The 288358-nt window shown below is 42.7% G+C and overlaps 4 protein-coding genes and 1 long non-coding RNA gene across 22 annotated transcripts; 4 read left to right on the top strand and 1 right to left on the bottom strand.

The window, feature by feature from the left end:
• Window positions 1-14195: 14195 nt before the first annotated feature.
• Window positions 14196-33058, bottom strand: TRA2A (transformer 2 alpha homolog). 9 transcript variants are annotated; one of them, XM_084784514.1, is made up of 9 exons: window positions 32832-33058; window positions 32451-32531; window positions 23560-23693; window positions 22448-22607; window positions 19802-19990; window positions 17749-17864; window positions 15978-16103; window positions 15056-15120; window positions 14196-14924 (listed from the first exon to the last, which is right to left on the bottom strand). In XM_084784514.1, the coding sequence occupies exons 1-9, from the start codon at window positions 32865-32867 to the stop codon at window positions 14914-14916; spliced, it is 918 nt and encodes a 305-aa protein (XP_084640640.1). In that variant the 5' UTR covers window positions 32868-33058; the 3' UTR covers window positions 14196-14913. The 9 variants fall into 9 exon arrangements, with proteins under 9 accessions (XP_084640640.1, XP_084640637.1, XP_084640638.1 ...); XM_084784511.1 differs by having other exon boundaries at window positions 15056-15123; window positions 15972-16103; window positions 32832-33057; XM_084784512.1 differs by having other exon boundaries at window positions 15972-16103; window positions 32832-33057.
• Window positions 33059-70176: 37118 nt separating this feature from the next.
• On the top strand, window positions 70177-92130 carry CCDC126 (coiled-coil domain containing 126). 3 transcript variants are annotated; one of them, XM_084785506.1, is made up of 5 exons: window positions 70177-70366; window positions 76972-77171; window positions 84780-84877; window positions 85285-85664; window positions 90272-92130. In XM_084785506.1, the coding sequence occupies exons 4-5, from the start codon at window positions 85427-85429 to the stop codon at window positions 90454-90456; spliced, it is 423 nt and encodes a 140-aa protein (XP_084641632.1). In that variant the 5' UTR covers window positions 70177-70366; window positions 76972-77171; window positions 84780-84877; window positions 85285-85426; the 3' UTR covers window positions 90457-92130. The 3 variants fall into 3 exon arrangements, with proteins under 3 accessions (XP_084641632.1, XP_084641633.1, XP_084641634.1); XM_084785507.1 differs by lacking the exon at window positions 76972-77171; XM_084785508.1 differs by lacking the exon at window positions 84780-84877.
• A 7397-nt stretch (window positions 92131-99527) lies between these two features.
• FAM221A (family with sequence similarity 221 member A) lies at window positions 99528-157735 on the top strand. 4 transcript variants are annotated; one of them, XM_084787356.1, is made up of 7 exons: window positions 99528-99638; window positions 138777-138950; window positions 142259-142449; window positions 145072-145278; window positions 149654-149761; window positions 151030-151112; window positions 157271-157735. In XM_084787356.1, the coding sequence occupies exons 2-7, from the start codon at window positions 138853-138855 to the stop codon at window positions 157334-157336; spliced, it is 753 nt and encodes a 250-aa protein (XP_084643482.1). In that variant the 5' UTR covers window positions 99528-99638; window positions 138777-138852; the 3' UTR covers window positions 157337-157735. The 4 variants fall into 4 exon arrangements, with proteins under 4 accessions (XP_084643482.1, XP_084643481.1, XP_084643480.1 ...); XM_084787355.1 differs by lacking the exon at window positions 99528-99638 and adding an exon at window positions 135038-135234 and having other exon boundaries at window positions 151033-151112; XM_084787354.1 differs by lacking the exon at window positions 99528-99638 and adding an exon at window positions 135038-135234.
• A 3333-nt stretch (window positions 157736-161068) lies between these two features.
• Window positions 161069-233077, top strand: STK31 (serine/threonine kinase 31). Of its 5 annotated transcripts, none has more exons than XM_084787326.1 (24): window positions 161071-161186; window positions 163585-163631; window positions 163718-163770; window positions 167325-167423; window positions 175135-175209; window positions 177347-177505; window positions 184781-185139; window positions 186773-186947; window positions 188572-188687; window positions 191155-191314; window positions 192070-192192; window positions 206497-206676; window positions 207127-207243; window positions 208403-208522; window positions 209513-209644; window positions 212241-212342; window positions 213568-213648; window positions 214712-214837; window positions 215705-215830; window positions 216222-216308; window positions 217407-217556; window positions 220643-220765; window positions 231880-231948; window positions 232714-233077. In XM_084787326.1, exons 1-24 carry the CDS (start codon window positions 161128-161130, stop codon window positions 232948-232950), a joined length of 3075 nt encoding a protein of 1024 aa, XP_084643452.1. In that variant the 5' UTR covers window positions 161071-161127; the 3' UTR covers window positions 232951-233077. The 5 variants fall into 5 exon arrangements, with proteins under 5 accessions (XP_084643455.1, XP_084643452.1, XP_084643453.1 ...); XM_084787327.1 differs by having other exon boundaries at window positions 161149-161301; XM_084787328.1 differs by having other exon boundaries at window positions 161180-161276.
• Window positions 233078-258119: 25042 nt separating this feature from the next.
• Window positions 258120-262632, top strand: LOC311599840. Its single transcript, XR_014780021.1, has 3 exons — window positions 258120-258175; window positions 262086-262204; window positions 262579-262632. It is a non-coding gene; the product is annotated as an uncharacterized lncRNA (long non-coding RNA).
• Window positions 262633-288358: the final 25726 nt, after the last annotated feature.

The following is a 288358-nucleotide window of genomic DNA, read 5'->3' as shown; positions in this document are numbered from 1 at the left end:
CTCACATTGTAGACCAGCTGGCCTCGAACTCACAGCGTTCCGCCTGCCTCTGCCTCCCGAGTGCTGGGATTAAAGGCGTGCGCCACCACGCCCGGCTGCAAGCTAAAACTTTTTAATTGCCATATATTTGTATATATATTTAGGTAAAGACAGTGGCTTGATTTGTATGTACCTTGCGCAGTCATTAATTCTGAGTAATTAGCATATAATTTTTATTTTCTTTTGAGACTGGGTCCCGCAATTCCTCAAACACCCCAGGTGCCTCAGCCCCTCACCCAGCTGAGACTGCTGGCATGTGCCACTGAGCCCGCCAGTCTCTCTTCCAACTCTTCTCTTTCAATTTCCTCTTAGGGGTGGGAGGAGAGTGGTGGGAGCTGGACTCGAGGCCTCCCAAATGCTAGGCAGATGCTCTAGCACTGAGCTGTGTCTTCCACCCAACTAACAAAGATTTAAAACAATTCTCTTTAGAGTTATTTATATGTAGGGATATTATGACTCCATGTATGCATGTATGCCATGTGTGTGCCTGGTGCTCTCAGGAGACTATGGTGGTTTGGTTGCGAATGGCCCCCACAAGCTCATATAATCGGATGCTTCATCCCTAGTTGATGAAGTATTTGGGAAAGGATTAGGGGTGTGGCCTTGTTGGAGGAGGTGTGTCACGAGGGGATGGGCTTTGAGGTTTCAAATTCTCAAGCCAGGCCCAGTCTCCTCTGTCTGTGTCTGTGTCTGTGTCTGTGTCTGTGTCTGTGTCTGTGTCTGTGTCTGTGTCTGTCTCTCTCTCTCTCTCTCTCTCTCTCTCTCTCTCTCTCTCTCTCTCTCTCTCTCTCTCTCTGTCTCTGTCTCTCTCCTGCAGATGAGGGTGTAAGCTCTTGGCTACTGCTGTAGCACCTTGCCTACGTCCCAGTCATTATGTTCTCTGCTATGACGACCACGGTCTGACCTACTGAAACTGAGTGAACCCTCAATTCACTTCTTTCTTATAAGTTGCCTTGGTTATGGTGTTTCTTTACAGCAATAGAACAGTAACCAAGACAGGGTCAGAAGAGGATATCTGATCCCTTAGCACCAGACTCGCAGATGGTTGGTTCTGGGAACCAGACCCAATTCCTCTGGAAGAACCACCAGTGATGTTTTTTTTTCTTTGTTTTGGGGGCTTCGTTTTGGTTTTGGTTTGTTCTTTATTTTCTGAGACAGGGTTTCTCTGTGCAGTCCTGGCTGTCCCAGAACTAGCTTTGTAGACCAGGCTGGCATTGAACTCTCAGAGATCCACCTGCCTCTTCCGTGATTAAAGGCATGTGCCACCATGCCTGGCTACAAACAGTGCTCATAACCACTGAGTCGTCTCTCCATCCCCACAACTAGCATTGCTTTTATTATTTTTCAAATTCGTGTTCTATGCCCATAGGTATTTTGCCTGTATTTATTTGTGCACCCTTGTATGCAGTGCCTGTGGAGGCCAGAAGAGGGCATCAGATCCTCCTGAAACTGCAGTTACAGAGCTTTGTGGGCTGCCCTGTGGCTACTTGATATTCAACCCTGATCCTCTGGAAGAGCAGCCAATACAGGCTAGCCTGGAACCCTACATGTAGCCCAGGCAAGCTCAGGACTTTCATTTCTCATACATCAGCCTCCCTAGTATTTCCAATTACAGGTCTGTGCTACTGGGCCAAGCTTTTTGGTTATTTTCAAACTAGGTCTTGCTATGTAGCCCACGTGAGCTCACTTCATGGTATTACAGTTGCCCCTCACCTTGCCGATCTGTCTGTGAGCCTCCATAGGCTTCCGTGAAACCAGCCTCAGTGGAAGGTGGCTGGAATCCTGGATGGGAAGTAAAGTTAACGTCATGTAGCTGGCAGATACCACCTTGTAGGATGAGATGGGAGCCTGGTGAGCAACAGCAGGCTCTCACAGTCAAGAGCTGGTGTTAGTCATGAGCTACAGAGCTCAGATTTAAAACTTAATACTGAAAGAAGAAATAGTTTCTTTTTGTTTGTTTGTTTTTGTTTTGTCTTGTTTTACTGAGGCATGATCTTTTGTTTTGTTTTGTTTTTTATTTGTTTGGGTTTTTTTTTTTTTGAGACAGAGTTTCCCTATGTAGCCTTGGCTGTCCTAGACTCACTCTGTAGACCAGGCTGGCCTTGAACTCACAGAGATCCACCTGCCTCTGCCTCTTAAGTGCTGGGATCACAGGCATGTGCAACCTCACATGGCCTGAGACACGGTCTTATGATATAGCCCTGAGCTAACCTCAGATTTGCCAAGTAACTAAAAATGACTTCAAAATTTTGACCCTCCAGCCCAGACCTCCAAGTGCTGGGATTATAAACACGTATTGATACACCAATCTTAAAAGTTAAGGAGACAATAGTGGAGAAAAGATGTTCCATGCTTGTAGATTGGCAGAAAAGTGTGAAAATTGCTATATTCTTTTTTGTTTGTTTATTTTTTGTTTTTTGTTTTCCAAGACAGGGTTTCTCTGTGTAGCCTTGGCTGTCCTGGACTTGCATTGTAGACCAGGCTGGCTTCGAACTCACGGAGATCCAGTGTGCCACCACCGCCTGGCCTGTATTCTTGAAAATAGTCTATAAATTCAGCACAATCCCTATAAAATTTCCAATGGTATTCTTCTTAATGCATGAACAAAAAGTCGTAAAATTCACAGGCGAGCATAAACATCCTATCCTAAGCAGACCAATGGGGGGCAGGTGTGCTTGGAAGGTCACAATATGTGATTCTCAGATTATATTGCAGGACTATAACAGTAAAACCAGTGTGGAGCTGGCACACAGGGTGGCACACACCTTTAATCCCAGCACTACGAGACAGAAGCAGGCAGATTATAGAAGCCAGCCTGGCCTGTATAGTTAGTTCTAGGTCTGCTGGCGCTACGTAGTGAGACCCTGTCTCACACAAACAAGACACACAGGTGGAATGGAGGAGACCAGATGCGTACATTGGAGACAAGACAGCCATCTCTAACAAACGATGCCAAGAAAAGCTGGGTTTCAACCTGTAGAATGAAATGGGATTCACATGTATCAGCCTGCCCAAAAGCCAGTTCATAATGGATCAAAGACTTTAATGTAAAACCCAAAACTACTAGGGGAAAATACTTAAGATAAAAGCAAGCTGGGCATGGTGGCACATGCCTTTAATTCCAGCACCCAGGAGACAGAAACAGGCAGATCTCTGAGTCTAAGGTCAGTCTGGTCTACAGAGAGTGCTAGGCTTGTCCAGGGATACATAGTAAGACCCTGATTCAAAGAAACAAAAAACAAAACTACAGGCATAGATAAAGGCTTTATTGAAAAGACTCCTGTAGCACAATAAATAATTCTAATAATTATCAAGTGGAATTGCATGAAATTAATCCATTTATATACATTGAGTGCGGTGTCCATGCCCTTAATCCTGGCACTCAGAAAGCAGCAGGGGATCTCTAGTTTGAGGCCAGCCTGGACTACAGCATAGCAAATTCCAAGACAGACAGGGCTACACAGCAAGACAGCCTGTCTAAGATAGATAGATAGATAGATAGATAGATAGATAGATAGATAGATGACAGATTAATAGAGATAGGTAGATAGATAGATGATAGATAGACTGGTAGGGAGGGAGGGAGATAGATAAAATAAAAATCAACAAAACAAAAAACATACAATCCGTGAAGGAGCTAATAGGGAGGCAGAGGCAGGCGGATCGCTGTGAGTTCGAGGCCAGCCTGGTCTACAAAGTGAGTTCAGGACAGCCAAGGCTACCCAGAGAGACCCTGTCTCAAAAAACAAAAACAATGAAGTTTTAAAAGAGGATAACAACAAACTGCATTAAGATTCCATCTTGTGGGCTGGAGAGATGGCTCAGAGGTTAAGAGCACTCTCTGCTCTTCCGGAGGCCCTGAGTTCAATTCCCAGTAACCACATGGTGGCCCACAACCATCTAGAATGTGATCTGATGCCCTCTTCTGGTGAGCAGGTGAACATGCAAATAGAGCATACATTAAATAAGTAGCTAAACAAACAAATAAACAAAAGATTCCATCTTGCCCCAGGTAATATGGCTATCATAAAGAGAAAAGGAAATCTAATGGAACGTAAAGAAAAAGAAAACATCATAGGTTGCTGTTGTGCACTTTCCGTAGGACACGCTGTGAGACTCACCATAGAGGTTCCACAAAAAACTGCAAATAGTCTTGACATATGACTTCTGGGTTTATACCCAGAGGACTCTGAGCCAGCATCCCACAGAAACACCTGCGCACCTGTGGTTATGACTGCTCTGCCAAGATAGACAACTTGCCTAGCTGTCCACCAACCAATGAATGAGCAAAGAAAACGAGGCAAATATCCACACTGAAAGGCACGTAAATCTCTCTCACTTGCTCTAATACACACACACACACACACACACACACACACATATACATACATACAAACACATGACATGAAAACAAGAGGTACTAGTTGGGGCAAAGAAAGAAATCGTTGGGGAGGGGGAGGGGAGAGGACAGTGGGGAAGGGGCAAACTTGAGCAAGCTACAATGATACATAGCAAGGTCATAATGAAATTATTTTTTATTATAATTTTATTTATTTATTTATTTATTTTGGCTTTGCGAGACAGGGTTTCTCTCTGTAGCTTTGGCTGTCCTGAACTCACTTTGTAGACCAGGCTGGCCTCGAACTCACAGCGATCTTCCTGCCTCTGCCTCCCGAGTGCTGGGATTAAAGGTGTGCGCCACCACGCCCAGCTTTATAATTTTAATTTTTAAAGTAAAACCTTATAAACATTTAAAAAATCTCCACACACTTTAAAAAAACAGCCTAGTTGTTGAACCTTTAGTAAACTTCTACAGACCAAGGGACATAGAAAAATAACTTTTCTAAATGATGTTCTGCCAATTTCCTTACTTGCCAATTCTTTTAACTTTTATCTTTTTATTTGTATACATGTGTATGAGTGCAGGCTCAGGAAGGCCATGGCACACATGTGGAAGTCAGGTGGGTCTCACTTCTACTATTGCTGTACAAATGCGCCCGTGTGTGTGTGTGTGTGTGTGTGTGTGTGTGTGTGTGTGTGTGTGTGTGTAAGTCTCCACCTCTCACCTTCCTACAGCAATGCTGGAATTGCAGCTGCTCACCAGGGAATCCAGCTTTTTTCTGGGTTGGGGGACGGGACTCTGGTTCTAAGGCTTGCAAGCCTAGTACTTTTACTTGACCCACCGACTTCCCATCCCTCTCCTGTCCCCTCTGGCCACCGTGGGGTCAAGCTGTCCTGCCAGCGCCCCCTCCTGCCCTTGCTGTGTGCCTCTGGAACACCTGCTGCTGCTGCTGCTGCTGCTCCGCCTTCCCTCAGTGGCTCTGATTCACACTCAGGATCCCCAAGCTGGGGCTCACGCTGTTCAACTTCAGCTGGACAGTCCACCCTCTTCCCTAAGGTGGTCCTCCCTCAGCTCTCGCTTGGCAAGCACAGGACTCAGACGCTTAAACACCAGCTCCTCCTTCGAGATATTTTCTGTTAACTGTAACTCAGGCTTCTGTCCTCTGACAAGGATTTATTTACTCAAGTCCAGCTATAGCTGTTGACTGTCCACGCCTCCCTGCAGTTCAGCCACATCCACGGGGAAAGCCTCCAGGGGGGGGTGTGCTGGGTCACAAGGTCTGGATGGCTTCTGAGCTACCCCTTAGGGCCCTCCTCCAATTTTCTGTTCTTTTCTTTCTTTCTTTCTTTCTTTTCTTCCTTCCTTCCCTCCTCATCCTCCTCCTTCCTCTTCCTCCTTCTTTGTGGTTTTTGAGACAGGGTTTCTTAGCCAGGCATTGTGGTGCACGCCTGTAATCCCAGCAGTCTGTGAGGCAGGGGCAGGTGGATCTCTGTGAGTTCAGGCCAGCCTGGTCTACAAAGTGAACCCAGGACAGCAGACAAAGCCTGTCTTTAAAACCAAAGAAGCAGCCGGGTGTGGTGGCGCACACCTTTAATCCCAGCACTCAGGAGGCACAGGCAGGTGGATCCCTGTGAGTTCAAGGCCAGCCTGGTCTACAAAGTGAGTCCAGGACAGCCAAGGCTACATGGAGAAACCCTGTCTCGAAAAACCAAAAATAAATTTAAAACAAAACAAAACAAAGAAGCTCGGACGTTGGGGGTGGGGTGGGGGCTTTCTCTGTGTAACCACCCTAGGTGTCCTGGAACTAACACTCACTGCCCCCCACTTTCTCTCCCTCTGGTTTTTAAGAATAGGTTTCTCTGTGTAGCCTTGGCTGTCCTGGGACTCACCCTGTAGACCAGGCTGGCCTCAGAGATCCGCCCGGTTTTCTTCTTTCTCCTTTTCTTTTCTTTTCTTTTCTTTTCTTTTGATAGGGTCCCACTAGGTAACCCTGGCTGCCCTAGAACTTTATGGCTTGTTTTAGCCTCTGGAATGCTGGGATTAAAAGCATGTGCCTTGGATTACTCTGAGTTCAAAGCTAGCTTGGTCTTAATAGCCAGTTCTTAGACAGCTGGTATATATAGAGACTGTCTCAAAAAACAAACAAAACAACAACAACTAAAGCATGTCCCTTGTCACACTCACCCTCTCCCCTTCTTTAAATATTTAAAAAAAATTTATTTACTTAATGTGTATGAGTGTTTTGCCTGTATGTATGTGCACCAGCTGCATGCCTGGTAACTTCTGCAGTTCAGAGGAGGACCTCAGATAGGGATGTGTCTGTGTGTGTGTGTGTGTGTGTGTGTGTGTGTGTGTGTGTGTGTGTGTGTTTTGTTTTGGTGGTCATGGTAGTTTGTTTTGTTTTTCAAGACATGGTTTCTCTGTGTAGTTTTAGCTGCCCTGAACTCACTATGTAGATCAGGCTGGCCTCTAACTCATAAGGATCAGCCTGCCTCTGCATTCTGAGTACTGAGATTAAAGGCCCATGACAACACCTCAGACAATTTTGAAACACCATGTGGAGCTGGAAATTGAACCCCCTGTCCTCTGTGTCCCTTTCCTTTGTTTTTAAGACAAGATCTCATTCTGCAGCTCACGGTGACCTCAAAAACCCAGCAGTCATTCAAATCCTGCCTCCCAAGTGCATGTGTGCTCTGCAATGCTCAGTGTAAGTGTGCTCTGTAACGCTAGTGCAGGTGTGCTCTGTAAGGCTGGTACAAGTGTGTTCTGCAATGCTCAGTGCAGGTGTGCGCTGCAATGCTTAGCTTTAACTCACTTTCTCATGGCACACATCTATCATCTGTCACCTAGAAGCATAGTAATTCTTGTTTTTCCAAAGGCTTAGTTAGCTTTTCCCTAGAATAGAATTTGACGTTCTTTTCCCACTAATCCAGTTGATCTTAAAATTCACAGAATTAATTCGAATGTACCAGATGTTCTAATGACAGAAGTTCTAATAATTGATGTGAAATGATTTCTGACAATGTAACCTTCATAGTAGATTGAAATAGATGTAAACCCTAGTTGTAAACATTTTATCAAAATTCACCAATTTTTTGTTTGCTTGTTTGTTTGTTTTTGTTTTTTGAGACAGGGTTTCTCTTGTAGTCCTGGCTGTCCTACACTTGCTTTGTAGACTAGGCTGGCCTTGAACTCTCCGACATACACATCCTGCCTCTGCCTCTGCCTCCCAAGTGCTGGGATTAAAGGCGTGCACCATCACGTCTGGCTCCACCAAAATATTTTTTAAAAGATCAGGGTGTGATTGCACACATCTGTATTCCCAGAGGTATTGCAAGGGAAGCAGGGATTTCCTGTGTTGCAAGAAGCCTGATAGTACCTTCTTCTCGTGTGTGTGTGTGTGTGTGTGTGTGTGTGTGTGTGTGTGTGTGTGTGTGAACACATGTGGGTCCCAGAGCTTGAACTCAGGCTTGGTGACAAGTGCTCTTACCTGCTGAGATATCTTGCTGGCTCTAAATGGTGACCTTTCTTTTTCTATTTGTGTTTGTTTTTCAAGACAAGTGTAAGGCAAAAAAAAATCCTTTCCTACAAGTTGTTTTTGGTCACAGTGTTTCATCACACTAGAACACCACCTCTCCGTCTCCAAGCAGTAATTTTAAAGTTTTTAGTTCACTTTACTTTTCATTTTATGTTTTATGAGTGTTTTGCCTGCATGTATGTTGGGCACTGTGTGCATGGCTTGCCTACGCAGGCCAGAAGGCGGCCCTGGATTCCCTGGGATTGAAGTCACAAAAGATTATGCAGCACAGTGTGGGTGGTGGGAACCAAACCCAGGCGCTCGGCAGCAGCCTCCGTCGTTCTTAACCACCCGACCTTCTCTCCAGGCCCACGCAAGGTGTCTTTAAAGAGGTGATAGGAGGACATTTAGTATTCATTACTACCCAGAATAAAAAACTCAAGCCTGAAATTCCAGCTTGTTGGAAGGCTGATGCAGAAGGATTACAATTTAGCAAGATTCTGTCTCAAAATAGAAAATAGAAAAGGTATGGGCTTGTAGAACACTTGCCCAGCACTTGCAAACCCTAGGCTCAATTCCTGAAACCATTTCACTTATTTATTTATTATTTATTTATTCATTTTGGTTTTTGGTTTTTGAAGGTAGGCCAGGCTGTTCTGGATCTCAGAGATCAACCTGCCTCTGCCTCCCAAATTCATGGATTAAAGGTGTGCACCACCACCACCAGCAGCTCCATTTTTTCTTTCTTCTTCTTCTTCTTCTTCTTCTTCTTCTTCTTCTTCTTCTTCTTCTTCTTCTTCTTCTTTTTTTTTGTTTTGTTTTTTTGAGATAAGGTTTCTCTCTGTAGCCTTGACTGTTCTGGACTGACTTTGTGGGCCAGGCTGGCCTCGAACTCACAGAAAGCTGCCTGTCTCTGCCTCCCAGAGTGCTGGGATTAAAGGCATGAGCCACTGTGCTTGGCTCCAGCTCCCTTTTTAAAAAATTATTTAAATTTTACATTATTTTATAATAATTTTAAAATTTTGTATTTATTTTTGAAATTATATCATTTCCCCTTTTTTCTCCCTCCAAAACCTCCCATGCACCTCATTACTCTCTCAAAATTGTGATTTTTCATTCATATACACATATACACACACATATACATACCTGATACATGTATGTGTATATATACCTAGCTCAGTCTGTGTAGTGTTACCTGCATGTATAGGATCTTAGGGCTGACTACTTGGCATTGAAGAACCAGTTGGGGGGCCCTTCCCTGGGGAAGACCATGTCTCCCAGTCCCACCACTGCCGAGTTGCCCATAGTTCATTGCGGAGGGCTGAGGCTCTATGGGCTTGGTCCTGTCCAGGCAATCGTGCCTATTGGCATTATCCATGTTCAGGTCTTGTTTAAGAGCCATATTGATGAGACTTTGTGGGTGTACCATCTCCGACGTTTCTAGATGATGCAATCTCTCAGCAAACTTTGTTCCTGTGGCTGATAGAATCCTTCCCACTCCTCGTTCCACAATGAGCCCTGAGCCTTGGGTTCAGGAACTATGCTGTAAATGTAGCAGGTGTGACTTGACACCACGTGATCTTGTTCTCTTCATTTTGATCTGTTGCGGTTCTACGTAATGGTCTCCATCTGCATCTTTTAGAACAATGCTTTATATATAAGTACTTAAAATATAGTTTAGAATTATGCTGCTTTAGTAAAGTCATGGTTGTAGGCTCTCCTCCATGATTTCACTAGTGGGTAAATGTAAAGAGAATGTCTTGTGTGTTGTATGGATGCATTGTCTGTCAATTTAAAGACCTATGACCTATAGGAAAGGGTAGACTAGAAGGTGGGACATCTGGCAGGCAGAAAGGATTCTGGGATGGAGCAAGGTGTGGGAGATTTACCCCAGATGTGAGGACAGATGCATGGTACCTGAGCAGAAGTAACCAGCCATGTAGCCAAATGTAGATTAGTATAAAAGGATTAGTTTAAGTTATGAACCAGTCAGAGAAGAGCCTAGCTATATGGCCTAGGGATTTGTAAATGTATTTTGAGTCTCATGAGTCATTATTCTGGGAGCTCAGGGACAGGAAGAAAAACACACACCCTATTACAAGTGATTGGTTAGGCCTCTAATACCAAGCATGGTTTCCCTATCGAGTGGGCCTTAAGACCAAGTATAGAGCTGTAGATTGTTGCCGAGGTATGTGTACCACTACTGCATTCTTAGAATTATCATGCCGTCCTGGTTGTTGTTGTGGTCCATGGGCATCACAACTCCCTTGGAAGCGTCCATGGTGCCTTCTGGTACTATGAAAAGTAAATTCTCATGGAGGAGGCTTTCAGGTCAGATCCAGCTTAGGTCCTCTATGTCTTGGGTCGAAAGTGCATGGTGTCTTCAGCAATAGGGATGATCTTTTCACCTCCAGGGGCAACACAGAGCAACAGCAATAGCCTACAATGTTTGGGGAGTTCATTGGGCAACCCTGACCAACAACTCCAAAGACAGTATTTCATGCCTGGTGTTGGGGTAATAAGTAGTCTATGGCTCTTGGGGAGTACTGATAGCCTAGGAGAGAAAATTCATTTAAACTACATATGTAGTGATGGCCTTGTGCACTGTGCATTTAGATGCTCATTTCTGTGCCCTGAGATCTGGCTGCAGTTCAGACATGGGCTTTGTCATTTCTATGAAGAATCTCCTGGCTCAATGTTGTGTAAAATTTGTTCTCCATTATCTCTGATTGGTTAATAAAGAAGCTGATCATCCAATAGCTGGGCAGAGGAGTCAAAGGGTGTCAGTAGAGACCAGAGAAGACAGGAAGGTTGAGGAGAAGGAGGCCATGAGGAGGAAGTCACCATCAGAGTGTTGCCACGAGGACAAAGACCAGGAGAGACCAGGGCCAGACTAGATGGCAAGCAACAGGGCGCATGGCTGTGAAATAGTTCAGACCAGCATAGACGGGATAGAATAGATGAGTATCTGCCCAGTTACGTGCTTTGAAGCATATTAGTAAGTTTAATAGGCCTCCATGTCATCATTTGGGAGAACAGGCACAGAAAAAAAAAATACTTTAACATAAGTGTATATGATGTATATGTATAGAAAGACATTATATGTAATTTTAGGTGATATATAATGATTCTTTGATTTTCAGGTATTTTTTTTTACCAATTCTCTCCTTCTGTATTTATCCCACATCCCTAACTAAAACATACTGAATGATTACTAATATTTAATAGTTATTATTTTAGTGAAATCAGCAGTTACTCCTTAACTAGCTTTATACCCAAATAATCAGAGACCAGGATCGATTTAATCAGCCTATAAAACAATACTGCACAACAATTACTCCATCCTAAACCTCCATGCTAGTAAAGTTTCCTCCCATTCAGATTTTTTACTTTATCCTAGGCCTGGTGCAATTCTCCTGATGGTTCCTGGTCTCTCCCTGTGGCTCCAGCCTCACCTTCCTCCTCTTTCTCCTCCCTTCACTGGTTTAGGATGCCCCACCCTGTTCTGTTAGTGCTCAGCATTGGCTAGTTTACTTTTATTGACAACACAGAGAACAAATGGTGACATGTTTACACAAACTTGAAACTGGAGATACTTAGAATAAACATCACAACATAATGTCCAGATTGATCCAGAGAATGGGGTAGAGAAATTAGCATTTGAATGAACAAGAGTAAACTGTACAGTCCACAAAAAATTACGCCAACAAAAACATTCTATTTCCCCCACTGTCCCCGACAGATCACGTGTACCCTGCTATTCACCTGATTGTTCCTCACTCTTGTGGTCCCTTTTAACTGATTTCTGCAGTTACTCCTGGTTATATACTCAAACCTTGGAGCTAGGTGCTGCTACAGATGAAGAGAACATGTGAAGTGTCTTTCTGGGTCTGGGTTATCTCACTCAGTGTCATCCTCCTGGTTCCATTCATCTATCTGGCTAGACCCTGGTGAAGACGCCTGAAATTTAAACAAAAAATCATGAAAGAAACACTGGGCATGGTGGAACATGCTAACTCTCTGGAAGGCAGAGGCAGGTGGATCTCTATGATCAATAAACACCGACCCTGCTTACTGAGCTCTACCATTTATATACCCTCAAGTTCCCACAATTCAAAACATCACACAATTGCAGCTAGCTCCCAAAACCATGCCTCTGCTAGAGCTGAAGGCAAACCATAGGTGCTGCAGAGCAGCACCATATCCTCACACCGGGGTTTAAAAAGAAAAAAATTCTTTTATGGGCCGGGCTTGGAGGTGCATGCCTTTATACCCAGCACTCAGGAGACAGAGGCAGATGGATCTCTGTTGAGTTCGAGGCCAGCCTGGTCTACAATGAGTCCAGGACAGTCAAGGCTACACAGAGAAACTCTGTCTTGAAAAATAAAGATTTATGAACACATTACTCTGCCTGCAGGCCAGAAGAATCACCAGATCTTATAGATGGCTGTATGCCACCATGTGACTGCTAGGAATTGAACTCAGCACCTTTGGAGAAGTAGTCAGTGCTCTTAACCTCTGAGCTCTCTCCAGCCCAATACTTGTTTTCTAAAGAAACCAAAATTTCAGAATTCTCACTACAGGCAAGTACACCAAACCCTGGTTTGTGTTGGAAAGTGTGAATTTGGCAAAGACTATAATGTTTGTAGCAGTAGGTCTTCTTAGCAACGGAAATGGAAGATTTAGGCATATGAAGCAAAGAATGTTTTAAGTTTTCTTCTTCATTTTGAGATTTGAAGTTTAAGTTATGGCATTTTGGAAACAGCATTTAAAGGTGGTGGGCGAAACTCAGTAGTAGGCGGCTTATTACCATGCGCAAAGCATTAGTTTCAATCTTCAGAAACAAAGACCCATAAACTTTTGAGAAACCAGAGTATTAACCATTTTGGATGTTTCTCATACTCTCGTAGTCCTGGAATCCCTTTGTAGACCAGATCAGCATACCCACTATTATTTTGAGTGTCCCCTCTCCCCCCAGACAGGGTTTCTCTCTGTGTCACTCTGGCTGTCCTGGAATGCAGAGATCTGCCTGCCTTTGCCTCCTGACCGCTGGGATTAAAGGTATGCACCACCTCACCCAGCTGAGATGTTTTCTTTGCTGACAGGGTTTGTGTAGCCCTGGCTGTCCTGGAACTTGCTCTGTAGACCAGACTGGTCTCAAACTCGAGACCTCCCTTCCTCTGCTGGGATTAAAGGTGGGCACCACTGCAGCCCAGATTTCCCCAACTGTTTTTGAATTGTTTTAAACTTTATTAGAGGCAGGATCTCACTATCCAGCCCTGGCTGGCTTGAGTCTATGTAGAGCAAGCTGGTCTTAAACTCAGCAATGTATGCCTCCCAAATGCTAGGGTTAATTGCATGGCAGCCTTAAGGAGCCCATGTTGGTCTCAAACTCCTGATCCTCCTGCCTTTAGCTCCCAAGAGCTGGGATTAGTCATACACGACCACAAATTTACAGAGACTTTGCTGACTTGTTCCCCATGGCTCACTCAGTTTGCTTTCTTTCTCAGGACAAGGATTTCTCTTTACAGCAATGACTCTACTTAATAAAAATATCTTCTACTGGAAGAGTATTTTAACTAATTTAAAAAAAATGTTTGTGTGCCTGAGTGCTTTGTCTGTGCACCACTTGCATGCCTAGTGCAATGGAGCTCCTTGGACTGGAGTTAGAGATGCTCTGAGTTGCAGAGTTGGTGCTGGGAGTCCCGCCTGGGGCGCTCATGAAAGTAATAAGCACTCCTATGGTGAGCTAGCTCTAGTCCTCAGCACAATTTAAAAGGTGGATTAACAAAAGCCCAGTGTGGTGGCTCACACTTGTAAGCACAGAACTCAGGGAGGCAGACAAGTGGATCTGAGTTCGAGGCCAGCCTGGTCTACAAAGCAAGCCCAGGGCACCCAAGGCTACATAGCCTTGTCAGGGGTGGGGGGAAGGATCAGACCCCATGATCCTTGTTTCGTGTACAAAAAAGAAAAACAAGGGTCCCAAACATCAAATGTCCAGCACTGGCTCACAACTGTTAACAGTTCCAAGGAGTAAGATACCATCTAGCCAGGCATGGTGGTGCACACCTGAATTCCAGCACTTTGAGAGGCAGAGGCAGTTGGACCTCTGTGAGTTCAAGGCCAGCCTAGGCCAGCCAGAGCTCTCAGCTCTCTCATCTTCTAGTCTCCAAGGCAGGCATCACACATACACATGGCACAGATACACATGTAGGCAAAACACTCATGCACAAAAAACAAAAACAGCTTTCAATTCAGTTGTATTTTCCACTGTTCTCAAATAAAGAGACAATCCCATTTTCAAATTAACTTTTATTTGAAATTACTCTTCCCCACATGTATTTTAGGATTCTATACTATACAATAACCCACGTAACCAACGACCCCATACCAAAATTCCTAACAGCAAGTTATACAATTGTTCTAGGTAATAAATAAATGTTGTCCTTCAGTGATTAAGGGAATACTTAACTTTCCGTAAATTTAACATAAAAATCACTTTAAGTTTATAAGGTTTAACATGTAACTTCAAATACAACATGTCTTAAATTATAAGCTTTTAATTTCTAAAAGGTGACTTAATTTTTAGGTTCAAAGTTACAGTCTTCAAAAGAAATATCCCATATTTTCTCCTACAGCTTCAAACTTTCTACATTCAACTCTTTGACTGTTCCATGCCACTGCAGACAAACCTGACATGACTGATCTACTTAAAGCCTTATCTTCCCTCAAAGATATGTCTACTACAATGTCCATCACAACAGCTTTCAAAAGACCGTAATCTTTAGTAAAGGCAACGAACACAAGGCATAACACCGTGCTCCTTTTCCCTCAGTCATTAACTACTCAAATGACAATGACACCTGAAGAGTATAACAAAGGGCAGGAAACATCAACACAACTGGCCACGCATAGATTAAATAAACCAGGAATTTTTTCCCCTCTAGGAAGCATTGGAAATCCAAAAGGAAAAAGGAAAAAAGTACAGTCCTTGGGCACAATCACTCCATTATCAATAGCGTCCTGAAAGAGAACAAAAATAATTTTAATTATCATCTGACTTGCTAATATTTTTCTAACTACTAACAGCCACCACATACCCAAGTTTCCCCAAAACCAATGGTGTCAATGCTACAAAAGCAAATTTTACGTACTTGGGCTATAGGAACGAGATCTTGACCGTGACCTGTAGCGGCTATAGTAAGGAGATGGCGACCTTCTTCTGTAAGAAATGGGAGCTAAATTAGTACAACATATGATCACTTTACAGAATCAGGGTTTTTAAAGGGGGTGGGGGGAGTATGTGTGGAGGGAAAGCTGGGCGTGGTGGCACACGTCTTTAATCCCAGCACTTCGGGAGGTAGAGGCAGGTGGATCTCTGAGTTTGAGACCAGCCTGGTCTACAAAGTGAGTCCAGGACAGCTAAGGCCACACAGAGAGACCCTATCTTGAAAAACCAAACCAAAAGACCCTAGCCATTATAGTACCACAGACCACCTTTAATCCCAGTTCTTGAAAGTCTCCAAAAAAGAAATAAATAAAAAATTAAAAATAAATTAATTAAAAATAAATAAACAAAACAAAACAACAAAAAAAAAAAACCCCACACACAAAAAAACAAAAAACAAAACTACCCACATATTGTCAAGCAGTGCTGAGGACTGCGCCTAGGGCCTCACATATAATGCAGAAGCATTGTGCCGCTGAGTGACACTCTCAGCCCTTAAAATTTACTCCAAATCAAAAGTTGGGCTCAAATGATCCTATTTTTGCCTCTCAAACTGGGACTGCTCAGTTACTATATATACCCAGCTCCAACATCCAGTTTTGTTTTGTTTTTTTGAGACAGGATTTCTCTTGTAGTCCTGGCTGTCTTAGACTCACTTTGTAGACCAGGCTGGCCTGGAACTCACAGCGATCCACCTGCCTCTGCCTCCCGAGTGCTGGGATTAAAGGCGTGCGCCACCACGCCTGGCCAACATCCAGTTTTTATTTATACATATTTAACATGAAAGTGCTAACTAATGCTACTTCCTGGCAAAGTAGAGGTGCCTCACATGAAAACGTTACCTGTACCGGTAATCATAGTCTTCGTATCTGTCATAGCCTCGGTCATAGCCTCTGTCATAGTAGGAGTCTCGCCGTCTACCACCTCCTCCTCCACCGCCACCGCCGCCTCCACCACCACCTCCACCACCGCTACTACAGAAAAAAAAGCAAAGGTTATTATGAAGGATCATTTAGTACAAACTGGCAGGAAAAGAGAGATAAGAAGGAACCTCCCATGCAAGGCAAATACCCTCATATTTCTGCTGATTCCATAGACACTGAGTTCAATTCCCAGCAACCACATGGTGACCTAATGTCCTCTTCTGGCCTGTAGGTGTACATGTAGGCAGAATACTGTATATGTAATAAATCTTTTTTTAAAAAATGCTTGGATACTATTCTAAGAATCAGTTCATTTCCCAGCATCCGCTTAGGGAGGCTCCCAACTGCCTGCCACTCCAGCTCCAGGGGAGCTGACACCACCTTTAGGCCTCCAAGGGCACTCAATGTACTCAGGTACTCCGCCCGCACACATTAAAAACAAACAAAACCCCAGCACTTCAAAGATAGAAGAGAATCTCTGTGACTCTGTGGCCAGCTTATCTAAAAAAGGCAAAGGATAGGCAAGGCTCTGTAGAGAGACACTTAAAAAAAAGAAAGAAAGAAAGAAAGGAGGAGGAGGAGACAATATGGAAGTAGAAATTATACCTAAGAATAGCTGAAAGGTAATTAACAGCAAATGTCAGGGCTGGAGAGATGGCTCATTGGCCGGGAACACCAGTTAGGAGCATTGAATTTTCCTTCAGAGGATCCAGGTTCAATCCCCAGCAACCACATGGCAGCTCACAACTGTCTAACTCCAAGATATCCTCACCCAGACAAACATGCAGGCAAAACACCAATGTATATAAAACAAAAAGCTTTAAAAAAAAAAAAAAAAAAAAGAGGAGCAGAGGCTGGAAAGATGGGTCAGTGGATAACGGTACTTGCTGCTAGGTCTGGAGAGAAACCATCTCCTGCAAGCAATATACATGCCCTGTCCTTAAATAAGGGTTTAAAGAAAAGAACAAGTGTGGGTATGTGTATGTTTAGTTAAGTCCTGACGCCACTAAATCCATGTCAGGATCTAATGCATGCATCTTTGGAGGGGAATCTAAATTTGAGCCCCTCTTCTTGGTGTGTTCTCAACAAGAAACACTGTTTCAAGTCCACTTTCCTGCAGGCCTTTTACTCCCTAAGCCACAGCTCCCTTGATGAAAGCCTACATCTACCCCTCTTCCCACCATTTTTCTGTGTAACAGTAATCCTGGCTGGCTCAACACTCCAGAGACCAGCCTGCCTCTGCATACTTGGCACTCTTCACTCAAAACAAAACAGAAATAATTACGTTTTTGTTCAATTGAAAACCATGGTATTTTAAAATGGTGCATCAATATATTATATAGAGGCACCCCTCCTCCAGAGAGTTTTATCAAGACAGAATATCACACTGTAGCCAGGCCAGCTTCAAAAGTAGTGGCAATTCTCCTTTGAGAGCCTACTGAAGGACAGCATCACAGAGGCACGCCATCATGGCCTCCGATACTTATGTGCTCGTAACTGATGAGCCATGTCTCAGTCCCCTCAAGGGAACATACACTGACAGAAGTGAGGAGGGTGTAGCTAGGTTTTCAGTTTTCCGGTCAAATCTGACACATTTCTACACTTCTGGAGTGTAACTTACTCTTAGGCAAGTTGGAAATTGCTAACGTTAAACATACTAAGCGAACAGTCTGCCCCTATAAAACCAAAATCTTACTGAGTCGGTCTGCCCATGTAGATGCCTGGGGTGGGGGTGTGGGCTCTCTTGGTGATAGAGTAATCCACACGAATTCTCCTGCCATCCAGCTCCATCCCATTTGCTCTTTCCATGGCCTATAGAAGAAAAAGAAAGTATTCCATAAGTCATTAATCTTGAAGTCATTTTTAGTTAACATTAAGTATGAAGCATTTACAATTCAGTAAAGTCCACCTTGAAAACAGAAAAGAGCAGAGTAATGCAGCTTCTATAAAGATCATCAGCATCCTCAGAGCTCAGTATTGCCCAGACATAAGTAACAAACATCTCAGATATTCAGAAGAGTGGGCTAAGCTATAAGATATGAAATTTTATTTTTAATTCCTACTATTCATCTTCCGACTAGGAATCAGTCTGCCACACTGAATGGTTTGGGAGTTACAGCAGTCCTCTCTTCCGCCTGCCTCAGAGCGCTGCGACCACAGGCACGCACTGCCCTATCTACCTCTATTCTTGTTGGTAGTTCAATGTTTGTTAATAAAACTAAGTAGCCAAGAAGGGGCGAGCTTAAAGGATGCAAACAATTCTAACTTGTACCCTTTGTTGAAAATGAACACCTCTAAGCCAACAGTGCCTCCTAGTGATCACCACGTGTAAAGGACCATAACCTGCCTACACTTCAGCTTCTCACTTTTTAAAAATGCAATGACAGTTTAACTATTTCAGTAAATGAACAAAATTGCGAAGTATTTTAGTTGTTTTATGCCATAAAGAAGATAGCTGAAAGAATAAAGCTAAAACAAATGAGTTTTACATGGGAAAAAGGTGTCTTGAGACAAGCTCAAGATGTTAATGCTGCTCACCCTTAACTAAGAGCCCCTAGGCAGGGGTGGACAGTAATGCCTGCAGTGAAAACAGGTTAACTTTCCTTTCTTCTATTTTGTCCCCATTCTGCCAATCTACCTGCCTACCCTTAATCTACTTCTGCTTGATTTCCCAAGCGGTGGGATTATAGTCACACACCATCAAACCTGGCTTACAGCCTAACTGAAACAGGAATAAGGCGTACACCAATAAGCTCAGCACTCAAGAGATGGATACAGATGTGATTTCAGGGACAGCCAGGGCTATATAGTGAGACCATGACAGAAAGAAAGAAGAAAAGAAAGAAGCAAGCCAAGGCCACAGAGACACTGTCTTAAAAAAGCAAACATAAAAAACCACCCCCCAAGAAAGCAACAGGAATAAGCAAGCCACAAATTATGTCCATTAGGTAAAGCAAACTACAAATTATGATCACATAATTCTTAACTTCTGCCCCATTAAAATTTGAGCTTATTGCTGGATATGGTGGTGCACACCTTTAATCCAAGCACTTGGGAGGCAGAGGCAGGAGATTGCTGTGAGTTCAAGGCTGGAGGCCAGCCTGGTCTACAAAGGACAGTTAGGGCTTTGAGTTACAGAGAAAACCTGCCTTGAAAAACCTAAACAGAAAAAAGAAAGAAAAAAGCGCCCCCAAATATGTGGGCTTATTGATTCTAAGCTCTGGGGTCATCCAGTACATTACAGGATGCATTCAAGTGTTCTTTCAACCTCAGCAGCTTTCAGCACCCATGCCATCGGCAACTATGCTTGGTATCAGTTTTTAATTATGAATGGTATCAAGTCATGTTTGAATTATAGGACAGAATGACAAATGTATTTTTAAAAATGAGCCAGTTCTTTATTTATACATGAGGAATTAGACATAAAATTAGATAGTTGATTTAAACATTAATATATGCTTATTCAAAAAAGAACACTTACACACCAGTTTAACTCCTATCACTCAGTTCATACGGTTTCAATCAGCATGTAATTATACCAGAAAGCAAAGCTAAAAGACAAAACTAACTTTTAACTGCAACACTGTGAGCTGAGTTCTAACTGGCCACAGAACCAGAAGGCATGCTTACAGAAATGTTGACTTCTATTAGTAATGTTATTACTAATAAAAATTACACAGTGGTAGAAATGTTACATTATCATGCATACAAAAAATTCTTTCAAATGAAGAACTTTAAACCAGACTTACCTCCTTAGAGTCATCTATCCTCTCAAAATAAACAAAGGCAAATCCACGTGACCTCCCAGTTCGCTGATCATAAACGACATTGACACCACTCAACGGTCCATATCGAGAAAATACTTCACGAAGATCTCTCTCTGTTGTGTACAAACTGAGGCCAAACACTCCCAGGCAAGTATTGGGATCTGGATTTGCCTGTTGAGTAAAAGTAGAATTAAAATTAAAACTCAATATAGACATAGAGACCTTTTTTGGAATATACTTTATAGCTACTGCTGTACAAAATCATTACCTCTCTCTAGTCCAGCACAGCAATTTCTTTTAAAGTAGCTACATTCCCAGCCCTCTATTTTCATTCTTTAAAAGCTAAAGAGACGGCTCAATTGTTGAGGGAGTACACTTTGTGTGCTTTCTACGGGCTACAGGAGAGGAAAGAAAGAAAGTAGTGACATCCAGCAGGCACAAAGAATTCTGCGAGCACAGAGCCAACCAGCCACAGGCAGAATGTAGATTAGTATAAACGGGTTATACGTTATGGGCTAGTCAAAAAGAGCCAGCTGGATAGCCTAAATATGTAAATATATTTTGAGTCTTGTGAGTTGTCATTCTGGGAGCTTGGGGCTGGAAGGAAAAACCACGCACTACAATATTCCATGGTTAAGGGTACTGGTTGCTCTTGCAGAGGACCCCATTTCAGTTCCCAGTACCCACATGGTGGCTTACGACTACTTTCAGGGGATCAAACACCTTCTGACCTACACGTGCACACGCACCCACCCACCAGAACTTAAAAACCACTCTCCTCCATATATCTGTCGGTGTCTCCATGTCCACAGAGGCCAGGTGGGAGTGAAAGGTCCCAATTGTATGGCAAAGCAGTTAAGTCGTCTTAACCACAGAGCCTTATCTCCAGCCACCATTTTCATTCTGTAGCAGATATTTTTTGAATGAATGTCTCCTGAATCCAGATTTAAGATTAAACACCGACACACAGTCTACCGTGGTTGTCAGTATTACTGGTATTATGTAGGAGAAGCAAAGTAGATAAGAACTCTAGAGGAAAGCTGAGCTTTTAATCCCAGCACTCAAGAGGCAGAGGCAGGTGGATTGCTATGAGTTCGAGACCAGCCTTGTCTACAAAGGGAGTCCAGGACAGCCAAGGCTAACAAAGACCCTGTCTTGACCCCCTCAAAAACAAAACAAACAAAAACCCAAAACCACCTATAGAGTAAAGCAACCTGGTTGAACCTAAGCCCTGCCATATATTTTTTTATAACACTTATTTCACACACATATACACACACTGAAACATATGGAGGTCAGGCCAATTTTTCTCCAATGTAGGTTGTTCTAGGTTTAAACTCAGATCAGTCTTAGCAGCCAAGCAACCCTAATGCACTTACTGAGCTATCAGGTGGCCCCTCTGCCAACTACTTAACCAAACCAAAACACTTTAGTGTCTCACATCCAAATAACCTGCCACCTAGAGAGACTAAGAGTATTACATGCATTTAGTGAAAGTTTAAGTTATTACATAGAAATTTTTGTTATTTTCTGATTTCTTCCTGTAATAAAACGAATGAGAAAGAAACAACCCAAGGTGAGTTTATCACAATCAGTTAATGATTTTCATTTTAATTGGTGAATATATTTCTCCCCAAATTTGGCCTTTTTAAACACATAGAAAAGAGGCTGGGTTCAACTGTGCACGCTTGAAATCCTGGCGCTTGTTACACAGCCAGCATAGCCAATAGGTAAGCTCCAGGCTCAATGAGGCTATTTCAAAATGTAAGGTGAATACAACCTCTGGTCTGCTCGTGCGCGCACGCAAACACTCATGTACAAAACTGCTTTAAAGCAAAGATTCAAGGGGCTGGAGAGATGGTTAAGCCGTCATGTCACTCTAGCAGAGGATCAGAGTTCATTTCCTAGTACCATGTTAGGAGGCTCACAAACGACTGTTCATTATAATCCAGGGGAACCAACGCCCCTTCTGGCTTCTTTGGGAAATGCACTCGTTCGGACTTGCTGCCCTAGTCACATAGCACTTGAGAGGAGGGAACAAAAGGATTGCTGAGTTTGAAGCCAGCCAGCCAGCCAGCCAGCCATACGGACAAGGCAAAAACCTGTTACACAAAGTCAAGAAAATGTACTTCATTTGTAGTAGTTTAGGCAATTATGAAATGGCAGTAGCACATCCTTTATTAGCAAATGCACAACATAAAATGCTTAACTTCTTCTTTTCTTTCCTTTTTTTTAGATAGGGCTTCCTCTGTGGCCCTGGCTGGCCTGGGACTGAAGAGATCCGCCTGCCTTTGCTTCCTGAGTACTGGGATTAAAAGCAAGTAAAACCATCACAGCTAAAACATTTTTCCTTTTCTTTTTGGTTTTTCGAAACAGGGTTTCTCTGTGTAGCCCTGGCTTTTCTGGACTCACTTTGTAGACCAGGCTGGCCTTGAATTCAGAGATCCACCTGCCTCTGCCTCCCAGAGTGCTGAGATTAACCGAGTGTGCCACCACGCTCAGCTAAAATACACAGACACCCACACCCACAGTTTCTGCAGTACCATTTTCCTTTCATAAAAGTGAGGTACTATGCCATGCAGAGAAAACCAATTCTCCATTACACTTACACAAGTCATCTACACATACCCTGCTGCCAGTATGTCTTCTGCGATTAGACATCGGAGAGTGACTCCGGCTTCTTCGCCGCCGATACTCTGGTGTATAGGACCTACTTCGAGATCGTCTCCTATGGGAATGGGACCTGGATCGCGTGTATCGTCTATGAGAATGCCTCCTCGACCTTGACCTTTGAGAGAATAAACTTGGGTAAGATGCTGGATCACAGGGCTGCATGGATAGCTCAGCAATTAAGAGCATTTGTTGCTCTCTGAGAGGACTCAGGTTTGGCTTAGGGTGGTTTCTAACCATCCATTAACTCTAGTTCCAGGGGGTGAGCCACTCTTCTAGTCTGAGGGCACCACATGCATGCGGTACACACACAGAGACATAAAACCGACAGTAATAATTAAAAACAAAACCAAAAACTAAATAATCCTTAAAACGTATTAGATCAAGCTGGGCGTGGCGGCTAGGGCTAGATAGTGAGCGCCTGCCTAAGATGAAAAGCAAGAGGGAAAGAGATGGAGACGCATTCAGAAAGAGCAGCACAGTAAATCTGCTATGCCTATAGAGGAACCAATGAAGAGCACAGGGTACTGAAGTAACCTTTTCTTTTTCCAGACAGGGTTTCTCTGTGTAGCCTTGACTGTTCTGGACTCGCTTTGTAGACCAGGCTGGTCTTGAACTCAGAGATCCGCCTGCCTCTGCCTCCCAAGTGCCCCAGCGTGCACCACTACCACCCACACCTTTTCTTAATACTAATTTTAGCCCAATCTATCTCCTTACAGCAATGAGGTTTTGGCTTGTGCAGAAGGCAAGCTCTGCTTTGCAGAGTCAGGGGGACTATAGATGTATTTATTTACTTATTTTCCAATGTGTGCTACACTGTATTTGTGTGGGTAGAGGTGAGAGGGCAACTGTAGCAGTCAGTTCACCATCTGGCTTCCAAAGATTAAAATCAGGCATGGTGGCAGGTGCCTTGCTCAATGGACAGCAGCTAACAGATACACCAAGAAAGGTGTCTAGATTCTGCGGTGCGAGCCTATCTATTGTGAGCCTTCTATGAGAAATACAGCTAAGAGGAGACCCAGCAAATCCCTTCTGCTGTGAAGAAAGCAGTTTACACATTTTAAACTTACCTGGATTTTGATCTTGATCGAGAATGGGACTCAGAGTGTTTGGAAACCCTTGATGGACTACGAGATCCTGACCTGCTCTCTGATTTTACTCGAGCAGGAGTTCCCGTTGGAGATTTTGATTGAGAGCGAGACTCCTAACAAAGAAGACAGTATTACAAATGGCACTGGTCACGTAGATGCCTAACACCTAACATTTAAAGTACCGTAATTATTTATATTGATTGCTCCTGAAAAACAAACGGTTAGGCAGCACCCTCCAGAAAAAAAATTTCAGCTCATTAATATCCCATTGTTAATATTGCTAACTGTCCTCAATAATTCCCTACTTGAACCAGATCACCAATTTTCTATTAACTAAGTAATCATGCAAATTCATCTACAACTTGATCATACAGACACTGGAACATAAACCATACATTTACTTAACCTAGGACCCATTCATTCTTCCAGATTCTTTTAATTCTACTTCACTCTTGCTTTCTACTTCTCTTCATTCTTCATTGAGCTTTTCATTTTTCATACTTCGTGCATTCTTCCCCAATTCAAACAATTCAAAATAGCCTTAAAAAAATATTCAAGTGCTTCTATCTGACCAATCTTCTGTTCAATTTTTTCCCCCATTCAATTTTAATTTTCTGATCTTTAATACTTTTCATTAGCCTTCTTTTATCTTGATTTATCTTCCACATTCTTGGAAAAAACTCTTCAATTTCTTCACGAACATTAACCTTAATGGAAAAAGAACATTTAGTATATTTAAGCACGTGGGGATTATAAAACTCTGCTGGAGTTCAGAATGTTATCTACCAAATGGAAAGGCCAGCAGGTAAAGTGCAAATAACTAGTTTATTTAAAAATAAATTTTTAAAAAAACCCAAAATTTTATAGTATTTAAAAATGCTCAAAAGTGTAGTCTAACAGAATCTACTAAATTCCTCTAAGTTTTTAACCATACTCTTTACCCTCCTCCCCTTTCATGTTCCATACTAGTGCCTAATTTTAATATAAATATGTAATTCAAACATAAACTACAATTCCCCCCATCTAAATATTCATTTTCCACTATTTTATAGGCTGAAGGCTCTTACTGATCTTAGAATTAACTTTCAATAAGCAGCATTAAGAAATTCAGGTACCACTGAAGCAAAGCATCTCGGGCCAAAATAGCTGTACACAAAACCTGAACTCGTGTGACAGCACACATGCTGAGATCTAAGACATAAACAAATTAGTGTGATTACACCCTCTCCCAATGTTGACCACTATCTTCAGTTGTTCTGATCAACCAGAAAGATGTGTTTTGAAGCCAAGCATATAAAAACTAAAGGGAAAGAGCACAAAGTTCCTAACAGTCCTGACTTTGGCTTGTAAATTCCTGAAATATATGCTTTAAAACTCAGGATGGACTGTAGTCAGAGAATTCCTCCTGCCTCTTGTACCACTTAAAATACCAGAATACAAATCAAAGAACGTGTATTGTGACAATTGTCCTTGTCACTGCTTTTGCATCTATCTGTGCACATTTGCACTCCTTATAGGGCTATCTCATCTCTTGAAGAGAAAGACTCTCCGTCATGGCAAACTGATCTCTGAAAAACTTCTCTCTAAAAACTTACAAAAACAAAAACAAACAAAAAACCCTAAAACTAAAACAAAAAAACTTATAGCTGACTAAAGAGCATGGTAACTTGATTGATAGGAGACCCACACAACCAAAACAGAAGAAATCAAAATTTGGTTTCTTCAGCCACTTAAGACTTGGTTATTAACACAAAAAACTGGCCCAATGTTATTAAAGTATATATCCCATTTCCATTTATGCAGCAAGGTCCCACATCTCCTACTTCTATCTTCCCAAGTATACACAGGCATGCATACTAAAACTAGGATTTATGCAGTGCTGGGATTGAACCCAGGGCTAGCTAGATACACACTGTAGCAACTGAGCTATATCCATGGCCCCTTTCCTTGAAGTTTAATATCAGAAGATTTACAAGAGCCCAAGCATTATTTACCTGGCCAGTGACAACCTTTCCATTTAGTTGCCCAGTGTTAAAGCTTTCCTCTTAGACTCTTACATTTCTAGACAGATGCCTGGAGTGACATATTCACTACTTGTAGAAAGAAAAAATTATTAATCTTGCTTATAACTGAAATTTCAAGGGCTGGTTCAAAATGTGAACCCAGAGGAATCTTTTCCTTCTGGCTGTCCTTTCTATACAACAGACCTAGCGTACCACTCATTTATGTACGTGCTGTGGACAGGTAGTTACAGCAGAGCTTATGCATGCACCACAGCCTTGGCTACACATAAATATCAGAAGGTTTTGCTGAGGTACTATAAACTTAGTTTTATCATGATTTAAAAAAAGAATAAAGCTGAAAATTTACTTTTAACTTAATGAACCCTCCAACATGACAAAAATTTAATGGCCTAGATATTTTTACTTTCCATACCTCTCTTCATAAACAGTTACTAAAAACAATATTTCAAAGATTACACTTGCTTTAGTTTTTGTTGTGCACATGTGGCCAAAGAACCACCTGCTGGAGTCCGTTCCTACTAAAAACTTGGGCTTGTGGAGTGGGGCAGCAAGTACCTTACCCACTAGTCCCCAAACTGGAGACTTAACACTGACACACACACCCAGTGCAAAAGCCTTATTAAACAACAACAATGACAACACACCCCCACCAGGCTGTCACAAATCTAAACTCTCATATCTTCAAGAACCTTAATAAACAACTAGTGATATGAAACAACTAGACTAGTGCTCTTAACTGTCTGCTTACATCTATAAATAACCTATGAACAAATCAGAATACGGCCCGTTGTTCCAATAGCTGGTGATACAGAAAGCAGGCCATACTAATATTTATCATTTAGAGGTATCTTATTTCTCAAATACTAAATAAATGCCACTTTCGCCAAACTACATTCGAGTGAGGCTATAGGAGTCATTTATGGAGGACAAATGCCATGATGTTTTAACCTTTGACCTATCGTTTTAAATGAAACATTTTCACCCTCTCCCACAGTTTCTCTGTGTAGCCCTGGCTGACCTCAAACTCAAGAGATCCACCTGCCACTGCCTCCAGAGTGCTGAGATTAAAAAGCGTGCATCACCAGGCCCAGCTCTATTTTCAACTTTTTAATGAACTATACTTTCTACTTTCTTTATAAAAGCACAGTTTATTGTGCCGGGCAGGCTGATTTCACACTTGTGGTAAATGAGCCTTTCCTCTTTAGTCTCCCAAGAAACAAGGATTACAAACATGTGCACTACAAGCATATGCAACTACAGCTGGCTAATTTTAAATTATAAAAAAGAAACTCATAAGCCTATTCAGATTTTGGAAACTCAAACTGCAAGGAAAAGATAAAATGCTGGAAAGAGGTAGCCATCTGTTTTGTTTCACTAGACTAACCAGCTGTTAAAAGCTGTCTTATTATTGTAGGGATGTTAAAATTCCTTAGTGTTCTGGCTACAACATTCAACAACTCATTACAACATGCTGATTGCAACAGGCAAGACTACTCATATTGACCCTTATCACAGACTATTAAAAAAAAAAAAAACTAAATAGGCTTCCATCTACCTTAGAGACTACAAACTAGAAGACCAGAGAGGCTCTTAAAGCACAACTCACTCAAACAGGTTTTGGTGTTTGTTGTAGAACATGAACAAGAACTAGGATGCTCAGCAGATGTAAACTATATAAGCTCAGTGCTTCACATTAAGGTGAAGCTAAGCAAATGCATATAAGCACCATACAATAAGCCTTTTAAATACTAAGTCAAGGCAATGCTGCCAGGTTGTAGGGACAAAATGATATGAATTCAAGTCTGTACATCACATCAACAAACCTGCTATTATTTCCCTAGTACTTTGTAAAGTGGAAATTTCTACAGGAATAAACTAGTGAATTTAAAGCATATACCAGGAAGAAAGTGCACTTGGCTGCCCAAATACCATACTTATTCTACTAACTGGTCTTTGTAGGGACACATGCTTTCTTTCTCTGGGAACAATGGATCGGTCTTTAGTAGAAGTTCCAATTTCTAACCACATTGCTATTAGGACCATCCCTGGAAACAAACTATACATTGCTCATAATTTCAAGCAATAACTTTATTTCTTTTAAGGTCATACTTGTCTGCTGCACCATGATGTCAATGTGGTCTCTACAAAAACTCATAGACAACATAAACATATGTCTATGTTCTCTCAAGTTTAGACTACATTTGAAAACTTATCATAAATGACTTAGTAACTGGTAATCTTAAACTCATAATTGTGAGGTTATCTATAAAAATTTAAATCTCATTAAAAATTTTAAATGTTGCCCATAACCCTGCCAGCCTACTGTGTTCTGATAAAACGTTAAAGCTGGTATAAAAATGTTTATAAAAGTACAAGTTTAGGGCTGGGGGCGTAACCCAGTTGTTTGAGAGTCTCTAACATGAACAAAGCTGCATCCCACACTTGGGAGTCATAGCACACGCCTATACTCTTAGCCCTTAAAATGCTTCTAGCTCAAGAACAAGTTCGGCTAAAGAACCAGTTTGAGGCCAGCCTGGCCTACACAGCTCCTCTTCCAAGGCTGTATAACTTGGATATATTGAAGGCAATAAATAAAAACTAAAGCCAACTACCAAATTCTCAACTCACACTCTTATCTTCTGGTGCCATAAAGTAGGTATAAACCACATGACAGGGCCTTGGTTTCAAGGGGGAAAGTCAATTTTCTTCTCTCAGACCTACTTACAAACACCTGACATTCACATTTCCTTTTACTGTTGGCTTTCCACCTTCCTAGTACTGAACAATCAATCTTTTCCTCAATGTGACTGTTACATTTTCCACTTCTGCCCTACTTCTGTCTTCACTTAGCACGGAGACGCGTGCCTTTAATAAAGGTCTTGGGGGTTGATGATATACCTACTGACAATAAAGTGTTTTTAATAAGCCAGGATTAAGGAAACCATTATGCTGATTATTCATGCCATTTTCCTCTGGTCAAATTAAGTTATTATAAGACAGTTCACCTAGAAAATTAAGTATATGGATAAAAGTTAGTCTAAAAAACCAAACAAACCCATCCACAGTATTTAAGTTCTGTTACAATCTCTGAGAGCTCAAGGCTCTGGGGGTTGTTGTGGGAGACAAGAAGCTAAAGCAAGTTTTCATCACTTCTCAAATAGCCATGTACTACCACTGCGCCAAGCACGTGTTGGATAAGTCTACAAAATTATAGCTATGCCTTGTGGGTAGTTATGGGCACTGATTCTTCTCAAAAATCTGCCTTTTACATTGAGCAAATTAGTATCCTTAAGAGCAGAAAATCTTAAATGTAAAAACTTGAGATTTAAGATAGCTTCCTAAGTTTGCAAATCCCTTGCTCAACTGAAGGCAGGGGGATAGGGTGAAGAAAGAGCAGGACACACAACTGGCTTGATTTCATTCTTTCTACACTCCTCTGGCTATTCTGAACGTCGCTATGTGGACCAGACCTGCTCTACCTCTTGAGTGCTAGAATGAATGGCATGGACTGCCACAACCCAGGCTTTAAAAAAGATGTTATGTCTGTGTTAGTGTGTGTGAGTGCCTGCACCGGCCAGAAAAGGATGTTGGATTCCTTGAAGCTGAAGTGAGCCGGCTGTCAACTACCAACTCAGGCTCTCTGGAGAAACAGCAGCTCAGGCCCTTCTCTCACTTCCACTCTACCCAACCCCCTTAAGCAAAGTAATCTAGGGAAGTGTTTTAAATTAAGTTCACAACACAACTTTAAAATAAAAAATGCTGTGTGTTACATGAATTTATGTGTACCACTTCCATCCCAGGACTACAGAGGGCATTGGATCCGTTGGAAACTGAAATTAAATTGCCTGTGGACTACTTGATTCAGGTGCTAGGAAGAACTGAACCTTTCTAAGTTCAGCTGTGCCACTTCTCCAATCCTCATAAAAATCTTAAGCCCCACATGAAATCTATTTGAAAAACAAGCCAGTAAATCAATTCCAGAGGGAAGGAAACCCCTCCCCCCACTTATTTAGTTTTTGTAGATAAACAGGGTTTCTCTGTAGCCTTGGCTGTCCTGGAACTCACCCTGTACACTGGTCTCCAACTCAGAGACCTGCCTGCTTCTTTCTTCCAGATTAAAGGCTTTTTTAAAAAAAATGTGTGGGTGTCTTTACCTGCATGTATTTCTGTGTACTATATGGATGCCATACCCAGGTGCCAGAAGATTGTATCTAAAGCCCCGGGAACACGTTACATATGACTGTGAGCTGCCATGTGAGTGCTGGGTACTGAACCTGGGTCCTCTGCAAGAGGAGTCAGTGCTCTGAACCTCTGAGCCATCTCTCCAGCACTGCCAGTCCTGCTGTGTATCCTCAGCTGACTTCAAACTAGTGGTTATCCTCTGGACATCACCTCCTGAGTTGTGGGATTATAAACATGGATATGTCTTGACATGTGTTAAGATATTAATACACACATACACCTTTGTGTATGTTTGTATCCCCAAATACCAGTGAAGAAAGGCCAGGTAACTTGCTCTATAACCCTCCATATTTCAATGTTTGAGATAGGGCAGGTTTCTCACTGAACCCAAAGGTCATGTATTGGTAACTTCCTAAGAACTTAAATTGGAGGCACGCTTTGCCAAGCCTGGCTTTTTACACAGGTGCCAGGGCTCAGAACTTGGGTTCATAGGCTTGTATAGCAAGCATTTTCCCCACTGAGCACATAGAAGCAACTCTTAATTCCAATTAGTACAGGTAGTTGGCTTCATTTTTTTTTTTAAACTTTCATCAACCAATCATTCTATAGCAAAAAGATGTCATACTAAGACTTTTAAAAATTCAGGCCGGGTGTAGTGGTGCACGCCTTTAATCCCAGCACTCAGGAGGCAGAGGCAAGTGGATCACTGAGTTGGAGGCCAGCCAAGGCTACACAGAAACCCTGTCTGGAAAAAAACAAAAACTCCTCCCCAAAACCTAAACCTCAAACAAAATACTAGACTAATAACCCTTTCCTAACTACCATGTAAATAACTTCAACAAACACATCATCTGAAAATTTAGGATGCTACCCTCAGACATCTTTTGAGGCAACAAAAAAGGGTGTAGCAGTAGTATTATAGAAATTTCTTAATTGCTCATTTATAGTCAACGGTCGGATCCCCTCCAATCCAAACCACTGTATTTAAATGTCGAGCTGCTTTTAGGAAAAGGAGCGGTAGAGCACTTGCCTAGCATGGAAAAGACCTGGACTTCACTCCAGAGAGCTCAGACACAAAACCAAGGCGAATCTTTGGGAAAGCCTCTAGCATTCCAATTCTTTATGTAATTACAAATATGTACAATTACAATTTAAGAACTCACACAAAACCCAAAAATCTGTTGCACCTTTCGAGCTGTAATTAACCCTGAAAAGTCTACGGGTACCATTGTAAAACAAAGAAAAAAATTTTGTTACTACAAATGGCAGAAGAGGGTGAACTAGGGAAAAAAATCTCTTGTTAACTGTTTTGATAATTAAATTCTAACTGAAAAGTAAAAGGGAATCTTAAATATTTTTGGTTGGTAAGGTGGTTACTTATCTAAGGTGACAACTTAGAAGAGCCAGAGCAACTAAAGTAACACTGGTGCAAACCCCACAAACCAATCCCTGCACTTAAAAAAAAGATAAAAACGTCTTTTCCTAATTTCCTAAATTTTTAATCTCATGATCCTCAAAAGTTGTTAGGACAACAAAACAATCCTAAACCAGTAAGTAGGTTCATCTATATTCAGCCTGCAAATTTTATTCAAATAATCCATCAAAGCTAAACGTAGTTTTGATTCTATCCTGGTGCATTAAAAAAACAAAACAAAACCCCCACCCTTCCTTTCCAAGACCAAAAACCTAACTGACCGGTCCTATGAATTGACTGATTAAATCTTGAGCTTCCAAAAGGGATACATTCTCTCCTTCCAGCAACCCCCTCCCCCACTAGAATAAATACCAACACAACGGCCAGAGCACGCGTGCCATGGGACTTTTGTTTCCCTTTTATTTTTCTCCATGGTTTCACCAGGACTCACTTCCATCAATTCCCACTACTAGGGTTAACTTCGGAAACAAAGCTCAAAAACCAGTAAGAAATGTCCTTAACACAATCAAGCTGAGGATAACGCATTCTTTGTGCTGTTTATAGTCTTAAGACCTCAAATAATGCAAACCTCGGGCCAATGCCTGGGATGGGGGATGAGGGGATGCGTGAGAGAAGAAACGGAGAGTGCCTGTAAATTTCGGGTACTCTTTTGAGCTAACACCGATCTTGAAAAAGTGAGCCATGAAACTCTTATTCAGTTACGTAAGGCTAAAGTAAGACGTCTTGACAGTTTAACCATAAAAACCCGTAAAGGCGTTTTCAAGTGAAAGGTCACAGGAAAGCATTATTAGTTGAGACTTCAAGAAGCCAACATCCAGCAGATACAACAGGCGTTACTGCCACTGCCACGTCCATTTAGAAGTGAAAGGAAAAGAGGGCATTAAGGGGAAAGGCTCTTGCGTAGTTTTCCCTTCACAGCTCTCGTCTTAAGAACTCCTAGGGGCTCGCTGCGGTCCTCGACTAACCACTGCACTGGGGCTCGTCCCACCTCCAACCTCAAGGCTTGTTTTTTTTTTTTTTTTCCGCCTTTATAGACGCAACGCCGCCGGTTCCGACGGGGACGCGGCCGCTCACTGCAACAACAGAGAGCCTAGGAGACACAGGCCCCAGCGGATCCCCCGCCCGGACAGCAGACCCGAGACCCCGCTGCGATGGCCGGAGGGGGTCCAGGGTCCGGGGTGGGGGTGGGGGGTGAGGTGGCCAGAGATGCCGCTGCGGGAAGCACCTACCACTATCCGGCCGGAGGGAGCGCCCCGCCGCCTCCTGCCCCACCGCGCCGGGGACCCGCACCTCGGAGCAGAGATGGGAAGCTGAGGGGAAAGGGAGCGACAGGAGAGGATAGGAGCAGGCCAGGGTACCAAGTCAGCCGCCAGAAAAACGAGCGCTGCGGGCTAGTGGGGGCATCTGGGCAGCCGGGGGTGTGCGTTGTGTGTTGGGGGGGGGGAGACCCCGAAGCCATCTTGGGACCTGAGGACGCGCTCGCGGTGGCCCTCAAGGCTGCTTCCCGCGGGCCCCGCAATCTCGCCCGACCGACCGACCGACCGCGCTGCTCCCCGAGCCCCGGAGCATCGGGCCGCCGCCGAAGACGGCTCCCGCGGCTTTGTACTCACTCTGCCCTCGAAGTTGTTCTCCTCTACATCACTCATGTCGGCCAGGCGCTCCCGAGAACTAAAGTAAAAGAGATAAGTCTCGGCTCGAGGGCCGACGGCCTAGTCGCCCCGCTGTCTGGACTGCGGGGAGGAGGAAGGCGACGGCTACAACGACCGGTGCGCTCCGCTCCCACTAGCTCGCACGCTCCGGCAAAATGGCGCCGGCGCCGCCAGAAACCTCCTGGTAGTCCCGGCGCCCGACGTCAGGGGGCGGGGCTGAGTGACGTCAGTCGCCCCGCCTCCCCGCCCCGGGAGGCTTTGTGTCCTCCGGGCGGAGCGCGGGAGATTGGCTGGTTTCAAGATTCAGGTTCCTTGGCTTCGGGACTGTTTATCCTCTGTTTGCTGGCTTTGAAGGCGTGTCTCACCGCCTGGCTTTGCCTGTGGTTTTTCTTGGTTTTGTTTTTGTTCTTTCTGGGTGTTAGAGCTCAGGTCTTGCTTGCATGGCAAAAAAAAACCAAAGCCAAAACAAACAGAAAAACACTTTACCAGCTGAGCTTTCCTTAGCCCCAATATTTGTCCTTTTAAACGTTTAAATAACAGTAAATGTACGGATAGGGTTATACTGAGAAGCTGCTCTTCCTTGCTTCCAGCCCCGTTCCTAGTCTACTTATTATCTTTTTTTTTTTTTTTAACAATGCCTAGTTCTCCACTGGTCTTTGTTTTTGCTTGTCCTATCTTATGTTTTCATACTTGTTATATGTGAGGAATTACATGCGACTCAACAGGTCTGGTACAAGGAGATTTATTTGGGAGAGGGAGGGGAAGAAGAAAGGCGTTAGCCTGAGAGACCCAAGAGAGCCGAAAGAGACCGAGAGAGCCGAGGTGGTGGGCGGTCCTTTTAATTCCGCACACCTGGCAGCGGCCACAGGTAATGACGTTAGACGTTGCAAGGACCCTGAAGGACCCTGAAGGCAGGCCAGCTGAGTCGCCTGTTACACCAACAATACCTATATTAGAATGGACTCCTTATCAAAAATAGTGTTTATTGGTCCTAGTGAAAGGGCTCAGTGGGTAAAGAATCTGTGCGTGTGCGAGGAGTGGAGTTTGGATTCGCAGAACGTACATAAACTTGTAATCCCAGCACTGGGGAGGCAGAGACAAGGATTCCTTCCCCCCTCCCCTCCCCTCCCCCTCCCCCTCTAAGACAGGGTCTCTCTGTGTAGCCTTGGCTGTCCTGGACTCGCTTTGTAGACCAGGCTGACCTTGAACTCACAGAGATCCGCCTGCCTCTGCCTTCCGAGTGCTGGGATTAAAGGCGTGCGCCACCACAAGACAGGGATTCCTATAGCAAGCTATCTAGCTAAACTGGTGAGCTTTAGGTTCCAGGGAGAGATCCTGTCGCAGTATGGAATGAGGAAAGTCCCCGAATCTAATTTCTTTCCTTTTGTTTCTTCTTTGACCATGGCTGCTAGCAAACCGCAACCAACCTCCCAGACAACCAGCAACCACTCACCACGCCTCTCAGGGCCCACAAGTTTATGTGCCCTCTGAAACATCACACAATCACAGAAACTATCTGCAGCTGGCAAAACCATGCCTCTGTTAGCGCACGAGGTAAATCCCAGTCAGCTGCTTCAGACAGTCCTAAGTAGTCCCACCCCACACCTGGGATTAAAACAAATGCATAGCCTATAATATTTCAGAGTTTTTTGTTGTTGTGGGTTTTGTTTTGTTTTGTTTGTTTGTTTTATTTTTATTTTTTTATTTTTTGGTTTTTCGAGACAGGGTTTCTCGTGTAGCCTTGGCTGTCCTGGACTCACTTTGTAGACCAGGTTAGCCTCAACTCACAGTGATCCTCCTGCCTCTGCCTCCCAAGTGCTGGGATTAAAGGCGTGTGCCACCACCGCCTGGCTCAGAGTTTTTAAAGAGACAAAAATTCCAGGATTCTCACTCTGTCTGTATCCAGGTAGTCACCTCTGGTGGATACCCTGTAACAGCACGAGGGAGAGAAGACAGAAGGAAAATGCTTCACAGTCTCATTCATATGTGTAATTGGAAAGAAGGAAGGAAGTTTTACAATCTTAGCTGCTTAATAGTATTAGAGGAAACAAAGTTCCCAGCATTTTAAAGGGCCTTGGTGGCCGGGTGTGGTGGTGCACACCTTTAATCCCAGCGCTTTGGGAGGCAGAGGCAGTCGGATTTCTGTGAGTGAGAGGCCAGCCTGGTTTACAAAGTGGATCCAGGACTGTTAAGGCTACACAGAGAAACTCTGTTTCAAAAAAAAAAAAAAAAAAAAAAAAAAAAAAAAAACAAAGAAGAGAAAAGAAAAAAATAAATAAAAGGAAAGGCCTTGGGAGGACAGACTTTCCTCAGTTCCTGCTAAGAAGGAACGCAGAGGTCTCACAGTTTAACCCTGGGTGTAACTTCCTCACTTTGTCTTCTGAGCTTCACGATCCGCCATCAGAAACTCTTGGGCCCTGAGTTGCCCCTCCTCCTCAGTTTTTTTTTTTAAAGGAAGTTGGCAGGTGTGTGCCACTATGCCCAGCTTCTAACTCCTTATTTATTTATTTATTTTTATTTTCAAGACAGGGTTTCTCTGTGTAGCCCCAGTTGTGCTGGGATTCACTGAGTAGATCAGGATTGGCCTCAAGCTCCAAGCTCCGCCCGCCTCTGCCTCCCTAGTGCTGGGATTAAAGGCGTGCTCCACCACCCGCCCGGCTAAATCTCTTCCTGAGTGATCCCTTCACTAGCTGGCTGCTCAAAACAGTGTGTGGGTGTCAGGGGACAGTTAGTGGGGAGTCAATTCCCTCCTTCTGCCATGTGGATCCTGAGTGATGAGCTTGCTGACTGGTGCCTTTACCCACAAGCCATCTTGGTGGCTCAAGGCTATTTTCATCTGGCGGATAGAGGCCAGGGACACTGCTAAAGGACCCAACAATCTAAATACTGCTGAGAACCCTCACAGCAAAGAAGCTTGTAAACCCGCACGTCAAGGACACTGAGAAAGCTGATGGCCCTGCGGTGCTGCCTGTCAAGCAAACCCTCTCTAAACAATCTGTTGGTTTGTAGCTGGACCGGGACAAAACATGTTGACGCAAAGCTGCCTTGCTTCTTCTTCTCTCTCTCTTTTTCTAGAGGGGGGCAGGAAGTTGAGGCAGGGTCTTTCTGTAGCCCTGGTTGTCCTGGAACTCACTATGCAGACCAGGCTGGCCTCTTTTTTTCTTTTTCTTTTTTCTTTTCTTTCTTTCTTTTTTTTTTTTTTTTTTTTTATTTTGAGACAGGGTTTCTCTTTGTAGCCTTGGCTGTCCTGGACTGTCGCTGTAGACCAGGCTGGCTTCGAACTCACAGCGATCCGATCCGCCTGCCTCTGCCTTCTAGAGTGCTGGGACTAAAGGCGTGTGCCACCAAGCCAGGTTCCTGCTTCTCTTTTCACAAGGAAAAAGCGGATGGTTTCCTTTTGCTCCCACCACCTCATCAACTCCCCTGCCGGGACGCTTTCACCTACAGCTGTGAATGAACCGGCCCAGGCGCCCAGGCAGCATTCACACTCAGCAGCACCGTGTGATGCAGCCCACTCACTCAGACTTTCCAGTGTTGATGGTTACATTTTCAGAAAAATTGAGAGCTAGTTTTAACTCTTAATGGTTTGGACTCAGCCACAACAGGAAGATTTATGTTGTGAATGTAAGCAAATGTTACAAATCAGTTTTCTTCCTCTTTCTTCCAGAGAGCTTGTTGGTAAATACTTGCCCCTTCTAGTCAAGTAACATCCGTTATCCGTTAAGATAAAGAGGGTTATTTAATATACTATGTTTTCTTTTTCTTTCTTTCTTTTTTTTAGTATATTTGAGACATGGTTTCTCTGTGTAGCCTTGGCTGTCCTGAACTCACTTTGTAGACCAGGCTGGCCTCGAACTCACAGGGACCCACCTGCCTCTGCCTCCCGAGTGATGGGATCAAAGGCGTGCGCCACCACGCCCTGTGGTATGTTTTCTTATATAACTCCCCCACAGCACTGTGGGTTTGAGATGGTGTCCCCCTGTGTAATGCAGGATGGAGTTGAGTGCATGACCGCCCTGCATCAGCTTCTCATGTGTTAGGATTACAGGCGTGTGACATCACATCCCTCTTACTCACAATATTTTGACACTAAGATGCGTGGAACTTGATATGTGCAACTCTTGTTTGTTCATTTACACTGCCTTGCTTCACCCTGCAAGGATATGAGATCCATAAAGATCTAAATTTCTTTAAGGAAAGATTTTAGGGCTGGGAATGTAGCGCAGGGGTAGAATGTGTGCCTAGCATGTGCAATGCCCTCTATCATTTTTTTTTTCAAATCTAGCATATTTGTGCGCACCTGGAATCTCTGTGCTTTCAAGGGAGATGCAAGAGAATTGCTACAAGTTTGCATCCAGCTTAGGCTTCCTGACAAATTCTAAGCTCCATAGTGAGATTCTGCCCCAGAACAACAACAAATTAAAATTTTTAGTTAACATAGGAAACAATCGGGTTCAGAACTAGAGAGATGGCTCAGTGATTAAGGGCACTCACTGGCTGCTCTTCCAAAGGACCTGGGTTCAATCCTCAGCATAACCATCTATAACTCTAGCTTTGGGGGACCTGATACCCTCTTCTAGTCTCTATAGTATGCTAAGCATGCATGTGGTGCTTGGCCATGCGCGCAGGCAAAACACTCATACACATAAAATAAAAATCATTATAAAGAGAAAATAGGGGCTGGGGAGATGGCTCAAAGGTTAAGAGCACTGTCTGCTCTTCCAGAGGTCCTGAGTTCAACTCCCAGCAACCACATGATGGCTCACAACCATCTATAATGAGATCTAGTGCCCTCTTCTGGCCTGCAGGGGAGCAAGCAGGTAAAAACACTATACATAATAAACACATCTTTACAAAAAAAAAGAAAAAAAAAAAGAAAAGAATAATTTGCTTTGACATTTTCATACATACAATAGTGTATCTTGCTTGTACCTGCACCTCTTCCTACCTTTCCCCACCGTCTCTCCCCTGCTGCTTCCTTTCTTTCTCACAAATAGTTCTGTTTCCACTGTCAAGTAGCGCGCGCACACACACACACACACACACACACACACACACACACACACACATGCCAGTTTACGCTCCACATATATGGGGGGTATCTGTAGCCACTGAGACCAGCAGAGTATTGATCCACATGGTTCAAGCCCAGTCAGTAGCCAAGGCTGGTTCCAAAAAATCCCTTGAGTCTGAGGACGTCGCACAATCTATTTTAGGCATATTTAAGCACAGCACAGTGGTGGGGAAAGAAATGCTTCCTGATGATGATTGACTCAGTCTGGTGTCTACCGCAAACCTTAAGAGATGTTTACAATGAAGCTCTTCGTAAAGTCCCCGTGACCTCTCCCATGAAGATGAGTTCTATAGGATTGGCTGCATGTGACGCTTTAAGTAAGGATCTGGGGGAGGTGTTGTCTCCGTCACTCAATACCACAGAGGTCACCAGGCTGTAAACCACCTCTGCTCCCGTTTGCGAAGTACACGCAGCATCTCCCATAAGAAGATAAGCATTGACTGAGGAGCAGTGTTCGAGCTAAACGTCTGGGGGCGGGGGGGGGGGGGGGATGATTGAGATAAGCATAGGAGTTTGCGGGACCCAGGTGTAGCTTGGTGCCACGGAGAGCGTGGAGGCCATCAGGCTATTTACCACATCTATTCCTAGCCTCCTGAGTGGGAAACAGGTTAAGCATCTCTTAACTTTGAAGAGACTGCCCCGGGGGTTTAACATTCCTGGTTTCCTCGGTGCTTATCTGTGAGCACAGGGACCCGTGTGTCTCCAACATACATACGAAGGGAAACGTGCTGTGCTCGCTGCAGTTCTCTCTTGCCCCTCCTTCCCCTCCACTCAGACCATTCCTTCAGCCATCATAGGCCCATGTGCGTTTTCATTTCTATGTACGGCATTTGGGAGAAGGCATGTGCTATTGGTTTTTTGTCCAGGCTATTTTTGCTAAGTGGTATGATCTGCACAACCACACATTTCCTTGCAAGTAATGTGATTTCCTTGTTCCTTACGGTGAGGATAAACCCATCGTACGTGCCTAGCATAGTTAACCACTCAAGTTGGCTGCTTCCATATTTTGGTCGATGTGAATAGTGCTGAAATAAACACGAATGTGAAGCCCGCACATTTCGACTAGTTTTTAGCCTCTGCTCTGTTGCCGGAGCTGGGACTGTATCCAGCACAAGGCAAATTCTAAGCACAATTATTGACCGAATGTGAGAGAGAGAGAGAGAGAGAGAGAGAGAGAGAGAGAGAGAGAGAGAGAGTGTGTGTGTGTAATGTGACGTCTGTCTCTTTTCTGAGTTAGGACCTCCCTTGGTTGCCGTGTGCTTTCTAGTTACTAACCTGTTGGATTGTTGAACTCTACTGAGAGTTTCTTTTTACTTCCTTTCCAAACAGAAGAAGTCAATCAAGCTTGGAGAGAAGAAATAGCCAGGCACTGGGGTTGTAGGATTCTGCCAGGTTTGGAGACCCAAGGCCACCAGGTGGCAGTAGAAACACGTTGGACATCGAGACCGCTAGGACTCTCAGTTTTCTTCAACACACTTTCCGCCCCCTTCCTTTTCCTACTAGAACGTTGCTATGACGGTCTTTTTATTCTGATCAATTAACTGGTTTTTTTTTTTTTTTGAGCCAGGGTTTCTCTGTGTAGCCTTAGCTGTCCTGGACTCACTTTGTAGACCAGGCTGGCCTCCCCGAGAGCTTATCTTTTATTAGTATTGTCCTACAGATTCACGAAAATGTGGGATATTTTTTTAAAGTTTTTTTTGTTTTGTTTTTTTCTCCTTTATTAATTTATTCTTGTTACATCTCAATGGTTATCCCATCCCTTGTATCCTCCCATTCTTCCCTCCCTCCCATTTTCCCCTTATTCCCCTCCCCTATGACTGTTCCTGAGGGGGATTACCTCCCCCTGTATATGTTCATAGGGTATCAAGTCTCTTCTTGGTAACCTGCTGTCCTTCCTCTGAGTGCCACCAGGTCTCCCCCTCCAGGGGACATGGTCAAAGGTGAGGCACCAGAGTATGTGAGAAAGTAATATCCCACTCTCCACTCTACTGTGGAGAGTGTTCTGTCCATTGTCTAGATCTGGGTAGGGGTTTAAGGTTTACCGCCTGTATTGTCCTTGGCTGGTGCCTTAGTTTGAGCGGGACCCCCTGTGCCCAAATCTGCCTATCATAATGTTCTACTTGTAGGCTTCTAGGACCCTCTGGATCCTTCTACTTTGCCATTCTCCCATGATTCTCTCATCTAGAATCCCACTAGAATGTCCTCCCCTCTGTCTCAGTTTCCTGGTAAGTGAAGGCTTTCGTGGGTCATGCCCATTAGAAATGATCATAATGAGTGGGATTTTTTTTTAATCTTTTTTTCTTTTTGTTATTTTGTGACGGGGTCTCACTATGTAGCTCTGGCTGTCCTGTAACTTACCCTGTAGACCATGAGGGATGTGAACTCACAGATATCTGCCTGCCTCTGTTTCCCCAATGCTAGGATCACTACACCCAGCTGCAAATGTATGTTTTTATGTCTTCTCTTATATTTGATAATACTAAATGTAAAATGCTAGAGCAGAACAGAGGACACTGTGATAAAAGTCACGTGACATAACCCTTTTACAGTGCATCATTTAAATGCCCTTCTGGTACCAGGCTTTAGTGTGTTGTCACTCACTGAGCTCATGAATGAATGGGTTCAAGGTTTTCATATTGTCCTACAAATACCACCACCACTGTCTAACCCAGATCATCGGCAGCACCTCAAAAGAAACTTTTTTTAAAAAAGATTTGTTTATTGATTATTATGTATACAGTGCTCTGTCTGCTTATACATCTGCAGGCCAGAAGAGGGCATCAGATCACACAATAGATGGCTGTGAGCCACCATGTGGTTGCTGGGACTTGAACTCAGGACCTTTGGAAGGGCAGACAGTGCTCTTAACCTCTGAGCCATCTCTCTAGCCAAAGAAACTACTCTTATGAAGTAGTTTTTCTATGCTCCCATTACAGCACCTTCTCACAACCGCTAATCCACTATATGTCTCTGTAGATACGCCCATCGTGGGCATTTCATGTGAATGGATTCAGTATGTGAGTTGGGCTTCTGCGATCGTAAGACTTCCCTATGGCATTAATGATGAAGCTTTTTTGTTTGTTTGTTTGTTTGTGAGTTTCGTCTAGAACACTAAATAGTACTGTGCAAAAAGAAAAAGGTTTGGATTCATCAGTAACCTTAATTTGGTTTAATACTTCATAATACAGTTTCTTGCATTATTTACTGGGCTTGTCTGCTCTCTTGGATAAGAACACTGTTTTTGTTGTTGTTGTTGTTTTTGCTTGTTTAGTTTTGTTTTTTGTTTGTTAATTGTGATTATATTATGGGCAGAGGGATGCAGGTGACTGAGAAAGGTTAGCAGGGTTTGGGGCTTCTAAATTCCCTAGAACACAAAAAGCCAAGCAATGGCCAGGTGTTACCTACAGTGCCCTTCGGCTCCTCCTGAAGGTGGGGTTTTTCTCACAGTCTTTTTGCTCTGGGCCACAAGTGTTTCTGGTGGGCTTTGCCACAGCCCACAGCACAGGAACTTTTGGGAATGGCTGGGCTGTTTAGGGAATGCTAGGGGAAGCTGGGGAAGGAGTTGTCTCCGTCTTACAGCTTTCCCAAAGACAGCAGTTATGACTGCATAGAAACTTTGTTTATTGGGGATGAACCGGAACTAGATTCCCTCAACGCAGTGACACAGATGACCATGTCTGGAACAAGAGTAAGCGGAAGTCCTAACACAAGAGGATACAAGCTCAGGGTTGGATCTCTTTCCAATCTTCTCCTCATACAGAAGAGCTACTTCATACCTTAGAAGACAAGCCTTCCTTCAAAATGCTTGTTCCTAGGCCAGGAGGTGGTGGTGCACGCCTTTAATCCCAGCACTTGGGGGCCAGAGGCAGGTGGATTTCTGTGAGTTCAAGGCCAGGCTGGTCTACAGAGCAAATTCCATGACAGCTAGAGCTCTTTCACAGAGAAACCCTGTTTCAAATAACCAAACCCAAGCCCAAACCCAACCCAACCCAAAACAAAACAAAAAACAAAAAATCCTAAACAACAAACAAACAAAAAACTGCAAACAAACAAAACCCCTCCACAACAAAATGTTTGTTCCTGGTTGCTAATTCTTCTGTTGCCCATGAAAAGGAGAGCACTCCTATGCAGAGACGTGAGAGGCGCCAGGCACCAAGGGCTTAGAGGAGTACGTGTAATTTTATTTCAGTGACGTGATGGTGGCAGGAACACAGGGGGAAAATGACTACGTAAAGTTATAATTCTTGTCATAATTCTTATGACAATAGGAGAAACTAGGTGTGTCTCAAAGGTTATTTTAAAAGAAATTGAGCTGGCACCGTGGCACATGCCGGTAATTCCAGCATTTGGGAGTAGGAAAGGTGTAGTCAGGAGTTCAAGGCTAGTCTTGAACTACATGAGACTGTCTCAGGAAAGAACCTCCTCTCCAAAATGAAAGGCTTTCTAAGAAGAGATAGGATAAGAATTCTATTCATATGTTATCACTCATTGCATATTTACCAAGTGACTATTATTTGCTTTGTGCTGTATTGTATGTTCCATGGTTAAGAGAACTGAACCGCCTGCAGAAATTCAGGTATGGTTGCATAATTTAAAATGACAGAATAGAAAAAAAAATGTGCTTGAAGAAGTCCCTGTGACAGAATAGGGTATTTTCTGATTACCTCTGGTCTTAATAGGCAATGTAGGCACAGTGGAAATAAGGAAACAGGTCCAGGACAGCCAGGGCTATTACACAGAGAAACGCTGTCTTGAATAATGGTGCACGCCTTAAATCCCAGCACTACTGGGGAGGCAGAAGCAGGTGGATCTCGGTGAATTTGAGGCCAGCCTGGTCTACAAAGCTAGTCCAGGATATCCAGGGCTACACAGAGAAACACTGTCTTGAAAAACCAAAATAAACAAACAAACAAAACAGAACCAAGGAAACAGAATTAAGGATGCATACAGAATGTCACCAGAAATATTAAAATCTGAGTGCATGTGGAGGCTGCAAAGATGCTAAAAGGAGGTCTGTAATCCCAGCACTCAGGAAGGCAGAGGCAGGCAGAGCTCTGTGAGTTCAAGGCCAGCCTGGTCTACAAAGCAAGACCAGAACAGCCAAGGCTACACAGAGAAACCCTATCTCAAAAAACCAGAAAAAAGAAAGAAAAGAAAAAGAAAAAAGAAAGAAAAAAAGATGCTAAAAGGAAGGAGTTTTGAGAGTAGGGCAGGAAGTCTGGTGCTTGGACCTGATTCGTCACATACATGGTTAAGTGACAGGTGACGGTATCACATGGTTAACTGAGTGACAGGTAAGTGGACTCTGTTTTTCTTCTGTGTAAAAAGAAACCTTGAGCTTCAAAATGGCCGAAGGTGTGCGGGAGGCTCTGGAGTCCCAGGTGAGTGGGAAGGGAGACTCTAAAGCTACGCAGGTATCTAAGTGATTTTCCAGGATGCGGTAACAGCCCAGACCTCGGCACACTGACTCCATGGCGGAAGTGCCACTCAGGCCGTAAATCCCATCATGCAGACAGCACCACCTGCCCAAATGAAAACAATGACCTAACCCATCAGAGTCCACAGCTCTAGGGAAGTCGGCCTCTAAATGTGCTAACCTTGCCTTTTGCCTTCCGTGTTCCGCTTCTGGCTACCTGCTCTTGTTAACTGAAGCATGTCGATCCGGAACGCGGATTGCGTGCTTAAAATCTCACCCCGAGAAGGGCCCAGGGTTACCCTGGGATCCTGAACACCCAGCTAAAGACTTCCTGTTGGTTTAACGCTGTGTCTGAGCAGTCTTCTCTGGTGAATACCCCACAGAACTGTAACCTACACAGGTCACAGCCTCAAACACTCAACCCAGTGTGAATAACTGAATGGAGAATCCGCATTTCTTTTCTTTTTCTTTTTCTTTTTTTTTTCGGTTTTTCAAGACTGGGTTTCTCTGTGTAGCCTTAGCTGGCCTAGACTCACTTTGTAGTCCAGGCTGGCCTTGAACTCACAGCAATCCACCAGCCTCGGCCTCCCAAGTGCTAGGATTAAAGGCGTGCGCCACCACCGCCCAGCCAGAATCCGCATTTCTAAAAAAAAAAAAGAAAGAAAGAAAGAAAAAAGAATCCAATCAGGATTGCATGTTGACAACTATAATGGAGGTCTTCTAGGAGTCGGGACACTTGAATGACATACTTGCAACATTGATTTTAACTCAAGGTTCAAGAAAAGAGTCTTCTTCTTATTTTATTTTATGTGCATTGGTGTTTTGCCTGCATGTATGTCTGTGTAAGGGTGTCAGATACAGACAGTTTTGAGCTGCCATGTGGATTGAACCTGGGACCTCTGGAACAACAGCTGGTGCTCTTAACCACTGACCCATCTCTCCATCCCAAAAGGATGATTAAAATATAATTTATGTGTCCCTACAAGGAAAGATGCTACTAAAAGTGAGTTTGCAGCTGGATGTGGGGGCGCATGCTTTTAATCCCAGCACTCGGAAGGCAGAGGCAGGAAGATCTCTGTGAGTTCGAGGCCAGCCTGGTCTACAAAGTGAGTCTCAGACAGCCAAGGCTGTTAGACAAGAAACCCTATCTTTAAAAAAAAAAAAAGTGAGATTTCTAGGGTCCAGCAAGGTGGCTCAGCAGGTAAAAGCACTCATTGCCAGGCAGGCCTGATGGTCTGAGCTCAGTCACCAGGACCCACGTGGTAGAAGGAGAGAAATGACTCTGACCTCCTCATGTGTGCTGTGGCACACATATACACACCACCACCCAAAATAAATAAATAAATAAATAAATAAATAATAGTAACTATAAAAAGTGAAGTTGCGCCAGATGGTGGTGGCAGCATACACCTTTAATTCTAGTGCTCGGGGCAGGGGGTGAGGTGGGGTTGGGGAAGGCAGACAGACCTCTTGAGTTCGAGGCCAGCCAGAGTAAGTTCCAGGACAAGCCAGGGCTACACAGAAGGACACTGTCTCAGAAAGGGGGTGGGAGATGAGTTTGCTAACACTATGCAATTTCTGGTCAACTTTCATTTGATTAATGAATTTGTGAAAGTGTAGAAGTGGCAGTGAGAGCCGGGCCGTGGTGGCGCATGCCTGTAATCCCAGCACTTGGGAGGCAGAGGCAGGCGGATCGCTGTGAGTTCGAGGCCAGCCTGGTCTACAAAGTGACTCCAGGACAGCCAAGGATACACAGAGAGACCTTGTCTCAAAAAACCAAAAAATAAAATTAAAAAATTAAAAAAAAGAAGTGGCAGTGAGTCTTACGTTCGTTTTTGTTTTTGTTTTTGGTTTGTTTTTTTTTTTTTTTTTTGAGACAGCGTTTCTCAGTATAATGGCCCTCGCTGTCCTGGACTCGCTTTGCAGATCAGGCTGGCCTCAAATTCACAGAGCTCTATCCGCCTCTGCCTCCTGAGTGCTGAGATTAAAGGCGTGCGCCACCACATTGGGCTGAGCCTTCAGTTCTGTAGGGCGCCCTGCAAGGTCCTTGAGTATGGAGCAGTTTCCCACCTGTCTTTGTGTCCTCCAGTGCCTGGAACAGTTCATACTGTGCTGAGGTCTGTGCTCTGGGCAAATAAATTCATAAACCAAACGAAGGATACGTAAATGCTGAGCAACATCAAACTAGACAAGTGTGGAGAATTCAAATTATGAAATAACCAACTGGACACTATCATTATGATTTTAAATAAGTGATCTATTTTCACATACAATTGAGGAACTATCTATGTATTCCTAGCAGGAACATGAAACACCATTGTTGTCATGGAGAGCGTTACTCCTGAAACTCAGGAATGTGTGCACGCTACAAACCGACAGCTTTACTCTGAGGGTACAGCTCAGAGAAAGCCCTCATAGGTCAAGGAAAACGGCATGGGTTTGCTTGTTGTGATTTTGTCAGTAGCGAAACCGAGAAGCAACATGGTTGTAGCACATAAGACAGAGCCAGCTGGGCTTTTGCCTAACTTGCCCCAATATCACAACAACACAAAATTATATGCATAATAGAATAATATAATATTTATACAATTTTTTAAAATAATAGACAACATAATATAAAAATATATGAAATATTGTTATTATATAATTTATCAATAATTGTTGAGGCACACAACAGTGAGCCATGTCCAGACATGTCTAGGCCTTACTGCTTAGCATAACCACAGGCATTTTTTTGTTTTTGTGTTTTGGGTTTTTGTTTTTGTTTTTTGAGACAGAGTTTCTCTGTGTAAGAGCCCTGACTGTCCTGGACTTGCTTTGTAGACCAGGCTGGCCTCGAACCTACAGAGATCCGCTTGCCTCTGCCTCCCAAGCGCTGGGATTAAAGGCGTGCGCCACCACCGCCTGGCTCTAAGTCTCCATTTTAATAAGCTTAGTTTAAGTTCAAGTTCTTAGGCTTTGCCTGCCTGAGGACTTGAATAGCCTTTTACTTACAAGTCAATACTTGTGGAATGTTCTGCTTGAAAGGATGTTCTATATTCTACTTAAACAAAACCACAGTATCCTGCCATGTTCGTTTCTCCCAGAATGATGGGGAAATGCAAAGTCCCACGGCAGGACCAATCAAATTAAAGGCCAGTTAGAAATGCTTTGCTTAGGTAGTCAAAATGATGTAACGCTGCCTACACATGGTTGTCTGGTTGCTACCTGGTTATGGTTTTTCTTCTAGAAAGCCTGCCTTAGAAACAGACTGGCGTCACAGTTTGGCTCCCAAGTCCACTCTGTGTCTCTGAGCGGTCAGTCTTTATTCAGCGTTCAATAAACTTCCATCATTCTGAGTCTGGTGTCCACGTGGTCAGTGCGGGCTATTCTCGAGCCCCAGCAAGTGTGTTTACGTATGATGTGTGATTGCAGACGTGTACATGGCATGGCACATGGGGCTCATGGTCCAGGCTTCCAGGGGAGCTGGCACTGAACTGCGGAGATGGCGCTTGTTCAAACCTCGGAAACCGCACCCCTTTAATCCCAGCACTTGGGAGGCAGAGGCAGGTGGATTGCTGTGACTTCGAGGCCAGCCTGGTCTACATAGTGAGTCCAGGACATCTAAGGCTACACGGTGAAATCCTGTCTCAAATAAATAAATAAATAAATAAATAAAATCTCATCCTGAGAACAGGTGTGGGACAAAGCTCTCTCCTTGTTTGCGTGCCTGCCTCAGGACCACGTGACTATAGGTGGCCAGTCACAGGAGCTTGCTACCTTCTATCTGTCCCCCAAGCAAACAGAGCATTGCCTGCTTCCTAGGGGGGGGGGCCTTCATACTCAAAGCCCCTCCCACTGCCTAAGGTTTTAAAATCCCTGGACGCCTGACTCTGGCTGCTTATTCTGACCTGTAGCGCTGGGGTAGAGATGGGCCCCCTTTCTCCCTGAAGACTTCATGAATGAATCCCTGGACTTGACTGCCGGCCAGGCTGTCACCGAGGGAATGTCACCTTACGGCGTAGGGTCTCTGCTGCCACCTGACTAGGTCTCCAAGTTCCAGCTATAACCTGGCCAGGCATGGGTGAACTATGCTCACCCGAACAGTCTGCTGTTAAAAGAGGCTATTTAACGAAAAGAGCTAAAGCACCATGTTGGGGTGAAATCCTTTTCTCTCACACCCCTCCGCAAATCTTATGGCAGAGACATCGTCTATGCTCCACTCTGGGGAAAAGTGTCCTGAGAAAAGCAAACTCTGCTGGAGCTTCCCACTCTTGTTTGCACCTTCCAGTGGGGAGGCCGGCATTTCCGGCTTAGGTGCCCGGGGACCTTTCCAAGAGACATGGAACCGCAATGACACATTTTGACGGTCAGAGGACAACTTTCAGAAGTTGATTCTTCCACCCCGGGTCCCAGGAATAGAACTCAAGTATTTAGGCTTGCACGGCAAAGGCTTAATCTTATTGCTTGCCCAGGAATTATTTTATTTCATGAGAAAGAGGTAAGTAAATAAAAGCAAGTTTGTCTGTCATGGTGGCGTGCAAATGGGAGGCAGAGGCAGGTAGATCGCTGTGAGTCTAAGGCCAGTCTGGCCTCCAGAATGAGTTCCAGGCCAGCCAGGGCTACATAGTGAGACTTTGTCTAAAAAGTGCCCAAGTAAATAAACAAATAACAAAACCTTCCTCTGCTATGAAATTAAAATGAATAAAGAGAACACAAAGTGTCTGTGATGGTTCACGCTTGTGACCTTAGCATTCAGCAAGTTGAGACAGGCAGATCATGACTGTCAGCCTGAGCTACATAGAAATCAGGCCACATTAGCTACAAAGGAACAAACAAAACCTCAAATAAAACAAAAGAGAACACAGGTATCACTGCGATGAATTGCCACAAAGATTTACTCTGTATTAGAACATTCATAAGCAAGATATTTTGGTGTTATTAGATTCAGTAATTCAATCTAAATCAATTAAATTAATTTCAATAGTTAATTCAATCAGATTTTCTAAGTTCAATAGCATTTAAAGCTTAAGACTTATGTATTTTTGAATACATAGGATTCTTTTTTTTGCATTGCTACAACTACTTTGTTATAAATAGGGGTGTAAAATCACTATGTTAGTAATTTTATTTTATTTTATTTTTTTGTTTTTTGAGACAGGGTTTTGTTACAGTGCCCTGGCTGTCCTGAAACTCTCTATGTAGTCCAGGCTGGCCTTGAATTCACAAATATCTACCTGCGTCTGCCTCCCAAGTGCTGGGATTAAGGGTGTATGCCATCACACCTGGCTAAAAAAAAAAAAGAAAAGAAAAGAAAAAAGAAAAAAGGAAAAAAAAAAAGAAAGAAAGAAAAAGAAAACTGTAGACAAGCTGGGTGCGGCATGGTATATCTATCTTATTTGGGAGACAGAGGCAAGAAGTTCAAGGCCAGCCTGGGCTACACACAATGAGATGCTGTTTCAAAGCAAACAAACAAGCAAACACATAAGAAACCAAAGGGTTGGCTGGATGGTCCAGGTGATCCAGAGCACTTGTTCTTACCATGGGCCTGGTTCTTCTCAGCCCCATGTCACAACCATCTTTTGCTCCAGTCCTGGGAGATCTAATACCTTTTTTTGACCTCTGTGGGTGTCAGGCATGCACACAATACACACAAACATATGCTGGCAAAACACTCACACACGTAAAATAAATAACTCTAATGATGATTTTTATTTACTTATTTTTGGTTTTTCGAGACAGGGTTTCTCTGTGTAGCCTTGGCTGTCCACTTTGTAGACCAGGCTGGCCTCGAACTCTCATCGACCCACTTGCCTCTGCCTCCCGAGTGCTGGGATTAAAGGCGTGTGCCACCACGCCCGGTTTCTAATGATAATTTTTATGAAAAAGATTATAGACAATTAGCAAACCATCCATAACTCCAGTTCCAGGGGATGGGAAGCCCTTCTTTCATTTCCTCAGGCACCAGGCAGGCACGTGATGCATATACATGCATACAGTCTAAACATTCATACATGTAAAATAAGTAAATCTTAAAAATTGCCACTTTCTTAGTGGGCAGCCTCTAGATCAATGGTTCTCAACCTGTGGGTCATGACCCCTTTGGAAGGTCAAATGGCCTTTTCACAGGGGTGGAATATCAGATATCATGCATATCAAATAATTTACATTATGATTCATAATAGTAGCAAAATGACGGTGATGAAATAATTTTATGGTTGGGAGTCACCACACATGAGGAGCTATATTAAAGGGTTGCAGCATTAGGAAGGCTGAGAGCCACTGCTCTAGATGGAAAGAGACTTTAGAGCCAAGTGAATCCCCAGCTTTGTTTCAAATTGGCTGTTACACGCACGGACCTGGGCCCTGGAGAGGTGGCTCAGCGGGAAAGAGCACTGACTGCTCTCGCAGAGGACCCGGGTTTGATTCCCGGGCCCCACGTGGCAGCTCACAACTGTAATTTCAGTTCGAGAGAATTGAACACCCTCTCCTGGACTCCAGGGTACCGGGCTCACAAACGGTGCAAAGACTTACAGGTAGGCGGAACACTCCTACACACAAATATGTAAATAAGGAACAAATAAAACCGGAGTTGGGGAGGTGAGTCTACAGATGGCGGAGCTTGCTGCCAAGTCCGATGACCTGAGCTAAATCCCCAGAACCCACAGGGCGAAGGAGAACCTGATGCCTGAAAATTGTGAGCGCTCATGTGAGGGAAGGATGGAGGAGGGCATCGTTCTCCCCGCCCCCTCTACACACACACACACACACACACACACACACACACACACACACACGTAAAAATAACAACTAAAAGCCAAACAAAAACAAAGCAAAAAAGTGCTGCAAATATACATGCCATGTTAGCCCCCCTCCCAAAAAAAAAATCCAGAAAGATTTTGTTTATTTCTTTATATTCTGAGGTAGTGTCTTGCTATTTGGCCCAGGAAAGCCTTGAACTGGGGGCCCCACCACCATACAACCTTGAGTACTGGATTACAGGTGGTGCCACTATTCCTGCCTTCCCAATGTAAACCAGGCTGGCTTCAAATTCACAGAGCTCTGCGGGCCTCTGCCTCCTCAGTGCTGGGGACACTGGCATGCACCGTCATGCTCAGCTAAGCACTGGCTCTGGGTAATCCTGTGACATACCTGCGGAATCAGCCAGTGCTTTCTCCAGCAGCCCTGCAACCTCACTTCCCCAGAGCTGTGCTATGTAGTTCCCACTTGCCTCAGACTCCTGTCTCAGCCTCACAAGGGCTAGGGTTACAGTCATGTGCCACAAGCCTGACTCCTCCATTCTTTTTTATTATTATTATTATTATTATTATTATTATTATTATTATTATCATTATCATTATTATTATTTGGCAGGGGAGGAAGATGGGGAAATGAAACACAGAAAGACTAATACTTTGCCCATGGTCACAGAGCTGGCAAATGCAAAGCTGGCATATGACTGAGGAAGCCTGACTTCTGGTCCTCTAATACAGAATTCTCTTAAATCTGTTAGTATCCACTTAAATAGACAGAGGAAAGTACACGGAGGACCCGGAGTTACACAGGTGGAGGGGGTTCTGTCAGGGGAAAGGACCTGGATAAGGGGTGGAGGAAGAGGGCTGGAGAGGTAGCTCAGAGGTTAAGAGCACCGACTGCTCTTCCAGAGGTCCTGAGTTCAATTCCCAGCAACCATATGGTGTCTCACAACCATCTATAATGTGATCCGATGCCCCTTGCTGGTGTGCAGATGTACATGCAGGCAGAGCACTATATACATAATAAATAAGTCCTCAAACAAACAAACAAACAAACAAAAAAGGGGAGGGGGAATGGAGGAAGAAAAAACCTGAGGAACACAGCAAAAGTACGACATGCTGAGCTGTGTCCCTAGGTGGAGATGGTTCAGACCTCACGGTTTTTAAAAGCAGTTGTGTGGTTGAATGGGACCATGGGCGACTCTCAGTTTCTGTGCACTAAAGACACGGTTTTTCTTTCTAGCCCTGTCAGGATCTGTCATCAGCACTGCTCAGTGTCTTCAGTTATTTTGAGGCCTGCTCGGGGAAGCAGTGTGGGCGGCAGAAGTCTAAGGCTGTTCACGTGCTTTTGTGAACAAGTATGTTTGAATTCTGCCGTCAGTGCCTTTCAGGCGAATAGTAAGGGGCATATCCTTAAACAGGGGTCTGGGCTCGAAATCCTGTGTCTACCACTGAGTGTCTGAGACAAGTTTTTTGGATTAATCTCTGTGTTTGAGCTTGTAAAATGGAGATAAAAGATATTTTAGGATGACTGTGATTTGCTAATCCGTTCACAATGCTCAACCATTACTTGGCACGTAGAGATTGCTCAGTTGTTTTTTTTTTTTTTTTTTTTGTCATTTTGCTTAATGATGCAGAAATCTAGAACTTAGGCCAATCCTTAATCCCTTTGGGCAAATCTAAAACTCCCCCCTTCTCTCTCTCTCTCTCTCTCTCTCTCTCTCTCTCTCTCTCTCTCTCTGTCTCTCTCTCCCCCATCTGTCTCTGTCTCTCTGTCTCTCTGTCTTTCTGTCTGTCTGTCTGTCTGTCTGTCTCTATCTGTCTGTCTGTCTGTCTCTCTGTCTGTCTGTCTCTCTGTCTCTGTCTCTCTGTCTCTCTCTGTCTCTCTCTCTCTCTCTCTCTCACACACACACACACACACACACACTCACACGCCTGTGGTGTATGTGAAGAATGTACAGTATCCACAGAGACAGACGAGCCCATCAGATGCGCTGGAGCTAGCATCACAGGCATCTGTGAACCACTCAGTGTGAGCACAGGGAACCAAAACCAAGCTCAGGTCCTTTTACGAGAGCTGTGCATGCTCTTAACCACCGAGCCATCTTTCCAGCCCTTAATAGGGGGCTGTTGAAAGGTTCAATATAGTCAGTGATCCCAGAACTAAGATGCCCATGCCTTCCAGATGTCAGTATTCCAGATCATCAGAAACCTGTCAGCGTTTGAACAACCGTCAGATGATACAAGGAAGGGTGATTGACCTATGTAACTGCCTCTGCCTCCAGAGTATTGCGATTAAAGGCCTGCATCACCACTCTTGGCCTCATAGGGTTTTACATCAATAAGCCTTATCCGGATGTTGACACACTGGGATGAGGCTAGAGCTGGAGCCAGCAAAGATGCAGTAACCAGCCATATGTCCCGAGATAAGGCATGTTTGGTCAGTTTTGTGGTATTAGAACATGTGCGTGTTTGCTCTATGCTCACACGTGACTAAGGAGTGGTAATATTTTGTCTTAATCCATCACAACCACTGAGTAACTTATCTGATGCAAGCAGCCCATGCCATTATTTATTTTAAGCAGACCACCGAGGCTTCATTGTGAGTTCCAGGCCAGGCAAAGATGCTTAGTGAGTGAAAGCTTGTCTCTGACAAAAACAACAACAAAGACCTCACAAATGAACAAGAGCCCACGGCTGGAATGGAGGCTCATAAGAAAATGAGAGTGTTCCCAGGGACTCCTGGCACAACGTGTATGGTGCGAGCTTCATGTTCAGGTCTGGGGAGAAGCACAGGGTCAGATCCCTGGAACCCACGCAAAGCTGAACATGGTTGGTACCGTGTGTCTGTAATCTCAGTGCTCCTTCCTATAAGCAGATGGGAAATGGACTCAGGAGAGGCCCCAGACAGCCTGCTGTGTGCACGTGAGGAATGATAAAAGAGGCCCTGTTTCAAACAGGGCAGAAGGCTAGGGCTGACACATGAAATTAAAAAAGAAAAAAAACTTTAATTTGCCTGTTTCAGTCGTTGTCTGGGAGGCTTACCGCCTCCTTCTGCTAACCTAGGCCTAGCCCTGGAAGCTTCTAGCCTCCATACATACACTCTAACCCAGGCCTAGAATGTTCTCAGCCTCTGAGACATAACTGCTTAATAAGCTCCTCCTTTCTTATCTGTACTGAGCTCTGGGCTGGCTGGTTCAGCTCAGCTGTTCTGGCTCAAACTCCTCTCTCAGCTGACTTATTCAATCTGGCTTCTCTCTCAGCTCCTGAATTGCTCCGCTTGGCCTCAGACCAACTCCGGCAACCTTCTCTAATCTCCTGGCCCCTGCTCACTCTGGCTCATCCAGTCTTCTCCTGAGTTCTTTCTCTCTGCAAACTGTTACTGTCCGGGTAACACTGCCCCGGCCCTCCTCATTGCTGCTTAAGTAGCCTCCCTTTCCTCTCTTCTTGTGAGGACTTTTGTCACCTAGGATCGCATCTGTGGGGTTGGTCCTGTGTTAATCACTGTGAAGAGGCAGCCTCTGCCATCCTAGTGGCCCGTCATCTTGGCCAGACTTCGCAGAAAGGCCACTGGGGATCAAGAGTGTTAAGCCAAGCAAGGTGACGGGCTCTGTGCCAGTGCGCTCCATCCCTGCTGCCATAGGCACTGGCATCTCTGCATCTGTGCCCGAGAAGCTGCTGCTGTCAGCTGACATTGATCAATGATCATTACGCATCACCAAGGGGTGGCAAGCCATCCCGGACGACTTTGCCAAGGCCACCTTTGACATCACCTCTACCTGATCTTATCCCCCGAGACCAACCCCATTTCCTCGCCTCTAGAAAGGATCTATGTTTACTAAAGCACAGATTTAGATTAAGGTGCCATCTTGTGAAAACCTACATCAGAGTCTCCACTCAAAGGACTCAGACTCCCGTGGTGGCCACTATGTTAATTTTTTTCATATCAGAAAAAAGCAAAGTGAGTCAAGTCCTTTTAAAAAATAATCTAAGGCTATCTGCTTTCATCCCTCACTTTGCCATCTCCGAAATCAGGATGTGTTTACAATTGTTGTCAGCCAGGCGGGCGGATATATATATACATACATATATATATATATATATATATATATATATATATATATATATATATTAAATGCAGTTGTCTGTCAAAATGGTCATTAGTTGTTCAAATTTTCATCACTGCAACCGAATTAAGTACATTATTGGTATCACATGTGGAGTAGGGCTGCTTTTCAGCTTGCCTTGCAGAACAGATGCCAGGAGTTTAGTAGCGAATGGTAGAAACAGCTGAGAACACTTTTTAATAAGTGCTGTGCCACTGGGACTAGGGGTGTGGCTCACTCTGTAGACTGACTGTCTAGTATGCATAAAGCCTCGGAGTCCATCCCAGCTCTGTGTGAGCAGGGTGTGTGTTAGCCGGGGGTATTGCTGTGACAGAACATCATGACTAAAGCAGGTTGGGGAGGAAAGGGTTTATTTGGCATATTCCTCTTGTTCATCACGGAAGGAAGTCAGGATGGAATTCAATGGGGGCAGGAACCTGGAGGCAGGAGCTGATGCAGAGGCCATGGAGGGGTGCTGTTCACTGGCTTGGTCCTCATGGCTTGCTCGCCCTGCTTTCTTACAGAACCCAGGACCACCAGCTCAGAGACGGCACCACCCACAGTGGACTGGGCCCTCCCCGCATGGATCACTAACTGAGAAAATGCCTTACAGCTGGATCTCATGGGGGCCGTTTTCTCAGCTGAGGTTCCCTTCTTTCAGAAAACCCTAGCTTGGGTCAAGCTGATGTAAGACTAGCCAGCACAGGATGTGATACAATACACCTGTAATTGTAGCATTCAGAAAGGGGGAGGCAGGAGGATCAGGCGTTCCAGGGTTTTCTCAGCTACACACACACACACACACACACACACACACACACACACACACACAAAAATTGAGGCCATCCTAGGATACAAGAGACTGTCCTTTAAAAAAAAAGTGTCATCATCAATATTCTTGGTGGCAAAAGAGCATGAGATTGTATAGAAAAAAAATCAGCTTGTAAAGAAAAAAAGGTTTATTTTTAATAATCCAGTGTATGATCAGAGGGACCCAAGGGTTTGAGGCCTCCAGTGGCAGTGCTAGGGGCCAACGGTGGGGGACACATGGTAGAGAAGAACACATTCCTCATAGTTTGGAAGCAGAAGAGCAAGAAAATGGGGCCCAAGACCTACGATCTCCTTAAGGGTAAATCCCCAATGACCTAAGGACTTCCTCCAAGCCCCATCCCGTCCGAGACTTTACAACCTCCCAGTAGTAGCACTCCGAGAACTCAAGCAGTGACACAGGAGCCGTTGGGCGACGGTCACACATCCAAACTGACTGAAGCCAATTGTTCTTGTGTTGAGCTGGGAGTGATTTTTCTCTCACTGTCATTCACGAAATAACAGTGTATTTTATCGTTGTTGACATAGGTTGATACTGATGAAACAGGATAACTTTTAGTTAGCTAATAACATACCAGCAATAGGTAACTATGTGTTGATCACTCATAGTATAGAAGGTTTATATGGATTACCCCAGCTTAATCGTCACTGGAACTCTACGCACTAAGTATTCATTTTTAATTTAAAATTTGTTTCATGTGTATAGTTTTTTTTTTTCAAGACAGGGTTTCTCTGTGTAGCCCTGGCTGTCCTGGAACTCTCTTTGCAGACCAGGCTGGCCTCGAACTAACAGCGATCTGCTTGCCTCTACCACTGCACCCGGCGTGTATAGGTGTTTGAGTGCACGGATGTCTGTGCACCTGTGCATGCCTGGTGGTCACCAAGGCTGGAAGAGGGCATCGAATCTCCTGGAACTGCAGTCACAGCAGGTCTTGATTGGCTCTGTAGGTGCTGAAAATTGAACCTGGGTCCTCTGGAAGAGCAGCCAGTGCTCTAAGCCACTGAGCTATGCCACAAGGCCTTTCAGAAAGTATTTTTATTACCCAATTAAGATTTTTTGTTTGTTTGTTTTCAAAACAGTGTTTCTCTGTGTAACAGCCCTGGTTGTTCTGGACATGCTTTGTAGACCCGGCTGGCCTCGAACACACAGAGAGCTTCCTGCCTATGCTTCCCAAGTTCTGGGATTAAAGGCCACCATGCCAGGCTCTCCAATTAATATTTTTAAAAAAAGATTTGTTGTATTTTATGTATATGAATGTTTTTGCTGAGCATGGTGGCCCATGCCTTTTTTTTGGTTTGTTTGTTTGTTTGTTTGTTTGTTTTTCAGGGTTTCTCTGTGTAGCCTTGGCTGTTCCGGACTCTCTTTGTAGACCAGGTTGGCAGTGTGCCACTGCACCTGGCTTGTGGCACACAGCTTTATCCTAGCACTCAGGAGACAGAGGCAGGTGGATCTCTGTGAGTTGGAGGCCAGCCTGGTCTACAAAGAGAGTCCAGGGCAGTCAAGGCTATTATACAGAGAAACGCTGTCTCTAGTGATGATGATGATGATGATGATGATGATGATGATGATGATGATGATTATAATGATGATGACAAAATTAAAAAATTGTTTTCTTGTCTGCATATATGTATGTATGCCACTCCATGTTGGGAACTTGGTCCTCTGCAGTATATGTACTTAACCACTTAGCCATCTCCTCAGTCCCCATTTACCTGATTTATTATTTGATTGTTATTCTTCCAAAGCTTATATTTAATTATGGAAGAAAGCAACACTTTGTTAGGTATACTTTTTATGTTTTAAAGAAATTAGAAACCCTTCTTCGGTGCTACATAGGAGGTGGCTGCCATCTCTTTCGCCCATCATGGCTGCCCTCTGGCCTTTGGTGAAGCTGAAGATCGTCAAAAAGAGGACTAAGAAGTTCATCAGGCCTAGGGACTGGAGAGATGGCTCAGAGGTTAAGAGCACTGGCTGCTCTTCTAAAGGTCCTGAGTTCAACTCCCAGCAACCACATGGTGGCTCACAACCATCTAAAATGAGAGCTGGTGCCCTCTTCTGGCAAGCAGGTGTACATGCAGGTGAAATACATCTTAAAAAAAAAAGTTCATCAGGTCCCAGTCGGACTGATATGTCAAAATTAAGTGAAACTGGCGGAAACCCAGAGGTATCAACAACAGGGTGTGAAGAAGATTCAAGGGCCGGATCCTGATGCCCAACAGTGGTTTTGGGAGCAACAAGGAGATCAAGTGCATGCTGTCTAGCGGCTTCTGGAAGTTTCTGGTCCATAGTGGAGCTGGAAGTGCTGTTGATGTGCAACAAATCTTACTGTGCTGCGATCGTTCAGTGTTCCCTCCAAGAAGTAAAATGCCATAGTAGAAAGAGCAGCACAGCTGGCCGTCCCAGTCACCAATCCCAACGCCGGGCTGCGCAGCCAAGAAAATGAGTAAATGGCTTGTGTGCACATTTTATTTGTGTTAAAATAAAACCACAAAACTGCAACAACAACAAAGACAGACAGACAGACAATCAGAAAGAAAGAAAGAAAGAAAGAAAGAAAGAAAGAAAGAAAGAAAGAAAACAGTTAAAGAGTGGTTAAATCTCTGCAGAGAGCAGCCTGGCTGGCAGTTTCCTAAGACTTGAGGACAGAATGTCCTTTTCAAAATGGACAAAGGTAGAGTTGGAAGGAGGGAAGGCAGCCAGGAGGGTGTCTGGGGAGCCTTCCTGTCAGCGCCCACAGTGCCCGCACTGATTCATAACAGTGCCAACAGTGTGCAAAGGGTTTCTTCCCTCTGCGTCCTTGACAATATGACTTTCTCAGCGGCAGCCATTCTGACTTGAGTAAGGGCATCTCAATATAGTTTGTTGTTATTTTTTTCCCCGAGACAGGGCTTCTCTGTGTAGCCTTGGCTGTCCTGGACTCCCTTTCTAGATCAGGCTGGCCTCGAACTCACAGAGATCCACCTGCTTCCGCCTCTGGGTGCTGAGATTAAAAGCATGTGCCACCATGCCTGGCCTCAATATAGTTTTTTCCCCTCACACTTAAAGTTTTTTTTTTTTTAATCAAATACAAAGGTCCCTAAATTTCTCATCTTCTAGAAACAATACATTAAAAAAAAAAAGATATACCTTCATTATGCAATCTGGATCTGTCTATACAGACCAGGCTTTGAACTCAAAGTGACCCCCCTGCCCTTGCTTCCAGAATGCTGAGATTAAAGGCATCTGCCACCAGGCCTGGCTGACAATGAGCTGTTTTCATAATTCATTTGCTGACTATGCCCTCTTCTGTTGATTCCTCAGCATTTTATTTCAGGGGAGCTGTTTTGGCTAAAATTTTTTCTTTGGAATTTTTTTCCTCCTCATATAATTCACTGCTGATGTGTATTGGGAAGCTGTTAACTTCTGTATGTCAATTCTGTATCCTATTAGTTTGCTGAAAGTGTTTATCAGAATTTTTAGAGTATTTTAAGCATAGAATGATATAATCTACAACAGGAATAACTTGATTTTTTTCTTCCTTTTCCATTTGTATACCTTTTATTTCTTCATCTTACCTTACTACTTAAGTTTACACTGGGTTTTTAAGCACTACGGTAAAATGGTCCCTTTAACAGAACATGTTTTTTAGCTTGTGGTATATGCTATTTTATTTTGAATTTTCCCTTTTTATTTTGTTGTTATTTTTGTTTGGCTTTTCAAGACAGGGTTTCTCCCTGTAACTCTGGCTGGCCTGGACTCCCTTTGTAGTCTAGCCAGGCCTCACCTCTCTCTCTCTCTCTCTCTGTCTCTCTCTCTCTCTCTCTCTCTCTCTCTCTCTTTAAGACAGGGTTTCTTAAGGGTTTTTAAAGACAGGGGTTCACTTCCTCTGCTCGCTGAGTGCTGTGATTGAAGGCGTGTGCTACCACCTCTCAGCTCAGGCCTCAGCTCCCCCCTTCCTTCTCTCTCTCTCTCTCTCTCTCTCTCTCTCTCTCTCTCTCTCTCTGAGACAGGGTTTCTCTGTGTAGCCTTGGCTGTCCTGGACTCGCTTTGTAGGCCAGGCTGGCCTCAAACTCACAGCAATTCATTTGCCTCTGCTTCCTGATTGCTGGCATTAAAGGTACCACCACGCCCTGCCAGGCCTCATCTCTTACTGCTTCTGTAGCTTACCAAACGTTATCATCAACCAGGAGCCATGTGTTCAGCCCCATGAGCCCGCAGGAACATTTCACATTGGCACCACAACACTCAGGAGTCAGTGTTTGTAAAATGGTGCTGGTCCTAACGAGTCGCCAGCTTTGGAAGTTTCTGGTTTAAGATATTGGAGAGAATTGGGTCCCTGGGGGTGGGGACTCAAGGGTTAATCCTCCCGGGTCTGCTCTCTGGGACACTGAGATCAGAGTCCCAGTGTCAACCCCTACGCCTGGGAATTTTGTGTAATGATGGAATGTGCCCTCCAAAAGCGGAGAAATCAATGTTATCTCCACCTCAAGTTGCTCGTGTCATGTATTCCATGTTTAACACTGAATTGCAGACAAGTCTCTGAGAACTTACAGGAGAACAAACATTTCCCTAAATATTAAAGAGGTTGACTTGGTCAACAAGGAGCTGTTGAGAGCAGCTCACATGAGCCAGTCTGGTGCAGGCATTGGGAGACAGAGGGGAAGAAAACTGAAGGCTCTGCATCCTGTGTAGCTGATAGCCCTTGGTTGGTCCCACAGCAAAATAACCTCTTAGGAAACAAATGAACCAGGCTGGAGAGATGGCTCAGTGGATAAGAGCACTGTCTGCTCTTCCAGAGGTCCTGAGTTCAATTCCCAGCAACCACGTGGTGGCTCACAGTCTGGAATCTAATGTTCTCTTCTGGCAGGCAGGTACACATGCAGATAGAGCACTCTTACTTAAAATAATTTTAAAACCTTAAAACAAAAAACAAACAAACAAACAAACAAAAAACATTCGGGGCAGTGGTGGCACACACCTTTAATCCCAGCACTCGGGAGGCAGAGGCAGGTGGATCGCTGTGAGTTCGAGGCCAGCCTGGTCTACAAAGTGAGTCCAGGACAGCCAAGGCTACACAGAGAAACCCTGTCTCGAAAAACCAACAAAATAAAACAAAAAACAAGCCTCATTCAGTTTCACAGCTGTTTGAAATACAGATTGGTGCTAGTATTGAGATGATATACTAATTGGTGTGTGTGTGTGTGTGTGTGTGTGTGTGTGTGTGTGTGTGTGTGTGTGTTCATATTGTATGTTCACGTATGTGAGTGGGATCACAGGCTTGCACCACCAGGGCCGACTCCAGGTCAGTTACTCATCACAGTCCTTTCTCTGCTTCTTCTTCCTTCTCCCTTTCTGGTCCTTATCTGATACCCAAAGGAACAGAAACCCCACCCACCTTTCTTCTGCCCAGCTATAGACAGTCCAGCTTTTTAATTAACCAATCAGAGATAATTTGGGGGGATGGTGAAAAGTTTCTACAACATTGATCACTGTATGTGACAATGCCCTTCTCCTGACTGTCACCAGATCTTGGGGCCCAGAATTCAGCATCTGAACATACCAGCCCAACCAGCCCAACCCCCAACACCTGTGTTTCTGTCTGTTCTCTCCTTCTGTCTCTCTGTCTCCCTCTGTCTGTCTGTCTGTCTGTGTGGTATGCCTGTTCCTACAGCACAGAGAGCACATCACATGGGATACTTGACAGAAATCTTTTTTTAAAAGATGTATTTATTTATTATTATGTATACAGAGTTCTGCCTGCAAGTACATCTGCAGGCCAGAAGAGGGCATCAGATCACATTATAGATGGTTGTGAGCCACTATGTGGTTGCTGGGTATTGAACTCAGGACCTCTGGAAGAACAATCAGTGCTTTTAACCTCTGAGACATCTCTCCAGCCCCCCTGCCATTTTTTTTTTTTTTTTGGTTTTTTGGTTTTTTGGTTTTTTGAGACAGGGTTTCTCTGTGTAACAGCTCTGGCTGTCCTGGAACTCGCTGTGTAGACCAGGCTGGCTTCCAACTCAGAGCAATCTGCCTGACTCTGCTTCCCAAGTGCTGGAATTAAAGGCGTGCACCACCATGCCCAGCTTTGACAGAAATCTTTATCAGAGTTTTACAAGGGCTTAAATCACTGGCTCCAAGTGACCCCAACTGACCTAGATAACAAACATTATTGTTTATCAACCAGTATCCATAAATAGATGCTTTCAACCTTTATGGTAGATTTTAGGAAATGGCTTTCAATTTCTGTAAGCCTTTTATTGCTTTCAGAAAATGTATTATTCTGTGTTGGGGTATGGAAGAGCACATGACTTAAAACTAGAGCTATGCATTAGTTTAAGTTATAAAAGTTGATAGCATGGGAAATCCAAAGCAAGTCATGTGGTTTGCTGGGTTGTTACATTGTTTTCTTATAGACAGGTTAAACAAATAGTTACAGCAGTCTTAAGTCTTTCTTTTTTAAAAGTCTTAAGTGACCTGAAGGTGTGTTATTAACTTCGACTGTGAAGTCCACAAACATTCTAGTGTCTTAGAAGGTAAAAGCTATTTTCAAAATATTGCACTGCCACAAAATAAGGCCATTAAAGAAGCACCATTGTACGCCAGGCGTCCATCTTGGAACCCATCCGCTGTTTGTCTTTGACTCCCAGTCCTGGCCGATAAGTTCTCAGTAACCCTGACTCAGTGCCCCCCACCCAAACTTGTTATGATATGACTAATGGTGTGTGTGTGTGTGTGTGTGTGTGTGTGTGTGTGTGTGTGTGTTTCTTCTCTAACTTGCTTACGCAGATACCCAAAGATTGTTTCGAGTTGCCCTCACCATTTAACTTGGCTATTGCGGGGCTTTCTCAGACCACCAACAGTTTAAATAATGGTGCAGAGCCGCCTTAGTTGGCCTCTTGCTGGGATGGTTTCCCAGCTACCGTCTTACTGACTATTCTAGTGCTGCAACATTCCACACGGGCCCTGTACCTCCTTGCTGCGCTCTGATCCGGGTACCTTCCCACCCATGTCCTCTTTGATTCTCCTGCTCCTGTGGGAGACTGTTCATCCTGCTCGTGGCTAGTCAATACACCTTTGGATTATAATTGGGTTGAGTCTATGGATTTTTCCCCCCACGGGCCAAAACCTCCATTGCAGCCACTATGTATTTCTATAGATCCTATAGGTTGCGTAAAGCATTTTGATTATGAGTTCTGTGACGGCTCTTTTGGCTCTTGATTTGACTGCAACTGGAACAAACTAAAATTGGCCTGGATTATTTGAAGGGCAGACACTGACCCTACGCCTGGATTTTGATTGTTTGGAGATAGCGTTTCTCTCTGTTGTAGCCTTGGCTGTCCTGAAACTCATCCTGTAGACCAGGCTGGCCTTGAACTCAGTGATCCACCTGCCTCTGCCATCTGAGTGTTGGGATTAAAGGCGTGTGCCACCGCTGCCTGGCTTAAGTCTGCATCTCTTGACCTGGGAAGATCCACCTTCAATCTGGGCCATGCCTTCTTCTGGTAGCCTGTAAAAGGACATGGAAGAAGGAAACACTTGATGTTTGCCTGCTTGCCCTTGGTCTTGCTGGCAAGGTAATTCTTTCACTGGTATTAGAGCCTTCTTCAGGACTCTGATGTACACCGAAGACCAGCAGAAACACACAGCCTTGTACTCCCATTGTGAGACAGCTATTGCTGAAATAGTCGAGCCAAAACCTGTAAGCCACTCTATTAAATCCTGGTTTTGTTTGTTTGTTTGTTTTGTTTTGTTTTTTGAGACAGGGTTTCTCTGTGTAATAGCCCTAGCTGTCCTGGAGCTCTCTTTGTAGACCAGGCTGGCCTCGAACTCACAGAGAATCCACTTGCCTCTGCCCTCTGAGTTGTAGAATTAAAGGCTAGCTCCACCGCCCCTACAGCCATGGCAGCCACCTGACTAAAAGAAAGCTTTAAAAGCCAGGCATGGTGGTGCACATCTTTAACCCCAGCACTCAGGAGGCAGAGGCTGGTGGATCTCTGTGAGTTTGAAGCCCACTTGGTCTACAGAGGAAGAGAGAGTTCCAGGACTGCCAAAGCTACACAGAGAAACCTTGTCTGAAAAAACAAACAAATTCCTGTTTTTATGTATATAGATTTGTTCTATTAGTTCTGGGTCTTTAAAGACCTTCGACTGATACAAGTTCTCAGTAACCATTAACTAACAGCAGGGCCCCAGCTTTAACAGTTTTCTTAATATAATTGAACCTTACCCTGGATATTGTAGTCTAAACATTGCAAACCTTGAATTTCTACAGCATTACCAATACCATATCACTGAATAATGTTTTGTATTATTGTCATTTGCTTTTCTTTTTTTAAAAAATATTTTTTAAAGTTTTTTTTTTGAGATGTATTTGTTTTATGTGAGGACTGTATCTGCACATACACCTACATGCCAGAAGAGGGCACCAGATCCCAGTATAGATAATTGTGAGCCGCCATGTGGTTGCTGGGATTTGAACTCAGGACCTCTGGAAGAGCAGCCAATGATCTTACCCTCTGAGCCATCTCTCCAGCCCCATTTGTTTTTCTTGTTGGGCTTGCTATCTTAGTGTCCTTGGAGAACTCAGGAAGTGTGGGCCTGCTCGTGCTTGCCACGTGTTCTCTTGAGGCACCAGCATAAAACTGGGCAGTGGGTACTGTGGAAACACTTAATCAATCCAGTGTTTGAGTAGAGGAAGTTGTTTGTATGAAAACTGAGAATCTAAATCCCGTGGATCCTCCGCCAAATGAAGACACGGCGTACTTAATGCCTGCCAGTTCCTTCCCTTCTTTTCAGTCTTCTTTCCCTTCCCTCTCACTTTTTATAGAATCCAAACGAACTGTTGACGTGGTGTGGGTGGGAGTAGATGGGGCTGACAGGGACTGGGGTTTCAAGGCTGCCTCTATCTGTTCTGCTCAGAGACTATCTCTTCTGCTTCAGGAGTGACTGAGTCAAGCGCAGTGGGGAGTGCATCGAAATGTGGGTATTTGAATAGTATTTTTAAACAAAAGATTAATTTTTGTTCTAAAATATGAGCATATGTGCATCCGTGCATCCGTGTGTGTGTGTGTGTGTGTGTGTGTGTGTGTGTGTGTGTGTGAGATGGGGTATGGGCACGTGAGTGCAGTGCTCTTGGAGGTTAGAGGCATCAGTCTCCCCTGGAGCTGGAGTTACAGACAGTTGTAAGCCACCTGCTGTGGGTGCTGGGAATTGAAGTCGGGTCATCCAGAAGAACAATATGTGCTCTCAACCACTGAGCTAGATCTCCAGCTCTTGTAAGTTTTATAGTAAATATAAAAAGTAGCCCTTGGGATTTATCAAACACAGTAAACACTGAATCTGTTTTAAGAGTTTTTTCATAACCAGCAGGTACTTCACATATCCCAAATTCCTCGCGTAGGGGAGGGCCAGGCCCCTCCCATCCTTGTTAATCACCTTCCTGTGATGATGCCACTATGGGTACAACCAGAACACAGCCACCCAGGGATCCAGGTTTCAGCCTTCCCAACAGACTTTCCAGGGAGTCTTACTTCACTCTGGTGTGTGTGCCTATGCGGGTGTGCTAGGTGTGTGTGTCTATGCAGGTGTGCTAGGTGTGTGTGCCTATGCGGGTGTGCTAGGTGTGTGTGTCTATGCGGGTGTGCTAGGTGTGTGTGTCTATGCGGGTGTGCTAGGTGTGTGTGTCTATGAGGGTGTGCTAGGTGTGTGTGTCTATGCGGGTGTGCTAGGTGTGTGTGTCTATGCGGGTGTGCTAGGTGTGTGTGTCTATGCAGGTGTGCTAGGTGTGTGTGTCTATGCGGGTGTGCTAGGTGTGTGTGTCTATGCGGGTGTGCTAGGTGTGTGTGTCTATGCAGGTGTGCCAGGTGTGTGTGTCTATGCGGGTGTGCTAGGTGTGTGTGTCTATGCAGGTGTGCCAGGTGTGTGTGTCTATGCAGGTGTGCCAGGTGTGTGTGCCTATGCAGGTGTGCTAGGTGTGTGTGTCTATGCAGGTGTGCTAGGTGTGTGTGTCTATGCGGGTGTGCTAGGTGTGTGTGTCTATGCGGGTGTGCTAGGTGTGTGTGTCTACGCGGGTGTGCTAGGTGTGTGTGTCTATGCGGGTGTGCTAGGGATTGGAGCTAGGGCCTTGCACTTGCTAGACTTGTACTCTACTACTGAGTGATAGCCCAGCCTGCTTTTAAATTTTCTTTGTGAGATGGGTCTCACCAAGTCCCTCAGGTTGCCCTTGAACCCATTCGGTAACCCTGGTAGTTCTCAAACCTGTGGTCCTCCTGTCTCAGCTTTCTCAGGGCTGTACATTCCTGACTTTGCCAGTAGCTTCTCTGTCTATCTCCAACCACACGGTTCCCCATTTCAGTAAAGAGCCACTGCTGCCTCGGGACGGAGCCACAGATTCCCTACATGCTTGGTCCTGAGTCCTTGCCTGGTGTCTGCAAACCTGAGAGAGCCGGCCGGAGCATCATGCTTTGCCTGTGGAGCGAGAGCTGTGGCTGCGGATGGGGCTCATTTGGTTGAGTGCTCGCCTAAAGTGTCGGAGGCCCTGAATTCAATTCCCAGGACCCAAACCAGAACAACCACAAACCAAAACCAAACCAAAATGAAACAAAAAAAACCATGCTGGTGAGTACCAACATCCCAGCTCTTGGGGTCACCCAAGTTGTTCCCACTCTTCTCCTCTCCCTTAATGGCATGAGAGCCTTGGATCAGACTGGGGGCTTGAGAAGGAAAGTGAGATAGGAACCGGGAGTTGATGAGACCTTGGGCGGCTGTGAGCATGACAAACACAGGCCTCTCGGGAGACAGCTTCATTGAGCAGCTCGTTTAATTGGGAGGAACAACAGCTATTTAAACCTTTGGGGAGGCCAGGCAGCAGTGGCTTACACCTGTAATCCCAGTACTTGAGAGGCAGAGGCAGGCAGATCCCTCCCTAGGAGTCTGATGCCAGCCCGGTCTACAGAGCCGGTTCCAGGACAGTCAGAGCTATACAGAGAAAAACCTGTTTTGAAAAACATATATAAATAAATACCTTTGGGGAGTGGGTAGAGGCTTTTGGTGTGAATATACATCATCAGCGGATTCTCATGAAGAGGAACCCCAGGTGTTTGCTGGACATGACCTTATAAGGAGAGAGGAAGTTTACCCTGGAACCTGGCTGCCAGGCCATGTGACCACCTCAAGGGTGCCAGAGGTGGGGTCATAAGACTACATGCTGGGACATGTAGGCCCAGAACAGGGAGGGAACAGTCGGTCTCACTCCTGCTGGTCTCAGGAAGAGATTTTTCAGGCTTTGGACAGGCCTAAAGCCCCACCTTTTGCCCAGGCTGGCTCTCTGGTCGCACGGCTCCTTGGCCCCACACAACTACATAGCAAATTTGAGGTCAACCAGGGCTACGCAAGAGCCTGTGGAAATTCCGAACCAATCATCAAATAAGACAAGACAGGAATGGAAGTAAAACTTCGAACTCCATCTTCATCTCTGTTTTCAGTTTTCTTCCTATCTTTTTTAAATTTTTTTTTTTTTCAGAGAACACATGGTTAAACTCACAAAGTGGCTTCCCGCCCCATCTCTAGTGTGGTATTGCTAGCCTTGTCCTCTCAGTGAGGAAGGTGGTACTTTTCTAACAGGGCTATGATTCTGGTTGGCTGTAATTTTCATCTTGGGTTCTAGAAAGGCCTGGCTTCCACTCTGATTAAATTCACTTGAGCAGCTAATTGAATTCCTTTGAGTTTAGTCTGTCTTCGACAGAGGAACAGGAGGAGTTTGGCAACACATCCTACGACTTCTGAGAAAAAGGTTTCTAAGCTGAAATGTGCCGTAAAGGATAACAATTATAAAAAAAAATAAGTAATTACCATCTCTTGAACCTTCCAGACTAAAGTTTGTTTGTTTTGTTTTTTGCTTTTGTTTTTGTCTACCAAGTTGTAGGATTGAGTTGAGGTGACAAGTGCTATTGAAAATAGGACATATGCCGGGCATGGTAGCGCACACTTTTAATCCCAGGGCTCAGAAGGCAGAGGCAGGCAGATTGCTGTGAGTTGGAGGCCAGCCTGGTCTACAAAGTTACTCCAGGACAGCCAAAGCTACACAGGGAGGGGGGGAGAAAAAAAAGAAAATAGCACATAATAGGTGTGGTGCTTTGAATAAAATGGCCCCTATAGGTCCATAGGGAGTGGCACTATTAGGCCTTGTTGGAGAAAATGTAGCTTTGTTGGAGGAAATGTGTCATCGGAGGGTAGGCTTTGAGGTCTCAGAAGCTCAAGCCAGGCCCAGTGTCATTCTCTTCCTGCTGCCTGCAGATCCAGATGTAGAACTCTCAGCTCCGTCTCCAGCACCACGTCTGTCTGCGTGCCACCATGCTTCCCACCATGATGATAATGAACTAGACCTCTGAAACTGTAAGCCAGCCTCAACGAAATGTTCTCCTTTATAAGAGTTGCTGTGGTCATGGTGTCTCTTCACAACGGTAGAAACCCTAAGACAGTAGGAGTGAGGAACTGTTTCGGCAGTTAAGAGCACATACTGCTCTTCCAGAAGATTCCCAGCCCTCAGGTGGGTGGGTTCACAGTCATGTGATACTCCAGATGCCGGGGGATCTGCCTCCTCTGGCCTCTGTGGGCCCTGGTACTCAAGCACACATACCTACATAGAGACACACATCGGTTCACATAGTGAAAAAAGAAAGAAAGAAAATAGTGTGCAACGAATCCTTACACAGAATCCACAGAGCCCTCGGAAGAAAACAACTTATCAAATATATGCAGTGACCAGAGAACAGTGAACTGGGGACAGGAAAAAAAGATTTATCCACTTCCCATGTAACCACTGAAAAGTCCCGCTATTGTCTGGAGACAGAATTATGTCTTAGTCAGGGTTTCTATTGCTGTGATGAAACACCAAATACTGTCTATTGCTGAGAAGAGACACCATGACCAAGGCTATTCACAGAAGAGTTTATTGGGGCTTACAGTTTCAGAGGGTTTGAGTAGGCAGGCAGGCAGCAAGCAGGCAGGCAAGGGGCAGGCAGGCAGCAGGCAGGCAGGCAGCAGGCAGACAGGCAGCAAGCAGGCAGGCAGGGAGGTATAATGCTGGAGCAGCAGCTGAGAGCTTGCATCTTGGGACAGTAGGCATGAGGTGGGGGGGTGCAGGGGAGAGGGAGAGAGGGAGAGAGGGAGAGAGGGAGGGAGGGAGGGAGTGAGAGAGAGGGAGAGAGAGGGAGAGAGAGAGAGAGAGAGAGAGAGAGAGAGAGAGAGAGAGAGAGAGAGAGAGAGAGAGAGAGAGAGAGAGCGCGAGAGCGAGAGAGCGAGCGAGAGCGAGAGAGCGAGCGCAAGCCGCCTGAAAATGGTGTGGGCTTTTTGAAACCTCAGAGCCCATCCCCAGTGACACACCTCCTCTAACAAGACCACACCTCCCAATCCTTCTCTAGCAGTTTTACCAGCTGGGGACAAGTATTCAAGCCTATGAGCTTATGGGGTCCACTCCCCTTCAAACCACTACAGTGGCCAAGGCAACTTATCAAGGGAAGCATTTAGCATGACTCACGGTTCCTGCCGCCTGTTTCCATTATGGGGCGGGAGGAGGGTGGCATGAAGGTGTAGAGGCCGAAAACCCATGTGCGGAACTGCAAGCAGAAGGCAAACAACACGGTGGGGATGATATGAGTCTTCTGAAACCTGAAACACCTCCCACAAGGCCACACCTTTTAACTCTTCCTAAACAGTTCTACCAACGGGGGACCAAGTGTTCAAACATGAGCCTGTAGGGGGCGTTCTCATTCAAACTGCCATAGTTTACAAATACAGGAAATTAACATACATAAGTATTGGGTACTACATAGTGGTGTCAGTAAATAAGAACCATCATTTTAACCACTCACCTCACTTTGTTTTTCTGAAACAGGGTTTCTCCGCATAGCCTTGGCTGTCCTAGAACTCATTCTGTAGACCAGGTTGGCCTTGAACTCACAGACATCGGCCAGCCTCTACCTCTGGAGTGCTGGGATTAAAGGCATGCTCCACCATCGACCGGTCATCTTTAACACTTTTTAATACTCTTCAAATTAAATAGAAATTCCTTAGGTTAACACATTTTTCTTTTCTTTCTTTCCTCCTCCTCCTCCTCCTCCTTCTTCTTTGTTTTTCAAGACAGGATTTCTTTCTGTAGCACTGGCTGTCTTGGACTTGCTTTGTAGACCAGGCTGGCCTGGCACTCAAAATTAAAGTCATGCACCACCATACCTGATCTGACACCTTTGCATAAGTAGTAAATAATAGCTATTTTTCTTCCTTAGTGATATGCCTGCTTGAATCTTTTTTCTTATTATTGTAGTAGTTCTCTTTCCTTTCTTCCTTTCCTTTTTTTCTGTCTTGTTTTGAGACAGGGTTTCTCTATGTAACAGAGCCCTGGCTGTCCTGGACTCATCTTGTAGACCAGGCTGGCCTCGAACTCACAGAGATCCACCTGCCTCTGCTTTCTGAGTGCTGGAATTACAGGTGTGTGCCACCATGGCCAGCTGAAGTCTTATTAATTGTAATAGTTTGTTTATGAATTATTTTGTATTTGCTGTGTGCATACATACTATCCGTGAAAAGAATATCTTAAAATTACTTTATTTGTATTTATGTAATTGTGTGTGTGTGTGTGTGAGTCTATAGAGACCAGAAGAGTGTGAGGGATTCCCCCAGAGCAGGAGTTCTAGGAGGTTAAGAACTCCTAGAACTTGACGTGGGAGCTGGGAATCAAACTCCAGAATCCTGGTCTCAGCAAACTGAATTGCCAAGTCTGCAGTTACCAGAAAAGGATACTTTGTTTCTATTAATCTTTAGTACTTGTATTTTTTTTTATCCTACTGCACTGGACCTTCAGGAGCAACTATGTGTACGCTTGGACTCTCCAACACTAAGGACGCCCTCCAGCGTCAGCCAACAGCATCTGGAGGGCTAGTTTTCTGGTGGAAGGTCAGTAGTAGGACGCGGAGGCTTCAATTCTCCGCTAATGATGATTAGGATGCTGAGTCTTTAGTGGTAATGCAGCTGCCGCTCCTCTTGGTTGCAGAGCAACGGCGTCGCCCTGAGCCCCGCGGCTAAGAGCACGTGCGTCCTTTCCGCAAAGCGGGACTACATCCCCCACAATGCCGCTCGCAGAGGGCCCTGGCCTGGGAGTCGGGGGGAAGGGCGGCCAGGAGGCGGAGCGGAAACGGAGAGCATAGTCTCCGGGCGCCCAGCGTTGGCTGTCCTACCTCAAACCTGGCCCGGAGGCTGTCGCGGTGCCGCTGACACCCGCGAAGGGTTGTGGCTGCAGCTCCACCTCGCGAGCCCCGCGGTGGCGGCTCGCGTGATTGACGGAAAGCCGGCGGGCTAGGTAAAGTGGAGCGGATAAGGGAGGCGGGAGGCAGTGTCCTCGCGGCCCGGGCTTGGCTGCTTTGACAGCCTGTACCCCCGGGCCGGGCTCGGCTGCGCTCCGCGGGGATGGGCAGTCGCCGCGGCAGCTCACTTGCGCTCCGATCTTGACAGCTCAGTTCTCCCTTTAGGAGAAGGGACGAGAAATGCCCATTAAACATGCCAAACTCTTCTCCTGGGAGGCTGGTGGGGAAGAACTTCATCTGCTGTCTGGGGCGGGTGGTGGTGGTTGAGTGGCCAGGCAGCCTGCAGCCGGGATTCGAACCTCTGGTGTCTCGCTGCTTGCTGCTTCCATCACGCTAATCAAAGGCTCCAAGCCCGATTTCCTTCATCTGGCAGAAGGAGATCACACATAGTTTTAAGTTGTTAGATTTATGAATAATAAACTATTACACCATGCGCTCTTGATTTCATGAAAAGGTGTTTTGAATGTGATACGACGTGTTGTGGACGTGTGTGTGTGTGTGTGTTCTTTGTTTAATCATTAGCACCCTAGGCTGTGTGTTCACTTTATATTTTACTCACCTTACATGCAAAGAATTCCTTAAGATAGGCTGGCTTCTTAATTTCCGCCCTTTTAAGATGGCTGAGAATGTTCTAAGGAAATTGATGACTCTGCTTTCCTGTGGATCAGCTCGGGAGGAGATACTGTACAAGGACTCACCTCCCCCACCTCCCCAGCCTCCTCCTGTGGGAAACCCTTAAAAGGAGATTAAAGGCTTTGTCGGTCCTGCATGCAGGTCCTTTGCAGCTTTCCCCACGTCAACTTTCTGTACTGTTTTTCTCTGGCTCAGTCCTGGCTCCACTTAGGATTTCCTTTTTCTTCTTCTTTGAGACAGGGTTTCTTTTTTTCCCCCCGCTTTGACTGTCCTGGAATTAGCTCTGTAGACCAGGCTGGGCTCGAACTCAGAAATCCACCTTGCCCCTGCCTGCTGAGTGCTGGGACCCCCGGCATCCACTTAGGATTTTCTGTTTTCAAGTTGTAGTTTTTGTTACGGAGACACGTTGAACGAATGCAGTAAATCGGATCTGGGACGACTTCAGCGTGTTCTTGTTAGTCCCACTAATGTCAGTCGTTTTGTACTGCTCTCTCAATTTTATTGACATTGGTGATAGGTTTTTTTAAAGGACATTTATAAAAATCTTTATACCTTTTTAGTTGAATTTCCTTTTTACTTAAGATGTCTGCTCTGTGTGTAGTATTTTGAATTGAGCCACTATTGTGCAATATGGTGAAATGATTGAGTAAACTGACTGTGTGCTTGTTGGTAGTGGTGCAGCAGAGCTGCTGGGCCTGATGAATTGACTGTGTAGTGTCTTCAGGAAAAAGGAAGCAGCCTTCTAGTGATTGTTAGAAGGGTGACACGGTTAGTAACAGAACTATGGAAGAAGGGACATGCGTGTAACCATGTCTGATTAACCTTAAGGCGTGTGGCAGACACACTCATTTTGAAGAACGCGTTTTTACCGGCGTTACAGAGTGTGGTAGAGGAGAAAGTGGTGACCACAGAGAACGGAGATCTTGGTTCTTGTCCTGCTCGGCCACCGTCCTGCGACCTTAGATTGGCTTTCTCTGCAGTTTTCCTTTCCTTGTGTGAACCGGTTGATTTCAAGGACTTTTCTATCTCAAGACTTTCAACGCTAAGGATTTTCAAACATTCCTTTTAACCTAGGGCAAAAAGATATTTGTGCCCTTGTCCCCTGTCCTCCAGGATACAGTTTTCTCTGTCCACCCTGAAAAAAAAAAGGGGGGATTCTTAGGAGAGAGCTAGGAAGCTGCAGAAATCCGTCTGCACCAACCAGCACCCCGGCTCTCTCGGGCTGCGTGTTTCTGCCCTGGTGACTGCTCGCCCTTCCTTTTGCTGCTGGCCCTGGGGACCTTCTCTCCTGCTTACTCATAACTCCTGTTCTCACTTCTCTGGGCCATTTTCATTTTTGCTGTTCACGGATTCATCCACTTGTGCAGTGGTTTTTCCTCTCTGGCCTCTTTTTTTTGTAGAAGGCCCCTGGCAAGGGTGGCCCATGCTAGTTAGCTGTGGAAAGGGGGCGCAGGGCCATGTGATGCAAGTTATGATTGGCAAAGGCTGTGAGCTAGCTGGTCAGACTGTGCTGCACGTTATTTTAGATTACACTCTCGCTATAGCAGAGTGATTTAGGCCTTTCCTTTTGCTGTAGTGCTTCCTGTTTTTATCCTTGCCTTACTTTACACACACCACTCTTTGGATTTATTTATTTACGAGACATTATCTCACCGTGTAGCTCTGGCTGGGCTGGAACTCACTATGTAGACCAAGCTGGTCTCCAGCTCACAGGGATGCACCTGCTTCTGCCTCCCTCGTGCTGGAATTAAAGTTGTGCACCACCTGGCAAGAGTACTTTAGGCCACTTTATTCCCTCTTCTTTAAAAAGATCTATTTTTATATAATTTTTTTCCTGCTTCTGTCTGCTCCCTACCCAAAGACGCCATCTAAAAATGATAAGATGTCTGTGTGTCACCCTAGCAGGGACTCTTGGGTAGTCTTCTTCAAGGCAGTATGTTTTATTTCTTTATCTTTAGTTCTTGCCTGTGCGGATTGAGCCCAGTAGCTGCACAGCCCTAGGCCTAAGGCATCTTCAAGTTTAGACCTATTATAGAGTTGATAGCTGTCACCTATGTTAAGTCTTCTCCACCAGATATTTGCTCCAGGCAGTATTATGTTGAGAAAGTATTTTAGGAATGGACCTTTTCCCCAGAAATTCCATTCCAGGGCCAAGTCTGGGGTGTGTGTGTGTGTGTGTGTGTGTGTGTGTTTCTGCATCTTATCTTGGAGAGAGCTCTATGCTCCTGTGAGTGCTGGTGAGCATACCGTGCGTTTTTTATACTGTTCACAAGACGCCGTGGCTGTAAAGTCCTTGGGAGACTCACAGGCAGGGAGCCATTCTTACCTCAGGCTGAGTGAGGGCGGCCAGCTTGCCACTGCTGCTCTTAGATACTGTTCCGACAGCACTGAATCTAGGCAAAGTGGGGCTTCAACGAGAGACGTGAAGTTAGGGTTATTAGCCACCAGTTAATGTTTATGTTGCCCTTACAGTGGCCACGTGAAAAGAATTGGGAATGGTCACCACGGGCAGTGGAAATGCGCTGGTTTTAAAAAACAGCTTTCAAAACTGCAACTCAGCAAGAAACTTTTATCTGTAGATTTCATAGATTTATAACTCCATGCATGTCTGAACGTAAAAACAAATATACCATGAAAAGTTTGCAAAGTCTGTACTGTGCACATTTTTCTCTGATGATTTCTTTTCTTGTTCTTTTTTTTCTTCTTATTCAAAACATTGCTAATTGCAAATAACCTGCTTTGTCCTCTGCTTTTGACAGCAGTGGGGTCCTGAGTTTGGACGTCTAAGTCTTTCCATTTATATGATGTCGCTCGACGGCCCTCACTCCCTGTCCTTTCTTTCTTTTTTATAATTCTAGTTTCAGTATTTCCTGGGTCTTTGCCTTCCTTTTTTTCTAGTATTAAAGCTGGTATAACGTGTTGGTCTGTAGGTTTTGGGTGTTAGGGAGAAACCAGTAAAATGTTGCCTAACTGCTTGGCTGCTTGCATGGCGTGCTGTTTGGTGAGGGGTGTAAGGGAGCTTTGAACAGTACTTGCCTTTAAAGCAGAGGTTCTCAATCTGTGGGTCACAAGCCCCCCAGACATCTCATCTCAGATATTTATATTAAGATTCATAACAGTAGCAAAATTACAGTTATGAAGTAACAACAGAATAATTTTATGGCTCAGATCGCCACAAAATAAAGAACTGTATTAAAGGGTTACAGCATTAGGAAGGTTAAAAAGCAAGGCTTTAAACATTTTTTTTTTTAAAGCCTTGTATGGTGGCCCAACGCCTGTAATCCCAGCACTAGGGGAGGCAGAGACAGGGACATCTCTGTGAGTTCGAGGCCAGTCTGGTCTACAAAGCGACTCCAGGACAGCCAAGGCTACACAGAGAAACCCTGTCTCAAAAAACAAACAAAAAAGACAAGGTCTCACTGTATATCCCTGGCCGCCCTGGAACTCAGATCTTGTTTCTGCCTCTTGAGTACTGGATTATAGAGGCACCACTACACCCTGCTTCCTGTAAAGATTTTATAAATTGGAGTGGTTATGAAAGCCTCTAACAAATGGAGAAATTTAGAAAAACCAAAACACACACACACAAAAACAAAAAACCCCAAACCCCTGCAAGTAGTTGCTGTTTGACTTCTGTGCTCCATAGGGACTGTTTTCAGTTTGACACATTGTGCTTAAAATACTTAGTAACAGTTTTCTGCTAATGTTCTTGGAATTGCTACCTAGATTTTATTCTCCACCGGGCCTTCCTGTTAGGAAATACAAATTAAGAGCATGTTTTTGTGTTTGTGAAGCCCATTGGGTCAGATCATTATTGACCCTGAATGTTACCAGATAGCCCGAGGAACTCCTACAAGAAGGGAACACCAGGGCTTTCTTGGCTTGGGGTTTCCTGGTTTTTTTGTGAGAGGGAAATGTCTTATTTTCTATTAAAGGTAGACAGCTGGGGGGATGGTGAGGGGGGCGCCAAAATTCTGTAAATTTCCCACACTTCTAATCTCCCCCACCTTGTAAAATTTTAATGCAAATCTTCCTTTCCTCACATTTGTTTATACAAAGCCAGCCCCTCCCCAACCCCTCCGGAATTTGCTGGCCCGGGAGTGGCCGACTCCCTCCCTCCCTTTTCCCTTCATTTTCTATCCATGATTCTTTTAAAACTAGCCAATTGGGAAAGCCTGTGAGCTCAGATCCCAACCTGGAAAAGATGCAGGCACCTGTGTTAGAATAAAAACCTGACCCTGCTAGCCTGGTTTGGGGTCATGGTGTATAATCTTTGCAAGGAAGAATTGCTTCGCCATCCTGGTTTCTCTTTGTTCCTGGGTTTACTGGTGGGATATGGGTATGTTCTTGTTTCTCACATGTTAACTTTGGTTTCTCCAGACCAGGCCTTTCACACAAGAGCTTGTGAGTCCTCCTGCTTATTTGAGTTATTTTCCCTAAAGATTTAGTGGGTGTGCACGAGTCAGCGTGTGTGCCTGTGTGTACCATCCGCATCTGTCTGCCCTTGATCATGGTGGCCAGAAGAGGGCTTCAGGTTTCCTGTAGCTGGAATTCCAGGCAGTGGTGGATGCTAGGAACTGAACACCTGTCCTCTGAAAAAACAGCAAGCGCTTGTAACTGAGCCATCTTTCCAGCCAGGCTATCTGCTTGTATTGAGAGTAAGAAGAACTTTTCCCCTGGGTTCTGGTCAGAAACGAATGTTAACGGCTTCAGCTGGCAGGGAATTGGGACCAGGCTTTGTGCCTGGCAGATCAGTCACCACCTCCTCTGAGGGATTACCTTATTTAGACTTCCTCAGGCAGCGCTTGTTTCCTTTAATTCAGAGTAGTGCCTTATAGTATGAAATCTGTTTCTGGGTTGCTAATTAATTGTCCCACTAAGAACAATTAATCTTGCTTAGGCATTGTTAGGATTCTGCTTCAGTCTGCCTGGCCTGTGATGTCATTGCCTATCAGCCCTGGGGTTGGGGGGCAGGGGGCAGGGGGCAGGGGGCAGGGGGCGTGGCCCCGCCAGGGCTATATAAAAGGACAGTCCTACCTCACCTTTCTTCCTCTTCCTCTCCCTCTCTTCCTTTCTTCCTCCCTTTTCCTCTGTCTCTGTCTCTCTGGGGTACCCTTCCCCCTTTCCTTCTCTCCCCATGCTCATTTAATAAACCTCATATAATCTAATATCTGGCACCTGCTACCTTCATATCATTTTCTTATATTAAACATGAAAGGCATAGTCTTCAGGAAAACAGGAAGCCTACTTTCACCTTTCACATTGCCAGTGGTTAACAGATAAAGTGAATGAATGAAGGGATGAGTGGACAATCCAAGCTCATTCACACATTAACTGAAACTGCGTGAGCTAATGTAAGGACTTCTTTTTTTTTCACATATGCTTTTTCAACCCTGTGTGTATCAGATGTCTATTTACATTGCTGTCTCTCTTTCTTTCTTTCTTTCTTTCTTTTTTCTTTTTTTGGTTTTCAAGACAAGGTTTCTTTGTATAGCCCTGGCTGTCCTCGATCTGTAGACCAGGCTGACCTTCAATTCAGAGACATGCCTGCCTTTGCCTCGCTAATGCTGGAATTAAAGGCGTGTGGCACTACTGGTTTGCCTTGTTCTCTTGAGACAGGATTTTTCAGTTAACTAGAAGCCTGCTTTCTTTTGCCCATGCTGGGTGGCTAGCAAGCTCTTAGGATTGGCTTGTTACTGACCCCCGTCCTGTGCTGGGGCTACTTGTAAAGACATGCCTGGCATTTTTACACAGTAGGGATTTGAACTTGGGTCTCATGCTAGTTTACTGTGCCATTTCTCCAGCCCCTGTTGTTCTTGTGTGTGTCTGTCCGTGTGTGCGTGCGTGCGTGCGTGTGTGTGTGTGTGTGTGTGTGTGTGTGTGTGAGTGTGAAAAACCCACTTTAGAAATTAAGATATAAAATGAACTCTTTCTTTGTGTGTGTGTCTGTGTATTTACGTGTGTGCAGGTGCACGTATCTGTGGAGGCCAGAGGACAACCTTGGCTGCCATGCTTCAGGAGCCATCCATCTTGGTTTTGAGACAGGTTCTCTCACTAGTCTGCAGCTACAAGTATGCTCGCCTTGCTGGCCAGCAAGCATCTGCTTGACTTTGCCTCCTCAGCCCTGGGATTACAAACACACCACTGTCACGTCTAGCATTCCCCCAGGTATGTTCAGAACATTTGTTTATTTAAAGTGTAATTGTGTGTGTGTGTGTGTGTGTGTGTCTGTGTATGTGTGTCTTTTGGTAATTTCTGGGGCTCAAACTCAGGGCCTCATGTTTGCAAGGCAAGTGCTTTATTGGTTCTAATCTTTATTTTTAGATTATCCTTCTTATAGCAACTTTGTAATGTTTTGATTTATGTGAGTAACGTGTATTTGAAACATAATGAACCAATAATAAATTAATGAATAGTCCAATAAAAACTTGGCCAACGTCTGGATCATTGCTCTAATATCATTATGTTCTATTATATTTTTAAAGAGGAAAGGGACAAAGATTCATTTAGTGTCACAGTTCATTCAGTATTTGCAAATGCAACCTTATAAAAAAAACCTTACCAGGCTTTAAAATGTATTAGCAAAATACACACATTCACACACACATGCACATACATACACACACATATTTAAGTAGCTATGCCAAGAAATGAAAAATAAAAATAGTAGTTTTATTGTACAATAAAAATGAATAGAAAAAAAAATTGAAGTGGCCAAGTGGTTTTGTTTCTCAGTTATTTTGAGGAATTCTAAAGATAGGCTGGATTTCATTCCCTGTTGTATTAACATGGGGTGACTTATAATTACATGAGAAGCGTGAGGAGAGGCTTCAGGGATAGATAGCTCAGTGGTTAAGAGCACTTCCACTCTTGCCGAGGACCCATGTTTGGTTTTTCAGCACCTACGTGGTGACTCACCACCGTCTGTAACTGGAGCTCTAGGAGTCTGGCACGCTGTTCTGGCTTCTGTGGCTTCTACTCACACACGTGCACATGAACTCATGCAAGCACTCACACAGACACACAAAGAACAAATGCATTTCTATAAAAGGATGTATCTGTCTCTCTTGGAAGGAAAAGGTTAACTCTTGCAGGACCTGTAAAGGCTGCCTTTTGCTTTTCTGTCAGTTTCATTGGCGCCTTCAGTCTGTAAGGTGTCTCTCCTGTCAGAGCTTCGCTCCTGCAGCCTTCTGGGCAAGCGGAGTCTTGGAAGTGGAAGTAAGGCAGTAGTGTGGCGTATAGGAGCCTGGGCAGGGAGTAGGACCCGTATCAGAGCCACAAGTTTCTGCCACTAACTGCTGCCTCATTGTGGGGAAAACACTGTGTCTCTGCCCTTTTGTTTTTTCACTGAAGCATAAAGGGGTGGGGTTTCTCCTTGCTTCTCCTAATCCAGTGATAGATAATTGAATATACTTTAATTTTATCTCCAAATTTCCATTTTCCTTTCTACCCTCAAAAAACAAAAACAAAAACAGAAGGCAGGCAGAAGGAGACTTGGGATATGTTTATTTTTATTTTATTTTTTAAGATTTATTTCATTATATATAGTGTTCTGCCTGCATGTGTGCCTACCCTTCCAGAAGAGGGCACCAGATCTCATTATAGATGGTTATGAGCCACCATGTAATTGAACTCAGGACCTTTGGAAGAGCAGCCAGTGCTCTTAACCACTGAGTCATCTCTCCAGCCCAGACTTGGGGTATGTTTAAAGTGATGAAGCTTTGGTCCGTGACTGCTGGACGTTCACCAGGCTCTGTAAACCATGTGACAGAGTCCAAGGCAAGATGAGGACTGGGTAGACTCAAGGAGAAAAGGCTCTTAGACACGATTGGACAATATGACGCATAGGACTACTTGGTACAAAGTGATGTGCTGTGGGAGTCAGAGAGTCAAGCTGGCCTAGAGTGGAGGAATGCGCTTTGGAAATCCTGTGTTAGATGCAAACGTGGGTAGCATTTGAACACATACTTTGCCGTGTAGAGTGGCTCCTGCCTGTAGTCATCATTCCGGAGGGCCAAGGAGAGTGGTTGTGAGTCTGAGGCTAGCCCAGGCCACACAGTGTATAGGCCAGTTAGGCTGAATAGCGAGATTCTGTCTCAAAACAAAAGAAATGGTACCAAAATACATAGCCAGGTGTGGTGGTACATGACTTTAGCATTCAGGAGGCAGAGGCTGGTGAATCTCTGTGAGCCAGCCTACAGTGAGACTACATAGTGTAGCCTTATCTTAAAAACAAAACAAGGGGGCTGGAGAGATGGCTCAGAGGTTAAGGAGCACTAACTGCTCTTCCAAAGGTCCTGAGTTCAATTCCCAGCAACCACGTGGTGACTCACAGCTGCCTATAATGAAATGTGGTGCCCTCTTCTGGCCTGCAGGTGTATATGCAGGCAGGACATTGTATACATAATAAATAAATAAATCTTAAAAAACAAAACAAAACAAAACCATGCAAAACCCCTTAAAACCCATCCCCCAAACAAACCCACATTTGTGGAGGACTGTCTTGAGAGGATGTAACAACTGTCAATAAAGTGCTATTTAGCCAATCAGCTGGGCAGAAGGACAGGAAGTAGAAGGCGGGACTTCCTGGAGAGAGGGCAGAGCTGTAGTGGCAAGTGCTTCGGGTATGTGTATGTTATAAGGTTTAGAGTAGTTTGTTTATGTTTGTTTACTAGTAGATTTGTATCAGTTTGGATTCTGCCCAGTGTAGTGCTGGCAGCTTTAAAGTACGCTTCAGACTCTGTGTCATTTGTTAGCCATCTTAGGCAGAACCAATACAATTTACTGTAACACACATTCAAACAAAAACCATCCCCAAATACTTTATCTAGACTCCTTTGGAAGGACAGTGGGTGGTCTGATTGACATGTCTGCCCATAGCCTTGGGCACTGAATACTTGGTCCCCCACTTTGTGGTACTGTTTGGGGAGGCTTAGGAGGTGTGGTCTTGTTGGAGGAAGCATGCCAGTGGAGGTGGACCCTGAGAGGTTAAAGGCTCACGCCATGGCTAGTTTGTCTTTTCTGCCGAGCACCTGCCTACCTAGGTTGAAGCTGTGAGTCCTTGGCATCCTGCTCCCGCACGATGCCTGCTGCTTGCTGCCACATGTTCCTGCCATAACGGACTCGCAAACCTATGGAATCATAAACTTCTTCTATAAGTTCCCTTGGCCAGGGTGTTTTGTCACAGCTATAGGGAAGTAGTGACTACAGTGCGCTTGCATTTCTCTCAGCTAAGCTAGAAGCCAGCAGCCCCATCCATCCTCCAGCCTAGCGCCCCTTGGAACCGACTGAGGCTGCAGGTGTGCACAGGGTGCCTGACTTGTTCCATGGATGCTGGGATCTGAACTCCAGCCTCATAATTATTCACTAAGTGCTCTTAACCTCTGGACCATCTCTCAGCCCTCCCAGGTTTTGTTTTAAAAAGGCATTTGACTTCTTTGAGGAGGGTGGATTGAAGTGGGGTTGGAGAAGGATCCAGGAAACCGCTTGAGGAGCAGCTGCAGGCAGCAGCAGGTGGAGGTGGTCTTTCGGCTGCGCTCTGCTGACCTTCCTCAAGCCCGTACAGTTCTCCTCAGGCACCTCATTTCCAGTGTGGCTCCTCTCTCTGCTCCTTTTCCCTTGCGCCGTCCATGTCTTAGCTGCTTTTCAGTTGCTGTGACAAGGCTCCATGACTAAGGCAACTTATACAAGAAGGTGTTTAGCTGGACGTGGATGGCGCACGCCTTTAATCCCAGCGCCCTGGAGGCAGAGGCAGGAGGATCTCTGTGAGTTTGAGGCCAGCCTGGTCTACAAAGTGAGTCAGGACAGCCAGGGCTACACAGAGAAACCCTGACTCGAGAAAAGAAAAAAAAAAAAAAAAGAAAAAGAAAGAAAGAAAGAAAAGAAAAAAGGTGTTTAATTGCGCTTACTGTTTCAGAGGGTTGGGTTGATGATGGTGGAACAGAGGCGTGGGTAGTGGCAGGCATGGCAGGGAGCTTACATCTTGAGCCACAGGCAGGAGGCAGAGCCAGCACACTGGGAATGATGTGCATCTTACTGAAACCTCAAAGCCTGTGGGCTCCAATAAAGCCACACCTCCTAATCCTTCCCAAACAGGGAAGTGCTAAAGGGAGACCCGGCACTCAGACATAGGAGTCTATGAGCCGTTCTCATTCAATCGACCACATGCCAAGAAGATGGTTTTCCTTTTTTGTTTTCTGCAGTTGGGAACTTTCCTCTAGGAATGTGTTTTTTAAAAAAGTTATTTTAGATTAAAATAATGTTGATCATGATAGAGATGGTGGCAGTAATCTTATTTTACCTTAAAAATTCTGGGCATTACTTGGGGGTGTGGTTGCCTTTGCTTTCTAAAGTCATTAGTAGGTAATATAGTGGTTCAGAAATTAAGATTAAACAGTATTTTAGGAGCTGGGGCTGTATCAGAATAGTAGGACCAGTCCCCAGCACTTGAGGAGAAATAGTAATTTTAGTTTGCCATCCATGACTGTCATATGGTGGTGGCCCAGAAATCTCTAGTGACAATGATAGCCTGTCAGGTTTCTAGGTAGTGACTCTTATCTCACCTACGATGGCTTTACAAAATGCCAGGCCAGTGCTTGAAGCATAAATGAAAATGTGACTTTTGAAGTGCAGTTTCTGCTGTCATTTGAATCTTTGACCATTATATAGAAAAACATACTGAATCCTCCCCACCCCCCCTTTTTTTCCCCTCATTGAGGCTAATAATTATTTCTTCTGTTATCACTGAAAGTATTATGAGCAAAATTACCTTCATGCTTGTCTAGTAAAAATGGCGACTTGGCCACTCTGGCAGTGTAACTTGTATTTTAGTAAAGGTCTTTGGTATCTACCTCTCTCCTTTACCCAGGTTCCAGCAGCAGGGTTTTCTGACGTCACATTGAATGAACTGATTGATAACTCGGACTTTACACACCTCCCCTGCAGCTCTCGTTGCTGCTTTGATGAAGAGATCTGAGGTTCTTGGCGGTGCGCTTCTCTCTCTGTTGATGCAGCTTTTATTCTTCCTGCATTAGCCAGCACAGGAAATTATTAAGTCGCCGGTTTTCTTTAACCAGCGACTTCCCGAAGGTCAGACACAGAGACTATGGTTTATTTTCAAGCTGCAAGCACTATGCTGAGCTACTCTAATCCTAAAAGCCGTAAAACCCACATATAAGCCAATACCTTGCCAGTCTGATGACTCCTGGGGTGGATTCTCTTCCCTCAGTTTCCCCCCCTTCTCCTTTTCCTCCCCCCTTCCCCCCTCCCCCCCCCACTCAGCCATCCTCCTCCCTTCTTCCCCAGAAACTCCTCCCTTCCACTTCCTGTCCTTCTGCCCAGCTGATTGGCCAAACGCTCTTTATTGGCAACCGCTGCACCCACTCAAGGCATGCCGCCACACATCTCTTCCTTTGCTGTTCATTGAGCGCTAACCTAGACTTCTTTAGAACATACAGACATGGCAGCACACATCTGCAGTCCCAGTGCTTGGGAAGATTGAGGCAAGATGAGGCAGGCCAGCCTGAGGGTCATATTATAACCCCTTCTCAAGGTTCTGACGACCGGAAGTGCTGATGCTGGCTGCGAGCACAGCTCAGCTGTAGGGAGAATATCTGTCCACCATGTGGGAATGTTCACCAACACGTCATTAAAAAGCAAAAACAACAGCAAAGACGAGGCTCGGTTCCCATCCCGTTCTGACCTAATTGCTATAGGGTGTGACTTGGCACTGGGGTTATAAGGAATCTTGCCAGGTTATTTTATGCAAAATATTTCCTGATGCCTACCTTTAAAAACCTTAGTTACTTCCTCCTGTGTTGCTTGGAATGGCTAGTGGGATTCTAAGGCTAGTTCTGAGGTCTTGGGGTGATTCAGGGAAACCTCTTGGACTTTCTAGCCCTTTGTCGGGCATAAGGGGTGGCCCCCCCCATTGTCCACTCCTACTTTTCTCCTTGATGTCCTCTTGGAGTCCTGTAGTGTCGTTGAGTGGGGTCAGGTGCTCCCAGCCTCTCACAGCTCTGCTGTTCCCAGGATAAACCTTTCCTTTTCTTTTCACTTTACCTTTCTGGCGTTAGTGTCCTAGCCGTACAGAGGCGTGGGATTGCTGACCTGGCCTTACGTGTGTCGTGGTCTCTTAGTGCGTTCGCTCCGTCTGTTACACTTCCTTTGCCCTCCTTTATTTCTTTTATATTTTGAATTGTTCCTCTTTTATTTCTTTATTTTAAAGTTAACTAGCACCTATGAGAGAGAACGTGACACTTTTTGACACTGGCCTGTAGTGCTGATTTCCAGTTCTGTTCATTTTCCTGTAAGTGACGTAAGTTTGCTTTCCTTTATGGCTGAATACAGCCGCTGTTGTGTGTGTCTGACTGACACATTGGCAAACCCTTTTCGTAATAAACATCTTCTTATTACTGTGAGAAATCGTGTAACAAATACCACCCAATTGCATGGTTTATCATGGTTGTCAGTGTCCAAGCCCATGACTCCCTAAAGGGGGCGTGGTATTCTGTTGAAGACTGAGCATTGTCAGAGTAGAAAAAACAAAAACCAAAAACACAACAACAACAACAAAAACCCTCCTGATCAAGAAAATACACTCTGGCCTGGGCGGAGACCTAGTCCAGGTGGGCGTGGTCAGGGAACTACCCTAGGAAGACATGCTAAAGAGATAGGTTTCTAGTGTGACACTGTGCCTTTCCTGCCCAGAGCTCACCCCTATGGCTTACCAGACCACTGCCAAAAATACCTAGCTAGCTGCGTTCTCAGTTCTCCAGGGATGTCACTTTTGTGGCTTTGCGTCATGCCAACTTTTGAACTAACTGACCAATTCGGGAGAGTCCAGGTGCTCGTCTCACAAGGTGGTGGGACACAGTACAATCTGCAACTCGTACGTGAAGTCACAGACCAGCGAGTTTACACCGATGGCAGTATGCCAGGCGGTGGATCTGTGTGAGTTTGAGGCCAGCCTGATGTACATAGTGAGTCCCAGGCCATCCAGGATACATAGCAAAAGCTATGTTTTTTATTTTCAGCTTTTGTTATTTTAGATTTTTTAAGACAGGGTTTCTCTGTGTAACAGCCCTGACGGTCCTAGACTTACTTTGTAGATCAAGCTGGTCTTGAACTCACAGAAATCAAACCTGCCTCTGCTTCTCCAGTGTTGGGATTAAAGGCATGCACCACCACACCCAGGTCACCAGAGCTTGCCTTAAATAAAACAGAAAATTGAAAGCATCTCTGCTAGAAAGCAAATTTCTAGGTTGAACAACTGTAGTCTCTCTTGCGCCTAACTCAGTATGTGCTGAATTAAAGCTATTTAGTGCTCCGTAGGCTTGGGGTTGGTCTGTCTGTCTGTCTGTCTGTCTTGCTGTGTAACTAAAACTGACTTGACACTCCAGCAATCTAGGCTGGCCTGGAGCTTGGCACGTTCTGTCTTTTCTTCCCATGTGCTGGCATTGCCTGTGTATGCCACTACACCTGGCTTGTCACCTTTACAGGACTGTACTATGTTCCTCTTTGGTCCCAGTCTCAAAGTAGGTTAATTCAGTTTTGTTACTCCCTAGCAGATGCAGTTATTGGCATGTCTCTTTGCTCATACCGCAGAAACTAAAGCATTCCTAGAGACTATTTTTAGCAAGCTATGAGGTAGTCATGGGAAATGCTCTATAGATTTTTACTTCGATCATTATTTTTCCCTCTGGGTAATGAAAACAGAGCAGAGTTATTTCCCGATTTCACGGTTTTAACTTTTTGCTTGATTACGTTCCATTTTAGGTCGGATGCTTCATAGGGTCAATGCACCCTCGTCAGTGACAGCTGCTAGTGGCACACTCCAGCGTCAGCACCCCTTTTATCATGGGGACTCTTGCTAGGTAGGCATTTTGATTTTCTGTATTTGCTCTTCATCATTTCTAACTTCTATTTTGACATTCCTGGTTCTGTTTACTTTGTGTTTGTGTTGTTGGCCATGTTTGAGCAGACAGAACTTAGAAGTCTTGTATTGTCTATGAAACACATCAGTTGTGACAGATGAGAATTCATTCAAAGTTCTATGACCGTAGCGGCACATTTTTTTTTCCCGGATATTCTTAACACATTTATATTTATTTCTAGTTTAGCTTTGAAAATGTATGAGATGGAACTGGTAGGTGATCACGAGGCCTGGGGAAGAGAAAGTTGCTAGGGAAGGTGACACAGGAGCAGATCAGAACCCTGGAGTAGTCTTGTCTGTCCTGGTGCTGATGCGGGTGACACCGACCCCTCTGTTCCTCTTTTACAGATGTGTGAGGGCGCAGGCCGCCCTGCCGAGGGTGGACGGACGCCTCTAGACAGCGCTTCCTCTTCGCTCGCCAAAGCCTTCACTCTTCGGTGTCTCGTTTCCAGTTACTGCTTCTCTATCAAGCCCGTTTGCTTCATCAGAAATGTTCTTTACAATCTCAAGGAAAAATATGTCCCAGAAACTGAGTTTCCTGTTGCTGGTTTTCGGACTGATCTGGGGCCTGATGCTACTGCACTACACTTTCCAGCAGCCGCGGCATCAGAGCAGCGTCAAGCTCCGTGAGCAGATCCTAGATTTAAGCAAAAGATACGTGAAAGCCCTGGCGGAGGAGGGCAAGAGCGCGGCGGACGCGGACGGCGGCGCGTCCATGGCAGGCTACGGTAAGAACCAGCCCATGCCTGTGCAGATACAGTTTCGGGAGCTGAGCTCAGCATCCGTGCGTGCTCTACATAAACTGATTTTAAACAATAATACAGGTGTATATTTTCAAATCGAAAATAGAAATACAGTGCTCATGTATTCCTCACCCAGATTTAAGTCATTAATCGTTCTACTACGACAATTATATTTAAATACATTATAGAAATTGTGGCATTTTACTACTACATTCATCTTTTAAAAATATGAATGAATAAAGTATATTATGTGCATTTGAAAATGAGCATGCAACACAGTGTCATTGTTGCATATATGTTTGTATATATTTAAATTTTCTTGACTTTTTTTTTTCTCAATATAAAACATTAAATGGACAAAGTCTAGTAAGGCCCAAGAAACAGGATTTACTTCTAGTTCCGGCATTGCTCATTGCAAGTCTTCCTGTCATATCTTAGGTTCTTGTTTCAGGTTTTTTGTTTTTGTTTTTCTGTTTTGTTTTTTGAGACAGGAACTCTCTATGTAGCCTTGGCTATCCTGGAACTTACCCTGTAGACCAGGCTGGCCTCGAACTCATAGAGAATCACCTGCTTCTACCTCCCAAGTGATGGGATTAAAGGCGTGCGCCACCACCACCTGGCTATGTGTGCCCGCTTTTCTCTTTCTTCCAGATGAGAAGAGGAGCTGGGAATGGTGGGGCACCCCTTTAATCCCAGAACTCAGAGGCTGAGACAGGAAGAATCGGGAGTCTGAATGTTCTGTCAGCGCTGGGACTCGAACCCAGGCCTTCACATCATGATAGGCTAGTGCTCCTTCTTAGTTCGGGTTCCATTGCTGTGCAGAGACACCATGACCAAGGCAGCTCTTATGAAGGAAAACATTTCATTGGCTTACAGTTCAGAGGTTTTTACCTTGGCGGGATGGGTAGTGCCACGCAGGCAGACTTGGCACTGGAGAAGGAACTAAGAGTTCTACATCTGGGTCTGCAGGCAGCCGCAGGAGACTGAAGCGCACTGGCCAAACTTGAACTGAGAAGACCTCAAAGCCTCACCCCCAGTGAAACACTTCCTCCAACAAGGCCACACCCACTCCAGCGAGGCCACACCCACTCCAGCAAGGCCACACCTTCCAATAGTGCCACTCCCTACGGGTCAAGCATTTATTCATAAGGGTCTACTCCTATTCAAACCACCCCACATGCTAAACCGAGCCACAGCTCTAGCCTGTTGTAGTTAACTGACTATTTATTTTGAGGCAGAGTCCCTGGCTGGCCTTGAACTTCCGATCTTCCTTCTCCTATCCCCCTGGTACTGGATTACAGGCTAGTGCCACAACTCAGGGTTTATGTGCTGTCAGACTTGGGGTTTGTGCATACTAGGTGAGCACCTTATGACCTGAGCTATGTGCCCAACTCGGCTTCTTTGTTCTTGAGACAGGTTCTTGCTTTATAAATTAGGCTGACCTTGAACTCAGCATTTTCCTGCCTCCTGGGCGTACGGAGATTGGGCATCTGTAGTAAGTTTGTTGGTTCACAGTGACTGTTTTTTGTTCAAGTCACCTTTCTTCTTTCAGCAGAGCTATTTCTAGAACCTCTTGAGGAAAGGCCTCATTCACAACAGGGATCCTAACTGCCAGGAGTTCAAGAGAACAGTAGCTAGCTGTCATTCCCAGGTTGCTGCCGTTTCTTTTGCAGTATTTTATGAGCCTTGGAGGAGGAGATGTAGACGTTTATGGTTCCCACATTAAAAAGAAGAGGCCAGGCATGGTGGAGCACCCCTATAATCCCAGCATCAGGGAGCTGGAGACAAGAGGACCCATGGGACCTGGCCAGTCAGTCTAACTGGATTGGCAAGTTCTAGCTGGGGTCAGTGCGAGACTCTGCCTCAGAAATAAGTGAAGGCTGAGATGAAGTGAAGGCTGTTGAATTGCTCAGCCCTGAATGGGGCATCTATCTCTGTCCCCTCAACACGTCCTCACCCCCATCCCCTGTTTGGGCTTTGAGACAGGGTTTTGTTTTATAGATCAGTGTCTTAGGGTTTCTATTGCTGAAAAAAAAAACCATTGTGATCAAAAGCAAGTTGGGGAGGAAAGGGTTTGTTGGGGTTGTAGGTTGCCGTGAGTCACCTGGCTGAGTGCTGGGAGCCGAACCCAGATCCTCTGGAAGAGAAACCAGCTTTCTTAACTGCGGAGCCATGTCTTCAGCCCCCCTTGGTTTATCTTTGGGTCAGCTTTTTTTTTTTTGATTGTCCATCGTTTCCTACCACTTCTTTCTGAAAATGTAACATTTTACATAAAATCATGAAATTGCCACTTAATTATTTTTAAGTACGTACAAGTCCCTGGTTGTAATTATACTCATGGCGTTGTATGTATGGGATACTGTTCCGTTGTATGTATCGGATACTGTTCCGTTGCTGTAACAGGATGCTCTGACAGACAGTGACATGGGAGCCTTTGAGGGACGTTGGTCATGGAAGCCACCACAATGCGTAGTCCTCACACTCTTCCAATACTTACATCATTCCAACCTAGAAACGGTTGAGCAGCAAAATCTTTGATATCCTTGAATGGACCTGAACACATGTGAATTTTTATTTTTTGCCCATCCCTTGGTAACCTCTAATTTATTTTCTGTCTGTGTGAATTTGCCTGTTTTAGATATTTTATGAAAACAGGGTTTATAGTATTTGACTTTTTGTATATGGCTTATCTTACTTGGCATAATATGTCTAAGGTTACAATATATTTATATTGAGTTATGAATCAAAACACTTCTTTTCATGGCTGAATAATATTCTACCATGTGCATGAAACACATTTTGTTTCTCTGTTATCTACTGATAGATATTTGACTTGTTCCCATGTTTTGTCTCTTGTGAGTAAAGCTGCAATGAACATTGGTACTTAGTATTTCTTTGAGTCCTTTAATTCTTGAGATACATATTTTTTTTGGAAATTGCCAAACTCTTTCCACAGCTGTTATACCATTGTATTCCTGCTGGGAACGTATGGGTCTTCAGTCCTTCCTCATCTTGACAAATACCCCTGCTTTGCTTGTGGTTGTCTTGCGTTTCCCCAGTGGGTAGTGGTGTTGGGCACTTTCTTCTGTGCTTGTTGGCCATTCTCTTATCTTCTTTGGAGAAATGTCTGTTCAAGTCCTTGGTCTTTTTTGGGGGGAGGGGAGTGAGACAGGATTTGTCTGTGTAGCTTTGGCTTTCCTGGACTCGCTTTGTAGACCAGGCTGGCCTCGAACTCACAGCGATCCACCTGCCTCTGCCTCCTGAGTGCCGGGATTAAAGGTGTGCACCACCATCGCCCAGCTGTCCTTGGTCATTTTTTTAAAAAGATGTATTTATTTCATGTGCATGAGTGTTTCAGCTGCATGGTTCTCACCAAAGAACAATCGTTTTTGTTTAGGTTTTGTTTTGTTTTGTATTTGCTTTTTTCTAGCTGGGAAAAGTTTACTTAAGCCCCTCAACCTTCCACAGAGGCTAAGAAATAAAGTCTCTGTCATTTTTCTGGAAGAAATTCAAAGTAGAACTAGGTGGCACGCTACCGCCCTGGCCAGGTCTCCTGAGTGTGCAGTGTCAGCAGCAGTGTGCTTTGCCACACGGTCAGAGTTCATTGTAACAGTAGTAAATTGACAACTTTTGTTGGTTTCATTGACTGCAGTTTTCCAGATGGTTCCCGTTGTCCTGACAGTGAGGCCATGTGATCTTTTATTTCAATCTTAATAACAAATACCTCTCAGATCACATATTTCAGGGGAAAAGTGGTTTATTATTGTGTGCATATGTATGTTGTGTGCTTGTTTGTATCACTGTATTTGGGCATGTGTACACATGTGTGCATGTGTACAAGTATGCAAGTCAGAGATAGTGTTTAGGAGTCAGTTCTTTCCTAATGTGGACTCTGGGGATTGAACTCATGTTATCAGGCTTTTTTCTTTTCTTTTCTTTTCTTTTTTTTTTTTCGGGTTTCTTGAGACAGGGTTTCTCTGTGTAGCCTTGGCTGTCCTGGAGTCGCTTTGTAGACCAGGCTGGCCTTGAATTCACAGCCATCTGCCTGCTTCTGCCTCCCAAGTGCTGGAATTAAAGGTGTGTGCCACCACCGCCCGGCTAAAGATTTATTTAATTATTACTATGTATACAGTGTTCTGCCTGCATGAACACCTGCAGGCCAGAAGAGGGCATCAGTTCACATTGTAGATGGTTGTGAGCCACCATGTGGTTGCTGGGAATTGAACTTCCAACTGTGGTTTTTAAAGTAAGAGATAGTCTAAATGTCTTCCTTACAGAGGGACTGATGCTCTGAAGAGGACTTTTAAATCTGATGCGCTGCTCTGGAAAGTGGGGAGTTCCTGTGTGTGTGTGTGTGTGTGTGTGTGTGTGTGTGTGTGTGTGTGTGTTTTTATAACTCTTGCTTTGAGTGTGGTGCTACTGAAGAATGGGATTAGGCTTCCCCTGTCAGGGGTCCAAGTGTCTTCTCTGTAGCACATTTGCTTTTAGATGCCCTGATAAGTTATTTGCCTCTTTCCCTTAAACTGTAAAGGCATAATTATTAAGCGCACTGTTGCTATTCGATATGATTTATTTCGATCTCCTCCCCCCAGCGGATCTGAAGAGGACGATTGCAGTGCTCCTGGACGACATTTTGCAGCGCTTGGTGAAGCTGGAAAACAAGGTCGACTACATTGTTGTGAATGGCTCAGCAGCCAACACCACCAACGGCACCAGCGGGAATCTGGTGCCCGTAACCACCAACAAAAGGACGAGTGTGTCGGGCAGCGTCAGATAGCAGTGACGGCCACCACCGTGCGCGGCTACACCACTGTGGATGACATCCATCGCGGGACACCTCTCAAACCGCTGCCTAGCACAGGGTTATACTTGACAATAAGAGCTCTCCACATTTCCAAGGAGCTTGCTGGATTCATAGGACGCTAATTCTGTATATAAAAATCGCAGGCATTATTAGTTTGCTTTCACACAAAGCTCTTCAAAGCTGTTCTGTAGACTTAGCAGGACTTTGATAACAGGTGACTTGGTAAGCAGGGCGGCCATCTTTGCACAGCGATCAAAAAGGAGCAAAGCACTAGAAAGACGTGGAGTCCTTTAAATACTTATTTGAGTGTATAACATGTTTTTCAGAGACATGGACGGTAATGTTCCTAAATCATTGTGTCGTCTGTCCTCAGCGATGCCCCTGTGAGTAGAAAACATGCTTACTTCTAGGACTGTATTTTGTTACTCAGATCATGAGCAGGAGACAGGAAGCGTCCCATTGAGAAGCATGTTTTGAAGTAGACCCAAAGAATGTTTCCATTTGCACTACCCTTCAAAATAACTGAAGGTTAACTGTATATTTTTCAAAATAGCATTTGTAAGAATATAATTTTGAAATGGGTAGCAGCCACTGTCCAGAGCCTAACCATTGGGGACAATTTAATAGAAATGAGAGAAACCTCTAATCTCATACTGTAAAATTTCTTATATATATTCTGCAGACTAATACTTCTGCAGACATATTTTTATGATGAAATGAAAAATAAAATATGCGTGATTTTTCACAATCATGATTGTTGATTTGAAAGTAAATCCCAGTGTCATATGTCTATAGCCATGGATACTCAGCAGGCTGAGACAGGAGAATTGCGAGTTCAGCGTCAGCCTGGGCAACAGAGCAGACCCTATCTAAAACATGGGAAAAAGAAAATGTTTAGCCCGTTGACTGTTTCCACTATTAGGGAAGTCCTTCATTTCCATATTTTGGTAAATGTTGCTTTGGTTATATTAGTGGTGAGGGAAAGGCCCCGAGGACTCTAGCAGATGTATATTAGATAGTAAATGTATTTGTGCTGCATAGATAGAACTGCTTGGAAAATGTGACTGTTAGATGATGCTATGTAAGAGTGTCTTATGTTAGGAGATGGCAGGCTAGCTATTCATCTTATATAATGACCACTTTATAAAAATTAAGAACATTAAAATATAAATTATGAAGATTGAGTATCTTTTTAGGGAAACAGCTACTGTATACAGCACAAGAAATTTTAACTTGGATAATTCTAGTGTAAAACAAAACATGTCTTTATTTAAATATCCTTTGTAGCAAATCCAGTTGTTATGTAGTATTCTACATTTCATAGTATTTATTCTATATAATAACTGCAAATGCAGCCAGCCTCTAGATTTAGACTAAATTGAATTTAGTTTTCAGTATTGTTCATTATTATAATGGTACCACAAGCAGTAGCAGTGATTATAATGTTTTGTTAAAATAAGTATAAGAATATATTGTTCCAAGAAAGATAGCTTTTCTGAAGTCTCTTCCTTGTACCTTTATGTGAAGAAATGATGTCGCATTGCCAGGTAGATGCTGCAGCACCTGTTCAGGCTCTGACGAGTCCTGAGCATCTCTGATTGTCAGTGTTTTCAGGGATGAAATAAAATATATTGTTTGTATTCATAACTGTTACATGTGTTTTAAATAGCCGGGCGGTGGTGGTGCATGCCTTTAATTCCAGCACATGGGAGGCAGAGGCAGGCAGATTACTGTGAGTTCGAGGCCAGCCTGGTCTACAAAGTGAGTCCAGGACAGCCAAGGCTACACAGAGAAACCCTGTCTTGAAAAACAAAACAAAACAAAACCAAAAAAAAATTGTCACCATGCATTTAATAAGTGGTGAATGACTTGGTTTTCTTCTTACAGTGGAATCCCAGCCTTTACACTCTCGATGTAGCGCTCCACCACCAAGTGGGATTCACGGCCTTTAATGTTAGTGACTACAAATAATCTTAACACAAGTTTGGGTTTTATGTCAACTCCAAATAGCTTTTACCAAAAAATATAAAACAATAAGCAAACCTGACAGGCTGGGGATGTGCCTGGTTGGTAGCGTGATTGCCTAGTGCACTTGAGGCTCTTGGTTTCACCCCAGCACTGCGTAAACAGTGTAACCAGTGTGGTGGTGCGTGCCTGCAATTCCAGCCATAAATGAGTGAGTCCTAAGAACCTGTCATCATAGGGGATGGCAAGGGTTGTGTGTGTGTGTGTGTGTGTGTGTGTGTGTGTGTGTGTGAGTGATATTATCTACAAACACACACACACACACACACACACACACACACACACACACACAAGCAAAATGAGAAGAAAACCTGAGCTATTTCTAACTGGAGAGAACTACTATTGCCGTTTTAGTATATAAAAGGAACGCAGCTCAGCAGTAGGATTTACCTTGTGTGTGTGGCCATGTGTTTCCTTTTAGCATTTAGTCCGTGGGCCAGTCAATCATCCTTGTCCGTATTCTCTGTTTGTGCTAGCTAGTCTTGGGTCAGCTTGACACACGGTAGAGTTATCTGAAAAGACAGAGCCTCAGTTGAGAACTTGCCTCCACGTGATCCAGCGGTAATGCATTTTCTTAATTAGTGATTGATGGGGGAGGGCCTAGCCCATTGTGGGTGATGCCATCCTTGGGCTGGTGCTCCTGGCTTCTATAAGAAAGCAGGCTGGGCAAGCCTTGGAGAACAAGCTAGTAAGCAGCACTCCTCCATGGCCTCTGTATCAGTTCCTGCCTCCAGGTTCCTGCCCTGCGTGAGTTCCTGTCCTGACTTCCGTAGATGATGAACAGCAACGTGGAACTACAAGGCAAATAAACTTTTTCCTCGCCAGCTTGCTTTTTGGCCGTGATGTTTTGCAGCAATAGAAACCCTGATTAAGTCACACTTAAGTCTAGGCTTTGTTTGTTTTTCCTAATGATAGATCCACAGCCTGTATGCATGGTAGGTGAACCCTTTATCACCAGAACTACACTTAAAATATAGCACTGTCATGTTACTTTTGGAAGCCTAACATGAGCTGGGAATATAGCTCAGTTGAGAGAGCACTTGCCTAGTAGCGTTCATGAAGTCCTGGGTTTCGCCCCAAGCAGCACATAAACCAGGCACGGTGGCTCATGCCTGGACTCTCAGTACTGGGTGTCCTAGCTAGGGCCAGTTGTGACTGCTGTGACAAAACACCATGGTCAAAGCAACATGGGCAGCAAAGGGTTTATTTCAGCTTACACTTCCAGGTGACAGTTCATCACTGAGAGAAGTCAACGGGGCAGGGAGGCAGGCGCTAATGTAGAGGCCATGGAGGGGTGCTGCTTACTGGCTTGCTCCTCATGGCTTGCTCAGCCAGTTTTTTTTTAATAGAACCCAGGACCACCAGACCACCTTACCCACAATGGGCTGGGCCTTCCTCCATTCCTAATTAAAAGAATATCCTACAGGTGGTTGCCTACAGCCCCCCCCCCCCACCGAGACAGGGTTACTCTGTGTAGCTTTCACTGTCCTGGACTTGCTTTGTAGAGCAGGCTGGCCTCGAACTCAGATCCACCTGCCTCTGCCTCCCGAATGCTGGGATTACAGGCATGGGCCACCACACCTGGCTGTCAGCCTAATCTTATGGAGACATTTTCTCAATTGCATGTCCTTCCTTTCAGATGACTCTAGCCTGTGACGAGTTGACATAAAATTAGCCAGCGCACTAGGGAAACGGAGAGACCAGGATCATAAATTTAAGGCCAACCTCAGCTATATAGTGAATTTGAGGCCAGCATGGAGGCACTTGAGACATTGAATTAAAATTTAGCATATCAAAACCCTAACTTGTCCAGGCTGCATGTCTCACCTGATTCTTGTTGACTTCCTCTCACCAGTTCTGCATTCTTCCTGTTCCATATTCAGCCTTCCCCTCCTAGACGAAGCATCCCAGACATGGCCATGCCTGTAGTATCAGATTTTATATTCCTCTGCAACTCTCAGCCTTAAAAAACTAGACACTTTTATAATTTCCTTGCAGACATCCTTCATGTGTCACATCAGAGGTGCTAAGGGATCTTTCCAGCCATCTTTCAGCACTCCCTTTTTCCTCCATGGATTTGATGTGCCTGACATGAAGTACCATATTAACTCTAATTTTTCTGATGCCTTTTAGGTGGGAGGGCTTTATTTTGTTGGGAGAATTTATTTTGTGTCTGCATGGAAGCATCACCTGTCATGAAGAGGCTAGTGGCCTATAGCTGAGGCAGGAAATAGGAGGTGGGACATCCCGCAGGCAGAAAGGATTCTGGGATAATGCCAGGCAAGAGAGATTCAGCTGGCAAGAGGTGAAGAGAATGGATGCATGGTACCTGGGCACAGGTAACCAGCCGTGTGGTAGAATGTAGATTAATATAAATGGGTTATTAAGTGATGAGCAAGTCAGAGAAGAGCCTAGTGATATGGCCTGTGGTTTTTGTTTTTTGTTTTGTTTTGTTTTTAATATTTAATGTGTCTCATGAGTCATTATTCTGGGTGCTTGGGGTCAGGAGGAAAAACCACCTGAAATATTTGGTTCACTTTATTTGACATAATGTGGGCATCCATAGCACACTGGCATTTAACAGGTATCTGATGACTTATTTAAACATTACGTTACTAAACTGTTCTGTGCTTATTCTGTAGTGCTGGGGATTCAATCTGAGGTCTTAAATTCTAGGCAAACACTATACCACTGAGCCATGTCTCCATCATATATGTACTGTGTATATGTATGTTTATGTTCATGCCTGTGTGTGCACGGCACAACACAACCTTAGGGATCACTCCTTAAAAGCCGTCTAGACCTCTAGAACTCTCCCTTGCTGCCCTGGCTGCTGTAAGCAAAAGGACTGTCAGTCAAATGCTCAGTTGGCTTACCTGCATACCGGTACCTGCCTTTGAACACTCCACTGGTAACCTGAAAAAAACAAAAACAAAAACAAAAACCAATAACTTCACAGTGATTGCCATTTTATGGGTATACTAGTCAGGATCTACCATGTCCCCTCCAGCTTTGAAAAGGACAGTGTGAGAAGGTACAATGTCAGCCAAGACTGTTTCACACTGTCCCAGACATTCTGTTATAACCTACCCCTCACTGAACTGTAGATGACTGAAGTCATTTCCACAAGGTCAGAGGGGTCACACAGAGGGACTGCTGTGACTGTTGCAAATAGAAGCCATCAAGGTTTTCTGTTGTTGGTGTAAGCGCGGACCTTCCTTTGCGTGTGAGATTTGCTCCTCAGCTCACTGGGTAAGTCAGGTGTTAGACACCTTCCAAGGCTGCCCTCCTGTCTGACGGCTAGCTCCATTGCTGTCTTAGTTACAGTGTGTCGTTTGTAATAGTTACATTGTTTCTATTGCTGTGATAAAACACCTTGACTAAGGCAACTTAAGGACTGGTTTGTTTGAGCCTGTGGTTCCAGAAGAGTAAAGATCCATCCTTGGTGGCCAGGCGAGAGTTCACATCTTGATCCACAAATAGGAAGTACAGCTCAAAGCCTTCCTCCAGGGATGCACTTCCACCAGCAAGGCTCACCTCCTAATTCTTCCCAAATAGCCACCAAGTGGGAACCCAATAGTCAAATGCCTGAGATTTATGGTGGGCATCTCATCCTAGCCACCGTGTTGTCAGTTTGACTGGCTTTAACATGAGGAAGGAAGCACGCCTCGGCCGGGTGTGCATCCCTATCTCTATTCCCCGATTGCAGATGCTGTGTGCCCAGCTGCTCCCTACTCATGATGAATCATCCTGTAAGACTGTGAGTCAAAAGAAAAACATTCTTCCTTAAGCTTTATTTGTCAGCTATTTTGTCCAAGTGATAAGAAAGGTAACTAATACAGCTGGTTCTGCAACATTAGGCACAATGGAACACTTCTCTGTGGAGGTATTTCCTTGTGGGCTTTTGGTAGTGTGAGTGGAGCAGGTGACATGAAGGAAGCACCAGAAACAAGAGCAACAGCAACAGGGGAGCAGCTGGCACTCCCGGCTGTAGAAGCCAAGCTGTGGTGGCTGATTGATAACCGAAGAAGAGTTGAAACTGCAAGGCTTGTGGTCGGTGGCAGCAGGGGGGAGCAGCGATTAAGATGTGTCAATAGCTGCCTCCTGCATAGCAGCAGGCCTGACATCAGCTATAGCAACAACAGGCAAATGGGCCATCCTAGAGAGTCCTGGGGGCAGGAATCAGGCGTCCGGTGGGAGTCATGAAAGAGTGGAGAACTGAGACAGAAGTAGTGGTGGGTAGAAGGCTGTGAAGAGCCATGGAAGAGAGTTCTAGAGAGCCGTCAAGCCTTTAGGGCCAAGGGTCTCAGACTCTATGCCCAAGAGTTATAATATTGGCTAGTGCCACTGGTTTAAGGAGTCTTAGCCTCTGAGGCTTACACAGAGCTGTGACACTTGGAGAGTTCTACAGTCCTAGGCTTTCATGGTTACCTAGGTTACACTGGCTACCTGGGAGGGCCCTGCCTGCTGCTGCTCCCTGATGCACGGATTTTAAAAGGCTGCCAAAGACTCGCACTAAGTGAGCTGCTAGCCCACCAGGACTCTTATCTAGAGCAAAAGGACCCATCAGTTACTAGGTAGCATAGGTACCTAGCTACCTAGGTAGCAGTTACTAGGAGCAGAGGCTAGCTGGATCTCTCTGTAAGATCCAGAGTCAGGGAGAAGCTGGGGATGTTTATACAATGCCTAAGCCGCGCTGAGTTGGTGAGTGAGGAGAGTTAGGCTTGCATCGCTAGGAGGGCGTTTGTAGTTATAGCCGCTACGAGTCATTTTGTTTTTATTTGGGGTGCGAGTATGGGAGTGGCTAGAGACTGAGCTCAGGGCCTTGTACATGCTAAGAACATGCAATTTTGTAACCTTTGGCATAAATAATTCCATAGTAGTGTGCACTTAAGGGAGCTAAGCTGTAAGGATTTTTAAAAACTTTATTGCTTTTAAATTTTAACCAGTAGTGCCTATATCTTTTTTTTTGTTGTTGTTGTTTTTGTTTTTGTTTTTGTTTTCCGAGACAGGGTTTCTCTGTGTAGCCTTGGCCGTCCTGGACTCACTTTGTAGACCAGGCTGGCCTCGAACTCACAGCGGTCCGCCTGCCTCTGCCTCCCGAGTGCTGGGATTAAAGCCTATATCTTTCAAGTATCTCTTCATAAGTACTTTAGGACCTCACTAAATCCTAGGTGCATCTTCATATTCCTTTTGCGTATAGATTAGCACCATTTTTATTTTATTTATTTATTTTTGGTTTTTCGAGACAGGGTCTCTCTGTGTAGCCTTGGCTGTCCTGGACTCACTTTGTAGACCAGACTGGCCTCAAACTCACAGCGATCCGCCTGCCTCTGCCTCCCGAGTGCTGCGATTAAAGGCATGCGCCACCAAGCCCGGCTAGTACCATTTTTAAAAAAACACTGTTTAGGAAGCTGAAGCAATGCCTCAGAAGTTAAGAGCACCAGCTGCTCTTCCTGAAGACTTGGGATGGATTCCCAGCACCCACATGGCAGCTCACAACTGTCTTAACTCCAGTTCCGGGGGATCCACTGACCTCTTATGGCCTCTGTGGGCACTGTACACACATGATACACAGACATACATACAGGCAAAACCCCATCCGCAAAAGTAATATAATTTGAAAAAAAACACTTTTTTTTTCATTTTGGTGCCTGATTTATATGTTTTTCTTAATTTTCATAGTTTGCTTTTCTGTTACAATGATAAAACACTGACCCCAAAACAACCTGAGGAGAAAAGTGTTTATTTGGCACATGTCTCTACATTGCAGTCCATCACTGAGGGCTGGAGAGTTGGCTCGGTGGTTTAGACCACTTGTTATTCTTACAGAGGTCCTGGGTTTGATTCCCAGTATCCACATGGAGGCACCAGATACATCTGTGGAACACAGACATACGTGTGGGCCAAACACTCATACACACAAAATAAAATAAATCTATATAAACAAAAGCAATCCATCACTGACAGAAGTCAGGGCAGGAAGTCCAGTAGGCATCTGGAGGCAGGAACTGAAAGAGCCCATGGAAGGGTGCTGCTTACTGCCTTGCTCCCTCTGGCTTGCTCAGCCTGCCTTCTTATAGAACCCAGCACCACCTGCCCAGGGATGGCACCACCCGCAGTGAGCTGGGGCCTCTGCATTAATCATTTATCAATAAAAAGTAAATAAACAAATTTAAAAAAGCCCTAGAGATTTGGCTACATGCTATCTAATGAAAGCATTCTCTTGACTGAGATGACCCTAGATTATAGGAACTTATGATTTTTCAGACAAAGAAATGAACTGTGGTCTGAGGCATCTAGTGGAGGAAGGGCTGGTGTGACTCCAGGGTTTAGGGGCCGGGGGTAGGGGAAGCAAGCACAGTGATCCACTGGTGGAAATTTACACATAATATTAGGTTAGGTTTAACTCTGAGAATCCTTCAAAGAATGCTTACTGTACATTTATGTTGTGATAAATGAATGTAATCTAAATAGAACTTTATTTTAACTATTTTCTGAAAAATCACTGTTTTAGTATACAAAACAAAAGCAAAAACCCACCATTTACTTTTGTGTTGAAGTTCAGGAAATGTGATTTTTGCTTTCTGCTGCCTTAATTGTATGACGTTCGGCAGATGTGTTCTTGTTAACTCAGTGTCTCCGAGGTAGTTTGCATAGGACATGCCCCATGGACTCCTGTATTTGAATACTTAGTCCCCAGATGATGGTGCTGTTTTGGAGATTTAGGAGGTATGTCACTGGGGCCAGGCTTTGAGATTATATGGCCTCACCCCACTTCAAATTCACTCTCTCTGCTTTGTGCTTGTGGCAAAAGATGTGATCTCTAGGGTAGTTTGAGTAAGTTTGGCCCCCATGATTCATGTGTTGGAGTGCTTGGTCCGTGGGGAGTGTTACTATTAGGAGGCGTGGCCCTGTTAGAGTGGGTGTGGCTTTGTTGCAGGAAGTGTGTCACTGTGGGGGCGGGCTTTGAGGCCTCCTATGCTCAAGTTCCGCCTGATGCGGTAATCCTGTTTCCTCCTAGCTGCCTTTGGATAAAGACATAGAACTCTCAGCGCCTCCAGGACCGCGTCAGCCTGCACCCTGCCATGCTTCGAGCCATGATGATAACGGACCGAACCTCTGAAACTGTAAGTCAGCCCTAATCAAATGTTTGTTGTTGTTGTTGTTTTTATGAGTTGCCAGCCTCCGAGGTGGAGGCGCACGCCTTTAATCCCAGCACTTGGGAGGCAGAGGCAGGTGGATCTCTGTAAGTTCAAGTACAGCCTGGTCTACAGAGAAAGTTTCAGGACAGCTAGAGGTGTTACACAGAGAAACCCTGTCTCGAAAATCCAAACAAACAAACAAACAAACAAAAGAGTTGCCATGGTCCTGCTGTCTCTTCACAGCAATAGAAACTCTAACTAAGACAATCTCTTTGCTTCCTGCCATGAAACAAGTCCAAATAAATTTCTTTCTCTATAAGTTGCCTTGATCATTGTACTTTATCACAGCAACAGGAAAAAAACAATTGCTATAGCTACCAATTCCATGATATGTGACTGTGTTGAGATTTTGTCAAGGATGCACGGTATCTTTAATATCTTCTAGTTCTTACAGAAAAATTAGATTGCTGCCTCAAGTTCCGAGCACAAACCTTGCTGGAGGCCGCCCCATTGCCGGGTTATAGCGGTGGGAGGAGCGCTGAGTGAATGAAGTCCGACTTGCGCATGCGCTGTTGACTTTCGCATAGCACAGCCATGTCAGGGACACTAGTACCTCAGCCCCATGGGATAATGACAAAACCTTGCTTTTAGGCGAGGCTCAGAGGGAAGGCAAAGCCTTTTTCTGATCCTTCTCTGTCATACAGAGACTGCTCCTATGAGATTAGCTAACCCCGCCTCCTTGTTTATCTGTATGCAATAGCCCCGCCCTCTTGTCCAACTGTACGCTGTAACCTGGCCTTCTCTTCAACTGGGAATTAACATGCTGAGCTTCTGGGGTGCTAAGTTGTTTCCATGAGCGAGCCTAATCCACCGAATCCCAGCTTCTCTGTGTGTATGTGTGCCTGTTGTTTCTTCATTCTCAGGCCAGGAGACACCCCCATCCCTTCTGAAATAGGGTCTCTCCAAGCAGGCAATGCTGGCTGGCTAGTGAGCCAGCCTCCTGTCTCCAACCGTCTCAGTGCTGGGATCACAAGCATGCAGCCCTATACCCGGATTATTATTATTATTATTATTATTATTATTATTATTTTTAATGGGCGTTCTGGTGATCAGACTACGTTAGCTTTCTGCAGTTTGAATAATGCTCTTAGAGTGTATCCATGTTATAGCAAATCAGGAGTCTCGCATTGCAGAGATATTTCACTGTATAGATGTACCATAATTTACTAATCCATTCCTTAGTGGGTATTTGTGCTCTTTCCAGTTTCTGATGCTTGTCAATAAGATGTGTAGGTCTCTGTTTATATATGCTTGTTTCTCTTGTTCCAGAGTGGCATTGTTGAAGCGGGCGCGTTCACATCATGGCTTCCTAAGAGCACACCACGGGTTTCCAAGTGGCTGCAGCGGTTCACATTTCCACCAGCAATGCGTGAAGAGCTCTACGGTGGCCCCTTCAACAGCTCCTGACTGACGCTTTGTAATTGTTTCCGGTTCTAGCTGCTCACCTCTCAAAGCCAATGCTTGGGAGATGGGAGGAAGAGGAACAGAAATCAAATTTACTCAAGGGTCCTTGTCCTGAGAAGGTGGAACGGATTGTTTTCCTCAGAGCTCCATCTTGGAGAACTCAGATGTGCCAAGGGCTTCTGTGAAGAGAGAAAGTGCGTGTCAGGGCAGAAGGTGTCACAGAGTAGACTCACATTCAGGACACGTGTGTTTCTCCTCTCTGGTTGGGGCGTTATAATTGAACGTCACCTCCTTGGGCTGCTCCTGTAGTTTATTTTAGAAAAATAAAAAATAAAACAACTTCCCCCGCCCCCCTTCCCCCGTTTACTTTGTATTGTGAAATAGGGTTTGACTGTGTAGAGTTGGCTAGCCTTGAACTCATGGCAATCCTCCTGCCTTACCCTCAGTGTTTAAATTACTTCATGAGACTTCATGTGTCTTGTGTTGGTTGAGGCACGTACTAAAGAATAAGGGCGCTACACATTCTGATGCTATCTGGAGCTTAGTGACTTAGGTATGGCCCCTTCGTAGAATTTAACATGCTAAGCTCAAAGGAGGAAAAGCAGGCTTCAAAAGGAGCCGCCATGGCGCATGCGCACAGGGGATTCCTCGCTGTGCCTCATGGCACGTTCTTAGTGTCGCTCTGCCTTGGGTGGTACTGTCTCTATTTTACAGATCAGCCTTCCTGAATTCTCTACTTTGATTTTAAAGGTGAAGACAACATCTAGCCTGATTTGGGTTCATGGTCTCTCTGTTAGGCTTTTATTTTTTTGTTTTTATTACAATTTTAAAAAATATTTTATTAATTTATTCATATTACATCTAAATTGTTATCCCATCCCTTGTATCCTCCCATTCCTCCCTCCCTCCTCTTTTCCTCCTACTCCTCTCCCCTATGACTGTGACTGAGGGGGACCTCTTCCCCCTCATATGCTCATAGGGTATCAAGTCTCTTCTTGGTAGCCTGCTTTCCTTCCTCTGAGTGCCACCAGGCCTCCCCATCCAGGGGACGTGGCCAAATTTGGGGCATCAGAGTTCATGTGAAAGTCAGACCCCACTCTGTACTCAACTGTGAAGAATGTCCTGTCCATTGGCTAGATCTGGGTCGGGGTTGGAAGTTTACTGCACGTATAGTCCTTGGCTGGTGCCATAGTTTGAGCAGGATCTGTTAGGCTTTTAAACTAGCAGTATAAACTGAAAACGATGCTGGGGGCTCGGTGTGGGCAGGGACTCCGTTTCTTTCTTCTCTCAGGGACCAACGTTTTTTGGGCTTCCTGTCGTCTCTTGTCTGAAAGCTTGTTTTATATATCTGGTCCCTGGTTTTGCTCTGTTTAAGGGGGAGTAGTATGTTTTCTGTGGTTGTCATCAAAAAATGATCACGAAGTTGATGGGTGAAAACATTTATTCCCTTGCAGTCCTGGAGTTCAGGAATCTGAAATCAGTTATCCTGGCTGAGATCAAGGTGTTGGCAGGACCTGCCTCCCTCTTGAGGCTCCGGGTCGAAACAAATGCATTCCTTGTCTTGTCCAGCTCCTAGGGCGTCGTGCCTTGCATTTTCTGGCATAGAGCCCACCTTTCCATTCCCAAACCGCGGTGCTCAGATAGCCTCTGCCTGCTTCCTATACAGACGTCACTGGTTATGACGCTCAGTGTCCTCTGGTGATAGATGATTCCGCCACACAGCATATCTAGTATAAGGAAGTTTATTTGGGGAAAGGGAGTGGAGTGGGAAAGGGTCTCCAGGAGGAGAGGTAGAGGTGGATGAGTGGACCGGTGGACAGACAGACAGACAGATGGGGAAGACAGACAGACAGACAGATGGGGACGGGCCATGAGGGCACAGAAGAACAGAGAGAGAAGGAGAACATGGGGACAGAGGGAAGCTGGAACACACACACAAACATACACGCACGCACGCATGCACGCACACACGCAGGAAGAGAGAGGGGGGGGGGTGGGGTGAGGTGGGGGAGGCGGTGCACCTGATGATGGTAGGCAGGTGATGACGTCGTAAGACGTTGCTAGGCCCCTGAGGCAAGCTAGTGGGATCGCTTGCACACTAACAATCTTTCTGTTTTAAGATTTTTTAATCTGCAAAGTCTCTTTTGACATGTGTGCTAACATCCACCAATATAAGTGATTTGGAGGGGGGCTTGTTTATTCAGCCACCCACAGGACACAAATGCAATTCCTATTTTGTCATCTTGGCTAAAAGTGAGAATCTTCAAATATATTTATTTTTAAATTTGGAGTTGGGTGATGTATGTCAGTGGTCCAGTGTGTGCCTGGCATGCATGAGGCCTGCGCCTCATCCCCATCAGCAGACAAGTCTGTCTTTCTTTTTTCTTTTTTTGTTCTTTCAAGACCGGGTTTCTCGATGTAGCCCTGGCTGTTCTGGAACTTGCTCTGTAGATCAGGCTGTATTCAAACTCACAGAGATCCGCCTTCTCTCTTTTAAAAAAGCAGTAACAAATGGTCTCTGATTTTAAAAAAAAACCTTTTTTCCCCATTCTTTTCTCCATCTCTTTCCTCCTGTCCTCCTTTCTTTCCTCCCTTCTCTCTGCTTCTATTCCTGAGTTCTGTTCCCAATTGTGTTGGTTTGGATGATAAAAATCTCTGTTCTCTGGCATTTGAATACACTCAGTGCTCTTTGGGGAAGCATAGGGGCGTGGTCTTGCTGGAGGAAGTGTGCCACTCTGAGAGTCTAAAGACTCCCTCCGTCTTCGTTTGTCCCCTGTGCTCCATGGTTGCAGTTTGACGTGAACTCAGCACTGGGGCCTCCCTGCTGTGATGGAGTCTGGGGCAGGACACTAAAACAGGAACAGTGAACCTTGCAGGTTAAGGGTTCTGTTTGCAGCTAAGACAGTTAAGACTAAGTCCTTGTTTATCCTGTGTGAGTTAAGGGCTCTGTTTGTAGTTAGAGAGTAAGTTTCTGTTTGTCCTGTGTTAAGTTCTTGCAAGTTAAGGTTTCTATTTGCAATTAAGAGTAACTCCTTGTCTCTTAGATCTGATGGAAACTGCAAAGCATGTTTTTATGCTAAACTTGAGGCCCTATTCATATGATGTATATTCTTTTTGTTTTGTTCTGTTTTTTGTTTTGTTTTTCGAGACAGGATTTCTCTGCGTAGCCTTGGCTGTCCTGAATTAACTTTGTAGACCAGGCTGGCCTCGAACTCGCAGCGGTCTCCCTGCCTCTGCCTCCCGAGTGCTGGGATTAAAGGCGTGCGCCACCACGCCCGGCTATGATGTATATTCTTACCCTCGTTCCTTCCCTTTCATTGTATTTTTCTAACAATGTGTAAGAGCCAGCTCTGGCCCTGTGAACACCTTCTCTCTCCTATGAAAAGGAGCTCAAGAGGCCCACAGGGCTGCTTTCTAAATCCTGACTTAGGGTGAGACAGCGGGCTGGCCAGTCCCAGGTGCACCCCAAAATACAGCTTGCTTTAATCGGACAATCACGGATGAGTCTCTCCTCTCCTGTCTCAGGTTTTAACTGTGACTCTTATCCCTCTGGAGCTGTAAGCCCCAGATAAACCCTTTTTCCTGTAAGTTGCCCTGACAACGGTGTCTTATCACACTAGGAAGGGAACTAGTACACCAACCTTCTCACTCATTTTCTTAAAATCTGAGAGAGGGTCTCACGACACTGCCCAGGCACGTCTGGAACACACAACTGTCCTCCTCATGTCTCCTGAGTAGCCGAGGTTACAGGCTTGTGGCACCAGGCGTGGTTAATAAAATCCTATTATGTGAAATGAAGTTCTTTGTGGTCTAATTCAATAGTTGCTAGTCAACACTCATAGCCATCCATTATAGATTGTTTTTGTTGTTTGCTATCTCATGGTCGGTGTGGCTTTTGTAGTGGAAATTCTGCCTGGCCTGAATTGAGGTAATACTTTGACATTGATTTGTTACTTGCAGTCTGCTAGTAATCTCTTGAGCCTTGGGTCGCCATTGCCAATAAATAACCTAAGACTGACTTAATCTTTTTGACCAGGGACTAAAAAGACCAAGCAGTTACCAGGAAGCCCCTGTGAGAACAGAGTTGTGTTTATAAACGTTAGGGTGGGTCAGGAACAAAGTTCAGTGCTTGAAAGCACTCACTGCTTTCGCAAGGGACCTGAGTCTGGCGTCCAGCACTTACAACAGCCCTGTTGCTCCAGTTGTAGTGGTTTGAATGAGAATGCTGTCTTCCCCCCACCCCCACCCCCCTACCCCTCTCCCCAACCGCCGCAGCTCATGTGTTTGAAAACTTGGTCTTCAGTTTGGTGGCTGTTTTTGGAAGGATTGGGACACATGGCCCTGTTGGAGGTGTGTCGCCTGGTGTGGGCTTGAGGTTTCAAAAGCCTCTACCATGCCAGTGTGCTCTCTCTGCTGCCTGTTTGCTGTTTGAGATGTGAGCTGTCAGCTGTGCCTGCTGCCACGCCTTCACTCTGCTGTCATGGACTCTAACCTTCCGGAAACATGAACCTAATTAAATGCTTTTCTTTTATAATTGCCTTGGCTGTGGTGTTTTATCATAGCAATAGAACAGAGAAGTAACTAAGACACTAGCTCCAAGGCATCTGATATCCTTTTCTGCCCTACACACACACACACACACACACACACACACACACACACAAATCTTAACTACTGAAATAAATATAAATGAAAGTATCCTTTTCCTCTTTAGAGTTTTGGTTTGAGGCAGACTAGCTTTTTCTCTGTCATCTGCTGGTAGAGACCTCCCCTGCCCCTCCCCGTTTCTTGAAAGTTTAACATTAGCATCAGTCTTCTTCCCTATGTGCCCTCCCAAGCAGTGGGAGGCTGGCTGTAAGCTCCCATCGGGTCCCAGCTTCCACTCACGTTAAGCCGAGTCAGGAGGATTGGGAATCACCACCAGCCACAACAAATCAAGTCAGAACTACAAAATCCAAAGTTCCCAAACTTTGCAACATTGTTCCCCGAATCTAGCCGTTGTTACACCCCACAGGCTTTGACTACAGCTACGCTTTCAGTTGTCTGTTGTTTGTAACAGTGATCACCCAAGAAGTGACCACTTTAAACCTTATTGATTTCCCTCACGGTGTCTATCCAGTCAGGGGTGCAGGCCCAGTTAGTCTCGCTTTCCCTTTACCATCTATACAAAGCGGCAATCAAAGTGCTTGCCGGGACAGGCAGCTCTTCTCCAGATAAGGCTGTCTTCTGTGGCCTCCCGGACTGAGGACTTTGGTTCCTTCCTGGTTGCAGGCCAGAGGCTGTCCTAGGTTGCTTAACATCATCAGGCCTCCTGACATGGCAGCTTCCTTCATCAAACTATGATATGATAGCCAGGGAGGCACTGGATAGAAGTCCTCCAAAAGGCAGAAGTCAGTCTTTTACAGTCTAATCCAGGAAACGACGTCTAAACGTCACCATGCTGTTGGCTTGTAAGAGAATGATTATGCAAGGCTGTAAACACAGGGAAATGGGGGCATGGTGGAGGGAGAGACTTCCTGCCTGCCATAGCCACCGCCTCCCTCTGTCCATCCGAGTTCATTTGCCTGCTTTGGCCAACGGGTTGCCAGTGGCAGAGACTTGGCTGCTGGGTTTGGCAGTGTGAAGCCGCTGGCAACTTTGACCGGAGCAGTTGAGTGGTTTCAGGAGTGGGAAGGAGGGAGGGAATCCTCACGGATGGAGAGGGAGTCCTTTCAGCAACATCCCCGTACCCAAGCGACACTCCCATGGTACTACCTTCCTGCTTCCTTTATGGGGTCTGGCTTTTTAGGTTGTACTTGTTAGCGAGTTTGTGTTGGAATGTTTTCTGCACATTTGGTTTCCTCACCTTTGGTAGTGGTTTGAACGAAAATGGCCCCACAGGGAGTTGCACTACTAGGGGGCGTGGCCTTGTAGGAGTAGGCGTGGCCTTGTAGGAGTGGGTGTGGCCTTGTTGGAGTGGGTGTGGCTTTGTTGAAGCAAGTGTGACATTGGAGGCAGGCTTTGACGTTTCAAATGCTTACGTCAGGCCCAGTGTCTCTCTCTTCCTGCTGCCTGCTGATCCGGAACTCTCAGCTACTTCCCGGCACTATGTCTGTCTGTGCATCACCTTGCTTCCTGCAAGGGTGATAATGGACTGAACCTCTGAATCTATAAGTCAGCCCTAATTAAATGTCTGCCTTTATAAGAATTGCCACGCTATTGCTGTGGCGTCTCTTCACAGCAATAGAACACTGACTAAAACACCTCCAGGATTGTCTTTATTATGGCATATGACAAGGCTTCCTCCTTTTCCCCAAAGGCTGAGTATTATTCCATTGTATATTTATACTGTAATTTATTTATATGTTTATCTGCTGACGGATACTCAAGATTGACCCTTTGTCTTGGGCTGTTATGACAATGAACAAAGATATGTGACACATTGATTTTATTCCCTTGGGCTATAAACCCAGTAGGGATTGCACGATAGTTTCTATTTTGAATATTCTGGGAAACTGTATACTGATTTCTATAGTGTCTGCCCTAATTTTTCCCTTGGTGTACAAAGGATCCTCATCACTACATCCTTATTTATGTTTTTAAAGAGTAATAATAGGTACCATTCCTTCCTTCCTTTTTTCTTTGTGCATGTGTGTGTGTGTGCTCACGCTCGTGCGGGGCCATGTGCCTTCATGGATATGCCATAGTGATGTTATAGAGGTCAAAGACAGCTTGCAGGGATTGGTTCTTTCCTTTCCCCACAAGGGCTCTGGGGGATTGAACTTGTCTTCCAGCTTGGTGGAAAGCCACTTTTCCTGCTGAGTCATCTCCTGGGCCCTGATATAACTGTTCTGATAGGTGTGTGCTAATACCTCCTTGTGGCTTTCACTCGTCAGGATTGAGTTTGGATGGCATCTTTGTCTTTTGGTACAATTAAGGTGTCCCAAGAGCAAATGGTGTATTTCTTGAAGTCATTGTTTCCTTGATATTCTTGGTTCTTTAAGAAAGGAAGGACCAAGGGCACACAGAACTCTGCTACAAGGTTGCCATTGGTCGCTGACCTTCTCAGGAGACAGAGACATATAGTCTCGTGATTGCTTTTTGTAACAGTATCAGTTTAGAACTGGACCCTTGGTCTTTTTCTTATATCCTCCCAGTTCAAAATGCTCCCATCTCTTGGCAGCCTGGGTGGGGTCTGTGCTCTCCACACTCATGGTAGCATGCTCATCTTTGCCATCTCCTGCCGCAGTGCTGCTTTCCCTGGCTCCACAGGGAACCGTTGTGCTGTGTCACTTTGCAGGGTGGGTGACTGTCACATCTCTCTCAGACAGCCCAGTGAGTCTTAGGAACATTCACTCTTTGTGGGGGCACTGTCAGCTGGGAGAGACAAAAGTATGTAACTTTTAAAAATAATTTAAAAAAAAAAATAAGAATTTTGTATTAGGATTCTACCTCCTAAGTGTGTCTACAACTGAAGATTTGTGTATATTTGTTCTCTCTCTCCCTTTCTCTTCTCTGGGTGCAGAGTCTTGCTATATAGTCACAACCCTCTTCAGTCTCCTTTGCTAGGACTATAGGTGTGAACCCCCTCCCCCAGCCTCACAGAAAAACCCGATCTCAAAAAAACCAAAAAAATAAAATAAAATTATTTGTTGTAGTGTAATAAAATTACCCATGTTCCAAAATAACTTTAATACTGTTGTTAACAATGAGACAATCGAAGGAAGGAGCTAAGTGTGTTCCCTGTTTGGTTTTGGTTCCAAGAAAGTATCCTGCAGAAAGGGGCAGTTACAATACTTTGCTCCAAGGTCGGGTGCAATAACCTTTTGTCTGGATTTTGTCACCAGACCAATAGTGATTACTGTTCTGTTTCAGCTTATTTTCTAATTCTCTGTGTTAGTTCTTCTTTTCTTTTTAAAAATTTAGTTGGAGTTTTGTGCCTTACTTCCTGAAATACTTTCTTTCTTTTTTTTTTTTTTTTTTTAAATCTTCAGTGTTTTATTTTTATATATTTTTTTCTTGCTCACTGGGGTGGGGGGGGGGGCTGTTCAATCTGCTTTTGTGTTTCCTCTTCTTGCTGTGAACATGGAAGGGTACCAGGTCCTCTCTCTGTTCCTCTCAGTTCCAGTCATTTCCTACTAAACACACCTTGCCTGCCCTTCCCCGCCCTTTGACATAAGAATGCAACCTAAGCTGTCCCGGAACTTTAAAATCTTCCCCTCTCTCAAGCGATAGGCTGCCAGCAGTGCCGCCAAGCCTGGTGGAGGCCAGCATCTCTTATGTCTTATTTCCTGTTGTGTCTCCACCTCTCCTGCACCCCCAAGCCACAGCTCTGCATCTCCGTTGTTTCAGTTCACTGTCTCCACTTGGGAGGTGAATAGGTGGCTTCAATTTGATGTGTCGGACACAAGCTCTACCGCTCAACAGTTGCCTGTTCTCCCACTATTTGATAAACGACATCATTTAGTTTAGACCAGAGCCCTGACGCCATCATCCCTGGTTCTCCCCTCTCACATTCCATAACCAATCTGTCAGGATCCTTGGTGGGTTTCTGCTGTCAGCCAGCCCAGTCTGTTCCCACCACTCCCACAACCTCCACCCCAGGCTACGCTGCTGGCTGCTGCCATTCTGCCTGCATGCCCCGCCTCCCATTCTTTGTTTGTTTGTTTGTTTGTTTTGTTTTTTGTTTTTCGAGACAGGGTTTCTCTGTGTAGCCTTGGGTGGGCTGAACTCACTTTGTAGACCAGGCTGGCCTCGAACTCACAGTGATCCACCTGCCTCTGCCTCCCGAGTAATGGGATTAAAGGCGTGCGCCCCTACCGCCCGGCCGCGCCCCCCCCCCCGCCCCCCTCCCATTCTTGTCCTTTACAATTTCTTCCAACTAGGCAGCTGGAATGAGCTTTGACCAGGAACTCCTCTGCTCAAGACTTGCCAGGGTATTTCTTCATAATAGTTTGGGTTTCAGCTAATCTAGAGATGAATCTAGGTGCCGCGGTGGCTAGAGAAATGGTGCAGTTGGTGGAAGTCCTTGCAGCGTGAGCCTGATGACCAGAGTTCTGTCCCCGAAACCCCTGCTGGAAGCAAAGAACCAACCCCTCAAAGTTGTCTCTAACGACAGGCATGGTTGCCTTTAACCCCAGCACTCGGGAGGCAGAGGCAGGCATATCCCCACCAAGCGACCTACTACTTCTAGCAAGGCCAGACCTCCTAGTTTTGCAGCTTCCCAACAATTTCGTCAAATTATGAACCAATGAGTTAAAGCCTACCCTCTGAGAGCTTTCTTTTTTCTTTTCTTTTTTTCTTTTTTCTCAAGACAAGGTTTCTCTGTGTAGACCTGGCTGCCCTGGAGTCACTGTGTATACCAGGCTGGCCTCGAACTCACAGAGATCTGTCTGCCTCTGCCTCTCAAGTGCTGCGATTACAGGCTTGCGCCGCGGTGCCAGGCAGCATCTGTTGTCTTAAGCCCTGTTTCTACTAGGTCTGCCAGGCCCTGTGATTTGTTCTGCTTTTTCCCTGACTTCACTGCCTCGAGTTCTCTTCTTTGTCCACACTTACTCCAACGCAACACCCTCTTTGTTTAGAGTAGGTTTTTCTGCCTCAGGACACAGGCACGTGCTGCTCTGTGAGAGAGCAGAGAGAGAGCTCTGTTGCTTGGGTGGCTCAGTCTCTTCCTTCCTCTAGGCATCTCCTCAAGCCGCAGCCTTATGGGTGAGCCTCACGTGACCTGTACCACACTGTCACTTTACTCTTTGTCCCCTGGGCCCGCTTCCCTCCTTATTACTTAAGCTACTCTAGCTGTCTGCTTTCTGTTGCTGACGTGAAACACTTGAGGTGGGGCACTTCATAAAGAGTGCTGGAGGCTCAGTGGCCGAGATCAGCTGGCTCTGGTGAGGGCTCTCTTCACTGTACCACATCATGTGGGGATCAGGGTAGGAGCAGGTGTGATGGGAAGAGAGCGAGGCAGGGAGCTGCAGTGGGGTGTGTTGGGCTTGCTTCTTAATATCACAGTCTCTTCTCACTGGGTCCCCAGGGAGCTTCCTTAATTCCTTCTGTGGCTGGAAATCCAGTGACCCAGTGTCCCCATCCCCACAGGCTCCACATGTTGCTGTTCTACTACTGGGGCATTGCCGCACAGAAGACCAAACCTCCAGCACGGAAAGGTGTTCACTCATGTTCCTATCATCTGAGCACGGGGGTGAGGGGATGGGGGTGGGGGTGGGAGTTGGGGTTGGGGTTCGGGGTGGGGGTTAGGGGTAGGGGTGGAAGATGGGGGAGGAACAAACCATGGGGGAAAGTAGCTGTGGACCCCAAACAGCTGTATGGTGACGTTTCTTCTAGGATGAGGAAATAATGACTGTTCGGTTTCTTCAAACATACAAAAAAAGCAAATGTTGCTAGATTACAAGACAATTTAATTATAGTGCATAAAATACTTTACACAAGAAAACTAAGCCAGGTGGTGGTGGTGCACGCCTTTAATCCTAGCACTTGGGAGGCAGAGGCAGGTGGATTGCTGTGAGTTCGAGGCCAGCCTGGTGTACAAAGCAAGTCCAGGACAGCCAAGGCTACACAGAGAAACCCTGTCTTGAAAAACAAAACAAAAACAAACAAACAAAAAACAAGAAAACTAGTACTTTGTGATGTGATATGGATAGACTATTTTATTCCTTACAAAGAAATTAAAGTAAAATAAATGACATTATTCAATGTTGCTATATTTGTATAATTAGTGAGCTAGGGGTTTTAGAGATTGAAGAGTTGAATAAAGTAGGGCTGGAGAAGATGGGTCAGCATTTAAGAGCGCTGACTGCTCTTCCAGGACGCCTCCTAGCACCTTCATGGAGGCTCATGATCACCTCTAACTCCAGTTCCAAGGGATCCAACACCCTCTTCTGGCCTCCTCAGTATCAGATATATATATTGTACACAGACATACATAAAGACAATATCCCCATACACACAGAATAAATAAATAAAAAATAAGAGTGGAAGAAAGTTAATGAAACACAGATTAACTTTTTGATATTAAAAACATTTTTTATACACTATATTCTGATCCCAGTTTCCCTCCCCAGCTCCTCCCAGACCCTCTCCACCTCCCCACTCACCCAACTGCGCACCATTTTTCTCTCTCTTTAGAAAACAAATGGACAAACAGCAACAACAGTCGCCTCAAAAAATACAATAAAAATAAAACAAATGAACGCACACATGTGTATGTATAAACAAAATCCATAAAAATTCAAAATTGGAAACTGTAATACACAAGCAAAAGGCCAGTAAGAAGAAAAAAAAAAAGCCCAAGCAAAGCTGTATGGGATAAAAAGTCTACAAAATTACCATTGAGTTTGTTTTGTACTGGGAATGGTTAATATACTCAATGAGACTCCACTGGAGAGAACTGATGGATGTTTGCAAATGGATGCCAACTGGAGATAGCTCCTCAGTTAGGTGTTGGAGGGCCTGCTGCTGCAGGTTGCAGTCTTCATGACCAGTCAGCTCGCTGAGCTCAGAGCAAGATGGAGGTCTCTGTGCCCCAAGCAGGGCTCCCTACTCTCTGTCTTTATTTGGAGGCTGTCCCTGAGGTAGCTGCCTGGTTTATCTTACCTTAGAAGTAGACTTTGACACAGCTTCCTGCAGAATGCACTCCCCGACCTTCCCGCCCCTTGCCCCACCGCTGCCTACATGCTAAGCGTGCCTCTGCTTGGGTGAAAGAACCCTGCTGTTTAACGCAAATGAAGTACGCTGTAAGCACCTATCAGACTACCTCCTGGCTGGTTCTCTTTCCTGTAAGTTAGGTCCCTACCTCTGCAGGGCGTGGCGGGCATACCCTGCCCTCTAACTAGGGGCGGGGCTTCCGCGCTCCCAGAGGCCCTTCCCTATATAATCCAGACATTTTGGTTCTTCTAGGCCTTTACCCCCTTCTGATCTCTCTCTTTCCCTTCCTCCCTTCCTTTCTCCCTCCTCTCCCTCTCCTCTGTCGTTAGCCCCCCCATCCCTCCTTCTCTGTCTCTCCTCTCTCACTCCCCCTCCCCCCCCCGCACTGTTCCCATCAAACCTGCATTTATATAATATAGCTTCGCCTTACCATTACTTCATCCCGTTTTAATCAAACGCTATATATTCCCCTCACCCCTGGGATGAAGTTGATCTACTTCCCTGCCTCCCTACGTCATGCCATGGCCTTCCAAGCCTTGTTCCTCCCATCCTCGTGGGCTGGTGGCCAGCAGCCCGGCAAGGGGAGAGGAGACCAGAGACCCATAGTAAGGGATGGGAGCTCCTGTCCTCTTCCCCGTCTCAGCATTGGGACCCTGTCTGGCTTGGACTCGTGCAGGCCGTGTGCATGCTGCCACAGTCCCTGTGGGTTCAAATGTCATCAGTCCTGTTGTGTCTAAAAACACTGTCTCCTTGGAGTCATCCATCGCCTTTGGCTCTTAGACTCTCCCGCCCCTGCTTTTGGTGTGGATGCTAGAACCTTGGGGGGAAGGGTTTAAGGAAGCCATCCCATTTAGTAGGACTGAGTGTCCCAAATATCTCTCAGTCTCTGCCCTTGTGCAGTTGTGGGTCTCAGTGTTAGTTTCCGTTTATTGCAAGAGGAAGCTTCTCTGATGATGGCGGAGTTGCATCAGAACGTCCTCAGGAGTCATTTTATTGCTGTGTTCCTTCAGCAAAGCAATGGTACCTGGTTTTCCCTGGGCCCATGGCTTTTCCCGTCGCAGGCTCTTACAACTGAGCAGTGCCAGCCATGGGTTCCATCGTGAGGAATGGGCCTTAACTCCAGTACGATGGTGGTTGGCTATTCCCCTAGCCTGTGTGCTACAATTGCCCCAGCATGTCATACAGGCAGATCAGTTTTGTAGGTCACAGGGTTGCCGCTGGTTTGGTTACCATTCTCCTCTGGTAGCAGGCAGGTACCTCTCAGTGCCACGAGCGCTAGCCAATAAGGATGAAGGTGCTAGGCAGGCACCAGTGTGACTTCTTTGTGTTCAGTGAGCCATGTAAATGTTGTCCTCAGCAATAGGGTCTTACTGTCGGTTTATCAAAAGAGACCAATATCCTTGACTTGGTTATGTGAGAGTTTCCATGGGGCCCCCTTGGCCAACTAAACATAATTCATTTCTGGAACTATAGATGAAGCTTAAATTAGCAGTTGGTAATATCAGCCGGGTGTGGTGGCCCATGCCTGTAATCCCAGCACTCGGGAGGCAGAGGCAGGCAGATCGCTGTGAGTTCAAGGCCAGTCTGGTCTACAAAGTGAGTCCAGGACAGCCAGGGCTATACAGAGAAACCCTGTCTTGGGGGGAAAAAGTTGGTAATGTCCTTTATGTAATAAATAAAATCCTGTCAAAGGGATTTTCCAAATTCTCTTGTCGTAGCATTTTTAAAAAGTTGTAATCATAGAAACCCAGTTGTTTGGGGCATGTTAAAGAGCTTAGAAAGTTTTGGACACACTGAGACTTTTGTGATGCTGATAATTATGACGAGACTTGATCGGCTATGAAGTAATCTTTGAAGGCAGTTGTTCTTCATTCAAAGCTTACAGGTCATGAGAGTCAGGCAAGGTTGATTGCCAGCCAGCTGCGAGGCCTGGGGACTCCTGCAAGGGCTGCAGAGCCTCAGGCCTCTGCCCATCTGCAGCTGGGCTCATGACTTGGGCCTGCAAGAAAGAATGTCAGGGACAGAGTGAAGCAAGGTTAGAAGGTCACTGATTCACAACAGGGCAGGCGCACGTGAGCCCTGGCTGTAGCCGTCAGGAGAGAAGTGTATCCAGGTGGGTCAGCCACAGAGCTGTAAGCGATCTGGAAGTACACTGTTTAAAGGAGACAGTCTACAGCTAAGATCCTGAGAGGAGAAAGTGTTCATCTCTCCTTGTTCCGTCATTGTAAGAAGTGCTTTCAAACAGATGAGATTGCGAGGTGATTTATAAAAGCGCTGGGAGGTGTACACATGATGAAGATGTGTGACTGAGGGGTCATGGATTAAATTTTTAAAAAATTGCTATGCATCCATTACATAAAGATGTTAAACAGTGTATCTTGCTTCCATGCCTAGATCATCTTAGTAATCTTGTGTTTGATACTTTTAATAGACGAGAGTGGTGTCTGTGGGCACGTCAGTCTCTCGTGGGTTGTGCTGTAACTTTAAAAAGTATTTATTTATTCACTTTACATCTTGATTGCAGCCCCCCTCCCCCATCCCCTTGCCTTGCACACCTTTAGTGCTCTTTCTTTTACTCTCTACTTTATTTGGGGTGTTTAGGCCTCAACCTCCTTTTCAACCTCTTAACCCTAGGTAGGAGAAAGAAGTTTAGTCAGGAGAGGACACCCCTTTACTTCTCCCAGCTGTTTAGAGCCAATTGGGCTATTTTGGGCTATACCTATCTCCATCAACAGCAGACACAGCCAGCAGTCTCCTCCAAGCCACTGGTCCAAAGCATCACACTGTCTGTCTCTGGTCTCTTCAAACTGCTATAGGCCACACATCAATTCTGCACAGTGCATGCTCTCTCTGTGTCCTTATTTATAATCCTCAGAGCCCTAGACCATACCCTGCTCCTTGCTGCATGAGGAACCAGCTCGCAAAAGCCACGCCCCTCATGAGACAATTAACTTGTGTGGACAAGCTAAAGCTCAAACTAAAATCTCATACTTATGATGAGAGCAAAAACATATTTACATAACACAACTAAGTTTACAAAGAAACCCAAACTTCCATTACACACACAGTTCCCCCACATTCTCCTCAGAGAATGGGGCAGTCCCCCCATGGGTACCAACCCACCCTGGCACATTAAGTCACTTCAGGACTAGGTGCATCCTCTCCCACTGAGGCCAGACAAGGTGGCTCTGTTAAGTGAACAGGATCCAAAGGCAGGCATCAGAGTCAGAGAGGGCCCCACTCCAGTTGTAGGTACATCTGCATGAAGACCAAGTTGCACATCTGCTACATATGTGCAGGGGGCCTAGGACCAGTCCATGCATGCTCTTTGGTTGGTGGTTCAGTCTCTGTGAGCCCCCAGGGGCCCAGGTTAGTTGGCTCTGTAGGTCTTCTTGTGGAAACCTTGACTCCTCTGAGTCAAAACGACTCAGAGATTCCATCATATACCATTGTATGGTTTTGCCTTCCTTGTCACAAATCAGGTGTTCATAGATGTGTGGGTTTATTTCTAGGTCTTTGAATCAATTCCATTGACTGACCAGTCTATTTCTATGCCAGTACCATACATCTTGTTGTTGTTTTGCTTTTCAAGACCGCATTTCTCTGTTACACAGAGCCCTGACTGTCCAGTGTTGAATTCTGCCCCCTAGTGGTGTCTTCCCGCAGCCCTCTGATGTTCCTGGGAAGCTGGCCAGATGCGCCTTCCTTCCCTCCTCCAAGCTCTGGGGGAGCTGGATGGGCGAAGGCTTGTTTCACCACCTGGTCATACACAGGTCCGAGAATAGAACCGGGGTAAATGTGGGTGCGTTCTCAGGCAGAGGGGAGCCAGGTTCTTGAGCTCTCTGCAGGAGGAGCTACTGCCGCTACAGGGGAAGGGGGCTCAGGGTTTTGAGGAAGTGCAGGGTAGTCGAACGAGGCTTTAATTTACGTACTAAGTCTCAAGCATTTAGTTTAGAGGGGAAAGTCCGAACTAGGCGGACAGAAGGAGAGATAAAGAAAGCCTAGGAGAACAAGAGAAATGACAAAAGACTTGGGGCCAAGAGGACAGAGAAAAGGCACAAAAGGCTCCCTACAGCCTGGGTTTTTAAAGCTCTGGGCTATAAAAGGGGCAGCCCCGGGATATTTCCTGGGCACCTGTCTCTGGAGCCTCTTGTTAATTCAGAAGCTGCTTAGCAGTATCTTGTCAAACAGCACCAGGTTAGTCACACCTTTTTGCCAAATAGGCTTTTATGGTTACTATCTAGAGAAAAGAGGGAGTGCTTCTTCTTATCGCTTCGCAGGTAAACTGGCTTCTCTAGGAAGGAGCCTGCTCAGACATCTGCCAGCAAAGTCCCACAGTCCTGGACTCTCAGTGTAGAGCAGGCTGGCTTCGAACTCACAGAGATCGCCGATCTCTGCCTCCCCAGCGCTGGATTAAAGGCGTGCGCCACCACGCATTTTAAAAATGACTTGTTTTGTAATACAGCTTGAAGTCAGGCATGGTGATACCTCCGGAAGTTCTTTTACTGTACAGGATTGTTTAGCTATCCTAGGTCTTTTTTTTTTTTTTTTCTTCTCATATGAAGTTGAGAATTATTCTTTCAAGATCTGTAAAGAGTTGTGTTGGCATTTTGATGGGAATTGTGTTGAATTTGTAGTTTGCTTTTGGCACATCATATTTACTATGCTAATCCTACTGATCCTTGATCATGGGAGATCTTTATGTCTTCTGATATCTTCTTCAATTTCTTTCTTCAGAGACTTGAAATTCTTGTCATATAGGCTTTTTGGTTTGTTTGTTTGTTTTTTGTTAGAGTTACACCAATATATTTTATATTATTTGTGGCTATTGTGAAAGGTGTTGTTTCCTTAACTTCTTTCTCAGCCCATTTATCATTTGTATACAGGAGGGCTACTGATTTTTTTTTTTTTGAGCTAATTTTGTATACAGCCACTTTGCTCAAGGTGTTTATCAGCTGCAGGAGTTCTCTGATAGAATTTTTTTTGGGTCACTTGCATACTATCATATCATCTGCAAATAGTGAAACTTTGACTTCTTCCTTTCCAATTTGTAGCTCCTTGATCTCCTTTAATGATCATATTGCTCTAGCTAGGACTTCAAGTACTATATTAAAGAGATACAGAGAGAGTGGGCAGCCTTACCTTGCCCCTGATTTTAGTGGAATCGCTTTAACTTCCTTGCCATTTAATCTGATTTGGCCATGGGCTTGCAGTTTATTGCCTTTATTACTTTTAGGTACGTGTCTTGTATCCCTGATCTCTCTAAGAGTTTTATCATGAAGGAGCATTGGATTTTGTCAAAGGCTTTTTCAGCACCTAAAGAGATGATCATGTGGTGTTTTCCTTTCACTGGATTACATTGATACATTTTCATATGTTGAACCATCCTTGCATCCCTGGGATGAAGCCTGCTTGATAATGGTGGATGATGTTTTTGATGTGTTCTTGGATTCAGATTATGAGTGTTTTATTGCATTTTTTTTTTTGCATCAGTGTTCATAAGGGAAATCGGTCTGAAATTCTCTTTCTTGCTTGAGTCTTTGTGTGGTTTAGGTATCAGGGTGACTGTGGCCTCATAGGATGAGTTTGGCAGTGTTCCTTCTGTTTCTATTTTGTGGAATAGTTTGAGGAGTAGAGGTATTAACTCTTCTTCAAAGGTCTAGTAAAATTCTGCTCCGGAATCATCTGACCCTGGGTCTTTTTTGGTTGGAACACTTTTAATGGTTGCTTCTATTTCTTTAGATGTTACAGGACTATTTAAATTGTTTGGTTGATCTTGATTTAACTTTGGTAAGTGTAATCTATCAAGAAAATCGTCCACTTTGTTTAGGTTTACTAATTTTGTGGAGTATAGTCTTTTAAATAAAGTACAACCTAATGATTCTTTGGGTTTCCTTAGTATCTGTTGTAATGTCCCCCTTTTTGTTTCTGGTTTTGTTAATTTGGATATGGTCTTTCTGCCTTTTAGTTATTTTGGCTAAGAATTTGTCTATCTTGTTGATTTTTCTCAGAGAAGCAACTCTTTGTTTCATTGAATCTTTGCATTGTTCTCTTTGTTTCTAAGTTATTGACTACAGCCCTGAGTTTGATTATTTCCTGCCATCTACTTCTCGTGAGTGTGTTTGCTTCTTTTTGTTCTAGAGCTTTCAGGTGAGCTGTTAAGTTGCTGGTATGAGAACTCTGCAGTTTCTTTATGAAGGCACTTAGTGCTATGAACTTTCCTCTTAGCACTGCTTTCATTGTGCTCCATAAATTTGGATATGTTGTGCCTTCATTTTCATTGAACTTTAGGAAGTTTTAAATTTCTTTCCTGATCCAGTGGTCATTGAGTAGAGAGTTGGTCAGTTTCCATGAGGTTGTAGGCTTTCTGTTGTTTCTGTTGTTGAAGTCCAGCCTTAATCCATGGTGATCTGATGAGATATTAGTGATTATTTCAATTTTCTTGTATTGGTCAAGACTTGCTTTGTGACTGGGTATATGGTCAATTTTGGAGAAGGTTCCATGAAGTGCCAAGAAGAAGGTATTTTTTTTTTTCTTGTGTGTTTGGGTGAAAAGTTGGGTAGGCATCTTTAGTTCATTTGATTCATGACATCTGTTAGTTTCACTATTTCTCTGTTTAGTTTCTGTCTGGATGACCTGCCCATTGTGTTGAAGTCTCTCACTGTTAATGTGTGGGGCTCAGTGTGTGATTTAAGCTTTAGTAATGTTTCTTTTACAGATGTGGTTGCTTTTGTATTTAGGGGCATAGATGTTCATGATTGAGATGTTCTCTTGGTGGGTTTTTTCTTTGCTGAGTGTGACATGTCTTTCCTCATCTCTTTTGATTAGTTTTGGTTGAAAGTCTATTTTATTAGATATTAGAATGGCTACTCCAGCTTGCTTCTTGGGTTCATTTGCTTGGAAAACCTTTTTCCAGCCCTTTACTCTGAGGTAATGTCTATCTTTATTGCTGAGGTATGTTTCTCGTATGCAGCAGAATGATGGATCCTGTTTTCATTTCTATTGTGTTAGCCTGTATCTTTTTATTGGGGAATTGAGGCCATTGTTTTTGAGAAATATTAATTACCAATGATGATTGTTTGTTCCTGTTATTTTGATCGTGGTGGTGGTACTCTGTGTGTGTGTGTGTGTGTGTGTGTGTGTGTGTGTGTGTGTATGTGTGTATATATGTGTGTGTCTGTGTGTGTGTATATATATATATGTGTGTGTGTGTGTGTGTGTCTGTGTGTCTGTGTGTCTGTGTGTCTGTGTGTGTATGTGTGTGTTCTTTTGGTTTTGCTACAACAGTGAAGTTATTTATTTCCTGTGTTTTCTTGGGTGTAGTTAAGCTCCATGGGTTGGAGCTTTCCTTCAAGTATCTTCTGTAGGACTGGATTTGTGCATAGATTTTGTTTATATTTGGTTTGGTTATGTAATAACTTGCTTTCTCCATCTATAGTGACTGAGAGTTTTGCTGGGCATAGTAGTCTGGGCTGACATCTGTGGTCTCTTAAGATGTCTAAGACATCGCCAAGGCCCTTCTGACCTTTAGGGTCTTTGTTGAGAAGTCAGTTGTAATTCTGGAAGGTTTGCCTCTATATGTTCCTTGTCTTTTCTCCCTTGCAGCTTTTAATATTCTTTCTTTGTTCTGTACATTTAGATGTTTTGATCACTATGTGGCTGGGTGTTTCTGGTACCCACAGGATTCCTTCGGAAGGTAGTAGGGGCTGTGGGCCAGAGGCTGGAACCATATGTCCCTGGGTCCTCTGCAGGCTTCCTCAGGAAGGGAAGGTGAGTAGAGCCTTGGCCCAGTGGATGATATTGGGGCCCAGGAGCCTTCCTGAGGAAGGTGGATAGAGTCTTGGCTCGAAGGTTGGAACAATGTGTTCTTGGAGCCCCTGTGGGCTTCCTTGGAAAGGTGAGTAGAATTGTGAGCTTGCAGCTGGAACTCAGGAAATAGCCTGCAGTTCCCCTCTCCTGGCTGTGTCCCAGTTAGACCCTGAGGCAAGGGACTGGGCTGGGGGTAGAGTTTATCTGGATGATCCTGGGATCTGGTCTGGCAGCTGTTGCAACTTTTAACACTAAAGACCAGAGTCTCGAGTCAGCTTCCAGCGATGAGGGGCTTTGTTCCCTTCCTGTGTGCCCCCAACTCTTTTTGGTGTGTGTTACATTTGTGAGTGCATGGGTTTGTGTTTGGAGATTAGAGGTCAACTTTGGGCATCACTTTTCAATAACCATCCATCTTGGTTGCTACTGTTTTCCTTTGTTGTACGTGTATGCACGTGTATGAGTGTGGAGATACTGAGTGTGAGTACTCAGGAGCACTGGTGTGTGGAGCCCAGGGGAGGATTCTGTGTGTCCTGCTCTGTCACTCTCTGCCTTATACAGCACGTAGCATGGATGACCAACAAACCCCACTGACTGTCTTGTCTCTGCTGACAGACAGTGCTAAAGTTATAAGCACTGGTCACCACCACACCAGGCTTTTTACATGTGTTCTGGGGATTTGAACTCAGGTCCTTATGCTTGTGCAGCTGAGCTCCACTTTGTTTTACTTATTTAATTAAAAAAATTCTTTTTTGAGACAAGGTCTGTAGTCTTGGCTGGCCTGGAATTTACTATATAGACCAGGCTGGGCCTAAAACCCACAGAGATCTGCCAGCCTCTTCCTTCCTGGAAGTGGAATTAAAGACCTGTGCTAAAATGTTCAGCTTATTTTAAAAATATTTTATTTTTATTTTAGTTATATGTTTGTATCTCAGAGTGGGTTTGGGCATATCAGTGCAATGCCTTTTGAGGTCAGATGAGAGTACTGTGTTTCCTGGAGCTGAAGTCACAGGCCCTTGTGAGATGCTGGGTGCTGGACACCACACTTGGGTCTTCTCCAAGAGCAGTATAAGTTCCTAACTGATGAGCCATCTCTCTAGCACCATAGGGATTTGTTTTTTTGTTTTAATTTAAAGATAGTTTCTAACTGTAGCTCTGGCTGGCCTTGAACTCTGAGACTCACCCGATTTTTTTTCTCTCCAGAGGTGGATTAAAGGGCTGTACTGTTTCCACCCCCCACTCCCTGCCCAAACCTTGCTTGTTTCCCATTGGCCTGTAGCTCACTGGTGAGGCTAGCCTGGCAGGCCAGTAAGCTCCAGGGATCCTCCCGTCTCTGCCCCCACCCCTGCCTTACACTGGGATACAGGCACACTGCACATTGCCCAGCCCTGGGACTGGGTACTTGGGACTGAACTCAGATCCTTAAGAACTTTATAGATAGAGCTATCTTCCCAGTGCCCCACTCTGTAACCTTTTTCTATCTTCCTATTCTGCTCAATACTATGAGGCAAGGAAAAGAACCAGAGAAAGAAAAGGGAAAATAACTACTGTTAGCTTTTGGTCTTAATTTCTAATGTGAGATGTCTGTATGTGTAAACAAAATAAGTTAAAAGCAAGATCTTCTCCCTATCTGAACATATTCGCTTTTCTGTGTTAATTTCACTCACTCTTGTTTTTGTTTTTCAGGACAGAGTTTCTCTGTGTAGCCTTGACTATCTTGGGACTCAGTCTGTAGACAAGGCTGGCCTCAAATTCCTAGAGATCTCCCTGACTCTGCCTCCAGAGTGCTGGGATTACATGCATGTGCCGCTACTGCCACCTGCCAGTCTCATGCAGTCCTGAACACAGCATGCCCTTTAAAATGAAGATGACACGGCTGTTTGTCACAATTCAGATTGTAAAAATGTCAGTAGACAATACTTATGAGTCAAGGCTACTACTATGTTTAAGGCCTAATTTCAGGCATTTGAAGTATATTTGCAGAAGGGCTTTTAAAAACTATTGACTTCTATGCACTTACCCACATTTTTATAGCATATGTTGTGTGTCAACATTGGCAGGCACTGAAGACTGTGGAAGCAAACTTTTCCAGTAGCTGTCCTTCTGTGAGAGCTAACAGGAGAAAGACAAGCACTGTGCTGCTGTCCAGTGTCCCCTTACGGTTCTCAGTGTACAAGCAGGGAGACAGAAGCTCTCAAAGAATTCTTTCAGGAATTTCGCCACCTACAGGAATGAGAACCACAGTACACATACTAGACAGGCTAAAGGCTCCTCAGCTGTTTACAGTGTAGCAATGAGGGCAGGTGTTTAGGACAGGACGCTTGTCCGGAGTTCAGAGGGAGGGAGGGAGTATTCAGGGTGGAAGAAAACGATTTATGTTGTATTAATATATTTAATAAAGAGTAATATAAATAATTATAATTAAACAAATATGTAAATGATATAGAAAATATTGATACATGGGGCTGGAGAGATGGCTCAGAGGTTAAGAGCACTGATTGTTCTTCCAGAGGTCCTGAGTTCAATTCCCAGCACCTACATGGTGGCTCACAGCCGTCTATAATATGATCTAATGCCCTCTTCTGGCTTGCAAGTGTACATGCAGGCAGAGCACTGTATACATAATACATAAGTAAATAAATAAATAAATGAATGAATAAATACATCATAAAATGTTAATACATATATATATATATATATATATATATATATATATATTATATATATGTATCAAACAAGGTCTTACTCTGTAGCCCTGGCTGAAATCTCCTGGAACTATGTTGACCAGGTTGGTCTTGAACTCACAGAGATCCTCCTACCTTGACCTTCCACATTCTGCAATTAACAGCCAGCACAAGACCTGGCTGAGGGTGGTAAATATTGCCAGGGTGCGTGACGACACTGCCCATGAGCGAAAACTTTCCTATAAGCTTCTAATTCATTTATCATGTGGTTCACGTTCCGTATTTGGCTCAGTGATGGGGCTTGAGTCACTAGAGAGGGAACTGGAGTGCTTCCAAGGTGCATGCTTACCCAGGCATTGATTAGAACTCCAGCCCCGAGAGTACCGTCGCAGTAGTTTCAGGGGCAGGTTGCACGAAGAAGAGCCATGTGGTTAATATTGGTAAAGGGATCCTGGGTCAGGGGTGTGGCTCGGGGATTGTGAGACACTAGCGTGGGAAGACGAAATGCTTGCATTTACACAGTTCAAGGGCAACCAGGACAGACCCTGTGGGTCGGACCTGCTGTTTGATTTTTAAGCTAGCACACATTTGTGAGCATGTCCTGGAAACTCAAGCTTGTTTGCTCCGGCGCCTTTGTGTTTAGAGGTGATCACGTGATGCTGTCCATGGGGCGCTCTTCTGGTGAGTGACACAGTGTAAACCTTTTCCAGGGAGGTTTCTAGGAAATGCTAGCGTGACATCAGGACAGGTGATGTTGGTGACTCTCCTTTTCTCTCCCTCTAATTTGGGTATAAATTCTGGAGCCATCGACTGTTCTTGCAACCATGGTGAAATGCCTCGAACCACTGCCAACAGCTGCCTTGCACTTTCCCAGAGGAGGAAGAGGAGGAGGAGGGGGAGGGGGAGTAGTAGTAGTAGTAGTAGTAGTAGTAGTAGTAGTAGTAGTAGTAGTAGTAATAATAATAATAATAATAATAATAATAATAATAATAATAATAATAATCCAAAACCCCACTTTTCCGTTATTTTGTCGTGAGAGCATTCCTAATATACATGTCCATGCAGAATGCAGGTGAGTCTTATAACATTTTATGAGGCTTAAACACGCAAAACATCTAACAATTACTTGCATAGGCAATTTTCATGGTTCTCTGTCCATTCTACCTCCAATTTAGCTATGTTTTGGAAGGAAACTGCAGCTGGATCTTATCTGGCAAGCCACACTCAAGTGCAGTGTTCTGGTCAGGAAGTGTTAGTTATATATAAAGTGACATAGGCTTAGCATTACATTTTCTGGCTGGCTTTGGACCCCAGGCTGCCATGCTGACTATTTTGTGCTTGTCTTTGTGCCCACGGTTGCTTCTTCCTGAGAGAGCATAGTTGTGCTGAGCCTGTTTAATTATTTCCCTCTGGATTCATTAAGCACGGTTTTGCCTACCCAGACACTCCCTTGCCGCTTTTCTACAAGCTCCCAGGGCCTGTTTTTTTCTCAGCTATTTGTCCTTGTTAATTTAGCTGCTGCCTAAAGCAGGGCTGGGGCTCAGCGCCATTGTACCCGGCATCAGCAAACTCAGGTGTGACTGGAGAGAGCTGTGTGGAGACCCTTTCCCTAGCATGCGACCCTGATCTTAGAATCGTCCACGTATCTGATAGTGAATTATTCTTGGTCTTAAATAGTCTCTATAATAATGGCTGTGTGCCTGGGAGGCTTCTGAGGTTGTTTGAATGAAAATAGGAGCAGCACTATTAGGACATATGGCCTTGTTGGAAGTGTGGCTTTGTTGGAGGAGGCATGGCCTTGTTGGAGGAGGTGTGGCCTTGTTGGGGGAGGTGTGGCCTTGTTGGAGGAGGTGTGGCCTTTCTGGAGGAGGTGTGGCCTTGTTGAAGGGAGTGTGTTACTGTGGGGCGAGCTTTGAGGTCTCAGGTGCTCAAGCTAGGCCTACTGTGGCGTTCACTTCTGCTGTCTGTAGATCCGGATGTCGAAGTCATCTCCTTCTCCAGACCATGCCTGCCTATGAGCCGCCATGCTTCCCACCGTGATGACAACGGAGTAAACCTCTGCGCAGGAAGCCAGTCCCCAATTAAATGTTTTCTTTTATAAGAGTTGCCGAGGTCACAATGTCTCTTCACAGGTATAAAACCATAACTAAGACAACTTCTAAGCTCATTAGTGGATGTCTTAAGTTATGACAATTTAGGGAAAACTAGTTAAGAGAGGTAATTAAAATGGAGATGGGCCCTGCCTCAAAGGAAGATGGGAAGGACCCTGAAAAGGGATGGTCAAGGACTCACTTTGTCCATATAATATCTTTGGGAATTAAAATATGTATAAATATGTATATATTCATATGTATAATCCATACAATATCCATATATATGAATTTATGTATGTGATTATGTGTTGAGTGGTATGTGTGTGTGTGTATGTGTGTGTGTGTGTGTGTGTGTGTGTAGTGCATCTTGGGTGTTATGTCTTGAGTACCACATTTTTTCTAAGATAGGGTCTCCGTAGGACCTGGGGACTCCCAATTAGGCCAGGCTGGCCGGCCACCTGCCTTTGCTTCCTCACACCGGGATTACAAGCATGTGCTCTCTCAGTCCAGCTTTTAATATGTATTCTGGTGATCAAACTCGGGTCCTCAGGCTTGTGTGACAAGCATTTTACCAACTGAGCTGTCTACTCAGCCTAGAAAGTATGTTGAAAAGAAAGCATTGAAGGTTAGCGGATTCTTTTTCTTACTGTTTACCTATTGTCTCTCCCAGACACCACAAACAGGCAAACCCTAGAGATCCTTCAGGCTCAGTCCAGACCATTCCTCAATGTAGTGTGTGCTGCTGGAAAGCGAGTCTCACAACTTATTTTGGTTTCCAGCACATATATAAGTTTTGCTTTGTGTTAGTGAACAACATTGTTGTGCCTCAAGTAACAATGCATATGTCTTAATTAAAACATCCCATCACCAGGAACGTGTTCACCATCACCTCTGCACTCAGAGAGTGGCAACATTTCTGCTGGTAGAGTCTTGCCTTGATGTTGATGGGCCAACTAAACAACCTTGTGATATTCAACTGATGCAAATTGATAAATGTTATGAATTGCACAATGGACTCAAGGACAGAAGTCACATGGTTAACTCTGCAGATGCAGACACAGCTTTGGAGAAAACACTCTTTCACATTCAAAAGTCATGGAGAAATTCAGAGTAGAAAAATTATCTCAGCATAATAAAGGCTATATATGACAAATCCATAGCCAACGTTATAACTGAGGAAAAGCTCAAAGCATTGCTAGTAACATCAGGAATGAGGCCAACGTGCCCACTATCTCCACTCTTGGTCAATACAGTGCTAGAAGTCTGAGCTAGAGGAGTAAGACATGATAAGTCAAACAAACAAATAAACAAACAACTACAAATAGGGAAGAGGACATCAAAACAGCTCTATGTATACATTATATGATTCTGTAGACAATGAATCATGCTGGTACTAGGGACCCTATAGCACCTGAAAACCCAGAGGCCACACAAGCCACAAAACCCCAGAGGAGACACTTTGCTGGACCTGAAGACTTGATAGTCACCTGAACCCAGGCCACCCAGGTCAGAAGACAGAGAGGAAACAGAAAGCAAAGGGGGAAAAAAATCCCATAAAAACTACCCATATAACAAAGATAAACTCAGAAATCAGGATCTAGACCTATAATAACCAGAAAACCCAGCAAACAGAACCAACAATAGCCAGTACAGCATGGCACCACCAGAGCCCAGCTATCGTACTACAGGAAGCCCTGAATATGTTAGCACACCTGAAGCACAAGAAAATGACTTTAAATCCAGAATTATGTAGATGATAGAGGCCATTAAAGGGTAAGTGAATACATTCTTTAAAGAAATACAAGAAGTAGCTAGGCAGCTGGGCGTGGTGGCACATGCCTATTATCTCAGCATATAGGAGGCAAAGGCAGGCTGATCACAGTGAGTTCAAGGCCAGCCTGGTCTGCAAAGCAAGTCCAGGACAGCCAAGGCTACACAGAGAAACCCTGTCTCCAAAACCAAACCAAACCAAAACAAAACAAAATGTAGCTGAGCATGGCAGCACACACCTATAACCCCAGCACTCAGGGAGACAGAGGCGGATGGATCTCTGTGAGTTTGAGCCCAGCCTGGTCTACAAAGTAAGACCAATACAGCCACAGCTACACAGACCCTGTCTCAGAAACCAAAAACCAAAACCCCAAACCAACCAACCAACCAAAAACAAAAAAGAAAACACACACACACACACACACACACACACACACACACACACACACACGAAAATATAATCAAATAGGCAAAGGGAAAAACTGTTCAAGACCTGAAAATGGAAATAGGAGCAATAAAGAAAATGCAAGCTAAGGAAATCCTGGAGATGAAAAACCTAGGTAAGAGAACAGAGCCTACAGATGCAAGCAATCACCAACAGAATTTAAGAGGATCTCAAGTGTAGAAGATATGATAGAAGTTGATACATTGGTCAAAGAAAATGCTAAATCTAAAACGTTTCTGACACGAAACCCCCCAAAATTTGGGACACTGAAAAGATGAAAGCTAAGAATAATAGGAATATGAGAAGGAAAAAATACCCAGGTCAAAAGCCCAGAAAAGAATTTTAAAAAGATTTATTTATTTATTATTACGTATATAGTACTCTGGCTACACATACCCCTACAGGCCAGAAGAGGGCACCAGATCACATTATAGATGGTTGTGAGCTACCATGCAGATGCTGGGAATTGAACTCAGGACCTTTGAAGGAGCAGTTAGTGCTCTTAATGGCTGAACCATCTCTCTAGCCTCAAAAAATATTTTCAACAAAATCATAGAAGAAAATTTCTCTGACCTAAAGAAAGAGATGCCTGTAAAAGAAGCTTATAGAACACCAAATAGGTTGGATCAAAAATGAAAATCTTCCTGCCACATAATAATGAAAACACTTAAAAGCATCAAGGGAAAAGACCAAGGAACATATAAAGGCAGACCTATTAGAATTATAGCCAACTTCTCAACAAAGACTTTAAAAGTCAGAAAGACCTGAACAGATGTCTTGCAGTTTCTAACAGACCATAGATGCCAGCCCAGACTACTATCCCCAGGAAAAATTTCAGTCACCATAGATGGAGAAAACATGCTATTCCATGACAAAATCAAATTTAAACAATATCCACAAATCAAGCCCTATAGAAAGTGCTAGAAGAAAAACTCCAACCCCCAGAAGTTAACTACACTCAAGAAGAGAGAAGAAAGGAATTATTTCACACCAGCAAAACCAAAAGAATGGACACACACACACACACACACACACACACACACACACACACACTACCACCACCATTAAAAAACAGGAATTAGCAATCATTGGTCTTTAATATCTCTCAACAGTAATGGATTCAATTCCCCAATAAAAAGGCACAGGCTAACAGAATGGATGTGAAAACAAGATATATTATTCTGATGCATATACGAAACAGACCTCAGGAACCAAGATAGGTATTACCTTAGTGTAAATGGCTGGAAAAAGGCTATCAAGGAAATGGACCCAAGAAGCCAGATGGAGTAACCATGTTATTATCTCATAAAATAGACTTCCAACCAAAATTAATCAAAAGAGGTGTAGAAGGGCACTTCATTAAACAAAGGAAAAATCCACCAAGATGATGTCATGATTCTGAGTATCTATGACTCAAATGAAAGGACACCCAAATTCTTAAAACAAACATTGCTAAAGCTTAAACCACACATTGAACCCCACACATTAACAGTAGGAGGTTTCAACACTCCACTATCACCAATGGATAGGTTATCTAGACAGAGACTAAACAGAGAAATAATGGAACTAGCAGACATCATGACCCAAGTGGACTTAACAGACATCTACAGAATGTTTCACTTCAACCCAAAAGAATATACTTTCTTATTCAGCACCTCACAGAACCTTCTCCAAAACTGACCATATACCTGGTCACAAATCAAGTCTCAACTATAGGCAGAAGGTTATTGTGTAGTTTAAATGCTGATTTCTGTACCCCTCACGTCTGGTTGCAAGCTTTGTTCTGAGAATTTACTGTCTAAATATTGTATAAACTCTGCTCCCCAATTGTCTGCCTAATCTGTCAACAAAGCAGCTTACAGCCAATTGATGAGCAGGGGAGAGAATAGGGATGAGCTTTCTGCCAGCCAGGGAAGGAGGAGTCAGAAGAGGCAGCAGGGGATCCAGGCATGGGTAGAGGTTGAAGGAAGATCAGGAAGAAGGAGCTGGAGCCAAGGAAAGCTACAAGGTACAAGTATCACTGGGATGTTTGCTGGGAGTAAGACACAATAGCACAGAGGATTAAGAACAGATTTAAATTGCTCAAAATTGTGTTGTAAAGGTTTGTTGAAACAATTATAAAAGAGTCTCAATTATTTGTGTGGATAGCCAGGTTAAGAAATAAACTAAGAGAAACAAACACTGTTTTTAAAAATAAATTCAACAAATGATGCCCCACGTTGGGTGATTAAGGACAAACACCCAAACCATAGAAAACAGTAGGTGAATGTAATGAAAAGAGGATTAATATTTATGGTCAGTGCAGAATAGAATTGCAAGGCACCAAGACCACAATCCAACCAGCCCAATGAGGCCCAGGCCTCTGAATGCTTTGGTTCCATCTTAGCTTTTTTTTTTTTTTCCCCAGATTTACTAACCATTCCTGATACTAGATAGGGTTTGGGCAGAGCTTGGGGGAGGGTGCAGAAATATTGTGGGTAAGGAAAAAACAATCTGATCATTCCTCAGAGCTAACCATTTAACCATTTCTACCCTGTGAGGGCTGCTTATTGAGGCAGCAGGCGAATAAAATACACTGAGAATTATGATGAAAACAAAACCTTCCTTGTGTTTTGTCATCTTTTGTTCCAGGGAAGTAGTTGACAATGCATTCAATGCTGGTGGAGGGTTGGGGGGGGGGGAGTAAAATGGGCTGGTTGGATTGTGGTCTTGGAGCCTTACTATTCTACTCTGCATTGGTTATACATTTTACTCCTCTTTTAGTTACCTTCAGCTACTGTTTTCTGCAGTTTGGGTCTTTGTCCTTAATCACTTGGACTTCAACACTCAAAGGATAAAAGAAAATTGAAATAACGTTCTGTATCTTATCAGCCCACCATGGATTAAAAGTGGACATCAACAACAACAGAAACAACAGAAAGCCTACACATTCAAGCAAACCAAACAACCTTCCATTTAGTGACCAGAGGGTCAAGGAATAAAGAAAGATATAAATTAAAGACTTTGTAGAATTCAATGAAAATGAAGGCACAACATACCCAAACTTATGGAACACAATGAAAGCAGGGCTAAGAGGAAAGCTCATAGTACTAAGTGCCTTCATATAGAAATAGTGAGATCTTATACTAGTGACTTAACAGCACACCTGAGAGCTTTAGAACAAAAAGAAGCAAACACACCCAAGAGGAGTAGATGAAAGGAAATAATCAAACTCAGGACTGAAATCAATAAATTAGGAACAACTAGAACATTACAAAGAATCAATGAAACAAAGAGTTGTTTCTTTGAGAAAATCAACAAGATAGACAAACCCTTAGCCAAAACTAAAAGGCGATAACCAAATTAAAAAATCAGATATGAAAAGGGGGACATAACAATAGACACTTAGGAAATCCAAAGACTAATTAGGTCTTACCTCAAAAGCCCATACTCCATACATTTGAAAATCTAAATGAAATGGATGATTTTCTTGATGACATCACTTATCAAAGTTAAGTCAAGATTAGGTAAACAATCTAAATAGACTTATACCCCCTAAGGAAATAGAAGCAGTCATTAACATTCTCCCACCCATCCCCCATCCCCCCCAAAAGCCCAAGGACAGATTGTTTTAGTGAACAATTCTACCAGACCTTCAAAGAAAAGCTAATACCATTACTCCTCAAATTATTCTACAAAATAGAAACTGAAGGAATACTGACAAATTCATTTTATGAGGCCATAATCACCCTGATACCTAAAGCACACAAAAAGTCAGCCAAGAAAGAGACTTTCAGATAATTCCCTTATAAACAATTGATGCAAAACTATGCAATAAAATTACAGAATTTGCCTGCCTCTACTTCCCAAGTGCTGGGATTAAAGGGGTACACTACCACCACCCATCTTTGTTTTGTTTTTCAAGATAGGGCTTCTTGTATAGTAACTCTGGTTGTCCTGGACTTGCTTTGTAGACCAGGCTGCCTTCAAGCTCAAAGAGAACTGCCTGCCTCTGTCTCTGAGTGCTGGGATTAAAGGTGTGTGCCACCATGCCCGGCTATGTGCTCACTTATGAGTGGATATTAGTCACGAAGTATAGAACAACCATGCTACAAACACAGAGTCAAAGATGCTAAGAAACAAGGAGGGCCCAATGGCGTATGCTTGAATCTCACTGAGAAGGGGAGATAGATTAGATTTCAGGGGTGAATGGAGGGAGGGGACTTTATAGCGGGGAGGGGCCCGGGATGGGTGCAGGAGGGGTCAGTTGGGGGGGAGGATGGAGAAAGTATTGGGAGAAACAAATAGATGGAGGGGGGAGCGTTTCTGGGATCAATTAGAAACCTAGGGCAATGGAAACTCCCAGGAATCTGAGGGTGACCCTAGCTAAGACTCCTAGCAATGGGGCGTGTGGAACCTGAACCGGCCATCTCCTGTGACTGGGGAAGAGGGATTGGGACACCAACCCAGGCACAGAACCGTACACTCACAATTCGTCCTGCCTACAAGGTGTGCAGGGGTAAAAGATGGAGCAGAATTTGAGGGAAGGGCCAACCAATGCCTGGCCCAGCTTGAGACCCATGCCATGAGAGGGAGCCTACCCCTGATCCTATTAGTGATATTCTACTGTACTTGCAGATGGGAGCCTAGCATAACTGTCATCAGAGAGGCTTCACCCAGCAACTGATGGAAACTGATGCAGATGGAAACAGCCAAACATTAGGTGGAGCTCGAGGAATCCTTTGGAAGAGGCGGAGGAAGGATTGAACGAATTAGGGGGTGTCAAGGACACCACATGAAAACCTGCATCATCAATTAGCCTGGGCCCATAGGAGCATGGGCGACACGGACCTAGGCCCTTTGCATGCATGTAACAGTTGTGCAGCTCAGTTTTCATGTGGGAAGCCTAAAGCAGGATCAGGGGCTGCCTTCTGACTACACTGCTTGCCTTGGGATTCTTTCTTCTTACTGGGCTGCCTTGTCCAGCCTCAGTAGAAGACGAGGCACCTAGTCTTACAACTTGATAAGCCAAGGCTGCCTGATAGCCATGGGAGGTGGGTGGGGGAGGGGAAGGTAAGGAGAGAGGGAGGGGAAGCCTGGACTGGGATGTAAGGTGAATAAACAACTTAATAAAAAAAAAAATGTAAAAACAAAACTCAAAGCAAACACACAAAACCCCACTAGATGCATGTCTACAGGCAAAAGGATGAAACTGGATCCTTGTTTTCTCCCGGCGTAGGACAGCTCCAAATGCATCAAGAGCCTCGAAATCAATACTCTTTGAAACTTTGAAATGCATAGCTAAGGGAACACGAAGTATATTTCAAGATACAGGCATGGGTAAGGACTTTCTGACCAGAGCTCTGATGGCCCAAGAAGGCCACGTATCAACAACTGTTACCTCCTCTTTAAAATGAAAAACAGGAACAGAGGCAATTGTTCATATAGATTGGGAGAAAATCTTCGCAAAGTATATATTCAACAGAAGATTAGTATCTAGAATATGCAAGTATTCAATAAACTAAATATCAAGAAAATGTACAACTGAATCAAAAATTGGGCTAGAGAGGATTCTTAAGAAACATAAGCGGTTGGGGATTTAGCCCAGTGGTAGAGCGCTTGCCTAGCAAGCACAAGGCCCTGGGTTCTGTTCTCAGCTCTGGTGGAAAAAAAAAAAGAAATACCATTTAAGCTGGGCGTGGTGGCACACGCCTTTAATCCCAGCACTCGGGAGGCAGAGGCAGAGAAAGGTCCCATGGGGGGGGCAGCGCTCAGTGTGGGGAAGGGATAGTAGAACACGTGTGAAAGTAAAGGGGGGAATGCTGGGAGTTAGAGGTTTCAGTAGGCATGAGTAGGGGTAGGGATGAGCTAATAACAACTGGTGTATGGAGATCCAGTATTTTGCATGTTAATTAAAAATTTTAAAAGGGGGCTAATGACATTAAGAACACCCCCAATCCCTGCACTTGGGAAGCAGAGGCAGAAGGAACACAAGTGGGAAAGCAGATTGGACATCAAGATGAATCCTAAATCAACCTGGATAAAAATGAGTGAGACCGTTTCGGAGTCGTCATCCTCCTGACCAGGCTGAGGACGCAGTTGGTGGAACACTGGAGAGGAAGCACTGTTGGGAAACAACCACAACTGACCTGCTGCACGTGGCTTGCCTAGAACCTTGGATCTGTAAAATGCAAGTATTGGTCAAGCAAGAAGATCATTAACAAAGGATGCTAAGTCTGGTCCCCAGAGGAGTCTCTCCTCCCAACTAATGGTGGATTTCTTACCCCTTTCCAGCTTGCCAGAACAGCTTATGGCAATTTTGTAATTTATTAGTAATGGATGATAACTCCATCTCTATATAAAATGCATGGAGAGTCCTTTTAGATGTTAAAACAGACTTAGCTTGGTGCCAGGAGTATAGTTTGGGTGTGCAGCGCTCTCCCAGCAGCTCAAAGGCTCTGGCCTCCAGCCCAGATGGCGAGAACATAGCCGAATTGTTTCTACTTGTTCTTCTTTAACCGTTATTTACTTTCTTTGGAGAGCATTTTTTTCCCCTTGTCACCTGTACTAAACTAAACACAGGTACCCAAGGACTCCTCGTTTTAAATCTTATTATTTTGTAGTGGCATTGAGACTTGCTAAATGGCCAGTGTCCTCAATATGCCAAACTCACGCTGTCCAACTAAGCTTCTACACTCAGGTCTCATCATCAACCCTAAAACTGGAAACATGGACGACGACACCGCTCCCCCACACTTGAAAGATGTACTGATTCAAAGTGTGTAACTGTGAGTGTGTGCGTGCACCTGTGTAAACAAGCTCTGCGCGCGGGGAGAGGAGAGGAGGGTGTTGGGTGTCTTCCTCTCCCACAGTCCTTTCAGGTAGTCTCTCCCTGAAACCAGGCTTGGAATTTTCTTGTCTAGGCTGAAAGACAGCATTATTGATTTTCCAGGCTCGGCCTAACTTGAAACTGGGCTATCAGACATCTGAGAGATGCCTGATTTGTTATGTGGGTGCTTGGGATCTGAACTTAATGGTTGCGCAGCAAGCTTTCCTATCCGCTGCTCCAAGTGCCCGTTTTTCCAAGAGACGGATTAAATGAAAAGCGGTACGCAAAGCCCTATTTTGAGATCGCATTGTATTCTGGCGCTGCACTTCCTTGTTCTTAAGGACACTCCGAGAAGGGAGCAGTGACTTCATGGTATTTGAAGAAAGGGGCAAAAGCATCTTTTCTGTGGCCTGAGACTATGCGGGAGAAGGCAGTTTTGTAGGGCTCAAGTGGATCGCCAGATAAATGTGTTAGCCAAGCGTGCAGTCACGAGATGTTTGGCTTTGAGCAGCAGGGAGGGGCGGGACAAAACGGGGCGTGGCTAAGTAGGGACTGGTAAGGAAGGAGCGTGGCGCTGAGAGGTTAGGGCGGAGCGCAGGACGAGGGCGGGGCTGAAGGGACTGGGGGCGGGTGAGGCGGGTGGGCGGGGCCTTGCCGAGGGCGGAGCTAAGGGGGCGTGGCCCTGCGTGTTCTGGCGGGGCCGGGCGGTTTCTGGCGGCAAGGCAGGTGCTCGCGCAGGTCTGGCGGATCTTGCCTGGCAGCTGGAGGCTTAGGGCTCGAGGCAAGGGCTCCTTTCGCTTCCTGCGGCCATGGAGAGGCTGACGTTGCCTCCCGGCGGCGCGGCCGCGGTGGACGAGTATCTAGAGTACCGGAGGTGAGGCCTTAACTCGGCTCCGCGGGGCGGGCTTTGGTTCCCTTCTGGGTCTCTTGTGGTCGGAACACCATGAGACAAACAGGGACCCGGCAGGCGAGCGCGCTAGGGCTCCAAGTGTTTGTTCCTGGGCTGTTTGGGAGGCCAGGATATTTAACATTTCATTTTCTGTAATTAAATATTCTGACACACGGTTCTATTCTGTAATAAATCCCTTCCGAGACCACTAGACAGTTTCCCTTGCCAAGAGGGATGATTAACTATTTTTATATCGGGTCTCTTTTTGTTTTCTTGGTGACAATTGGAGAATTACACATTGAGCACTTGGGGGCCTATAAAAGTTGATAGACGTCAATTTGCACATTTATTCAGTAATGGGTATGGCGTGAACCGGAGAGTACCGAGTTTCTGAAACTCCTCTCCCGAAGCAGGAGACATAGCTGCTCACTCCTTTGGCTCGAGATCGCACAAAAGCTGATCCATCTGCCTCCAAGTCCCCGTCTCCTAAGAAAGGTTTTTTTTAGCAGTTGGGAAACTAGGAGAATGGGGGTTATGGACCACTTGGCCGGAGGATGTGCACAAAGGAAAAAGGACCAATGTATGGAGCTACACTGGGGTCCGCTAGGCTACTGCCCCATTAGTGTACTTTTGGGTAGTGCTTAGAACTTTCTGAAGATTCTTAGCAGGAACAGTGAGATGGAAGAGCTTAATCTGTAAGCCTTAGTTAGGTTTCTATTACTGTGGTCAGATATCATAATCAGAAGTAACTCGAGGAGAAAGGGGCTTCTTTCAGTTAACAGTTTGTACTCCATAATCCAGGGAGATGAGGTCAGGAGCTGATGGGGCGTCCGTGGAGGGTGCTACTTACTGCTTTACTGCTCTTGGAGTGATCAGTCGGCTTGCTTTTAGCACTTTAGACACTGCCCAGCAGTGGCACCGCCCACAGTGAGCTGGCCCCTCCCACATCCATCAGTAGTCAAACCACAGGCGTGTTCTCAACTGAGATTTTTTTCTTCTCTCTCTTTTTAAAAAAAGATTTATTTATTTATTATGTATACAGTGCTTTGTCTGCATGTACACCTGCATACCAGAAGGGCATCAGATCCTATTATAGATGGTTGTAAGCCACCATGCTGTTGCTGGAAACTGAACTCAGGACCTCTGGGAGAGCAGTGCTCTTAACCTCTGAGCCGTCTCTCCAGCCTGAGATTTTTCTCTTTTCTGTATGACTGTAGCTTGTGTCAAGTTGACATAAAATACAGTCTTCATGGCAGGTTGGCCACGTATTCATCCTCTTACCCAGAGCAGGGAGGGCTCATTAGTTTTGCTCTCTGGCTTTCCCTTGGACTTTCACATGTCTCTTGCCGGCTCGTGAGAAAATTATTTTTGCAAGCATAAATATGATCGGATATGTCCCTTTAAGAGAGATTATTGTGTCCTTTAATGTCAACAAGATTTGAGAAACATGAGGACTAGATATAAAAGAGCTCTATGGGGAAGACTTCAGGAATTATCTCTATCAGAAACAGACTTTCCTACTGTCAGGGCCGAGGCCTGACTAGGAGGGTAGTGAGTTCCAGGTCAGTCTATACCATGCACTGAGAACCTGCTGAAAAACTAAGGGCTGAGATACAGCTCGGTGGTAGGACCATTGCTGAGCGAGTGAAGGCCCTGGGGTCTGCAAACAAACATATCAACACTGCCAAACAAAAAAGCTTCCCCGTTTCCTTTGGCCTTTGGTGAGAGGCTTCTGGGAGGGCGTATACAGCCTTTGTATTCAGTGTCCAAAGATGGGGCACCTGGTGCTCACTAGAAAAGCAGGGTCTCAGACTCAGTTCAGCAGGGGTGGAGGGGGGCCAGGGAGTAGGAGGGGTAGGGAGTGGGGGAGCAGGGGGTGGGGGTAGAGGAAACAAGATGCCCTGAAGACAGGGACATCCAGTAAAGTTTGGGCTGTTCTGCTTGGGAATTTAGATGCCAACACTTTCTTACCTAAAAGATTTGCATTTATCCTACACCCTTTCTGGTAGATGCTGGTATTCTTCTATGGCTATAATAATATAAAACCTTATCTCAGAATAAGTGCATTAAAAGACACTATTGTGTGTCTAGAGTATTTAACAAAGGAGAGGAGAATCGAAGGAAACGAAGTGCAGAAAAGGAAAGGTAAACATTGGGGGAAGAGGAAAGGCTGAAAGTGCAAGCAGTGAGGAGGGCTTGAAGTGGTTTTTGCAGTTCTAACTCTGCCATGCATCTCATTTTGTGTTTTTGGTGGATAAGTGCATAAAACATATTAAAGGAGAAATTGAGATGAATATGTGACAACTCTCCACGGGCAAACCTTGCTGAGTGTAGAGTTACTTTTCTTTTGCTGTGATAAAATACCACTATCAAAGGAAATTTAAGACGGAAGGATTTAGTTTGCCTTATGGTTCCGGAGGGGTGGTGTCTTTTAGGGCAGGGGTGGCATGGCCTGGAATGGCTTTGTGGCAAGAGGAAGACGGCCGGTGACACTGTGTCAGCTCATACGAGGTGGAGAGAGAGACAGAGCAGAAAGTGCATGGAGAAAGCTATAATCCCTCAAAGCTGGCCTTGAGCAGTGTGCTTCCTCCAGCAAGCCCGCACCCCCTAACTGATCCATAACCTCACCACACAACGCCACCAACTGGAGACCAAGTGTCCAGATCAAGAATCTATGGGGGGCTGGGTGTGATGGCGCACGCCTTTAATCCCAACACTTGGGAGGCAGAGGCAGGTGGATCATTGTGAGTTCGAGGCCAGCCTGGTCTACAAAGTAAGTCCAGGACAGCCAAGGCTACACAGAGAAACTCTGTCTCAACCCCCCAAAAAAAAAAAAAAAGTAATCTATGAGGGACATTGCCCAGTCAAACCACCATAATCAGTAAAGTTGTGTTTTAAAATTGTTACCTACAGTCTTTTATATGGGAAGAGAATGGCGAGGGGACTCCTTTCCTCAGACGCTGCTGGGTTCATGGCTGACCAGGGAAAAGCTTACAGATACAAGTTCTATGTGGCACAGGAGTGAAAGAAAACAAACACGCTGAGGATCTTGAGCCTTTATGCTCTGGTTAGTTGAACAGTGGGCAGCCAGGGAGAAATATGACCCAAGGACAAGAGAGTATGACCTAATGGCAAGGAACTAGGGACCTTGGGAAGGCCTGTTTGTCTAGATTTTTCTCTGTGCTCTTCTGTCTCCAGGGCTAAGTATGCTCCTTCTGAAGGCAGAGGGAGGCTCCTGGAATAGGGTAGGACCTGCTTCGGGGAAGAATATTCGTGATGGTGGGACTGGCATTTCTGCTTTGGCTGTTGTCCCAAGAAGTTGCTTGCCCATCCTCAGCTCCACCAGAAGCAAACGTTTTGTTCTTACTCTGTGCCCTTTGGCTGTGTATTTGCACTGGGAGTCAAAAATCCAAAGACAAAGCCACTTTTCATTTGAGGACACGAGAATAATTTAATTTTAGTGCTTGGTATTTTGGGCCTGGAAAGTACTCACAGGTTAAAGGCAATACTCGTTACTGTTGTTGTAGAATTGTTGGTGAAGATGATGGAGGGAAACTTTTTACTCCTGAAGAATATGAAGACTATAAGAAAAAAGTTCTGCCCATGCGTCTACAGAACAGACTGTTTGTGAGCTGGCGGTCACCAACAGGAATGGACTGTAAACTTGTTGGCCCAGAGACACTGTGTTTTTGTACACATAGGTAAGATAGAGCTTCATATATATATATATTTTAAAATTAATTAATTAATTAATTAATTTTTGGTTTTTTGAGACAGGGTCTCTCTGTGTTAGCCTTGGCTGTCCTGGACTTGCTTTGTAGACCAGGCTGGCCTTGAACTCACAGCGATCCACCTGTCTCTGCCTCCCGAGTGCTGGGATCAAAGGCGTGAGCCACCGCGTCCATCGAGCATCATGTTCCTTATTAACTTTTTGTTTTTGTTTTTTTGAGACAGGGTTTCTCTGTGTAGCCTTGTCTGTCCTAGACTCGCTTTGTAGACCAGGCTGGCCTCGAGCTCACAGCGATCTGCCTGCCTCTGCTTCCCAAGTGCTTTATTAACTTTTTTATTTTAAAATTATGTGTATGCATGTGTGTCTGGGTCGGTCTGCGCAGGTGACTTGCAGACCCCTGACACATCAGAGCTGCCTGGAGCTGGAATTACAAATGGCTGTGAGCCACCTGAGATAGGTGCAGGGAGCCAGACTCTTCAAGAACAGTGTGTGCGTGCGCTTAACTGCTGAGCCATCTCTCCAACCCACTTTATCACTTACTTTCCCATGGCTAAAAATTAAAACATTTGATGCTGCCATTTACATGCTGCCCTGGAACTATGTGAAGGGTTTTAGACGCATAAGAAACTTTCATACCCCGCTGAACTCATCACAGAGTCTGTCACCCGGAGCAACTCTTGTCTTGTCGTTGGTAACGGAGGGCGATGTTTTCCCAGGGGTCTTTCGGTTTGGTGAAGGCAGCGTCTACTGGTCCTACAGTTAGGTAGGTAGAAGCCCAGTGGTCGCACGGACCCGAGCAGTTCAGCCTACTCTTCCCCCAGTACGCCCACTTCTCCTCAGAGCTCTGAGCCACTCTTCACGTCTTGGAGTGCTGGCTTGGTGTTTTTCATTCTGTCCTTGTCTGCTCATTTCTTGGAGAGAGCATCCCGATATTTAGCGCGGGCTGGCCTGGAACTTGCTTGTGTAATTTCAGCTAGCCTCCAACTCATGATTCTCCTGTCTCCCGGGTGCTGGGGTTACCGGCATGGGCCACCATCCCTGGCCACGTACCTTGAACAAACAAAAACACAAATTCTTTTGGCTTCAAGTTGTTTGCGTTCAAGAACATCACCTAGAGAAGAGACAGGACCAGTCACAACCTGAGCCATTTACGTTGGGCGTTCGCATGCGCATCCCTTCCAATTTGTTTACCATCTCACAGTTGTAAATATCAAAACGACCAAATTGCTTTGCAAAAAGTACAAGACAAAAAAAAAAAAAAAAAAAAAAAAAAAAGAACAAAACAAAACCCCAACAAAACAAAACAAACAAAACAAAACAAAACAAAAAACCCAAAACAAAACAAAAGAACAAAAAGAAAACCCCACTGAACCTAGTCCCTCTGTTAAGGGACCAGGTTTAACTTTTCAGTCTAAGGAATCCACTGAAGGGGACCCACCCTGTTTCAACAGCAACTTCTGAGGCTCTTTCTGAGAGACTCTTTGTCTAGTTGCTGTTTACAGAGTTGCAGCTTTGCCAGAAGTTGTTGGGGCAGTTGCTAGGATGAGTAATGCATATAGGTTGGCTCTAAACTTACCTAGAAACCATTCTGAAAACACTATGGAGAAACGGAGGATGACGATTATGTGTGGAAATCTGTCAAAACTGAAGGGGCTGGGCAAATTTGTGGGAGTCTTATAATTTGTGCTTGTGAACATTTAATGCTGGTTTCTATGTAGAATTTGTGCAGCCTGTAAAGGACCCTCAAAATCCAACTCAACAACAATGAGGAAGTTTCTCTGTCATTTTTATCACTTAGTAAAATTCCTATCCGGCGTATGTTTTTTCTGTTTACAAAAGTGAAATATGGTTCTTCAAGAAAAGGGGGCCATCTAGGAGAGCAGAGCACTCACCACTCAAAGCCTGCTGCTGGGAGCACTTTTCGTTTTGTCTGTGTAATTCTCTCTTTGTTGTGCATTTAGTTGTATATTCTGTACATGCATAAAATACAGCACGCTTTTCCACCAGCGCATCCCAGAAAATGTGTATGCACGTGGCCATTAGTAATCTCAAGGCAGGTTTTTAAACAACTGTTCTGTGCTCCAGCTAGTCCAGTGGTGGTCACTGTTGTTCTTGGGGCCGAGAGCGAGTCTCAGGTGTGCCAGGCGGAAAGGCAGGTTACACAAGTGGGGGACTCCAGCTCCTGTCCTTCCCTTGGCTTTAACCAATTCAATGTCTAAATATTTAATATATAGTCTTGTGGTTCTAGGAAGGTTTTTTTAATCTAAAGAGAGGGTGGAGGTCAGTAGGTTCCGGAGGGTCAAACTCAGGACATCAGGGTGCAGCAAGTACCTTTCCACTGAGGCACCTCACAGGCCCGCTTTAGTTTTCTTGGTGTGTGGAACAATTTTACAGAGAGAGAGAGAGAGAGAGAGAGAGAGAGAGACAGAGAGAGAGAGAGAGAGAGAGGGAGAGACAGAGAGAGAGAGAGACACAGAGAGAGAGAGAGACAGAGAGAGAGAGAGACAGAGAGACAGAGAGAGAGAGAGACAGACAGACAGAGAGGAGAGAGAGACAGAGAGAGAGACAGACAGACAGAGAGGAGAGAGAGACAGAGAGAAAGACAGAGAGAGCGCTGTCATGACACAGTGTGGATGTGCAGAGAGGTGACTTAAGAAGAGTGCTTCATCCTCCCATGTAGGTTTTAGGTATCAAAATAAGGTCATCAGATGTGGCGGCAGATACCTTTACCCTCTTGCCCTTCCCTCACACTTTAGCTTTTTAACAAAGTCTTGATGTATAGCCCAGGATGGCTTCAAACTCATGATTTTCCTGCCTCCACCTTCTGAATGCTCAGATCACAAGTATACACCACTACACCTGGCTTGATAGAAAGCGTGTTTATGAAGAGCTCTTTTGTGCGGCTGGTTATATGTTAGCAGTGGACAGTTTGCTGAGCGTACATGATGCCTTGGGTCTGATTTCCAGAACAGCCCCCATAGAGTAACCTTTTTCACCATTGAGGATATGCATCCAGACTGAAGAGGTGCAGTGACAAGTATTTTAAGGCAATTATACTTCTGTATATCGTTGTGAAACTTTTAAAATAACCCAAAGTTAAAATCTGAAAAAGTGAAGACCGCTGACCAAAGCTGACAGAAATGCACACGTGGGAGAGTTTACCTTACTGACACAAATAACGAGATAATAACAACAGAATCATAAAATTACATATGCATCTAATAGACAATAAATTGTAATGTTTGACAATATCCAAATTGTGTTTCTATTTTTTTAAAGGTATAAACAACATAAAACTGACTTTGAAACGATTCCGCAGCAGCGCCCCATCGACCTGCCTTGCCGAGTGTCGGGGTGCCCGTGCAAGGCTTACCACTTTGTCCCCCTGAATGGTACCCAGCCTGTGCGCTGCAGATGCAAACACTTCGCTGACCAGCACAGTGCTGCGCTTGGCTTTGCATGCAATGCCTGTAAGTTCCATTCTTTTTTTTTTTCCTTCCTTCCTTCCTTTCTTTCTTTCCTTTTGTTTTTGTTTTTTTGAGGCAGAGTTTCTCTGTGTAGCCTTGACTGTCCTGGACTCACTTTGCAGACCAGGCTGGCCTTGAACTCATAGAGATCCACCTGCTTCTGCCTTTCAACTACTGGGATTAATGTCTGTGCCATCACTTCTGGGCTTTTATTAAATACTTAATGACTTTTTATAACAGTTTATTTAGTTACAAAGTCAATATTTATCTATAAGGCAAGATTCAATGGTAGATATTCAGTTCTTGGAATGTTTATAATAAAAAAGTAATAGCAATAGATTAGATTTTAAAGAATCAGTAGGCACCACTTGATTAAAAGTTTGCTTGCCCTCGCCCCCCTTTTCTTTTGAGAGGTTGTTCTTTCTTTTTTGAGAGAGGGTTTCTCTGTGTAGCCCTGGCTGTCCTAGAACTAGCTCAGTAGATCAGACTCATAGTGGGACTTTCTGTACCCACCAGTGGTTAAATAATGACACACAGACTTCCCAGTGTTTACTACTGCTTAGGCCTTTAGCTGGCCAGACTCTCAGGCAGCTCATTAATTTAACCCGACTGTTGTAGCCCACGGCCTGCCACGCGGCTGGTTCCTTACCTCTCCCTCAGTCCTGGCACATCTGTTCCTTCCCATGTCACACTGGCGAATCCTGTGTGTCCTTCTTCTCCTGGAGACCCTCTCTCTGCACGGAAGTCCCGCCTTCTATTTCTGCTCAGCTATTGGCCGTCAACTCTTTGTTTAGCCAATCAGATACAATTCTAGATTGCCTTAAGCAGGTAAAGAAGAAGGGGTGTTTACAAAATATGAAAGCAGCGAAGGGCCATAGCTTTCTGCCTGTACAGCATTAACAATTGAATATGCAGAGACACACCTTCGCACAGTGCAGTCTAACACAGGCTGGCCTCGAACTCACAGAGACCTGCCTGCCTCTGTCTCCTGAGTGCTGGGATTAAAGACCTGCGCCACCATTGCCCATCTCAATTAAAAAATTTTTAAATTTAATTTTATGTGTGTGGGTACTTTGTCCACATGTATGTCTTGTACCACATGTGTACTTGGTACACGTGGAGGCCAGAAGAGGGTGACAGATCCCCTGGAACTGGAGTTACAGGTGGTTGTGAGCTGCCATGTGGGTGCTGGGAATTGCACTTGGGTCCTCTGGAAGAGAGCAACTGGTGCTTTTAACTGCTGAACCGTCTCTCCAGCCACCACCCCCAATTATCCTATAGACATTTATAAAAGGAATTTTATAAGTTAAAAAAATTACAACAACAAACATTTCAGATTTTTTGGTTATGGGCTCTCAGCTAGTAAATTCTACATGTGGCAGTTCCAAATGCATAAAGACAGCAGAAGCATCTCTGACTGCAGGCACTATGGATAAAGGATGCTCAAGTGGAGGAACAGGACGACTGACAGGAGCAGGATTTACATATCCTTCGTCCAGCAAGTATGGAATTAGTTGTATAAAACTTAGGAGCATTGTTTCCCACCCACAAGTATAAGTGCTGTGAATAGGTAAAGATTTCATATTATACGTTATGGTCTCCATTCTAATATGGCTACTTTTAAAAAGTATGTGTGTGTGTGTGTGTGTGTGTGTGTGTGTGTGTGTGTGTTTGTCTGTCCATACTCCGTGCTGACAAAGGCCAGAAAAGGGCATCAGATCTCCAGGAATTGGAGGTATAGACAGTTGGGACTCACCATGTGGGTGTTGAGAAGTGAACCCAGATCTTCTGCAAGAACAGTACGTGCTGAGCCATACCCACTGAGCCCTCTCCCCAGACTTCACTTTGTTTTTTAGTAGCAGGGTTTTGCTACATGTACTAGTCTGGTCTGGGAGTTGTGATCCTCCTGTCTCAGCCTCCAGACATGCTTGGCTTACAGGAGTTCCCCACAGTATTCAGCTCTAACACAGCCTTTAAGGAAAGGGTCTTCATTTTCTGACACTACAGTTTTTTTTCATTGTGTGTGTGTGTGTGTGTGTGTGTGTGTGTGTGTGTGTGTGTTTCAGACAGGATTTCTCTGCATAGCCCTGGCTATCCTGCTCACTTTGTAGGCTTGGCCTCAGACTCACAGAATCTACCTGTCCCACCTCCTGAGTGCTGGGATCAAAAGCGTGCACCGCTACACCCAGCAGCATTCCAGTTTTTAACTCAGTTGTCTTTTGGGCCCAGTTCGTCTTTGAAATATACCCCACCCCCCACTTCAAAGTGCACCGTCTTAACCACTTCAGCATCTCTAAGAAGAGCAGTGGCTGGAGCTAAGAGGTGCGGGTCAGAGGACTCCCCTCAGCCTGCTCTGGCTAAGCTGAATGTCCTAGGGAGGGCAGCTTAGCGCTTCCTCTTTTTTTTTTTTTTTTTTTTTTTTTTTTTTTTTGGTTTTTCAAGTCAGGGTTTCTCTGTGTAGCCTTGACTGTCCTGGACTCACTTTGTAGACCAGGCTGTCCTTGAACTCACAGCGATCCACCTGCCTCTGCCTCCCAAGTGCTGGGATTAAAGGCGTGCGCCACCACCGCCTGGCTTTAGTGCTTACTCTTATCTTAACGTTGTGCCCTTTGTGTCTTAATTTAGGCTCTAAGTGTGCAGGCTTCCACAGCTGCTTCACCTGCGCCTGTGGCCAGCCGGCATATGCCCACGACACGGTGGTGGAAACGCGGCAAGAAAGGTTGGCTCAGGGGAAACCAGTAGGACAGGATGTTCCTTACGCAGCAATGGGAGGTCTAACTGGTTTCAGCTCACTGGCAGAAGGCTACATGCGCTTAGATGACAGTGGCATCGGTAAGTGAAGATGTTTGCAGTGTGTGCTTGGTACAAGATGCGCTAATGGTAACAACATCTTAGATGTATTTATTTAGCGCTTTATAGTCTTTTTTTTTTTTCAGAAAAATTTCCCTTAGTTTCTATTTTAAATAATTTGTTGCACTGTACAACATTTTGTTGTAGAAAACTCCTAAAACCCAAGAGCAGAGATTATTCTGTCTGCACTACTTAACCCTGACCTCAGCCCGTGTCCCCATCGGCTGAGGTAGCCAGACCACACTTTTGTCTGCCATGGTAATTACTTGTTGCTTAATTGCCTGCAAGTTGCTATTGTGATGCTCCTGCTCTCTCTCCTCTCCTCTCCTCTATTTTTCCCTTTCCTCCCTTTTTCATCTTTTCTCATTGACCTCTATCAAGTCCTTAAAATGTTATGTGCATTAATAATCTTTTATTTACTTGGCTGATATTTTCTCCAATATGTCATTTGCCATTAAAAGTATTATCTTATTCTTACGTATATGTCCATGTTTCTGTGTGTATTTGTGTGTGAGGTGCCTGCGGGGGCAGGAGACGGTGTCAGGTCCCCTGGAGCTGCACTTACAGGCAGTTGTGAGTCACCTGACATGGGTGCTGAGAACGCGGCTCAGGACCTCGGAAGAGCGGTAGGCTCTTTCTCCATCAGGAACTGTCTTCCCAGCTCATGATGTTAAGATTATTTTTTAAAAAGTTTTTAATAATTTATTTAATTTTAACTTATTTGCATTGGTGTGGGGTGTCAGATCCCTTGGAACTGGAATTATGGACAGTTATGAGCTGCCATGTGGGTGCTGGGAATTGAACCTGGGTCCTTTTAACCACTGAGCCATCTCTCCAGCCCCTGTTAAGATTATCTTTAAAAGTTTGTAACTACATGTTTGTATTCCACTTTCTACTTCGATTTTATAAATGCACTTTTCTTCATTTTATCTTAATATATACTTTTTTTCCCCTGAAACTGGGATATATTTTTGTGAACACGAGAGATATTATGTCTAACTCAGTTTTTTTTCAAATTGATGGCTGCTTACACAGCTACCATTCTTTCTCAGGTAATTGGAGACACCGTCACGGTCCATCATACTTGTTATTTTGAGTGCCAGTGTCTGTCACACATACTCAAGTACTTATTGTGTCATGGTAGGCTTTGATATTTCACGTTCTTCCTGTCTGTGTTCATCTGTAAAAATTATGATGATGCTTTTTGCATATTTTCTCTTCTATATAATTATGTAACTAGTGTGTTAAATCACACAATGCTTTTCTAGATGGAATGTACATGATTTTCTTGGGCTTACGCAACAGCTTTAGGAAGCCCTGGTTCTGGGGATGATGGTGGCTGAAGCTTTTTGAAGAGTTGTCCCAGTTGCTTCACAGGACCTCGATGATCCCTTAGAGCGAGCCTGTGGGTTAGACCGTCATCTCTGCCTCACTGATGGGGGCGGAGACATCACACAGGCTGCTCCTGTGCAGTGATTCTTAAGCCCCACGGGGGTCGCATATCAGGTATTCTCATTAGATATTTAAATCATTATTCATAACAGTAGGAAAAGTCTAGTTATGAAGTAGCAGCGGGTAACTTTAGGGCTGGGAGTCTCCACAGCGTGGGGAGCTCTGTTAAAGGGCCACAGCTTTAGGAAGGTGAGGACCACTGTCTTGTTCATCAGCTAACAGGACTGGATGCAGCCTAGCTAGAGACTGTCCAGAGCTCTGGGGTCTCCCTCATTCCTGCCTGTTTCTGTATGGCCACCCCATTATTTTCAGTAATGCAGGTTCAGAGTAAATAAGACATTTAGCTTATGATTTAATCTTACTATTTCAGAATATTCCTGAACTATCTTTACCATTTTTTTTTCAGAAATTTGGCCTAGTTTTTGATTTAAAACATGGTAATATCTTTTTTTTACATTGTAATATCTTAATAGCACATTGTATTATACTGGTTAGTATAGAAAGAACTAATAGTTTATAATATGTTATCTTCATTTATTTGTGCTCTTCTGTGCAGACAAATGAAATTCTGAAATTATTTTTCTAGAAGGCCCACACAATTCTTATTATTTCTATTTAATCTTTAAACATTTTTGAAACTTACATTTATTTAGTGTGTGTTTGTGTGTGTGTAAGCACACATGTCTATATCTACAAAACCACATGTAGAGTCCAGAGGAAAACTTTTTGGAATCATTTCTCTCCTATCATGTGAGACCTTAATCTTGGGAGTTTTAGATAGATTTTCAGAGTAGTTTGCAGATAATGCTCTCTCTCTTTGTCTCTCTGTCTCTGTCTTTGTCTCTCTCTGTGTCTCTGTCTCTGTCTGTCTCTGTGTGTGTTTCTCTCTCTGTCTCTCTGTCTCTGTCTCTGTCTCTGTCTCTGTCTCTCTCCCTCTGTCTGTCTGTCTGTCTCTCTCTCTGTCTCTGTCTCTGTCTCTCTCTGTCTCTGTCTCTCTCTGTCTCTCTCTGTCTCTCTCTCTCTCTCTCTGTCTCTGTCTCTCTATTTCTCCCTCTCCCCCAGAGCTCCCTAATCCTTTTGGTAGTTTTACAACCATTCTAAACAATGCTGGTGACCTGGCATCTTGCCCTTTCTAATCTTCATCCCTCAAGCTGCTGCAGTGAACAGAAGGAAAACTTTCATCTTGCCTTTTTCTTTCTTTTCTGTTGCTGAGATAAGACATCATCCCCTAAGCAATTTATAAAAGCAAGTGTTTAATCTGGGTTTACGGTTCCCGGGGTTTAAGAAGCCCTGGCTGGAGTGAAGGCATGTTTGTGGGAATAGCTGAAAGCTCATATCTTGAGCCACAACTAGGAGGCAGAGAGTTAACAGGGGATGGCACGGACTTTAGAAACCTCAAAGCCCATATCCTAGCAACACAGCTCCTCCAACAAGGCCACACCACCTAATCCTTCCCAAACAGTTTCACCAACTGGGGACAAGTACTCAAATACATGAGCCTATGTGCCATTCTTATCCAAGCCTCCAAAGCCCACGCGGGAGGGGTTGGTAAGAAAAGGTGAGTGAGGTGAGAGGTTTCTGTGCAGCTGAAGGAGAACCCAGGGACAGTGAGGCTTCTGCTCCAAGCCATGCAGAGTTCTAGACAGCGGCGCTCTCTGTCTGCGACTTGATTTCTGTGACATCGAAGCAGGCCACACAGCTTTCAAGAGGGTGTGGCAGACAGCTGAGCTGTGGGAGGGTGAGTCTGCTATGCCGTCTATCATAGTGGGACTCAGGTGACCTTAGAGCATAGCTGAAGGTGTGTCCCCAGCACTGGAAGCTTCAGTTTGGGAAGTGACACACCTTACAGCCTGGTAGACTCTGTATTTGCAGTGAGATCAAGTTGGAGACCACCAGCCTGATCTACATAGTCAGTTCTAGGACAGCTGGACTACATGGAGAAGCCCTGTCTAACAACAACAAACAACAAAACGAAACAAAAACCCCAAGCATTCCAAATAAATAACCACCCAGGACCATGTGCCCAGGGGTGACACCACTCACAGTGAGCTTGGCTCTACCATGTCAGTCCGGTTTTTTCAAAGATAAATTTATTTATTTTAATTTTGGTGTATGTGGTGTATTTTGTTTGTTTTGTTTTGTTTTTCGAGACAGGGTCTCTCTGTGTAGCCTTGGCTGTCCTGGACTCGCTTTGTAGACCAGGCTGGCCTCGAACTCACAGCGATCCACCTGCCTCTGCCTCCGAGTCCTGGGATTAAAGGCGTGCAGCCACCACGCCCTGTGGTGTATTTTAATTTAGAGTCTGAAATAGTATCTGACATAGTATCTAATATTCTTTCCTCCTGTGGAAAAGTTCCTGAGAAATGTAAAAATTCTTTTTAAAGCAATTTTTCTTTGTGTGGTTGATAAAAAATTAGAATAAAAACTTCTTGGGCTGGACAGATGACTGCATGGTTGAGAACACTTTGTTGCTTTTGCAGAGGACCTGGGTTTGATTCCCAGCATCCACATGGCAGCTCACAGCTGTCTGTAACTTCATTTCCGGGGGATCCAACACCTGGGCACCAGGCACACACATGGTATCCAGGCACACATGCAGGCAAAACAGTCATACAGAAAATAAAGATAATTTAAAATAAAAATTCCTAGTTGTTTATTTATATTTGGTGTTTTGTTTTTGTTGTTATTTTAACTTGGGGTCTGAACATGCTCCTCACACTGGTCTGGGGCTTACTTCCTAAGAGTGTGGGATTCCAGGCACAAACTACTGTAGCCATCTCAAGATGCACAGGATTTTTTTCCTAACATTTCTGACATTCCAACTTACTTCACAGTAGAAGTGATGAGTTGCTTATATCTTTATAAACAGAGATTTGATCTCCATTTCCTTATTTTCTGTTTCCAGGTGCACCCTCAGTTGAGGTTTTGGAGTCTCCAGTTTTGGCCATGGACCACCCATTCCTAAGAGCCATGCAAATGCCTTCTACTTCTTCTCCCCAAATGCTAGCAGATGGTAATGAAGTTACACAAAGTTGTGTGTGTGTGTGTGTGTGTGTGTGTGTGTGTGTGTGTGTGTGTAGTGACAATATAGAACTTGATTTGCTTCTTAGGCAACATAGCAGAGTAAGGATGCTCCAATGTCCAGATTAGTGAACCAATGAGTGTTCATCTGGGTTACTAACAGGAATATGGGCGAGGAGCAGGGCTAACTCAAAAACAGCTGCGTCAGCAGAAAGACCCCCAAGCCAGGGAAAAGCTGCATGCAGGGCTCCGCATGCCTCGCGCAGGTGGCTCCATGTTCTAGTCAGGGATCTCTTTCCACAGTTTGGTTGTCATTTCTGTCCTAAGCAACTGTTTCTGCATTTTTTTCACAGCTGGGTTGGAGCCCTGCAACAATGTTGTGAATTCTTGGTGTCCGTTCTCCCCCACCCCCACCCCTCACTCCCATTGGTGACTTTGCTTTCCTCCTATTTCCTTTTGAGGCTGTAAGCCTTCTCCCTTCCCCTCCCTCCTGTAGGTAAGATTGCAAGTCAGAGGAACCCAGCCCATGCAGGGAGTCTAACCTAACTCCAGGACTCCAGGGTTTGTATAGACGTAGTTTTAAAATTTTTTTTTTTAAATTGATTTTTTGAGACAGGGTTTCTCTGTGTAGCCTTGGCTGTCCTGGACTCACTTTCTAGACCAGGCTGGCCTTGAACTTACAGAGATCCGTCTGCTCTGTGTGTGTGTGTGTATATATATATACATGTATGTATATATATTTATATTTACTTCTGCAAGTGCTGGGTATGGTGGCACATGCCTTTATTCCCAGCACTCAAGAGGCAGAGACAGGCGGATCTCTGTGAGTGCTGAGATTAAAGGCATGTGTCACCATGCCCTTGAGACTGTTTTAGTCTGTAGCCTAGGCTAGCCTGGAACTCACTATGTAGGTAGCCCAAGCTGGCCTCCAGTTTTAACTCTTTCTGCCTCAACCACTCAGTGACTTGGATTAGGTATAAACTTTGTGCCTGGCTCTAGGTTACTCATGTGGAGTAAATAGCTGTGCAGTGCTAATAGGCACTAGTTAGATATTTGGACAACATTTGCCACTGGAAATTCCTTTTGTGATGGAATTCTTTCTGAGAAAGAGTTCAGTATTAGGACCATCTTGGCCATTTCTGGTTTGAGTAATAACTGCTATTAATTGGTATAAAGGAGTTGTGTCTCCTTTCCATCTCCTTTTGGGGAATGTGTAATGCTATAAATACATGACGGAGATTTTTTTCTCTCTCATGTTAGTAGGTCCAAGCACTCAGATTTCTTCCTTAAGGAAACCAGAAGAGGATGATATGGCTTACTTTGAAAGACGATACCAGGAAAGGGTAAGTGTTTGCGGAAATCTACTTGCATAAGGCTTTACTTGAAACACAGATACCACTGAAAGATTAGATCTTGTATGTGAACATCACTGAAAACAATGTATAAAGTTTTAACTCACAGATGATTCTAAATTTTGAAGCTTCCTTACAACAGTTCACATAGAAAAAGGACCAATGAGTAAACTGGACTAATATCCCAGCTGATTCACAAAATTCATAAATACATAAATAAAATAAACATCAACCACCTGTATATTTATAAATTATGTGTATCTTGAATTTTTTTAATACATGTTTAAAATAATTCAAATATGTAAGTTATGGCGAGGCTGGCTACCCTGTGCAGGAGTGTAGCCGGGTGGGAGCAACGCCCTTTAATGCTGTGCAGCACGCAGGGTGCTTATGGTTTGCGGCACTGTATACGTCTAAATGGCAGCAAAGAGGTCTTGAATGGACTGAAAACAAAGAAGTGGTAGATGTTGAGGAAATAGATGTGCCAAGTACCTTAATGGATTACTATACACTTCATGTGGGTAACGGCCCACACTGCGCCTCATCCGCACACACATTAACTGCAAACTGCGCACAGGCGAGAGTCTCCTTTACTCTTTGTCAGCCCTCCCCGGAAGCCTCGCGATGGAGGATGTGGAAGTAGAATATTAAATAAATCCCCATGCAAGAGCAGAGGAAGTGAGCTGAAAAACAAAAGTAGCTCAGCCTCCCCCCATGAGGGATCCTGAGGTTGAGAGGGGAGATCCTGAAGTTGGGAGGGGGCATCCTGGACACAGTTGAGGCCAGAGAGAAATGGCAGAACATCTCGCAGTGACAGAAACTGTCTTTATCTGTGCTGTAATCATTTGCCATGTGTCACTGTATAAGCCCAAATTTAAATAAAATCAAAATTGAAAAAAACTTCTCTTAGTCACAGTAGCCTCGGCTTAAGTGCTCAATGCCCACACATGCCTCGTAGCTCCCACTTGGACAGAATCCTGTGGAAAGTTCTTTTGGAGGAACTTGGCCTTAAGGATGTCTCTGTTTAGGCTGCTTTAAAAAAAAATACCACAGATAGCAGAAACTTACTATGTTTTTGAGGCCAGGAAGTCTTAAGTCAAGGTGCTTGCAGATTTGGTGTCCCCATGAGGGCCACTTTCTGGTCCATAATCTGTGCTTTCTTGCTATGTGTGTGGGGTCATGAGGAAGGCAGCCCTCTAGAACCTTCTTCATGGACACTAGCTGCACTTTTGAAGGTTGCCCACATAACCAACTTACCGAAAGCTCTCAGCTCCCAGTGTCATCAGCGATTAAGTTTCAGCATGTGCATTTGGCAGGGGTACAGACACTGCAGACATAGTGAAGTGAAAGGCAGAGTTGAAGGACCTTAGAGGCGAGTTGGGATAAATAAAATAAAAATAAACAAATAAAAGGCTGTTTTCATAGCACTGTTAGGGGCAGGACTTATACCCCAGTCAGTCTTCATTCCTGGAAGACCTGCTTACAGGATAATTTGTTTTTTTCTGTGCTTGAAACTCCTTCTGTCCCTCCTGATGGGTCTGTTGGCTGTGTCGAAAGTATGCCAGTGCATTGGCTTGCCGGGAAGGCAGTTCTTTTTTATGAATGTTTCAGGTTTCTTATTATAAGTAAACCTGCATTAATGGATTTCTGAGTTGCAGTTTATAACTTCCTAGCCCATCTAATTAATTGTTTCCTGAGAACAGTTTTAAAACTCTCTGCCATGTGGTTAGTGGCTTATAAAACTACGAAGCCTACGCTGCAGTGCTCTCCCTTAGCTGGCACGAACCATCCATGTTCTTGGTACTTGTCTTTGCTCCAAAACCACGGAGCAAAAGGGACAATCAAGAAGCCGTTGTGGATGGTCCAGGGCGCCGTTCAGGAACAAGGCCACGTGTTGCCTCTGGCTGTAGGTGTACTTTTATCTATTTTATTGGGTTCTTATACCTCTACTTCCCTTCTGACCCTGCGACACTAGGTAGGAGAGAAAGAAGGTTGGAGGGGAGAAGGGCAGCATCTGTCTCTTTAGACTACTTCCTGCTGCTTAGGGACATAGTTCCTCATGGCAAGTCCAATCTTTGTAGTCAGGACATCCAGCAGTCCACCAGAGCAGCAAGCCACCAAACAGGCAGACAAGTTCAGCAAAGCATCGAGAGCAAAGGCAGCAGCAGGACGGATGGATGGACGAACCAGTAGCATCTGTGGCAGCAGCAGGGAGAGCAGTCGCCACCACAGGCGCTCTCGGGGCTCTGGCACTTATACCCTTTCCCGAGTTCTCAGAATAAAACCTTCTGCAGTTGGCACAAATCCCACCCCTGTTAGTGCACCAGACAATCATAGTTAATGGCTGTGGACAAACTGAAGCAGCCCCATATCCCACACCCGGGATTAAAGTGAAAACATATTCACATAACATACCTGCCGTTTTTAAGAAACCAAAGCTCTCCCTCCATCTGGACTCTCTTAGCCATTTGGCACCTTTGGTGTGGAGAATCTCGGTGCTCAGCGGATTTGTCTTTGGCAGTTGAAGCCTTTGTGCTAACATGATTTACTGTATGCTTTCAGAGATTACCGGAACGGTATTTACTTTCTATATTATGTTAAGTTGTTTTCTTCTGCCCTGATAAAGCTTCGTCTCTTTTGTCCAAGAAAGGAGAATTTTACTAAGGAAACTAGTACCGGACATCTGCTAGGGGCAGGGCACCGTGTTTCTGTTTTAAAAGGCTGGGCAGGGTCTGGGAAAGAGCTAGCTTGGCCCTTAGCCCACCGCAGGGATGTTCGATAAGTACTATTCCTTTGTCTTTTAAATTTTGTCTTTCTTAATTGTCACCTTATTTGAGCCTGCCAATACCTTGACCGTCCCATCATCGTGCCCCAGCCTCTGGCATGCTGGGAGCTCAGTGTGTACCACTTTGCCTGGCTCTGTTAAACACTGTTTCAAGCGAGCAAAGGCTGCTAAGTTGGCGTTTTGTTTCTGCTTGGCGTACTTTCTGACTTTTTCCATTCTCCTATTATTGGTAATTTAACACTTAGCTGTAAATGAGGTATAAAAGGAGCACAGCACTTGCTGAGACTCACCTGTGTGGACCGGTTGCTTTCCTTTGGTTGGGGTTGGAGGAACAAGGCATGAGGGAGCTCAGTGTGACCCCAAACTATGCATGAGGGACTGACCTCAGACTGCTGACCTCCCGCCTCTGGCTCCCAAGTACTGGGATTATAGGTATGTGCTGCCATGCCTAGTTTTTAAAATCGCCATGACCAAGGCAATTTAAAAGAAAGTATCTAATTGGGCTTAAGATTCTAGAGGGTTCGTGCCCGTTGGGGGAGCATGAAGGCACTGTGACCAGAACAGCTGTTTACATCTCAAACTGCAAGCAGGCAGCAGAGAGCTAACTCAAAATGGTGTGACTCTTTTGAAACCATAAAGCCCAGCCTCAGTGACACACTTCCACAACCAAGGCCACACTTCCTAATCCTCGCCAAACAGCCACCAACTGGTGACCAAGGATTCAAGTGCCCGAGACTAATTGGGGGGGGGGGCTGCATCCAAACCACCCCACCCACCTTGTCGAGGGCTTAGTAAGTACATTCCTCTCCATATCCGATTTTATTTATACTTAATAACACGCCTGAGAAGTAGCTATATTGTGTTAAAAAAAACAAGTGAAAATCTGTCCTAAGCGTTTCATAAAAGAAAGAGGTAGGATTCGAATATTCTTCTATTTAAAACAAGACAACAAGAGAGGATGAAGACAGGCAACATTAAAACAGAACAGGATTCTAAGGCTAGTGGGGGGGGGACGGCAAGTGGGGGGATGGCAGGTGGGGGGACGGCAAGTGGGGGGACGGCAAGTGGGGGGATGGCAAGTGGGGGGATGGCAAGTGGGGGGATGGCAGGAAGAAAGACAGGAATGGGGGATAAACAAAGACAAGGTGCAAATGTAAATGCCATTTTGAAACACAAAATAAACAAAACCAACCAGACAAAAACAAAAACAAGAAAACCAAGCCTAGCCAGTCCATGGTGGTGCACGCCCTTAATCCCAGCACTAGAGAGGCAGAGGCAGGTGCATTTCTGAGTTGGAGGCCAGCCTGGTCGACAGAGAAAGTCCCAGGACAGCCAGGACTACACAGAGAAAACTTGTCTCAAAACAAAAAACAAAGAAACAGCCAACCAACCAAAACCACAGACCAAACACCCAATGAAGAGGTCCTATAATGTTGTCTTAGAATGGGGTGTTCTTTGGAGTCCTTCAAATGACCTGTGACTGACAGTGTGTTGTGTGTGAGAGAGCAATATGAGGGCATGGTGTCTGAGTGTGGTTTCCAACCAAGGAGGAACACGGGGGAATGGGAAGTCTGTTCGTCTGGATTTATTCCTGGGAATTTATCACTTGTAATTTGGCAGATAGGACAATCTGGTTTTACCAGGCTCCATCTCAGGTTTCTCCCACTTCCCTACTCTCTCCTCCTCGCCTACCTCCTCCAGGTCTGCCCTGTCCTTCCTCATGCCCTCCTTTCTGCTAGAAATGATACCTAAGTCTTGGTACTGGTTAGGCAGATGCTCTGCCACCGAGATAAACTGCCTCCTGACCTTTTCTGGCTTATCTAGCACTCTTTTTTTTTTTAATGCTCTACTTTACAAATAAAGTAATGTTTAGGTCTCAACCTCCCTTCCAATCTCTCAACCTTACATAGGAGAAAGAAGTTTAGTGGGGAGAGGGGGCCCCTTTACTTCTCCCGGCTGTTGTCAGTTGGGTTCTTTTGGGCTGTACCCATCTTAGCCAACAGCACCAGCCAGCAGCCTCCTCCAAGCCACAGCTAACACCGCGCTATGCTCTCTCTGTGCTCTAAATCCTCAGAGCCCTAGACCATGCCCCTCTCCATGCTGCCCCAGGAAGGCCTTGCAAGCTGGCAAAAGCCACATTTAACAGCTGCGGACCAACTAAAGCTCAAACTGAAATTCCACACGTGGGATTAGAACAAAAACACATTCCCATAACACAACTGAGTTTACATATTCTTTTATTATTTGAGAATTTCATACACACATAAATATATTTTGATCATATTTGTCCCATCCTCCCTTGGTTTCTTGATATTACTTCTGTCACTTAAGCTCAAAGGCCCAGTTTCTATTTTTGGGCCCTTTATCTTTTGTTTGTCTCCTTGAAAATCTGAGGCAGTGACGCAGCACCTGGAAGTCGTCAGGAGTGGTGATGGTGGAGAAACAGGAGTGTGTGTGTGTGTGCGCGTGTGCGTGTGCGTGTGCGTGTGTGTGTGTGTGAGACTGGGCGTCCTTACTGGCACAGAAAGGTTCATGTGTATCAAAGTTAAACTAAAACCATGTGGGCTTTGTATGCTGCCCCCAGCTCTAGAGAATGACGCGGAGACATATATTTCTTTACAATAGCTTTAGGCCTCAGCTTACTGTTGTTCCCTACTGGCTCTTATGCCACGTGGCTCTTTACCTCTCCTCGGTTTCATATGCCACCTTCCTCTGCGTCCCCTAGGCCAATCTTTTCACACCTCTTTCTTTTCCCAGAGTTCCTCTTTCTGGAAGTCCTGCCTGTTCTCACCTTTGCTAAAGACCGGGTCAGCTCTTTATTCAGCCAATCAGAAAGAGATGGAGAAAAATGTTTACAAAACACCGAGACAGGTGGTGCTCAGTGACAGCGAACTCGGTCTGCACTCAGCTGGCGGCTGGTACAGAATACACAAGTCAGCATTTGCATAAACAAAGGCCACCTTTACACAGGGCCCAGAAACACCACTTCACCATTAGGCAGCTGCTGCCGAGGGTCTCAGCTCGAATTCTAGGGACTCGCCTTTCCAGCGTGCCAGAGACGATCCCATGGAATCAGGCGTCCCTGTAAGTGCAGGGATGCGCACAGGCTGGGTGTACCCTCAGGAGTTTAAGCATTTAGAAACATCTCAGTGGCAGCTCAAATTCATTTCTACCCAAGGCAATATTCATTTATATATTCTTTCATCAAACTTCTGGGGATGTAAAGCCAATCATTTAAATATATACAGTTCATAATCAGATTTTGGATTTAGTGTTTAGCAGATAATGGCTCCTGTGGCCATATACAGCCTTTTATTTAGGATAATTAAAATTTTTTTTATTAATAAATGTTTTAAATTTACAGATAAAAATGGAAAAGGCAGCTAAGCAGAAAGGAAAAGCTCCGCTGACAGGTACAAAACCTTCTTGAGGTCTGTTGGACAAACGAGTCGCCATCCGGATGCAGCTTCTATTTATTTAAGTTTATTTTCTGTCAATCTATGTAATTTCTTAACATGCAAATTTGCCTTTTTGAATTTTGCTTAGCTTATTGAAACAAGAGAAATGAAAAAATTTTTTTTGTCAGAATTCATGACTTAAGCATTTTATATGCTTTTTAAAGATAGTCTACTGTGTCGCCCAGACTGGCTTTGAAATCACAGTACTCCTGCCTCAGCACATGTATGCTTTGTCTCTCTTAGCAAGTTAATATGCTATTTTCATGTGATTCAAACCCTGGCAGTACAGTAGATATTTTCAGTTTATCATAATTTAACTTTTGTAGTCTATCTGAAAAATTAAGAATATTATTAAAAGCTTTAAACAAGTACATATGGGCCATTTTTTCCATTAAAAATAGCAAACTCCTCATATATGCTGTTGTTGCTACCTTAGGTCTCCCCCCTGCCCCTCTCCCCCTTTTTCTTTGCTAACACAAAACAGACAAATCCCTTAGAAAACACTGAGGGATAAGTGAGTCCCACCATGTGCAATCTTTAAGGAACATTCCTATAATGCTGGTTAAATCACAGAGAAATATGAGGTTAAAGGATTCCTTACCCCCATGGGGCCTTGGGAAGGGGGGCACGGCATGCCTCATGAGGGGCTCTGGAGGAAGGACAGCCTCAGTCAAGCAAGTAGGAGGCCGAATGTGAGCATCCACCTGGGAACGTTTTATCAGGGGTAAGGACAGAGCACACATGCAAAAGGCACGAGGGTATTTCATTGGAGCTTGGCAGTGTCCCAACATACAGCCAGAAGGGCAGGAAGGGGAACGGGTGACAGGGGCCGTCACACTGGCTCACCTAGAGTGTTCGTGCTGTTTGTGGGTATAGTCAAGCACCAGGGAAGTTGTAAAACATTTGAAAATAAGCTGCCAGACTTATTCAACAATACATCAGATAGCCTTATTAGGTTTGTAATTATTTAGATATCTAGTGGGTAGTTTAAAAAAATCTTCCCAGAAAGAAATTATCTAGGCACAGATAGCTTCCATGTGAACTTTACTAGATAACTAAGGAACAAGGAATATTGATTTACATGAACTTTCCTAGGATACTGACGGGGGGGACTTTTACTCTCTTATCAAAGATAGATAAAGATGTTACAAAAAAAGAAATGGACATTTAGAACAATATAGCCCCTCTTTTGGGGGCTGAGGCTATATACTCAGTTGGTAAAGAGCTTGCCTAGCAGGTTCCAGCCTGGGTTCATCTCCAGCTCTGTATGACCCAGCTGTGGTGGGACATGCCTTTCAGCTCAGCACCTGGGAGGTGGAGACAAGGATGAGAAGCTCAGGGCCAGCCTCAGGTACTTAGTGAGCTCAGGCTACCTTCAAATACATGAGACCCGGTCTCAAAATAATACCTGTCCCCTTTGAGCATGCACGCAAAGTTCTGGGTATTTTTAGTAAGGCGAATATAAATACATACATATATATATATATATAAAGATTAATATAGCATGATTTAGTAGTGGTCTTTATTCCAGGAATGCAAGATTGATTTAACACTTGAAAATTAATAAATGTAACTTTAAAAAACCTCCATATCTATTTGTGAGAAAATACAGGAAACAAGTGTAAATCAGTTAGCTAGGGATTTTTTAGCAGACTGGATAGAAGGTAAAGTCGCCACTCGAAGGGCATCTACTAAAGCCAGAGCTTTGAGAGCAGCGGATGGCGAAGGCAGCATTGTCCCCCTAGGAAGGAACACTGCAGCAGTATCTCCCGTCAGCACTCCTACACAGTCTTATCCTGGATGTGTTAGCCATTGTCTTAATACAAGATTAAAAAACGAGATCCACATTGGAAAGGAGAAAGTGAAAGAATATTTGCATGTTACAAATCAGCTATGTAGGTTAATCTATCAACTATATAGAAAACAAGACAAAACCCTGCTTATCAGTAGAAACAAATGAGTTTTCAAGGGTGCATTAGACACGACGAATACAGAATTATATTATCATATACCAGCAAGAACATGACGAGAAACTGAAATTAAGAAAAAAATATTTACTGCAGCATAAAAATAGAAATCCTGGGGATAATCTGATGAAAGACATGTAAAATTTTTATTTTGACAATACAGAACATTGTTCAGAAGATTAAAAGAATCAATCAAAATATGTAATGTGTTCAGTGGCCAGAAGACATTAGTTATGGTGCAGAATTCCCTCAGCTAGATGTGTAGATGCAGAATCATCCTGCTAACAATTCTTAGGTGTGTGTGTGTGTGTGACAAGTGACTTTCATTTTCATGGGACTCAAGCTAAAACAATTTTGGAAAAAAAATATGTTGGAATGTGCCTGCCTTCAAGATTTGTAAAACTTCAGAGCTCAAAAACAGCAAAGCGTTCGACATTACGTAACAAACAGTCCAGAAATAGATCTGTGCATAAGTGGCCCATCCGACCTTGGCAATGTTGCAGAGACAATTCAGTATAGAAGGACAGTGCTTTCAACAAACGCTGATGGAAAAACTTGGAGTCACATTTTACATCTTATAAAAAATTAACTGCATAACGATTATAGATCCATCTATAAAGAAAATACAGGGAAAAAATTGTAAACCAGTTTGCCAGGAATTTGCTAGAAACAGAACGAATCCAAGAACTCTAAGACAAAACAATAAATTAAGACTTCGTCAAAATACCCCATGGGCCAGTGAGACGGCCTCTGGTAGATAAGAGCGCTTGCCGCCAAGCCTGAGGACTTGAATTTGATCCTGGAACCTACATGATACGAAGTGAGAACCAATTCTCAAAAGTTGTCCTCTTACTCTGACATGAGTGCAGTGGCGTGCGAGAGGTCCTCACAACCCCTGCCTCCCATCAACCAAGCAACCAAGCAACCAACCAACCAAAACCACCACCCAGCAACAAAACAAAAACATTGGAAAAAAAAAAGGCTACTTTGGCTCTGTGTGTGTGTGTGTGTGTGTGTGTGTGTGTGTGTGTGTGTGTGTTGCCATTCAACCCTGGGCCTCACTAACTGGAATATACCTCCAGACGCGCCCCTTCCAACGCCCCCAGCTTTCTCTCTTTGAATGACGTTTGCCAGAGGATGAAAACCTGGGTATCATTCATAGTATACAAAAATCATCAAAAGCCAACAAGAAAACAGCCCAACAGGGCTTGGGGGCGTAGGTCAGTTGGTAAAGTGCTTGCTTAATGTGCATTAAGGCCTGGCCTTGGTCCCCAGCATTGTCTAAAAGTGGACCTACCGGGGCATGCCTGCAATCTCAGGCCATCCTCGGTTACCTTTTGGCAAGTTGGAAGCAAGCTTGAGCTACACAAGACCCTGCGGTTAAAAAAAAAGGGGGTGCGTGCGTATAAAGCTATTGATCTACAAAATGACATTGTCATTTACCAAGTTATCTTTTTTTTTGAAAAAAAAAAAAAAGAAGATCCAGTTTACCTAAATTTTAGCTTTTTAAAAAAAAGTTTAAATCCCTGTGAAAAAATTAGGAAGACCCCCCTCCGCCCCCCGCAACATCACGTCACAGTCTTACGTCACTGGCGCCTGGTGAAAGGACACACCTATTGGCCAACAGGTGCGGGGGGGGGGGGAGGGGAGGGCGAGGGAAGGGCGTCCTATAAATTCTCAACGCGCAGGGCTATGGTGCTTTCGGAGCGCGTGCGGGCCGCGTGCGGAAGGGCCAGCCTCGCAGCTCGAGGCCTTGCGGAAGGCCACCCACGTGACGGCCACGCGCCCCAGCCGCCATGGCGCAGCGCCCTGTGCGCAGGCGCAGTGCGGGCCCCGAGGCGCGGAAGCTCGCGCGGTAAGCGTCTGGAAGCGAGGCGAGGGCTGGCCTACGAGGTGGCGGCAGTGGACGGAGCGCCTGGCATGTGGGGCCAGCGGCTCTTTGCGGGTATGGCTGAGGCGGAGAGTGTGAGGTTAGTCACAGTCATAGCGGTAAGGGCGACAGGGGCCCGCTTCCAGGGCGCTCTCGGTCGCCCAGCTCGAGTTTTAGGTCAAGGTCGGGGATGAGGCCTATTTTCGGCCTCCCGCCATCCTCGGGCCGAGCGCTGCAGCGAGCTCGACGGCACGCAGCCCCCACCCACTCCCCCCACCCCTCACCCCTGTTCTCTCCCCGGGAGGCGCCGCACCATGTGTCGGTATTTCTTCCCCTTCTAGGGAATTCTGTGGTGTAGCCTTCCAAGCCCCCCCCCCCAGCAAGTGCGGAGTTCCTTCCAAGCCCCCCCCCAGCAAGTGCGGAGTTCCTTCCAAGCCCCCCCTCCTCAGCAAGTGTGGAGTTCCTTTCAAGCCCCCCCCCCCAGCAAGTGCGGAGTTCCTTCCAAGCCCCCCCCCCCAGCAAGTGTGGAGTTCCTTCCAAGCCCCCCCTCCTCAGCAAGTGTGGAGTTCCTTTCAAGCCCCCCCCAGCAAGTGTGGAGTTCCTTCCAAGCCCCCCCTCCTCAGCAAGTGCGGAGTTCCTTCCAAGCCCCCCCCTCAGCAAGTGCGGAGTTCCTTCCAAGCCCCCCACCCCCAGCAAGTGCGGAGTTCCTTTCAAGCCCCCCCCTCAGCAAGTGCGGAGTTCCTTCCAAGCCCCCCCCCCAGCAAGTGCGGAGTTCCTTCCAAGCCCCCCCCCTCAGCAAGTGTGGAGTTCCTTCCAAGCCCCCCCCCCTCAGCAAGTGCGGAGTTCCTTCCAAGCCCCCCACCCCCAGCAAGTGCGGAGTTCCTTTCAAGCCCCCCCCTCAGCAAGTGCGGAGTTCCTTCCAAGCCCCCCCCCCCCAGCAAGTGCGGAGTTCCTTCCAAGCCCCCCCCCTCAGCAAGTGCGGAGTTCCTTCCAAGCCCCCCCCCTCAGCAAGTGCGGAGTTCCTTCCAAGCCCCCCCCTCAGCAAGTGCGGAGTTCCTTCCAAGCCCCCCACCCCCAGCAAGTGCGGAGTTCCTTTCAAGCCCCCCCCTCAGCAAGTGCGGAGTTCCTTCCAAGCCCCCCCCCAGCAAGTGCGGAGTTCCTTCCAAGCCCCCCCCCCTCAGCAAGTGTGGAGTTCCTTCCAAGCCCCCCCCCTCAGCAAGTGCGGAGTTCCTTCCAAGCCCCCCACCCCCAGCAAGTGCGGAGTTCCTTTCAAGCCCCCCCCTCAGCAAGTGCGGAGTTCCTTCCAAGCCCCCCCCCCAGCAAGTGCGGAGTTCCTTCCAAGCCCCCCCCCTCAGCAAGTGCGGAGTTCCTTCCAAGCCCCCCCCCCCTCAGCAAGTGTGGAGTTCCTTCCAAGCCCCCCCTCCTCAGCAAGTGCGGAGTTCCTTCCAAGCCCCCCCCAGCAAGTGTGGAGTTCCTTCCAAGCCCCCCCCCCTCAGCAAGTGTGGAGTTCCTTCCAAGCCCCCCCCAGCAAGTGCGGAGTTCCTTTCAAGCCCCCCCAATACCCCCAAGCAAGTGCAGAACTCCCTACTCTAAATTCAAGGCCAGAAACCCACCCACTGTTTGGCTGTCCACCTCCGCTTAAATATTCGGGTTCCTTAAAACTACCTTGGCAAGTCTTTTAAAACTATATTAAAATAAATCTAGAGAACAGTTTCTTGAAACAAGTGGCAGGATTTCCAAAGCAAACCTTTAATATTTACTAGGAACATGGCAGTGGCCAGGCGGCTGTGGGGCTCGCCTTTAATCCCAGCCCTCAGGGGAAGGCAGAGGCAGGAGGGTCTACAAAGTGACTTCCTGGACAGCCAAGGCTACACAGAGAAACCCTACCTAGAAACACAAAACAAAACAGAACAGTGTTTTTTTTCGGAGAAATAGTCTTTCTAAACAGATTCCTACCTTGTCATTTTTTAGTTTTTTTTGTTTAATTTTTGTTTTTTGTAGACAGGCTTTCTCTATGTAGCCCTGGCTGTCGTGGAACTCACTCTGTAGACCAGGCTGGCCTCGAACTCACAGAGATCCACCTGCCTCTGTCTCCTGAGAGATGGCTCAACAGTTTTAAGAGCGCTGGCTGCTTTCCTGGAGGACTGGGGCTCACTTCCCCTCCCCTATGCTGAGATTTGGGACAGTGTGGTTTTGTTAGAAGCAGAGCCTTAGTACTCAGAAGCACCAACATGATGGTTATCAACAGCCAAGGTTTCACAGAGAAACCCTGTCTCGAAAAACTAAACCAACCAACCAAACAAAAGGAATTTAAATGTATGTGGTTTAGATTTTTTCATTGTTAATAGATATTTAAACCTAATTCTCGATACTGAATTGTTAGTTTTTCAGAACTTTTCCAAATGGATGAAGATACACATTACAATAAAGGTACTGGCATTAAATATTATTTGGGGGTGTAAGAGATGAATGATACAGATTAGCTTCTAATTTTTTTCATTGTGATTTTATTTTAGTTGAAGATGTTGTTGGAAGTCATGTAGAAGATGCAGTGACATTTTGGGCCCAGGTAAATAAAAGCTTTGTTGTTTGTTATTTTGTGCCTTCCTGTTCTTTAACTCAAATCTTTTACAACAACAACAAAATTAAAAATCTAGGAATTAATGTACATTTTGTTTTCATTCTCAGTACCTAATCTTGATTAATTATGTAGCACAAGACATAATTAAAAGACAAATGAATACAACTTTCACTTTACATAAGTTGAAAAATATGCTTACAATATATCTGAATTAAACAACAAAATAATCAAGACTGGGATGTTAAAATTACACTCAATAGGGTCAGGAAGCCACATACTGCTGCATTTGTGAAGTTATAGCCCCATCTAGGGGTCTGTTGTAAGATTGTTTCCTGAAAACAAGCTAACACCCCTCACCACCCCTAAGTCCCCTCCACACAGAGTTTCTCTTTGTAGCCTTGGTTGTCCTGGGCTCACTTTGTAGACCAGGCTGGCCTCGAACTCACAGAGGTAGCCTGCCTCTGAAGGTAAATTTGGAATTATGGACTAGAAAGATGTCTTAGTGGTTGAGAGAACTTGGTGCTCTTCCAAAGGACCTGGGGTTGATTCCCAGCGTGTAAGTGACAGTTTACATCCTCTGTAATTACAGTACCAGGGGATTTGATTCCCTCTTTTGGCTTCCTTGGCACCAAGGACATGTGTTGCATAGATAAACATGCAGGCGAAACACTCATACACATAAAATAATAAATTTGGGATGGAGAGATGGCTCAGCAGTTAAGATTATTACTCTTGTTTGTTTTGTTTTTCTAGACAGGGTTTCTTTGTGTAGCCCTGGCTGTTCTGGAATCAGTTTTGTAGACCAGGCTGACCTTGAACTCATAGAGAGCTGCCTGTCTCTCAAGTGCTGGGATTAAAGGTGTGAGCCACCACCACCTGACAAGATTATTACTTCATTGCTCTTCCAGAGGATGCTAGTTCAAACCCCAGCACCAAGTCAGGCAGTTCACAATTGCCTGTAACTCCAGCTTCAGGGGATCTGATGGCCTCTTCTAACAGACAGGCAGACAGACAGACAGACAGACAGACACACACACACACAAATAAAATAAAATAAATAAATAAATAAATTTAAAAATGTAGCTATGATCTTAAACTGGGAGTCAGAGAACTTCTGTAAATGACCAAATAGAAAATATTATATGATTATATGTGTGGGTCACACATTCTCTGTTGTATCTGTTCATATCTGTTAGCTCTACCATAGTAGTAGAAAAGCTTCCACAGACCGTAATGAACAAGGAATGCAGTTGTCACCCTATCAACTTTGTTGGCCAGAACAGGTGTGTAACTTACCCACTTGTTTCAACCATCAACCTGAGACTCTTTTAGAAATGTAAACTACTCCTAGGGTTGGAGAGATGGCTCAACAGTTCAGAGCACTGTTGCTCTTGCAGAAATGTAAAGTACAAAAAGTGAGGAAACACTCTTTAGATGAATGCATTAAAAAGATGAAAACTACTTATGCCGTTTCTACCCATATAATGCCTACCCCAAGATGCAAATCATAAAATATTTTTAAGATTAGAATGAGATGAGAATAGAGACACATAAGTAGAGATTTGGAAACAGAGAGGCAAGCTAGGATGGAGGTGCATGCTTTGTTGTCCCTGCCACATTTCTCCCAGACTAGCCGCTTAAAAGAGAGTTAGCATTCTTAGTCAAATGAATGGCAACTAAAGGAATCTGAAGTATTTTGCCGCCTCCTCCTCTTTTTTTTTTTTTTTTTTTTTTTTTTGTATCTTTGAGACAGGGTCTCCCTGTGTAGCTCTGGCTGGCTTGGGACTCCTATGTAGACTGCCTGACCTGCCTCTGAGTGCTGGGGTTAAAGGTGTGTGCCATCATTCCCTACATCTACTTGTTCCTTTCTTTGAAAGGAAACTTCACTTAGGTAGTCAGTGTGTTGACAGTGAATAACGGGAATATTCTGATATACTCTGGGCTTTACTTACAGATTTCAAGGATTGCTTCTAATGTTTTCTGGGTCAGTTTAATTTTATTTCTTTTTGTTTTTTGTTTTTTGTTTTTTTTTTTTGGCTGGGAATTGAACCCAGGGTCTCATGCATGCTAAGTAAATGTTTTACCAACTGTACTATTACCACAACTCCTAATTCTTGTTTTTTCGTAGGATGATCTTGACATTCATCATGATGTCTTGAAACTGCACTTTGAGATTGATTACTTAATCAATCATCTCAGCAGGACCTAACAGAGATCTGAATATTTTATTCTTGTGTTTCTGAAAAGCTTGATGTGTGTATATATATGTTTGATATTATTTTGTATTTTCGAGGTAGAGTGTCATCTCTGAGCCCAGCTTGCCTTGAACTCAGGATGCCCCTGCATTCCTGCTTCTCTGGTGCTGGGGTTACAGGTGTGCAGTGACATTCCAGCTTATATTTAATTTCTTCTACTTTGAAACAATCTCACAGGAAAATTACAGAATCAGTAGAAAAGCTTTTTGTGTACTTCTCACCCAGTTTCCATTAGTGCTAACTTCTGGTATAACCATAGCACAGTGACAAAAGCCAGGAAATTAATATTGGCACAGTGCTGTTGATAGAACTATATATAGCCTTTATTTCAGATTTTACCAGTATTTTTTTCTGTTCTAGGATCCATTCTAAGATTCCCCTTGGTATCTTTAAGAGTCCTCTAACCTTTGATACTTTGTTAAATTCCTGACTTTGGATATTTTGTGTGAATCCTAGTTATTTTTTTTTATAGAGTATCCATTAATATGGGTTTGTCTGATGATTTCTCATAAATTGGCCAAAATACCCAAAGATGATGTTGTGTTCGGTGTGCTTGGTATTGGGCTTCCTGGTGCCATTATGTCTTATTGGGTGTGTTAACTTTAACATACTTGATTGAGATGTTCATTTCTTAAAAATATAATTAGTATTTTTATTTTGTAATTAATAAATATTTTAGAGAGAGAGCCACATTGGATTGACTAGACTTGTTTCTTTTTAAGTTTTCACTTGTAAAATTTTATTCTCCCTTGGTATTGTACTGGCCTAATGATGGCCTTTCCGTTTTCTTTATTCCTTCTGCTTTTATTAATTGTTCTTCTGTAAGGAAGAGCCATTTCTTTTCTGCTACTCACTACTCAGTCGTTTACTTACGTTACTACATGTGACAGGTTGTAATCCATTGCTGTTATTATTTATTTCTGCTGCTTGAATTATTCATCTCTGGCCAGTGGAACAGAAATGGGTCAAAGAACATAGGTTGGTTCCATGTCTTCTAAACGTGTCTTACTCTTTCTTTGAGCCCTTTCTGTCACCACCAGCCCTGGGATTATCCAGTCTCTGAGGACTCTGTTTAGGGTGACTTAATAATATTCAGCATTTTATATGAATTCTGTCTGTGACCTGAGCTTGTTGCCAGTAAGCTTCGTGAAGCTTAATATAATTTCTTACAAGATCTCATTTGAATTAGGAAAAATGGTAGCAGAAGAATTAGATCAAATTTCCAATGCTTTTTTAATATATGATATTGTCAGAAAGTAATTTATTGAATCTTTGTTTTCTTTTTAGAATATCAGTAGAAATAAGGATATTATGAAGATTGGTTGCTCTCTATCTGAAGTTTGTCCTCATGCTAACTCAGTTTTTGGGAATCTTGATCCTAAGAAGGTAAACTTTAATCTGGATATCGTCATTTCATCCTTCATGTCAGCTTTTCTAGTGTTTAGAAGCTATAGATTTTTAATTTGGGGCCTATTAGAATGGAAAAGACAGATTTTTAGATTTTGTATAAACTACATAGTAAATTTATTAAAATTTATTTATTAAAAGTAACTTACAGACAGAAATTTGATATGAACTACAATTTGGTTGACTCTTGATTAAGCGTGAGGCCTAGTATGTGTTAGGTGAGCGCTCTGCTAACAGGGCTGCATCTTCAGCCGTCTATATCGATATGAGTCTTTTGTCTTCGATTTGTGTGGCTAATACTTGCTTCTAGTCTGTGGCTAACTTACTTTCTGGATATCATTTGAAATCTGATACATAGGAATACTTTGATTTTTGGTATGTGATTTCTGTTTCCTACTTCAACTCTTAAGGATGGGATAAGGAAGGGAGGGAGAGGGGGAGAGTGAATGAAAAAAGAAATAAAAAGGAAAGGAAAGGAAATGACATGACTGCTCCTAGGTGTGGTGGAGGAGGAGGTTTATTGTAGATATGTAGAGAGCAGAGCCAGAGGTGGGCACATCTGGGAGAGTCCAGAGAGGACATGACCAGACTGGGCTGTGCTATGTGGGGAGAGGGGAAAGAAGGGGAAGGGGGTACAGTAGCCAGGAGCCAAAGGTACAAAAGGTAGGTAGCCGAAATGCCTGGATTATTTAGGAAAGAACTTCTAGGGGAAGGACTGCAGAATTTGGGGTGGAGAGTGAGGTATGCCAGTCAAACCCTGGAACAGGTAGGGACTGAGGGGCACTGGGAGAAACTGGAGGCCAGGTCTACTTTAATATGTTAAATAGGTACTTTAGCAATTTGTCCTGGGAGAGGGAAAGGTGGAAGTTGGGAGGGAGGGAGGGAGGGAGAGAGAGACAGAGAGAGAGAGAGAGAGAGACAGAGAGAGAGAGAGAGAGAGAGAGAGAGAGAGAGAGAGAGAGAGAGAGAGATTGGTTGCCTGTACATGTGGAGGCCAGAGACTGTGTGTGTCTTTCTCAATTTCTTTCTACTTTACTTTTTATGAGACAGGGTCTGTCATTAAATCTGGGGCTCAATTGTTTTGGCTAAGCTTGCTGGCTGTTTTTCATTATTTTTTCCTAAGAAGCATGTTAGACTAATTTTTTTCCTAGTGAGGCTTCTCCAACAAGGCATTATAATATCATATTATGGACAAATTTTATATGTTATCATGTAGAGTGGGACTTAAGAGGGCTTATGAACCATTGTAATAACTAAGATTTCTCTTGCACCACCCCCCAAATTTACTTTTTGTTTCCATGGAGACAAAATTATCTCAACTGAGAATGTATGTTTTTAAGGGGTTGTCATCCTGGAGTATGTTTTGTATCCAACACTTCTACTCTTAGGAGACAATTGACCATGAAAGGATATATTTTTGGTTGTCACACTGGAGTGGTGCTACTGGCATCTAATGGGTGAAGGTCAAAGGAAATGATGGTAAACATCCTATACAGCTGTCCACTTAAGTGAAAGTTTGGTCTTAAGAATATTCTCTAATTTTATTCAGTTAATCATACAGCAGTATGGCATTTGGTTTTGTTGTTGATCAAACAATAATTCAAGAGATAGTGATAAACGAAAAGAGAACTTTATTTATTGGCCATAAATGGAGAAGTAGAGTCTCTGCTTGCAGTTTAGCCTCTCACCTCCAGGGACCTGAGGAATTACAGTATTGGAAGAGTGAGGAAGACACACCCTGAAGAAGCATCTGTCTTTTCTGTGAATAGGCATAAATCTTTGAAGAACTTGAGTGCTGCGTTTTTTGTCTTCTGTGGGCTGGTATTTTCACATATAACTAAATGGTTGAAGTGCCAAAGGACACAGACAGAGATACCAAGTCTTTTGGTCTGGTTTCAGTCACACACTAGAATTTTGTAGGCCCATTGGAGAATCAGTGCTTTCATCAAAAGTGGCCTTCAAGTTCTTGCCAAGTTACTGTTACTACAGCTCACACAACAGAGGCAAATATACAGCATAGCTGATAATGCCGTGGCCTCCAAAATTATTAGTGGCTTTGAAGTTAACTTCAGAACAAAGAAACCAGAGAGTTGTAGTTTTTTCTTGTTAAAAATGTTCTAATATTCTTATATAAAGTAAAAGTTATAAAAATTATTCTTTACTCATAGGAAATATGGATTCCACCAGGTTCAGGATTAGATTTAAGTAGAGTATTCTTAGTATGTTTAGGTATAAAAATATTTTACCTTTTTTTTTGTTTGTTTTGTTTTTGGTTTTTTGAGACAGGGTCTCTCTTTGTAGCCCTAGCTGTCCTCCACTCACTTTGTAGTCCAGGCTGGCCTCGAACTCACAGCGATCCACCTGCCTCTGCCTCCTGAGTGCTGGGATTAAAGGCGTGTGCCACCACGCCTGGCTGCCCTTTTTTTTCAGATATTAAAAAAGATGCTTTTTAAACTTTCTTTATATCTTCCTTCATTCCTTTAATTTTTTTAACTTATGTTTTTATTGGCATTTCCTTTTTGCCGTATCTTTTATTTATTCTTTGACAGTTTCCATACATGTGTGCAATATATCTTGATTCTGTATAACCCTGAATCACTTTTCCCACTCCTCTCAGGTACCCTATGATATATTCCCCTCTCATTTGCATGCTGTTTCTCTCTGTCTTCTTGTTTTTTGTTTTTTTTTTTCACACCTACTGTGAGGATCAGGAAATGGGGAGGGGAGGAGTGCGACAGCGCCCACAAAAAATCCTAGGAATCAGACTCTGCAGACCAGACTCAAGGTGCAGATTTAACTTTACTGTGTAGTTTATAAGCCGTTAAAAGATTGAAGGGCCAATCAGACCATCCCATGCAGGCCGTAAGCACCAGTAGCAATCAGTCAGGTTGGTATAGATAAAAGAAAATGGTGGCAGGGGGGCAAAGTCACTTCTGGAGATTTCCGTAAAGAAGGGATTCATTTTGAGATTTCACTAGTATGCTAGGAGACCCGAGTAGATCAGCACTGTGTGCAGTGCATCAGGATCTATCGAGGAGTCTTAGGAGCTGCTGAGGCTTCACTCACCACTCTCTGTGGGCCTCTAAAAGGCTTATCTTGACACTCCCTACAACCCACTGAACCCACCTAGTGCTCCCTTCTAGACTGATCTTGTCTAGGTCTGATGCAGGTAATTGGAGAATGAGTTTGTGAGTGCACGGGCCATGTTATGTCCAGGAGAATGCATTTGCCAGTGCTTGCCCCCATCCTGAAGCTCTTACAGTCTTATTGCCCTCTCTTGATGATGTTCTCTGAACCTTAGAGGTTGATACAGATCTTCCATCTGGAGCTGAGTACTCAATAGTCACTTATTCTCAGCACTTGGACTAATAAAGAGTTGCTGCCTTAACTGCTGCTCACTGCAGAAAAACTTCTCTGCCAAGGTTGAAGGTAGCAGTAATCTGTAGGAATAAACATTCATTGTCTTAGTTTGTTTTCTTTGCTGTCACAAACACATGACTAAAAGCAATTTGGGAAAGAAAGGGTTTATTTAACTTTGCATGTTCTAGTCCATCAAGGTAACTCAGGGTAGAAACTCAAAGCAGGAACCTAGAGACAGGAATTGAAGTAGAGACCACGGAGGAACATGACTTTCTTGCTTGCTCAGCATACTTTCTTACACAATTCAGGACAACCTGCCCAGGGGTGGCACCACCTACATTGAGCTGTGTTCTCCTACATCAGTCACCAATCAAGAAAATGCCCCTCAGGTTTGTCCACAGGCCAATCTGGTGGCATTTTTTTCAATTGAGGGTGCCTCTTCCAGAATGACTCTAGCCGTGTCAAGTTGACAAAAAACCAGGACATACATATTTAGAAGGCAGTTTGACAACATGCCCAATTAGCAAAACAACAGTAGTAGGTTCTGTTCTATGGCCTATGACTTTCCACGTTATGGGCTTTTGGCCAGTTTACAGTACCAGGCATGAATTCCTTCCTATGGAGCAATCAAATCCTATCAGAAAGTGGTAGGTTACTACCACTTGTGCAACAGTGGGTACATCTTGCCTGGTAGGACAACACTACAGGATTCAGGATTTACTTCTGGGTAGTATCATGAATGGATGTTCTTCCCCAGCAGCCTGTATAGCACCTTATGACACTATGAAAGTTAGCATGCAGGGAGCAAGTTTTTAAGTAAGTTGCAGTTTGATTTTCTGCAACCAAAGTGTGTTGAATCTTCAGCAATAGAGTTTTACCATCTAGTTATGACAGTCAGCCATGAGCTGTGCAGTAGCCTGGGCTTTTTTTTTTTTTTTTTTTGAGGACCTCTGAGGCTTCCTTGACAATTAGAGGAGTTGATTTATGTATATCGCATCGCCCCTTCATCTCTGGAATAAAGACAACTTTGTCATGATAAATGATCTTTTTGATGTGTTCTTAGATTCAATTTGAAGTTATTTTGTTGAGATTTTGTGTGTGTGTGTGTGTGTGTACACTTTCATCATGGTGTCTATAATTTTTTTCGTTGTTACTGTGTCTTTTTTCACTTTGGTATCATGCTAATGCTAGCTTAGTAAGAGAGTTGGGTGATGTTACTCCTTTCTTTAATGGTAAGATTTGTGAAGAATTAGTGATGGTTCTTCCTTGATGCTTTGGTAAAATTTACCAGTGAAGCCATCTGGGCCTGGAATTCTTTTAGTTAGGAAATTTTAAATTACTGTTTCAGAATCACTGTTACAAATCTATTTAAATTGTTCATCTCATTTTGGCTTAATTAGTTATATCATTTGCAGCTAGGAATTTATGAGTTTCTTCTTTGACTTGGTATTTCTGATTTGGTGGAATGTATGTTTTCAAGGTAATACCTATCGATTTTCTGATTTCATTGGTACCTGCTATAAAGACCCCCTTTCTGTTACTTATTTTACTATTTTGTATCATCTCTCTTTTTATTGTGGTTAGTTTGACTAAGCGTTTGTCAGTTTTATCATCGTTTCAAAGAACCAAGTATTGGTTTAATTGGCTCTTGATATATTTTTTCTCACTTGATTATTTTTTGCCCTAATTATTTCTTTTCACCTTCTGATTTGTGGTTTGATGTGTTTCTTTTTCTGGTGTCCTAAGACTTATTTATTTGAGGTTTCTCTAATTTCTTTCTTTTCCTTCTCCTTTGTTCTTTTCTTTCTTTTTCTTTTTTTCTGATTTCTTAAGCTAGGCACTTCATTTTTTTTTTTTACCCTAATTATTTCTTTTCACCATTTGATTTGTGATTTTATGTGTTTGTTTTTCCAGGATCCTAAGGTGAATAACATGACATATATTTGAGGTTTCTCTGATTTCTTTTTTTTTCTTTTTTCTCTGATTTCTTAATGTAGGCTCTTAGAGCTATATACAGTTCCCTCTTAGGATTGCTTTCTAGATTTTGATATGTTTGTGTTTTCATTTTTTAGGACTGTGTTTTTACTCACCTTTTTTATTTCTTCAAGAACGCAGTTCTGCCAGGTGTGGTGGCGCACGCCTTTAATCCCAGCACTCGGGAGGCAGAGGCAGGTGGATCCTTGTGAGTTCGAGGCCAGCCTGGTCTACAAAGCGAGTCCAGGATAACCAGAGATAAACACAGAGAACCCTGTCTCAAAAAACAAACAAACAAAAAAATTAAAAAAAAAAAAAGAACCCAGTTCTTCAGCAGTGTGTTATTTCATAGTGTAGCCTTTCCTGTGGCTTCATGGATGGGTTTGTTTTACTCTACAGTTGAAGGAATTTATTAAATATTTTCCTGTGGAGCTGGACTGGTGGTTATAAACTCCTTTAGCCTATTTTTATCAGAGCAGATTTTACTTTTCCTTGAATTATGATAAGTAGCTTTGCTGGGTTTAGTAGTCTGGATTGGCAGTTGGTTTTCAGAACTTGAAATACACCCGTCCAGGCCCTCCTGGCTTTTAAGGTTTCATTAAATAATCTGTTGTTATTTTGATGGGCCTGCCTTTATTTGTGGTATCGTGTTTCTCTCTTGCTGCTTTCAATATACTTTTTTTGTCTTATATATTTAGAGTTTTAACTGTATTGACAACATGAGCTTCCTTAGTGGTTTTGATGAAAATGCCTCTTGTGTCTGTATTGGTATCTACTTTAACTCTGGGAAAATTTTTGTTAATGGTTCTTAAAATTGTTTTCTGTGTCTTTAGAATGAGATTCTTTGTCTGACTTCCATACCTACTCATAGATTTCATCTTTTTAGAGTGCCATGCATACCTTGGAGTGTCTTCTGTGACTTTATTATTTTAACTGTGCCGTGTGTGGGTGCTCCACACACTCCTGTCGTCAAGCTCAGATACTCTGTCCTCTCCTTGATCTGTTCTATCAGTGAGACTTTTCATAGAGCTTTTAATTTGATTTTATTATGTGTTTTATTTCCAACATTTTATTTGTTTTTCCTTAGTATTTCTCTTTGTTGAATTTCCTCTTTCAGCCGGGTGCAGTGGTGCATGCCTGTATAAAGTAACTAGGAAGGGAAAAGTAGGATACTGGTAAGGTCCACAGATAGTAGAGGTTGTTACATCTGTAGGATGTTGCAATTAAGTCAGGAGAAATGGGGATAAAGATGAAAGGAAGATGCAAGGATAAGAGGTGGTGATATATGAGATATCAGAGGAAAGTGTAGTAGTGAATGCTTTATGTTGGAATGGTGGACAGTAGTCCTGAGACCTGCCTGGACAGTATGTGAACAAAAGGAAATCTGCATGAGACGTATATGCTAGGGTGGAGATTAAGTAATAGAGAACAAGACATAAAAAGAACACTGTGGAGTGAATTGCTGTCACAGCTGTGCTGAGTTAAAAGGTGATGTCCTCAGATTCCTGTGGCTCTAAGCAGACTCCTGGCTGTGTGAGGGGCAAGTAGGAACTGTTGATCTCTGCAGCCTCAGTGTTCTTGGGGTTCTGGTGTTTAGGGGAGGGGAGGTTGTAAGACCTTTCATGGTAGTTACCTTGGATTTCTGCACCCCACTATGGCCTTTTCTTGTCCTGCAGGTTGCCCTCAAATTTAATTTAGTTCTTTGACAGTTTCATATGTACATATATGATGTATTCTGGTCACTCCCTTTCCATACCATCCCTATCATCCTCTTCTTTACCTGTCCATTTCCTAAATCCATAACTTTTGGGTTTGTTTTGTAGCTCATTTGGTTTAACAGGGAAATCTGTGTGAGCATTGGAGCATTGGTGGGCTCACTAGTAGGTATACAGCTGAAAGGCAGTTACCAATCCTTGGTTGAGGCAGAGATCATTCAGTAATGACATGGGCTTCCCTGGGCTTCTCCTTCATCTGTGCATGACTGCTGCTGGTCCCGTGCTTACGCAGACTCAGTATAGTCATATGTGGATGTTTGCACGCACATGATTGTGGTGGCTGAGTATTACTTTTTCCCAGAAGACCAGAAGATGGTCTTTTTAAAATTTATTTACTCTTTTGAGAGGTAGACTAGAATACTGGACTCTAGAGTCAGAAGTTTGAATCTTGGTTCTGCTGAAGACTAGGCTATGACTTAGGATACAGAGTGGCATAAGCAAAGTATCTGCCTCACAGACATGTTTGGAGAGTTATTGTGTATAAAGTATTTGTTCACATACAATAGTACACAATGCTAACTTATATCCTGACCTACTTAGTGTGCTTTTCATCAGAATGACAATTGTTTCTTCTTTTACAGATTTATGGTGGATTATTTTCTGAAGATAAGTGTTGGTACAGATGCAAAGTGCTGAAAACTATCAGCGATGATAAGGCAGGAAATATGTATTCATAATTTTGGGCTTAAGGAATGTTTATTTTGGTTCCAAAGCTTTTTAAAAAATGTAGTTCAATTTATTTTTACAAACATATGTGGGCACAAGAGTGCCACAGTGCATAGCATGTGTGAGGCGTTGGTTCTCTTTACCACTGTGTGGGTCAGCAGCCTTAAGAGCAAGCACCTCACCACTAAGCCATCCCACTGGCCCTTGCTTCTGAGACTTGATGCTTACTGAGTGTATTACTGTTTAGTCATAGTAACAATGTCTACTTTAATAAATCTAAAATTTATGAAAACATTTTGCTGGTGAATATAAAAAGAATTAACATCATTAAAATAGATAAGATTAAGGAATATTCTTCTGAATTTAAGTTTCTATATAACCACCAGGCTGTCTAAAAATAGATAATATATGGGCCAGAGAGATGGCACAGTAGTTAGGAGCACGGGCTGCTCTTCTTGAAGATGTGGGTTTAATTAGCACCTATATGATGGGCTTATGACCATCTGTAATTTCAGTTCCAGGTCAGTGCCCTTGTCAGGCCTCCTCAGGGAGCATGCACACAAGTGGTGTATATACATATGTTCAGACAAAACACTCAAACACATAAATGATAATAAAATAAATTGAAAATTGAAGATAGAGCTTATGGGTTATTTTGTGGATTAGGTGGCTCTTTTGGCCCTATGGTAGTGGTTCTTGATAGTAAGTAACTTTAAAGTTCGTCTTACTAAGATTGTGGAGTAGAAAAAGAACATTTGTTTGATCTTGAAGTTAGATGTATTTTGTATTTGGTTTCAAATATTGGGGTTGGGGATTTAGCTCAGTGGTAGAGCGCTTGAGGCCCTGGGTTCGGTCCTCAGCTCTGGGGGGAGAAAAGGCAAAATATCAAATACTGTTAACAATAAATATTGACTTTCCACTTCTAATCCTTAAGTTAAATGTGATAAATTCTTTTGTGTCAAGCTGTTTTATTTCTTACATTGAAAGCTGTGAAAGGTTTGCATACATATTTTTATTTCACAGTTTCTTACATATATATAAAATGTACGTTGATAATATCGCTCCCCCATTAGCCTGTCTCGTTCCTCTCCCATGCCTGCCAATCCTCTTTTTTCTCCAACCCGCCCCCCCCAGCCCGCCAAGGGAGATGAGATTCTTCTGCAGAGCTGTTTGCGGCAAGCGTACTTTGTGGGATTTGCGGAACATTTCCGCAAGTGTTCCTTAAGTGATTTCTCTATATCCAATTTCTAGACCTAAAGTATATTTCTTAATGTATATGTTCAATAAATACTTTTCTTGGTAAAATAATAAGTTGAAAAATCTCATGATTTCTCTGGTTTGTGTTTTTAAAGTATCATTTACTATTGCCATGATGTTCTATCTTTATGATATTGACTTCCCCCCTAATTTGACAGTTGAATATATTTTTCACTTGTCTTTTGGATTGACTTTAAGATTTTAAGGCATGAGATGATCATTGACTTTGTAATACACTTCTAGAAATTTTTTAAAAATTGAAAAAAATATGCGTATGGAAGTCTCTCTGCTCGTATGTATCTGTACTGTGCATAAGCACTACTTGTGGAGGTCAGAAGAAGGTGATGGAACTGGAGTTACAGATGGTTGTGAGCTGCCATGTGGGTACTGGAAACTGAAACCGGGGCTTCTGGAAGAGCAGCCAGTGCTCTTAGTCACTGAGCTCTTCCTAGAGTCCTCAGAAAGATGATTAAAAAAAAAAATAGATGCAGGGCTGGAAGTAAAGGTCAGTTTGGTCAGTTTCAAAGTCTAGCCAGAGTGGGTTTAATTTTACCAAAGAAAACAGGTTTTACTGTTTTCAATATGAATTTAAGAATATAGATTGATTTTAATATTAGAGATTAGAAAGGATTACAATGCTATACACTCATGTTTGTATAAAAACGCCAGTGGTTAAAAAGACACATGACAAATGACAAATGGTACTATGGGAAGGAAATTAGTCCCAAATGCAGGATTTTCTTTATTTTGAGATTGTTATTAGAGCTATTTCTGAAGACATTTGTCATCTGAGGTAACTAACATGTACAGTTCTCATTAACAAATTGTAATCTAGGTTCAATACTACTCTTTGCCTCCATTTTTTTCTAGTGTCTGGTGAGGTATGTTGACTATGGAAATACTGAAATTCTGAACCGGTCTGATATAGTAGAAATTCCCTCGGAGCTGCAATTTTCTAGTATTGCCAAGAAGTATAGACTTTGGGGACTACAGATTCCTTCTGGCCAAGAAGTTACCCAGTTTGATCAGGCAAGTGACACATTTAAATACTTTGTTAATGCATCATACTTGAAATCATGTATTTGAAAGCATATGCACTATTAAATGTCATTAGCTTTGTTTAGGAAAATATGAATTATAAAATAATTCAGGGGGATGATACAGTTGATGGTAGAATACATATCTAGTATGATCAGATCCTGGGTTTGAGCCCTGGTACTTACCAAACAGACAAATGATCATAAATACTGTTAGGAAAAGTATTGGCTCAAGATTCCCAAGACCAAGTTCTCAACACAAAGGAGATTTATTTGGCCCACAGGGATAGAAGGCAGGGAATAAGGGACAAAGACAGGGGGAGATAGAGGAAGGAGAAGGAGAAGAGGGGGCAGAGAGATTTGTTCTGGAGAGACAAAGGAATGCCTCTAGATAGAGACGAAACAGACATGACACATAGGAAAAATGGTGGTTTATAAAGGGACAAAGGGGAACCCCATGTTAGGATGAGATGTTTAATTTTTGTTTTTGTTTTTTGAGAAAGAGTTTCTTTGTATAGCATTGGCTGTCCTGGACTGAGATGTTTAATTTTAATTGGGCATCTTAATTAGATGAGCCAAAAGGGCTTTTGATTGCTGGACATCAATACTTTGATAGCTAGACCTTGGTAGTAGTCCTCAGGGAGGCAGTGGCTAAACAGGGACTAGACCTGGTGGCTAGTTTTAGGGATATAATCTAACAGTTTATAGCAAGGCGGAGGGATCGAGGAGAAGGACAAGGCCTACAGGGCCATGCTTAGCACACTCGAGCTGGGCAGAGTCCCTTCACAAACAGACAAGTCAATTATATATTTGTTTTCATATTTGTAGGTAGTCATTCTTAATGACCAAATATGTCAGTAAATAAAACAAATGTGAAAAACAAACAACAAAAATCTCAAATCTGAATAGTTTCTTCTGTAAAAATTTAAAAGATTATCTTTTATAGAATGAAAGTTTTGAAGGTATTGGGTTTGTTTTTGTTTTGACAGTATTGGGGGTTGGATCTATAGCATCCCTCAAAGAACCCTGTTCATAAACATCGGTAGTTGGAAGGGATTAGCATTATGAGTAGTCAGGTTTATGTTTTAGGCAATGTGATGGTTAGTTTTGGATGTAGCTGCACACAAACTGGAATGACCTGGGAAGTCTCAATTGAAGAATTCTCTAGGTCAAGGTGGCACGTGGACATGTATGTTAGAGCTTACTTTGATTTCGAATTGATGTGGGAAGGCTCCATCCGTGAGGGCAGCACCATTCCTCGAGCAGGCGGTCTTGAATGATATAAGACAGGAGAGCTGGGTGAGAGGAACAAGCAGGCAGCATGGGTGCATTTGTGTGTGTCGCTTTACTTTTAAGCATGGATGTGGTATGGCTGACTGTTTCAACCCCTGTGACTTCCCTGTATTGATGAGTGTAACTTGGGATTGTAAGGCAAATAACACTTTTACCCTCCTGTTGTGTGACAAAACTTTTACTGGCAGCAGACATATTTACTCATGCCAGATAGGGATCCCATGACAGACCAAAGTATAGATATTGCCGAAGACCAAACTTGGTGAACCAGTGAATGTTATTGGGTTACTTACAGGAGCAGAAAGAGCTCACCAAAGCCCACCCCTGCCTGGGGGACAGCTCACAAAGCTGTGAACCTGGAACACACTGCATGGCCTGCAGGCAGCTCAACAGGTTAGAGTGTGTCCTTTCCAGGTGCCCTTGGTCTCAGCCTCTTTGAGTGAGCGTGGCTGGTTTTTGCTTCTTCCAGGCAGCTATTTTGGTGTCAGAGACTTTTTTTCTCTGAGAGTCTTTGTAGCTTGTCTTGTCTGAGTCTTTGTGGCAGCTCAGCTTCCTCTTCTGAGAGGAACTCTCAGCTTTTATTGCTTACTCAGGCAGGGAGGGACCTAATGAGTCTGGTCAGTTTTTGGGACTTCCTGAAGCTATTTTAAGTTGTTTATCTTCCTGCTTAAGGAGCTTCTCAAAGATATTTTGAGATATTTACCTTTTTGCTTAAGGAACTTTCTGAAGAATGTTAATGTTTTAATCTAGAAGTAAACTATTACATAATACTTTACCCCTTTACTCTTACATTCTTTTGCCCCTTTTTAAGCAGTGATCCCCTTGGAGGGGTTGACAGTAGATGTCCACTTGCAGCTAAGAAATAGATCATCTTGTCACAGTAATAGTCATTTGATCTCAGGAGCTTCTGCAGTGGTTATGAGTTGAGGCTGGTAACAATAGTTACCATGCTTAGAAGGGACTTTGACAGGCACATCATATCCATCTAGAAAAACCCACTCCTGGCATTGGAGTTTTTATTTAATAACCTTACAGTCTTTTGAGTGTCCTTTTTGGATTTTTACAAATTAACCCAGCCCCAGTGGGGTTGTAAGGTAGGTAGAAGCACCATTGTATCTGATTGTCTCTCTAGTGGCTTTCCAAATCAGCAAAATCCTCTCAAGTTAACATTGTGTCTAGATAACAGACAGAACTTTTTCTACAGGACAGGCAGGACAAGGCAACATCCTGAGCTTCTGTCTCCTAGCAGATAGTAGGTTACAAAGGTAGCCCTGGTGAAACACTCTGCAATTCTGTTGTCGTCTGTTTTCAGCAAGTGTCAGGTGACCCCAAAGGTCCACAAACTAGGAAGATAATTTGACTTAAAAAATTCATTTATTCCCTTTACATCCTGGTCGTAGTCCCATCCCTCCCCACCTTCTAGTCCCACCTTCCCTCCCCTCCCTCATCCCCTTTCCCTTTCCCCTATTCCTCAGAAAAGGTGAGCACCCCTTCCTATCCACCCCAGCTCATCAAGGTGCATCAGGACCGAGTGTGTCCTCTTCCCCTTTGGCCTGGCAAGGCAGACTCACCCACTGTGCATGGCCTGGTCCTAGGCCCCTATACACATGTAGCTGATGGTCGGCTCAGGCTTTATGTGGGCCTCCTGGTAAGGGGAGTGGGGGCTGTCTCAGACATGGACTTTGTTGCCAGCTTTTGGATTACAATTTCACTTTTTATCAGATTTTTCCTTAGAAACTCCAGCTCAACACCAATCTTCTCATATTTGTCTTCAAGTAGCCCAGATAGACCTCTTCCTCTGATTTACCTCTTAACTCTCTCCTCTGGGTAGCTCTTTTTCTTTGTGGACACTCTTCACATGTTGGCCTAAGTCCCCGAGATCTGCCGAATCCTTTCCTGCTTTATAAAGATTGTGCTCTACTGAAGGACTCAGCAAAGCCACTAAAGCTCCTCAGCAGCCCTGAGGTACCTGCTGGATCAAGCTTTTCTCTAACTCCTCTGTGAGCACAGTTCTTTTTTTTTTTTCCCCAAGATATATATTATTTTATTAATTTGTTCTTGTTACATCTCAATGGTTCTGGCCCAGTGAACTGGGGTTCAAATGCAGCCTCTCTGATTCCTAGTTCCCTCTACAGCGCCTGCCCCTCCTCTATGGCCCTCCAGTTCCTGATCTTTACGGGGACTTCAGGCAGAGATGACAAATGTCCCTAATGGCTTTGACAAGCCAATCTGGAGGAGAGATAAACATGTTTTTTACTTAGATCACAAGTAGAGGATGAAAAAGGATTTATGAGCGAACCATCATGTGGGGGAGATTGGTTGTTAACCAGCTGAAAAACATCCTTGAACAAATTCTGAGAGGAGATATAAATGTGAACCAAAAATAAGAGGCAGGACCTTTGGAGACTTGGGATAGTTTTGGCTGTTAATCTCTCCACTTCGAGACACTCCTAGAGAGAACCTCTCGAGGGAAGGCTTTGGGGTTCCGGGCTCCAGCTGAAGCTCAGGCTGAGCCTACAGTTCTGGTTGAGACAGGTTCCAGCAGAAGAAATCCTGCTGATTATGCCACAAGAATCGTTCCTTGGAACCTATATCCTTAAGGTTTCATTATTGTATTCTTTAATCTCCTTTTCCTATTGTTTAGGTTAGTCAGATTATAAATGAGGTCCACTCGGTTAGTAAGTTCATAATAAAATATAATTGTTAAGAAAATTGAGCCTACACCAGTCTGTCAAGGATTGGTTTTTTTCATAGTCTCAGGTTATACAACTTTTACCTTAGGATGGATGACATAATTTAATTTTCCCGCTACCATACCCAGCTTGCATTTCTAAATTTTTATGCTTGAAAAATTTATAAAGCCTATATTCTTTCAATATAAATACGTTATTTTTTGGCTTATGAGTTAAAAACATTCTTTTTTTTATACGTACCCCACCTCCAATTTCCATTTCTCATCTAGAAACTTTCCCAATGCATTCTCTTCTTTCCTTTTCTTAAAAGCAACAACAAACAGTCAACCATCTACTGAGTTGATTTAGAGTTGCTTGCATGTGTCAGTGCAGGATTATGTACTGGATCATGGGCAATTTCTCAGAGGTTATACCCAAGAAGAAAAATGACTCCCCTTCCCCAGCAGCCATCAACTGCTAATAGCTCCTCAGCTAGAGTGTGACCTCCATGGTCCTCCCCATTCATACTGGAGTATGTTGGTCTTGAACTAGTGCAGGCAACTGAGGTCCTGAGTGCAAGGGCCATGTCAAAACCCAGAAGACAGTTTGACAATGCTGTTCCTCCTCTGGATTTTACACTCTTTGGCCTGCTCTTCCATTCATGCATGTTGACCAGTTTGAGTCTCTGCTTTAGCTGCTGTTCACAGCAAATACAAGGTTGAGAGCCTTCACTAAATCTATGGATAGAAGCATAATCTTGAGAAGACAGTTTATGTGTCAATTTAGCAAAATAACAGTAGTAAGTTCTCATCTAGGGTCAGTGACCTCCGCTTGTCTTTTTAAAAATAGTGATGGTTGGTTATCTTTTATCATACATAGTTTGAATTACTTCTAATCTTTTAGCTGCATTCTTCTATGCCTAAGTATTCTTAATTTATTGATAAATTGAACCACAATGAAATTATTTTTGTAATACAATGTATTTTTTTGCATTTACATTACATCTCAGTTGTTATCCCATCCCTTGTATCCTCCCATTCCTCCCTCCTTCCCGCTTTCCCTTACTCCCCTCCCCTATGACTGTGACTGAGAGGGACTCCCCCCGCCCCCCCCCGCCCCCCCCCCGTGTGTGTGTGTGTGTGTGTGTGTGTGTGTGTGTGTGTGTGTGTGTATATGATCACAGGCTATCAAGTCTCTTCTTGGTAGCCTGCTATCCTTCCTCTGAATGCTATCAGGCCTCTCCATCAAGGGGACATGGTCAAATATGGGGCACCAGAGTTCATGTGAAAGTCAGTCCCCAGTGTCCACTCAGCTGTGGAGAATGTTCTGTCTATTGGCTAGATCTGGGTAGGGGTTTGATGTTTACTGCACGTATTGTCCTTGGTTGGTGCCATAGTTTCAGCAGAACCCCTGGGCCCAGATCTGCCCATCATAATGTTCTTCTTGTAGGTTTCTAGGTCCCTTTGGATCCTTCTATTTCCCCATTCTCCCATACTTCTCTCACCTAGAGTCCCAATAGGATGTCCTCCCCTCTAACCCACTTTCCTGGTAAGTGAAGACTTTCATGGGACATGCCCCTTGCACTAGTGTCTACTTACAAGTGATACCATTTGACTCTTTCTGCTTCTGGGTTAACTCACTCCTTAAGATCATTTCTAGTTTAATCCATATGTCCACAAATTTCAAGAATTCCTTGTTTTTAATAGCTGAGTAGTATTCCATAGTGTAAATGTACCACATTTTCTTTATCCATTCTTCTACTGAGGGACACTTAGGCTGTTTCCATGTTCTGGCTATTATGAATAAGGTGGCTATGAACATGGTTGAGCATATGTCCTTGTTGTGTGGTGGAGCATCTTCTTGGGTATATTTCAAGGAGTGGAATAGCTGGGTCTTGAGGTAGAACTGTTCCCACTTTTCTGAGAAAGTACCAGATAGATTTCCAAAGTGGTTGTACAAGTTTGCACTCTCACCAGCAATGGAGGAGTGTTCCCCTTTCTCCACATCCTTGCCAGCATGTGGTGTTGCTTGAATTTTTGATCTTAGCCATTTTTATGAGTGTAAGATGGAATCTCAGAGTCGTTTTGATTTGTATTTCTCTGATGACTAAAGACGCTGAGCATTTCTTTAAGTGTTTCTCAGTCATTTGATATTCCTCTGTTGAGAATTCTTTGTTTAATTCTGAGCCCCATTTCTCAATTGGGTTATTTGGTTTGGTGGTGTTTAATTTCTTGAGTTCTTTATATATCAAATATGGTTTATTATATCTTTTCTCAGTGTGGTAGTTTAGTAATAATGAAAAGTTAGCAAGCACATAATTTCTCATGTGGCTTCTCATATGATGGCACTGATATGGCCTCCTTAAAGCTCTGTTCAAAGGAGTTTTGATGAGCAATTCCTAGTGTCTCACATTCTGTAATTGAAATTTGTTGATTAAAAATGAGATTCTGGTATTTTGTGCTTTGAGATTCTTTAATATGTATTTATTGTGTGTGTATGTACACGTGTGGGCATGCATGTGGATTGGCATGCATGAAAGAGGACTCATTGAGGGAATTGTTTTTCTCCTTTCCTCATGTGGCTTCTGAGGATTGAGCTCAGGTTGTCCGATGTGGTGCCAAGCTCCTCCTCAGTGGCAAACGCACTGAGCCTATGTGGGCGACTGTTCTGTGAGCTGAGATTCTGCTTCTTTGCCTTTGTTCTTGTCTTGGGTTAAAATACAAACTTAAGACTTTCCCTTCAAAATAATAAGGTTTGTTGAACTCCTTTTATAGGTACCAGAAATTATTGTTTAAAAAATATAGCTTCTTAGAACATCATTATAGTCAGGTGTGGTGCTGCACACCTTTAGTCCCAGCACTCAGGATGCAGAGACAGGAAGATCTCTGAATTTGAGGCCAGCCTGGTCTACAGAGTGAGCTTCAAACAGCCAAGGTTACACAGAGAAACCTTGTGTCTAAAAACCAAACCAAACCAAACCAAAACCAAACCCAAAAAAGAACATCATTACATTTAGTTGGAGCCAAGAGAGCCAATTTATTTTTCTAAGATATTTAGTTAGCATTAAAACATTTATAAACATGGTTGAACTTTACTTCTGGAAAAGAAAGTTTTCATAAACATTGAAATACATTCATGTACACACAGATATATATTTTTATAAGTCAACAACAAATAAGACCCCTAGAGTATAGATTTTTAGGAAAAAGAAATATGATGCTTGGAAACAATGAGTAGAAACAAAGTAAGTGAGAAAAATGTTAATGTGGATGGTTTAAATCTTTTTTTCCTATCTTTCTTAGGGCAGAACATTTTTGGGGAGCTTGATTTTTGAAAAAGAAATAAAAATGAGAATTAAAGCAACCTATCAAGATGGAACAGTTATTGCTCAGGCTGAGTATGGCACTGTTGATATAGGGGAAGAAGTGGCAAAGAAAGGATTTGCAGAAAAGTGCAGACTGACCTCTGGCAGTGATGTCTGTGAGGCAAAGAAACCAGATTCTAGTCAGCTTGCTCTCAGGAGCCTCAAGAACCCTATTCCCTTGTGGGGGCGCAGATCAAACCAGTCAGCCTTCAGCAAGCCGAAGGAGCATTTTAATGGGAGGCTGGCTGTTGATGTGAAGTGTGAGACTGACGCAGGAAATCATGTGACGTTTCCAAAGTAAGACTATGGTGCTGTTTTAAAATTATAATTGCGTTCCAGTTTATGGTAGTAGCTTTTATAGAACTCAAATCTTAGGCTTTTGGAATCCTTAGCAGAGCTTATGAATTTGTAAGTGATCTTACATAATTTCTGTTTTTTTATCCTTTTTTTCATCAAATACAGTTGCTCCTCTGTTTTTTAGCAGGGGTATTTTCCTTAAAAGCCAGTTTGGAAATAAAATTGTTTCTGAATTGTTTAAAGTTTCCTTGCTAACTTTTCATTTCAATTCTTTTGGATGTTCTTATCAAAAATGAAACTTTACCTGTAATATTCATTATTCAAATAAAGCCCAGAATTCATAATAAGATTTAAAGTTGGGGCTGGAGTTGTAGCTCAATGGAGTACATACCTAGTATGTATGAGGCTCTGGCTGCAGCCTCCACCCTTCTAAGGGAAAACATGAAATGTTTTCCTCTGAATGTAAGACTTAAAAAATGTGTGTAAGGGATCTTTTGTGTGCAAGCTTGTGGTGAGATTTAATTCCTTTGTAAGGAGTTCATGTCTTTAAAAAAAAAAAAAATATATATATATATAGTGCTTGGGTGTCAAATCTAAGGTGTGATGCTTTCAATGTGTATACTTTACCAATTGATCTCTACCCTCAACCTTTATTTTTAATACTTAACTGTTCAAATAATTGATACTTCTGAGGTATAGTGTGTTGTTTCACTTAATGTGTGGCATATAATTAAAAGATCAGAGGAAGTGGCATATCTATTACCTCAGGTGTATATAATTTGAGCTACTCTTTTAGCTAATTTTTGAATTATCTACTTGAGGCAGAAAGTCAGACTGTATACTCATATATACCAATATATCATCTAAAATACTATTTTATATGTAGGTGTTTGGCTTACATGTATGTTTGTGTACCACATGCAAGCCTGGTGCCCTCAGAGGGCAGAAGAGGACTTTGGATCCCCTGGCCTTGGAGTTACAGAGGTTGTGAGCTGCCATGTGGGTGCTGGAAATTGAACTAGGGTTCTCTACAAGAGTTGCCAGTGCCCTTAACCACTGAACATCTCTCTAGCTCCAACATATATTAGTACAATCTTACCTATGGCGAAACAAGTGATGATGTCATGGCAGTCTGGTGGATTTTTACTGGTGGTGTAGGAACTATACAAATAAAGAGGTACAAGGAGGAGGGATTATAAAAACTGACAGAACTGTTTGTTGTTCATGTTGTTCTTTGGGGTTGATAATGTTATAAGGACTTTGGAAAGTAAGAGCTCAGAGGCAGTGTTGTTGAAGTATGCCCTAGTTAATATAAGCTAGTGTGTATCAAAATAATTCATCTTCATGTTTTGATATAGAGTCTCACTGTGTAGCCCAGACTGTTCTCAAACTCTGTATGTAGTTGAACATGCCCTCAGATTTTGTATACCTCCACCTTGGCCTCCTAAAATCTGGGCTTTCAGGCTTGTGCCAACATGCTCAGCTTAAATTATTTTTTAATGTTGTGCTAGGCAGTAGTTTTACTACCCACAATTAATTGTAAGATGTATTACAAAAAGTCACTGTAATTTAAGTTTTTGAGTTCCAACAGCCTTGTCATATTTTTTAAAATGAGTGAATTTGTTTTTAACAGGGATAGTTTGGCTGCTGGTGACTTTAATTTAGGGTCCAATGTCAGCTTGGCAAAAATTAAACAGGACCAGAAACTTATTGAAGAGAATGAAAAGCTTAAAACAGAAAAAGAGGTTCTTCTAGAAAATTGCAAAGCATTAGAATTGAAAGTTGAACAGACTGCCCAAGAACTGCAGGTATGTCAGTGGCTTGTGGTTCAGAAAGTGACACCTTTGCGCTTAGTGCTCCTAATTGTTCTTCGTCACTGTCTCCATCCGTTCTCTTTTGATATTTATATAAGGAGAAAATTTTTTGCTTCCACTTCAAGCTAACTTAGTTTGTATTTTATTGACTATTTGAAATTTATTTTTTCATTTATATTTTCTCTTATGTTCTTTGTGTGTGTGTATATATTCAGTGTGTATATGCATGTGTGTAGCTGCATGTACATGTATGTGACCATGTATATGGAGACCAGAGGTGGATGTCAGATGTTTTCCTCATTTCAACTTAGTTTTTGAGACAGGTCTTTCCCTGAACCTGCAACATGCTGATTTGGCTGGACAGTTAGCCCCAATGATCCTCTTGTTTCTACCTCTCCAGTCCTGGGTTACAGATGTGTGCTACTGCCGTGAGGTAGGGGAGGAGGGTTTATTTGGGTAGCCTTGAATGTCCTGGACTTGCTCTGTAGACTAGGCTGGCCTTGAACTCACACATGGCTTGTGCTGGGAACCTAACACAGATCCTCATGTGTTTTTTAGCAAGCATTTTACTGACTAAGCTAGTGCTTCAGGCCCTAAAACCTTGAAAAAATTTAAATTTTGGAAAAATCTCAAAACATTCCAGAAAGAGAATTCATAATTAATATTGCTTATTACCATTTTTGATAGTCTTGTTTTTCTCAGTCTTTTGTTAAATCTATACTTCATGTATTATTTCAAAAGAAGCCCCATTGATAGTATTTCATATTCTTAAGAATGTGTCTTGCCAGGTGATGTTGGCACATACCTTTGATGCCATCATTTGGGAGGCAGAGGCAGGCAGATCTTTACATTTGAGTCCAGCCTGGTCTACATAGTGAGTTCCAGGACAGCCAAGACTACACAGGGAAACTTGTTTCTAAAAACAAACAAAAACAAAACAAAAAGAATGAGTATCTATTTCTGTATATGGTAGTATATGACAACTTTTATCCCAGCACTAGAGAGGTGGAGGCGCACAAATCTCCATGAGTCTGAGGTCAGCCAGGTCTACATAGCAGTTTTCAGGCCAACCAAAAGATTATACCTGTTGTTGATAGAAGCAGACATTAAAGAAGCCAAAGTCCAGTGTGGTGGCAATTGCATTTTTAATGTCCACACTCAAGATACACAGACAGATGGATCTCTATGAGTTTGAGGTCAGCCTGGTCTACATTGTGAGTTCCAGGCCAGCGAGGGTTGCACAGGGAGACCCTGTTACCACCATCAGCTCTACTACTCCCACCATCGCCTCCTCCTCCAAACTGCTACATCTAGGTACAGGTATCCTGGACCAGAGCTCAGCCCTCCCCAAGCTAAAGCCAGTCAAACTGTAACCATAGTGAAGTCAGCAGTAATTGTGTAATAGTCCCCTGTTGCTTCATGGAGTCTTTAACATTTATTTCTTTCAGTTAGGATCTCAGACCTGATCTAGCTAGATGTCTAACAGTTCAATTCAGTTCTGATGCTACCATTTTTTTTTATCCCTTAACATTTAATTTGAGTCTAAGCTAGAAGTACAGTGTCCTAGTTGGTTCTCACTAAGATAGGTTTGTTTTGTTTTGTTTTTTTTATGTTTCAGCAAGAGAAAACAGCTACCATGGATCTGACTAAGCGTTTAGAAAGCACTTTGAAGACCTGTGTAGGAACCAGGCTGAAGAATCTGGCAGCTAAAGTAGAACTATTAAAAAAAATTAGGTACTTTAAAGCAAAATTACATGTATTTTTTGAAGTCCTGGTTATTGAACCCAGAGTCTTGTGCATACTAGACAGATAATTTATCACTTAGCAAAAATTTCAGCTTCAAAGAAGGTTTTATATGTGGATGTGTGTTTGTGTGCATACATGTGCGTGGGTGCATGTTGACGTCAGAGCATAACTTCTAGTATCATTCCTCAGATGTTTTCTGCCTTGGGTTTGAGACTGGGTTTCTCCGTCCTGAGCGCACCAGGTAGGCTGTGCTGCTCGGCCACTTAGGCTCAGGGATGTGCTTTCCCCTTCTTCCCTCTGGGATTGCAGCTCTGGGGATCCACGTGGGTCTCTGTGCTTCTGTGGCAAGCACTTTCCCAGCTGATCTCTTCAGACTCTCCCCTTCAACAATATATTTTTGCAAATAATAATTTAAAACATCGCTATTCAGTTTGTGTTTTGTTTAAAATTTTTTGTATGTACTGTTTTTGCTTTTGAGGTTTAATCTTTGAATTTTTATGACATCAAAGAGAAAGTTTCAGACCTAAGACTAAATTTTTCAGAACTTTTTGGTCAGTTTTCTGTTCTCTCTTAAAGCCTTAGTGTCTCAAGTTCATCTCTGAGAGTGAAATTAGATCTCCCACCACTCCAGCTTCCAAGTGGTGGTTTGATGGGGAGCCAACTTATCTAATTGTACTATTTGAAGCTTTTTTCAGTGTCCTGGAGCTGAAGATTTTATTAATATGTATGTATTTATTGTACTCTTGTCTAAAAAATTATGTTATTTGTAAAATGAGAAGAAAAGGAATTAATTATAATTAGCAAGTCTTATACAGCATTTATTCAGTAGTTCTCAAAATCGATGTTAGAACTGTATAGATATTTGGTGTTAATGGGGGTTATGCTATTGTTAGACAAAATTTGTCCCTCTTTTCTAATGCATGGATTAAATAGTTTTTAAAGCAACCTAATTCTTTTTCCATGCTGCATGCTGGACTTAAAACTAGTGATTCATTTATCACCTATACTTTGATGTTGCCACGAGTGCATATATTGCATGTTGCTTTCTCTCCTCCAGTGGAAATTTATATTCTCCAGTATAAATCTCTCACATAGTATGTGGTCTGTAAGTCTTTTAGGAATTGGATAATTTGGTCTCTCAGAGCCTAATTATCTTTTGATACAATGTTAAAAATCAGGTGGTGGCATTGGCAAAGCTCTGAGCCAGACTTGAGCCAAAATGACAATATACTTTATTCTTGAGAAAAAAAAATATGCTATTAGATAGTGGCAATGTAGTTGGGAACTAGAAAAAATAGGCAAAATGTGATAATTTTATTACCTGACTTCTCTGATTGCTTTGTTTATAAATTAAAAATAAAAACCCAGCCTGGTATGGTGGCATATGCCTTTAATCCCAGCACTTGGGAGGCAGAAGTAGGCAGATCTCTGAGTTCGAGACCAGCCTGGTCTTCAAAGAGCGTCCAGACCAACCAAGGCTACACAGAGAAACCCTGTCTCGATAAATCAAAGACAAAACAAAACAAAAAAACCCCAAACCAACAACTCAACATATCTTGGCTAGATGGACTCTGCCTCTATGGCTTTGCTAAATCAGACTGACTATAGCTAACATTTTGAGAGAAGTATTTACAAATTCCATTATAGAACAGAAATTAAAGATCCTTTTGACATTTTAAATTCTGCCGATTTTGGAAGTCATCTTTCTATACAGAGTTTTTAAAAGAATTGGTTTCTTTTATTATATTTGGTAGCATGTGTCAGTGGTTACAGCTCTGTTGGAGGCAGGAAGATGCTTGGATCCAAAAGTTCTGAGGCCAAGCTGGGCAATACAGCAATCTCTTTTGTTGTTTCTGTTTTGAGACACAGTCTTACTATGTGGTCCTGGCTGGCCTAGAACTTTCTGTGTAGACCAGGAGGGCCTCAGGCTTACAGAAATCTGCCAACCTCTGTTTCCTGAGTGCAACCTCTGCTTCCTGAGTGCTGGGATTGAAGGTGTTACCACCATGCCTGGCTAACAGCAATATTTTATCCCAAAGTATGTATACAACTATTTGTTAAATACATTTAAAAAGGTTTATTATTTTATGTGTATGAATGCTTTGCCTGTGTGTATGTATGTGTACCACATCCAAGCCTGGTGGAGGCCAGAAGGCATCAGATGCCCTAGAACTGGCATTACAGATAGTTATGACCTGCCCTTGGGTGCTGGGAACTGAACCCAGGTCCTTGGCAAGAGTCTGTTAACCACTGAGCCATCCCTCTAGTTTGCCACACAATTTTTAATTAGAACTTTGTATTACAAATTACATATGATTTTCTATAATATTTTAAAAAGTACCTAGTCATAGGTCAGTGATGTAAATAGTAACTTTGAGATGTTTTAAATGAATTTCTCTCATACAAACTTAGTAATTTCTTGATGTTTCTCTTCCTTTTTTCTTTTTAAAAATAGGCACATTAACATCAGTATTTGCTTTGGAAATGATCTTTCAGATGCTATGCAAGTGTTGGATGAAGGGTCCTTTACCACTTTAGCATCTTTGAATGAGTTAGAGACAATTTGGGCTGAATATAATGTGGCTCAGGAGAAGATCCAAACCTGTCATAATGAGGTGGGTTAAGAATTTTCTCGTGTGTGTAATATATATATATATAATCTGTTGACTCTTTCAGGAAGTATAGGGACGGATACTAATACTTTATTTACATAAAATAAGTGTTTACCTTAAGATAAAGTTAGGATAGGTATTTGGCAACTAGATATATTGTTAACAGAAATCTTTTCCTGTTTTGTGTGTATATTTAATATTTGAGTAACTTTGGAAATCTGGTAAAATGTTTCAACCATGTTGATAGTCAAGATTATTTATGGTAAATATTCCTGTTGTATCTGTATTAGGAAGGATATAAAACACCCAAATAGGGTTCTTACAACTAGGTATGTCTTTCAGGGCTTTCAGAAACTAAGCTTGTGGAGGACTTAACAGAAATAGTGGCTTTTGAGTGCCTCAGCTTTAACTCAGGTGACTTCTAAACTTGCTAACATGGGCCTTGTATTTTGGTCTGAGTAGTGTGTTTTATGTCACTACAGTATTGGAGTCTGACGCATTATTATCTACTGACTAAACCACACAGTCTTGAGAGGTAGTTGTGTGAAGGGAGAGGAGCATGAAGACTGAAATCTGTCTATCTAGGAAATTATATGTATGTGTATTTAAAGGTGCACATTCATCATGGTAAAAATAGAGAAAAAAGAACTTAGCAGGATTTTTGAACTTAAATGTTGTATTTCAAGTAGTAAGCATGTAGGTAAATGTGTGAAAGCTCCTGGTGTCTAATAGTGACCATTCTACTTCCCTTTCTTCAGAATGAAGGTAATATTTTGATTGCCAAAAGAAATGAAGTACAACAGAAGCTGTTTGTGGCCGTGGATGTTTTTATTCTGGAAGTAGATGAATTACCGCTTGATAAACGCTTAAAAACATTGCAGGTTGGAATTAATATATATTAAGTATACATTAAAATTAAGTTTATTCTTTGTGAGTTGAAATCAGTATTAACATTGAGATTTTAGATAGTACTGATAACTGTAAAAACATTTCCTTCTTTGCTGATTTTTCCTAGAAATATGATAAAATGTTTCAATCGTTTTTTAAAAAAAATTATTTATTTTTATTTTATGTACATTGGTGTTTTGACTGCATGTATGTCTGTGTGAGGGTGTTGGATTCCCTGGAATCGAAATTACAGACAGTTATGAGCTGCCATGTGGGTGATGGGAATTAAATCTGAGTCCTCTGGAAGAATAGTCAGTACTCTTTAACTGCTGAGCCATCTCTGCAGTCCCCTCAGCCATGTTTTTAATGGCATTAAAATTCATATTAACTTGTATTTCCCCCCACTCTGTCATTGCAGATCTCTACCTCCCTGCTTACCCAATTTAATGTTTTGTCTCTCTTAAAAAAAAAAAAAGACAAAATTCCCCAAACCACAACAAAAAAATACACAAAATGTATGGAGGCCATTTTGTGTTGGTCAACTGTCCTTAAGCTTGAGACTTGCTCTGGAGTGTGGTTGATATGTACTTGGTGTCACTTCATTGGAGAGAACTGCTTTTTTATCTCTTAGCAGTTACCAACTGGTTATTGGTTAGAGATGGGATTTTGTGCCTACTCCTTGTCTGTGTTGGGATTTTGTCTGACTTGAATTTGTGCAGGTTTTGTGTATGCTGCCACAGTCACTGTGACTGTATGTGCACCATTATTCCTGTTATATCTGGAAAATGCTGTTTTCTTGGAGTAAAACACCACCTCTGGCTCTTAAAATCTTTCAGCTGCTTCTGAACAGATCAGTGAGGCTTGAGGTCAGGGGTTTGATAAAGATTTTCCATTTAGGGCTGAATATTCCAAGGTTTCTCACTCTCTGTACATTATCCACTTGTGGGTCTCTGTATTGATTGTCATCTACTGCAAGAAGCTTTTCTGATGAGCATCGAGCGATTCACTGAACTGTGGGTATAACAGTATGTCATTAGGAGTTGCTTTGTGCTTATGTTCACTCAGCACAGTAGTGCTGGATTTTCACACAGGGTGCATGCTCTTTCTAGTTTCTGGTTCTTGGCTTCATTAGTTAACAGTGTCAGTGATTTCCACTTATGAAGTGGGCCTTAACTCTAGCTCAAAAGTGGCTGATGACTCCTAACAATACTTGTGCCATTGTTGCATCACTATAATCCTGCAGGCAGGTTTCTGTTGTTGGCTGCAGAGTTCATTGATGGGTGAGATTGATGATTCCCTCTCTTCTCGTGTATAAAACCTTCCAGTATCATGAATGCTAGTTAGTGGTGGGGAAGGTTCTAGCTGGGCACCAGCTTGATTTCTCCATGTTTGATGGCATTAAGTAAGTGGTGTCTTCAGCAATAAGGCTTTATCATCATGTTGTGGAGGGCAACCAGTAACACTGGCAGTAGCCTGTAATGTTTGTGGGGTCTGTGAACCCCTTTGGCCAATGACTCTGTAAAGTGTAACTCATTTCTGGTATTAGGGTTTGTTTTTTTTTTTTTTTGTATAATATCTAGTTGTGCCATTGTCTTTCCCATTATATGATAATTTCATTAAATTTATTTTCACATATTTTAGGAAGCTTCTAGAATAGTACTCATGGCTTTTCAAAAGGCCTTTAGTCGAGGCCAGCCTGGTCTACAAAGCGAGTCCAGGACAGCCAAGGCTACACAGAGAAACCCTGTCTCGAAAAAGCAAAAAAAAAAAAAAAAAAAAAAAAAAAAAAAAAAAAAAAGGCCTTTAGTGTTAGTTATCCTTCTGTATATTTTCTCCTTTATCTTGCCCTCCCTTCTTCTTGCTCACTTATTCTTCCCATTCTATTTTCCTCATTATTCTTTTATAATACTACATTCTAAATTTCCTTTCTTGGAAGGCCTTCTTCTCCCCTCTTGTCACTAATGAGCTACCTAACCTCTCTGGATATTCTAAATGAAACATCTAAAGCTTGAAAGCTAACATCTAACTCTAAGTGAAAACATCCAATGTTTGTCTTTTTGGGTCTGGGTTACCACACAAAGGATGATTGTTTCTAGCTTCATCCATTTTCCTGCAAACTTCATACCTTCATTTTTTGAGCAGCTGAATAATATTCCATAAATTAACTCTAATTTCATTATCCATTTATTGGTTGATTGACATCTAGGCTAGTACCAAATTCTGGCTATTATGACTAGAGCATCAATGGACAAGACTGAGCAAGTATTTCTATAATAAGATGTGAGGGTCTTTGAGTATATGCCCGAGAGTGGTATAGTTGGATTTTATAGTGGATCTAGTTCATCCTTCTGAGGAACCTTTACACTCTTTCCCATAGTGCCTTAAACCAGTTTGTGTTCTCATCTACAGAGAATAAAGTGTTTTCCCCCCACATCATTGCCAGCATGTGCTATCATTTGCTTAATTTTAGCTGTTCTGTCTTGGGTAAGATGGAATTTCAAAGCTGTTTTAATTTGCATTTCCCTGATGGCTAAGGACATGGAACATTTAAAAAAAGTGTTTCCCAGCTGTTGTATCTTCTGAGAACTCCGTTTAATTCTATATTTCATTTTAAATTTGGTTTTCTTGATGTACAGTTACTTTTTTTTGGTATCTTTTAGATACTAATCCTTTATCAGATTATAATTGGTAAGGATATTTTCCTATTCTGTAGAAGCAACTTTTAAAAAAGATGGTGTCTGTTCTTTGGTGTACAGATTGTTGTTGTTTTGCTTGGTTTTAGTTTTTTAAATCTTTGACCTTAATGCCTGTACTCTACCTAGGTCCTGTTCAGAAAGTTCTTTCTTGTGCTAATATGTTCATCCTGTTCATACCCCACTTTCTTATGTCAGATTCAGGGTATCTGATCTTACACTGAGGTTCTTGGTCTACAAGTTGAATTTTGTACAGGGTGATAAATACAGTTCTATTTTCATTCTTCTACATGCATCTTGCAGTTTGACTAGCACACTGTCTTTTCTCCACTGTGTACATTTGGCTTCTTTGTCAAAAATCAAGTGTCTGTAGGTGTGAGAAATTCTAGTCAGTTGATCACTGTCTGTTCTGATGCCAATAACATGCTATTTTCATTACTAGATCTCTGTAATACAACTTGAAATCTGGGATGGTGAGACCTCCAGCAATTCTTTTATTACTTAGGATTATTTTGGCTCTCCTTTTTTGTGTGTTTCACTATGGAGTTGAAGATTATCTTTTCATTTCTGTGAAGAATTGTGTTGGAATTTTGGTGGTGATTGTATTTAATCTATTGCTTTTGTTAGGATGGCCATTTTCACAATATTAACTCTTGATTTATGAGTGTGGGAGGTATTTCCATCTTCTGATGTTGCCAATTTCTTTCTGTAAGGTTTCAAAGTTTTTATTTTATAAATCTTTCACTTGCTTAGCTAGAGTTATTCCAGGATATTTTATTTTTTAATCTATTATGAAAGGTACTGTTTCCCTGATTTCTTTCTCAGTGTGTTTGTCATTTGTGTATATAAGAAGGCTATTGATTTTTTTGTGTGAATTTTGTATTCCTCTACTATGCTGTAGGTGTTTATACGTTGTAGATGTTTCCTGGCTGAGCCTTTAGGGTTTTAATGTATAAAATCATATCATATGCAAATGAAGTTAATTTGACTTCTTTATTTCCTATTTGTATACCCTGATTTCCTTCAGTTGTCTTATTGCTATAGCTAAAATTTCAAGTACTATATTGAATAGGTATAGAAAGAGTTGACATTTTTGTCTTATTTCTGATATTAATGAAAATGTATTGAGTTTCTCTCCAGTTAGGTTGATGTTGGCTATTTGCTTGCTGTAAAATCACCTTTATTATGTTGATGTATGTTCCTTGTATCCTGGTCTCTCCCAGACTTTCATCATGAAGGGGTGTTGAATTTTGTTAAAGGCTTTTTCTATATCTAATGAGGTGATCATGAGGTTTTTGCATTTTAGTTTATTTGTGATGGGTTATGTTTATTGATTTATGTATATCAAACTACCCCTGCATCTCTGGAATAAAGCCATTCTGATCATAGTAGGTGATCAAGTGTTTTTGATGCATTCTTAGATTTGGATTGCAAGTATTTTATTGAGATTTTTTGCATCTGTGTTTATAAGAGATATTGGTTTATACTTTTTTGTTGAATCTTTATGTGATTTTAGTATCAGAGTAATAATGACTTCATAAAAAGAATTTGATCATGTTCTTTCCGTTTTTATTTTTAAAAAATATTTTGAGTGTTGACATTCTTCTTTGCCAGACATTTGGTCTGGTAGAATTCTGTGCAGAATTAATTTGGTCTTGTTTTTTTTGTTGTTGTTGTTTTGTTTTGTTTTTTGATTAGGTGACTTTTAATTACTGCTTCTATTTCACTAGGGACTATGGGATGAATGTGTTTAAATTGTTTATTTTCACCTTGATTTAACTTTGGTAGGTCATATATATCAAGGCATTCATCCATTCCTTTTAGGGATTCCAGTTTGGTGGAATACAGATTTTTACAATATGTCCTTATAATTCTCTGAATTTCTTGTGTATCTCTTATAATGTCTCCCTTTTCGTATCTAATTTCTTAATTTGGATCCTCTCTCTTTTGGTTAATTTGACTGAAGATTGGTCAATCTAGTTGAGTTTTTTCAAAGAACTATTCCTGGACTAAAATGTGTCCATTCCACTGTACTGACTACTGTAGGCATACTAGCATGACTCCTACTATCTAAACTCTGAAAACATGAATGTGAAGGCCGAGAACACTACAGTTTGCTATTCTAAGCTTCATGAATAATGTATAGGTGTTATATAGGTTATATGAAATTCATGCAAAGTTTTTTCAACAAATTAACTTTCTTATATAACCTTTTCACTTAAAAAAATTTGATTCTTATACTATTTAAAAAATAGATAAATTGTACATATGTTAAATGGTATTTTCTCTGAGTTTTAGTTTATAAGCTTTTCCTATTAGATTTTTATTTTTAACCTAAATTATTTTGATTTTAAACTGATGTGTGCACAATGCCTAGGCGTATACAGACACTTAATCATGAATCCCACTGGCTTCCACTTCCCTATCTTGTCTCCCAGGAAGGTCTTCAATGGGTAACAAAAGGCATAGGTCTGTTCATCACCTTTGTTGACAGCGCCACCTTCTGAAGTATCTTATGAAGGACTGACTCATCTGAAGCTGCCTTGTAGTTAACTATTTTAAACAGGAGGTGTTTACTGTTTTAAAAACAAAGTAGAGGATAGTAAATACATAAGATAGTAATATTTTTGACTCGTATTTAAAACATTAAAAACTGTACATTTGTACATTTTTTTTATGTTTTATAAACTTAGATCATGCTTCTTATTTTCACTCTTCTATCTCATTGGAAGTACAGAAGGTTTTCTTATAGAAATAACACCAGAGATGTGTCAGTATTGTGTCATGAAAGCTATAGCATTATCACTAAATAGTAGGAGTTTTTAATCTTAGGGCACTGCCATTATGTATGCAGTTGGCCCTTGCATGAAATGACTGTGCATCTGTTATTCCCAAGACCTAATCTTTCCCGAGACTTAGTATTTGGTCTGATTAATGCATCATTTTAAAAGGCATTTTTGTTCTATTTGACATCTATCTGTCTTAGGTTTATTTAGCTCAAAATGCTTCAGTACTGCCATATTTGACATTAATGTACTCATAGATATAATGTGTTTCAAATTATTTTCTCTTAAAACGTCCTATAAACCTGACGTTTTTCATGTTTGTATTTTGGGATGAAATTTTAGTTTTCTTTCAAAATTTCTTTCTTTTGTTAATATTTTTTCCATTTTTGATTTTTCCTTTTAAACAAATTAAAAAGACCCCTAAAACTATTTTTAAAAAACTTAAAAAAGCTTTTATCCAGGGAACTTTTTCCCCATTAATGAACTTACTCACTTTCCATCCTTATTGCAGCCCTGGCCCTCTTTTCCTCCCGGTCCCAGCTGCACACCCCTTCCCCCACAGTCCCACCTGGCTACAGGAGGTGGCCTCTTCAGGCTGCGTATCCCTTGGTGCTGGATCCTCAGCTAGGGTCACCCAAATAGAGTCTTGGGAGCTGCCCCCATCCCAGCTCTCACCAGGGACCTTTTTTTTTTTTTTATTGGGAGGGGTTTGGTATGTTGAGACAGATTCTTGTTATGGAGCTTAGGCCAGCTTTGAACTTGGGATACTCCAAGTATATGCTACCACATCCAGGTGTATATCCACTTTTAAAATTGTCTCATAGCTAACACACTAATGTATCAAATTTTTAGAGTCAAACTTATAATTTGTCTTTTAGTTGGTAGCATAATTGGTTTACATGTCTATAATTTCTGTTTGATTAGAACTCATTTCTGTGTTCTTGGTTTTGTATCTTAGTCAAGTTTTCTTCTCATTTTATACTTTCTTTTTATTTATTTAATTACTTATTTATTTAAAATAATTTATTCAGGTCACATCCTGATTGTTAACCCTCACTTATGTCTTCCTGTCCCCCTCCCTCCCTTTCACATTATTCCCCTCCCCTAGGCCTGTGACAGAAGGGGACCTCCTCCCCCACCATATGATCACAGCCTATCAGGTCTCATCTGGATAGCCTGCTTCCCCTTCCTCTGAGTGCCACCAGGCCTCCCCACCAAGGGGAAGTGGTCAAATAGGGGGCACCAGAGTTCATGTCAGAGGCAGTCCCCACTCTCCACATGACTGTGGAGAATGCTGTGTCCATTGGCTAGATGTGGATAGGGGGTCTAGGTTTACTGCATACGTTGTCCTTGGTTGGTAAGGTACTTTGTGCAGGGCCCCCTGAGTCCAGATCCACCAGCCTTGATGGTCGTCTTGTAGGGTTGCTGGGCCCTCTGGGACCTTCAGTCTCCCCATTCTCCCACACCTCTCTCACCGGAGTCCCAATAGCAAGTCCCAGCATCTGTCCCAACCCCCTGCTGAATGAAGACTCTCAGAGGATATCCCTGTTGTGCTAGTATCCAATTGTAAGTGAGTCTATACCATGTGTGTCTTTCTGGGTCTGGGTTACCTCACTCAGGATGATCATTTCTAGTTCTATCCATTTGCCTGCAAATGTCAAGATTTCCTTGTTTTTAATAGCTGAGTAGTATTCTATAGTGTAAATGTACCACAGTTTCTTTATCGTTTCTTCAATTGAGGGACATCTAGGTTGTTTCCAGATTAATAAGGCTTCTATGAATATAGTTGAGCAAATGTCCTTGTTGTGTGCTGGAGCATCTTCTGGATATATTCCAGGGAGTGTAATAGCTGGGTCTTGAGGTAGAACTGTTCCTACTTTTCTGAGAAAGTGCCAGATAGATTTCCAAAGTGGTTGTACAAGTTTGCACTCTCACCAGCAATGGAGGAGTGTTCCCCTTTCTCCACATCCTCGCCAGCATGTGGTGTTGCTTGAGTTTTTGATCTTAGCCGTTCTGATGAGTGTAAGATGGCATCTCAGAGTTGTTTTGATTTGTATTTCCCTGATGACTAAAAAATTGAGCATTTCTTTAAGTGTTTCTCAGTCATTTGATATTCCTCTGTTGAGAATTCTCTGTTTAGCTCCGAACCCTATTTCTTAATTGGGCTATTTGGTTTGGTGGTGTTGAATTTCTTGAGTTTTTTAAAAAATATATATTTTGCATATTAGTCCTTTGTCATATGTAGGGTTGGTGAAGATCTTTTCCTAGTCTGTAGACTGTTGCTTTGTTCTGTTGACAGTGTCTTCTGCCTTACAGAAGCTTCTCAGCCTCATAAGGTCCCATTTCTTAATTGTTGACCTTAGGGCCTGAGCTGTTGGTGTTCTGTTCAGGAAGTTGTCTCCTGTGCCAATGAGTTCAAGGCATAGATGCCTTCCCTTTGTGTTTTTATCTCTTTCCTCACAGTCAGCTGGTGGAATAGCCATAATTGTCTAGGATTTAAGTCACTGCTTATTCTGCTTATTATATGTGATAGTTTAGTTAAATAAAATAGTTATTTTCTATTTTGTTTTTCCTAGTTTGCTTGACATTTCTTGTTTTCCATATGTAGATTATTTTCTGTAAGAATGCTTTTAAAGAGGCCTTTTTAGAATTGGCTTTGTGAGGTTTTAAATGTTTCAGGGGATCTTACTCTAGTTTCTCATGTGAAAAAATTATTTTATTCTTTATGAGGTACTAGACCTGAAAGTTACTTTTCTTTTAGAATTCTGGCAATAATCTATTTTTAATTTCTTTTCTACATGGTTCTAACCTTTAGAAATGCACCCCCCTCATTTCCTCTACTTCAGTCACAACTCTTTTCCAGCGATTACATACAGCCTTGGATGGAAGTGTTGCCATGTGTTCAGGGAAGAGTGAAAGAAAGAGAATACGTGGCCTGGCCAACTCTGTGTCCTGTTGTCATTTTACCTCATCTGCGTTCTTAATCAGTCCACATATAATCCACTGCCTCTTTCTGGTGCTGTTTGTTTCCCACAGTAAAAGGAAGAGTAGGCACATGAAGAAGAATCTCCTCTTTAAGCTATTAAATAGGCTGCTCCCCACTTGAGTGACTGTTCATTAGTGTAATGCCAAGCACTGGCTATTCTCTGCCTTCTTGGGGGTAGATGTTATATTAGGGTTTTGTGATAACAATTTCTGGGGTTTATTAAACTTTCCCCTTCTTTTAAGAGTTTTGATTTTTTAAGAGTTTGATTCCTAGAAAAAGCCAGCAGACTGTTGGCTGACTTCTGGATCTCTTCCAGTCCTTCAAAAATGTGTTAGGTACTTACATTTTTAACATTTTTACTTATTTTGAATTATTTGCAAATTTTGTTGTTTTTTGTTTTGCTTTTACTTACCAATGTTTTAGAAATTTCCATGTCAGAACAAACAGTAGTGATACTTAAAGTCAGGGAAAAGATATTTTTCACTAGGTAAAAATCTAAGAATATAATGCTTCTAATTTATGATCAATAAGTAAATATTATAGTCTAAAGCAGTCACTTCCTAGTTTTGTTCTAATAGCTAATAACTTATTTATAAAATTTGTTTTTTCTTTTATTGAAAACAGATATTTTTTTCTCTCATAATATATCTTGATAGTAATTTCCCATCCCTCTTCCCAGTTCCTCCTCACCTTTCCTCCCATCTGAATCCATTCCTTTTCTTTCTATTATTAGAAAACAAACAATGGATTATAAAATAAAAACATAATAAGATAAAGCAAAAACTAACACATTGGAATAGAACAGAATAACCAAACAGAAGGAAAACAAACAAACAAACAAACAAAGGCACAAGAAATAGTTATAGACACAGAGACCCATTCATTCACACATTCAGGAATCCCATAAAAACTCTTAAGTAGAAGTCATAATGCATACTCAAAGAACTAGTAGGCAAAAAGAGAGAAGAAAAGAATACATAAATAAAATAAAGATGTATGTATGTATGTATGTATGTGTATGTATGTAAGTGTGTATTTGCATTTATGTATGTATTTTTAAAAGGAAAAGCCCTGACACAACATTCTGAGACAAGGAACTTCCAAAGATGCTGTTGAGTTCATTTTCTGTTGGCCATCTACTGTTGGGCATGCAGCCTACCCTTCAGAGTTGTTTGTTTCTCCAGTGAGACTCCCTTAATTTTTCATTTGCAAGTGGTTATCAATTGGAGATAGCTTTTGGATTAGGGATGGGGGCATGTGTCCACTTCTCCTTTCAGCTCTAGGACCCTATCTGGTGCAGACCTGTACTGGCTCTGTGTATGCTGCCTTAATCTCTATTGAGTTCATATTTGTGTCAGTCCTATTGATTTAGACAGCCTTGTTTTCTTTTTTTTTCTCAAAAGAAGATCTATTTATTATGTATACAGTATTCTGCCTGCAAGCCCGAAAAGGGCACCAGATCTCATTATAGATGGTTGTGAGCCACCATGTGGTTGCTGGGAATTGAACTCATGACCTTTGGAAGAGCAGTGAGTACTCTTAACCTCTGAACCATCTCTCCAGCCCTTGTTTTCTTGATGTCCTCCATCCCCTCTGTCTCTTACACTTTCTGCCTTCTTTTCTGCTGGGTTCCCTGATCCCCGAGGGAAGGAATTGATGGGGACATTATACTTAGGGCTGTATGTTCTAAGGTCTCTGACTCCAAATTCTCTGGCTGTGGGTCTTAGTATTTGTTCTCATTTGCTTCAGTAAGAAGCTTCTCTAATGATGCCTGAGCAAGGCACTGATCTATGAGTGCAGTATAATGTCATTAAGAGTCATTTTATTGTTCTTTAAAAACACCACACACACACACACACACACACACACACACACACACACCAAACGTATTTGGTTTTACCCTAGGTCCCAAGGATATCTGGTCAAACATTCTTGGTCACCCAAGCTGTGTCAGGTATGGGTCCCATCTCATGGGTTGAGCCTTAAGTTAAACCAGATACTGGTTGGTTACTCCTACAAGCTTTGTACTACCATTGCACTAGCATTATCTTGAAGGTAGGATGATACCGTAGGTCAAAGGGTTTGTGGCTGGGTTGGTACTTACATTTCTCTTTTGGTAATGTACAAAGTACCAAAGATACTAGTACTTCAGGGTCAAGGCTCTATGTAGGGGCCAGATTAACTTCTCCAAGTTCAAGAATTGTGTAGGTGTTGTCTTCAGCAATGGGTTCTTGCTGTCAGTTTGTAGAGAGCACCTATAGTCTTGGCAACAGCCTGAGTTGTTTGGAGGTTACTGTGGGACCGCTTTGGCCAAAAACTCAATTAAATTTAATCCATTACTGGACTGGAAACTTCATTTGGTGACAAGAGATGTCCAGTTGGGACTTTGTCTCTTCCATTTAGCAACTTCAGTTAGAGTTATTTATATATATATATATATATATATATATATATATATATATATGGAAGCTTCCACTGTATTAGGTTTCCATGCTACCTCAAATGGCCCTTTATTTTAGCTGTCACTCCCTGTATTCCCTCTCTTACCACTTCTTTCTTCCATCTCCCCACTTGATCTTCCTGTTCTAGCACTCCCATTCAATAGATTTTTAAAATTCTATTTCCCAGAGCTCTATCTGCCCCTCAACCCCTAGTCCCTTACTCTATACCTAACTTCTGTAGTTCTATGGATTGTAGCTTGCTTATCACTGATTTAACAGGTAATGTCCATAGTTACCAAACCCATACCATATTTGTCTTTCTGGCTTTGGGTTACCTCACTCAGGATGTTTTCTTTTTCTGGTTTATTCACTTAACTGTGAATTTCATGATTTCATTTTTAATGGCTAAGTAATATTCCATTGTGTAAATATACCACACGTTTGTTTTATCCATTCATCTGCAGATGGATATCCAGGTTATTTCCAATTTCTGGCTGTTATGAACAAAGTGAGAATGAACATGGTCAGACAAGTGTCCTTGTGGCAGATGGAGTGTCTTTTAGGTATATTCCCAAGAGTGGTATAACTGGATCTTGAGGTAGATCTATTTCCATCTTCCTGAGGTACCACCACACTGATTTCTATGGTGACTGTATGAGTTTACACTCCCACCAGCAATGGATGACTGTTCCTTTTACTCCACAGCCTCACCAACATGAGCTGTTACTTGTTTTGTTGATCTTAGTCATTCTTATTGGTGTAAGATGAAATCTCAAAGTAGTTTGACTTGTCTTTTCCTGATGGCCAAGGATGTTGAACACTTCTTAATGTATTTCTCAGCCATTTGAGTTTTCTCTGTTGAGAATTCTGTTTAAATCTGTACCATTTTTAATTGGGATATTTATTTCCTTGACATACACATTTTTGAGTTCTTGATATATTTATTGACTGTGTAGTTGGTGAAAATCTTTTCCCATTCTGTAAGCTGCTGCTTTGTCTGAATGATGGTGTCCTTTGCCATCACGAGGTCCCATTTATTAATTGTTGATTTTAGTTCCTGTGCTAACAATGTTCTGTTCAGGAAGCCTTTTCCTGTGTCAATGAGTCAAAGCTATGTACTTTTTTCTCTTATATCAGGTTCACCATATCTGGTTTTATGTTGAGGTTTTTGATCCATTTGAGTTTTGTGTAGGGTGATAAGTATGGATCTATTTGCATTATTCTACATGCAGACATCCAAGTTGACCAGCACCATTTATTGAAGATACTGTTTTTTTCCGATCTCTATTTCTGATTTCTTTATAAAAAGCAAGTGTTTTTAGGTGTGTGGATGTGTGTCTGGGTCTTCCATTCAATTCCATTGATCAAGGTATCTATTTTTGTGCCAGTACCATGTGGTTTTTATTGCTATAGCTCTGTCATATAATTTGAGGTTGGGGATGGTGATCCCTCCTATAGTTCTTTTACTATTAAAGATTGTTTCAGCTATCCTGAGGGGGCTGTGTGTGTGTGTGTGTGTGTGTGTGTGTGTGTGTGTGTGTGTTTCCATATGAAGCTGAAAACTGTCCTTTCAAGATATGACGTGTTGTGTTGGAATTTTAATGTGGATTATGTTGAATCTATAGATTTCTTTTGATGAGATGTCCAGGTTTACTGTATTAATTGTATTGATCCATGAGCCTAGAAGACCTTCCTATCTTCTGATACTGTCTTCAGTTTCCTTCTCCAGTGTCTGAAAGTTTCTATCATATAATTCTTGTACTTCTTTGGTTAGAGTTACCTCAAGATATTTTGTATTATTGAGGCTATTGTGAAAGGTGCTGTTTTCCTGATTCTTTCTCAGTCTGTCATTTGTGTATAGGAAGGCTACTATTTTTTGTGAGTTAATTTTGTATCCAGCTACGTAGCTGAAAGTGTCTGTCAGCTGTAGGACTGACACCATTTCCTGGTGGACTTTTTAGGGTCATTTATGAATACTATTGTATCATCTGTTAATAAAGATACTTTGACTTCCTTTTTCTAAATTTTATCACCTTGAGCTCCTTTAGTTGTGCTATTGTTCTAGCTAAGGCTTAAGTACTGTTTTGAATATGTTTGAAGAGAATGGATAAGCTTGTCTTGTGTCTGATTTCAGTGGAATTGCTTTGAGTTTCTTGGCATTTAAGATGATGTTGGCTATGAGCTTGCTGCAAGTTACCTTTATTATGTTGAGGAGTGGCCCTTGTATTCCTGATTTCTCCAGGTCTTTTATCATAAATGAATGTTAGATGTTGTCAAAAGCCTTTTATACATCTAATGAGATGATCATGTGTTTTTTTCTTTCAGTTTGTTTATATGGTGGATTACATTTCTTGATTTACATATACTGAACCATCCCTGTATCTCTGGGATGAAGCCTACCCAATCGTGATGGATGATCTTTTCAGTGTGTTCTTAGAATTGGTTTGCAAGTATTGAGTATTTTTGCATTAATGTCCATGAGGGAAATTGGTCTGAAGTTCTCATTCTTTGTTGGATCTTTATGTGACTTAGGTATCAGGGTAACTGTGGCCTTATAAAATGGTTTGGGCAATGCTTCTTCTGTTTTCTATTTGCAAAATAATTTGGCATTACTCTTCTTTGAAAGTCTGATAGACTTCTGTGCTAAAAATTTCTGCCCCTGGGAATAGTTTAGTTGGGAGAGTTTTAATCACTACCTTTATTTCCCTAGGGGATATAGGTCTGTTTTGGTTGCTTATCTGATCTTGTTTTAGGTGGTATATATATTTTAAAAATTGCCATTTCTTTTAGATTTTTTCTAATTTGGTGGAATATAGTTTTTTGTTTAAAGAATGATTTTTTTTTAGATGCATAGATGTTGCCTGTATGTATGTGTTACAGTGTCAGATCCCCTGGAATTGGAGTTACAGACAGTTGTGAGCTGCCATGTGGGTGTTGGGAATTGAAACTGGGTCCTCTGGAAGAGCAGACAGTGCTATTAACTGCTGAGCCATCACTGCAGCCCCAGATAGAGGTTTTCAAAGTATGTTTTTTGATTTTCTGAATTTTCTCAGTGCTTGTCTCCCATTTTATTTCTACTTTTGTTAATTTGGATATTTTCTCCTGTCTTTAGTTATATTTATGCATTTTAAAGAGTAGGCATGCAACAATATTATACTCTGTCTCCTGGACCCTAACATGGTACTTAAATCCTAATATTTGATTCAGGCATGATGGCACACTCCTGTAATCCCAGTATCTAGGAGTCAGAGGCAGGTGGATTTCTCTAAGTTCGAGGTTAGCCTGGTCTACAAAGTGAGTCCAGGACAGCCAAGGCTACACAGAGAAACCCTGTCTCACCCTCCGCCCCAATCAGTTAATTACTCTAACAAATGAATATTTCTATCTTTAGGACTTATCATCTTCTTTAGAAGCAGTGTATGGAAAGGCCAAAGAAGGAATGAGCTCTGAAGAAACACTTAGAAAGTTTTATGACTGGCAGTGTACCAAAAGAGAAGAGTTCTCCAGTATTAGGAGCGAGACAGAAGCTTCTCTGCAGCGTCTTGTGGCATGGTTCCAGAACAGCCAGAAGGTAAGCAGAGCTCCCAGTCAGCACGTTTGTGGAGGAAGCAGATCGTATACACGTTCTTATTGTGTCTCTTCCTTGTTCAGAGCTGACATTATCTGCTTCTAGCTATCAGAGTTAAGACTGGGAAGTCAGGATTTTCTATCACAACTGAGTAAGATTGTTTGTTTATTATATAAAAAAAAGCCCATCTTGCTTTTGTTTCTGTTTTTCTGTTGTCATTTGATTGACCACTTGTCTTAGCCACCAGTTTTCTTGAAGCATACTATGCTTATGTATCTTGTCTTTTTTTGTATAAGTTTTACAAGGGTGAATCCTTTGTTCTTTTCCTGGAGTTTTACTTTTTCTATTTTTTTCCATGGTACAGCCTCATGTAGTACTTCAGGTCTGTAGGTACAATGAATGCTAATCAATTACTTAATTGAACTACACCATGGTTTTATTTTTTCAAATAAGGTTTTTGATCTGTCTTTGGATGAATCACTGACTTCAGAAGACATGATTGGTAATATTGACGAAATTCTAGAGAAGACTGAGTCATGTGTCTGCAAAGAGCTAGATCTAGCTCTCATTGTGAGTAATGTTACTATTGTTTCCTTTGAGACAGCAGTGTTATTTGCTATCTGCATTGTATTAGCCAATAAGACTTCTTTTGCTAAACAGAATTAAGACTGACCTTCAAGGGGCCTGGAGAGAGGGCTCAGAGGTTAAGAGCACTGACTGCTCTTCTAGAGGTCCTGAGTTCAATTCCCAGCAGCCACATGGTGCCTCACAACCACCTATAATATGATCTGATGTCCTCTTTTGGCCTGCAGGTGTACATGCAGGCAGAGCACTCTATACAAAATAATAAAATAATTAAAAAAAAAAAAGACTGACCTTTATTTATTTTTTTTATAGGCCTGCTTGAACAACTACACTGTTAAGTTCCAATCCAAATACAATTCAGTGTCTTTCACAGGAAGACAGTATTCATTTGAATAGGACATTTTGCATTTAAAAAAACCCTAATGTTTAATTCTAGGACATCTCTCCCTCTTACTCTATGTAGATTGGCTTTCTGTACAGTTTGGTTTCTGAGTACAACATACCCAGTACATTTAAGAAAATACTCATTAAATCTTGTGAAAATTAAATAGAATCTGGGCAGACTTTGGACATGGACACAGTGGGATCCCTTAATTGTGTACAGTCTGTATTGCCATGTAAACGAACAGTTAGTATAAGTGTTGAGGAGTACTCTATAATCTAGACCTCTAAGGCCTGCTTACCGGATACTTACCCAGCTCTTCAGCCTGCTTTCCAAAGTCTCAGTGGCAGTGCTTTCCATTGCCTTGAAATTTTATGTATAATGCATTAAAATAAATTATAATTTATTATGCTCTCTATTAAATTGATTTTGTTGTTCTTATAAGAGTTGATTTTAGAAATTGCTGGTTAGAGACAGATTCTAAAAATAAAGTACTGGAGTTTTTTTCTACTGTTTGTTTTTTATGTTCAGAATGTTGATTGTCCTGATATTCTTTCAGACAGCTTCAGAAATAAATTATAGTGTAATGAGGATAACATTCTGCCTATGAGAATTTTTGATGCCAGTATTCTGTCTAGAAAAGATTTGAGAAATAACTTGAAATGAATATAGCAGTTTTCAAAGACGCTTTCATTTTGAAGTTTATCTATTATTGTGAAAGACTTTAACCATTTTGTTATTTATGTATATAATTTCATTTAGGAGCAAGGTGTTGTAGACCAGGACATTATTTTAAGCACGTACAGTCAAGTGCTGCAGAAGATTCATTCTGAGGAAAAGTTCATTGCCATCTTGCTTTCCAAGTACAAGGACAGTGTTGAGGTTGGATCTTGTTTTCTTTTATGGAATTGATACTTTGTGGTTTTTACTTGTTAAATTTTTCTCAAGTAGTTTAACATCCAGTGTGTTAATTAGTACTCCTAGAAAAATGGTATAGCTGTGTGGTCTGGTGTATAATTGACTTTACTATAGAATATGAATGGTGATTTTATTGTTAATATATATTTCAGTGACTCTTAGAATATTTGAGTCTCTTATTAACTTAAAGATATCTTTGTCATTGTTTTCTGTAGGAAATTTACCATATACAGGAATTTGAGAAATAAAAACATTGTTTGAGTGTAAGAGATAGTTACACTCATCTATACATTCATCTACATCTATAATCACACACACACACACGCACACAAACACGCACACACACACACACACTTGGTGTTTCATTATCTTGTGGATGTATTTTCATAACTTTATAATATATTGAACATTTTCCCATAGGTGCAATGATTCTTTACTGTCCTTTTGAATGATTTTTATTCTTGCATAAATATGCTATTTAACCTTATCATGTTGGATGTTGGGGTTTCTTCTATTTTGTTTATCATATAAATAATGTTTTACATACCTTTGAAGATAACTTCATGTATATCTTCTCAGATTCGTATAATTTTTACTTTTTAAATGAAAACGAATGAACATTATGAAACTTGATGCACTTTATCAACCAATTTTGAGACAAATCATTTCAACTTAGACTCTCACCGTTAATTTCAGTTTGTATTTGTGTCAGTACTGTGTGTCTAACTTCATATCTTAGTTGAACTGAAGAGTGTTTCCTTTAGTATTTTGGACACGGAACCTGAGATTCTTCTAAACAGAAATGTGGACAATTAGAAAATCAGTTGGTAGTATTTCCTTATAGAAAGTTATGGAATTTTCTTAATATTTACTCTGAACCTAGCTACTCATAGAATAATAACGCTGACTGTTGTCTCATGTGTTTGAAAATATGGTATTCTTTCTCTCATACAGTTTAAAAATCAGATCCTTGATTGTTTAAATAAGAGCCCCAGTGTGGATTACTTGCTGTCCATTAAGAAGACATTGAAAGGCTTAAAAGCTCAATTGAGATGGAAATTGGTTGAGAAGAGTAATTTGGAAGAAGTAAGGAAAAAATTCTTCTAACTAATGTGTTTTTGTTTCTTTAAAGATTTACTTATTTTTTTATGTATATGAGCACTCTAATTACATGTACACCTACATGCCAGAAGATGGCATCAGATTACATCATAGATGGTTGCAAACCACCATGTGGTTGCCAGGAATTGAACTGAGGACCCCTGGAAGAGCCCACAGTGCTCTTAACTTCTGAGCCATCTCTCTAGCCTGTGTTTTTGTTTCTTATTTTTGTTGAACCATTTTATAAAGCCATGTATAATTGCACTCTCTAAAACCAGAGAACTATTGTATTCATATTTTTGTGGTATGTACTTTGATATTTATGAAGAATTATTTATTTTAGTGACATTTAGTGTCTATTTAGCATATGTAGTGTATGGGTGTGTCTGTACCACTGTGCACATGTGGACGTCAGAGAATGACTTGTAAGAGTCAGTTCTTTGTTTCTGCCACCCGTGTCTTGGGAATTGAATTCAGGTCACTTGACTTAGAGGCAAGTTCATTTGCCCACGGGGCAATCTCATAGGTGCCAGGACTTTATCTTCTATCTCTGTATGTGGAATTGTATGTAAATTTGAAATGACATTCATACTGAAGCATGTCTTCCGTGTAATTAAATATTTAAAAAGTTAAATGTTTTACATTGTTACCTTGGTTTTTAGTAACATGAAAATTGTGGAATAATTTTTAAAACACTTTTTCCTTTAGACTGTTAGAATATTTGTTACAATACAAACCCACAACATTTAGATATAGAATATTTTCCCAGAGGTTGGGATTTTCTTCATGAGTGTGCACATGTATGGGTGCTCACATGTACATGGAGGTCAGAGGACAGCGTTGCTGTCATTCCTCAGGCACTGTTCACCTTTATTTTTATTTTTTGGAGATAGTGTGTTAATGGACTAGAGCTCAGCAAACAGGTTAGGCTTAGCTCCAAGGAACCACCTGTCTCTGCCTCCCTAGAGTAGCAATTAAAGTTTCATACAACTAGTTTTTGTTTTTTTAAATGTGGGTTCCTGGTATTTAATTTAGGTCTTACTTACAAGACCAAGTACTTCACTGACTGAGCTTTCGTCTGATTTCTAAAGGTAGAATTTTGTGATAAAGTAATTTTAAAGATTATGGTCACTTTTGTAAACTTACTTTAATATTGATAGAATATTTTTGCAAGTTTTAAAAGTTGTTTTCACATGATAATAGAGCTGGAGGGATTAAGATATTTTTTTCTTATTTATTTATTTTTTCGGAGACAGGGTTTCTCTGTGAAGTGCTCTGTAGACTAGGCTGCCCTTGAACTCAGAAATAACCTGCCTCTGCCTCCTGAGTCTTAAAGGTGTGTGCTACCACTGCCTGGCAGGATTAGGATTTTCCAATTTTGACTACCCTTCTTTTTATTTTTAATTTTTTTATTAATTTATACTTGTTATATCTCAATGGTTATCCCATCCCTTGTCTCCTCCCATTCTTCCCTCCTTCCCATTTTCCCCTTATTCCCCTCCCCTATGACTGTTCTTGAGGGGGATTACCTCCCCCTGTATATGCTCATAGGGTATCAAGTCTCTTCTCAGTAACCTGCTGTCCTTCCTCTGAGTGCCACTAGGTCTCCCCCTCCAGGGGACATGGTCAAATGTGAGGCACCAGAGTATGTGAGAAAGAAATATCCCACTCTCCACTCAAGTGTGGAGACTGTTCTGACCATTGTCTAGATCTGGGTAAGGGTTTAAAGTTTACCGCCTGTATTGTCCTTGGCTGGTGCCTTAGTTTGAGCGGGATCCCTGGGCCTTCTTTCTTAGGCATGAAACTTTGTGAAAAAATTAGTAATTCTCTGAGTTTTCTTGAAGATTTTATTTATGTACAGAACAGATCTAAAGTATATCTTCATCCAACTTTATAACGCTTCATCTTTTTAGCATTTAATTGGAAGCAATTCTATAACTAATTACAGTTTAAGAGGTTGCCTTTTTTTGTTTTGTTTTGTTTTTTGTATTCTAGGATGTGAGAAGGTGGTGTTCCTCAGTCTTACTTTTAACTTTTGTAGAAATATATCTGATGAGATTGGGCACATTCATTGCACTAGGGCTATAGACTCTGTAGACATATTTAACATTGTAATACAGTTATACATTTTAACACACCTTATCTACATTGAAGTCATATGGAATATTTCTGAATCATAGATTTTCCTCATAATAGGTAGTCTAGATACTCATCTTTTTCTTTGTTGTGTGTGCTGTAAATATCCCAATTTCAAGTAAATATTTCATTGAATCCAAATCAGTTGCTACTCTAAATATTTAAGATGGAAATGATCTGTTTTTATCTTCAAGAAAATGCGCAGGAACTTAAAAATATGTGTAATAATTTTTCTATTTAGATATTTTTATGGTTTTGGGAGAAGCAAGTGTTAGAATAAACAGATTTATTAATGTTAGAAGACCTGCTGTATGCTAGGTACTGAAGGACGCATGAGAACCACAGAGTGGTTAACTATGAAATCGCACTAATTCTTAGAGGAACACTTGTTTTCATTCTAGTGTAGTGTAATAAGCCTGTTGACCGTTTTTTCTTTCTGATAAAGTCTGATGACCATGATGGAACTGAAATTGAGAAAATAAAGCAAGAAATAACTCAGTTGCGCAGTAGTGTCTTTCAGGAAATTTATCATGAGAGGGAGGAATATGTAAGTATTTGATATTCTGAAATTTTAAATTAGATTTTACACAAGAGGTTGAATTTAAAAACATAGATGTCATATAACCATACACTAGAGGCATTATCTTGGCATAGTAATGTTTACATGAATAATGTTCTCAGTGGTAGTAGTAGTAAGTTGAACTTCAACTTCTATATAATATTTTTCTGATCTCTTTTAGAATTGAGCTTGTAGCACACACATATGCATAATTTTTGTTATTTAACTTAAGGCATAGAGATTCTCACAGATTTAAATGAACACCTTAGTTAGCTTAACAAGCAATAAGAAATAAATGGATCTTTGTGAATTCAAGTCCAAGCTGGTCTAAAAAGTAAGTCCAGAACATCCAAGGCTACACAGAGAAACCCTGTCTCTGAAAACCAAAACCAAAACCAAAACCAAAACCAAGACCAGCCAGACAAAAGATGAATGGAGCAGCTTGATCCACGTGAGGGATGTAACAAAATAGTCACACCGTTGTTTCCACTCCTAATCCTGTGGCCTTAGAAAAATCAGCCCATCTACTATTTCCTCACAATGGAAAGAATATTGCATTTTATTTCTGAGAGATAAGGAAAAGTTTGTTAAGGGATAGTTATTCAAAGTAAAAACAGTATGAAAATAATAGACATTTTAAGTGTCAAGCTTTATTTACCAAATTTATGAAACTATGGCATATCTTTGAGTCTTTGGATAAAATCTGATAAATGTTTAGAAGTTTTCTGTAGTAAACATGTCCATACATGACTTTTCTTTGAAAAGATTCTCAGTTTTCTTATTTGCTTCAGAGTGCTTTATGTAGATTTATATACCCATCATCATCATCATCATCATCATCATCATCATCATCATCATCATCATCTCAAGGCTTGTAGGATTTTCTTCCTCAGCTAAATAGTCATTACTTTAAAATGTTACTATGTTCTTAATATTTTGAGAAATGACAGCAGTTTATTATGAAAATTACAATATTTTCTTTTTAAAACATTTTCTTTTTAATTTTACTTTGAATATGAAGTAACTCATGTTTTGCTCAATAGTTCTTGAAGTAGAAGTAAAAAAAGTTAAAGATAGTTCTTCAAGTAGGAGTAAAAAATTAAAGATTATCTTATTAGATGTCAGAAGGCAGATAAAAATATATTTTCCTGAAAAGCAATTATGCTCAGTTGAATACATGTTGACCTACAATAAAAATGCTTTCCAATTTTAGGAAAAGCTGAATAGCTTGACCAAGAAATGGTTCCCTGAGCTGCCTCTGCTGTACCCTGAAGTAGGATTGCTTAAATACATGGTAAGCTTTCTTCTCTGACAAGTGCCACCATACAGAGAATGTAAAAACGTGGTGATGTTCAGATCATGTCAGTCTCACATCTATAGCATCCTTTGTATGAAAATACTCCTGATAAATATTTTAAAAGATTATTAGAACCTTTCTCTGATACTGTCTTAAATCAAGTAGTTTAAAGTGGAGAAGTTGATTTGAGCTGGGTTTCTTTGGCAAGCAGGTCTCAAAGCCAGGAGATACTAAATATCAAAGAAGACTTGGGGTCTGACTCTTGGGGGAGAATCTCTATAGCCTTGTGTTATATTGCATTGTGGTGATGAAGAACTGAATGAAGCACTTTGTTCTCTGATTTTTACAATTGCTTCCTAGACCTCTTGGATTCCAGAATTTAACACGTACAGGTTCCTGACATAAATGGTAAAATATTAGAATATGTGTCTTTTGTTTTTTATTTTTTATAAAGGGCCTTGGGACACAGTTGTAGGCTAACCTTGAACTTGTCATCCTCCTCCAACCCTGATGTGACTTGTAGGATTAAAGGCTTGAGTGACCATATCCTGTTTTCACAATATAGTTTGAAGTCATATATAGCTATCATGTTAAAAATTTTTTTAAATGGTAGAATTAAAATATTTGAAAATCATTTCCACATTTAAGGTTGTTAAGAAGGATGGAGGTGTCAGTATTACTTTATAATGGTCATAATTTTTAGATTTCTCATTACTATTCTATAGCTACTTTCTCTTGTCTTTATTTTAACTTTTAGGACATACGAGGTTTTTCAAGTAAGTATTGAAGTCCTTTGCAAGCATGCTTATTAACCTCATTCATTTCTACAATCTGTTCTAAATTTACAGCTGTGACTAAATGTCTGGAAATTACACAGTAGGTAAGAGACCTTCAAGAGCCAGGAATTTAAAAGAATCCAAACGTCAAGCATTTTTGTTTTACTTTTCAGTTAGATTGATGGTCTTCATTGCATTTCGTAGTGTGCCCCTAACCATGTTGGTAATTTGAAATCCCTACGACGTTTTTTGGTTGTCTAAATGTAATAAAAATTTGTGCCTAGAATTCTGGTGGTCTTCTTACTATGAGCTTAGAGCGAGACCTTCTTGACACTGAGCCCATGAAGGAACTTAGCAGCAAGCGGCCTCTGCTGTGCTCTGAGGTTAACGGGCAGCCAGTTCTCTTAAAGGTAAGGCTAAGTTCTCATTTATGGAAGTTTCAGAAGTATAAAGGAAGTGGGGATGTTACTTTTCAGGAAGAGCAGAAACCTACTGTTTCTAAGTTGTAAGTTGAGGGGCATAATGATTATGCTAGGACTAATTTTGACTTTAAAGTTCCCCTCATTTCCTTAATTTCTTCTTTTTTAAAGATATTTTTTATTAATTAATTAATTTATTCACTTTACATCCCAGTCAAAGCCCCTTCCCGCCTCTCCTTCTAGACCCCTCTCCCTTTCTCCTCTCCCCTCCCCTATTCCTTAGAAAAGGGGAGCCTCCCCACCCTACCCCAGCTCATCAAGTCACATCAGGACTGAGCTCGTCCTCTTCCCCTGTGGTTTGGCAAGGCAGTCCCATCAGAAGGAAGTGATCAAAAAGTAGGCAACAGAGTCCACGTCAGAGGCAGCCTCCACTCCTCACACTAGCAGACCACGTGAAGCCTGAGCTGGGTTTCTGCTACAACTGTGTAGAGGACCTAGGTCCAGTCTGTGCATGGTTCTTGTGCTTCAGACGCCACAGGCCTCTCTGGGCCCTGGTTAGGTGGCTCTGTTGGTCTTGTGGAGGAGTTGCCCTTTATTCTTGTGAGCTGATGAACATCAGAGGGTCTTTAAGTTGTCCTATTGCTACATGTTTGGGAATGTAGAGTAGGTTCAAGCAGAATTACTTTTTCTTTCCATATTATAGCAGTCAATGCAGATAGAGAAGGTACTTAAAAATTAAAATAGAAAAATAGGTATAATTTCACTTACATTATAAACTTATTATATTTAAGCTGGAATATATATTAGAATTGGATTTTTAATGTTGAAATTCCCAGTGCCTGTCTTTTTGTTGTTCAGGGCTATTCTGTGGATGTTGACACAGAAAGCAGGGTGATTCAGAGAGCAGCCTCTTATCACAGAGCTTGTGGAGATACTAAAGAAGAATCTGGGCTACTGCCATTAATATTCCTGTTCCTGTGTAAGGTAAAGTTCTTAAGCTAATCTATTGTAGAAATTATCCTTTTGAAAATAAGTTTTAAAGTAGCACTTTCTTCTTTTTTTATTTTTTTAAGATTTATTTATTTATTATGCATACAGTGTTTTGCCTGCATGTGAACCAGCAGGCCAGAATAGGGCATCGGATCACATCATAGATGGTTGTGAGCCACCATGTGGTTGCTGGGAGTTGAACTCAGGACCTTTGGAAGAGCAGCCGGTGCTCCTCACCTCTGAGTGTGCTCTTAACCCAGAGCCATCTCTCCAGCCCAATTTATTCTTCTTAATATAAACAATAATAACTTTATAGAATCAGTGTATAATACAACTATATTAATGAACTGTTCACTTGAGTTACATTTTCTATTTTACTTCTTAGTCTGATCCTGTTGCCTATCTGGTGGTCCCATATTATCCTAAGGCAAACCTGAGTGCAGTTCAAGCCAGTGTGCCTTTAACTTCAGAAGTAAGTGAATATCATTTTCAGAGATGCATGAAATGAGAAACTAACACCTCGTATATAACACCAATACTGCATGCTGCCCTGCACAAATACTTGGCTTGCATTATTCTATTTCATTGTTGCATCAGCTCTGTGTTCTGTCCTATTATGCATGAGAAAATGAGGCTCAGAGGGATTAAGTGACTTGCACAGAACCTCTTTATCCAGAGGTTCCAGAGCCCAGACTTACAACTATGACTTGTGCTCTGTATATGTAACTGCCTAGGTCAGTAGTTGGAATTTTAAGTTTTAAGTGGCAGCTTCAGCTTTTATCGTTATGAATTTAGAATTAGAAATAGTAATTTATGATTACTAAAGAAGATTCTGATTCTTACTATTTAGTAACACTATTTCATTCTCTTGTGGCTGCTTTATGAGGTGGTTATTTATAATTTAAATTGCCTTAGAGAGGTGTGTATGTTACCAGTTACACAGAGTATTATTTAACTTTTCTATTGCTGTGATAGAACACCATGACTAAGGCAACTTATAAAAGAAAGCATTTAATTGGACATAAAATTCCAGAGAGTCCACCATGACAGAGCCAGACATGGTGGTGAGACTAGCTGAGAGCTCCTGTCTTGAAAGAAGGCGAGGCCGAGGGCACACCCAAGTCTTTTGATACATTAAAGCCTGCCACCAGGTGACATGCATCCTCCAACAAGGTCCCCATAATCCTTCCCAAATAGGTGGACCAATTAGGGACTGACCGTTCAAACATGAGCCTGTGGAGGCCAGTTTTTTTTTCTCAAACAACCATACATAGCTAAGTGTTAACTATCCTTTAGTTCTCTGTCTATGCTGTATCTTTAATTTGAAAGATCCTTCACTTTAACCATGGTGTCCACCTATAATCCCAGCACTTGATGAGGCAGAGGAAGGTGGATCTCTGTGAGTTCCAGAGAAACTCTGTCTCAAAACCCAAAACCCCAAGCCAAAACCAAACTAAACAAAAGCTTTACTTTAGTTCTGAGAGAGTATTTTAATAAAGCCAAAATTTATACATTAAAATGAGTTATCCATTTTTTAAACCCCCCCTTTTCCCTGTGTGTTTATTTGTAGGAAGCTTTAAAAGTCATGAAAGGCGTTGCCCGCGGCCTACATACATTGCACAGTGCTAACATAATTCATGGCTCACTTCATCAAAACAATGTATTTGCCTTAAATCGTGAACAAGGGATTGTTGGAGATTTTGACTTCACCAAATCTGAGGTAAAATAGCAAAGCTTTATAGGATACAGACCCTTTAATACAGTGGTTCAGCACTTATACATAACATGGTGACTTATTGTAAGATCTGCATTTTCAGATAAGGTGTGTCATGGAGTACAATAGTAATATGTAATACTCATTTAGATGATCGTGAGTAGTGTGTGCTTTTGCCATAAATACAGAAACAATCTGATGTATTCGTTGGCGTTTGCAGCATTGATCATTACTTTTCTCATCAGGAAACTGTTGCTAGAAATACATAAGACCCGCACCCCCACTTGTGCTCCTTTCTCTCACAGATTAAATGTAAATATTCATGATTTGCTATTATCAATATAGTACATTTTTGGAAGCCTGGGAACCATGTGTGCTTTTATTTAGTTTAAGTCTGGTTTCACCTACATGACTTTTATTTTTTTTCTCCTTTATTAATTTATTCTTGTTACATCTCAATGGTTATCCCATCCCTTGTATCCTCCCATTCTTCCCTCCCTCCCATTTTCCCCTTATTCCCCTCCCCTATGACTGTTCCTGAGGGGGATTACCTCCCCCTGTATATGTTCATAGGGTATCAAGTATGACTTTTAATTTGGTGCTACATTATCTCCCAATAATAGAGATAACAGAGTCCAAACAATTAAGAGAATGTGATATTTTTATGTGTGTATGAGCAATAGGTAGTCTAACAATATCCATGATCACAAAGAAGAAATTTTTTCTTTGTCTATTTTAATTGACAAAGATGCCTTCTGTGTCAACATCCACAGAATGGCCCTCAACACACACATACACACACACACACACACACACACACACACACACACACACACACACACACACCAAAAACCAAAAAAACAGGCATTGGTAATTTCAACATTAAAATCCAATTCTAGCATATTAGTCTAACTTAAATATAAGTTATTATATACTATGCACAGGTTCTTCATACAGACATTGCTTTGGGAAATGGCATTACTGAATCATATGATCCTGTTTCCTTTCTTTTAAAAATTCTTAGTCTTTGATAGAACACTTAACAAGTTACACATTACACATGCATGGGATTAGTAATAGTTTATATTACAGTTGATGCTCACATATCTCAAAACATATTAAAAGCAAACAAAACTGGCTTGCAAAAGTCACAATTTTTTTAATTTTTAATTTTATGTACATTGGTGCTTTGCCTGCATATATGTCTGGGTGAGGGTCACAGATCTTGGAGTTAGAGACAGTTGTTAACTGCCATGTGGGTGCTGAGAATTAAACCTGGGTCTTGGAAGTGCATTTAGTACTCTTAAGCACTGAGCCATCTCCAATCCCACAAAATGTCTTAAGTGGCAAGAATTATGCTCTAGTGTATATATTCTGCTTGATTTTTTTCATTTGAAGTTTCAATGGCCCTACTATGGAGAATCTAAATCCTTAAGCAATTCAGGATTTTTATTTTACTGTCAAAAATTGTTAGAAAAGTTGACTACAGCAGAACTTGTTTCTGGCTATATGAAAACCTATTCCAGGTACTATGGACTCTGCAAATAAGAATATTGTGCTTTATTCTTTTCTCAAGAGAAAACTTAGACCATTTAAAAATTATTTATAGTAATGAAAAACATGAAGTTTTAAGCAATGCATTGATTCTGATTGGCTTACAATTAATATAAACAGTTTACTGTTTCTCTTATTGAGAAACTTTTCCAAAGTGCCTATCATTCTCCATCCCCGTAACCATTAGATAAAGATCCAGTTTTGCCACATTCACCCTTGTCAACTGTTGCTGTTATGACTTCTGGTCATTTGGTTGTTAACAAGTTTTAGTGCTTTTCATAGGATAACCCAACAGGATAGAAAAGTGAGTATAAAACTAATTAAAAGTTGGAGTATAGGATTTATACAGATTACTCTTATGAAACATTTTATTGTCACATATTAATTTATCTGAGAATTAAGAGAGCTTTAAGAAAATAACTGAGGAGTTTTAAACTTAATTTTAAGGATTCTTGTCAATTTATTTTTAAGCACATCTTTGGTACAATTGTAAATATGACTGTTCCATCAATCACTCCTATTCTTTCATATTAATTTTCACCTGATATTCCCAGCTGATGTCTTAGCTACTAGGCTTTAGACTACACTTAGAGAAGTTGGGATGGAAGTTGGAAGGGGAGAAGATATACAGTTAATACTTAGTGGTAGACGCTATGCTAACTAATATTATTTTTATGACAACTCTATAATGGAGATTTCATTTACATTTAAAAATTAGTTTAGACTTGAAGAACTTAAAATCACAGCAAATAAATGTGAAAGTCAGAATTGTAACAAGGGCAGAATGAATTTAGGTATCATGATATGTCATTAGTTATGGTTTGATTTCTTAGAAAATGACATATTTAGAAAATGCCCATAAGGAAAAGAAAATAATTTGTACAATTTCATTTAAAAAAGATTTAGAATGTTCATAATTAGAAAACAGTACTGCCTTGTGAATTTATTAAAATATGCAAACAGGTGTATGGGAGGTGGCTTCATTGTAAAGTGTCGTCCATGCAAGCCTGATGACCTGGGTTTGATCCCTGAAACCCATGTAAAAAGTCAAGTGGCTTATACTTGTAATCCCAGGACTTTTACAGTGAGGTGGGAGGTAGAAACAGGAGAACTCAAAGCTTGCTGGCCAACTTGCCAGGAGCAGCCAGTGTAATAATAACAGGAAGGGCAAGAAAAAGGCAGAAGGCAAAGGCTTTCTCTAGGAAGCTGTTCTCTGACCTCCACACAGGCTCAGTGGCACACATATGCACCCATCTATCCACAAGCATGCGTGCACACAAATATGTACCTGTGCACACACAGACACACACATAATTCATTCATTTAAAACACACAAAGCAACGTCTGTGATCAATGATCCCAGAGTCATTCATTTTCAGTCCACATCTACACCTTGAGTATAATAAAAGTAAAATTTGTAACAGTAGAAAGTTAGATATTTGAGAACGAGACAATGAACTATTTCAAGAGAAATTTTAAATTGAGAATGGAGGCTTTCCCATAAAACCCTCAACTGTTTAAACTTCTGTTTTTTGTAGAGTCAGCGAGCTTCAGTGAACATGATGGTTGGTGGATTGAGTTTGCTCTCACCTGAGTTGAAAACTGGAAAACTTCCTTCTGCAAGTTCAGACTTATATGCTTATGGCTGCCTTTTATTGTGGGTATGTTGCTTTAGAAAACATCAATAATTTACATGCTTCAGAATGTAAATGGCTGTTGTGATTTTCAAACATTTTTTCTGGATGAATAATAATGGTATACTGTTTAAAAGAATGTGTATGTGTGTGTGTGTGTGTGTGTGTGTGTGTGTGTGTGTGTGTTGTATTTGTGTGTGGGTGCACATCTCTGTGTATATGCATGCAGAGGCCAGAGGTCTGAGTTATTTAGGAATCATCTACTTGGATTGTTGAGACAGAGTCTGTCATTGTCCTTATTGTCCAGGAGCTTGCCAAGCAGACGAGGCTGGGTGGCCGTTGAGCTACAGGAATCTGCCCTCTGCCTTCCCTACACTGGGATGATATGCATGTGCAAACAGGCCCAGCTTCTTCTTTTTTTTTTTTCTTTTTATTAGGGGTTCTGAGTGTCAAACTCAAGTATTCGTGCTAGGATGGCAAGCAGTTTGCCAACTCTGTTATCTTCCCATGCTTAGAACCTTAAAAAAATTAAAAAAATGATAAACTATTGCTGTCCTTCTTGTTACTATGCATCTTCTGTAATTTAGATTGATACATATATTACAGATATTACATTGTTCTTACTTTTGTTATATCGATGGTGAAGATGATTTTATTCTATAGTAATGTGGAACAAAGTCATGCATGTGTGGGAGATAATGCTAAGTGGACACTAGGTATGTTCTTGCTTTTAGTGTATACCAAATGTTACCCATCACTTAAGAATTTGAGTGATTGGGGGCTGGGCATATGGCTTAGTACTTAAGAATTTGAGTTGTTAGATAGTAAAATGAAAGGATATCTGTTCGAGTGAACGTTATACTTGCCCAGGAATGAGCAAATGTTTTCTTAAGGGCAGTTCACTATATTCTTAGGCTCTATGGCATGCTATGTATTGTCAGTACTGAGGTCTGCTGCTGTAGCACCAAAGCATAAGCAAATGAATGTCATCTGTTTCAATAAAAGTTTACCAACAGATTTTGAAGTTTTAATTTTATGTAGCTTTCATATTGTGCTAAATAGTATTTGATTTTCTTTTAAATATTTAGAAACATGAGAACATTTTTTTGCCGCTTACAGTTTGTATGAAAACAAATAGTAGTATTGATTTGGAACAGAGGTCATAGTTTGCTAATTCCTGTTCTAGCCGGGACAGATGAACAAAAGGGAAGGGCATTGAATTTAAAAACAAAGAAGAATGAAGTTGTGTTTATTTGCAGATGACATGCTTAACAATGTGAAAAATTCTTAGGGGTGTACATAAAATCTGTTAGAACTAACATGTATTTATCAAGGTTAACAGTTTTAGTTTCAATGTAATATCTTTCTCATAGACTAATAAGAAATAAGAAATTTAAAATTATGGAAATATGGCTAGAGAAATTACTCAGTGCTTAAGGACACTTGCTCTTGCAGAGAACTCGGGCTTGGTTCCCAGAAATCCTGTGGTGGCTCAGAAACCATGAGTAACTCATGTTCTAGGGGATCTGTGCTCTCTTTTGACTTCAGAATGCACCAGACACACATTTTACACATACATATATGTAGACAAAACATGGAAAATAATTTCTGAAATCATGAAAGTAGCTGGGGAGATGGCTCATTGGGCAAATGTGTAAGAATGAGGACTTGAGCCAGTGCTGATGCTGTGAGGACAAGAGCCTTTTTGACTGAGGCCCTATCCCCAAAGCCACTAGGCTTCCTCTACCCACAGCCATCCAGCACATGTCCCAGTTACCTGCTGCACTTATCATGAAGCCACTGACCACTGCCATGTGTGTTGCATGCCCTTCCTGATGAACACCCTGAAGGAAGTCATCCAGCTGTTCTTAGTCCCAGGGCTGGTGGTTGGTTTGGATTTGTGTTGACTATTGATACTTCTTTATAAATATAATTTATCATTTGTATAAAAAAAGAAAGAAAGAAAAAGAATGAGGACCTGGATTTGAAGCCCCAGAACTCTGAAAAAGCCAAGCATGACCTCATGTTGTGCCTATAATCCCAGCATTGCTTATTCCTCCAGCTAAAATGGGGCCTTGTAACTCACGGAATAAGGAAGAGAGTAATAGAGGGGGAGACATCTGATGTACACGGGTTTGTGTCTGTGCACTCCCTCACGCTCAGAGAAAATCATGACGATGATATCAAAGTATGGAACTTTGGACAAGTTTAACCAAAAATACACAAGACGTGTGTTGAAAACTACAAAACATTGCTAAGAAAAATTAAAGCTACAGATAGAAAAATACTTTTTATTTATGGGCTAGAAAACCTAGTGTTTTATGAAAGTTTTGCTCAAGATTGGCCTATAAATTCAAAGCGCTTTCAGCAAAAATACTGGTAGTTGTTTTGTGTGTGGAAGTTAATTATTAAGTATTAAAATAAATGTTATAGTTTACATAAAATGTGCAGGATTAGTAGTAACCAAAAGACTTTTGTGAAAGAACAAAATTGGAGGGCTTGTAGGATCTGATGTCAAGACAGCAGAATCATAGCTTATGAAGCCAGCCTGATGTTAGCGTGAAGTTAGATATGCAGCGACTGGAGTGGTGGAGAGCAGCGGCTTTCACATTTCCTAACGCTGCAGCCCTTTAATATGGCTCCTCATGTTGTGGTGACTCCCAGGCATAAAGTTGTTTTCTTTCTACTTCATAATTCTAATTTTGCTACTGTATGAATCATAATATAAATGCCTGGTATGCAACCACTGTGGGAGTTGTAGCCCACCGGTTGAGAAGCAATGGTATAGAGACTAGTGGACATAGATGTGTCCCTAGATGGCCAGTTGCCGCTTGGCAAGGCAGTAATCTGAGTGAATGGACTACTGGAACAATGGAATCCATATATGGAGAATAAACCCTTGATTAATTCCTTGTACTGTGCACAAAAATTAAGAGAAATAATACTCTGGTGCCTCACCTTTGACCATGTCCCCTGGAGGGGGAGACCTGGTGGCACTCAGAGGAAGGACAGCAGGTTACCAAGAAGAGACTTGATACCCTATGAGCATATATAGGGGGAGGTAATCCCCCTCAGGAACAGTCATAGGGGAGGGGAATAAAGGGAAAATGGGAGGGAGGGAAGAATGGGAGGATACAAGGGATGGGATAACCATTGAGATGTAACAAGAATAAACTAATAAAGGAGAAAAAAATGTAAAAAAAAAAAAAAAGAGAAATACTGTTAGATCTAAGTTTAAAACTGAGGATTCTAAGACTTCAAGCAGAAAACACAGGAGAAAAATCTATTTTTCAGATTTTCTAATTTCTTGACATAGATGTTTTAAAAGCATGTTCTTAGGGCTTTATGAATTGTATTTTTATCTGTTGTGATGTTTCCCTTTTCATTTGTTCTTATTTTTCCTAAGCCTCAGGCACATCAATAAATTATTTGAGATATTATTTTACACATTGACACTTGGTGTTGTAGACTTTCCTATTAGGAATACCTTTATTATGTCCCACTTTGGTACCTTATGCTTTTATTTTCATTCAGAATTATGATTTTTTAAAATTTCTGTTTTGATTTCTTCAGTTACTCAATTTCATTCAGCACTGAAGTAACTGTTGCACTGTTAAGAAAGCAGTTTTGTAATCTTCCCAAATTTATGTGTACTGTCTTTGTATAGCTAGGTTCTGTCTCTGGTGGAAATGTGTCCAACCTTTTTTTATTTTGACAAGGCATTGTCACAACAAAAACTACACACAGACTCTCATAATGATTCAACTAAGTCTGTGATTTTGTATTGGGACAGTTCATAGATATTCTTGGCATGTGGCCCATGTGTCCTGCTTTGGACACATGTGTAGGAGTAATCTTTTCACCCTTAATAAACATTATTCTTTTAGAAAACACCTGTATTTTATCTATTGAATAAGGCCATAAAAATAAATAATACATGACTCTGAGAATTATTTTTCAGTGTAATACCTTTGAAACTCATGCATATTGTCTGATGTGGTTTTTGTATAAGTATACCAAGTTTATTTATTCACATGCTGAAGAATATTTGGTTGGTTCTAGTTTTTGGTTATTACAAATAAAGCTGCTTATAACAGCTTTGTGTATAGGTTTTGTTAAGAACAAAATGACTTTTTTAGGATAAATATCTGTGATTGAAAGTTCTGGCTCACATTTTAATTGTGTGAATAATTAAGGAACTGCCAAACTACTTTGCAGAGTGACTGTCATTATTCACTCTAGTCATGCACATCAGTTTCAGTTGTCTATATTATTGCCACCACCTGGTATTGTCATCTTCTATTTAACCATATTCATAGATGTGTAGATGCATGTTGTCATGGGCTTAGTTTTAATTTACATAATAGGTAATTATGTAGAACATATTTTATTGTTTTTTACATACTTGATGAAGTCTCTTCATACCTTTGGCCTGCTTTTAATTCGATTGTGTTCTATTAATTTTTTAAAAAGCATTTAAAATATCTTGTAGAGGCGCTTGATATCTTATGTGTATGCCTAAGCATTAAACTAGTTTGAATGAGATTGTTTCTATGATATCTTTTTTTACCCCTCAAGTATATAGAATTTTATTTGCAAGTAGACATCAATCAAATTAGAATAACAGAAAATTTAAATTTTAAAAAGAAAAAGAAAAATATTTTTTCAAAGTGACTTTCAATACTTGCTTACATCAGATACACACACAGATATAGATACAATATCCTCATGAATGCTAGGCTCTGCTCCCCCCAGGCCTTGAGATAGTGCTAGCCAAGACTTGGTGTGATAGGAGCCCACGCTCCCACTAACAGGATCTGGATGTGGGGTTTCTGTCATTAATCTTGTAGCTAAAGAATCAGGGGCAAGCCCGGTGTGGTGTTACACACCTTTAATCCCAGCACTTGGTAGGCTGAGGTAGGCAGAACGTTGTGAGTTCAAGGCCAGCCTGGTCTACAAAGCAAGTCTAGGACAGCCAATGCTACACAGAGAAACCCTGTCTCCAAAAAAAAAAAAGATTCTGGGGCAAATTCTCGGAGTCCCTGAAATATTCCTCTGATGACCACGCCTCTGCCCTCTATTTGTCTGGGTACTATTTCCCTTCCTCTTAACTATAGTCTTCCTCACTTCCTAGCCTTCCAGCCAACTCTGCTGACTTCTTTGACCCTGGAGCAGGTCCACTGCCCTCAGGTGTTACTGTGCTTCCATGACGTCAGCAGCCATGTTTGCTTATGAGTTAAATTTTTATACTGTTGGAGACTCTGTTTATACTATTGATACTCCACAAAACAAAACAAGGCAAAAACCCAGACTGAGGAGCCAACCACCAACATGAACCTCATGCAAGATAAACTGTCCTGCCCCGACCCACACACCCCGCTCCCTTTGACAGAGGTATCACAACTCAGAACTTTTCTATGATATCTTATTCAGCAAATTTTGTATTAGTATGTGTCAATGCTACCGAGTCTTTTCTATATTGATTTTTCAACCTGATACTTTGCTGAATCTTTTATTAGATCTAGGAGTCTTCAGGTGGGTCCTTTAGGAGCTTTTAAATATGGGCTTATATCATCTGCATATATATAATTTAACTGCTCTATTTTTGTATCCCTTTTATTTCTTTTCTTGCTTTATTGCTTTGGCTAAGAATTTAGTACTACATTGAAAAAAAAGTGTTGTGAATAGACACCCTTATCTAATTCTTGATTTTAGAGAAAATGTTTTAATATTACTTTATATGAACCAAGAAGTACAGAATATTCAAACAAGTATCGAATATTCCATCTAACAGCTACAGAATATACATTCTTCCACCATCCTGTGAAACTTTGTTCATTTAAGATCTTATCTTTTAAAAATTTTTAATTAATTAATTATACATCCCAATTGTAGCTCTCTCCCTCTGTTCCTCTTGGCCCTACACTTCTTCCCTCTTCCCCCTATCCCCACTCTCCTACCCCCCAGAAAAAGAGAGCCCTTCCCTGACCTACCTATCCTAGCACATCAAGTCACATAAGGACTCAGTGCGGCCCTGCCAGGGGTAAGCGATCAAAAAGCAGGCAACAGAGTCCTTGTTATGAGACAGCCCCTGCTCCCCTTACTAGGGGACCCAAATGAAGACCAAGCTGCCCATTGGGTACACAGGAATAGAGGTCCTAGGTCCTCTTCATATATAGTCTTTGGTTGGTGTTTCTGTCTCTGCAAGCCCCACCCTTGGCCCATGTTAGTTGGCTCTGTTGGTCTTCTTGTGGAGCCCCTGATTCCTCTATCCTTTCTCCCACTCTTCCACAAAGCGCTCTACACTCAGCCCAGTGTTTGGCTGTAAGTCTCAGCATCTGTTTCATTATTGCTGGATGGAGCCTCTCAGAGGAAAGCTATGCTAGGCTCCCATTGCAAACATAGTAGAGTGTTGTTAATGGTGTCAGAGGCTGGCTATCTCCCATGGTGAGGCCAGACATTGGTTGGACATTCCCTCAATCTCTGCTCTAACTTTATCCCTCCACATATTGTAGTCAGGGTAAATTTTGGGTTGAAGTTTTTGTGAATGGGTTGGTGTTCTCCTCCCTCACTAGGAATCCTCTCTGGTTAGAGGGTGACCTCTTATGTCTTCATGTCTCCCACTACTAGGAGTCTCAGCTAGAGTCACCCCCATATCCTCCCAGGAGCCTACCATGTCATAAGTCTCCAGCTTGTCTCAGAGGTGCCCTTGCCCACAGGTTCTCTTCTCTGTGCAAGCCCTCTGTCTTCTTGAACCCCATCCCTATATCTGATCTCCACCCTCATTTCCCTCAGCACTCCCTCTCCTGTCCTGTTCCTTCTCTTCAAGCACATCCTCTGTCTATTCTGTTTCCCTTCTCACTGAGATTCATGCATCCTCCCTTGGCCCTCATTGTTAGTTAGGTTCTTTGGGTCCATGAATTGTAGTGTGGTTATTCTGTACTATATGGCTAATATCCACTTATAAGTGAATATATATCATGTGTGTCTTTCTGGGTCAGGGTTACCTCACTCAGGATGATCTTTACTAGTTTCATCAATTTGCCTGCAAATTTCATGATTTCCTTGTTTTTAATAGTATTCCATTGTATAAATGTACCACAGTTTCTTTATCCATTCTTCAGTTGAGGGGCATTTACATTGTTTCCAGATTCTGGCTATTATGAATAAAGCTGCTATGAATATAGGCTAGAAGATGTTCTTGTTGTATGGTGGAGTATCTTTTGAGTATGTGCCCAGGAGTGGTATAGTTGAGTCTTGAGGTAGAGCTATTCCCAGTTTTCTGAGAAACCTCCAGATTGATCTCCAGGGTGGTTGTATAAGTTTGAACTCCCACCACATCCTTTCTCCACATCCTCGCCAGCATGTGCTGTCACTTAAGTTTTTGATCTTAGCCATTCTGATGGATGTAAGATGCAATCTCAGAGTTGTTTTTATTTGATTTCTCTGGTGACTAAGGGCACTGAGCATTTCTTTAAGTGTTTCTCAGCCATTTGACATTTCTCTGTTGAGAATTCTCTGTTTAGAGCTGTACCCCATTTTTTAGTTGGATTATTGGGTTTGTTGATGTTTTGTTTCTTGAGTTCTTTATATGTTTTGGATATTAGCCCTTTGCTAGATGTAGATTTGGCGAAGAACTTTTCCCAGTCTGTAGGCTGCTGTTTTGTACTGTTGACACTATTCTTTGCCTTACAGAAACTTTTCAGTTTCAAGAGGTCCCATTTATTAATTAGCATGTGTCTTTTTATTGGTGAAATGAGGCCATTGATGTTGGGAGATATTAGTGACCAAAGATGGTTAGTTCCTGTTATTTTGATGTTGATAGTGTTAATGTGTGTTTGTGTATGCTTCTCTTCTTTGGTCTTGCTGGTGTGGAATATTATTTATTTTCTGTGTTTTCTTGGTTGTAGTTACCCTTGTTGGGATGGAGTTTCCCTTCTAGTATTTTCTGTAGGGCTGGATTTATATATAAATATAGTTTAGACTTGGTTTTGTCATGAATATCTTGTTTTCTCCATGTATGGTGATTGAGAGTTTTGCTTGGTATAGTAGTTTGGACTAACATCTGTGGTCTCTTAGGTTTTGCAAAACATCTGCCGAGGCCCTTAAGGCTTTTAGAGTCTCTATTGAGAAGTCAGGTGTAATTCTGATAAGTCTGCCTTTATATGTTACTTGGCCTTTTCCCCTTGCAGCTTTTAATATTCATTGTTTGTTCTGTAGTTTTAGTGTTTTGATCATTGTATGGTAGGAGGATTTTCTTTTCTGGTCCAGTCTAATTGATGTTCTGTATGTCTCTTGCATGTTTATAAGCATCTTTTTCTTTAGGTTGAGGACATTTTTTTCTATGATTTTGTTGAAAAATTTTTTTCTGGTCCTTGGAACTGGGACTCTTCACCTTCTTCTATTCCTATTATTCATAGGTTAGGTCTTTTCATAATATTCCAGATTTCCTAGGTGTTTTGTGTCAGGAAATTTTTAGCTTTAACATTTTCTTTGACTGATATATCAATTTCTGTGCTTGAGATTCTTTTTTCCATCTCTTGGATTCTGTTGGAGATGCTTGCATCTGTTATTCTGGTTTTCTTCCCTAGGTTTTCTATCTCCAGAATTCCTTCAGATTGTGCTTTCTTTATTGTTTCTACTTCCACTTTCAGGTCTTGGACAGTTTTATTCACCTGTTTAATTGTGTTTTTGTTTAAAAGATGTATTTCTTCTTTAAAGCCTTATTTTCTTGTATTTCTTGCCTCTGTCTTCCAAATCCTAGGATTAATGGCCTGCATCACCAGGCCTGGCCATTTTCCTGTGTTTCTTTAGGGGATTTATTCATTTCTTCTGTAAAGGCCTCTATCATCTTCCTGCATGCTAACACAGAAGGGAAAAGCTCACTGGGTCTCATCTCTAGACAAAGGTGTTAGCATATTGTTTCATGACATATACTTGCTTTGAGTTTCTTGACAGTTTAGTTTATGGAGGGTCTGTGATCATGAAGCCACTGACATATCAGTGGTCCTTTTTTGTAAAATATTCATAGATGAAATTTTGAATTGTATAGAGTTTACCATAAAAGAAATAAATGTGTGTGCTGGAAAGATAGATCACTTGATAAAATGCTTGCTATGCAAGCATGAGGTTCTGAGTTCAATCCCCAGAACTCATGTGAAAAAAACGAAGTGTTTGATGCATGCTTATAATCCTAACGCTGAGGAGGTGGAGGGAGACATGTTGATCTCTAGTGCTCACTAGCAAGCCAGGCTAGCCTAATATGGGAGTTTCAGGATGAGCAAAGATCCTGTCTCAAAACACAAGTTAGTTGATGACTCTTGTGGTTTCAATGAGAATGGCCCCCATAGGCCATTTGGGAACTATTTGCAAAGGACTAGGAGGTCTGGCCTTGTTGGAGGAGGTGTGTCACTGGGGACAGACGTGGAGGTTTAAAAAGACTTCCACCATTTGCAGTGTCTGTCTCCCTCTGCCTTTTGCTTATGTATGGAGTTGCGAGCATGCAGCTACTGCTTCAGTGCCATGCTGCTGTGATAGTTACAGACTCTAACCTTCTGGAACCATGAGCCCCAAGTTAAACATTTTGTTTTATAAGCTTCCTTGGTCATTGCTATTTTATCACAGCAGTAGAAAAGTAGTCAACATAACTCTTAAAGAAGAATAACTGAGGTTGACTTCTGGCCTCTGCAGATACATATGCATGCTTGTGTACCTATATTTCTCCATACTAAAATAGTGGTAAATATAGAATATGGGTTTGGGTGTAAGAGAAGAAAGATCATTGATTGATGGTTGTTAGGGCTGGGTGATGAAATATATAGGACTCAGAATACTTTTATAAATATAAGAAATTTGGTATGTTTAACAGCTTTCTATTGCATGATAAAACACCATTACCAAAAGAAACTTGGGGAGGAAAAGGTTTATTTTGTTATACTTCCACGTCAGAATCCAACAGAAGTGGTCAGGGCAGGAAGTAAGGAAGAAGCCATGGGGGAGTGCTGTTTACTGGCTTGTTCCTCATGGCTTCAGCCTGTTTTCTTTGACCCACTGCACTGTTGAATCCCCCTAAAGTGATCTGGGCCCTCCCACATCAATTGTTAATCAAGAAAATGCCCAATAGACTTGTGTCTAGGTCAGTTTTTTTGGAGATATTTTCTCAATTGAACATCAGTCCCTCTTCCCAGATGACTCTATCTTGTACCAAGTTGACATATAACAAACCAAGACAAATAGTTTCTTAAAGTGTATCTTATTTTCCAGGAATGGGAGGTGAGTGTTAGAATGGAAGGAAATGTAGTGGATTTATTTTCTTGGTATTTAAGTTTTGAGAATTGGTAAAGCCAACATAATATAGATTACTAAATTTCAGAGGATTTTCTTTAAAAATAGATTTATTCAATTTATTTATTTCAAGTTAGTGTTTTGCCTGCAGGCATGTATGTATACCATGTGTGTGCTTGGTACTGCAGAAGTCAGGAGAGGGCATTGAATTTCCTGGAACTGTAGTTACTTATGGCGTGAACCACCATATGGGTCCTGGGAATAGAACTCAGGTCTCTGTAAGAACGGCAAGGGCTTTTAACCACTGAGCCAGCTCTCTAGGTCCTAGAATGTTTTCTTAGAAAGCAAGGAAGCATTACAGTCTTTATTTATGAAATATGTATCAACTAATAAACACTGTAGGCGCTTCAGAAATTATTTGGCTACTTGATCAAGTGTAGTTTTTACTAAGCATTCTTATATCGCATGAGAAATGTGTTTCTTAGGAGTTCTTCTCTATTCACCAGAACCTAGGGGCATCCATTCTTTGGATATTGTGGTATGATGTTGTAATCTACAAAGTGTTGCATTTCATTCCTGGTTATTCCCAAGGTACATAGAGCCAGTGAAAGTGGTCCAGATTAGACTTTCTAGGATTAGTATTTAACACTAATTAAATTTTCCTAATGCTGCAACCCTTTAAATACAGCTCCTTATGTATACATGACCCCAACCATAAAATTATTTTGTTGCTACTTCATAACTGTAGTTTTTCTACTGTTATGAATTATAATGTAAAATCTGATATGTGACCCCTGTAGGTTGAGAACCCCCAATTTAGACTTTTGGACCACATTCACGTTTGTGTCCTTTTGCAGCTTTCTGTTCAAAATCAGGAGTTTGAGACAAATGAAGATGGAATTCCAAAAGTGGATCAGTTTCATTTGGTAGGTTTCCTTTGGCTAGCTACTTATTTGAAATGTGTAATGATGTAAATTTGTAAGTATTTGGTTGAAAATTTTCTCTAATTTTTACAAAAATTCAAACTAGCATTAGAAACTAAGAAGTATTGAACTATATCTTGTAATCTTCAAAGTATATGCTTTTGTAACTGTTTTGTTTAATTATTCTTAATTTTTAATTCTAATGACTTTTAGTGCACTTCTTAATGCTTTAACATACCTCTGTATAATTTGCAAATAGTGATGGTTTACTTCTTCCCCTTTGAATTTCTTCTTTTATTTTTGTTTATTTTCCCTGCCTAATAGTTGGAGTCTCTCAAAAAAATGTTAGGTAGTAGAGATGTGAAATTTTCTTGTGAAACTCTGACCACTGTCCCATAAAAGAAGGAGAATTCTGTTCAAATTTCACTCTATTATTTTAGCTATTATTCTCCTTGTTTTTTTTTTTTCATTTTTCCTGGTAAATAAAATCTGCTCTCTTATTACTGGAGATATATTTTCCCAATGAAATATAACTGAACTAAAAATTTATATAGAAAACTGATGTTAGCCTATGTTAGTCACTAATAATAGATATTTCTAGAAAATTGGATCCTCTATCATTATAGATTTGTTCTTTTTTACCATTAGTTTTTATATTGATTATTTTTAAGTTTTTATTTGTTTTTTGTTTGTTTGTTTGTTTTGAGAGAGGGTTTCTCTATAGCCTTGGCTTTTGATTCTTTTTTAAATGTTTCTTTTTCCTTGCAGGATGATAATGTCAAATCCCTCCTCTGTAGCTTGATATATTTTAGAAGTTCAATGACTGCTCAGCAAGTTTTGAATGCTGAATGTTTCTTGCTTCCAAAGGGGAAATCAATTCCAAACCCAGAAAAAGAGATTGAATATACTCAGCATAACAATGAAGATGAATCAAAGATGGAGAGCTTGGATAGATGTAAAGAAAAGACAAGAAATGGTGAAGCCAACCCTTCACTGACAAATTAGTCCTCTGTTGTTGCTGGACATGTCCCTTTAAAAAGCTTTGTTCTGTTTTCTTAGTAGATAGAAATGTGTGTAAATGTTTTGGAACTAGTTGGATTGTATCTTTGGATTTGGGTTGTAAAAAATAAAAGATATGTTTTGCTTATATCTGAAAATCATTCATATTCTTTGAAGTTTTGCCTAACTTGGCATTGTTATGGAAGGAGTTCCTGTTTGGATTTACTGGAATTAAGTCATTGTAGTGTTAGTGCAAGTTCTCTGTTAATGTGTGGTAGTTGTTGTGGTAAAGGATAATTGGCGTCTGTTTTATATCCAGTTCTGGCAACAGAAAGATAAAATAAACCATGGTCCTTGTACATACATGGCCAGCAGTTTGAGAAAAATTTTCTTTCGGTTTGTTTATATGGTGGATTATGTTGATGGATTTCTGTGTATTGAGCCATCCCTGCATTCCTGGGATGAAGCCTACGTGGTCACAGTGAATGATATCTTTGATGTGTTCTTGGACTCGGTTTGCCAATATTTTATTGAGTATTTTTGCATCAGGGTTCATAAGAGAAATTGGTCTGAAATTCTCTTTCTTTGTTGGGTCTTTGTGAGGTTTAGATGCCAAGGTGACTGTGGCCTCATAGACTGAGTTTTGTAATGTTCCATCCATTTATGTTTTGTGGATCAGTTTGAAGAGTATTGGTATTAGCTTTTCTTTGAAGATCTGGTAGAATTCTGCACTGAAACCATCTGGCCTTGGGCTGCCTTTTTTTTTTTTTTTTTGGTTGGGAGACGTGATGACTGCTTCTATTTCTGTAGGAGAAACAGGACTATTTAATTAGTTTATCTGATCGCAGTTCAACTTTGGCAAGTGGAATCTATCAAGAAAATTGTCCATTTCATTTAGATTTTCAAATTTTGTGGCATATGGGCTTTTGAAGTAAGACCTAATGATTCTTCGTATTTTTGCAGTGTCCGTTGTTATGTCTCCCTTTTCATTTCTGATTTTCTTGATTTGGATAGTGTGTCACTGCTTTTTAGTTAGTTTTTCTAAGGGTTGTTCTATCTTGTTGATTTTGTCAAAGAATCAGCTCTTGGTTTTGTTGATTCTTTGAATTTTACTTTGTTTCTAATTTATTGATTTCAGCCCTGAACTTTATTATTTCTAGCTGCCTACTTCTCTTGGGTATTTCTGCTTCTTTTTTTTCCCTAGGGCTTCCAGATGTGTCATTAAGTTGCCTATATAAAATGTTTACAATCTCTTTATGAAGGCACTGGTACCATAAATTTGGGTATGTTTTACCTCATTTTCATTGAATTTAAGAAAGTCTCTAATTTCTTTATTTTTTTCCCTGACCCAGTTGTCATTGAGTAAAGAATTGTTCAGTTTCCATGTGTGTGTAGGCTTTTTGTTATTTCTGTTGTTGTTGAAGTCCAGTTTTAGTTCATGGTGATCTGCTAGGGTACAAGGTATTATTTCAATCTTCTTGTATCTGTTGAGGCTTGCTTTGTGACCTAATAAATGGTAAATTTTGGAGAAGGTTCTGTGAGGTGCTAAGAAGAAGGTATAATCTTTTGTGTTTGGGTGAAAATGTCTGTAGATATCTCTTAGATCCTTTTGATTCATGACATCTGTTAGTGCCATTATTTCTCGCTTTAGATTCTGTGTTGTTGATCTATTCTTTGGCGAAAGTGGGGTGTTGAAGTCTCCCACTATAAATGTGTGGGGATCAATGTGTGGTTTAAGCTTTATTAATGTTTCTTTTAGAATTTTGGGGGCCCTTGTATTTGGGGCATAGGTGTTCAGAATTGTGATGTCATCTTGCTTGAATTTTCCTTTGATGAATTTTCCTTATCTCTTTTGTTTAATTTTGGTTGAAAGTCTATTTTATTAGATATTATAATGGCTATACCAGCTTTCTTCTTGTGTCTATTTTCTTGGAGGACCTGTTTCCAGCCTTTACCCTGAGGGAATGTCTATCATTGTGGTTTTCAGATTTAACATTTTCTTTGATGGTTGCATCAAACTCTTCCATTGTATCTTCTACACCCGAGATTCTTTCCTCTATCTGTTTAATTCTGTGGGCAATGCTTACCTCTGCAGTTCCTGTTTTCTTCTCTTACGTTCTCTCTTTCCCTGCTTTCCTCTGTTTGTGTTTTTATCATTGTTTTCATTTTCATCTTCAGAACTTGAACTGCTTTACTGATTTCTGTCACCTGATTGTTTGCATTTTCCTGAATTTCTTCCAGGAATTTCTTTATTCATTTCCTCTCTATGGGCTTCTGCCATGGCCGCTCTAAAGTCCTGAATCTGTTTGACTGTATCTTCCTGTATTTGTTTACAGATTTTATTTGCTTCTTCCATTATCATCTACATTATAAAGGATTTCAGATCATTTTCTTGTGTTTCAGTTTTGTTTGAGTTTCCAGGGCTGGTTGCTTTGGGATAATAACTTGGTTCTGGAGATGTCGTATTATTTTGGCTTTTGTTGTTTGTGCTTTTACACTGGCCTTTAGCCATCTTGCTGTTTCTGATGTTGGGAGGTAGTTTCTGGTGTCCTTCACTGGCCGTTGAGAGCAGTTCATAGGTGAGTGGCTAAAGGTCAAGACCCCTCACCTGTGAGGATCAGGGAACCCTTCCCTGGATCAGGCAGGTGACATGGCTTCCACTCCGGGGGACTTAGCTCCACAACTTGGGCTCCTCACTGGGCCAGAAGATGCTGGTGCTTTGCAGCCCAAGATTCAGTCCGCGAGAGAGTGCAGGTATAGCCCGCTGGCCTGCATTTGGCTGGGCTTTGGAGACCCTGCCAGTGCTCACTGGGGCCTGGGGCCTTGATTCAGTCTGGGAGAGTGCTGGTACAGCTCACTAGCCTGCAGCATTTGGCTGGGCTTTGGAGAATGTGTCCACACCTCCCTGTGCCCTGGGTCCCTCCATGGACCTGTGGTGATCCAAAGTCAGATCTATCCCAGCTCCACACTCTGGGCCCTCCCCTGGGCCAGCAGACACTGACACTGGTGTTCAGTAGCCCACAGTTCAGTCAGAGATAGAGAGAGTGCAAGTACAGCCTGGTAGCCTGCTGGGCTTTGGTGAGCTTGCATGTACCTGCAAGGGCCCTGGGTCTTTGTGTGGACTGCAGGGTGGTCTGAGGTCAGATCCACCCATTGTCCTGGGTTCTCCCCTGGGCCAGCACATCCAGATGCTGGCGCTTTACCACCCACAGTTGAGTCACAGATACAGAGTCCAAGGTATAGAGTGCAGATGCAGCTCCCAGGTGGGTATGCATCCAGACTCTGGGGACTGGGCGAGACTCCATGGACCAGTTGGATGGCCTGAGGCCAGACCCACCTATGCTCTATAATGTGTGGACCCCTCTCACCATGAGTTCTCCAGGTCTTGTAGTCTGTAGCTCCCAGCCTGGTCCCTAGGCTCAGTCCTGCCAATCAGACATAGTGCATGGTCAGTGCTGCCATCTTCTTTCCCCACATTCTTGTCAGCACATGTCTGTAGTGGATGTAAACACGTTTTTGTTTTGATCCCAAATGTGGCATGGGAAACAGACTTGTGAGAGAACAGGTGATGTTTATCCACTAGAAGAGGAACTGCCTTTTGTGGGGATTTGGTCTTTGCCAACTGATAAGTATCCTAGGATGGGCTCAGAGAATATATATAACCCCAAAACAAGGGCATTGGGTTTTGCTCTTGGCATTGTTTCCTATTATTTGATGGTTTGAGATGCTCCTAGAGAGAAAGGCTCTAGAGAATGCTTTGATTTTTTGGGTTCTGGCTGCTGCTCTAGGTTCCTGCTGCTGCAGTTGCAGTCACCTTTGCCGAATTGCTGTTGGCTGTTTAATGGGTCTGCTGAAATCCTGTCTATGAAGAGTGGAATTGCTCCAAGGAACTGAGCCTAAGAAGGTCTACTTCTCCTGTTCCCATTAACCTCTTTTCTCTCTAGGATAGGTGGGTTAGAAGGGAGGTATAAGTATTAAGGAACCTCAAATAAACATATTTGAAAAAGTTCAAAGCCCGTACATGTCATTGGTTAGTCTTGACCATTCTGACTTGGATAAGATGAAATCTCAAAAAGTAGTTTTAATTTACATTTCACTGATGGCTAAGAATGGTGAACATTTAAAAAATACTTCTTAGCAATATGTGTGTGTATATATATACACACACGTGTATATACACACACATTCATCTATCTATCTATCTATCTATCTATCTATCTATCTATCTATCTATCTAGAACTCTTCATTCAGTTCTATAGCTCAATTTTAAACTGTGTTTTTGGTGTTTAATTTTTTGGGTTCTATTTATGTTCTCCATACTAATTCTCTGTCAAATGTGTAGCTGGTAGTCATTTGTCCTATTCTGTGGGAGGCCTCTTCAGTTTAAGATTAAGAATTTCTTTTATAGTACAGAAGATGTTTAATGATCATCAAGTTCCACTTGCTGATTGTTGTTGCTATTTCCTGTTCACCAGAGTCTTGTTCAGAAGACCCACACCTGGACTATATGCTGAAATATACTCCTTTTTCTTTAGAATGTTTAGAGTTCCAAGCCTAACACTGAGATGGTTAATATATTTGAAGTAGATTTTTGTACAGAGTAAAAGAGAAGGGTCAAGCTCCGTTCTTCTATATATAGATAGCTCTATATAGATATCCAGGTCTTCAAGCACCATTTGTCTTTTCTCCAATGTGTGTTTTTGGTATATTTGCAAAAAAAATCAGGTGGCTCTAAGTGCATGGACTTATATGAGGGTCCTTGATTTTATTCTGTTGACCAATCTGTCTTGTTTAATTTTAATATGTGTGTGTGTGTGTGTGTGTGTGTGTACATGTTGTTTGTACTACCACAGCTTTGTAGTATAATTTGGAATCAGGAATGGTGACACCCACCCAATTCAGTTTTTTTATTGTCAAGGATAGTTTTGGGTATCTAGGAATTTTTCTGCTTCTAATAAAATTTACAATTGTTTATTTTTAATTTTTAGAAGAATTAATGTTGTGTTTGTACTGAGTTTGTAGATTGCTTCTGGAAGAATGTGCATTTTTATAATATTAAACCTACCAGTCAATGTATGTGAGAGGTCTGTCCATCTTCTGGTGTCTTCTTCAGTTCTTCAATATTTTACGTTCTCATTGTATAGGGTCGTTGCCTTCCTTGGACAGGTTTTTTCCAAGGTTATCTATTTGGTTACTGTGAATTGGATTGTTTCCCTGATTTCTTTCTTGTTTTGTTTGTCTTTGGTGCTTTGATGTATAGAAAAGGTACTGCTTTTGTATGTTAATTTTGTAACCTGCTCACATTGCTGAAACTGTTTGTCAGCTCTAGGAGTTTCTGGTGGAATCTTTTGGGAATTTTATATAGAATCCTATCATTTGCAAATAAGGATGCCTTTAGTTCTTTCCTATTTGTATCCTTTTTGCCTAATTAATTTTTTTCTATTGCTCTAGCTAGGACATCAAGCATTATATTGAATAGGAGCTGTGAAAGTATACACCCTTGTCTGGTTCCCGATTTTAGTGGAAATACTTCAAATTTCTCCCCTTTAACATGATGATGATACAATTTGTTGGAAATAGCTTTTTGAGGTATGTTCACTTCCTCTATAGTCTCTCCAGGGCTTTTATTATGAAGGACTGATGAATTTTGTCCAAGGGTTTTCTACATGAAACAAAATCGTCATGTGGTTTCTATTATTTTGTTCATTTATATGGTGAATTACATTTGTTTATTATTTTATAATTTATTTTGTTATTTTTTATTGTAAGTACCATATGTTTATATGTGTCTGTATGTTCATGTGAATGCATGTTCCCTAGCAAGCCCAAACATCTCCTGGAGCTGGAGTTGCAGGTGGCTGAGCAACCTGATGTGGGTACTGGGAACAGAATGCAGATAGTTTGGAAGAGCAACATATACTCTTAACCACTGAGCAATATCTCAAGACCTGAATTACATTTGTTTATGTGTGTGGAACTAACCTTGTATTCCTGGGGAGAAGCCAACTTGATCATGTTGAATGAGATTTTAAATGTGTTCTTTAATTCATGTTATAAATATTTTATTTAGGCTTTCTACGTATATATTCATCATGGGCAATGCAATAATTGGCTTCTAATTCTCACTTCTTGTTGTTGTGGGGGACTTTATTTGGTATTGGTATCAAAATACCAATTTTGGTATTTTCTCCGTTGGAGTTTGGAAGTTTTTCTCCATTTTACATTTTACAGAATTACTTGATGAATATTGGTATTAGTTCTTTGAAAGTCTGGTAGGATTCTGTGCTGAATCCATCTTGTCTAGGGTATTTTTCGTTGGGAGATTTTTAAGTGCTTTTATCTTGTTTGTTATGGATATGCTTAAGTTATTTACTTCATCTTTATTTAACTTGAGTAGGTCATATTTGTCTAGAAATTAATCCATTTCTCTAAGCTTTTCTAATTTAATGGATTATAATTTTTGACAAAATAAAATATATAATGAAGCAGAAACTATCATATTGAAGTTAGACACAGAAACAGTAAGAAAAGAATCCCTAGAGCAGGGCACAAGAATCAGAGATCCACTTATGACTGAATAAGGCACTGATCTAGGAATATAGCAGAATATAATTAAGAATTGTTTTATTGATTTAGAAAAGAGTAGTGTTTTGTTTTACCCTAGGTCTCGGGCTAGTCACTGGTTCTTGGCCACCCAGGCAGTGTCAGGTATGGGCTCTGTGTCATGGAGTATATGCCTTAAGTCAAATCAGACATTGGCTGTCTACACCCAAAAGTTCTGTGCAGCTATTGCCCTAGCATTTCTTGCAGCCAGGATAGACTGTAGGTCAAAAGTTTTGTACTTAGATTGGTGTTTATGTTTCTCTTGTGGTAGCCTGGAGAGTACTTTTCCATGTCAGAGATACTAGAACATGGGTGAAGGTTATATGTAGGCTCCAGGTCAACCTCTCTGTGTTAGCTGAGTTGTGTGGGTGTTGTCTTCAGCACTGGGGCCTTGCTACCAATTTTCAGAGAGCAGCATTTTGTCTTAACAACAGCCTGGATTGTTTGGAGATTTCCAATGGTACCTCCTTGGCCAACATCTCAATTGAGTGCAACATTGTCCTACCACTGGAAGCCTTGCCTGGCTACAAGAGATGGCCAGGCAAGACTCCATATTCTCTATTACCAGTGATCCTCACTAGGATCACTTTCATGGATTCCAGGAAGTTTCCACACCACTCCCAAATGCTTCCCCCCAATTCTAGTTGTCTCTCCCCCACCACCCCATCTGATCCTTCAGTTCCATCCTCAGCTACCCACACCCAGTCTTCCTGTTATATCTATTCTATTTCCTTTTTCTAGGGAGATCCCTGTATCCCCCCAGACCCCACCTCTTTACTCTCTTGAGTCTATGGACTGCAGCTTGGTTATGATGTACTTAATAGATAATGTCTCCTTTTCGGTGAATACATACCATATTTATCTTTCTGGGTCTGGGTTACCTCACTCAGGGTGATTTTTTTCTAGTTCCATCCATTTGTTTGCAGATTTCATGATGCCATTTTTTTCATGGCTGAATATTATTTCATTGTGTAAATGCACCACGATTTCTTTATCCATTCTTCTGTTGAGTGATATCTAGGTTGTTTTCAGTTCCTTGCTATTATGAATAAAGCTTCAGTGAACTTAGCTGAGCAAGTACTCTTGTAGAATGGAGTGTCCTTTAGGTATATACCCAGGAGGGTATATCTGGGTCTTGAGGTAGTCAAGTTAATTCACAACTTTCTGAGGAGTTACCATATTGATTTCCATAGTAGCTGCACAAGATTGCACTCTGACCAGTAATGAAGGAGTGTCTCCCTTGCTCCACATTATCACCATCATGAGCTGTCACTTGTGTTATTGCTCTTAGCCATTCTGACATTAGGTTTTGATTTGCCTTTTCCTGATGTCTGAGGATGTTAAACATTGCCTGAAGTGTTTCTCAGCTGTTTGGGATTCCCATGTTGAGATTTCTCTGTTTAAATTTCTACCCTGTTGTGGAAGTTTTCATTTATATGTAAACATGTTTTAGTTTTAATCCCAGGTGTGGGATATGGGGGCAGCTCCAGTTTGTCCACAGCTGATAACTGCCGCATGAGAGGGTGTGTGATCTTTGTCATCTGGGAACTATCTTGCGTGGGGGCGTTGTCTTTGTAGTGGGGATAAAAGCCAGACCCAGAGAGAGACTGGGGCTCCAAGAAAGAAGGTGGCTGCTGGTGCTTCCCCCTGCTGCTCCTGGTTGCTGTTGATGGAGTTGGATGAGAAGAAGTTGGAGATATCCTGAAACGAGGGTTGGACTTGCCCCAAGGAACTTGATGACCCTAAATAGCAGGAAGTGGCTAAGAAAAACTATCCCACTTTTCCCTACTAACCTTCTTTCTCTCTTACCTGTTAGTGGAGTGTTGGAAGGGATTGGGGTGGAGAAGGGACAAAGAGATATAAGGAGCTCAAATTCAAAGTACTTTAAAAGTATGCCAAGACTATACCATTTTATAATTGGGCTATTTGTTTTGTTTTTTAATATTTAGTGTCTTGAATTCTTTACATACTTTGGATATTAGCCCTCTATTAGATATGGAGTTGGCAAAAAAAATTCCCATTCTGTAGGCTGCTGTGGTGTCTGATTGACAGTGTCCTTTGCCTTACATAAGCTTTTCAGTTTCATGGGGTCTTTTATAAATTGTTGATCTTAGTGTCTGCATTATAGGTGTTCTGTTCAGAATGCCAATATGTTCAAGGCTAATTTCCCACTTTCTCTTCTATCAGAGTTAATGCATCTGGTTTTATGTTAAGATTTTTGATCTATTTGGAGTTGGTATTGTTCAGGTATAGACCTACTTGCATTCTTCTACATGCAGCTGTTTAGTTGACCAGCACCATTTGTTGAAGATGGTGTCCTTTTTCCAGTTTGTATTTCTGGTTTCTTTATGAAAAAATCAGGTGTCCCCACATGCTAGTGAGGATGTGGAGAAAGAGGAACACTCCTTCATTGCTGGTGGGAATGCAAACTGGTACAACCACTTTGGAAATCTATCTGGTGCTTTCTCAGAAAAATGTGAATAGGACTTCCGCAAGACCCAGCTATTCCACTCCTTGGAATATACCCAGAAAATGTTCTACCACACAACAGGGACATATGCTCAACCATGTTCATAGTGGCCTTATTCATAGTAGCCAGAACATGGAAACAACCTAAGTGTCCCTCACTTGAAGAATTGATAAAGAAACTGTGGTACATTTGCACTATGGAATACTACTCAGCTATTAAAAACAAGAAATTCCCAAAATTTGTGGACAAATGGATTGAACTAGAAATGATCATAATGAGTGAATTAACCCAGAAGCAGAAAGACCCAGATGGTATATACTCACTTATATCTGGACACTAGCCCAAGGGTCATGTCCCATGAAAGTCTTCACTTATCAGGAAAATGGGTCAGAGGGGAGGACATCCTATTGGGACTCTAGATGAGAGAAGTATGGGAGAATGGGGGAATAGAAGGATCCAGAGGGTCCTGGAAACCTACAAGAAGAACATTATGACAGGTGGATTTGGGTCCAGGGGTCCTGCTCAAACTATGGCACCAGCCAAGGACTATACATGCTAACTTCGAACCCCTACCCAGATCTAGCCAATGGACAGGACATTCTCTACAGTTGGTTGGAGAGTGGGGACTAACTTTCACACAAACTCTGGTGCCTCATATTTGACTAAGTCCCCTTGATGGGGAGGCCTGGTGGCACTCAGAGGAAGGAAAGCAGGCTACCAAGAAGAGACTTGATACCCTATGAGCATATACAATGGGAGAAGGTCCCCTTCAATCACAGTCATAGGGGAGGGGAGTAGGGGGAAAGCAGGAGGGAGGGAAGAATGGGAGGATAGAAGAGTTGGGATAACAATTGAGATGTAATATGAATGAATTAATAAAAAGAAAAAAATCAGGTGTCCATAGTCTGTGGATTTATGTCTGGGTCTTCAGTTCAATTCCATTGATCAGTGTGTCTGATTTTGTACCAATACCATGTGGTTTTATTACTATAGATTTACAGTACCATTTGAAAGCAGGACCTCCAGCAGTTCCTTGATTGTTCAGCGTTGCTTTCGCTATGCAGCTGAGAATTGCCCTTTCAAGATCTGCAAAGAATTGCATTGGAAGTTTGATGGTGATTGCATTGACTCTGTAGATTGCTTTTGGTAGGGTGGCCATGTTTACTATGTTAGTCCTACCAATCCATGAGCATGGAGATCTTTCCATCTTCTGATGTCGTCTTCAGTTCCTTTCTTCAAAGACTAAAACATAACTAACTAAATAAATTATCATAGCAGTCTTTCACTTGCTTAGTTAAAGTTACTCCGAGATATGTGATATAGGGCATACTTTTCCTGTTTTCAGCCCTTTTGTCATTTATATAAAAGAAAGCTACTGATATTTTGAGCTCCTCTTGTATCCATTCACTTTGCTGAAAGTGTTTGCCAGCTGTAGGAGTTTACAGTGGAATCTTTAGGGCCACTTATGTATACCAGCATATCATCTGCACATAACAATACTACTTCTTTTGGAATTTGTATTCCCGTGATCATCTTTAGTTTTCTTACTGCTCTAGCTAAAACTTCAAGTGCTAAATTGAGTAGATACGGAGAGAGTAGACAACTTTGCTTTGCCATTTAGTTAATTTAGCAAGGTTTTGTCAATCTTACTGATTTTTCTCAAATAACCATCTCTGTTTCATTGATTCTTCCTATTTTTCTCCTATTTTATTGACTTCAATCCACAGTTTGATTATTTCTTGCCATCTACTCCTCTTGGGTGTGATTAAGTCTTTTTGATTTCAAGCTTTAAATTTTTTTATTTAATTAATTTCTTCAGATTACATCTCAATTGTTATCCCATACCTTGTATCATCCCGTTTCTCCCTCCCTCCCGCTTTTGCCTTATTCCCCTCCCCTATGTCTGTGAACAAGGGTGATTTCAAGCTTTTAGATGTGATTTTAAGTTGCTGTATGAGATATCTCCAACTTCTTTCCCCAAAGCACTTATTGCTATGAACTGTTAGCACTGCTTTCGTTGAGTTTCATAAATATGTGTGTGATGTGTATTTATTTTAACTCAATTCTAGAAAGCCTTTAATTTCTTTAATTTGTTTTTATTCAGTAAAGAGCTGTTCAGTTTCCATGACTTGTAAGATTTCTGTGATTGCTGATATCCAGATTTAACCTGTGGTGATCTGATAGTATTCAGGGAATTATTTCAATTTTCTTATATCTATTGAGACTTGCTTTGTATCAGAAGATATTGTCAATTTTAGAGAATGGTCCATGGGGTTTAGAATAGAATGTGTTGGAATAACGTCTTTGTACACTGGGTGAAGATTATCTCTGTATGGTTTCTGTTCTGGCGGAGATCTGATTACAGGCCAGAAGTTGGTATTGTTAAGAATCACTTCTCAGTGTTTTTTAAACACTCCCTCTTTCACTTTCTGGTTGGTTTTAATAAAGAGCTGATGGCCTATAGCAAAGGCAGGAAAGGAGGTGGGACATGTGGGACAGAAAGAGGAACTCTGAGGTGGGGGCATAGGAAGTCGCCAGCTGGACATGGAGCAAGTAGGCCAGAACTGAAGGAGAGGTAGTAAGAGCCACGTGGCAGGACTTAGATTAGTATAAATGTGATAGTTAGGTTACAAGCTAGTTGAGAAAGAACCTAGTTATAAGGCCTGGGCATTCGTAAATAAATATGTCTCTGTGTCATTATTTTTTCTTTGATGAGTGTGTAATGTCCTTCCCTACCATCTCTTCTTATTAGTTTTGGTTTGAAGTTTATATTATTAGATATTAAAATGGCTTCAGCAGCTTGTATGTTGGGTCTAATTACTTGGACTATCGTTTTCCAACCCTCACCATGAGGTACTGTCCATCCTTGAAGTGAAGGTGTGTTTCTTGGATGCAGGAAAAGGATGGGTCCCATTTTTGCATCCATTCTGTTAGTTTGTGTCTTTTATTCAGGAACTGAGACCATTAATACTGGGAGAGATCAATGACCAGTTATCGTTGATTCCTATTGTTTTGTTGGTGTTAGTGTGTGTGTGTGTCTGGAATTAGTCATGGCCTCTGTTTTCATTGCTGTAGTTAGCCTTTTTAAGTTGAAGTTTTCCTCTGTTTGGTTGGATTGGTAGATAATTTGGTATGAAATATCTTATTTTCTTTATCTATGGTAGTTGAATATTTTACTGGGTTTAATAGTCTGGACTGGCATCTTTAGTCTTTTAGAGCCTGCAGCATATCTATTGCTCTAGGCCCTTTGGCTTTCAGAGTCTCCACTGAGAAGTTATAATAGGTCTGCCTGTATATGTTACTTTATCTTTTTTCCCTTGTAACTCTTTTTTTTTTTAAATCTCTTTCTGTTGCAAAAATTTCCCCCAAAGGTGAGAACTGAACCCAGGGTGTTGTGCTTGCTAAGCAAGTGCTCTACTGCTGAACTAAGACCCCAACCCCCTTGGAGTGTTTAAAATATTTTTTCTTTGTTATATATGTTTAGTGCTTTGGTTATTATGTGTTGAGGCTTTCTTTTCAGATTCAATGTATCTGGGCTTTTGAATGCTTCTTGTACCTTTATAGGCATCTACCTTTTAGATTAGGAACATTTTGTTCTATGATTTTGTTCAAGATATTTTCTGGTCCTTTGAGCTGGTTTTTTTCTCCTTCCTCTATTCCTATTATTTTTAGAAATTTTCTTCACAGTAGCTTAGATTTTCTGGAAGTTTGTACCAGAAAAATTTTAGATTTAACATTTTCTTTGAGAAATATATCTATTTTTCTATCATATCTTCAATGCCTGAGAGTCATTCTCTACTTCTTGTATTCTGTTGGTAAAGCTTGCCTCTGTAGTTCCTGCTTGAATTTCCACATTTTTCATTTCCAGAATTCCTTCAGTTTGAGTTTTTCATCAATTCTGTTTCTATTTTCAGGTCTTGAACAGTTTTATTTATTTTCTTGCACTGTTTGTATTTTCCTGGATTTTTAAAAGGATTTTTTCCTTCTTTAAGGGCCTCTGTGGAGGAATGCTGAGTGAATGTATCAACTGTCAGCAAAGTGCTGTTTAGCCAATCAGCTGGGCAGAAGGACAGGAAGAGGAAGGCGGGACTTCCTGGAGGGGAGGAGAAAGTTAGATGGAAAAGGGATTTTTTTATTTTTTTGACAATTGGAGGAGGATAGTGGGGACTTGATGAGGACCGGACCAGGGGTCATAGTGGCAAGTGCTTGGAATATATGTATGTTCTAAGGTTCAGAGTACTTTGTTTAGTTTACGAGTAGATTAGAATCAGTTCAGACTCTGCCTGGCGAAGTGCTGGCAGCTTTAAAGTACGTTTCAGTCTCTCTGTGTCAGTTATTTGCTTTGTAGGCTGATTGGATACAAAAATATTGGTGTATTCAGTGTATCCACACCCTTGAAAAAGGATACCGTATTATAGTTCGGTGGGAGAAATAGCTCAAAAAGAAAAGTTATACTTTGTCATAATTTGGTAGTTTAAAGATGCAAGACACACTAACACAAAATATTTGGGCCTTGTTAAATGCTTTTTAAAATAATGCTGTGATACAAATAAGAGAGAAAGAAATTGTGCTACTGATTATGAATACTATTTTTATTTTACTCATCCTAGCTTTCTATAATTCTTCAAAAGAAAAGGCATTAGAGAAAAAATTTAGGGATTGGACTGAAGAAAATACTAGAGTATGGGAGACAAAGCAAAATGAAAAATATGAAATTTGGAAACAAACTTTAGAAGAGAAGTTAGAAAGGCTTATAACTAAGAATAGTAATACAGAGATAGAAACTGAAGAAACAAGGTCAGAACATACAACACAAAATTGTAACAAGACTACAAGGCATTCATTATTTGTTTAAAAACCAAAGATGATTTTTCCCAGCCTTCATAAGAGAACTCCCAGGAAAATCCACAAGGTTATCAGGGTTTTGATTAGCAACCTATAGAGACACAAGAATTAAAAGGGTTTAAGGAGGCAATAAGCAGTTATGGTTTACACTCACCATATGTTAGATAGATACTTAATAATTTGTGCATACAGAATCACATAATTCCAAAAGACTGGAGAGATTTAATGACTGCCATCTTAGAGCCAGGTTCCCAATTACAATGGCTGGCATGGTGGAAAGATGAGGCCGCACTTATGGAGCAGTGCAATAGGACTAGAGGCATTGATACTGTCAGGGGTCAGTTACTAGGTGAAGGCCCATATCTGAATTAGTAGTACAGGTCGCCGTTGATGATAATGTCTTAGATCAATGCCAAACAATAGCCATGAATGCTTGGGACAAGGTTGAACAACAGGGACAAACGGAATCATTTACCAAAATAACCAGGGTTCAAATTTTTTACAGAGACTAACTAAAGATCTGAATAGAACCATAGCAGATCCACATGGTAGAGAAATCCTACTTCCATCGCTAGCTTATGAAAATGCTGAATGTAAAAAAGCTATTAGGCCCTTGAGGGCAGGATCTGCACCTCTTCATGAATGGATTAAAATTACTTCAGACATAGAAGTAAATACTTGTGATTCAGCTATGATTGAACAGAAAACTGCAGGAGCCATCAAAACGCAAAATGCTCACTGCTGTGATTGTAAAAATTCGAATTATACTGAGCAAAATATTGCTAAAGATAAATTATTCTATAATGACAATAATTCAGGGAGAAGGTTTCCTGTAAAATGTAGAAGATGTGGAAGGAATGGTCATGTGGCTCATGAATGTAGGTCATCCATGGATACCCAAGGCAGTTCCCTGATTTCGGAAAACTGACTAAGGGGTTATGCTCAAGGCCCAACAAAAAACAACATGAGCCATTCATTTCCTATTCACCAAAAAGGGATTATTCTAAAAGGCAACAAGAAAATTCAAGGTTTGATAAAACAAATAGGGCTACTGAAGACTTAGAAAATCCATTTAATGGAGAAAATAATGCCCCTAGAGATAAAGTACTGGACATACTGAAAAACAAATATTTTGGCAAATGAGTAAAATTAGACCACAAAAAGTGCAAATCAGGAGAGATCAATTAAGAACTCTTAATAATTTTCAAAAAATTTCTTGGAGATATTAACAGGCTACGGCCTACAATTGGTTTAACTACTCAAGAACTAAGTAATTTATTTCAAACTCTACAAGGTGATAAGGACTTGAATAGCTTAAGAAAGCTATCAGCTGAATCTGAAAAGGAATTGGTTCTGATAGAAAGGAAATTACAAGATTCATATATTGACTGCATTGATCCAAAGAAGGCATGTATTTTAGTTATCTTGCCTTCTATTCATTCTCCTACAGGAATTCTTATGCAAAGGGAAGATTGTATCTTAGAATGGGTATTTTTAAAACACAAAGTAAGAAATTAAAAACTTACATAGAAAAGGTTTCTGAATTGATTGTAAAAGGAAAAACGAGATTTGGCCAGTTAGCTGGAATAGATCCGGCTGAGATGGTGGAACCTTTTACTGAGGCTGAGATTGCCTCATTATGGGCCAACAATACACATTGGCAGAGGGCTTGTAGTGATTTTTTTTGGGAGAAATTAACAACAGATACCCGAAAAGCAAGAGATTTCAATTCATAAAAAGAACTAATTAGATTCTTCCTCGTATAGTGAAGAGGATTCCAATTTCTGGTGCTCCTACATTTCACACTGATGCCAATGAATCAAAAGGAGCAGGTTATAAATCAGAAAATATAAGTAAGGTAGTTGAGAGTCCTTATGATTGTGCAAAAATCAGAATTATATGCAGTTCTGCTGGTCTTAATCAGAGTTTGAAGACTCTTTTAACATAGTTACTGACTCGCAGTATGCTCAAAAGAGTTGTGTTGAATATAGAAAGGGCTGACCTAATTCAGGATGATTCTGAATTAGCTTCACTATTTATTTAATTATAACAAGTGATCAGAAATAGAAACCATCCATTGTATATAACCCATATAAGATCTCACAGGGGTCTACCAGGACCTATATAGCACAAGGTAATGATGAGATTGATCAGCCATTGATTGGAAGCGTGTTAGAAGCTTCAGAGTTTCATAAAAATACACTGTGTTAACAGTAAAGAGTCTCCCTCAATCACAGACATAGGGGAGGGGAGAAGGGGGGAAGTGGGAGGGAGGGAGGAATGGGAGGAAACAGGGGAAGGGCTAACAATCAAGATGTAATATGAATAAATTAATTTAAAAAAAACCTTTAAAAAAAAAGTATTATGTTTTATGAAACTCATGAAAACTAGTTGACAGCTTTATGCTGTTCGTTATTAATTTTATGTGAAATCTATATTACTCTGCATAATAATAGGGAAAGAAGGTGTATCTAGGTGAAGTCTTCATGACTGCTTTGAAATTTCGGTTTTATGATTTTAGGAAATAAAATCATTGAAGATAAAAAAAAAAAAAAAAAAAAAAGGGAATTTTCTATCACTTGACAACAGGCCAAGGACATTGTTAACAAATGTCCTACTTGTTCTATATATAACCATACTCCATTACCTGCAGGAAGTAATCCTAGGGGTAATCAAAGAAATGAAATGTGGCAAATGAATGTATCTGGTTTTATAGAGTTTGGAAAACTGAAGTATGTGCACAATACTATAGACACATATTCAGGATTTCAGTGGGCAACGGCTTTCGGTTCTGAAAAGGCTGATTCTGTTATTACTCATTTACTAGAAGTCATGGCTACTATGGGTGTACCTAAACAAATTAAAACTGACAGTGCTTCATCTTATGCCTCTAATAAAATGAAACAAAGTTTAATGTATTATAACTTAAAACATGATACCTGTATACCATATTACCCCACTGGATAAGCAGTCATTGAAAGATCCAATCGTACTTTAAAAGAAATGCTCATCAAACAAAAAGGGGTATCAAAGACCCCAAGGGATAGATTACATAATGCCGTATTGACTTTGAATTTCTTGAATGCTAATGAACAAAACACGACAGCTGCAGAGAGACATTGGATTTTAGAAAAATGTGCTGAATTAGATCAGCCTGTGTATTTCAAGGACATCCTGACCTCAGAATGGAGAACAGGAAGTGTGTTACGATGGGGTAGAGGTTTTGCATATGTTCATACAGGAAAGGAAAAATTGTGGGTTCCGTCTAAAATGATAAAAATTAGATATGATAGAGGAAGACCCCCTGAAAATCATACATGCAACCTTAATCCTAACACCATGAAGACAAAGACAGACAGATCTCTGTAAGTTCTAGACTGGGCTGGTCTCCACAGGGTGTGACCCCCTTACTGATAAGTTATTTGTCAAACAGCCTAGGATTTAAACTGACAAATTTCTCATTAATAGACATGCAAACTGCATGCCTCCCACATCGAAAGGCTTTTTGTTTGTAGAGTTAAGGTGTCAGAGCTCTGGCAGCCGGCTTATCCCTCTAAACATGAGCTGCTTTCATGGGGGACAGTTGGCGGTCACACCAGATGTAAAAAGACACCAAGTACTTACAGGTGACAAAATACTCGTCAGCCTAGTTAGATCCTAAAAACTCAAAGGCTAAAATTGACATACTTAAAAGGGCAACCTTAACGCCTTCTCTTCTTTTGCTCAGGCAACTGGCTTGTCTCTAAAATAGGGTGCGTTTCCTTGGGAGACAGGTAACGGCCTAACCTACCCATCAAGTGCCATAGAGCCTAGAGAGGGATATTTAGTTTAAAAGGTGGAAGTGTCCATCCCCTGTGGAGAGAAGGGTGAGACAAAAACACCTGCAACAAGTGTGAAAACCCAGGTACATGGTGCCTAGGGTATGCATAAACTCCTCAAAAATGGGAGTGTATGTAAGTGTGTAAACCCAGGTACTAATGCCTAGGGTATACATAAGTTTATTTAAGGTTTAATGCCATTTCTTTTGCTCAGGTCAACCAGCTCGTCTCTAAAATGGGGTGCATTTCCTCGGGAGACAGGTAGCGGCTTAACCTACCCATCAGGTGCCACAGAGCCTAGAGAATGACATTAAGAACTATACAATCTTGTTTTGACTTCAATTAAATAATGACTGTATGTTCTTTGGTAATGGTAATGTTATACTTCCTTTTTGAAAGAGGTCAGAATAAAACAGACCTGGATGAAAAGAAGACTATTGATTTAAGTCAGTCTATACATACATGAATTCAAACTACAGTACTAGTCTCAATTGTATAATGCTTGTGCATCCTGCACACCTCATGTATTTATAGTTTTGGAATTGTATAATGCTTGTGAGAAATTATATAATTTCAGAATTAAAGTACCAGACACTGATGCTGGATCAGACCCGACAGAATTCTTCCTCCAGCATGCTGAGATGCTGACATCCTGTATTCCTCATGTTCCATCCACAAGTGCTTTGGTTGCTGCTGTCTTCAGAACAGAACATCTCCCAGGACAGCTTCGGAGAAAGCTCCTGATTCTAATTGGTCCAGCATTTCAGACTGCCCCACATAGGACTTTTATTAAGCTCGAATTTTTCAGCATTTAGAGACTGGACCACAAATGCTATCTCTAGCTTGTTTAACCATTTTCCTAGTTTTATTTCGGCCTCTATATAGGTATTATTTGTCCCAAATCAGCTTGAAGAAGCTTTAGAAAGAGAACACTGTCCCATTTCACTTAAAGGGGGGTTGAGTAAGGTTTTGGGCTATGGAGGTTTATCTTCATTGAGAATTGATTGTGTTATTAATTGCTTTGTTCAGAGAAAGAACGAGGCTGAACTCAGAGATTTTTCTCTGAGAATATAAAAATATATAGGAATGATAGGACAAAAAGTAGATTATTGAATTTACTCTTCAACTTAAGGCCTTAATTGTTACTCACAAGACTAGTTTTAGTTCCTTGGTATAGAACATTAGATATTGATGTAAAATAGGTTTATTTTCAATTCATTGTACTATTCAATTTTATCACAAGACTATACATCTTAGGTTTAATAATAGATAAGGGAAAATATTTAGATTAAGTCTTCAAAAACCTCAGAGACCTACAGAATATGGCACTTAAAGAAATTTTATTTGTTTTGAGGATTCTTTAAAAATGAAACAGGTTCACCCAGCCTGCCTCAAGGAAGGTAATGAGCATCGAGGAACCTATATATGGAGATGGCTTCAGATGTGGCAAACCCGCCTTGGGCAAAAAATGTCCTTATTGTCTGCCACAGACGGAATTCTGCCTGAAATGGGAAAACTTGGATGCAGGTGGAGTTGACGGCCTAAGTCTGCCAAGACAGGGTAAGCAAGTCCTCAATAGTCTCTGCTTCACAAACATGTCTGTCAGATAAAGTGGGCCAGAAAGCTGAAGATGATGCTCCAACGTGTTAAAGAGTTTTGAGTGACTATTTAGGTCTCTGTCATTTTCTTTTTTTCACTTTGGAAGCTGCTAACCTGTACTTCTATTTACATAGCTAATTAATTTTATTCCTTCTCAAGTCTCTGATGGGGTTGAAGACACCAAAACATTATGAGTATAACATAAATATAACAATTGTTTTGTGCTTCTTGTGTATATATATTGTATATTGTTGTAATGATATAAATGTATAGGTAAAAGGTTTTTTTTTTAAAATTAGACTAAAAGGGGGAATTGTGGAGGAATGCTGAGTGAATGTATCAACCATCAATAAAGCGCTGTTTAGCCAATCAGCTGGGCAGAAGGACAGGAAGTAGAAGGCGGGACTTCCTGGAGGGGAGGAGAAAGTTTGACAGGTGGGTAAGGGTTTTTTGATGGTTGGAGGAGGATGGTGGGGACTTGACAAGGACTGGCCCAGGGGTCATAGTGGCAAGTGCTTGGAATATATTTATGTTATAAGGTTTAGAGTAGTTTGTTTAGTTTACGAGTAGATTAGAATCAGTTCAGACTCTGCCCGGTGAAGTGCTGGCAGCTTTAAAATATGTTTCAGCCTCCCTATGTCAGTTATTTTCTCTGTAGGCCAAATGGATACAAAATACTATAAAAGGCCTCTATGATTTTCATAACCCTGTTTTAAGGTCTTTTTTCCTGGCTTCAGCTATGTTGGAATATTCAGTGCCTACTTGGTATGGTTGCTGGTCTCCACTGGGAGCATATTGTCCTGACTGTCACTAATCCTGTGTTTACGCTGATGTGTGGGCATCTGGGGTTAGATGACTGTAGGTCTGTGTGTTGATATCTGGTTGTGTCTCTGTTGCAAGGTCGTTTTGTTTCATGCATTCTGCTTCCGCTCCTATCTTAGGAGGATGTTTACTGTGTGCTGCCCGGTAGGAAATGTTCTGTGGCTCTGCTTCTCTGTCCCACTCATCTGTCGTGTTTCCAGGGGTGTTGGATGTTGGATAACGGGGTGTGTTTGGGGGAGAAAGATTGGAGAAGACCTTTGTGACCTGTTGGGAATGGGGCAGAGAGGAAAGAGAGAGCACAGGCTACAGAGCTGGGGATGAGACTGGGGGAACTGGATCTGGAGGAACCAAACAGGCCGACCTGCCGCCTACCTATCTGCTGCTCTGGCGGGAGAGGGCTTCGGGTGATCAGGGGATGCCTGGTGGGGTTGGGAGATGTGACAAAGCAATGAGGTTAGAAGGGGGAGACTTGTGGGGTCCACAGGAGATGGAACGAGGGTGAGCAGGGAAGGCTGCTCTCGGTCTTCCACCACAGAGCTAGGGGAACAGAGAGCTCATTAGTTTAAAAAATCAATTTAATTGAACAGAAACTTGAAATAGAGACAAGCTTAGCTGTATTACAGCTGTTTAGTGAAACTGACTTGCTGGTTGTTGTTGTTGTTGTTATTGTTGTCATCTACAGATTTTACATGGGAACTGCAGCCTAGTGGTCCTGAGGCTGAGAGAAGACACTAGGACAGTGGTTCTCAGCCTTCCTGATGCTGCGAACCTTTAATACAGCTCTTTATGCTGTGGTGACCCCAACTATAAAATTTTTACTGCTACTTCATAACTGTAATTTTGCTAATGTTACGAATCATAATGTAAATATCTGTTTTCCAGTGTCTTAGGAGACCCCTGTGCAAGGGTGTTTTGACCTTCCAAAGAAAGGGGTTGTGACGCACAGCTGTTGTTTTAATGAATGAAAATCCCAACCGCTTGATTTTACCAGTGAAGACTCAGGAGTCAGATTCTGGGGTGAAAACCTGCTAGCTCAGAGAGGCAGAGAAAGCACACAGGTGACCTCCCTACTCACCTTATGTCCTGAGGGAAAAAGCCAACAGCCAACAGCCCAAGGCCAAAAGCTTGGTAGCTCAGCTGATGGCCCAGGAGGAAAAGGCCTGTTAGCTCACCCGACAGCCCAGGAGGAAAAAGCCAAAACGCAAACATAGCTTTCTTCTTCTGCACATTGTCTTAAATATTCTTCTCTGAAAGTTTTTCCTTTCTACTCAATCCCTGTCAGCTGGTTACTTTCTCTGCCTCTTGACCTAGGGTTAACTTTATTAAATCCCGTGTACAGAAAGCTCTTGGGTTAAAGGTGTGTGCTTGGGGTGAGCCACACCACAGTCACCTGTTTACAATAAACAGAAAGTTCCTGGGTTAAAGTTGTTTTAGGGCTGAGCCACACCAAAAAAGAAATAGGTTTTTACAGTTCACAGTCTTGGGGTTTACAACAGGATCAAATATCTTGCAACACACAGCTGATGCCCAGTGACTAGGAAGCCTGCTTCCACACCTCACTTCCCTTCCCTTCCCCGGCTGTTGTTCCTCATCACTGCCGGCCACATTCCAGGGCTTGCTCTGAGGTCTGCCCAGTTTGTGAGCAGACTGTTAAATGTAAGTTGCTGGTTCTTCGAACAGCACTGTGAGTATAGTAACCTTCCCATTGGCCTGTGAAGTCCTCCCATGCTATAAAGTCATATTGTCTCTGTGCCTAGTGGATCCTGGGCTCCTGTGTTGTCCACCTGCAAGATAACCTGGAGTTCTCTGGAACGTGAGAGCTCCGGCCATTCACCTGGGCCACACTTCTCATGCAGAAGCCCTGTGCCCTTAACTCATCAGCTTCCTGTTTTTCACCTAGCAGCATTTTGCTGGGTGTTTTGGATCTTGTCTAGTCTAAGGAAAGCTCTGTTGGCGGATGGCCGTTCTCTGTGTCTACACACAGCAAATGTTTCCCGAGGAGCCCTTCTGTGGGGGGTTGTAAAATTAGCCGTGAGCTCCTTCACACTTTCCAGGGCTGATAGGAGACAAATCCTGGGCAAATCTGAGGAGGTTGGAGTTTGTCTTCTGTAGCTCCTCCTTTTAGTCCCCATAGAGTGTGAGAGGTGGTGGCAGCTGCAGCTCCCTTAACATCTCTGTGGTTTGAGGGGGTTTATCTTTGTCCTCCATCCAGAAAGTTGCAAAATATTCTGTTACATCTTTATAGAGGCATTTTAATTCAGCAGATGACTATTCTGGCAAGGGATCACATCCAAAGACCTTCTGGATTTATGTGGTCCAGCTGGAATGCAGAGACACCTTTAGTACATGCTGTTAATTCTGAACAGTGAAAATAAGGTTACTTTATAGAAGGGAGCAGCCATATTTGAAAGTGATGTCTAATTGAGGGGCAGACAAAGTGACAAATAAGAGAAAGATTTGACAGAATGAGTCAGAGATAGTGTCGATGCCGCTCCCGTCCAGCAGGAAAGACACTAACACCGGGAACTCTTCTTGCAGCAGTTTTTATTCAGGATCCTGGAGTGACCCCGGGAAAAGCTCCCACAGAACCTTTATAGTGTGCCTGTCCTATCAGAAACTGCCACGTCGTCACTCCTGGTTGGTGCATTCGGATCACACTACCTCATGCTATGTCTTGTTCGAATCACGCCACCTTACGCCATGCCTGAAGGTATGCACATAAGGGGCTTGCTCACTGCGCATGCGCATACGGTTTACCCACTGCGCATGCGCAAAAGGGGGCGCATTGCGCCGGGGAAGCAGCAGGGGGCGCTGCTATCTGTGGCTCTCCACAAGATAGGATATTCCCAACTCTCAGGAGCATAGGAAAGACAGGCTGCTTAGTCAGTCAGTTGGAAGTCAGTGCAGTGAGTAAAGTGAAGTAAGAATTGAGTTTGTTTGTGACTTTATGTAGCTCACTACAGGTCAGCAGAGTCAGTTAAAGCCAGAGAATAAGGAGGAGACAGAAGATTAGAGCAAATTACTGGAGTTCTTTGAGGCCAAGCAGAGCAATTCAGTGAGAAGCCAAGAGAAGGCAGACTGAATGAGTCAGTGTGGAGAGGGCTTGAGGCAGAGCAGCCAGCACTCAGAAAGAACTAGCAAGGGTCAGCTTGCCCAGCAGTGAGCCTCTGAGATGACCACTGAATTACACAACTTGAGGTTTGCTGGAGAGAGTAACCATGCAGAAGAGTTCTTATATTTAAGACAAAGGCTCTCTATTCTGCTTGAAAACTGATGGGCCCCAAATTCACATGCTCTGATCTTACAGCTTCAGAGCTGAAGAAGGGCGGCCTTTGGGATATAATTACATCATGAGGATGACATCATCAGGGGGCAGGATAAAGGATCTGAGGAACTAATAACACCTTGCATGTTTTCTCTTCACGATCCAGGAATTAGGCCTGAGGAGACATGGAAATGCCCAGGATCTTGAACTTGGACTTCCAGCCTTAGAACCATGAGACAACAGTTTATCTTTATGAGAAGCCAATGGCCAGAGTGATAACAGGGCAGTGATAGCAGCCCATATGGGCTGAGATTATCCGAGGGATAGGCATCACTTGATACACTTAGTGAAATCTAGGTTAGGACTTCTGAAGGAAAGTACCACCCCGGCAGCTGTCCAATCAACAATCACCAGGCCTCTGTGCCCCACAGCCATGGGCTGGGGCTGTCAGTGTGCTTCAGTCCCTTTGAGGGACAGCTGATCCTAAAAGTGCAGGAGGCAGGAATGTTGTCCTTCCTGGTGGGATGGAAGGGTATCCTGGGAATTGGCAGCCCAGGAACCACACAGCTCTTGGGTCAATGGATCCCCAGTGAAGGTGTCATATTTCTGAGAAAAGGTATCCTAGAACTCAGTGTTAGAGTTGCGCGGCATACACTACGTGGTGGGCCCGCGTAAGAGACTTTATTGGGAGGGCGTAGGTGGTTTCTAGGGAGATGCGAGGAAGAGAGAGTGAGGGTGTGGTGACCCCCCTTTTATAAATGACCTGTTCCTTGCGCAGAAAGTGCACAGGTAACTTAGGGGGGCCTGGATCCTGGCGGTGATGTGCTACTGGTGGTGGTGACGTGCTTCTAATGACACTAATGTATTTGAGGGTGGTCCTGAGGTTTCCTGTTTCCCATGGTCCTCAGGGCCTGTGGGATGGCTTGTACCGCTGCCTAATTACTAACATTCCTCACTTTTACTTATTATAAAAAGAAATGGGGAACCAGAAAGGGAGTGATGGTGGGGAGGGAGAATGTGGGCGGAGCTTTGCTCATCATGCTACTTCCTGCTGATTAGGGGCGTGGTCTCTCAAGATAAGGCTGATCCTCACCATCAGGGTATATGCTGATTGTCACCAGCATCTGGTTCCATGGTCAAAGGCTGATAACCTGTAAAAGTAACTGATTAAAGGTTTGGTTAGAGATATATTTGGTGTATTTGGTGTTAGAGGAATGTAGAGAAGAAGTTAATAAAGCCGGGTACGAACAGCAAGACAAAAGAAAACAAACAAACAAACAAACGAAAACAAGCCAAAGAGGAGGCAGGAAGAGTAGAGTCCATTTCCATATGGGATTCTTAAAGGTCCAGCGGCTAGGAGCCTCTAGCTGTTCGCTCTGGTTTTGGAGATCTGTCTGCAGTTGTTGGATCTTATCTTTTACTATACCCGACTGGTTGACATAAAAGCAGCATCCCTCCTGGAGGAAGAGACAAAGACCTCCCTCTTTAGCTGTGAGGAGATCCAGTCCTCCTTGGTTTTGAAGCACCACTGTTGCCAGAGGGTTGATTTGTCCCTGAAGAGTCAGTATCGTCTGGGCCACTTGCTGGAGGTCGTGGATAAGCTGGGAAGAGAGCTGATGATACCAAGTCCTGCTGTTCCTGTTCCGATGCCTGCAGTGATTCCTGCCACAACCAGAAGGGGCAGAACTTGGACGCTCGCTGACTGTGGTGGGCAGCGTCGGAGTCCACAACAGGATTGGCAGAGGATATAGAAGGCATGTTTGGAGTCAGTGTAAACATTTAAGGATTGTCCCTGTGCCAGTTGGAGGGTGTGAGTAAAGGCTATTAATTCAGCCTGTTGATTAGTGGTATGGGCAGGGAGGGTCTGTGCCTCAACTACCTCATATCTGACACTATGGCACAGCCAGCTTTTTGGACTCTTTGTGAACAAAGGAGCTACCATCTGTGTACCAGGTATGGATGGCCTGGGGCAATGTCTTTTTCTCATCCCCCACGTATGATCTAAACAAAAAACATGTTTATCTCTCCTTCAGTCAGGGATCCTCTCTCCAACCTTGAAGTTTAGTCCTAATGTCAGGGTAACTCTGAGAAAAGAAGTAGATGATCATCGGGAGTTGTCTGCCCTCTGTACTGATTAGGTTAGTATATTGTACGAGGGCTTTTGTAAGGCGCTCTAGGAACCCAGAAGGATTTTCGTTCTTGTCCTGGATGACCTCCTGGACTTTCTCATAATTTACTGCATTGAGGGCAGCTTTACAGAGACCAACCAAGGAGGCAGGTCGTGAATTGGTCTCTAGCTAAAATACCATCTGGGGTATTATAATCCCAGAGTGGATCCTGATTGGGCACTGCCTGAGCTCTGACCAGATGTGATGCATTAGTCTGATGAACCTTATCTGCATGTGCTCTGGCCTGGTTCCAAACTCACCTGCACTCTTCCCATAGTAGATTGTTAGTGAGAATATATGTATATGGAAAGTAAGACTATAAGACTGGGTGATATATTGAAATTTTGAAATTTTTTCATGAAAGTAGAAGAATTGGAGGCAGAGGACCCCAGTCTCTCTTCTAGCTGAGAGAGTTCGGTTAGTGAGGAGCATGCACCCTAACTCATCCATCTATGCCACCACCTCCCGCAAAGGAAGAGCTGAAGCTGGCTTGGGTTGAGTGGGGGAAGAAGGAGGCTTTGCTGCAGAACGAGAGCGGGTAGTGGGGGGGGGGGCTAAAGGGTATTGGTGGGGTGAAAGTGGGTGCCAAGGTAGGGTGAGAAAAAGGCGGAGTAGCCAGAGGGGATATAACCGAGAGGAAGAGGAAGTAGCCAGAGGGGAGGTACCTGGAGAGGATGAGGAGGATGCTGGAGGGGAGGTACCTGGGGTGGGGGGGCGAGTGGCTGGAGGGGAGGTACCTGGACATGGTTGAGCAAAGGGGGAAGATGTTGTAGAAGCGGGGAAGTACTCTGCATTGTTGTGGGTTGGCTCTTGAAAAGTGGGGGTTCATCAGCAGGATCAAAGGTACTAGTGGATTCCTGAGGTGGAGACTTTACAGCTAGAAGGAGCTGAGTGGAGGAGCAGGAAGAACAGAGGGAAGGTTTGGAGTGGAGAAGGAAAAAAGCCTGAACTAGGGAACCTGCTTCCATTTCCCGGATTGCTGGCAGTAGCTGAAAAGATCCCATGAAATATTGGGATTTAGCATGCTGTTAAGCAACCATTTGGACCCGTTATCTAAGGAATATTGAGGCCAAGTTTTTTTTTTTTTTAACAAGTTTATAAGTCTAGAGGCCCTCAATTCGGCACTAAGGGTAGGAATTTAAAATTCTCTAGAAGGCACCCCAGGGGTATGGCTAGGGTACAGACAATTGAGCTGTTCCCATGAGTGGGGGGGGGGGGCGATAGAAGTCAGTGACTTCTAGGCATCCCAAGGGCAAAGTCTGACTTAGAGATTGATGTAATCTGTATTGGCAGCAGAGAACCTGAGGCAGTCATGGTCACCTAGTGCTGGGAGTTTGAATACAAATGAAAAGGAGTGAAACCATGCTGGAGGAAGGAAAATCTCACCCACGGGAAAAGCTCTCAATTGGTAGTCAGTGAAAAGGGTCAACCGTAGCCAGTAAAGACCATGGTTGGAGGTTCCTCTGCTGGAGACAGGGTTAATAAGAAACCAAACACTTCCCTGGACAAGGCAGTGAACAAAGAGAACAAAGAACGCTAAGCCATGGGTGGTCTTGGAGCCTTTTTCTGTAGCTTTTCACCTTTATAGACATTAGACCTCTGTATGTTACTCAACCAATAGATGCTTGCCAGGTTGGAACTCCCCTGCTTTGGGGCGCTGGGAGGGATAGGAACCTATAAATTTACCCTCAGCCCAGAGATCAGTGTTCCTTTTGGATATCACTGTGTTGGTGTCCAGTCAGAGCCCGGCTCTGAGTCCATTGAAGGTCCTCATGTTTAGTACATCGGTATCAAGTCCTGGTAGTCTTTTTTTTGGGGGGGGGTCTCATGATCTGGGTACAGTATAGCCACCAGAAGAGTCTATCCGAGTCATGGCTCCAAATGTTAGAGTTGCACAGCGTAACTATGTAATAGATATACAAATCACACTATGCAGCAGACCCACATAGGAGGCTTTATTGGGAGGGCGTATACAGAGGTGGTCTCTGGGGAGATGTGAGGAAGAGAGTAAGGGTGAGGTGAGCCCCCTTTTTATAAAAGACCTGGCGCATGCGCAGAAAGTGCACAGGGTAACTTTGGGGGACTTGGATCCTGACGGTGAGGTGCTTCTGGTGGTGGTGAGGTGCTTCTGATGGGTGGTCCTGACGTTTTCCTGTCTCCCATGGTCCTCAGGGCCTTTAGGATGGCTTGTACCGCTGCCTAGTTACTAACACTCAGGAGCCCAGGGACCACACAGCTCTGAGAGGAGGCCCCCTCAGCAGAGGCATCGCAGCTGCCAGGGGAGCTTGGGAGCCTCAGCCCTGCTCTACCACTTCTCTTCATTGCTGCTTTTCTTCTCTTCTTCTGATGAGTCACATCAGGCAGGAAATCTCTTAAAAGAGATTTTTTTTTTTTTTGGAGTGAGAATCCAGGAGATTCTGTCTCTGCTCCCAGGAGAGGACAGCAGGGTACCAAGCAGGCAAAGCCTTTTTATAGGGTATTTTAGGGGGTGGAGCTTTTCAGGGCCGAGATTTACAGAGTGGGGATTGGTGGGATTTCTTGTTCAAGGATTGGTGGGCATTTCACCTAAAACTAGCACATTCTGGCATGGGTTCTATTGAGGGGCTGGAGATGCTGTCATGACAGAGAGGTCTGGGGGTGGGGGAGGGGGAGGCCTGCTGGTGCTCCTCAGGCAGGGGGCCTGGCCACTTTTTTGCTTTGAGGGTTTACAAAGTTTACAATGGGAGTCCACAGCAGCGAAGCATTTCCCTGCAGCATAAATAGCCTACAGATACTGGAGAGGAGTTGCTGCCATCATCGGCAACTCTAGAGATGGCAGTAGGCTGACACAAGAAAGGTGTCAGCTCCCAATGAGGAGGCCTGCTGCTTTGACAGGAGCTGCCATTTTGGCTGTTCCTGTAGCAGCAGCGGGGTGGGGGTCGGGGGTGGGGGGTGGGGGAGGGCAGGAAGGAGGAGAGCACTTTGATTGATCCCTGCAGTGGCAGCAGAGGGACTACAAGGGGCCAGGTGGCAAATACTATGTTTTTCAAATATCGTGTAGATCAATGTGTATGTTCCAGACTGTGATATCTTGGCCTCGACAGAGTCACAATGAGACAAGTTTGTTAGGCTGGCAAACCCACAGGCCCCCAAGATGAACCTTTCACCTTTACTATGTTAAACGGTCATATCAAACTGACCCCTGGCTAGACAAGTCTGTACCCATAGGTTAGTGATCTCTCAGACCTCATCAGAGAAGTTTCTTAGTGCAGCGAGCTATGCCTAAGATTGGAAACTGTCAAAATGCAGAAAGTGAGTGAGCGCCTATGGAGTTCCCGGGGATATGCGTGAGATTATATTACACCTTCCAGCCAGTCTCAGAGACCATCTGGAAGAGGGTGGAAAGGTTTTAAAATCCAGGGGTCAGGGAGTTTGGAATAAAGTGTCTCCTGGACATGCCCGTCCTGCTGCACCTAGGATCTCACTCTGAGACCAAGGAAGGCAATGAGTATTCTGGCCTGGAAGGGACAGGGGCTCCCCGCCCCCACCCCATCTGAGATCCTTTTCACAGTTGGAGGCTCTAGAGGAGGAGGATTCGGTTTTCCTTATGGTGCTCATGCCTGGCAGATTGAACAAAACTTGGTGGATGGCTCTACACACATGAGAATTTGGACATGAAATGTTTGTGAGGTAGGTATTTGAAAAAGAGGACAGCACCTTGTGTCAGTTGAGTGTGAGATCAGTGAGCATTTAGGAGAAATAAATGGGAATATGATCAATATATTTATTTCTGAAATTCTTTAAAAAATAAGTAAAATATATGATTTAAAAGTTCATTGATTAGCAAGGTGGTAGTGGTGTATGCCTTTAATCCCAGCACTTGGGAGGCAGAGGCAGGCAGATGGCTGTGAGTTTGAGGCCAGCCTGGTCTACAAAACCAGTCCAGGGTAGTTAAGGCTACACAGAGAAACCTGTCTTGAAAAACAAAACAAAACAAACAAAACAAAAAATGTTCACTGATTAATGCTGTTAAAATTCCTGTGGAAACTGTTTTCTTTTACTAGAAAGTAACTGCCACTGAATTCAGCTCTGTGTGCACTGACTTAGAAGACTTTTGTTGCAGACCCAGACAGTGGCCGGGGCTCAGGTAATTCACTTATGCTTTTCAACCATTTCCTTCCCCACTTTTATTCTCCAGGAAATGTCGCTAATAAGGAGGCTTTTGATAAAAAATGTTTTTTATTATATTTGTGGAAAAGGTAATCTTAATAACCATTTAATTTTCTTTCTATGTTGGGAGTAAACATCTTAAACTTGAAGTACCCTGGTACATAAATGATCAGTGAAAAAAATGGAAAGTCATTTAATTTTACTTAATTTTAAGAAGATTCGTTATTGCTTGTCTGTTCCCTGTGGGTCTTAAAGGACAGAGCACTCTATTTCAGCACTAACGTGTGATGGTGACACCTTTTCTATTTCAGGTGAAACACCATTGGCAGAGTGAGGTCTGAGTCTCCTCCACAGTGTTTAATAACCCTTCCATTTGCAAAATTACAAATAGAAACCTCCCTTTGTTTTGAATCAGTATGGTGTTTGAAAAATGTAGATTAAAAATCATTTGCACAGAGTGATTTTAAGAACAAATTCCTAAAGGCAGAACTTTGTAGGTTATTAATTTACACTGTTACATGTAATTTTAGTGAATATTCTTGTTTGACCCTTCTCTTCCTCAGTGTCCCACACAAGTAACACTCACCAATGTAACCTTGGTTCACGATGTACTGATGACGTCACTCCACTTATTCTTGATACTGCTTGTCATTGTAGAAGCTTTTAGCAGCCTCCACACTGAGCTCATGTGTCCAGAATGCAAGCCAAGTGTGAATGTGCTTCCACCTGTAGAAGTCGCTCTTATCGTAGGTTTTAGGAACAGAGCCAGGCAAGGTGGTTCCTGAATCTCATCACTTGGGGTACAGAGACAAGAGGATCGATGTGAGTTTAAGGCCAGGACTGCATGTCTAGCAATACCGGGTCCCAAAACCCAAAGCAGATATTAGGAATGGACAAAATAATGAGTGAAGAATTGGAACTGTTGCACAGTGAAGCCACATGTTAAGAAGTCGCCTCTGCTTCTGCCCCCCAGGATCTCATTGGCATAGCATCATGAAGCAGTATAGACGAATTCTTGATGAAGCCATCGCTGCTCATTTTATTGGTTTCTCCTCAGTGAATGACGTGCATTTCAAAAGTTTTGTTCCTGACGTGGACCAATGTAGGCTTAGATTTTTCACAAACCTACTTTATTTAGGATTCTTAAACACCTTTACCTTCCTTCCAACCCCCCAATCCTTGGTAGGAGAGAAAGAAGGTTAGGAGGAAAACAGGATGTAGACCTCTCTATTTCTTGCGGCTGGGTCGGGTCGTGAGGTTCCTTTGGGGGTAAAGCCAATCTCAGCTGTCAACAGCAAACACAGAGGGCGGCCCTCAGTCAGTCTCCTCCAAACCACCACCTCCATTTGTGCTTTCTTTTTCACTGCTCCCCCCAAGAGTCCTAAGAATTTAACTAACTCCAGATGGCAAAGATATCGCCCCACACAAGACAATTATCAGCTGTGGACAAACTAGAACCCCACACTTGGGATGAAAACAAAACCATATTTATATAACAGAGTTTACAAAGAAACCAAAACTTCATTGCACACCAATTAACCATGATTTCATAAAGATTGAAAATGGCTTAATATGCTTTAGATAGTGCAAAATTGTTGAAAGCATATTTGAGGTGTGGGAAAATGGTTAATGTCATATCTGAATCTATTTCTCTTAGGTCATTGAAATGAGAAATTTAAAACACATGTATAGGATAATCTCTGGCTTTCTGGAGTCTGACAGACTCAGGTCCCTGTATGTGAAACAAAGGCAGACATGGGTTCTGTGGATCCAGGAAGAGGCTGAGCATGCCTGTCATCTGCTCTTCTGTGAAGGCAGCACAGTGGGGTGTAGTTTAGAATAGAGATGGTGGGTGGCATGGGGGTTGTAGTTAGGGTAGAGCAGTAAACCCTGGGATGTCAGCTGATTTAGTGTGAAGGTAGCTCTGCCTGTCACCAGAGAACTGTAGGTACAGCATGATGATATGTTTTTATCATGACTCCTTGTGAGAAGAGAGATGTAGGGGTGGAGGCAGGTGTGTCAAATATAAAAACAGGAAAGTTTGCTACATCAGTATCAGTCTTGAGTATCTGACCCAGCCAAAGACTTTCATTAAATAGTCTGTAAAATTTTTTTTACAGTTTTGGGGGTGGGGGAGGAAAGGCTTTATTTCAGCTTGCAGTTCCACATCACAGTCCATCTTTGAAGGCTGTCAGGACAGGAGTTCAAGGCAGGAATCTGGAGGTATGAATTGAACCTGAGACTATGGAGGAATACTGCTTACTTACTTTGTTTACAATTTTTTTTAAATGAAAATAAAATCAGACCATTTTCACTCTCCTCTTTTTGGCTCTAGATTTTCTCATTTGTCTGTACCCTCCAAATCCATGCATGTTTTTGGTTATTGATACACATTTATAGATAACCTCATAAATTTCTATATGTGATGTTTGCAGGTCTAGGTTTTCAGATCTGTATTGTAGGTATTGGATAACTAGGTAGGAGATCATCTGTAAAGACAATGAACTCTCCCTCTCTCAGCAGTGCTTAGTTGCTTATAGGTCTTTGTCCCAGGATGAGTCCCTGTGAGGTTCCCCATCTACACAGGATTGTCAGTGTCTTAGGATGAGTCCCTGTGAGGTTTCCCATCTACACAAGATTGTCCAGTGTCTCAGGATGAGTCTCTGTGAGGTTCCCCATCTACACAAGATTGTCCAGTGTCTTAGGATGAGTCCCCATGAGGTTTTCCAGCCACACTAGCATTTCCCTTGGTGTTGTACTTGTCTCCTGTAGACAGCCATCTTGTTGTGTTGAGTCACTTTCCATGTGATTTGTAGGAGACAGTTGCCCTGTGACTATTAGGATAAATATGGAGAAGGTGGGTTTACTTGTAAATTGTCAGCAGTAGGTTCTGCCATAAGGTCCAGGAACCAGGGGCCATGGGTATTAGGTTAGGATTCTAGCACCAGGCAGGATTTCACTCATGTTGGACAAGCTGTAAAGAAGTCCCATGACATAGACCATCTGTCACCAGGTAAGAGTGCCACTGTTGCAGCCTTTGGCACACCCTGCCAGGTGTGGTTGACAGTAGCACGATTGGTTCTCTCCCTTGGTAGACCGTATGGCACCTGTCAGGATTATGAAAGCTGGTCCTCACGGAGGAGGCTTTAGTGTCCCATCCAGTGCACATCTCTGAGTCCCATGTCCCATGTGCTTGATGTGTTCAGTAATTGGGCCTTGTTGGTGAGATCACAGAATTGATCAAAGATGGCAGCATCAATCTCTATAGTTTGGGGGTCTTTTGTACCCCGATGACCAGCAACTCAAAAGCTGGTGTCCCATGTCAGGGTCCTTGTGTTTGAGGGTTTCCATCGGGCACTTTTGAATTCAGGATACATCCTTGTCTTCTGTGGGGACTTGGTTCATTTGATCTGGTCTGATTTCTAAGACTGTAACAAAGGGCAAAGACACAACCCATGAACAGAGACACACTGCTCTGGAGGACGAGCTCTGAGCACAGATCTTGGTCTCCACATGGAGCCTCCTACACTTGCTGGTTGTGTGTGACCATGTCAGCCTGTTCCTAAGGACTTCAATCAGAGAGTGAAGAGATCACTGAGAAATAGAGGGAAAGGGTTAAATTAAGCATTTCAGGATAATCCTGTTAGCCAGTGAAATGTTATTTATTTAAAATTATATACAGAGCTAGGACAAGCCGTGTACCAGAAAGATAATGAAAGATGATAAACTTCAGGACTTCTAAGAGTTGTGTAGAAAAGCTGTTACGATCTGGGATCCTTCTCCATAGGTTCTGGCAAGGACAGAAGGAATCCGAGGTATCGATGTCTAGTCAGTGGGCATGGACACAGACACATACACACACAAACTCAAACGCGCACACACACACACATACATACACACACACACACACACACGCACACACGCTCACACACACACACACACACACACACACACACACACACACACACACACAGATGTTTAAGATCAACACTTCAGGGCCAGGCTTTCCAGAAGACACCATTTTGTTTGTCTAAGGCCTCTTTCTTTTGCAGGAATGGTTCAGGCTCACATTTGTACTCTTTGCTTCAGGCCCCTTTAGGGAATGGATTAGCACAGACCAACATCTTTTTCTTAAGGTCCAGGCCTCTTCCTGATTTTCAACAGGCCGAGACCCACACTTCTTCTTTGGGCTGATGCCTCTTCAGAATTAGGGATAGACTCAGATTTCAAATCTTCTTCTTTGGACATATGCCCCTTCAGGGTTGGGGATACAGCCAGGACAACACATTTTCTTGTTTGGGCCCAGGCTTCATCATAATTAGAAATAGCCACAGGCCCATTATTCTTCCTCCAGCCTAGGCCACTTACTGGATCACAATAGACCAATGACTACACCATGTCTTGGGACCCAGGCCTCTTCAGAGTTGGTATTAAGCCCAGGCCAACACTTCATGTTCGTTGAGCCTAGGCCCAGGCCAACATCCCATTTCTTAGGGCTGAGGCCTATTCAGGGTTGGGGATAGGCCTGGACCCCATACCTCCTCCTCTTAGGGCCCAGGCCTCTTCATGGTTAGGGATAGGCCCAGGCCCACAATTCTTCGTAGGCCCAAGGCCTCTTCAGGGTTGGGTATAGGCCCAGGCCCACAACTCCTCTTCTTAGGCCCAAGGCCTCTCAAAGGTTGAGGATAGGCCGAGACCAACACCTCCTTTTCTTAGGGCCGGGCCTCTTCAGGGTTGGGGATAGGCCCAGGCCCATACCTCTTCTTAGGGCCCAGGCCTCTTCAGGGTTTGGGATAGGTCCAGGCCCACACCTCTTCTTAGGGCCCAGGCCTCTTTAGGTTGGGGATAGGCCCAGGCCCACACATCCTCTTCATAGGGCCCAGGCCTCTTCAGGGTTGGGGCTAGGCCAAGGCCCATACCTCTTCTTAGGGCCCAGGTCTCTTCAGTGTTGGGGCTAGGCCCAGGCCCATGCATCCTCTTCTTAGGGCCCAGGCCTCTTCAGGGTTGGGGATAGGCCCAGACCCATGCATCCTCTTCTTAGGGCCCAGGCCTCTTCAGGGTTGGGGAGAGGCCCAGACCCATGCATCCTCTTCTTAGGGCCCAGGCCTCTTCAGGGTTGGGGATAGGCCCAGGCCCACACATCTTCTTCTTCTTAGGGCCCAGGCCTCTCAGGGTTGGGGATAGGCCCAGGCCCACACATCCTCTTCTTAGGGCCCAGGCCTCTTCAAAGTTCATTCCTGAAGTCCTAAGGTAGGCAGGCCCATGGGACTGTTGTGAGACCCTGCCCTCCTTGCTGGACTCTGAGTTGTCCTCTGTCTAAGATCACTGCTCTTCCTGGAGCAGGGGTTTACCCTGTGATGTCACAGAGGCCTGGCCTCACTTCACTCACTGAATCACAATGGGCAGCTTGCCATCCTTGGCCCCTTGTGCCTGCTCCAACAATAACTATGCCTTGTTTCCTATCTCCCCTCTGGGTACCATGAATCCTTTAGCTTGGGTTGGTAATGTGGGTTATTAGCTGAGTGCTTGCCTGCAGTGTCTGTGAACCTTGGTTTTGGAGGCAACCAAGCTCAAAACTGTTAGATGAACAGTGAAGGAATATATATAGCGTGGATAAGTCACAGTATATCTCTTTGCAGGCAGAGCCCCGTGTGGTAGGGGCAGAAACTCCTGGGAGCATCTGCTTTTTTTTTTTTTTCCCATCCTCAGGGGACCGTTCACCAGAGTAACTGTGTGAGTGAATGGCCATGCTGCCCAGGTTTGCACAGAGCCTCTGTCTCCATGTGCTTGCAGGTCTTGCAGTGCTGGGCTGGCTTTCTTAGCCCTACTCTGACCAGAGACTTTGTCAAGTCCAAGCTTCCCCCGTGCTGGGGCTGCATTCTCTCAAGCACCAGGTTTCCATTCTTTCTCATGAAGGGGCTGCAGATGTAAAACATGACAGACACCCAACACTGGGGATTGCTGGACACCCAGCCTATGGTGCCACCATGCATTCTGTGTAGTGGCCTAGAATGTTGTAAAGTTTCATGTGTAGTTATGAAAAGCTTTAAACTTCAATTTGAATTAGTCTGGCTCTGTCTTTGGAGACAGAAATCCAGCTCCAGGCAGAAGAATATTTTACATAGTCACTGTGTGTGTGTGTATGTTTGCATTCAGAAAGCCTCCCTTGTAACATGACTCATGAACATGAGGATTCTGTTGGTGTAATTTAGAGACTGTGGGAAGTTAGAGTGCCTGGTGGAAGGGCAGGTTTTATAGCAGGTGAAGGGTTGATGCTTTTGTGTCGTGAGCCTCGGCATGTGCTGTCTCCTGCACAGGTTCACTGTGGCTCTAGCTGGCTATCCAGGATGGAACACGAGTTGTATATTGCAATATTTGGGCACACATACTTGTATTCTTCATTATTCTGAGAAAATGTCCTCTCTACGCAAACCATCACCTTCTCTTGGTAGAACCTAGTGTTGTCTTAGTTGATTTTCTAGAAGAGGCCTTGGTACCCTGCACACCTGCATTCAAATTGCCCAAGGAAGCATCGTGGCCATCAGAACTTGAACAGGAGCAATAGGGACGTCACTAGGACACACAATAGAAGCACAAGTCACTGCTCTCCCTGCATAGACCATGTGCTGTAGTCAATGACACCATCACTGCGTCTCATTTTGTAGCTGAAGGTTGAGGTGGCTGAGCAGTTTCCCACTGTGTGGCTGCTCCATGGCCCTCCTATTCCCCAGGGACAGGCACTTGCTGGTTCCCATCTCTTGGCTGTTATGAATGGCTCTGCAGTGAGCATGGGAGCCAACCTCTGACACACTCGCTCTGTGTCCTTGGACCTGACTCTGGAGTGTGAGTCCGGCATCTCATGGAGGCTAAGTCATTTTTCATGAATAAGTTGTATTGTTTCCAAAATATCAGGATATTCATGTGTATAATTTCTGTTACTATTTATCCATGATAATTCATTCAACTTAAAAAAAAAGTTGTGTAACTGTTGCCATGAGCCATTTGGGTAGCTCACTGGACTCATGTCTAAACCTACCACAGTTGTGCTAAGTGGATAGAGTTTGTAACTACCTTTAAATTCCTATCTTTATACCTACAAATTAGTGCAGATCTCTGAACTCATTTGTTGATTGATTGTGCAGTGAATGGTGGTTAACACAGGAACTCACAATGGACAAAACGCATGGAATAACTACCTGTGGTTGCTCAGGCACTAATGGAACATCTGTATCCCACCCCCCTTCCTAGTGATGAGGACCACCAGTAGTGAAGAGCCATGAGAGTGTAAGAGCAGGGGTCAGAGAGGAGCAGGGCCAAACAGCACCTCCTGGACATGACCAGCCTGCTGCATGCTTGGACTCACAGCATCTGGTTCCCTACATGAGACCTGCACAGGATCACACCTATCCATGGTCCATCAGAGCCGGTGGACAGCTCCAATATACTGAATGCTTTTTGTTGTTGTTGTTGTTGTTGTTGTTGTTGTTGTTGTTGTTGTTTTGGAAGAGAGAAAGCTGGAGGTATGTAGTTAATGGATGATGTGGAAGAGTTGGGGATGGATTTTTGGATAAATAATAATCAAAATATATTTAAGGAAATCTCAGTTCATAATAATATTTTAAAAAATTGGTTTACTTAAACTGAAAATTGAAAAAGAGGCATGCTTAGATGAATTACTCCTGGTGAGTGCATCCAACTCATGTGCAGCTGTTTCTGCATCTGCAGACTTCAGGTGTGAACCACAGCTCATCACCCAGAGGCTGACAGAAGCCCCTAGGACAAGCTGAGGTAATCAGCTGACTGGACTGCAGCTAGTCCAGCTGGGGCCCCAGTGACCAGGGAGCTTGCTCCCATTCCCACTTCCCTCTCCGTGCCCAGCTGCTGTTCCTGCTCACTGCAGGCCAGGACCCAGGACCAGCCTTGAAGGTCACTCAGTTTGTGAGAAAATCCTTGCTCAGACTGTTAGGTTTAGGTTGCTCATTCTTTATTTTGGGGGGAGGCAGTTGTTTTGTTTTGTTTCAAGACAGGGTTTCTCTGTGTGTAGCCTTGGCTGTCCTGGACGAGCTTTGTTGACCAGGCTGACCTCAATCTCACAAAAATCCACCTGCCTCTGCTTCCCTGAGTGCCTGGATTATAGGCATGCACCACCATGCCCAGCTTGGTTGTCAGTTCTTTTAACACGTTTGGCAACACTGACCTTACCCACAAAAGTGTAAGTTCTGTGTTGACCAGCCCGTTGGAACCTTGGAGGTTTCTGATATAGGAGGCCTCTGGCCATTCATCTGGGTCACACTCACTTCTCAGGCACAAATCCTTCAGTGTTGACTGATGAAATCAGCTAGCTGCTACCTGCCCAGCAAGTTTTCCTTGGTTCTTGGGGATTTTGTTTCATCTAATGAAGCTTCTTTGAGTGGATGGTCCACTTGTGTGTCTATGCGTGCAAGTGTTTTCCAGAGCACTTCTGCGGCCGGGTTTTATAACCAGGTCTTGGTTCCTTCATGTTTTCCTTGATTTGTGTGAGACAAAAGTCAGGCAAATTTGTGTCATCCTGGAGGTTGTTGTATGTAGTGCCTCCTTTTTGTCCCTCAGAGTGTGAGGTGGTGGTGGCTGCAGCTCCCTTAAGATCTCTGTGGTTTGAGGAGGCCCATTTGCCCTCCATCCAGTAAGGCGCACAAGACCCTGTTCCTCACAGCTTGAGGTTTGCTGCAGAGAGTAAAAGAGAGTGCACAAGAGGAAAGCCAATTTTCTGGTTCATAAGACAATGGATGTCTGCTCTATTTGAGGTCAGGCAGGTTCTGTTCACATTGTGTTATGTTGTGACTTTAGAGATGATGAAGTGGGGTCTTTGGGGGCTTTTACACTATGAAGATGTCACCTTCAAGAACAGGATAAATGATGTGACAAAAGAGCACCTCGGGATGTTTCCCTTCGTGAGCCACAAAGTAGCCATAAGCAACCAATGAAACTGAGGATCTTGAACTTGGATTTCTAGCCTTCAGATCTGTGAGAAAACAATTTCTGCCCATGAGGAGCCACTGGCCTGGAGTCCCAGGGGGTGAGGATCAGTGGAGACAGTGGTGAGTTTCAGGGAAGAAACACAGAAGCAAAACACCACCCCAACAGCTGCCCAAGCAAAAAGTGCATGGCTTATGTACCTCACATTCATGGGGTTTGGGGGTGACTGTCAGTGTGCTTGAATCCCTTTTGGGAACAGTTGACTATTAATGGAGGAGGCAGGAGATGCTGTATAAGACCTTCATATTTTTGAAGTAAGTTATAGACCCATGTGTGTTCTCTGTGTGAGATCCCTGGCCTCCATGTAGCCACGGTTAGGTAGGTCTTTGTCATTTGATTGCCATGACAGTATTAACATTGTTAGGAGATTTGGGAAGATGTTCATGTTCTCAACTTCATGGAGGACTGATGTCACCACAGTATGTGTCTGTTGGGGTGAATTTGCCCCCTTCTGCCATGTAAGAGCACTGTGTTTATCACTCATCTTTGTGCCACCCTTCACCATGTGAGAGGATGTCAGCAGGGGTCTGAGAAACCAGGTCCCAGGTGCTGGCACTTGCTCTTTGTCTTCCCACCTGTGAACTGAGAATGGGTCTTTCTTTCTTTCTTTCTTTCTTTCTTTCTTTCTTTCTTTCTTTCTTTCTTTCTTGTCAATTATTTAATCTGTAACACTCTATTGGAACACATACTCATCATATATAGTTTCATAACTTTATTCTGAACTTCTGACATGGTATGGGCATCAAAAATAATATCACCCTTTCCTCCAACTTTTTCTAAGTTGAAACTTCATTTTTTAAACTTAAGCTGATATTAATTTCATGTACCACCTACCTGCAATGTTAGTACTGCAGCTGGTGACTTTAAAAAGTTCATTGCTGCAGAGTATTGCCACTGATCTTGACAGCACACTGAAATTGATGGAAAGATGCTATTGTCCCAGTGATGACCTAATGGTTCAACCATATGAACTTATGTTTCCCTTCTCATGAAAAACACTGCAGTGTCAATCACTTTCTGACTGGAATTAGGTTCCTATCAGTAGAGGGAAAAGCATGCTTCCTGTGGATATCTGGAAAAGAACCTGTGGCTGCCAAACTCACAGGCCCCAGGGTGAACCTACCTCAATTACTATGTAAAATGTCACATGCACCTGCCCTCTGATTTCACGTCTCTATCCTCATGGGTTAGTGAGCTCTCAGATCTCATCAGAGAGGTTTCTTAATGCAGCGAGTTGTGATGAACACTCGAAACTGTCAACATTCAGAGAGTAAATGTCTGTGGAGTCCTCAGGAGGATATGGGGTCTCTCATATGTTTCCTAGAGACCATTCTGGAGGAAAGTGGAAAGATGTTAAGGGCCAGAGGTCAGGAGGACTGGAATAGCACAGTGTCTCATGGACACGACGGTCCTGCTGCACACAAGGACTCTGAGATCAGGCCACTCAGTGTTCTAGCCTGGAAAGGACAGGGGCTTATAGACCCCACCCCTGAATGAGATGCTGTTGACAGTTGATGGCTCTAGAGGAAGAAGAGTCCATTTTCCCTATGGTGCTGATGCTGGGTAAGCTGAACCAAACTTAGTGGATGGTTCTATATATTGAGAATATAGGCATGAAATGCTGGCCTAGGTAGGTCATTAAAGAAAGAAAAAGACAACACACCGAGTTGTTCCATCAAGTGTTAATTCAAGGAGGATTTGGGAGAAAATATATTACTTAGAATTTCACTTTGTAATGCAGTTAAAATTCTTATGGAAACTTTTTTTTATCTTTTAGAGGAAGTGTGAGAAAGTCACTGTCACCAACTTGTGCTCTGTGTACATTGGACATCACTGTTACTGCAGTTGAGCTCCGTGTGCAGTGGAGTAGAAGGAGCTGCAGGGCCAGGTGATGGGTGGGGCTCGTTCATTCACTTACGCTTTTCAACCATTTTCATTATTCTTCACAAAATGTGCAATCCTGCCTGCACATTATATATATAACTGTGTTTGTTTCTCTTAGCTTATTTCTTAACCTGGCTATCACACAAATAAGTGAGCCTCTTATATTTGTTTAAAGTGTAAAGTTTAACACAACATGACATTTACACAACATTGACAGAGAAATCAGCATTTAAACTACACAATAACCTAATCCTACAACTGCCTTGTGATGGTAAGGGTGCTTTTGAGAAATGATTGTTTAATATAATTTTTGTGGAAAATGTGATCTTAATTTTACCATTTGATTTTTTTTCTACATAGGAGAGTAAATACTCTGACTGCAAAGTATCTTGGAACCTGACAGAAATGTGAAATAATGGAGGTCATGCAAATCAGTTTCTTAATTTCAAGAAGGTTCTTTCTCGAGTCTGTAACCGTCTGGTCATGTCGAGGTCATAGCATGTAGTTCAATGGCTGCCATCAGCTCTTGGCTCAGCCTCAGTGGTGATGGCCTTTGCAGGACAGACAGCCTCACAGAGCTTGCAAGCGATGCAGATGCAGTGCTCCTCCCCAGATGGATAGCGGCGTAGCATGTGCTCCCCATGGAAGTGTGGACTCAGTGGGCCCTTCTCAAATGGGTAGTTGATGGTGGCAGGCTCCTGAAAGAGGTAGCTCAGGGTCATGCCCAGTCCTCGGAAGAGTTCTGTCCACATCAGGGTCTGAGCTGCATGGTCCGTCACGGACTTCATGTCCATCTCAAGCTCAGATATATTCACATACTTGTAGATTGCTGCCACTGCACTGCTATGGAGGCTTTGGCCATTAAGATGTCCTGTGCGCATGGCCTGGGCCATAGCCTGTGGCAGCATGGACGAGGTCAGGTCGCACATCTTGAAGTGCAACGGCTCCTTCCCTGGTTCAGGAGGGAGGAAGGTTGCTCTGTCTGCTTTTTCCCTGCATGTTGGATGCGTACACTTCTCGGTGTTGTTATCTACTTTTGTCTTTATAGTGTGGGTGTTTTACATGCTGTCTTCTCTGGAGGATGTGGGGCCTGTTCATCCAGGTAGGTGATTGCTCTGGGATCCTGCCAGACAGCACTACTGCAGAGTCTGACCAGGATGCGCTTCTAGGTATTCAGGAGCTGACACTTAGGAACGGGGTGGCCCTAAGGCTAAGGGGATATGGGGTGTCCACAGGAGGTAGGAAAGCAGGGTGTCCACCAGGATCAACCTTGTCCCCTGGAAATGGTGGCCACAGCAGGTAGTCTGTTCCAGAGCTGGCCTGAGACGGGAGAATTGGTCTTGGAGGAGAGGAGAGAGTGTGAAGGTCTGACACTGGCCTACCTGCTCTATGGGCCAACTTGCTGCTCTGGCAGGCTTGGCTGGCAGCTCCAGGGAATGCTTGCTGGAGTTAGGTGCTGGGTCAGTTGGGCTAAGTGTAGAGAAACATTGGTGGAGAAGATCTGCTTGATCCCCTGGAGATGGGGCCAGAGAGGAAAGGAGGCCCCATCAGTTGGTCTGCTATAGATGTGAGGGTGAGACTCAGGGACTGAGTTTGGAGAAGAGGAGAGAGAGGCGAGGACCTCAGTTAGCCTGCCTGTGCCTGTGTCCAGTGTGGCTGCTGAGGTTCCCTATCATGCCTCATGTAGAATATATCTTGTGGAAATTCATTCTTCCAGCTTTTGCTGGTCTGCAAATGTCTTTCTCTCACCTTCATTTCTAAAGAATGGCTTTATTGGGTATAGAATTCTAAATTGATGCAGTTTTGTTCTTTTTAAAAAGCACATGACAATTTATCATTTTTTAAAATTTCAATTTATTATAATAATTTACTCAGATGACATCACTATTCTTATCGCCTTGCTTGTATCTTCCTGTTCTCACCCTCCCTCCCTGCCCTATTCCCCTCCTCTAGACCTCTAACGGAAGGGAACCTCCTCCCCCACCTGTTGACCATAGCCTATCAGGTCTCATCCAGATAGCCAGCTGCTTCTTCTCCCACCAAGGGGAAGTGATCAAGTCAGGGGCACCAGAGTTCATGTCAGAGGCAGTCCCTGCTCTTCCCACAACCGTTGAGAATGAGCTGTCCATGGGGTAGATCTGAAGAGGGGGGTCTAGGTTTACTGCATGCATTGTCCTTGGTTGGTGCTACAGTTTGTGCAGGCCTCACTGATTCCACCTGCTTTGAGGGCTTCCTTGTGTGGCTCCTGAGTTCTCTGTGTCCTTCCATCCCCCCATTCTTCCATATCCCTCTAAACACTGCAGCCAGAGTCCAGCAGTGAGTCCCAGCATCTGTCCTGATTCCCCCAATGGAGTCTCTCAGAGGACATCTATGGTGGGCTAATATCTACTTATAAGTGAGTATATAGCATTCCTTATTTCTGCATTTGGGTTACCTCACTCAGGATGATAATTTCTAGTGCCCTCCATTTGCCTGCAAATTTCAAGTTTTCCTTATTTTAAATAGCTGAATAGTATTCCATTGTGGAAATGTACCACAGTTTCTTTATCCATTCTTTGGTTGAGGGACATTCAGCTTGTTTCCAGATTCTGGCTATTATGAGTAAAGCTGCTATGAACATAATTGAGCAAATGTCCTTCTTGTATGGTGGAGCATCTTTTGGGTATAGGGCCAAGAGTAGTATGGCTGGGTCTTTTGGTAGCTCTATTCCCAGATTCTTGAGAAAGCACCAGATTGATTTCCAAAGTGGTTATACAAGTTTGTACTCCCACCAGCCATCAAGGAATGTTCCCCTTTCTCCACATCCTTGCCATCATGGGCTGTCACTTGAATTTTTGATCTTAGCCATTCTGGTAGGTGAAAGATGGAATCTCAGAGTGGTTTTGATTTGCATATTCCTGATAACTAAGGATGTTGAGATTTGTGTGAGTGTGTGTGTGTGTGTGTGTGTGTGTGTGTGTGTGTGTGTGTGTGTGTGTGTGTATGTTTCTTGGCCATTCAATGTTTCTTTGTTAAGAGTTCTCTGTTTATCTCTGTACCCCATTTTTTAATTGGATAATTTGGTTTGGTGGTGTTTAATTTCCTGAGTTCTTTATATTTTTGGATATTAGTCCTTTGTCACATGTAGAGTTGGTGAAGATCTTCTCCCAGTCTGTATGCTGTCGCTTTGTTCTGTTGATAATTTCCTTTGCTTTACAGAAGCTTTTCAGTTTCAAAAGGTCCCACTGATTAACTGTTGATCTTTGAGCTATTGGCGTTCTGTTCAGTAAGTTCTCTCCTGTGTCACCGAGTTCAAGGCTCTTCCTTACTTTTTATTCTAACAGATTTGTTGTGTCTAGTTTTATGTTGTGGTCTGTAATCCTCTTGGACATGAGTTTTGTGTAGGGTGATAAATATGGATTTACTGGCATTTTCCTACATGTGGACATCCAGTTAGACCAGCACCATTAGTTGAAGATGCTATCTTTTTTCCATTGTATTGATTTAGCACCTTTGTCAAAAATCAAGTGTCCATAGGTGTCTGGGGTTATTGCTGGGTCTTTAATTTGATTCCTGTGATCAAGCAGCCTATTTCAATGCCAGTACCATGCTGGTTTTATTACTGTTGATCTATAGTAAAGCTTGAGATTAGGGATGTAGGTTCCTCCAGAAGATCTTTTGTTTTACAGGTTTGTTTTAGCTACTCTGGGTTTTTGTTTTTCCATATGAAGTTGAGAATTGGTCTTTCAAGGTCTGCAAAGAATTGTGTAGGTATTTTGATAGGAATTGCATTGAATCTGTAGATTGCTTTCGGTAAGATGGCCATTTTTACTATGTTGATCCTCCTGATCCAGGAGCATGGGAGATCTTTCCATCTTCTGATATCTTTTTCAGTTTCTTTCTTCAGAGACTTGAAGTTTTTTTTTTCACACAACTCTTTCACTTGCTTGGTTAGAGTTACACCAGGATACTTTATATTATTTGTGGCTATTGTGAAGGGTATATTTTCACTAATTTCTTTTTCAGCCCATTTGTCATTTGTATACAGCAGGGCTACTGATTTTTTAAAAAGTTAATCTTGCATCTGGCCACTTTGATGAGGATGCTTATCAACTGTAGGAGTTCTCTGGGAGAATTTTGGAGGTCACTTATGTATATTATTGTATCATCTGTGAGTAGTGATATTTTGAGTTCCTCATTTCCTATGTGCATCCCCTTGATATAATTTCTGTCCTTTAAAACTGTGAAAATCTCATGCTATTTGCTCTTTTCTGCATAGTTTCTGCTGGGAAGTGTTTTGTTGACAAATTGGCACATTCTTATATGCTGGGTTTATTTTGCTTTTACTGTGGGTCCAAGGAACCTCTTCTCTTTCACCTTTGAGAGCTGTGTAGAAAGTGTCTTGGCATAGAGTTAATGGTGACTCCTCCACTTACTATAGCTAGATGTGTCTATTCTTCTCCACATGTGGGAAGTTTTCTGTTTTCTTCACTCTGAACAATCTCTCTGTCCCTTTGTGATTCTCAAGTCCACATAGCCTGAATATTTGATATTCTAATATTAACCAAAGGCCCAGGAAGCTTTCCTCATCTCATCCATCTTTCTGTTCCAGCTATGCATGGCCAAATAGGCAGCTCTGAACTTACTCTCTCTTGTCTCATTGTTTTCTATTGTGTTTTAATGTTTGGGGCCATTTCCCCCATCACTCACTATGAAGGTCGTCCTAATGTGCACTCCTAGTAATGGAGGACACAGAGTCTGAACTGGACAGCTCTTGTAACAAGGCAAGACTCCCAGTGGTCTGACTGGGCTGTATTTGGTTGAGATTTTGGCTGAGGGTTTTCCATGGATTTGCTCTCTACAAACTGACAGTGGGGCTCCCTTGCCGATTACAACATCCACACATCTCCTTGAATGTGGAGAGGTCAAGCTGGTGCCTGCGTGGGGCCTTCACTCCTATGTTCCAGTCTCTGGTGTGGGAAGGTACTTTGATGGCTGCTGAGAAAGAACCGTGGGCACCAACCCAGCCAGGCAACCTTTGATATACAATCTGTCCTGCCTGGAAGATGTGCTGGGTAATGGTGGCTGGTGGCTTAGAACTTGTAGGAGCGTCCAGCCAATAACTGATTTACCTTGAGGGCCACTCCAAAAGAGGGAGCCCAGGCCTGACACTGCTTTGATGGCCACAAACCAGAGACTGGATAGTCCAAACACCTAGGGTTGAATGAATCTGGAGTAAATAAATCAATGAAATTACTCCTAATGGCATTCTGCCTTACTCATAGGTCAGTGCCTTGTCTGTTGTCATCATAGAGGCTTCCTCTAGCATTAGATGAGAGTGGATGCAGAGACACACAGCCAGACATTAGCAGCAGAGAGCATCTAAATTGGAGGCCTCCATCAAATTCCTACCCCTTGGCTCATGAACCATCACAGAAGAGAGGGAGGAAAGATTGTAGCAGTCAGAGCGGCTGGAGGCTACCAGAAGAACACAGCTCACTGAGTCACCCAAGCAGGACACATGTGCGCTCCCAGAGACTAACATGGCAAGCATGAGGCCTCGGGGTCTGCACTAGGTCCTCTTTGTATATGTTGTGGCTCTTTGCTTGGGGTTTTGTGGGGCTCCTAACTGTGGGAGCAGGTGTGTCTTTGACTCTTTTGCTTGCTCCTGGGACTCTTGCCATCCTGTTGTAATGCCTTGTTCATCTTTGGTATGAGGGGTTGTGACTGATCCTATTGGATTTGTTTTCAATAAGAAAAAAGGGGAGGCATAAAAGAATCTCTGCTTATAAAATTTCTCTCTCTCTCTCTCTCTGTCTCTCTCTCTGTCTCTGTCTCTCTGTCTCTGTCTCTCTCTGTCTCTCTGTGTCTCTGTCTCTGTCTCTGTCTCTGTCTCTCTCTCTCTCTCTCTCTCTCTCTCTCTCTCTCTCTCTCTCTCTCTCTCTTTCTCTCTCTCTCCTACAGAATTTCTATTAATCTTGCTAAGTCCTCATTTCCTTTCAGGCATCAATGCAAAACTGAAGCAGCAACAAGAAGCAAGCTGTTACATCAAGGAAAAAGCTGAAGGTCCAGCCTGATCTTCTGATCTCAGTCAACAAACGCTTTCCAACTATTGTTCCTAACGCCCAGTACGCTCCAGTTGCTGTTTTTAGGAAGCAGAAGCGCCCATTCATTTGATTTAATAAAGCTTTATTTTCCCAAATGTACAGCTGATTGAATCTGCTCGTGCATTTTCACCAGCAGCTGGGTGTCTCCACCCTTTGTGTTTCTGGTGTAAATTACTTGGGCTCTGTGCTTTGAAACCAGCTCCACAGGTTCTTCACTAAGTAGCTCCTGAAGGGCCGCCCTGGCCAAGGAGCTGCGCATCTTCAGTCCCTCAGAGGCCACAGCTGGGGTAATAAGCTTATAGCTGGGAACTTCCTTACGGAGTTTGTCATATGTGGCCTTGTCAAACAGGACTAGATGGTTGAGCTTGTCCTGAACTTTGCCTTTGGGCCACTTCTTCTTTTTGGTCTTGCCTCCAGACTTATTTACTGGGTCTTTGCCTTTTTTGGCTGACTTTTTGGCATGTTTCCTCTTCTTGTCATCCTTGGGCAGCACGGCGAAGCTCAGAGACTGGCGAGGACCGCTGCAGCCTCACTAAGATGTTGTGGGGGAAAGTTGTTTCTCTCTTTATAGCAATCTAATAAGCTGCTGAAACATTTTCCCGTTTTTCTTCCAGGATCATTGAATATCCTGAAAAGAATTGATTTATGTAAGTATGCATTATTGCCATTTTTGGAGTACTAGCATGTATGAAATCCCAGACCATTAATATTGGGGATCGAGCCTGGAGATTCCAAAGCTGTTAGGTAAGTTCTCTGCCATCCAGGAAGCATCAACAACCCTGAGCAGCTGTGTTAAATTCCATGAGAGCGCTTCCATATGGGGTCCTACTTGTTCAGTGTCTAGAACCCTAGTTTGAATTGTTAGGCGAGGACATGGTTTTTGGAAGCTCTTGATGCTTGTGGGCATGTGACACCGTCAGGGCAGTGAAGAAAAATGGCAGTTTTCCTGATTGGGTTGGTTTGTGCGTGTGTGTGCAGAACTGCTAAGAAGGAGGACTTCTGTTTTTTGTTTTTGTTTGTTTTTAGCTTGGAGTTTCTTGTACTCTTTTTTAATTAGATTGCTCTAGAGTCCAGATTCGCTACTAGTTTGCGGGTAGTGTGTTGTCATGCACAAGTATTAGAGGAGAGGACGAGCTCTGCTCTTCCTAATTAAGTTGTTGATACATCAGCTCAGAAAACAAAAGAGCAGCTTGAGAGGAGAGTTCATCTTGCCAGCCACTTTCTGTTTGTGAGGCCATGCCAGTGCTTTATCCACAGTTACCAGCTGGTGGTGGGACTTTGTGGGCTATGCCCTCCTTTGACCAACGTCACTGCAGATGAACACGAACCAGTCCCAGCTTCCTTATCATACCTGTAACACTTAATATTAATAAGCCAGGCCACACCCTAACCTTGCCAGACCTGCACAGCACTGTGTTTGAACTGAACCCAACACCTGCATGGGCTGCCTATCTCCAAGGTGAACTCATGGGCTGCGACTTCTGCTGCTAACACAACGGAAGTCTGATCAACTGAGATATGTGTCTTCTGTGCTCTCAGGATGCTCCAGGGTTTCTTCCACCTGCACTTCTAGGGATGGAGGTTATTCAGATCTTCCCATTATTAGACGTCACGAGGCCAGCTCTGAGATCCTACTCACAGTGAATGGAGTCCTTTATATTCTCTGCTTCCTAATGCTGGGAGAGTATCTGTGAGGGAAACTCTTGGTCACACAAGCTGATGCTTGGCTGCCCATGTCTTAGTCGTAACCTCAAGGGCTTTTCCAGGCTCATGTGCAACAGGGCCACACAGGAGCTGGAAGTAATGCAGACTGAAACGTTCTTTGCACTGTGGTGCAGGTCTGTTTTTGGTACAAGAACAGTTCCAGAGGTCCATGTGCATTCCCTGGCCTGGTAACAACTGTGCACTAGAAGCTGTGAGATACAAGGTGGAGAAGGTCTCTGAGCCATCAAGGCTAATGCTAAGGGAGGCTGCTCCTAAGTCTCATGGCTGCAGGGGCCTAAAAAGCAGGAAGGCTGGTGTGGCCTGGGCTTACTCTAAGGCTAGGATAATGCACATAAATCCTGAGTTTATCCCCCACTGTACAGATTCTACCTGGTGCTGAGGCTGGTTTTCTTAGTCCCCTTCCTTTGCTGTGATAAACCCTTTCTCTCTTGAGTAGCATTCGCCAGGGAGTTTTATTTGGGTTCACGGTTTGAGGGTACAGTCTATTATGATGGAGAAGTCACAATAGCAGGACACTGAGGCCAGCAGGTCTCACTGCATTCACGATCTGGGATGAGGAAGCAATGAATGCTGGTGCTTAGCCCACTTCCTTTCTGCAGCCTAGGAACCTGCCTGGGATGGCGCATCCACCTTGAGTAGAACCAGAATGGGCGATGCTTCCCATCTCAGTTCATTCCTCACGACAATTCCCACACAGCCTTGCTCAGTGGCTCCTCCTGCAGGAGATGCTAGGTCTCTTCAGCTGACAACTGAAGTAAGGCATCACATTGGTCTCCAGTGTATGGTTGACAGCTTTCACCTGAGTTTGTGGTCTTTGGTTGCTGTTGATTACTTGGTGTCTGCATGATGAGCCTGGCACTGTGCCCTTAAGACATCACCCTGTCCTGGTTCTTATGCCCTGCTCTTCAGTGGGTGGAGTTTTACTTCTGGTTAGAGGAGGGTGATGGAAACAGCCACTTGGGCTAATGCAGTTCTGGTGGCCCAGGCCATAGGGACTGACCCAGGAGATAGGGCAGTTTTCAAGCACTGCGTTTAACCCTGATGGCTTTGGTGATGGGTTTCAGTTTTAAATTCTACTCATGATTTTCTCTCCCCGGATCAGGTGGCTTTACCATGCTAAATAGTAAATAGTGTTCAAGGACGGGCAGTGCTGGCAACTCTCTCCTTCTGCACTCTTCCGTATGCCTTCGCAGGGTCTTCCAGGAAAGCAGGGATTATGGCTTCCCCAGGTTTCTTCTGTTCTTGTGAAGGTGACACGATGGCTGAGCAGCTGGACTTCCCTGTGCAGAGGGCATCACTGCAGATGTCACTCAGCTGTCCCTTTCCCATGTTCCTCATGATCACATCTGACTGAAGAGTGGGGCAAGAGCTCCTCACGCGGGAGCAGCACGAGAGCACTGAAGGTAGAGATGCTCTGCTTAATAGAAAATGCAAGGCAGAGTACAAATGGTAGGAGGGATTTTATATAAAAGTAAATGTTTATAACTAACTTCTTAGGAGGAAAGATGGAATCACTGAAGAAAAAGGAGAAGCTTTGTCTCCTTCAAACCCTTTGTATTTCTACCACCAGGATAGGGCGACTAAAGCAAAGGAGGGAAGAGAGGTGGAAGCAGGCTGTGGGGAAATGGAAATGGAGGTGAAGCCAGTGGGGGTGTTTATGGGGCTGGGAACAGCCATGCTCTGGACGTGGTGACCGAATGCAGTAGAGCAAAGCAGGACAGAGGCTTCCACCTGCCTCTCCCAGGATCCCGAATTCCATTCTGCAGTCTTAATAGACTTCAACAGTTCACTTGGGCAACGCTGCACATGACATCCCCAAATGTGAAATAATTTTAGGTGTCAGTTAAAAATAATAAAAGGGATCTATTGGATCACACTCAAGCCATTTCCACCATTAGCATTTATTATTTAGCAGAACTGACTTGTAGTGATTTGTTGCTAAAGGGACAGGAGGTAGGATTGATGCAAAGTCGGGTTGTTAAATGGAACAAGAACAGAACACTTTATGTGTCCTCATTGCTCAGAGTCAGACCATCATTTCTCCAGTGTGTTTTGATGAACGCTAGTTCCTTGGACTGCACAGCACAGAAAACATTTGGCTAAATGGGAAATAATGAATGCTGACTTGAGGTTGAGCACTAGAAAGGGAAGATTCTACAAAGTTCTACAGGAAGAAGCTGGTTTAATTTGGTTTAGCTCAGGCTTGCCCAAAAATGATTTCCCCACATAATATTTAGCAGCTATCTCACTGTACAATCACGGTGGAGATAATTTTGTGTGGGCTACCATTGTGTAGTCATTAATTTCATGTGTAAAAATGGCAGTGTTAGTGAGTAGTGAAAATCCACCGGTTTTTAAACTCATCTGTTTAATGACACAGATGTCTCTTGACCATCACTTCAAAGGCGTACAGATGTGTTCACTGTCATGTGGGCAGTCTGTGAACAGGGCAGCATGTAATCCACCACAGTGGGGACACCAGAAGAGGAGGCATAGGAGGGGGGACATCAGGCTAAGAAAAGACACTGAGCTGTGTGATATGCATGTGGAGTATGTGCACCAACTGTGTGATATGCATGTGGTGTGTGTGCACCGACTGTGTGATGTGCATGTGGAGTATGTGCACACATACGTAGGTGTACGCACTCATGCCCACTTGTAGTCGAGGCCAGAGAAGGACATTTGGTGTCCTATACTCCATCAATTGCCTTAGTTCCTTGCGATAGCGGTTCTCACTGAACCGGGGGCGCGCTCCAGTAACCCTCTAGCCTCCGCCACGCTGAGCTTGCAGAGTACAACACGCTGCTTCTTCCTTGTGTTCTGGCAAGTCCAGTTTGCGTCCTCATGCTCATGCAGATGAGCCGCCTCCCCAGCCCCAGCTAATTAATTTCTTGACCTTCTCCAAAACTCACGCTGAGTCCTTAGCATATGCACTCAGCACCGGTGCAGATAGAACATGTGGTAGTTCTGATTTTGCTTCAAAGAAGCTCCATACTGATTTCCACAGCGAGTGCACTCACCTCCCTGCTATAGTGTACGGATGCTCCTTCCTCCAGTATCCCGGCCAGAATGTGGAGTCAGTACTTCCTGATGTCCATACTGACTGGGGTGAGATGGAATTTCAGCAGGTTACATATGCCTTGCAGCTAAAGATTTTAAACTAGTCTGTGGTCCATTTGTGTGTGTGTGTGTGTGTGTGTGTGTGTGTGTGTGTGTGTGTGTGTGCATGTGTGATATCCCCTTGCTTGTAGGTGTGGAGGCTCTGAGGTCCACAGTGGATACATCTTATTTCTTTATTTACTTATTTTTGAGGCAGGTCTATCCACTGAACCTGGCGCTCACTGATTTGGGTCGCCTGACTCCCCAGTGAGCTCGAGGAATCTGCCCTCCCATTTCCCCTGTGCAGCGGTTACAAATGATGTCTACTCCTGGGTTTTTAATGCAGGTGCTGACAATTCAAACTCACATCCTCCCACTTGTGCAGCAGGCACTTGACTGATGGGCGGTTCAGATGAGAAAGGTCCCACACAGACTCACGTACTTAATCCTTTGGCCCACAGTTGGTGGTGCTCTTTGGGGACATTTAGGATGTGTGGTCCTGCTGGAGGAAGCTCACCACTGCGGCTGGGCTTTGAGAGTCCATAGCTTCCCCCAGGTTTCAGCTTATTCTGTACTTGGTGTCTGCATTGAAGATACAATCTCCCAGCTTCCTGCTCTAGCCGCCATGCCTGCAGGCTGCGTGCCTTTGTGCTATGATGTATTTTATCCCCGTGGAGCTGTAGGACCCAGTGGATGCTTCCTTCTATAAGTTGCCTTGGTACTGGTATTTCAATCACACAACAAGAAGTAATCACTACACAGACGGAGCCATGTCTCCAGTTCTCATTTGTAATTCTTCTGAGAGACGTCTGTTTAATCCATTTGTTCATTTGTTGGCTCAGTTGTTTGTTCTGTTGTTTATTTTTGAGTTCTTTATGTACTGTGGGTATTGATCCTTTCTCAGGGGAATAGCTGCCAAAGATTTTCTCTCATTCTTCAGGCTGACCCTTGATTCTGGTAATTATTTCCTGGACTGTGCTTTTTAATTGGTTACAGCCCATTTGCCAATTCTCGCTAGCACATCCTGAGCAATCAAAGCCCTAATCAGAAAGCCATTCCCTATGTAAAGATTTGAGGTGCTTTTCTTATACTCTCCTGTAGTAGTTTCAAAGGTTTTGGCTTCAAGTACTTTGATCACCTTTGAATTGACTTTTGCGCAGGGTGAGAGGCAGGAATACAATTTCATTATTCTACACACGTGGACATCTAGTTTGTTCTGTATTATTTGACAAGAGGCTGTCTTTTCTCCAGTGTATGTTTTTTTGTTTCTTTCTCAAGAATAGGAAGGACTCAACAGTGCTGGAATTACGAGTGTGAGACAAGCCCAGCCCCTTCCAAACTGACCTTTACCATAAATAAGTACAGGGGGGCTGATGAGGTAGCTCAGGGGGTAAGGCCAGGCCACCTGACTTTCATCCCTGCGACTCTAATAGTGGAAGGAAAAACTGACTGTCCAAAGTTGTCCTCCGGCTTCCAGATTTGCATGATTTCATGCATGTGTCCTCATACACACAGGAAATGTAAAAGAATAATAATAAATTTGACATAGAAAATAAAAGAATAAAATAGATAAAGCATTGTGGGTTTATGTGTTTTTCATCAAGAATATTTAACAACTATAAATATATATGCTTTGCTCCTTTTATCAGTATGCAGTGGCATTCTTTATCTCTTTGGACTAATCCTGAGTTGACGTCTCCATTGTGGGAGAGGAGCCTCTGCTTCTGATCACATTTGGCTTTCACCTCCCTCACTTACTGCCTCTCCATCAGTGTGCGTCTTTGTCACAGGGTGATTTCTTGCAGACAATGAACAGTTGGATCTTGCTTTTCACTCTTTTGCTGTCTGTACCGGTAACAGGAGTGGAGAAACCATTAACATTTATGGTGTCCTTTCAGTTACTTATGGTTCTGATTTCTGAAAATTTCTTGTGTTTTCTCATGGTTATTTTGAATAGTATCTGTCCTTCTTCATTTTAAGAATTAGCTCCTTTTCCTTACTGAATTCAACATATCTGGTCTTTTCCTATTTCTCAGTTTGTTCATCTATTCCACTCATGAAATTTAATCTTTCCCAATCTCTTGTGTTTGTGACTTTCCTCCTCCTGTTTGTGTTGGGTTTCTAAAGTACATTCTGTAATTCTGGCCTAGTAGTCATGACTTGCCTTAGCTTTACCTTCTTTCTGTCTTAGAAGGACCTTACATCTTTATTAGTTTTAAAAGATATTTTTATTAAGTATAGAAATCTTGGCCAGGTGGTGATGGTGCACACCTTTTATCCCAGCATTTGGGAGGTAAATGCAGGTGGATCTCTGTAAGTCAGAGTTCAGCCTTATCTATAAAGCAAGTTATAGGATAGCCAGGGCTACACAGAGAAAGTCTGTCTTTAAAAAACAAAAAGAAAAAGAAAAATGAAAGGGGAGAAAAGGAAAAGTGTTGTCTGGCAGTTATTTTCTCCAAGAGACTGATATACATCCGTGCGTTCACTTCCTGGTTTTAGGATTTCTGTTGAAAGGTCTCTTGCTATTTTGATGAGCTTGCCTTTGTAAACCAGTTGACTTTTTTTTTCTTTTGCACCTCCTAATATTATTTTTTTTTGGTTTGCAATCTTAACATAAATTTAAACTGACTTTCCAAAGTTATAATGTACTATAATGTGGCAAGCTTCTCTAGAAGTGTCTTCTTTGGCATCCTAACTATTCTAACTATTATTGACAGAGTTCTACTGTGTAACCCTGGATGGCATGAAACTCACTTTATTGACCAGGCTGCACTTGAATTCATGGAGAGCCACCTGCCTATTCCTCACAAATACTGGGATTCAAAGCATGCCCCACCATGCCTCTCTTACATTATGGATTCATAAAGCTGGTCTTTTGATTATATCTTAGGTCTTTAAAGTGCGGTTATGGTTTTGCTTGTTTAAATCCTCAACCAAAATTTCAACCTGATAGTCTTTCTTCTACTTGATCCAGTCAATTGATGTTGTTTTCAACTGTTTTTGGTTTTTAATCCAATTTGTTGAATAATTTTTGTTTTGTTTCGGTTTTTAAAATTTTGATTTAAAAACGTAGCTAAAATGGCAAGAATTGACAGATAGGATTGCATCAAAAATCTTCTTCAGCACTTCCAAGATGGCGGTGGCCAGGATATACCATATCTGAGAGGTATAAGGTCAGAGAATTTGGATCTGGGGAGTAACCTGGTGTCTGAGTCTAAAACACTATTGGTATTTTCCAGATGGGAGGGGACATCCCAGGAACTGGGGACACAAATTTCCAGCCACCCTCTCCCCACTGGGCTGTCTCCCAGGTCTAGGAGTCATGCATGGACTGGAATTCAAAGGCGCTTGCTGCTTCAGCCTACTCGAGCATGGATCTGCAGATCTAGCAATGTTCCATTCCAGCAACCAGACCTTGGATACCTCTGGCTTTCCCAAGAGCAGTGGCTGATACTGGGGACAACACCCCAACCTCCAATCCATGGTTCCTTTGGTCCTCCTGGGGAGACTGGCTGGATAATAGAAACATACAGGGTCCTGGGTCCAAGATGGCAGAGCCAAGTTGAATCTGAGTGCAAGGAACTCAGTGTCTGTTAGGCTAGCAAGTAGCACAGCTGACTCCAAAAAGCTAGCACCCATGCATTCCAAACTTCCTTCACCACCCTGAAGGGGACTCCAGACTTCAGAGCTGTGCAGATCCAGCCTTTGGCTCAGCTCTACTAGTTGCCTTGAGGAGACAGATAGGCAGGACCTCACTGGATGGCAAAGGCATGAGAAACCCAGCAAGTTCTGGAAACAAACAGCCACACACAGCCAGATGGCTAAAGGCCATTGTAAGAACATAATCAACAAAAACCAGGGCACT

This window comes from Acomys minous (assembly GCF_964271855.1).
Source record: "Acomys minous genome assembly, chromosome: 6".
Taxonomy (NCBI): Eukaryota; Metazoa; Chordata; class Mammalia; order Rodentia; family Muridae; genus Acomys; species Acomys minous.
This window is presented reverse-complemented; position numbering and strand designations above follow the sequence as displayed.

Excerpts from the sequence above, each read along its gene's own strand:
- FAM221A (XM_084787354.1), top strand. The coding sequence starts at position 135,170 with ATGGAGAGGCTGACGTTGCCTCCCGGCGGCGCGGCCGCGGTGGACGAG. Across the intron at positions 135,235-138,776 it reads GAGTATCTAGAGTACCGGAG|AATTGTTGGTGAAGATGATG; the intron begins GTGAGGCCTTAA and ends CTGTTGTTGTAG. Across the intron at positions 151,113-157,270 it reads AAAGACGATACCAGGAAAGG|ATAAAAATGGAAAAGGCAGC; the intron begins GTAAGTGTTTGC and ends TTAAATTTACAG.
- TRA2A (XM_084784511.1), bottom strand. The coding sequence starts at position 32,867 with ATGAGTGATGTAGAGGAGAACAACTTCGAGGGCAGA. Across the intron at positions 32,532-32,831 it reads AGAACAACTTCGAGGGCAGA|CTTCCCATCTCTGCTCCGAG; the intron begins GTGAGTACAAAG and ends CTTTCCCCTCAG. Across the intron at positions 15,124-15,971 it reads GACTATGATTACCGGTACAG|AAGAAGGTCGCCATCTCCTT; the intron begins GTAACGTTTTCA and ends CATTTCTTACAG.
- CCDC126 (XM_084785507.1), top strand. The coding sequence starts at position 85,427 with ATGTTCTTTACAATCTCAAGGAAAAATATGTCCCAGAAACTGAGTTTC. Across the intron at positions 85,665-90,271 it reads CGCGTCCATGGCAGGCTACG|CGGATCTGAAGAGGACGATT; the intron begins GTAAGAACCAGC and ends TCCTCCCCCCAG.
- STK31 (XM_084787326.1), top strand. The coding sequence starts at position 161,128 with ATGGCGCAGCGCCCTGTGCGCAGGCGCAGTGCGGGCCCCGAGGCGCGG. Across the intron at positions 212,343-213,567 it reads ATCATGAGAGGGAGGAATAT|GAAAAGCTGAATAGCTTGAC; the intron begins GTAAGTATTTGA and ends TTCCAATTTTAG. Across the intron at positions 231,949-232,713 it reads AAGTGGATCAGTTTCATTTG|GATGATAATGTCAAATCCCT; the intron begins GTAGGTTTCCTT and ends TTTTCCTTGCAG.